General features: G+C 34.6%; 1 protein-coding gene across 1 annotated transcript; it reads right to left on the bottom strand.

Moving 5' to 3' along the window:
* Positions 1–128936: 128936 nt before the first annotated feature.
* On the bottom strand, positions 128937–248402 carry SWP (RNA polymerase II transcription mediator). The gene is made up of 8 exons (XM_089807772.1): positions 247880–248402; positions 202635–203717; positions 193961–194073; positions 178264–178438; positions 165012–166089; positions 163859–164868; positions 130323–131389; positions 128937–130016 (listed from the first exon to the last, which is right to left on the bottom strand). The coding sequence occupies exons 1-8, from the start codon at positions 248087–248089 to the stop codon at positions 129140–129142; spliced, it is 5613 nt and encodes a 1870-aa protein (XP_089663898.1). The 5' UTR covers positions 248090–248402; the 3' UTR covers positions 128937–129139.
* Between the last annotated feature and the right edge of the window lie 39956 nt (positions 248403–288358).

Below are 288358 nucleotides of genomic sequence, written 5' to 3'. Positions count from 1 at the left end.
ATATTGTAACCTGCTACTCTTTCACTCCACTTTCTAGTGTCGGTCTTCTTCTTTTTATTTCAAACGAGTTTTTTTCCTTCCATCCTCACAAGGACTATTCATGGCTTTCCATGATACTTTTTAACTCCTTTCCACATCCACATCCAAATCCCCTTCTACCTCCAATATAGTATGGTCACAAATCTGGAGCCTTGCACAGCTTTCACCATAGAAATCTGGGGAAGAATTATTCCTTAACAAGGATATCAAATCAGTGCATTTTTTCCTCTCTTCATCTCTTCTTTTATCTCCAGTACGGATTTTCTATTGGCCATCCATATTACTTCCAGGTTTTCACCCTCCATGACTACTAGTGATTTTGAATATTTGGGGAAGTAAGACGTATTCTTCCCTGTGCTCTTACGTTTACACAGATTGCAAAACTTATTATATCTTGGAGAAGAACAGCTATGTCAATGCCCAATAAAGTTTGCTGAGAAAGATGCAAAACATCTCAAGGTAATGAAGCACATAAAGCAATTTATGAAGTCCCATTTGGTTGCACACGACACTCGTTATCGATTCTCCAAGGGAAGTGTTTCCACTTGTTCCTCCATAGCCGCTACTATTGAAGCTATCGATCGATAAGGTCGAGCAAATGAGTCTTCCAGAATTCCTCGATCTGGAAAAACTTTGCCTGAGCTTTTGGGTAGAACAACACTGCTATGATGCATCTCCAATATATGATAATGGATCCCATTACAATCACCACACAACGAAGCATGAACCACATGTCCAGAAAGTATCAGCAAATCTGACTACTGTAAAGCGGCAGATTTCATGTATCAACATTCCATTGCAAATGGTGATGACAAGAGCTATAGATGAGGTCAGAATCGATCTGGCCATCATATATTGAGGGCAACAATTAATGATCTAATGGCTTGCTCTTCGACCTTTTCCCATTCAACTTGGGTACTGAAGTTTTGATGCAGAGACATGAAAACGATCTTCAAATCTGTATCTCTTCCATAATTTCTTTCTTTAAACAACAAGTTAGAGGCTCACGATCCATTACTATTCTGAAGCAAATAGTGTTCAGCATAATATAACATCAACTTTGTATTACGTTCCACAAAAATCGACCAATAGTCACATCACCTTCATTTATTCTTTATACCTTTCGGGTATTCTTTATAATGAGTGTCAACATGATCTCCATAGCCTTACATTCTGAATAATCATTTCAATACTCAAAGAAAAATAGAATAACGCATATGAAAACGGTTCTTGAAACTGTTACAAGTTACTCATTCAATAATTGCAATCGAGCACTGAATCGATCCTTGGCGAAAACAAATGACCTCCATTCATAATTGGAACAGTCAGAATATAATAACACTAAACTCGTGGCGGTTATAATAAACTTTATTGTTCGAAATCGGGACTGTTGAAGACACCCAATGCAATAACCAGTGTGTATCTCTTTAGTGACTGCCGATGCTTCCAAAACCTGATTTCTCAACCATTAAATTCCTCATCAAAGAACCGAAACAAGAACATATAAAATTCCATTATTAATGGATGCTCAAAAACTGCTTTTCATCCAGGCATTCAGTTAGATCTTTGAAACCGAATAACAGGAGATAGGAAGAGATTAACACTGTGAAATATGAAATGCAATAGACCCAATGAATTAAAATACATTTCATTATCAATGATGATATCGATGGCTCTCTGGTTAGAAACCATAGAGCCCAATTTCCTTTCACAATCTCTCTCTTAACTCACTCACCGTCGACTCCCCCTTTCGATTACATAATCTTGTCTATAAATAGACAATTTTTGAATAGTTACAAAACCAACTTTAACCCTTCCTATTCCTATTCGGCCTTTTCATTACAAATTTTATAAACCTCTTAGTTGAATACATTATAATGACAATTTAATAATTCTATCATTCTTTGACATGGCTTCATGAACTTTTGAAACTAAATAAATATTGTCTTAAAAATATGAAAATTGATGGTGGACATGGTGCCCCTGCACCAAGTTTTGAACCAAAATCATGGTGGGTATTTTATGGGACCAAGTTTTACTAATAGTGACACTAGCCAAAGCAGCAAAGACCAAAAGGAGGAGCACAACTACTAATGACACTAGCATTGCTAGGTTGAAGGAGAAAAGGAGTGCGAATTCTAGCTTAGCAATACGGAATGTTTCATATGAAATGTGAAAGAGAGATAGAGAGGAGCTTATGAAGAGAGCAGCCATATCTCTCCACAAATTCACTGATAGAGGACATGCAATTCCGGGCTGTGAAGTTTGCTGAAAGTGCAAACTGAAAATGAACAAAACAAGCAAAAGAATAAAGAAATGCGAACACACGATTTATCGTGGTTCACTACAAATTGTGGCTATGTCCACACTGCAGGGAAGATCTCTATTAATGTAAATATTTGAACTTTACATCACAGCTGTTGCTTCAGCTCTTCAAATACAAATTAACAATGAACAACCTCCAAAACATATTTATAAAGTCTCAAAGAAAGTGAAGAGACAAACAATTTGGAGGGAACAATAATAAAATGAGCATAATAAAAAAAGTGACTATTGGGCTTCACATATGCACCCAACAAACCCCCACTTGAAGTCCAACAGCGGTAATGTATGAGTCTCCCTTGAATTCCCCTACTATTATTTTTTTACAATGCCAAGAGAAGTTCAACAGAACTCGAACTTCTCTCGTGGAACAACCTTGGTTAATGCATCAGCTAGATTTTCCTTGGTATTAATCTTCAAGACTTGAAGTTTGCCCTCTTCAAGTTTACTTCTAATGAAATGATAGCGAACCTCAATATGCCTGCTATGAAACACTGCATTTTTAGCTAAGTCAATAGCACTTTTGCTATCACAATGCAACGCTGAACCTTGTTGAGGACAGTCAAAGTCACCAAACAGACGTTGCAACCAAATCAACTCTTTTGCTCCTTCAGTGAGAGCAATGTATTCAGCCTTAGTAGTGAAAAGTGAGACCACTTGTTGTAACTTTGATGCCTAACTGATCGCTGCTCCAGCAAATGTAAAGACATAACCAGTAGTAGATCTTCTATTGTCTAAATTTTCAGCCATATCTAAATCCATATAACCTTTGAGTGAAGTGTCTTTGCCACCAAAACACAATACAAAATCAAAAGTGCCCTTAAGATATCTCAAGATCCACTTTACCGCATCCCAATGTTGTTTACCCGGATTGCTCATGAACTTGCTAACAACCCCCACTGCTTGGGCAATATCTGGACGAGTGCACACCATTGCATACATAAGACTACCGACTGCTGAAGAATAAGGGATGTTTTTCATGTAGTCTTATTCTTCTTGTGTTTTGGGACACATGGCTAAAAACAATCTAAAATGATTAGCGAGAGGGGTGTTGACCGGTTTGGCATCCGCCATGCCAAATCTTTCTAGAACCTTAAGAACATAGTGTTCTTGAGAAAGCTTTATTTCCTTCTTGTGCCTATCAAAGATAATGTCCATGCCAAGTATCTATTTTGCTGCCCCTAAATATTTCATGGCAAACCTTTCTGACATTTTTGCTTTCAATTCTGAAATCAGCTTCATAGATGAACCGGTGACAAACATGTCATCAACATAGAGAAGTAAAAGAATAAAAGAACCATCAGGTAACTTCTTGTAATAGACACATGGATCAGATTCACACTGAATGAAATTATATTCAGTCATGAATCGATCAAACTTGAGGTACCATTGCCTCGGAGCTTGCTTGAGACCATACAAGCTCTTCCTCAATCTGCAATATAAGTCTTCTTTACCACGTTTAATCAATCCTTCGGGCTGTAAATTTTTTCATTCAGATCACCATGGAGAAATGCAGTCTTGACATCCAGCTGCTCAAGTTCAAGATCATGAGCAGCAACTAAGCCAAGAATAGCCCGGATTGTAGTCATCTTGACCATGGGAGAAAAAATCTCATTGAAGTCTATGCCCTTTTGCTGATCAAAACCTTTAACAACCAATCTAGCTTTATACCGCTTCTGATTTTTGCCTTCATCTTTCAATCGATAAATCTATCGATTTTTAAGTGCTTTCCGATTTGGTGGAAAAGGAACCAAATCCCAAGTTTTGTTTTGTAACAAAGAATCCATCTCTTCTTGCATCGCTGCCTCCCATTTGTGAGAATCCGATGCTTTGCGAGCTTCTTTGAAGCTTGTTGGTTCAACTTGGTCTGAAAGCAAGAGTTCTAGCTCTACTTCTTCGGACTACAAGAGTTCATAATCAGAGAATCGGACAGGAAGCCTTCTCTATCTTGTTGATTTTCTCAGTGCCTGAATATTATCATTATGATCAGAATGTCTCTTTTGTTTATCCTGAGAGTTTGGTGTGTGCAGTTCAAAATCACTGCCCTTTGAAGAGGTTTGATTACAGTGATTGATTTTTGTTTGCACAATCCCCATATTTGAATCACTATTGTGTGAGTGACTTTGCTCATTTGTAGATTGAGCCCTTTCTACATGGTGACCTGTCTGATACTCAAGATAGGACTGTGCTAACTGCCCTGTCTTGTTAAGCTTAATGCCATGTGGATGAACGGCAGACTGAATACACCTTTCTGCTGTTGAGGTTACCGTCCCGAGTTCATGGATGAGCTGCTGACCTGTGGGTGGACGTGGACCATGCTGATGGAGGTGACTAGGCTCGGCGTGAGAGATTTGATGTGAGTGAGAACGCACTTCATCTATGTGCGAAGGAGACTGATGAACCTGCAGTTGAAAGTATTCAGGCTGTCGAGGTGGATTGTCCCTGTCATTGATGTCCTCCCTGTGAATTTAATTATGCCGAGTGTGAAGCCCAACACGGGTAACAAACAACCCATCAACACAAACATGGACACTCTTCCGCACACTACTGACACCCAATTGCTGTACAAAATTAAGGAAAAATAATAAGGATCATTAATATCCTGGCTTGGTGGAATTTCATCGTTCTCCACATACTGTTGAAGTACACTCTTTACCTGGCTCTCCTGATTTGTAGTAAAAACATCACCAGGAAAATTGAAAGATTTGTTGACAAGTGAGAGAAATTGGGTTGTTGACAAGTGAGAGAAATTGGAGAACAAGTGAGGCCACAACCAGAGAACCTGCTGGAATCCAATGCCTTTTTTTCTTGAATGCACTCCACGCAGCATCTCCAATGAAAATTATTGGAAGGAAACCAAATGAAAACCTGGCTATATTAAAGATGATAACAACAAAACAATTAGATTTCTGACTCGGGGAACAATAATTCTCAAAGCCCAAGAAATTTTTAGCTGAAATAGTCATCATTCAGGCAAAGTATTTGCAAAACAGGATGGGCGCATGAAATTCCTTTCTCCTCACAATTTCGTTTATAGGATTCAAAGAATCGCCATACTCTTTTAATTCCTGATGATTATTAACTTGAAGTCATCTCTAATTGATGGTCACACAACTAAGGCCCTATCGACAACTTTACTCATCTTGGAAATGACATTACAGGGTACAGATTCCTCATGTTTACCATTATTACAGTCCAATCAACAACTGTAGCTATTCCATGAAATGATTTTTGGTGGTCTGTACACAAGTAATTATATTGTTTTTTCAGATTCGCTTGAGGCCGTTTCGATCATCTTCTTATAATCTTCCACACGATGAGAGAAATAATGCACCACCCTCATAAAGAAGAAAGCAGTCATCTGTAAGGTCCATTTGGTTTCAGGTATACAAATGGAGAATAGGGATGCAAAATTGGGAATAGGAATGGCTATTCCAATAATAACTATTTTTTAGAATGAGTATAAGCTCATTTTAGAGGTAAAATGAGAATATGTATTCCTATTTCTTATTCTATTTGATGAACCAAATAGAAAATGGAAAATGTATTCTAAAATTTCTATTCCTATTCCAACAACCAATAATAACAGAAAATTTATATTCCTATTCCAAAACTAATAATAGAAAAGCAAAATAGATTGATTTGATCAATGAAAAAGAAAAGAAAATGAATGATTTGTTATTATGTTTGGGAACTTGTATGGAAATGGATGGAAGTGAGAATTAAATATTTAACTTTTCATATACTATTTCAATATAGTAATAAGATAAAACTTTTGGGCCCATTTATGGGCTTGGTAGGGTTAATCCTATTCCAAAAATGGAAAAAGTATATTGGACACCACCAAAGTAAGGATGGGTTAAAATAAACTTTGATGGGGCTACCAGAGGAAACCTGGGGGTTTTGGGGTGTAGTTGTGTATCAAGAGATTATAAGGGCAACACTCTTGCCTTTGTGGCCAAACGTTTGAATAATGACACAAATAATGTGGCAGAATGTTATGTGGCAAAAGAGGCTCTTGTTATAGGAGCTAAATTGGGCATTCAAAGAGTCCATTTGGAAGGGAACTCGGAGATAATCATTAACAAAATTAAGAAAGGGAAACCAAAAGCTTGACAACTTGATAAATATATTCAGCATATCAAAAGACTGTTAATGGAATTTGAAGACTTCAAGGTTTCCCATTCCTATTGAGAAGCAAATAGAGTGGCGGATATGTTGGCTAACATGGGCAGAAATGCAGTTATGGGAACTCAAAATGAAATATTTGAGGACCTTAGACTCCTTGTTTTAGATTAAAGAGATCTAAAATATTATGATTTGGCCAAATTTAAAAATAATAATCTTTATATCCTTGCCGATCACTTGGGGAAGGCATCATGATTCCAACCCTCGATGACATTTATCATTTTATGGTATGCAGCGATCCCAATCTTTGACACATGTTAGATTGTGAAATCATTTCTCGGCACCTTGATGTATGCTTGTTTCCAGAGTCTTCAAAGAAAGTTAAATTTAAGAGGACGACAAGGAAAATCACAAAAAATTTCATCAAAGATGATAGAAATGGAGGCAAATATTGCATTGGGCTCAAAGAACTAGATGCAAACTTACGATGAAAAGATCACTGTTCAGTGCCTAAAGAACATATTCGTGTTTGATGATCCAAATTTCTTGGAGGGCATTTAGCATATGTTTGGGCTGGAGTATCTGGATGAATATTGGAAGTGGCAATCGAACTTGGACATGGTGTCTCTATTTTTAGCGCTAGCACTAATGGTGGATGAAACAAAGGAGGAAGTTCGTTGGGTAGTTGCAACTTGTGTTGATACATAATGGCTGCTAGGGTTGGAAGAAATAGTGGAACGAGCTATTTTGGGAGTGGGCATAGAGATGGGAGAGGAGCCTTGGAGATTGATTGGTGTTGGGGAATCATCCGTTCAACCCCTGGTAGTATGGTCCTCTACAAATCCAAAAGGAGTGCATGTTCGAAAGGCAGAGCAAGGTTGGAGAAAGGTCATGGACTTTCTACATGGGAGGATTTGGGTGTCAGCTATGAGCAAGCGAGATTTCATGAAGGGTACATTGCACAAGAGCATGCTAGCTCCAGGGCAGCCCCTGTGTTATTAGCTTGTGAAGAAGAACCATTACGAGGGGGGAGAATCCTCGGCAAGGGTATCTGGGTGGATGCTTCATTGCTTAAAGAGGCGAGAAAAAGTAATAGCAAGCATAGTCTGGTTCTCTAGGGAACACCAAGGCTGAGTTCTATGTCAAACAATTGCTCTACACCAATATTCACATGCAAGGAGGTGGCTTACTAGTTCAAGCATTAGCTACAGGAAGATGGTGGAGGTCATCAATGATAGCATGTGTGTGACTTTCTATTTTTTCTTTGGTGATTTTATTTGGTTTGGGTAGATTGCGCTTTTGGCAGGGTGTTAATGCTCTATATTTTTGTAATGTAAAATGTATGGCCTAGGAGATGGGTAGATATATGGTAGTCAGGTATCTAGCCATACTTCAAATATTCTAATTTCTCTCTTTAACATCAATATAATATCCATAATGTTACTTATAAAAAAAAATAAGATAAAACTTTTTCTTAATATATATGATTTTGTATTAATTGATTTATATTATTGAATTAAATAATGTGTATTATTTTTTATAGATTAATTTATATTAGTTAAAATATTTTTTGAAAAACATAATTTAAATTACTATTACTATTATTATTATTCTTGGAATGAGGCTAATATCAAATGTTCAAATTACTAATGTTTTTCCACATGTGCTATGGGGATATCCAATAAAAAATGTTTGACTTTCTTTTGTTAAACTATGACTTTTCTCAACATTGTTGAAAGTGGCTTCAATTCCTACTTAACTAGCAAGCTCCCATGTGACTGCCATGAATAAGAATTCACTATCACATTTTTAGAGTTGGCCTAATTCATACATGAGATCCTTGTATACTTGCATGCGAGAGGCAACCTTGTCAATATTAATCCAAAATATGGTTTGAAAAATATAAAATGATTAAAACACAAAAAGACTTCCTCTATAATACCAATTTCCATATTATTAAACACTTTTTTACATCTAAAACAACTAGGAGTTATGTATACAAGAATACTAATAATTTAAATGGTTTTACTTTTTGGGATGATAATCTACCCAAGAAATGACAAATACTTAAACATCATCTACCTTAGAGTTCTAGTAAATCTTGTTCTAAGGCCAACACAAAAGAAACAACCATTTGGATCCCCAAAAAATTCAAATTGCATTATGATTGTGCTTCCAAAGGAAATAGAGGCCCTTTTGGGATATAAGTTGTCATTTGAACTTTGAAGATAAAATTTTGATTGCAATTAAAAAGGTTGAAGAAGAAATAAATAATAAGGCAAAATTTGAAGCCCTAAATCTTGGTTTAGAAATGGTAATTAAATTGATCATGATATTGCTATCTAGATTCAAATGTATAGTTTTTTTAGTCAAACTTATTGTGTTAGAAATAGGGAATAACGAGGAGGAGGGGGAGTGAATTAGTATTCTCACTTTTTTCCCAAATATGGATTTTGGTAATAAACCATAAACATGCACAAACTAGTAAACTAAATAGCAATAAATAACATCTCACAAAAAAACACATAACACCACCTTTTGTTAACTAGGGAAACCCCGGTGGGGATAGTATCAACAAAATGATCCACTAATCAAAAGTACTCTACAAAAGGTTTTGACCGATTAGGTCTATTTCATACATATAGTGTAGCTTTCCTTGTTAGAGGACTTGACCTTATTAGAGACCTTAACCATGTTAGGAGTTGTATTACACATGATTTGACAACTCTTCCAACAATAGACAACTATCACAAGTATTGTAAAGATTTACCAAAAGATGACTATGTTGATATCTCCAATATCTGAATAGACCTTATGTGCTCCTTGCATATGATCATGCCTAGATATACCTTTTCTCTACTTTGACTATAAAAATATTCATGTATCATTATAAAAAAGATCTTGCACAACATAATCATACTATAGAATAATCATAAATATCTATGCTTATCAAAAGATTCTTCCTATATACCATTTTCTTGATTCTATGTCTAGTCAGCTTGAATGTCAATGTATCACATTAGCAAAACATGTTATGGCAATCTTCCAAGTAAATGTTAACATGTAGGATATTGTCTCTATATTCCTAGGTCCTTGAATTGAAAACTCAATTCAATTCCTGAGTCAAAATATTACATCTTTCCTATGTACTTTGCCTCTGCAATAAAAATTTGCTACCTGATTATTCAATCATAACTCATGCCAACTATTATAGTGAAATAAGTGAACTTAATTATATCATATATACTCCATACTCTTCCATATTCCAAAATTATGGCCTTGTATTTTCTTCCAATGGAGCTCACAAACAAAAACTATCTAACTATTACCTATTATCCTCTATCATACTTAGTCAATTTCTTCTCTTTGGTATACCAACACTCTATCTCTATTACATATGAGAGACCTTAAACATTTATAGTGTTGTCACTAATGATGAAATCCAACTACTTACCTTAGCCAACTTGCCATCAATCTCCCCCTTTGGCATTGATGACAATGCTTAGTGAAAATAGGTTTAGTGTTAAAAACTTAAAACTTAAAATTTGTGGCCATACAAAGTTATATCTTCCTCATACATAGATTAATCATCTTGTTGATCCTTATCTATATCCCTAATCCCAATTTTTACATAAATACTCTCTACTTACATTTTTCACTATCTATTACTCCCCCTTTGACATCAATGGAAAAAATTGCAAATTTGTTTCCACAATCCATAGTATTAATTTTTTTTAATTTAGGATTCAGATTGTGCATATTCTTTTGAGCCAATGTTTTGGGTCATGCTTTCTGAACCATCATTATAGAAAGAGAGTAGTAAGGATCTCCTTATTTCTCTCTTGCCCTAATTTTGGTTCACAGAGAGTGACCCAAAACATTGGCTCAAAATGATATACACAATCTAAATCCAAAAGAAAAAAATTAATAAATGGAAAAGGTGAGTTGTTTATGTACAAATCAAAATTGTAGTGCCAAAAATTTCTTAGTCCACATACCTCATGAGTTCTAAAAGGTTCCTCCTTAGAGTCTCATATTCTACATCCCATGACTTCTTTATTGACCTTGCTACATGAATAACAACACAAATAGCATATGTTGCTATCTTTGCTCCATTAAGATCCATAGGAGAAAAAAGCTGATATGATTATCTTGAGGCTTCAAAAGTCTCAAGATCCTTCTATAGTATATCCAATTTGGGTGTCAAGAGACTTCTCAATAGGGTGAATCTCCCAAAAACTATGTTCATTTCATTCTCCAATAACATCAAATGTTTTTCTTACTATTTTGTCCACCTCGATCACACTTATGTCTTTCTATTCAAATTCAATACCTAGTTTCTCTAGCTTTTCTTAGTTCTCTCTTATGCATTTTATGACATCTTCCAAAAACTAATGTGACCTTCTACAAGAAATTTACGTCTTATTACCTTTTGCAATGCACTCTTTGATGTCTTGTATGTGTTCATCTATAACTTGTAAATAATTTTCTATGTTCACATGTGAACTTTCTAAAATTGTGCAACTTCAAATTCCCTTTCCAATCTAGCTCTTGTTGACTTTGATAATGTAGAAAAATGATATTCAAACTTATCAATTACCTTAAATTAATATTTTTTGCAATTTTTTTCCCTGGTAATGTTGTTGGAGTACATAGGGAAAGTATTTTGTAACCTATCCAATACTTTCTCAAGAATCCTTATATGATTTTATAATTTCTTTTCTGACTTCTCATTTTCTTTTGCATATGCAAGTAATGAAATTTGCATAAACTCATCCTCATCCATGACTTATTTTTCTAATTTAGAGATTTTCTCACCAAAAATGCTACTTGCCAATAATGTTGATAAAGATGTGCTTGGTATAGCTATTTCCTTCTTCTCAATTTTCCTTTGTTCTGTCACAGTGGTTTGAGTATCCACTTTTTTTGAGTCATATGCTATGGGAAATGAAGATGAATCTTCATTTTCCATAGCTGAAAATTTAGTGTTATCTACTTCCATATCTTTGTGTCCTTGATCTTCTTCATTATTTTGATCCTTTTCTTGGTTCCATTCCTTGTCATTGTTATTGATTTTCCCTGCCATGTCCATTATTTGTATCATGATATCACCAATATCTACTATGTTATCCAAAGTATCCTCTTTCTTATCCTTTTCAACATCTTTTGTTGTGGCATCTAAGGTGATTTCTACTCCACTGATGAAGAAATCTGATTGTTTCATAGTCCTATAATTGAATGATAGTATCCTCATCAATTGCTTTTCTTAGGATTGTTTAGACTGGGATCATTCAACACTTTAATTGATACCTTCTTTATCTTTACTTTCACTTTGTCATACATACCAATGATTGGGTAAAAGTACAATCATTTGTCACACTTTTTATAAAGGAAAAGGTTAATAACAATAAAATGGATAAAACTTCAACAACCAAAAAGTGATAATTCTATTAGGAATTTGAAGATGATGTAAACTAATAAAATGTGTAAAACAACATGAAGTTTATGATTATAATTTTTTTGAAAAATAATTGAATAAGAACTGACAAGTTTTTTTTAAAAACTGAAGATGATTTTTTTATTGCTAAAAAACATGGATTTTACCTCCTACCAAAAAACTATATGTAATTTTTTGTTGGTGTGAATTAAAAATATGTGTTAGAAGACATGTATAGCTAGTACATGAAAAATGAAAGATTCATTTTCAATGTATATTTTATGAGTTATAGCTTTTCAAAGTCCAAATAATCTAAAATTGATAGTTTTTATGTCCCACCATTATTTCCCTATCAAATCTATACCAAAAAAAAAAAAAAATCTTGAAGAGCACTCTCGTCTACTATAGTATATAAATTTAATATTTTTTTGGAAAAAATGCTATTTTTATTTTATTTTTCAACTTGTCTCTTTTGAAAACTTAATATACCTAATTTCATTATTCAATAAATTAAAAAATATTTTTCTAATCCAAATTCTATAAAAATTAAATGCTTAGATTCATTGTTCCAAGATCTATGAAATGGTATTTTTCATTTTTCATCTTTGTCAATTATTAATAGAGAACTTGGGCCTTAAAGTGAAAAATTGTATTAAATTGTATATTTTGGTGATGTGGCTACTGCATGGTATGCCACTTTAGGACACTTGATCGAGTTCCACTTGACTGCATACCACTCAATTGAGTCCATGTATGGTTCATCCCCTCACAACGGGTTACGTGGGTGCTAGCACCTCATATAAAGGAGGCATCAAATTTGTCATTTTCCAATCAAATTAATCAAGTAATCGACTCCTAGTTATTATTTGGCTACTAAATTGGTGCTTTTGGATGAAGTAGTGGAAAAGCAATATTTTTATTGTAGAGTGTTAAAGTAATTTATTTGAATACTTCAAGTGTAACGGATAGTCAAAGAAATAGAGGAAGGAAATATAATCAAAAGGGGGATGAAAAAATAAAAGGGCATACAAAGTGTAAGCAATAAGTTATTGACAATGAAGGAGTGCCTATTAATGTTGAAGAAAATGCAAGTCAAGTTTGGATAGATGTTGGTACCAATAATCAAAATATTTTTTCTGGCATGGAAGATTTGATGGAATTGAATGGATATTCTCTTTTTAATAAACTTTCATTCGAAAACATGGTATGTGAAAACACAATCAAATTGCATCTTAGAAAAATGTGGGAGGAATATTTTGAGAATAAATCTTTGATAGGAAAAGCAAAAATATTTGTAAGATTATTCAAAAAAAGAGAAATGGCACTGGTTCTAGAGTTGTTTGGTGTCAAAACTAAGAAAACCTCAAGAGGTCAAGTAAAAGAAAAAAATAAATGAAAATTTTCTTGATTCATCGAAATTTTTTAGTTAAGGAGGCAGAGAGACAACCCTAAACCTGGGGTTACAAATCAAGAAGAAGGCAAAGTACATGGCCATTGAAACCAAGCAGCTTGCCACAACAACCTATACTAGCAAAGTAATATCCACTCCCACAAAATTATCAAAAACACAAATCAAAACCTACCAGAGCTATGTATACACATCATCAGAGAAATATTAAAATTGATCAAAGGTAGCATCAAACTAAACCAACTAAACAACATGCATACATAGAGATCAATCCAAAAAATAGGAAATGATATAAACTTTCTACATAAAATATAGTTGGAATAGTTTAAAAGCTTATTATTGTTTAGGGAGAAAAGAGAGACCTATAATAGGGTTGTAAATCTCCACTTTTTTGGGTCACTAATCCATTCAAATATTTATAAAAGGGAAAGAGGATAATTTCCAAATGTGATTCCACTTATGATCTAAATTAGATTAGTTGGAACCCAAAGGAAGAAAGGTTCCAACACTAAATTCATATTATAAAGAAGAATGCAATACAAGGAAATGTATTATTTGGATCTTAATAGGATAATGTAGATGTGAAATTGAACCAATTTCTAAAAGAATGTAAATCTAGATGCTATGTCTATACAATTAACCCAATTAAGATATAGATCTAGGGTAAAGATAGGAAATGAAATAAAATATGAAAGACTAGTCTTGAAATATGTAGAGGAAGATGTACTTCAACTCCAAGATTCATTGATCTTAAACTTTTTCTAAATATCCATCTATAGATCTTCAGATAAAATAATGAAAGGAACAAAACTTAGAAATCTCCCAACAAAAGGGCATTGAAGGTCTAGGTCAACTTGGAAGGGCATCCTACAACCAGGTTGATGTAGTTTGGTGACTTGCACGCAACTTGAAGAGTAGGTTCTAGATTTGTAAGCTTTGACTACTATCTTGAAAATCAACACAAAAAAGAAGGGTTTTGTGGATGAATATTGATGAGGGATTTCCTTGGTCAAGCCAAAGGTTAAGGAATTAATCATAAATTGAAATATAATTGATAAAGAAAATTCTTGCATGTAGAAGATGCAATTAACTTTAATATGTGATCAAGTATGTAAGAGTAATAGCCTTGACTTGAAGAAACCATAAGGAAATCAAAGAATCTAAAATTTCATGTATAGGAATGATAGAATAACTTGAATAGTTTGAAATGATGGATCTTCTCCTTAGATCCAAACTCCACTACCACCTTAAAGGAATAGGCTTGATGCTAGAAGGAGATGCTTAGACTTGAATGCTTGAAGATGCTTGAAGAAGAAGAATTCCTTGATTACTTTCTTTCTTGAAAAATAACTTGAGAACATTGGATATGAAAATGAAACCCCCAAGCCTCCTTTTATACTAGTTTTTGAGTGAGAAAACAATTGAGGCCAAAAGGGGAGTTAATTAAACTAATTATTAAACTCGAGGAATTTTGAGCCCTGAACCCCACAACCACCAAGGACTAGGTCAACTTAGGTCAACCTATTCCTAGACTAGGTCAACTTGGGTTGACCTAACCTAGACCAATTCAACCTTATTCAACTTGGTCCCACAGGATACGACATGAAGGCTTTGGAAAGGCTAAGAAAGATGTGCAAGTGAAATTGAAAGATAATGAGTTGATTAGGAGATATGGCCAAAAATGTTTCAAAATGACACCTAGAAGACCATGCTGAAAAGTGAGAGATAGAAAAGAAGCATGAAATGCAAGAGAAGAAGAGAAAAAGAGACTAAAACAATTCTAAGGAGGACTGAAAGGTCTAACAAAGAAGTTTCTCCATTTTAAGATGGTACATTTAATCCCCCCCTTTAGTGGGATAATAAGGCAAGTCATACTCTTGGTAAAGGAAGGGGAGAAATATAATGTCACATAAAGATTAATGACATAAGCGCCCAAAACTAGGATCCTAACTCAATTCCTATGCAGAAGAGCATGAAAATAAAGAAAAAAAAACAAAAGTAGAAACAAATTTAAAACAAAACCAAAAAAAAACTAAAACCCAAATCAAATAGTGAAAGAGAACTTAGCTAAAGAAATGCCTCATTCATATTCAAAAGGATGTTAAAAAACATAATATATCATATAGAAAAAGAAAGAGAACCATAAAGGATTGCATCCCTCATGATTCTATCCCACCAACATGAAAGCATAAAGAGAGATAGAAACTGATTATCTAGCCCAGTAAGGATTGTGTCCCTAACCATGAATGACAAAGAGGAAGGATTGAATGGTCTAACAAGTTTGTGTACCTAATATTCAATCCTTAAAAAGAAAAAGAAAAATTAGGATCACATGGTTTAGTAGGTTTGTTTGTTTTTTATAGTCAATCATGGGTTCCCATCGGTAGCTTATGCATGCATATATGTATGTATCCACCCATAGATCAAATTCCTAGTATCACTACAAAGTGAATATGTGTGTTTTTAACCCTTGGAGAGATTTAGAAAAAATGGTACATTTCTTTGGAATATTGAAGTATCATTGATACTCATAAAGGATTTAGTAAATGTACATGCATTATCCATATATATTAGTGCTTGTGTTTACAAAAGAGAGACATGCAATCACAATGCATAGATTTGAGGATGAACTATAAATCATACCTAGTGGACAAGGCTAAAGTAATCCAAGCCATACTCTTAATCTATATTTTCATTTCATGGAAACTATGTACAAAGAGGGCATATATATGCCCCCGTCCTTATGATGACTATGTAGACATAAACATCATAAGGACGAGAATCAAGGATAATTACTTCTATCAAGAAGGAAATATCCTTTATCAACAATATATACCATGAACTTAGCAAATAGAACCAACTCTTATAATCTAAGAATGAAGATAAATTATGAATTGATATATCACAAATGAGAAGAGACCCTTGAAAGGAAGAGATCTTGTGTACAAGACATCTACTTTCAAGAGGAGTGTCATGAACAAAGATACAACTTCAAGATTTAAAAAAAAGGAAGAAGAACAAGAATTAACCTATTTAGCCTCTCATGTATAGGTGTAATAAGGATTCTCAGAAGAGGGACGATAAAATTTAGACCTTGTAGTAATGGAAAATGTTTATAATGAACATTTTTTTAATTTATAAAGAAGAGGTGATGATCAAGGACATGCACCTCTTGTATAAGATATATTCATGATCAAGACAAAATTCCTTATAGGAAAATAATGTCTCATAATAAACAAATGCCAATGTGATAAGGAAAGTCAATCATTAGAGAGAGAGAGAGAGAGAGAGAGAGAGAGAGAGAGAGAGAGAGAGAGAGAGAGAGAGAGAGAGAGAGAGAGAGAGAGAGAGATTTACATAAAACATTTCCCTCCAAGTGTGAGACAAGCAAGAAACTCTATGATGAGATTATATAATATCATCTAGCAAGATATAAAGATGAATCATAAGCAACAATTGATAGTTATGCACAAAATGCAAACACCCTATATCCACAAGAAGTATTTTATAATGAAGAAACACCATAGATAATTAAAGAAAGAAACATCATAGGATACCTAACTATAAATAACATTGAAAAAAAGTCCTCAACACCGCACTATTTTTTCCTTTTTAATTTATTTTTAGTGTTTTTTAGGAAAATGGGTGGTTGTTGCAACCTTGTTAAGATATCATAAGGTTTCCCAGTAGGGTGTGTGCACTAAGATGGTGTACAATTTAGTGGAAACCATGCAAAAAAAATCCAAAATGTTATAATAACCAATTGGGTTATGAATAACCTAATCAGGTTATTTAAAATTTAAAAAAGTGGCAAAGCTTCATTACCAAGCCTGGCCAAAATACATAAAATAGAAAACTCGATCAAGTTTTAAAACTTGATCGAGCTTCAAGGATGAAAATCCTCTTCAAAATCAAATCAAGTTATGCAAAACCTTCAAAACTTGGTCAGGTTTTGAAGTAATAAAAATAGGCTTTAGTTTGGAAGCCATAAAATTTGCATCCGGAGTCTAATTGACTCCATTCAAAATGAGTTGTAAATTTGTTGAAGAGATATAATTAATGATGTAGATAAATAAATCCTATGTCATTTTTTTAATTTCCATAAATTTGAATTAAGCATATTTTGAAATAGGTAGTCATTGTTTTCCAAATGCATAGTCAATTGCTAACATATTTTTAATTTTCTCTCTCTCAAAAAAAAATGCACACACTCACTTAATAACTAAATAATCCCTAATATATCTCACTTAATAACTCCTAACCTCTCACATTATTTAACTAACTCCTAACCTCATTCTCTCTAACTTGTTACTCTTAAGTGTTCTCTCTTTGAGTAATTCCTAAGCCCCCCCTCTCTCTCCATCTTATTTACCACCCTCTCTCACTCTCCCTCCTATCCCATTCCCTCCACACTTCTCACTCTCTTTGTCCATGTCCAATCACGTATCTCATTATCTCTCTCTCTCTCTCTCTCTCTCTCTCTCTCTCTCTCTCTCTCTCTCTCTCTCATCCTCTCCCGCCCTCTCTCTCCCAAACACCTTTCTAACCCCTTATCCATCTTTCTCTGACCCCTAATCCCTAACCCCCCCACTCTCTCTCCCTAACCTCTAATCCTTGAAGTGGGGACTTCATATAGAGATGGGGGTTAGGGATTAGGGGTCATAGAGAGATTGGAAAGAGGTTGGAAAGATTTTTGAGAGAGAGAAAGAGTATAGGGTATAGAAAGAGGTAGAGGGGATAGGATACGAGAGAGTGAGCGAGAGATGCATAGAGTGAGAGAGAGATGAAGTGATGGAGAGAGAGAAGGACATAGGTGAGAGATATTAGGGGATAGTATGGAGAGTGAGAAATATGGAGAGAATAGGATAGGATGGAGAGAGAAGGGGGCTTAGGGATTACTCAGAGAGAGACAATGCTTAAGGATAACAAGTTAGACAAAGAGACAGAGAGAGAGGTTAGGAGTTAGTAAGAGAGATATATTAGGAGTTATTTAGTTAGTGATTCAATGTGTGTATGTTTATTTGAGAGATAGAGAATGAAAAATATGCTAGCATTCATGTTTACCTATTGATTATGCATTTGGAAAATAATGACTATCTATTTTAGATTATGCTTAATTAAAATTGATGGAAAATAAAATTTTGAAGACATAGGATTAATTTATCTACCTCATGTTGTAGAGATCTTCAATATCTTTCCAACATATTTTGAATGGAGTCAATCGAACTCCAGATGTGAAAGTTATGGCTTCCGAAGTAAAGCCTACATTTAGTTCTTTGAAACCCAATCGAGTTTTCAATAACCCGATCGGGTTTTGCATAACTCGATCGGGTTTTGAATGCACTTTTTTATTTCATAATCCAATTGGGTTATTTGAGTACTAGAAACCCAATCGGGTTATGGCTTCGTGATAGCATAGGGAAATGACCCAAAGGCTTGGGAGACTATTTTCCCTCCTTTTTTTTTCCTTTAGACATGTTTTAATCTTCTAAGATGAATTCATGTCTTTTCCTTCATCAAATTTGGCAATGGTGAAAGGGGTATCTCTAAAATTACCACTATAATCTTACATGTCTTCTTAGCTTTCTAACCATATAAATTTAGAGTACTACAATTTATATATTTTTCACATCTTGTCATTTTGAGTGGATGACCCTTAAACATCTTGTCCAAGTTCAAGTTTACCTAATTTCAGAAATAAGGTGTCCACTTATACCCCCCTTTCTGTACACCATCTTGGTGCACTCTCCCAGCAAATATATCAAGTTTTGGTGTTAAATTCTAACTTCACAAAATCAATCTTAAAATTCTCAAATATGGCATTAGGTAGGAAATAGAATTGCATTTCAATCATAATCAAAGACCAATTTTTTCATGAAAATATACTAGATGGTGCACAATGAGGTATGAAAAAAATTAATTTGGTTGAGTTTAAAGTATGTCAATTAAGGGAAATAGTGTTAAATCATGTAAATGCTCTAGAATAATGATGAAAACTTACCTTCCTTTTAGTGTTCTAATCAAAATATTCCTATAATGAGTGTCTTTAAAAGAAATATGTTATCCTTTATTTTAAATAATATTCTATTCATGTGGCCCCTTTATGGCTCACGATTTGTGGGAGAATTTTATCATTTTAAAAAATTGGAGGGGACTTCACACATGAAATATCATGCCCATTCTATGATAGATTTGTTTGGCACTCCTACACTTAGGCCCCATTTGCTTCAGTGCCAACTTTGGGGTATGCGCATGTTTTTTTGGGTGAATGGTTTGGAAGTCCACATGGGACCTATCAAGATGACCCTCTGATTAGGCAATTTTTTGGTTTTTAATGGTTTTTTTGGATTTTGTTTGGAATTTTGGGTAGTATTTTTGGTGGCCAAGTGCATACCTTATAGGCCCCATGCCTCATTCCCTATGTAGCCATTGTTTGTGGAGATTGACACCTTCACAGTCTCTAATATAGGACTCTATACATAACTTTTTTGGACATCCATCAATGCTTGTGATTTAACCATTGATTGGGCCCACATTGACTCCAACCCTATCATGATGATGACCTTTTTGGTTGGTGCCCTCTTTTTTTATTATGCCCATGCAGCTTTGATGGCATTTTTTTGGTATTTTCAAGCAATTTTTCTAGCTTTCTTCCCAATTTCACATGCCCTCTTAGGTGGGTTCTTCTATAATTAGGGTTTCCTACTTTACTCAATGTATTCAGGGCTTATGTAGTTACTTTTCCATACTTATGATTTTATGGCCACTAGAATTTATTTATCAACACCACCCTCTCATTTTTCTCTAGCACAAGAGGTACATTTTCTAGCAAATTGATTTGTACTAGATATTTGTTTTCTACAAAGGGTCATTTTTTAAGGTATTTTTTTCCTTGACAACCATTTGAATGTTTAATGTATGCCCACCATCACTGACATCAACACCATGTCAGCACTACATCATTAGCCTACAAACCCTACTAGCTTTGTTGGGACCCACCTTCACATTTTTGTTCATATCTCAAACTTGTGATCTATGTTTTTCGTAAATAGGATATCACTAGAAAGCTAGTTCTAAGGGATTTATGCAAGTTGCCTGTAGGTAAATGATCTTGACAGAATAAATGGGTTTAAAGGTTGAAAGAAGAGGATGGAAGTAAGAGAAGATTTAAAGCCAGGTTAGTTGTAAAAGGATTTACATAGAAAAAGGGCATTGATTTTGATGAGATATTCTCTCTTGTTGTAAAAATGAATTCTATTCATACTATTTTAAGTATTGTGGCTACTAAAGATTTGCATTTGGACTAGCTTGATGTTAAAATGGCCTTCCTTCATGGTGATTTGGATGAAGAGATATATATATGGCACAAGCATAGGGATTCAAGGTCAAAGGTAAGGAGAACTTAGTCTACAGATTGAAGAAAATTTTATATGGCTTGAAGCAAGCACCTCGACAATGGTATCTAAAATTTGATAGTTTTATGCATGAGCATGGATATAGTAGGTGTCATTCAAATCATTGTGTTTATTTTAATAGGTTGGATGATGCTGACTACATTATTTTATGTTTGTATGTTGATGATATGCTTGTAGCTAGGTCTAACATGGATCACATCAAGGGGTTGAAATGCAGTTAGCACATGTATTTTCTATGAAGGATTTGAGGGTCGAAAAATAAATCCTTGGTATGAAAATTTGTAGGGATAGGAAGAACAAGAAATTGAATTTAAATCAAGTTGATTATATTGTGAAGGTGTTGCAATGATTCTCTATGGAGAATGCTAAAGTTGTTAGCACACCTTTACCTAGTCATTTGAAGTTGACTAAGGAGATGTGTCCAAAGACACAAGAAGAGGAGGATAAGATGTCCAAGGTACCTTATGCTTTAATTTTAGGAATCTTGATGTATGTTATGGTATGTACAAGGCTAGTTATTGCACATGCAGTGGGAGTTGTTAGCAAGTATATAAGTCATCTAGGAATTAAGCATTGGAATGCAGTCAAATGGATTCTCAGATATTTGAGAGGAACATCAAGTAGGTGTTTACATTTTGGGGGATCTACTACTAATTTATAGGGCTATTTTGACTCAAATTTGGTAGGGGATATTGATACTAGGTGGAGTTCTAAAAGTTATGTATTTATTGTTGGTCGAGCAATAGTGAGCTGAGTTTCTCGATTTTAGAAGGTTAATGCTTTATCCACTACAAAAGCAGAGTATGTTGCTACTATAGAGGCAATCAAGGAGATGATATGGCTTCAATTCTTCTTGGAAGAATTGGGACACCCTTAGAGGGATAATTATTTGTTTACAAATAGTTAGAGTATCATTCATCTTATGAAGAATTCTACTTTGTATTCAAAGACAAAACACATATAGTTGTGATACCATTTCATTTAGTTAGTTAAAGCTGAACAAGATACATACAGATGACAATCTAGTGGATATGTTTACAAAGGTAGTGACAAGAGAGAATTTGAACCCCTCTTTAGTCTTGGTTGGTCTTCTAGACTAAATAGAATAAACACAATAGAGTCTAGGGTGGTTTGATCTAGTGGGAGCCCCATGGAGTAGCGACATAGCTACAGGATCAGTCTCCAAGTAGGAGATTATTGTCTAGTGTGGAGCTTGATCAGTCTCCAAGTGGGATATTGTTAGTTTGTGGTGGCTGATTAGGGAAATAATGTAGAAAAAGGTTGAGACCTATTTTATCAAGATTTTGGGCTGACATATAATAATTAATTATAAACCTAAAGTGGCAAAAATACTTGTATAAAAGTGCTTTAGGTTAGGTATCTTTCATTATGTGTGATGTGAAATTGCTTCTTATAGAGGTGTTGAGTTGTAAGGGATTACAAACTGTAATCAGGTTGTAACCATTGGATTGTAATAATATTGGACTTGCTATTTGGTGGATGTAGCCTAGGGTTTGGGTGAACCACATTAAATCTTGGTGTCTTGTGTTCTCTTCTATGAAATCTATTATTTTTTGATATTTTTTATATTTACATGTAATTTTTATTTTTGTTTGAGGTTAATCCTAACACAAACTCAATAAAAATACAATAAAAAACCATCTAGTCTACCATGAAAGCCAACTAAAACAAAGAAATCAACACAATGTAAAAACTTCATCTTTAGTTGTAGCTCCCATATCCTTCTTTCTTCTTCATATGATGTAGCTCTAATTACCTATAATTCACACAATTGAAATAAAAAGCATATGATTGGATAATGCTACTGAGAATACTAGAAGAGTGATTTGAAACCTAAGGGATTCTAAAGATTAAAGATCAAGGACTTAAGGACCAAAAAAGGGAGCAAGAAAGCCCAATTAATAGCCAATGTACAAGAGGAGAGGATTGAATAAGAGGGTGGACACTTGTCAATTCAAATTTGCAACTTTCCATGATATTCCTTATGATATCCATGACGCATATGACACAAGATTCCAAATATAAGATTTCATGATGCACGAAAGTCAACATGCCTATAAGTGGAAGAGAATCTATGACATTCATATGACACCTCAAAGCTACTTGTAGGATTCTATGATGCATGGAAGTTAACATGGCTAAAAGTGGAGGAGGATCTATGATGCATCATGTGACACCTCAAAGCCACTTATAGCCAATAATCTATGACAATGGAGGCTTAATATAGATATGCATAAGGAATAAAAATATATGAATTATGACATATCTTAGCCAAGTGTGAGGATAGAATCTATGACGTAAGATGTCCACATGGAAAGATTATGTGAAATATTTGAATTAAAAATTCATATATCCACACAAATGGAAATTAGTAAAATGGAAATTAGAGTTGGAAGAAAAGAACTTAGGAAATTGTGAATTCTCATAGTTTGGAAAGATGAATCAATTAATTAATAAATATCAATTAGTTGAGAAAGTTAGGAAGAATGATTAGTAATGCAAGATGAAAATTATCAAAATGACATAATATTATATTATGGGTTTTCTAACCCTATAAAAAATTAGTAAATGATTGGCCAATTTGATTAGATAAAATGTGACAATATCCTTTGATAAAATGTTAGAATTATGCATATCTACTAGGATGGCGATGGGTAGATCAAAGCCATGATCAAATTGAATTATTGATTTGGATTCATAACATTCCAATGACACATGATATGAATTAAAAATATGTATCATTTAATAGACATTGTAAATGCTACAGGATCAAAATTGATTGATAAGGTTGATCATAATAACATCGATGAACATTGTCAATGTTATTAAAATAACCATAGGTTCCTTACCTTTTAATGTCATATGAGAAGGAACAACAAGAGGTTGAGATATAGAAGGAGGATCCACACTAGGAGAAGGTCCATTGGTAAATGAAGGAACCACACTAGAATGAACAATAGATGCAAGAGGTGGTTGACCATTAGAAATAAAATAATCAGAAGAGATATGCATAGAAGGTGTAGGTGGAAAACCCTGAGAAATATACTAAGATATACTTAAATTTGACAATCTTTGACATTTATGATCTTGATAAATGTGAAAAATATAAACTAAATGAGTGGGAACAGTAGGAATAGAAGACCAAAAGAAATTTAGAGTGGCACAATAGCAAGGTCTAGAAGGATTATAAAGACTATGATTGATCATCTTAATCTCACCATCATAAGGAAATTTAATGCATTGATGAAGAGGGGAAGTAATAACTTGCATGGTAGTCAACCAAGGTAAACTAAGCTTTACTTGGAACTGATTAAAAGTAGGAATGACAACAAAGGTACTACTCACCACTTTACCACAAAGCTCAATAGGAAAAGAAATAGAACCTTATGGAGGTACAAGAAACTATTACAAGCCTGAATCCAAGTATTATTTGAGTCATAGAATTAATGATGTTTATGCTTAGAAAATAAATTTTTTGAACTAATAATGTTAACCATAAAGGTAGGATCAACCAGATATCTAGATAAGAAGGATATTTAGCAATCTGAGTAGTAATATAGAGAAGACCATCTAGAGCATTCAACTTATCAATATTAGTGAATGAGATAGTAAGGGCTCTAGAATTCTAATGATTCAATTTATATTTAGGTTGATCATTAGATGTAGAGGGAATATCTTCCTTAGGTGGAGGTGGAGGTTGAACTACATGTTTTATAGTATTTACAGTATTATCATTCTCTCATCATAAAGTATAATGAGAAACATTCACTTTAGGAGGAGAAGAAAAAGAATACTAAACAATAGTATTAGTAGCATGTTGAGGTAAAGGATTAATGAAGATTTGAGAAAAATTATTAGGAGGCGCCACAAATTTATTCCCATTATCTTGAACATCAAAATCAATCAAATATTGAATCTTATGTTTCAAAGAATAATAGGCCTCAATATCATGTCCACAATGGCGATGAAATTGACAAAAAGCTTGGGGATTAAAATGTGGACTTGATGTAGTAGAAGGAAGAATTAGTTTAATAAGAGGAAGTGTAATCATATTAGTACTAACCAACCTAGTCATAATATAATGTAAAGACTCAAAAAGAGGAGTAAACTTACAACTCATCCAAAAGACAGAGGAAGAAGTAGTGACACCTCAAGATGCAACAACTACTTGATCATCTATTGTATTCATTTATTTGTTAATATTGATGTAGTTATTAGTTTTATGAAATTTATTAGGATTATCTTATCAATAGTTACAAGGGCCATCGGAGTGGTTCTCTCAAACTGACTCACTTGTAATTGATAATGCTAAAGCACTACACAAAGTTGTGAAAAGGAAGTAAACTTAGTAAGCAAAATCTTATCTCTATTTTCTTTTTATATGCTCACAATAAAAATATGTTGAATATCAAGATCAGGCACATGATAAGAAATCTAAGCATGTAAAGGCTTAAACCTACCAATAAAATCAAACAATTTCTCCTTAGAACCTTGTTTATAATGCATCAAATCGGTCAAAGAAATATAAGGACCAATATTATGTTGAAACTATTGTATGAAGGAATTAGCAAGATATTGAAATAAATTAATAGAATAAGGTTCCAAAGAGCAATACCATTTCAAATATTTGTCAAAAAAAGTGTGAAAAAACAACTTAGCCAAAATCCTATGGTCATGAGTATAGTCACTAGATAAAACTTGGAAAGTCTTCATTTGTGTCATAGGATAACCTTTACCATTATTAGTATCAAGGCAAGGCATATCAACTTGTTGAGGACCACTAGTACAGATAATGTCAAAAGACAAAGGATTACCCATATCATATATAGGAACATTAAACTTAGATTGATTGAAAGAAGCACGTTGTTGTTGTAAAGAAGAGACAATATGAGAAATACTAAGGATAGTGAAATCATTAGAAGAAATAGGTGGCAAAATTATATTCAAAATACTAGGAAGGGTGCATGAATTAGTTGGGATAGAAGAAACTATAGGTGGAACATTGGGAACCACAATGGGAAGACTAGGATAAGTGAAAGGAACACTATTATATGAAGGTTGTGAAGTCAACAAAGAAGTAAGTGAAACACTCATAGGAAAAAAAAAAATAGGAAGATGACTAAGAGGATTAGACATGCGAAAAAAAGTTGTCATAATATGAGGAACATAAGTAGAAATGCTAGAAATAGGTACAAAAATAAGAAAAAGAGGCTCAATAGTACAAATAGGTAGATCCATCCCCACTTTAGAGGCAACTTGAGTCAAAGGCTTAACATGAGTATGGAAAAGGTGACTAAGAGAATGCATAATATTAAAACCATGTTCATATTTATGGATCACTTTCTCAAGAGCATCAGAAGCAATAATAATTTCAATATTGTGATTTTCTTGTAAAAATTAATCATGCATTTTATCAATCTCACTAGCAAGTATCTCAACTTGTTCACTAGGAACCCTTAAAGCCTTGTCCTCATCATGAGATAAGTGGGAAGATTTATTATCTATAGAAGTATTAGGATCATGAGAAACCATAGGGTCACTAAGGTTTTGAAGAAGAGGAGAAGAAGAATCTAGATCAAGGAGAGTCATGAGTCTATAACTTCTCCTAATGGAAATACTATAAGTAGGACTAAAAGTAGTAAATCTCATACACTAAACAAGGTAATAAGACACAAAGAGATCTAAACTTATGACACAAAATAAAATCCAGTGTAATAGAAAGCAAGATATAAAGCATGTGATAATAAAATACCAAGATCTAATAGGAAGTCTAACACCAAAATAGAAGTGGAAATGTTGATAGTCGGTTTCATCGATAAATGTGCAAGTGAAATTATGAGTAAATGATAAAAACCTAAGCTCATCACATAACCACCACATACATATAAATGTAGCAAGAGAGAAATTAAGGAAATGAATCCTTTCATCCCCAATTCTAGAAGTACGTCTAGAAAGATTAGTGCTAAACACATAAGCAAGGAGCACTAATACAAATTAGGTCTAGGGAGAATAGGGGAAAGGTAACCAAATCTTGAAAACTCTATATGTATGAAAGATGCTAGAGATAGATATAAGTAATAATAGAATAATAGAATAACTGAGAAGGGGTGAATTAGTTATCCTTAGGTCTAGATGTACCAATTAGCTTTTATTAACTTCAAACAACTTATTCAAACTCATAAAACTAGTCAGTCCATATAGAAACTCGTCAACAACTTAACTCATTCATTCATCACTTAACTCTTTGTTTAGCATATGTTAACTAATAGATAATAAAATATAGTAAATAACATGCATCACACATATATGACACTAGGATTTAATGTGGAAACCCAATTTGGGAAAAACCACCAAGTAACATGCTACCACTTTTCACTCTTCTAAATTGATCTTGGTTAATAGCCAAACTTGTTAAAGGTTACAAAACACACTATTAGGTGTAACCCTATTAAAGGATTTAATCACCATGCCAGGAGTGGCTTGGTTAGAGGAATTTGGATCATTCCATTAGAATGTCACATTGTTTAAAGGATTTACTAAATGACTATTAGTTCAACCTTGATTAAAGGATTTTGTGTGTCATAGTGGTTAGAAAGTAACAACTAGGTTTGATCTATTTTCATACAACACACTTTGTAAATTCAAATCTCCCTTCAGATCATTTGTTTGTTCATTGACTAGACTTCATTAACATCTTCTCTAATTTTCTTGGTAACCCTTCAAGAAATCACACTTTACCAATCTTCTCACTTTTCCTCTACTACTATGTTCTTCACAAATTCTACAAAAACTACCAATTAACAATGAACCAACCTTAGAAAATATCTCTTGTGCCTCCTTAAATAGTCATCTTTGATTTTTTTCTTCTTAAAAATCACTGTGGATCTTAGGGTTTGATTAGATTCAATGAATCTATCCATCATTTTTTCCTTCTACTCCATTCTTAAACTTCTCAATGAATCCTTGCCTTTGATTTCATAACAAACTCAATTCGTGGATTAAATATGCTAGCTCATCAATCCTTATCATCCACATGTTTTGACTAATCTGAAAATTATGTCTTACTCAACTTTCACTAGCTTTCTGGATCTTCACTACACTCAGTCAGTACTATATTTTCCTCTTCTTTTTTCTTGCTCATAACTATTACTCAATTGATATTGTTTACTCGGCTATCTCTTAATTTCCTTAATCTTCTACTTCATTAGCCTAGTAAAATTGTCACTCCATTAAGCTTAGTGTTCTACTCAACGTCGTGTCTTCTCTTCTAAACATCAACTCAAATATCTTCTTTACTTCATATAATGATTAAACAACACATTATCTTGTCAAAGACTAATTGGTCAAGTTCCCATTTTAATTCCAACATTCTTGCTCCTCTTTACTCAACAACTTCACTAGTTCATCTAGTTATCTCTCTTTTCAAATCCTCTTCATCAATTAGCTAATATTACACTCTCCATTGTTGGAAAATGTCTCTCTATTAGGTTTGACATCAATGATGATATAATTATTGTTCCAATTATATTTTCCAACAAGTAAATGTGTTGGAAGGACAAAGAAATGTAAAAGACACACCATTAAAGTCTATTTTATGCCTATTGTTTTGATTGGTATGAATAGAGATCATTGGATCCAGGCCTAAAATTGCATACCAGAAAAAACCTAGAAATATTTTAGTGATATGTTAGTAGAAAAACAAATCTTTAGGGGAAAAATAATGGGTCATCACGGGTACATTGTGTGATTGATTGATTATGTGTGACATTGATTATGATTCCATACTCTCAAAGAAAGTAAAAAAGGGTACTTAGATATGTAACCTGTTTGTCAATTTGATATCTACAACCTACAATTAAAAAGACTTTTTATCATTGATGGGGGGTTTCCCTTGGTCAAACCCTAGTTTAGGAAGTAACCTTGAATTAAAATAATTGAAATAATGTGAATGTAAAGAAAATGTATAAATTCACCTAATAATAGTTGGATCTCTTGAATCAAATAAAATGTTCTTACTTTACCAATTGATTTGGATTGAGGAAATGAAGATGAATGGATGTAGAAGATGAAACAAAGGATCTTGGATGCATTGAAGAAGATATTGAAGAAAAACTCCTTCAATTATTTGGGTTCTTGATTCCCCTATCTTGAATGGAGGAATGCTTGAGTGAATGCTCAAAGACTTGAAGGCTTGAAAAATTGAACACTTGAGAGCTTGGGCACTAGATTGTTTGGTTGATATGATATTAGTTTAGAAATGGAGAAAATGACAAGGCTTATATAGAGATCAAAATTGACTAACTCTCCCAGGCTAACCCATATAGAAATTAACACCATAAACATGTCCAAAAATGAAACCCAAAGGGAAGACCCAAAATAGGTTCCAATCAAGTGTCCACTATTCCCCTAATTGTCTAATCAGGTGTACATTCTACCCCTAACAACCAGATACCAAAACCTCTTGGATCCTTTTAGGTTCCCAAAATAGATCCCAGATCTCTAGAATCAAGTGCAGGGTTTGAGATATAGTCATTATAGAGGAAGGAGTAGATTTCAAGTGGATTAATGAAGAGAATAAGGACCTAGGAGAGGTAGATCCTACCTCAAGCATAATGGTATGAAAATAGGATATTTAAAGAGGGTATTTTAGGTTTTAAATAATCATGTAATATTTTTTTTGGATTAAGGTAAAAACAAGTTTTGAGGGGACTCAAAAATCCTACAAAAAGAAACAAAAGATCTATGAAATAATATCCACCAAATTTTACAAGGACCTAAAACCTAAATATAGCATACAAACTTAAACTAGATGGAAAGATAAAACCACAGTAAAAGACAACCAACACAAAGATATAGAACCAAAAATCAAGACTAGTGACTAATAACATCAGCAAAAAACCAAGTTTTACAAGGACCTAAAACCTAAATATTAGCATACAAACATAAACCAAGTAGAAAGAAAAAACCACAATAAAAGATAGCCAACATAGAGATACAAAACTAGAAACCCAGACTAGTGACCAACAACTAGCAAAAAAAAAAAGGAAAAAATCCTATCACTAAAGCTCCTCTATAGCCTTAGTCAAATCTTTGGTAGTATCAGTAACCCCTCAAAGGAGATCCTTAGCATTGGAAATAGGGGTAGCTCCAATGGCCTTTTAGTGCTCTACCTTTTCCTTCTGCTAGGACCACTATTTATTTGGATGTGCATAGGAGAAATAATTTCCTCATTACTCCTCCCTCCCAAGGTAATTGTCACTGCACATAAGTTGGTAGTGATCATGTCCATCTGTTGTCCGCTATCCTTGACCAGTTACCTTTGGCCACCTTCATAGGCTATCAGTTTCTTAAGATTATTCTTTAATTTTCCTTCAAGCTCAATTCTTTTATTATTTTACATATCTAGATTCTTCTATAACTCTTTAATACTTTTCTTTAAGGTAACGATTTCATTATAAAGCTATGTATCAGCCTGCAAAGTCACATTCACCTTCATTTTAGCTTTATCAAAAAACAAAAGCCTTCCATTGATATTCTTCACCCCAGTCTCCTTATCTTCATTCTTCAACTCATGGAGACTAGTGTTAGTATAGGCCTCTTCCGCCATAGACTCTATATCCCAAGCTAAATACTTTTCATCCTTATGAATCATCTAGGTAGTTTTAGCAATATTTGGCTCATGGGTAGTAAGCATCATATTATCATCCTTCTTGGTTTCCATCTGGCACCCCTCTTCTTGAAAAACTTCATTGGTAGGTGTATTATCTGTCACCTCATTTTTTTTTTTCCTTTGAGGAGATTAGAGAACCATCTAGGCTCTAAATTCTAGGGTTTAGAGAGCCCACATCACTCCTTGTATTGCTACCCTTAGCCATAGTATCATCCTAACTACTCGAGTACCCATCATTATTTGAGATAAAATATCCACTCTCTATTTCTCCCTCCTCTTCTTCCTCATTTTCTTCTTCTATGGTGACCTTTTCTTCTTCCAAGCTATCTACTCCTCTTCTAACATAGACTCTATATCACTAGCTAAATACTTTTCATCCTTATCAATCATCTGGGTAGTTTTAGCAATATTTGGCTCATGGGTAGTAAGCATTATATTATCATCCTTCTTCATTTCCATCTAGCACCCCTCTTCCTGAAAAACTTTATTGGTAGGTGTATTATCTATCACCTCATTTTCTTTATCCTTTGAGGAGATCAGAGAACCATCCAGGCTCTAAATTCTAGGGTTTAGAGAGCCCACATTACTCCCTGTACTACTAGCCTTAGCCATTGTATCATCCTGACTGCCCAAGTACCCATCATTATTTGAGATAAAATCTTGACTCCCCTTCTTCCTCATTTTCTTCTTATGTGGTTCCCTTTTCTTCTTTCGTGCTATCTACTCTAACCTCAAGTCTATTCTTATTGTTTCCTTCACCTTTAACCTTCCTATTTATCTTTTTCTTTGCACTTTCCTTCTCACTGGCCTAGTCACTATCATGTAATATTGTAATGCATTGAGCTAAGCTAAACTAAGTGAAAAGGTTAATGAAGAAAACAATATTTTTTGAGGGACTATAGTGTTCACTAAGTAGTTGGAAGTTTAGTACTACCCAAACTGTTGGAGTTGATGAAATCCAACTCTAAAGACGCCCAAGATCACTTGCATGTGAGAACTTGTCAAAGAGAAGCCAAGGAGAGGAAGAGCATGGAGCAAGGGAAAAACCCTAAACAGACATGAGAGACAATATGTGCAAACACTAGAAGAAAATGTATTTATAATATGCACAATGCCTCATGATATGTTATGAAAATACAATGAGGGAGAGCTCGCTTATAAAGAGCTCATGGAAGCTTGTAGAACAAGCTGGAAGGTGGTAGAAGATAAGGATGACAACTCATCACATATCCACAAAAGGTGGAACATGCTAGAAGGGAACAGATTCCCATGTTGTCAACAACTAACCACTACATGCATTAAATACTAAATATTAAATAAATGCATTTACCTAAGTAAGCTTAAGTAATAGAATAAATATTAAATAATTAATTAATTATTTACTCTAACACCCCCCCTTAAGTGCAACTTAGGGAAATGTCTTAAGCTCACAAAACTAAGATGAAATGCAGGATGGGTCTCGGCAATGAGGCCATGTTAGGTACCCATTAACAATGCAAAAAAAGATGCAACCTCTATAAACGGGGAAAGAGAGAAAACCACATGGGAAAAACCCTCCCCCAAAAAGAGGTAGCCTAGTGAAGAACTGAAGAAGCCTCCAACTAGGGAAATGTCTCCTAAAATAGGAACAAGGAGTGATCATGAAGAGCATCACTGAAGCATGAAGAAGTTGCAAATTTGTCAAACTGCTGATCTAAAGAACCTCCATGGAAGAAGAAGGCACGAACCGAGCATGTCTATATGGTAGATGATCCATCTCATCGAAATGCATAGGTAGCCAGCCATTGCAATCGCCTTATACATAGGATCAACCACTGAATACATAGTTCACACTATCAAACCATCGAACCATGGATGCATTAGAACAACAACAAAACCCCCCTTAATGCACACGGGGTGTGATGATAGGCAATTGAGAAGGTGGGCCAAAGTCTCTTGAAGATGAACCAAGAACGATGAGAGAGGGAAAGAGGTATAGACACCTATCAAGACATGGTCAAACTGACTCTACATGGGCTAATGTCATGGAAGGGACACTCACTTGATAAAGGGAGAATTCCTAAAGCAACAAACAACTATCCCCCCCATGGTGCTTTATGAAAATAGTGCATGTACAACTGACTCAAAACAATGTTCATGACCCTCGAAATGCAAAAGTGGTATTTTATCTCAGTGCGATACAAAAAAGTGCTTCAAAATGATAGCTACAATGATCAAAACTGAAAACAAGCTAATACAAAACATAGTATAGCCTAAAACAAAAGAAACCATGCCAAGAAAATGATCCTTAGGCCTAAAACACTCAAGATATCCACCATATAGCAAAAATGCCAAAACTATGATAGAAAGAGCATGGGCCAAAAACTCAAGAAAAAGACTACATTTTTGAAAAGTACACAGAACCAGCTTTCCAAAAATATAAAGTTTTCAAAAAATAGGCATGGGACGCAAAAGATATGCTTGCCAGAGTCAAAAATAGAACTTTGGACTTCAACTAAAAAAAAGGGTAACAAAAATGCATCAAAACTTAAAAATACCTACACCAATGTCTCCGTCTCGGAACCAACTTTCTGGCACTTCTTTCAGATCGGAAAAATACCTCTGTATGTTCAAGTTATGACCAAAAAACCACAAGGTAGGTTAAAAAGGACCTAGAAGGAGAGTGCAAGGTTGTTTGATGCAGTGATGTCATCAATCCACTAGCTTAAATTTGACAGCCAAACTATTGATGTGGTAGGGGTGACATGGCGAGTCCACGTGGCAAGGTGCCACGTGGCACCCAGGCCATGTGTCACCCCTGTAGGCTGCCAAGTGGTGGTGATTGTGTGCTGAGTCTGCAAAAAATGGACGAATAAAAATCTACCATGCAGGAGGGTGGTGCTAACATAGTCAGAGCGGGGTGGCTGAAACACTGGAGTAGTAGGGGAAACAGGCATCGCCACTGAGAGGAGGAGGCACTGGGGTTGCAGACTTCGACAGGCGGGCAACGCCGCGTCTGAGGCGGGGAGGCGCCACTGGCGGCGGTCTGGCTGGGCTGCTCATCGGCAGCTCAGCCGGCTATGGTGGCTAGCTAGTGCTGCACAGGTGGCCATCCAGCAGCGCACTGGCAGAGCGCCTAAAATTTATTTTTTTTTAAATTTTGTCGCCAAATATCATCCGTACAATCCGTACGGAAGGCCCTGATGTAAAAAAAATTTGCCTCCCGGAGCTCTATCTCTAAAAATGACAAATTTTATATGAATCCTAACTGCAAATGGCCTTTCGGATCCAATGGTGATGTCCGTTTGGGCTGAATGTGCTCCAAAAAAATTTTGATCCCCTGATTTGAAGAAAAAATGCACAAACAAACTAAGGTTTGTGACTTCAAATCACGGCTTCAAAAATTTTCAACCAAGCAGCAACAAGAAGGCTCTGATACCATGTTGGAGTTGATGAAAGCCAACTCCGAAGATGCCCAAGATCACTTGCATGCGAGAACCTATCAAAGAGAAGCCAAGGAGAGGAAGAGCATGGAGCAAGGAAAAAACCCTAAACGGACATGAGAGACAATATGTGCAAACACAAGAAAAAAATGTATTTACAATATGCACAATGCCTCATGATATGTTATGAAAATACAATGAGGGAGAGCCTGCTTATAAAGAGCTCATGGAAGCTTGTAGAACAAGCTGGAAGGTGGTAGAAGATAAGGATGACAACTCAGCACATATCTACAAAAGGTGGACCATGCTAGAAGGGAACAGACTCCCATGTTGTCAACAACTAACCACTACGTGCATTAAATACTAAATATTAAATAAATGCATTTACCTAAGTAAGCTTAAGTAATAGAATAATTAATTAATAATTAATTAATTATTTACTCTAACACAAACAAGTCTAGTATTGACTAAGTACTATATTACCCAAGTGAAACATTATGTTCATCGAGTAACAACTAGAAGAACAAGATTGTAAATATGGAATATGAGACCAAATTTTCATGGAAATAAAGAATGTTTGAGATGTTCAAAGGAGTGAGTCAGTTTATTACAAGATAAATGGCTAAAAAAATTTAATAAGAGGATCTAATGATGGAAATTGAAGAAGGATAAGGATGTGCACAAAGTTCTATGAAAGTTCCATTAGAAATAAAGTCCACCAAGATAGCTAAGAGGGGGGTGTGAATCGGTTATCAAATCAATATTAAATTTATAAACCTTATTAAACTTCAAACATGTGATCAATATAAGAAGCAACCATAAGAAGACACACATACACAATAGCACTAGATATGTTAACTAGTGAAATCCTTGATCAAAGGGAAAACCTCGGTGGGGATGGTACCCACAAAATAATGTACTGATATATTAGTTCCTTGTAAGAGGATGGACTATGTTAGGAGCCAATGAAATAAATTCAATACATATTAGTCCCTATAAGGATACTTTGAATCCCGATGAGGAGATTCCACCCTATTAGGAGTTGTGAAAGGTAGAAAGTACTCATTGTCCAAACAACTTCAGGGGCAAGACCACCAAACTCATTATCTAAATGGTCTCTATATTATTCTTTTCAGAATAATAGAAATGCAACTAATCTTAACAACTCAACTCTTTCTCTATCCTTTACTATGCCTCTTCCACACCAAACACTTCTCAGATCTCAATACCAAATCTATAAACCCTTATCAGATCTCAATACCAAATATGCAAATCCTTATCAAAATAATTCCTTTAATCTCTTGCTCATATTTACCAATCTTCTTTTATTGTCTCTATTACTTGATACTTGCACACATTACACTCTTCTGAAAGAAAAATTACTTTACTTTATACAAAGTCTTTAAAATAGTTCATTGAGTCAACCTTGAGGCTATCCCAATTACAATTACAATAGGACCTCATTAAGATAACACACCACATTAAATTTTTCATAATTACGTAATATTGTCATCCCACATTAATTATAACTTCTTATATGTGCAACCTTATATTTCATGCACTTGCTGATGTAATCATCAGGATATCTTCTTTCTCTATCTGACTTCACTCATCTATATGTTATCTTTCTTAGGAGATAAATCTAATCATCAAAAACCACTTCTTAGGAACTTTGTTTGCAAATGCTCTTCTGTAAATCTCAAATAACTAGTAATAATCTTTGACTTTGAACATGCACACTTAACCATTGAATTGGGACACATTCTATAACATGTCCTCAACCACATTTGACCTCATATTAGATCCTTGATCTGTACAGTCTCAATCTTGGTGTACTATTCTACCAATCTTCATAGTATGTTGACATTAATGACAAACATAGTTATGAATGCAACACACACTCATGATATCAATCTCTCCAATTCTCTACCAATGCTAGGATACTTCCCCATAGGAGTATCATCAATATTCATGCTAATGAGTTATATTTTCTAAGTGGCTAGTTACATTATAATTGTTAAAATCTAAGATTTATGATAATGATTAAGCAACAATAAATGGAAGATTTTGGAAGCACAAAAATAACTATTTAAGGAGATGTTCAAGACAATTTTTTAGTGTTGACCATGTTTCTAGTTGAGATTTATTGTTATTGTTAAGGTGGTGATTATGCAAAGTTGTTGAAGTTGAAAGAAGATAGTTGAGGTAGGTGAACTAAGTAGAGTTGAAAGGAGAAAGAGTTGACCAAGAAAAAAAAATACTTGAACAAGAAAGGTAGTACTATACTTAATAGATTAATTTATATTGTTACTTTCTAATCATTGTAACAGAAAATCTCGTAAACCTAGTGGACCTAGCAAGTCTATGAAATATTATATAGATTAGTGTTGTTTGTAAGTCCTTTAGAGTAGGACACTCTTTAGATAGGATCAAGGAGTGATAAGGTATATATTATGTTTTCATTAAAATTCTCTAACAAGGTCATATTAACAATGTTCATGTAACCTATAACAAGGTTGGCACTTATCCAAGCTCGCTTAAAAAGAGTGAAAATTTTGGGTTGCTAGTCCTAGGTGGTTTTTCCCTTTATAGGATTTCCACATTAAAATATTGGTGTCACATGTGTGAATGTTGTTATGTTGCAAGTTGATTTACGTGTTAATTTCATTTTAATGCAACTTGGCCACAATTAAGTTAATGGTTGGAAACTACTAAGTTATATTACTATCAATTGATTATAATGAAATAGTGAATGAATAGTTTGGAGTAAAGTGATTGAAAGAGTTGATTGATTCTTTGAACTAGTACAGCAAGTGATTGTTTATAATTTCTTGGTACTAAAATCGTTTGAAGGTATTGTAGAATAAGTGAACATAAATGATTCACCCCTCTAGTTATTTAACAATTTGTAAGAGCTCTTGGTTCTTGGAGAAATAAGTTTAAAGGAACTTGAGCTAAAGATAAAATATGTATAAGAGAGAGGTACCAAGACTAAACAAAGAGAACTTATAGTGCCTCTTGTGCTTGCAGTTTGTACCTTGCCTATTTTAATTCAAGAGATACTTGATACTCTTATTGTTATTTATACTTTGAGATGACCTGAGGGTCAGATGTTATACTTTGAGTTAGTACCATGGATACTTTACTACTATAATTTTTGGTTTATCATATTGCAAGTTGATGCCATTTTGACATGACAATAGATCTATGAGGATATATGATTTGCTAGTATTTGGACATATTTTTTGATTATGTTATGAGATGGATTTTATGATATGGTGATTTATGTCATTCTTTTCTATTTATGCTTTATGTGAATGTGAGTGATGTAAATGGATTAATAAGGTATTTAATGCATTATTGCTTCGCCTATGATATTATATGTAATTGTACTTGATCATGTGTTTTAGTGTGCAAGAATTATATCCTTGGTAGTGGCCTATGGAGTTAGTGATTTGGCTATTCATATTTTACCAATGTTGTCCCTATATGGTCAACGTATCCTTATTTTAATTGTTTAAATTTAAAAAAATTGGTGATTATTAAATTCAAAATCTTCTGCATTATGTGATTAGACCAATGAGTGTGTTTGTGTATTTAGAGGTTCACTTTGTCGTGATAGTGTTATGTGATTTTGGGTTTTTGGGATTTAAAAATTTTTAGATTTAATTTCTAGCAAGTTTTCCTTAGATGAATTTCTATTACAAGAAATAACCTATTTTTATTTGGGTAAATTCAGAGTCTAGCTAATCTAACTAGCTAATTAACCTAATTGACTATTCACTCAAAAAGTGAATAAGTTTGGAAAGAGGAATTTAATTCCACACTTTTTCTATTTTGGATTTTAGAAATTTGGAGAGCTTTTATAAAATCCTCTTCTAAAGGATTTGATTTTTTTTTGTTCTGGGAGCTATGAGCATGAGAATTTTACGATATTAGTCTTGTTGGATCCAACTTGGGGAGACCTTGCTTTGCCATCACTTTCGACAAATTTAGTGGGTTATTTATTTTATCAGGCTATTTTCAATTTTTGCCCCTTTTTCTATCATGTAGGGCTTTCCAGTTTTCTTGTTTCTACTTCATTTTAGCTTCTATTTTTTGTAGCTATTTGTTTGGAGGCTAAGAACTAGTGTTCCCCTCCATTTTTGTTTGCTAGTTCTGCCTAGTTGGTTGGGTATGAATATTTTCCCTATTTTTTGGATGGGGGTTTGGGGTTTCGAGCCATTATGCTAGCCATTTTTTCATACGGTATCTAAACCAAATATTATTGGATTTTTGGGGTTTTTGTACCTAAGGACCAAATGGGTTTTAATTTTGAAGTTTTTCTAGTTTTGGGTTTTTTACCTCATTTTATGTGCCACCCTATTTTCTCAAGTTTTCTTGGCATGATGTTGGTCGTGGACTTGGGTGATCTATTTGGATGTCATTTAGACCACTGTTGCACTTTTATGTTGCATTGGGATGTGTGTCACATCTGTTCTCTCAAGTTTGTTTTTGGTTGAGTGACTTTTTGCTTTATGTTCTCATCTAGTCCTTGTGTTATGATCTTCATGATGGTGGTGCACCACACATGAGTACGTGCATGTACATTTGTTAGGTGACTTGTGAGGCCCAATCTTCTATGGTACCTTTGAAAGTTATGATCATCAAGATTGGGTTGGGAATTTGCATGCCTATGGGCACTCATCGTTGGATGAGCATGGGTAGGGTAGGGTAGCATATGGAGGGGGCTTCTATCTCATAGCCTGGTGATCATGGTGCCATAGGTTTGTAGAGGGAGCTTTAATTAAGTGATAACTAAAGAAAAAATACTAGTTGGTAATGAAAATTAAGATAATAAAAAGGTTCAAGATGTGCTCCTTCTATTGGGAAGTTCAAGCCACCAATACTAGCTTGGGCTTGTCAATGCCAAGTGACTCTCAATGATGTCAGCCCCTACTTAGTAGCCCATTGAGTTTCTAACCAAGACCTATAGTTTATGCATTGTCTATGTCTTGGTTTTAGTCATCATACTATCTAGAGTGTGTATTAGCCATGGATGTTTTGCTTTGTGTGTGTTTATGGTTGGATCATTATCTCCATCAACATGGTGGGTGTGGACCTATGGGTTCCACATGGTTGGGAGGCATAGCTACTTATACCACTTCTAGGGACCAGTATACAAAGATGCTCTTGTCCTAGTGTGACCATTGCTAGATGATTTCACTTGGTGCTTCAGGTTCTAGAGTATGCTTTCTTGTGATTTATGCTTTCATTTGGATGCTTGTATATCATGTTTAGATGATGTTAGTTACTATCACATTTCCTTATTATGATGATTAGCATATGATAGATGATTTTATCCATATTTGTAGGATTATCTTATGCTTTACTTCTAGCATGTTAGATTTCCTTATGCTTATGTTGTAGCATGTTCCAGTATTGATGTCCTTATGTGATAGTATCGATGATCTGATCAGTAGCTTGGGATGTTATGTACAAGGGATGGCTAGGGCCCATAATGGTCTTATGATGATATTATAGTTGGGAGGAACCATGTACTTAGTTTGGTTTTGTTGCTCATTGCGATATTAATATTGTTTATTGCGATGTTGCTTTAGTACTCTATGATGTTGCCTTCTATTCTTTCCCCTCGTTGTTTGATTAGATGGTTAGATGCAATTTCTAGCTTTCCATCTTTTAGTTATTGTTTGAGTGTTCTTGCCTCAAAATGTGGATCTGGTACTCCCTAGCATGGAGAAATTTCATTCTAAGTCCTTTTGCATTTTTGATTATTACATGTTATCTTGGGATCTCACACAAAATTGCACTTTCTTGCATGAGAATGCAAGATCTCACATGGTTCTTTGGGTTTCTTCGTATGGCCTTTGGCATATTCTCATGAAAAACCTAGCACTGGTTGGCTATTTGGCCATGTACCTTCTCATGTGGTGTTTTTTTAGATCCTTGCATAGAAGGCATGTTCTCACATGGCGTATTGCACATCCTCACGCGAGAAATTGCCTGATGTAGGTCCTCACACAAAAAATAGGTGTCTACTCTAGTTTTTGGGGATCAATTTTCAATGATTCTAGTAGCCATTGAGTTGACTTAATTTTCCTTTCTTGGGAAGTTCTTAGATTATTGGTGTAGTTGTCATTTTGGATTTCTATTTCCTATTGTGAGTGTGTTAATTCAAGTAGTGGTGTTTAGAGATTCATTGGTTGTCAGGATGGTGGTTAAGTCTCTCATTGCGATCTAGGTGATCCATGTATGATGTTTTCATGTGTTTATACTTGTTCAAAAAAATTTATCTTGGATTGTATTTCATCCTTATTCCAAGGATCTTCGAGTGAGGCATTACAAAACTTCTCATCATGGAAAGATAGAATGAAGCTACATTTGTCTAGAATTGGAGATAATGTCACACATTAGTTTTAACATGAATAGTCTACCTCTATTTGTCCTCTAAATATGGAGAAAATGAATGAGAAGAGGAATCACAATAGCTTGATGATTGAGATTTCTTCTACACTCAATGATGTTGAGTTTGATGATATCAAGGATTTCCCTACTACCAAATAGATGTGTGATAAATTAACACTTGTACACAGAGGAGATGATAATGTAAGAAGAGTTAAAGTTGAAAGTGTTAGGGAAAATTATGATGACACAAAGATGAAATAAGGTGAGAATGTTGCAAAATATGTAAAATAAATTAAGGAATTTGTGAGCACAACCAAAGCCACTAGAAAAGCTATCAGGGATTATGATATTGTAAGTAAAGTTCACATAAATCTTATTCCTATTTATGCTATCAAAGTTTCTATTATGATTATTATTTAGTATGGTTACAATTGGAAATGATTTTGAATCTTCACTAACCATTGGAAGTTCTAAGAAATAAAATAAAAGGAAGAAAGTGAATTTGAATCAGAGGATGATCTAGATGAACATTAAGCATTTCTTGTAAGAAGGTTGTCAAGAGATAAAGGTAAATACAAAGGAAAACTATTGCTTATTTGTTTCAAGTGTAATGAAGTTGGTCACTTTGCTGCTAAATTTCCTACCATGAGTAAGAGTGATAGAAGTGACAAGAAAGATTTCAAGCACAAAAAGAACAAGCATTCCAAAGACAAAAGGAATAAATTATGCTACATTGTTGAATAAGAGCACACTAAGTCCATTACTAATGAAGAAAAGGAAGTATTTGAGATGGTATATATTATAATCAAGGAAGATCCCAATGGAGAAAGGTATTATTGCGGTTTCACAATACACATCCCATTTTGTGACTCAAAATGGGCCCCCCCTATTTTCAAATTCCCCATTGAGGCTTCTAGTCTAGAGCCCTAGTCATTTTTGACCCTCCCCTAGGTCTAGGTCAAACCATGGTCTATAATTGGGAAGGGTCGAGTAGTTGGAGAAAAGAGAAAAGATAAAAAATGGACTTAATTGTGCTTTAACTATGCACATGCACACCTACACACATACACATTTTACCTTGCTTTAGGGATGTGCACATGCACATATATGCATGTGCACACCCTTGAAGGTGGGAAACCTTCAAAGGTGTGCACTTACAAAGGTGCACACTAGTCCATCCTTAGGGCCTTTATAAGATCCTGCCCCCCTTACCTTTCCTCATTCTCTTTCACCTCTAGTTGAAATCCACATCTCTGCCCATCGTTGCTCCCCACTACTCTACTACTCTAGTTCTCCTTGCACAAACACACAAGGTAAATACCTCCAATGAGGTGCGCACATGAGCACAACTAAGAGGTACACAAGTGTGCACCTCCATAAACCCAAACAACTAAAAAACATAAAAACCTAAAAAAGGACAAAACAAAGACTAAGACACTTTAAAGAGGTGTGCACATGTGCACCTCTAAGAGGTGTGTATGTGTGAACCTGTGTAGCCAAAAAACTAGAAAGGAAACTATACTAAGTTCCCCCATCAGCACAAAGCCACCAATGCGATAAAGGCACAATTGGCCATTAGGGGGAAATATCCACTATTTTGTCTAGTCTAACTAGTTTTGACCCATTTTTTCATTAGTCTAAGTCCCATAGAGTCCACTTTGGGGTCTTTCAACATAAATGTGGTTAATTTTTGCTTCTTTTGTGGAGACAAAATGGCATCATCATCATCTTCCATGGCTAAGAAAATCGCACCAAAACCCATTGCATTCAAATACAATGGAGCACCTAAGAAATCAAGATACCAAGATGGGCACACAAAAATCCAAGATACTAAAATAGGTCACATTTTTTGGAACACTTTCTTAACCATATATAACAAACCAAAGGAGAGGTTAGCAATGATATCTGCACTGATCTAAAGTGAATTGGTTAATGCAACATCATATCCTATATCAGTTCAATCTTGTAAACTAATAATGCCATTGGAAAAACATTATATGACAAAGGAGAGGGTCGTAAAGAGTGTTAAAGGAGAGATAGTCCTAGACCTCCAACCTTGAAACATTGAGAGAGCATTCCACCACCCAAGGTAGACCAATACTTCTAGATATCATATGATGGAGTGGTAAGGTGGTAGAGAGAATGAGAATGAGGGAAAATAACTAGTGCAAACATCATTCTTGATTGGCAGAACACCTCTAGGCCAAAGAGTAGGCAAGGTGGATATGACTTGAGGATATATGAAAGATGACATCGGATACTTGATTTTCCTCCTTAGAAAATTAATGGGCCTTCCTACAGTAGGTGACTTACAAACATGGATGGTTCACTTTATTGAAACCATAAGGACAACAAAGATGCCCATTGATTGGGCCACCATCCTAAGTGATAACTTGGATAAACAACTAGTTGCAGTCAAGACAAACTGTCATTTTTACATGACATCATACATGGTGTACCTCCTAAGGAATGGAGCCACCGACTATCCAAGGTTATATAGAAAGGGAAGTATGTAGGATACAAATGCTTGGTCCTATATAGTTTACCCACAACTAGTGAAAAAGAAGCTCCCACTATAAAGTGTGGAATATAGGGTGGTCAATGATAGGTTCATTTTTTCTATCATTAGGTTTATAGAAGTAGATTATGTGAAAAGAATGTTAGTAGAGGTAGCAACATGAATCACTAATATAGGAGCCTACTATATTCAATTCAAGACATTCACATATCTCTAAGTAGTTGGTACTCTTTTGTGCCCCAAAAAATTCCCAAGATAACATTCAGTCAGACTTATACTCTTGGAGATAGCTAGCCAACTCACTTTTTCTTATGACAGAGTGAGGAAACAACACAAGAAGACCTAGGTCTAGCCGATCACCATCAAGGCATTTGAGGTAAAGAAAAAGAAGGATATTCCCACCTTTGATTTAGAATGGGATCAGTATCCATTGGAAGAATACAACTCTCCTTTCCCATACTTCAACAACATTGGGATGCTCCAACATCTTGTAGGAGGGGTGTTTTTCCATGTAGAAGCCCTGGAAGATCATTAGATGAACAAAATAGATGACTATGATGTCTACATAAGGGACTATTGTAGGATGAGTCTATATCTAGCAGAGAATGTTCTTAAAATGAAGATTCCTCTAAAGGTTGTAGAAAAGGATGCCACATAATTCATGAGTCCTTTGTATAATAGGGAAAAAATCTACTATAGGCCAATCATGAATATAGAGATAGGGAAAGAGGAAAATGATGGCATAGATCATCAGGCCAAACATGTGGTTGAGATAATCAGGAAATGGATGTGGAAGCCATTTCGGATGGATCCAATTCCCAAGGCCGTACCTCTACAAGCCATGGTCAGAGCTCAAAAAGGAAAAGGTGCTAAGGTCACCAAAACAACCTACCCTACTCAATCCCTAGTAAAGCCAAAAATGGTACATAATCATGAGTGGGAGGTTAAATAATTTGAGGTAGATAAAGGCAAAAAGAAGAAGAGGGTAGCCCCTAGGGAAAGGAAACAAGCAACTGAGGCCCAAAAAACACTAGTTCAACAAGAGCTAGAGCTAGCACACCAGACTCAAGATGAGTAAGAGAAACCTCAAGAGCAACAAGAGGAGGAAAAATCAAAGGAATAAGGGGTCCCACCACCTAGAACTTCAGAGCAAGATGCCTCCCCCTCATCTCCAAAGAGAGTGATAATAGAAACAACTATGTCATGTGCTCAAAGGAGGAGATTGAAGAGGAAGGATACTCCTTCCCCAAATATTCTAGAGACCATCCCTAAGGTAGAGGATGAGGAAGAAGGGGAATAAATAGAGTATTTCACCTTGAGCCAGAGAACCCTCTTGGCCAAATCTATAGAGGAAGAGAGAAGAAGGAGCACTACTTAGACACCTCCATCTGCTCCAAGAGATCCTATCCAAGTAGAAAATTTAGAATATGAACAACAAAAGTGGATAGCATAGATGGAGGGTGAATGGAAAGTTGTCTTCAACCTCTTAAAGTTTTGTTTTATGCTAGTGGACACTATGATGGTGGTTGAGAAGATAAAAGATACTCCCATGAGTGAGCCATTAGGAGAGGATTGGAATAAATTACCTCCTTTTCCTCAAGGACCTCTCAGCATTCCATCACCACCACCATAGGATATGGCCACCATTATAGATAAAGGGTTGTTAGTATCTCCACTTCCTCCAATGATACAAGTAGAACCACAAAGTCAAGGAACCAAGGAGGGAGAATACTAACAACTGTATGCTAATGAAGTATCTAAAGTGGGGAAGATAAAAGAAACTCATCAAACTCCCCTAGATAAAGAGGCCAGATTCTTAGGCCAATAAAGAATAGAAGATCCTTCTAAAGATCCTCCTCAAAATGAGAATACTTTAGACATGATTAATAAGGGAAAGGAGCCTACTAAAGTACCAACTTCTTTAGCCAAGTGCATGTCACCTATAGGGACCACAACATCATGGCTGAAGAGGGAAGTCATGTTTTGATAGAAGAAGTAGTTGGAGCTGATAGAAGGGGAGGGGATCAAGGAATTAATTAAAGTGATAAAGAAGCTTGAGCCATATAAGAGTGATGCTAGAACACTTTAATTCATCATGAAGAATTGATATCAGGACCTTCTAGCTCATATTATTGTTCCTCCTCCTCATGCCGACACTGGAGAATTGATTCCTAAAGATTACCAAAGGAGGTCATGTTGGAAAATCACATGGTGGACATAGCCAAAGTGATAATCACTATGGGCATGAAGTGTTAGAAATGATTTAGAATAACTAAGAGGGGTGGTGAATCAGTTATTCAAGGTCCAAATGTCCTAATCAAACTTTTTACTAAATATAGTGAGCCCATTCAATCATTCATTCATCTAAGCTTTAACTATTATAACCAGAAAGTTACTATTAATCAGCATGCAAGTATAACACATAAGAAATCAACACTTAAGATAGTGATTTATGTAGAAACCCAATTTGGAAAAAACCATCAGTAACATGCTACTCAATTCTCACTCTTCTGAAGTGATGCCCTATTAAAGGCTTACAACACATTGTTAAATGTGACCTTGTTAAAGGATTTAACCACCCTATTAGAAGTGGGTCTGGTTAAAGGACTTTAGAACATTCACTTGGAATGCTACCCTGTTAAAGGATTTACAAATGGTTGTTAGGCCAACCTAAGTTCATAGGATTTTCATATCTAATACAATTTCTAGAGAGTATTAGAAAATCTTTGACCTGATTACAACATACAACTTAACTTGCAGATCTCAAATCACTTCTCAGCCCATACCATTACCTAGCCTTCAATCACTGTAACTCTCATAGCTTGCCCTCCTTTCAAGCTTAATCTCCTTGAGTCTTTATGCTTAATGTACTAGTGAAATCATCTCTTCATGACCACTTGTAGAAGTAGAGCATCTATGCTCTTCCTTCTTATAGATGTCTCCTCCTTGAAACCCTTCTAACTACTTCACAATTTTGCTCCTTAGAAGCATTTGCTTCTTGGTCTATGACTCCTTAAATAGAAGTCTTAGAGTTCTTTTCCCACTTGATTCTTCCATTCTTTAATTTCAATTCGTATGAATTAGGTAGGATTCATTGCATCTAACCCATATTTTGTTTCCTCTAGAAACTTCTTGAATAATCCTTTTGAATTTTCCCAAAAATGGTTTACATAGAATTCTATACCACCAGCTCATCATCCTTATCTTCCAACTCATTCACAAAATTCAAGATAACCACTTTGTCAGCTTAGATTTGGAAAATCTTTGTTATTTGAAATAATGCAGCAGCTCAACACTATTGAAATACTGGTGCTCAGCACATACTATGTTACTTGGCATCAACTATTTTTTTCCTAATGCTCGACACCTGAATATCACTCGGCACACACTATAATTTCCTATTACTTAGCTCCAACTAAGAATTTTCTTGGCTTCAACTAACTTGCTTGGCACCCACTAATGATCTTAGTTTAAGCTTTGCAATTAACTTTTTTCCTTCAATGTTTCTAAGTGTGACCAACCTCTGTATCCTTAAGTATGTTATCAATACACTATTTAACCATTGTCTTAACTAATCCTTGCACTTCATTACAACATCATAACTCAACCTTTCCCTTAGGTTCTCTTGTTACATCTTATTGATCAAATCCTCTTCATCAATCAACTAAGTGATAGTACTTGGATCTTATAAGAAAATGTCATTCCTACAAATAGCATTGACAAAATAATGATTGAAAACAATAGTTTTCCTTTTTTGCAACAATTCTCCCTCTTTGATCTTCAACAATGAGCTTTTCAATTAGATTTCCAACATGAAGGACATTTTTTGACACATGGGTCAGGATGAATTAGAATTGATAATATTGTGAAAGTAGAATGAGACACTCAAAGGCTACCTAAATGAAGTAATGGGAACTTTTGACTTGGAAAATCTAGTGGTCACTCTTGGAGCTGCATTGGGAAGGAAATAGATGGGCCCACATATGGACTCATTTTTGGAAGCATGTTAATAATGGCATGAAAATTTTGAGGAGAGGCAACTGAAAATAATACAAGGCAATTGGAACCTATTACACAACATCTAGTCAAATAATGACAAGTTGGTCTCCATTGTAAACCAAGATTTTGGGCTAATGGATGAAGTATGCACCTAAGCCCATGATTTATAAGCACTTAGGTCATTAAAGGGCCAAAGGTACTAGATACTAATGGAAGTATATGCTACGGAAGAGATAGATAAGCTCAATGACTAGATAAAGAAAATATCAGTAGGTAATAAAGTAGCAGAGGGATTACATGAGGAAATCCAACAGATAAAAGATAAATCTCAAGAGCAATTTTTGGAAGCAAAAAGGTACTACAACATCACTAGCCTTGAGATTTTTTAGGATGATTTGAAGACCAAGATTTTTTTAGTATAATCAGTATTCAAACAATTCAAAGGAACATTCAAAAAAGCTACTTCAGAAGATGATACAAGACAAGCATTTAAAATTGAAGAGGCATTGTTGGAACTGGACACCAAGCTTGAAGATTTTGTGGAAATAAGAATAGAAGTTAGTGACTATCGACAAATAGTAAAGAATAAGTATGATGCTTTAGATTTATTAGAAGCAAGTCAAGTAGTAGAGATGATAAATAAATTCAAGAATAAAAATTCAAACATCATTTTGGTATAGAGGAGAAGAAATCCCAGATGTTGGAAATTCAATTTTGCCACTTACAAGATTTTTTGATTTTTTAGAACCTAACAGTTTTGAAGAAGTAGTGCATTGATTATTAACTATCAGTTGCTAGTTTAGAGCATTCCATGTACCAAAAACACATTTTTACTATAGTTCAACTCCCAAAAATTTCTAAAGAAGGTTTGTAGATGAAAAGTATATAAATGCATAAAAAGCACAAAGACAGCCTTGATGTACTCACCAGAGGTCCTGTGGTTGCCCACCGTCAGAAGGTATGCACTCATTCACCACAGTGTTGTTCCCTAGGTATCCAGTCCATTTTCCTTGCTCTAAAGCTCGTTTCTCCCAAAAGTGAAGGTGAAAATGACTTTCAGAATCCTCTCCAAGCCTTTTTATAGTTCATTACTGCCGAGATGGATGTGCAAGAGGCCCTTTCTATCTTGGTCGCAATGCATTTTTGCACTCTGGAGCCCATAACTTTCATGTTTGAGCTTTGATTTCCGATCCATCAGTTGCTATGGTTTTGTTTTCTTGTTGTTGATGAAATTGACCCATCATATGCCTATGTTGGTAAATTTCTTAAGGGGTCATAAATATATACCACCATAATTGGGGCACGTTGTTATGTCTTTTTCATCAGTTATTCTTTCACACAATGCTCTAAATCAAATTGTATCAAAGAGAGGAAAATTATAGATGCTCAAAAATGGTTCACATCTATGGTTTCATCACATTTTCATACTAACTAATTCCATTTTCTCATTCCACTAAGTCTGATCTTTTGGCCAACTTGATCATATCTCCATAGTGTCTATCATCATTTGTACCCTCTTTTACATCAATTTCATATCATTTCAAAACCATTTCAAATCATCTCAAAGCCATTTCAAATCAACTCAGAATCAACACAAATCAACCCAAAATTACCCAAAATCAATCTTAATCAACCCAAAACATGTCAAACATCCCAAATCTATCATCATCTACCCAATCCCCAACATTGTTATGGCTTTCAGTGCCTTGGAAACCTATCAATTTATAAAATGTTATCAATCTAACCTTAGTACTATCATGGCTCTCAGTGTTAGGTCAAACTGTTACTCACATCACCTGATCTTTGACATTGTTGAGTCTCTTAGTGTCAGATCATAGCATTATCAACTATTTAATAACATTGACAGTGTTTGTCAATGTTATTATGATCAACCTTATCAATCAATCTCAATCCTGTAGCATTTATAATGTCAGTTAAATGTTACATATCTTTAATTAATGTCTATGTGTCCTTAGCATGTTATCAATTTCAATCAATCAATCAATTTGACCATGGCTTTGGTCTATCTGTCATCATCCTAGTCAATCTCCATTATCATCATATTTCATCAAAGGATATTGCCGCACTTATCAAATCAAACTGACCAATCATCTACTAATTTTCTCTATAGGATTAAACAACCCATAATTTAATCCTATGTCATTTCACTAATTATTCTCCATAACTAACATCATCAATTAATTAATTTTATTAATTAATTGATCCATTATTTGTGAACCATGGAAATTCTTAATTTCCTAAGTCATATTTTCCACCATTAATTATATTTTCACTCATTTCTATTTGTGTGAAATAATGGATTTTTAATTCAAATATTCCACAAAAATATCGAAATCATCATGCAACATGGGCGTGACACCTAGTGGATTCTCCATTGACCCTTGGCTAAGATATGTCATACTCCATATATTCTTATTCTCTTACACACATCTATATTTGGCTTCCATTGTCATAGATTCTTGGATTTAAGTGGGTTTGAGGTGTCATATGATGCATCATAGATCATCTTCCATCTTTAGCCAAGTTTGACTTCCAATCATCATATAATCCTACATTTGGCATCTTGTGTCATATGTGTCATGGATTCTCCAAGGAATCTCTTGCCAAATCACATATCCAAGGTGAAAAATCCAATGCTCTCATCTTTCATGTTGATTATAAAATGAGCATTCTTCCTCTCATTTTTGGCCCCTAGCTTCTTAGATTTTCGCTCTTTCTCTAGCACTAAAATCACATCTTCTATTATTCTCATAGCATCATCATTACCATAAGTTTTTGCTTCCTAATTATGTGCATTATAGGCAATTTAGAGCCACATCACATGGAGAAGAAAGAAGGATATGGGAGCTACAAATGAAAGAGGGTGTTTCTAACTTTGTGTTGCTTCCTTTTTGTTAATTTGTCTTTCATGGTAGACTAGAGGGTGTTGATGTACGTTTATTGAGTTTTTGATTTGCTCATAGTATGTTAGACATTAGTGCATTTTCTGGTCCTACATGGCCAAGCTTACATTTTTAGAGCTTCTAGAGACTTCCACATTATCTTACAACTTCCTTATTCTTATCTTCTTATTCTTTCATTCTTTTTGTGCCATGTAAAGGCTCATGTACCCATTGATGGATATAAACAAGGTTGGAGACCTACTTAGCACCATTTATAGAGTCAATTTGTAAATAATTAGATTTGTTTTATTAGTTTTTAGCATAAGTTTGCATTTAAAGAGATCTTACTCCTAAAAAAAATGGAGGAGATGATTTCATATAAGTACATGGATGTAATATGTACTCCAACCTATTTTTTGATACAATAATATATGCTATTTGTACTTTCATTCTGAGTGTAGTTATTCTTGCTAGAGTGTGTTATTTTTGTGAATGCATGTTCATGAATAATAATAGAGCCAATGGTTTTATTGTGTTGTTATGATTGTGAAATCTTTTAGTTTTGGTGTTTTCCTTGTGTTAATGAATTTTGTTGTTGTGATGAGTTGGAGAAAGGATCATCTTTGTTCTTGCATAGTGTCTTGTCTCACGAGAGTGCACTTTCTATGGCTTCATAATCTAATGAAATGTGAAACATCATTCGATTATTATTGATTTTGCCTCGATGATTGCATCAGTGGAGTTGAGGAAGTGTTTCTCCTAATCTCATTGGTTTCTAACCCAATTCTTTTGATAATTTAATTGACAGACATGTTGTTACTTTGGCTTATGTCCATTAGGAATTTCCCTTTTAGTTGTTTTCTTTAAATATATCATTACTCTATCTTTTTATTTACTTTTCAAACACTTGGTTAAAATAGGAATTCATATAGTTGCATAAATAAATTACATTCATCATAAAATACAAAATACCAAAAAAAATATGTCTTTTTTTGTTACATTACAACAATAGGTTGTGTAAGATTGGTTTGAACTAGCAAAGGCCTCCTCATGAGCATACATAGTTATTTTCAATTGGGTTACCCAGTCAGTTGAAAAGCCCACCCAAAACCTTGAAGTTAGTCCTTGATCAGGTTTTTAAGAGAGGGGTTTGAAAGGGCCCTATCATTTAGCATCATGCAAAATGACAACTCAACAGAAGTAGCACTAGAAGGAGGGCCCAAAAAAACATTTAGATTAAGAAAAACATGTTGATGTTTGAAAATTATGCAATTTTTAGACATTCAAAAAAATTTCCATCCATCATTATCAGAAAGGTGTGTAGGTGTTCTTTTTGAAGAGGTACACTTTTCCAAAATTAACACAAATTGGAAGATCTTGATCCACCATCACCATTTTAGTGAGATTTAAGGTCTTCACCTGGTGGACATGAGCTTCTATAACTCAGTCATTTTTACAAGCCTCACAGTGATAAGAAAATTCTTCCACTTCTATTCCAAATCTTGTCATCTTCAGTTCCACCTCCAAACCAACCTTCACCTATTGTTCCACCTAATCCTCCACTAATGGCCTTCTTTGCAAATATGATATATTCACTAATCAACTTGCAATGTGCACTCAATGACCTTCCCAAGAATCCTAAGAAATTCTACCCAAGGTTCATCTATGGAGAGACACGAACAACTAATATCAAGGTCTTCAAAGAAATATGTGATCAAAAATAGATTCAATATGATAATTTGATTCTTTTTTTATTCCCATAAACATTGGGAGAAGTTGCCTTCAACTTGTACATGAATTTTCCACCAGGATGTGTCTAGAACAAGGTGACATTTGAAAATTTGTTCCTATATCAATTCAAAACATTCATCAACTCTACTATGATACATCATCAATTTATATCAATAAAGATGTACTTAACAGAAACCATTTCACATTTTAATCACTACTTTCACATGGCATACTACAAGTTGGAAACACCCTACACTATACCAGTTGAAGTTACAATCCAAATTTATCTTAATGCTATGGACCACCTCACCGATATCATCCTAAGAAGATTTCTTACTACAGATATTGATACATTCGACAAAAATTTTGAAGAAGCAATTACCTTTACTAGGCAAGCCAATCCTAATGGAGGAGGATTGATGGTTTTAAATCAAGCTAGTACAATAGTACTAGCATATCTTGCTAGAGTGCAAGTGATGCCTAGTCAATTCATTCCACTAACCCCAGTTCTACTACAACAGGCACCAGTTATGCTAGCTCCAACCATAACTTACCCATGATATGAACCTGAAGACCATGTCTTAGATTACCAATGAGCTAACCTATTTGAGGTTTTTGCAAGGGCAGAACAACCATTTTCAAAGGAAAAATATAGGCCTTTACAACAACAACAACTATGGTCAGAATTATAGCAAGAATTTTGATAGAAATAATAATGTGGGGAATAATTTCAATCCTCTAGATCACAATAAAAATTTCCAAAGATAGAATCGACAATGTAATACCCATCCAAATAATGAAACTATCCCTGTAGACAACAAAAATAATTCTCAATTTGTGAACATCAATCAATTTGATGCCAATCAAAACATACCTAATGATGGTGGCTCATATTTCAATGGAAATCAAGAAGTGAACCAAAATTCACCAGGCACTAGCAATGAGCCCCCTATGCAGTTCAATACTATGGTATTAGAGTCTTATGATTCTCCATAGAATTTGAGAAAGGTAGGCTAATGAAGAACTTACTTTTCTATTCAATCAAGAAACAAATCCTGAACCAGAAGAGATGTTTTCTTTTTGGAATGACAATCGAAATACTTACAACTTGCAAAATTGAAGGGAACCCATGACTGATGGGATTCCTCTTGTGTTGTAACTAATGCCTCCAAATCCAAGAGATAATAATAATCTAGTGTCTAATAGAGCACCCTATGTTGGACAACATAATGAAACCAAGGAAATATACATACGATACTAAAAAATCCTACTTGGTCAACTGAAAAGTATAGTGTAGTGGAAGATTTAAAAAGGACAAAGGCCAATATATCCTTTTTTAATATGCTACAAAGTTTACCTAATCAAATGGAAGCATTGTTGAAGACTCTTGATCATACCAAGGCAATGCCTGTTATAGGCCATCAGAAGACAATATCACAGCAAGTTAACACTTCTAATGTGATGCCCACCATGTATAAGGACAAGGCCAAAGTGCCTCAGTTCTTGCTCAGACTTAGAAGTTTTGGAAGAAACATTCATAATTGTCAGATAGATTCAAGAGCTTCTTGTAATGTCATGCACCTTTTGATAACTCAAAGGTTGGGAATCACCCCTCGACCTACAAATCAGGTAGTAATTCAACTTGATATAATGAAACTAAAAGTTATTGGGGTATTGAAAAATGTTTGAATTCAATTTAATATGGACCCCAAAATTCAAGACATCATAGACACATGTGGTGGAAATTATAGATGTATGCTCTTAAATGATGTACTTGTGCAAATCAAAGCTTAGATGATGTAAATGATTGACTATATTATCACATATATATCAATGAAAAGCATATTCATGAAACATTAGAATGAAAACTTAAATGATAGAAAATACAAAGATAATGAAATTGAAGAACAAACTATAAAATTAATTCTTTCAAGATCATCTCATGTCTCCCTAACTATGATGGCTAAATTTCTCTCAAATCAAGCATTTTAGTGACATCCTAGAATGGGATATTGTGGGATGAATATGAAACTAAATGCAATATGTAATTATGATGATGAAAATACAAAATGATATGCAATTTAATGATGAAAACTAAATATGCCAACTATGGAATAAATAACATGAAACTATGCAATGAACTTGAAATGCCTATAATAACAATGCATGAAATTGGATTTTTCTCACAATGCTCTAGAATTTCTCTATAATAACAATGCATGAAGACCTAATCCTTTGCTTTAGAAATGCCTTGTATTTATAGATTTTTCAAAGAGCTTGGCTAAGGTTTGGTTTTTACCAAGCTTAAATGTTAAATAATAAAATAATAATATCCATGAACTCATTTTGAATAAAATATCCATTATGGAGAGTCTACTCAATTATTAAATTATTATTTGAATAAAATAATAATATCCATGAGACCCACTTAGAATAAAATATTCATAATGGAGAATTCACTCAATTATTAAATTATTATCTGAATAAAATAATAATATCCATGAGACCCACTTTGAATAAAGTATTCATAATGGAGAATCCCACTTCAAATATTAAATTATTATTTTGAATAAAATAACAATATCCATGAGATCCACTTTGAATAAAATATTAATAATGGAGAATCCCACTTCAAATATTAAATTATTATCTTGGGTCCATTTTGAATAAAATATGATTTTCATGATCCCACTTTGATTAAAATATGATTTTGGAGATATTTGAATATAAAATTAATTTTTGAGGATAAATGCCCATTTTAATTTGTTTAAAATTGAATTTCATGTGTAAATTTCAAATGGGTTCAAATAGTTGATTAATTTGAATTTTTAATTTAAATAAAATTTGATTGATTTATCCTCAATTCTCCAAAATACATATGATTCTAACCTTAAAACCCTTGCTAATTTAGTGAAAGGCCTGATTAAAAGATGTGCCCAATTTTAGGTGTCTATAAATGCCCCTCTTTGAACTCATATGCATAGCATATTGGTTCAAAGAATGCTCTTGAATCATTTGGTTTTGATCCAAGTTGAAAAGCCTAATGTTTGATGATATATCTATATATATATATATATATATATATATATATATTGAATGCCCCAGTTTGATTGGTTGGAGTAAAATGGATTGAATGGTTGAAGAACTTGGAAGAGAAACTTAGATGATGATGGTTGATATTGATATGTTGCCCCCTCAGAAATGAAATTGGAAAAGTCCAATTGTATTTCTAAAAAATGATGATGAAAAGACTGTAGAACATTATAAGAGTGGGTTCATTGAAGAACTAGATCACACAAAAACTTGAAATAACATAATAGTGTAATCACCAAGTGATATGAAAGATCAATCAAATAGGTCAAATAGATGAAATTTTCCTTTCCCAAGATTCAGAGTTGGGAAAATGAACATGTCCTATCTCAAGATATAGAGTTGGACAAATAACTGGTTCAAGATAGAACCAATAGTTGGATAGCTAAATGTTGTTGACTTAGAGTGATGTAGGATAATTACTTGCAATGAAAAACTGATGGAATTGTTTGGAAATTTGAGTAAACAAGCCCATGGAGGAAAACTCAAGTACTCTAGTGCAGATATTGCACATACTAGAGATTAAATATGATGTGGTTGATTTGGATGAATCTAGTTCAGACAATGGTTTCATTAATGAAACTAGAGAGAAGGCAATGCTTTATCAAATATGAAGAGATTAGATGGATGCAATGGTTCAGAGATTGGTGTGGTAGAAATAGGAGAGAATTCCAATGAATTAAATGGCAGCAATCATATGAGGCATGTGATCAAAAGATGAAGGCATGGGTGCCTTTAATGAGCAAGAATTTACAGATCAAACATAGATTGTTTTGGTGCCTTGAGTGATAAGATCCAATGATGACAATGGATAGATTTTTCTAATTGAGCATGGATGCACCATTAGGTTTGACAATGAATCGAGGATAAGGGACTTTAATTGGCCACATTGGTAGATTGATGATATTGTTGTTAAGAAAGATAGTTGCTTTGATATCAAGTGTCCTTGGGGTCATGAATAGAGGGTGAACCTCAAACTTTATACCAAACCTTTGAAAAGAACTTTTGGATGAGGCAAACCTAGAACTAAAGGAATGAAATGCAAACCTAGGCAACATGAAATGCGATGCAAATCTAAGTTATGAAATGCAACTAATTGTCACTTTTTGTGGAGAGATGCCTTTTAATTATCATCATTGAGCACTAAAAACATGATATAGTAGAATTACCACTGGTTCAACCATGGCAATATGAATACTTTATCATTCCAAGCAAACAAAAAGAAAACTATGTACAGGAAAGAAAAATATTTACATTATGTACAATATTGACAATAAATTACAAAATTGCTATAGTTTTTAACAAACACCACAAACAGAAAACAAAGAAAAGACCCATGATTTCCTCCTAGCATCTCTAGTCTTGGACATAATTGAGTCATTAGAAATCATGGCATAAGAGAAAATAAGCATTTTTTAATCCTTTGTAGTCATGGTTGTGTGTGAAGCAAGTGTAATATACAATTATTTGTACAATAAATGGGAATGTGGTCCCCACTTGGAAGAATAAAAGCTATGATAAAAATAGTGTAAGTATTTATGTTTGTTGATGCACATTGGATTTGATTTAGTGTATGATAGCTCACAAAAGGTGTTGCATTCAGAGTGTTTGTTAAAGTGTATTTGGTGTTAGCATGTGTGGATGATAGGTAGGAGCTCAGATGGGAAATGCCTTTTGGAAGAATCAATATTGTCATGTAGCAATCAAAAGGCATTGTATTCTTAAGTGGCAAGATAAGGTTGGTTGTTGTGTGATTTTGATATGTCATGAGATGTGCTAATATCAAATAGAGTGGCATTATTGCACATTTTTTTTGAAAAATATGGTGGATAACTCACTTGCTCCCAATAAGTTAGTAGCGTGTAGCAGAAGGTATTGAGAGTTTGTTGCCATAAATAGGTGAGTGATACCCATTGATCTCATAGTGTATTTGAGTGATTAACAAACATAAGAGAAGATTGATCAAATAATTTTCTATTTGAAAATAGAAATGGTGGACTCACCAGAGCATGTACAACAAAAATCTGAGTTCATAGAGGTGGGAACTAGAGGATGGATAGAGGATAATAGTGAAAGCCTAGTGGATGGAAAGTAGCTGAGGAGGTAGAGGTAAAGAGTGAAATGTAGTTGCCAAGAAGTGAGTGGAGCATCCTCCCATTGAATTGTGCATCAATGCGAGTAGGAAATGGAAGTGGCAAGCCAAGATGATCCAACCTAGGAGAAAATAGAAGAAAAAGAGGAGGATCCTACCATGTTATAGATGTTATATGAAAGTGCAATGCAAATCGCAAGGCAAGATGAGATAGCAGAGGAGACTAGATCTTGAGGTGGGTAGACACAACTAGAAGATAGCAATGTGCATGTCTTCTTTACATATAGCCAACCAAAAGATCAAACACCTATGGAAGAGACTACCCCAGTTATAGAGAAAGGACTTGTGGTGAAGCCAGTAGCATCACCATATTGGTGTGGAAAGAACATACTTGGGGGAATGATTGACTTATCTACAGAGAAGGTGAGTGGTTCTATCATGTCTTCATTTCATCCTTTTAGAGAAGCACAGCCTAGTATTGTCTTGCAACCAGTTTATGATGCAGAGATGGCAATAGAAGTGGAGCTAAAGAAAGTATTGGAGGTTGAGACAAAGCAGGCTTATAATGTAGATAAAGATGCAGAGTTCTTTCAAGGTTTGATTGAGAAAGCTTGAGAAGATGGAGCACAAGAGGAAGTGAAGCAAGTCGTTGTTAATGGAATGAGCATAGGCAGAGACTGCAAAGGCATCTCTAGTGGCAAAGCGAGCATTAGTGGAACAAATTTGCAACAAGAGGGTGTTGTTACAAGCTCAGGTGGAAGCATTCAGAGAAACTATGGTGATGACTAATGCCATAGCATACCAATCACAAGATCAATTAAATGCTACCAATGCAAGGATCACCCACTTCATGAATCAAATACATGAAGTAAAGCATGAGAGGGAGTCCTAGAAAATGACTGCAAATACATAAATGGCAAAATGAGACATTTCTCAATAGGAAATGACACTACCAAGGGCATCAAAATTACAGGAAGAAATGAATGAAGTCAGGGAGAAGTCAAAGAAGTTGGCATGAGAGGCAACATATTACATGGGATTGTGCCATAAGGTAGTCCCCCCAGAGCATAAGAGAGGAATATCCTTCTCAAATAGGATGTTTATGACACAGATGAATACTTTGTGGAGACATGGCCATATCCTGATTTTGAGGGATATAATCTAGAAAGGTGCAAGACTGATACTAGGAGCTTCATCATCTAGGGCTACACAAATAGGAATGCCCCCAACTAGAAATCCAAATATCCCACCTCCACAAGGAGGACATTAATGAGCATTGTACTGATGTTGTGACTTTTTGTATCTTGTGGTAGGAAGTATTTGTCCAAGTTGACTATGGTGATTCATAGCATATGTTGATGTTTTTGTGATTTTTGGAAAATGTTTAAATTATTTTGGTAATTTTTGAAAAATATTTAAATTTTTTGTAATTTTTTATGAATATTCAAATGTTTGTGGAATTTTTGAAAAATATGTGAATATTTTTGGAATTTTTGAAAAATATGTGAATGTTTTTGGAATTTTTTGATAGATATTTGAATGTTTTTATGATTTTTGAAAAAAAAAATGTTGCAAAGGTTTTAATCTCCATAAAAGTGGGAACAATATGATCTGTAGAGGAAGGAAAACCTTTACTTATATGCGGATGACTGAATGTTAAATTTGGCAATTATGTTCAAAAAATTTCATTGCCCTATCCATTTTTGCATAATGTAGGTGGTTTTCCTCTGACCTAGAAAGATGTAAAGGAACTGAAGTAGAACAACCAACCATGTCATTTCCCTTAGCTGTTGTAGTTAGATGATTGTTCTATTGACCATGAGAGTTGAGATTTGTTGCAACATTATTGTTGAAAGTGTTAGGGACAATAGATGAACTTGGAACTAGAGTTAATGTAGGGTCTTTATGTTGATTTATTTTAGTGGATGTGCCTTCTCTATTATGAGGAAAAAGAGAATTATAGTGTTGAGCATAATTTTGATCCCTTGATATGGTTATCTCTTGCCCCATATATGGAAATTTTAAGCATTGATGATGGGTATATGGAATAGCTTGCATTTCATGTATCCAAGGTCTACCTAGCAAGATGTTGTAGGTCAACTTAAGATCTAGCACTTGGTAGATGGTCTCTTTAATTCAACTCTTATTGGTAGAATAACCAACCCTTTGGAAGATCTTTCTTGTTCATCATATGCTTTGATGGTTATTTTCTTTAATGGGTCCATTGTATCCTCTAAATAACCCAACTGCTTAATAAGGTTTAAACTATAGATGTTTAAACCCTCACCCCCATTAACCATTGCTCTTTTTACCCTATATCTATGGATGAAGACCTTTATGTGCAAAGGAGAATTTTAAGGTTCAGCATAGGACTTGTCATCTTATGCCAAAAAGGAGACACAATGGGGTGCTACATTAGTACTTACCATGTTTTGAAATCTAGTAACATCTAGATTGTTGGGTACTAGGGACTTGGTTAGGATATCTTTATGTGCAAGGGATATCTGTAACAATTCAAAAATAGAGATATGTGCAAGAGTTTTGAGCAATTAGTTAACCAAATTATATTTTGTAGTACTCAAACTTGTCATTTCTTGGTTTGGATTAGGTGTTACTCTTGGAAACACCACTTTAGAGGCTTGGCCTTGAGTAGTAACATTCACATGCTAGTTTTTACACTCTTATTTGGTGGTAATGACATTTTCCACATCATCAAAACTTGATATCATGTTGATGGTTTCGTCATATAATTGAATGTAATTAACTTTCTCATCAAGATTTTTGTTGTGGTTGTCCTTTGAATCTTTGATTAACTTCTCAATAGCATCTCTAAGAGAGTAACAATTTTGAGTAACATGCCCCTAGTTTTGATGGTAGGCATAATATTTTGTCTCTTTCCACCACTTTGGTTTGACTATGGGTTCATATGGTTTAGACTTAGGTAATGTGATGAGGTTATTAGCCAAGAGCATTTAAGGCAACCTCATAAGGGACACCTAATGGGGTACATACTTTAGGTGATTTATTGGTATAACCTTGTGGTGAGGGAACTTGATTGTATGAAACTTGGTTGTTTGAGACATTTAGTGGAACTTGATTGTATGACACTTGATTGTTTGAGAAATTTTGGTCATTATGTCAATAAAATGGGGGGTTTTTATCATGTCAAATAGTGTTACTAGCATCGACATTATCATTTTTGGAAGCTGATGAACTTGACATGTTGTGGGAAGATTGTTGAAAAAGGTTGTTGGCATCAACAACTCCATCATTAACCAGATGTTTATTACTATTTTTCCATGTAGTTTTTGATTTTCCCTTAGAGTTATTGGTGGATTAATTAGAACTTGAAGGACTATTAGAAAATCCTTTCCCATCTCTAGAATGTTTGAGGCTATCATTATCGATTAAGGTTGCTTCAACATTGCTAACATTTCTAAGTATTTTGTCAAGCTTTTGAGGACATTGTAATTGTAACCAATACCTCATAGGTTTGACAAGGCTATTCATGAAAATGGCAATTTTTTCATTCTTCGGAATGTTTTGATTGTATTTGGAAAACACCCATTGCCATCTTTGAAGAATGTTTTCAAAGTACTTGTTGGAAGCTTGTTTTGTATTATAAAGATCAATCATGGTAACTAGTCTCTCGATGTTGTAGGCATACTACGAGACAAATAAAAAGACCAATTGTTCAAAATTTTGGATGTTTGGGGGAAGTTTGGAAAACCATTCCATGGCTTGTCCTCCTCAGCTTCTTGGAAACAACCTCATTAGGTAAGTTGTCTCATGTAAAAATTCCATACTTGTCATGTAGAATTGTCATAGGTGATCTTGAAGATTAGATGTTCCATGGTATTTGTCATATTTTGGAATTTGCACATTTGGAGGAAATGGTACCAAAATGACTCATTTGTCAAATGGGAAGGGACATATCTTCTCCACACTAAAAGGCATTGATTGTGCTTTTTCTTGTCGAAGAACACTCATTTGTAGCTCCATGTCTCACATTTGTTGACTCATAATCTTAAGACGAGTGTCTTCATGATCCTTTTTAATATCACTTATGTCAAAATATAAAGGGAATTTGGCTCCTTGTTATGCAAGAAATAAAATGTATAGTTCTTTATTTCTTTCTATAATTTTGTTCATGAAATCAAGAAAATCAGGCTCCTATTGGAATTCATCAATTTTCATGTTATAATACTCATTACTTCCTAGCGAAAATTGGGAGCCATTTTTGTTGAGTATTTTTTTTCTTGATTTTCTTGTTGAATTTGATTTATTTCAGCTTCTTGATTGGTATATATCAAATTAGTGAAAATAGATGAAGGGTTGATCTCACTTTCAAAATCAATAGTGTTTGACACTTGCGAGGAACTTGCAATTGTAGCTTGTTTTGATAATCTCACACTTGTGCGTGTAGGAATTGTTCTTGCTCCTCCCATTCTCAAAGTAATGAGTTTGTTTCTGCTTGTTTTTGGAGTACTAACAGATTTCCTTGATGATATGAGAAATAATTATAACCTTACTAATGCCTCTTCATTCTACAAAGTGAGGGAAAACCTTGGGACCAAATAAGGATGAAAAGTCTAAGGAAGATGAAAAGTAACTCAAATGAGATAGATCGAACCAAGTTCTTTAAAGTTGGTGATGAAGGATGTAAACTATCCTATTGTTAACTATCAAGAAACTTGGTGATGTCGTGTTTGGTTGGACTTGAACTTAGTTGTCTGCAGACAACAAGATAGCGAAATAATGTCTTGCTTAGTTGTAATGAATTATGGTCTTTTTGGTTTGTTCAAATTATAGCATGTAGATTAGGAATGAAGGTAACCAAAACTGATTTCTAATTTTCAAGATTTGAAGTGCAAGTACTCACTTGTTTGCATTTTTTTTTCAATTGTGTCATAGGAATTTAGAAATGTTTTGTTTGATTATTCAAATGCAAACACACCCCTAAAAACCAAAAAATGGCTTCCTATGAATGGCTCTAAATAGGCTAGTGACTACAATGTTTTTGTGGTAGATCCCCAATAATGTTCAAATTTACCTCTTTTAAAAGAAAGCTTCCCACAAACACCAAGGAAGTTTTGCGCAATCTCTTATGAGACTACTTGAGGAAGGCTATATTTTTAGCACTATTATCTTGCATCCCATTATGAATGCAAGTCAAAGGCCTTCCCTCTCACTGGGCTTGTTAAGGTGAATTATTGAGAGGTATGCCTCACTATGGTTGTGTAATCTACCTATGAAAAGCATGGAAATAGAAATAAAAAGCAGGTTGAGGAGTTTGATCACCTTAAAAGAGTGAGAGCATATCCCTACTACTCCAACTTCTCAAACACAAGAAGCAAGATTTGTCCAATTATGAGCCTTTAAACTAGAGAAGACATGAGGTTCCTATTTAGTCTATGTGTTTGTTCTTTCCCGAATTTTTCTCTATGGATTTCTTTAGAATGTTTGGTGTTTTGATAAACTCAAAGAGTTGAGAGCATAGGCTTAATTCTAACAAAATTTTAAAGATCAACTTCTTTTAATTATCTAAGTGTAGAAGTTTGAATTGTCACAATTTAAAGAAGAACAACGGGTTTAGGCTTACCTTGTTCAAAGCTAGCAAAGGCTAGGTGCATTTTTAAGGGTCTTCAACTTGTTTTTTTTTATGAGTCTGTCTTTGACATGCATTTTGCTAGACCACTTGTTAGCAATCCAAATTTTGTATAGAAACTTCTTGGTAGCATCCCAAACCTACGATAAAATATTCAAATTAAAAATCCATGATTTGGGTCACAAATTTAATTTATTTATCAAAAATCATCAAAACAAATTTATTAAAAATAGAGGTTTGATGACAAAAGTCTAATTTTTTTTATAGTAGGCTCTTGCAAGCATCCCAAATCTGCAAAAAAAAATTGAGATTGAAATTTATTGATTTGGATGCTAAATTTTTTTTTGAAAAATCATAAGACAATTATTAAAAATTATATGTTAGTCTTAAAAATCTGAATTTTTTATTGTAGTTTTAAGCCATTTTCCAAAACCTTCAATAAAAATTTAAGAGAAAAATACATTGTTTTGCATTCCCAAATAATTTGTATATGAAAAATCATAAACAAATTATATAAAATAGAGGTTTTATCAGAAAAATTAAAAATTTTCAATGTGATTTCATCCTATTGTCCAAAACCTTCAATAAAAATTTTAGACCAAAATTCATTCATTTTTTCTATTTTTTTATGGAATTTTGATCAATTTTTATTTATTTATTTATTTATTTATTTATTTATTTATTTATTTATTTATTTATTTATTTATTTATTTATTTATTTATTTATTTATTTATTTATTTACTTATTTATTTATTTATTTATTTATTTTTAAAACTTTAAAATATGAGAAGGAAGAAGAAGATGAGAAATAGAAGAAGAATAAAATGGAGAAAAGGAAGAGGTCTCTCAAATGCTCCTTTGAATGTGAAGATTATTGGGTTTCTTCTCAAAGTTTCTTCAAACCTGCAAAAACAAGATAATGAAGCCTTTTAAGCCCCATGGTGGGCACCATTTTGTATGCTCTTAAATGATGTACCCGTGCAAACCAAATCTTAGACAATGCAAATGATTAATTAGATTAGCACATATATATCAATGAAAAGCATATTCATGAAACATTAGAATGAATACTTAAATGATAGCAAATCCAAAGATAATGAAATTGAAGAACAAAATATCAAATTAAATCTTTCAAGAGTGTCTCATGTCTCCCTAACTATGATGGCTAAATTTCTCTCAGATCAAGCATCTTAGTGACATCCTAGAATGGGATATTGTGGGATCAATATGAAACTAAATGCAATATATAATTATGATGATGAAAATACAAAATGATATGCAACTTAATGATGAAAACTAAATATGCCAACTATGGAATAAATAACATTAAACTATGCAATGAACTTGAAATTCCTATAATAACAATGCATGAAATTGGATTTTTCTCACAATGCTCTAGAATTTCTCTATAACAAGAATGCATGAAGACGTGATCCTTTGCTCTAGACATGCCTTGTATTTATAGATTTTTCAAAGAGCTTAGGGTAAAGTTTGGTTTTTACCAAGGGTAAAGGTTAAATAATAATATAATAATATCCATGAACCCATTTTTGAATAAAATATTCACTATGGAGAGTCCATTCAATTATTAAATTATTATTTGAATAAAACAATAATATCCATGAGACCCACTTTGAATAAAATATTCATAATGGAGAATCCACTCAATTATTTAATTATTATCTAAATAGAATAATAATATCCATGAGACCCACTTTGAATAAAGTATTCATAATGGAGAATTTCACTTCAAATATTAAATTATTATTTTTGAATAAAATAACAATATCCGTGAAATCCATTTTGAATAAAATATTAATAATTGAGAATCCCACTTCAAATATTAAATTATTATCTTGGGTCCATTTTGAATAAAATATGATTTTCATGATCCCACTTTGATCAAAATATAATTTTGGAGATATCTTAATATAAAATTGATTTTGAGGATAAATGCCCATTTTAATTTCTTTGAAATTGAATTTCATGTGTAAATTTTAAATGGGTTCAAATAGTTGAATAATTTGAATTTTTGATTTAAATCAAATTTGATTGATTTATCCTCAAGTCTCCAAAATACATATGATTTAAACCTTAAAACCCTTGCTAATTCAATGAAAGGTCTAATTAAAAGATGTGCCCAATTTTAGGTGTCTACAACAGAAACATATGATTTTTTAGTGAGTACAAAATGGACCCAATGTCTAAGAGGATGGTTCTTGATTGATTTTACTCAACTATGATTACCTTGGAAAGGGCTGAATAATCAGATCAAGACAGACATTGAGCCAAAGGTAAAAATTAAGATCATACAATACAATGCCCCAAATGAAGTAGCATTTCTTCAATAAAAGTTAGGTTCTTACAAGGTGATGGCTCTTGACATAGCTCCATTTAAAAGAATAAACAATCTAAATAGAGAATCCATGAACCCTACCCCAATAAAAGAGATTGTGATTTAGTTCATAGACAAAATGGTTGCAAATCTGCAATGCTTAGGAGAAGAAGTGGATCCAAATATTTTGCTCCTTCCAAGATTTTGTAGGTTACACAATGTAAGTAATCCAAAATTTGAGTTCTCACATTGTCAAGAAGTGATTCCTCATGTATTGACTCAAATAATGCACTTAAAATTTTGTCAAAATCCTAGTGAGATAGAAAAAGAAAATTCAAGTCCCATGTGCGTATCTAAAGTCATGGACAATGACAAAGAGGAAAAATAAGATCTAAATACATCATACAATGATACCTCTTCAAATGGTGGAGCTTTGTGTTATCTTGCACCAAGGATGATTAAAATCCTAAGGAGAAGACACTTTGTAAAAGTTCAAGGTTGGACCTTGGTAGTTGTTCATCTTAAACCATAAATTGATAAAATTGTTGAATTGATTAGGGAAATTCAAGATGGAAAACAAATAGGGATGATACCCATATCAAAATTAAATAATGGTAATTCACCTAGTCCACCAAATGAAAAATTGCAATGGATCCTGAACAAGAAATCCTTCAAACTTCAAGTGAAATAAAAACTTTGGACAAATAAATACAAGTCTACGAAACTGAAAGAGCAACTGATTTGGATGTTTAGTTTTGACAGCTCTAAATAAAAATTAGGATCTAGTGTAGGTATTGAATTAATTAATCCCAAAGGTAGGTCATTTTATGCTATATATCATTTATAATTTAGATGTACTAACAATGTTACATAATATGAATCCTTGATTCACATACTACTCTTCATATTAGTGAAGGACATACAAGCTCTCATAATTGAAGGATACTCTCAATTGGTGCTTAGATAGGTCAAATCAATCTACTCTTGCAATGATAGAAGACTACTTACTTATTGAAGAAGAGTTTGGTACTTGATGGAAAATTATGAGGCCCTAAACATAAAGTCCATTCCAAGAAGGAGAAACATGGTAGTCGATGCCCTTGCAATTTCAGCCAGTGCATTATAGTCCATTGAAAGTACAAAAAATAAAAGGTTTTTAGTTGAATTGGTGGATGCCCCATCTATTCCATACAATATTACTATCTTTCAGGTTTTTCAAGATGATCAACATATTCTTGAGTTCATTGTGTGTAATGGTCTATTCAAAGGACAAGAGATTGATGATACTCCCAGTGACAAACTTGAGGATAATGAAATGGAAGATGAAGATGGGATTATAAATTTGAAAACTAATACTATTTCCAAGGGGATGGTAGAGTTAGAGTGTATCTTTGACTAAGCTGAATCAACACATAGTAAGAGAATAGTTGAAGAAAAGGGGATTGAAGAATGTGATTCATATGATCTAGGTACAAAGGATGAACCTAAGTTGGTGAGAATTGGAAAGACATGTAATCCTCAAGAGTGAGAAAGTATGCTTTAGTTTCTTATAGAATACAAAGATGTCATTGCGTGGAGTTATGAAGAACTCAAGACATATGATCCTAACATCATTACTCATGATATCCTGTTGAAGCCTTATGCTAAGTCTTTTCATCAAAGACAAAGAGTAGTGAACCCCATTATCAAACCATTAATAATGAAAGAGGTCCAGAAGTTTCTTGATGCTAAGATTATATTTCCAATCTAGTATTCTACATGGGTTGTAAACTTGGTACCAATAAGGAAAAAGACTAGAGAGATTTTCCTTTGTGTATATTTTTGCAATTTAAACCAAGCATCTTATAAAGATAACTACCCTTTTCCCTCACTTGATGAAGTATTATAGATTTTGAATGGGTCTAAACTAATATCTTTTCTAGATGGATATTCAGGATACAACTAAGTGATGGTTGATGAGGAAGACAAGTTAAAGACTGCATTTATAACAAAATGGGGAACCTTTCCATACGGAAGAAAGCCCTTTAGATTAATCAACACAGGAGCCACATTTCAAAGAGTGATCGATGAAGTATTCAAGGGGTTGATTAATAAATGTATAGTTATCTATATGGATGACCTAACTATCTTTTCAAAAGATTGAAGTACTCGTATTTTTTATTTAAGACAAGTTTTCAACAAATGTCAAAGATATGACATATTTATTAATCCTAAGAAGTGTTCATTCAGGGTTACCAAAGGAAAGATTTTGGATCACATTATTTTTGATGTGGGGATATCCATTGATTCTAATAGGATAAAATCAATTCTAAAGTTGTCACCCCCTCATAGTCTCAAAGAACTTAAGTCTTTCTTTGGAAAGATTAATTTTGTTTGAAAGTTCATTATTGGGTTTTTTGAGATAGTTTAACCCCTCAATGACTTGCTGAAGAAAGGAGTGAAAACTAAATGGGTTCCCAAAATCAAGAAATCTTTTGAAGATATCAAAGTAGTTATCTCCACAGCTCTAGTAGTTGTAAGTCTAGATTATGAGTTGTCTTTCAAAATCTATTATTTTTCTTTAGAACATTCATATGTGGGGATTCTCACACAAAAGAAAGATAAATAAGATGAGAGACCTATCGCATTCATGAGTTGTGCTTTAAAGAATGCTGAATTGAACTATTCCAATCTTGACAAAAAAATCATTTTCCTTGACAAAGACAATCAAGAAATTTTGCCATTACATACTCAAAAGAAAGGTATATGCTATTGTATCAGATCCTCCAATCAAATCATTAATAATTTAGAATAAATTAGGTGATAGAAGAGGAAAATGGATGGCTATATTATAAGAGTTCAAATTGAAAATTCAACCAATGAAGCTAGTGAGAGGAAAAGGGCTAACCAAGATGATAGATGATAATGGGATCAAAATAGATGATGAACAAAAAATCAGTGTCTCAAGTGGACATTGATGAAGGAATAATCATGTATGTGTGGTATTAGGATATTGTGTATTACCTCTTGCATAATAAATACCCTCACTAGATGAATAATTCCCAATGCAGATGACTCGAGATGAAATGTGAATCCTATATGCTCCAAGATAGGTAACTTTATAAAAGGAACTATGAGGGAATTTATTTGAAATTTTTTGGGTTGTGAAGAAGAAAAAGAGGTATTGGAATAGTATCATGATAAATATGGAACTAGGCATGGATCAACAAAGGCTATGACCCATTAAGTAGGACATGTACACTCTTGTCACACTTGTCAAACAAGTGCCAATAGGGAGAGATACCCAACTATGCCACTACAACTAGTATTTGAGGTACGCCCTTTTTCTAAGTGGGGTTCAAACTCTATTGGACCAATAAACCCACCATAATCAATAGGACATATGTTCATCCTCATAGTTATAGATAATTGTGCATGCTAGACTGAAGCTAAAACTTTCCAGAACTATACAAAAAAAGTGGTTACTAATTTCTTGGAAGAGCACATTGTCACTAGATTTGGAATGCCATTCTTCTTGGTCTGTGATAATGGGTCATCTTTTGCATCGATTTTCCTTACTCAATGGGCATTGGAAAATAAAGTTATAATCAAGTTCTCATCTAATTACCATCCCCAAGGGAATGGTGTGGCATAATCCACTAATAAGAACTCAATTACAGTAATAAAATGCTTTCTCACGGAGAATCCAAAAGATTGGCATACTCAATTAAAGTACGCGTTATGGATGGACAAAGTCAAGATTAAGAATGCTTTGGGAACATTCCTATATCTACTCATCTACAGATAGAAACTAGTATTCATACTCAATCTCAAGATTCCAATGTTGAAATTCATGAGAGGATATTTTGAGGATGTTAACAGAGTTCAAATCAAATTGATGAATCTTTTGGAATTGGATGAGAAAAGTACACCAAATCTAGAGCACATGTCAAAATATCAAATTTTCATAAAACATTGGTTTGATAAGTGAGCCACAATCAAATCTTTTAGGATCTTAGACCTTTCTCTTTTGTGGGACAAGGTGAAAGAAAAACCAAGTAGTCACACTAAGTTTCAATGTTTGTGGATTGGCCCCTTTTAGATTGCAAAGATTTTGGGAGAAAATACTTTTAGGCTAAGTTCCTTACAAGGGAAATTGGCTCCATTGCTAGTCAATGGCCAATTCATGAAACATTATTTGAAGCTTAAAATGGAAAACATTTCAATAATAATGAAATTAAAAATAATAATATTTTTGCATATGTGTTTACTTTATGCAAGTGCATTTATTTTTTGCAAGTGTGTTTACTTTCAGTTGTGTGTTTTCATTTAAAATTATGTTATTATTTTCTTGTCAATCCAAGGTTAAGGTGCAATCAAGATCCTTTCTTGATGTATACAAATAGATCACTCCATTTGGTTTTGACTTTAGAGAAGAGGTATTTCTTTTTCAAAGCATTCAGATGATTTTATATCTTGTACCAACTAAAAAAATAGATGATGTTTGCAGTTGTAGAGGATTTTCAATCTTAAAATCAAAATTGTAGATTGATAGCTCTCAACACTTCACAAATTTAAGAATTGATTATCTTGGTGATTTTCAAATCTAGGTTGATAGTAGCAAGGGATAATTCAAAACTTGTTAGTTTAGACAAAGGGTCTCTTCAAAGAACTACTAAGATCATTGTTTGGTGTGAGAGTTTCCCAAAGTTCATTAAAAGAGGAACACAAGAGTTATCAAATTGAAGAATTGATGTGGAAGATAACACCAATGCCTTGGCCACACAATCTAAGAATGCTCAAGGTAGAAAAGAAAAGAAAAATAATCACAAGAGGTGTTACATCTATAGATTCTAGATGATTCTAAAAGGTTATATGATAAAGGGATATGCCCTCTAAAATGGCTATCCTATTCTATACAAAATGATTCAAGGAAGAATCAAATGGAAACACGCAAGCTTTGTCAAGAAAATAAAAAAGGATTACCAAAGACTCATAAGGAAAGAATTGATAACTCTCCAAGAGCCCTTTGAAAAAATTCTCTCATTTGGTCAGAAAGTGATTGATAAATAGTTTTTATGAGAGTTCCCAATGAATGGACCAGTTGAGCATAAGATTTTATCTAAGTTTCTAGATACTCATGATAGATTAAACCTTGGGACATCGAAGAAAATTTATACACTAAGCACACAATGAGCTTGAGGTTTTGAAATTATAAAGTTTTGACTTCCAAGGGACTTGAAAGTTTCTTAAAATATTTGAAATTTAGTTGTCACTTAACACATGTCAGAAGAATTTTTTCTGATGAAGAAATGCCTTTTTCATTTCTTCCTTTTTTGGGGGGCTATTTTTTGTGGTTTCACAATGCACGCCCCATTTTGTGACTCAAAATGGGGATGCCCTATTTTCAAATTCCCACCAAGGCTTCTAGTCCAAAACCTCAATCATTTTTAACCCTACCTTGGGTCTAGGTCAAAATTAGACTCTAAGAGGGGTTGTGTAGTTGGAGAAAAGATAAAAATATCAAAAAAATGGACTTAATTGAAATTTAAGTGCCCACATGTGCATGTACACATGTGAACTTCACCCCACTCTGAGGATACCTAAGTGCACATATGTGCATGTCCACACCCTCAAAGGTGCACAATAGTCCATCCTTGGGGCCTATATAAGACCTCGCCCCCTTACCTTTCCTCATTCACTTTCCCCTCTAGTTGAACACACCTCTACACATCCTTGGTCCTTGTTGCTTCACTATTCTAGTCCTCCCTATAGAAACACACAAGGTAAAGATCTCCAATGAGGTTCACACATGTGCGCCCCTAAGAGGTACACATGTGTGCACCTCCACAAACCCAAACAACTAAAAAACCTAAAAACCTAAAAAAGGACAAAAAAAGACTAAGGCACTTTGACGAGGTGTGCACATGCTCACCCTTAAGAGTTGTATATTTTTGCACCCCTAAGAGGTGTTCATGTGCACACCTCTACAATGAAAAAACTAGAAAGGCAACTACACTAAGTTCCCCACTCAATACAAAGTCATAGATGCACACCCTAAACACCTTGACAAGGTGTGTAGGTGCACTAATGTGCAACTCCACACTAAGCTATCTTGAAAGCTAAATAAGTGGACTCGCACACCTATAATGGTATGCTAGGTGTGTTAAAGGAACAATTGGCCATTAGCAAGTAAAAATCCATTATTTTGTCTACTCTAACTAGTTTTGACCCATTTTGTGGTCAGTTTGAGTCTTGTAGAGTTCACTTTTGGGTCATTCAACATAAAGGTGGCTAATTTTTGCTTCATTTGTGCAGATAAAAATGTATCATCATCATCTTCCATGGATGATAAAATTGCAACAAAACCTATTGCATTCAAATACCAAGGAGCACCTAAGAAATCAAGATTCCAAGATGGACATGCAAAAATCTGAGATACTGAACTAGGTCATATTGATTGGAATTCTTTCTTGACCATCTACAACATACCGAAGGAGAGGGAAGTGATGATATTTTCACTGATCCAAAGTGGATTGGTTAACATAGTATCACATCCTACATTAGTCCAATCTTCTAAACTAATAATGGCATTGGCAAAACATTATGTGATGGAGGAGAAGGTCATAAATAGTGTCACAGGAGAGATAGTCCTAGACCTCTAACCTTGAAACATTAAGAAAGTATTCCACCTCCCAAGGGTAGACCAATACATCCAGATATCATACAATGGAGCATAAAGGTGGTGCATAGAGAATGACAAGGAGGCAAAAGAACTAGTACACACATCATTCTTGATGGATAGAACATCTCTAGGTTGAAGAGTATGCAAGGTGGATATGACCCAAGGATATATGAAAGATGACATCGGATACTCGATTATCCTCTGTAGCAAAGTAATGGGCCTTCCTACAACAGGTCACTTACAAACATGGATGGTTCACTTTATTGAAATCATAAGGACTACAAAGATGCCCATTGATTGGACCACTATCCTATGTGATAACTTGGATGAACAGCTAGACACATTCAAGACAAACCCTCATTTTTACATGACATCATATATGGTGTACCTCCTAGTGGAAAAAACTACTAACTATCTAGGGCTATACAGAAAGGGAAGCATGTTGGATGGAAATGCTTGGCCTTATGTGGTTTACCCACTAGTGAAAAAGAAGCTCCCGCTATAAAGTGTGGAATACAGGGTTGTCAATGATGGGTTGGTTTTTTCCACAATTTGGCTTATAAAAGAAGATTATACAAAAAGAATGTCAGTAGAGGTAGCAACATGAATCACTAAAATAGGAGCCTACTACATTCAATTCAAGACATTCATGTATCTCTAGGTAGCTAGTAGTCTTCTACACCCTAAAAATCTCCCAAGATACCCTTTAGATAGGTTGATACTCTTGCAGATATCCTACCCACTCACTTCTACTTATGACAGAGTGAGGAAATAACACAAGAAGACCTAGGTTGAGCTAATCACCATCAGGGCATTCGAGGTAAAGCAAAAGCAAGACATTTCTACCTTTGATTCAAAATGTGATCAATATCCTTTGGAAGCATGCAACTCTCCTTGTCCATACTTTGACAACATTTGGATGGTCCAACATCTTGCAAGAAATGCATATGTCCATGTAGAATCCCTAGAAGATCATTAGATGAATGCAATAGATGACTATGATGTCAAGATAAGGGACTATTGTAGCATGATTCTATATCTAGTAGAGAATGTGCTTAAAATGAAGATTCCTCTAAAGGTTGTAGAAAAGGATGCCCCAAAAGTCATGGATCCTTATATAACAAAGACATATCTATTACATGCCAATCATGAATGTAGATATAGGACAAGAGGAAAATGATGACATAGATCATTGGGTTAGACACGTGGTCAAGCTAACAAGGGAATAGATCTAGTTCCCTAAGCCATACCTCTACAAGCCATGGACAAACCTTATAAAGGAAAAGGTGCTAAGTTCACCATACCTACCTACCGTGTGCAATCCCCAGTAAAGCTAGAAATGGTACATCAACATAAGCAAGAGGTTGAATACTTCAAGGTAGATAAGGGAAAAAAGAGGAAGAGGAAAGCCCCTAGGGCAAGGAAACAAGAAAGTGAGGCCCAAAAACCACCAACTTAGTAAGAACCAGAACCATTGGACCAACCTCAAGATGACCAAGAGGAACCTCCAGAGTAGTAAGAGGAGGAACAACCAAAGGAACAAGGGATCCCACCACCTAGAACCTCAAATGAAGAAGCCTCCTCTACAGCTCCAAAGAGAGCGAGAACATAAAAAATTGTTGTGGGTGCTTGGAGGAGGAGATTGAAGAAGAATAATCCTTCCCCATATGTTCCAGAGATCATCCCTAGAGAAAAGGATGAGGAAGAAGGGAAAAAAATAGAGTTCATCCCGTTGAGCTAGAGAACTCACTTAGTCAAAGCTACAAAGGAAGAGAGAAGAAGGAGCTCTACTCAGGCACCTCCATCTACTCCAAGAGAGCCTATCCAAGTAGAAACTTAAGAAGATGAACAATAGAAGTGTATAGAAAAGATGGAGGGTGAAGGGATAGATGTCGTCGACCTCTTAGATTTTGATTTTATGCCAGTGGCCATTGAGATGGTGGATGAGAAGATAAGAAATATTTCGTGAGTGAGCCATTAGGAGAGGGTTGGAATCAATTGCCTCCTTAATCTAAAGGACCACTAGGAATTCCATCACCACCACTACAAGATACAACCATCATTCTAGATAAAGGGTTAGTAGCTCCACCTCCTTTGATGATACAAGAAGAACCACAAATTTAAGGAACCAATGCGAGAGAATACCAACTATTACATGTCAATGAAGTATCTAAAGAGGGGTAGATAGAAGAGAATTAGCAAGCTCCCGTAGATACAGAGTCTAGATCCTTAGTCAAACAAAGAAAAAAAGCTCCTTCTGAAGATCCTCCTTGACATGAGAACACTCTAGAGAGGAATAATAAAGGAAAGGAGCTTGCTATAGGACCAACTTCTTCAACCAAGTACATGTCACCTATGGAGACCACACCATCATGGATGAAGAGGAAAGTCATGTTTTGATAGAAGAATAAGTTGGAGCTAACAAAAGAGGAAGGACTGAAGAAATTAATTAAAGCAATAAAGAATTTCGAGCCACCTAAGGGTGATGCTAAAATGCTTTGCTTCATCATGAAGAATTGATATCAGGACCTTCTAGCTCATATCGCCATTCCTTCTCCTCATGCTGACACTGAAGAATTGACTCCTAAAGATTACCAAATAGACAAGGTCATGTTGGGAAAGCCCATGATGGACACAACCAAAGTGATGATTATTATGGGCATGAAGGAGATATTTTGGCACATGGATCAAGATGAATCAAAATTGATAACACTGTGAAAGTAGAACAAGCTACTTAGAGGCTACCTAAATGAAGTAGTAGGACCTATTGACTTGGAAAATCTAGATGTCACTTTTGGAGCTACATTGGGAAGGAAACAAATAGATCCACATATGGACTCATTTTTTGAAGCATGTGAGTAATGGAATGAAAAATTTGAGGAGAGGGGAGTGAAAATAGTACATGGAAATTTGAATGTACTACACAGCATCCAGTCAAAAGCTAACAAGGTGGTTTCCATTGTAACCAAGATTTTGGGCTGATGGATGAAGTACATACCTAGGTGCATGATTTACAAGCACTTGGGTCAATAATGGGACAAAGGTACCAAATGCCAATGAAATTATACATTGTAGATGAGCTAGTTAAGCTTGATGACTGGATAGAGAAAATATTGGCAGGTAATAAAGTAATGGATAGAATACACAAGGAAATCTAGTAGATAAAAGATAAAGCTCAAGAGAAATTTTTTTAAGTGAAAAAGGTACTACAATTCCAGTATCCTTGAGATTTTTGAGGATGATTCAAAGACCAATATTTTTGTGGTGCAATCAGTAGTCCAACAATTCAAACAAACATTCAAAGAAGCTTTCTTAGAAGATGATGTAAGACATGTTGGAAGCATGAATGCTGATGATATTCATATGGGGAAGTATTGTAGAAACATTATTAGATCATTATCATGATGATATGTTACATTGATGATTGTGTTTGTCATCAATCTCAACATAGCATTTTTTTGTGGTATCTGATAGAGGAACAATGGTAAAGATTAAGTTAGTACAGACAGATCATTGAGTATTTTCACTAGCAAGGTTTATGGGAGATACTACTAAGTGTCTAGTATATGAACTAACTTTGAGTGCAACAACATCAAGTCTGGAAGAAGTTATGCAAGTTTTGGTGAAGACTTTTTAAAGATAGAGTTTACAGAAGCATGTTCTAGTAAACTTGTTTTATCCCTTAACAAATTTGTTAGTTTGAGAAGCAAGGTTTAAAGCATGTAGAAGATATTTTGAAGATGACGTGTCTAAGCTCTCTCATCATAATATTACATGTATAGAATGTTATTCAATTTATAAGGTGACAGATTGATGTTATCGCTAAGTAAAATGTGTTCTTGATGAGGTCCTATAATAATTAATTGAGAAGGTGTAATATCCAACTCAAGGGAACTATTTTATGGACTTGATATAAAGGAAGGACATTTTCCTTTGTTATGCAAGATGTATGAACTAAACAAGAAGAGAAAAAAAGAGAAGAAAATATATGAACCCTGAGTAATTGTGAAGATAAGAAGAGTAGAGTAAAGTTGAAGAAAACTTCCTTGCTGAGGTTTTATTTTGAGATCCAATGTTTGATATTTGGATCTAAGGTTTGTGACCTAGTCTACAAGGTCTGGCAATGATTAGTCTGGTTGAATAGTTATTTTGTAAGGAATAGTTGAGAGATTAGTTGGACAGTGAAGTTCAATGGTCTTGCCCCAGAAGCTATTTGGATAGTGGGCCCTTCTAGCTTCTACAACTCCTAATAGGTTTGGCACAACTCCTAACAGGGTTGGAATCTCCTAACAAGGACTCAAAGTCTCCTAAAAAGGACTCTTATATACTAAATGTGTTTATAGACTCCTAACAAGGTCTATCCTCTAACAAGGAATATATATATCAGTATATATTTGTGGGCATCATTCCCACCAGGGTTTTTCCTCTGATCAAGGGTTTCCCTAGTTAACAAATCTAGTGTAATTGTGTGTATACATCTTGTTATGGTTGTTGTTTACTTTAGTTACATGGTTAAGATTAATTAAGGTTGATAAATTTTTCAGTTGGATAATTGATTCACGCCCCCCACACCCACCCCCCTCATTTATCTTGGTGGACTATTATTTCTAATAAGACATGCATTCAAAACTTAAGAGGCATTGTTGGAACTGGACACCAAGCTTGAATATTTTGTGGAAATAAGAATAGAATTTAATAACTACTAGCAGATAATAAAGAATAAGTATGATACTTTAGATTTACCAAAAAAAAGTCAAGTAGAAGAGATGATAGAGAAATTCAAGAATAAACATTTGACATCATTTTGGTACAGAGAGGAAGAAAACCCAAATGCTCAAAATTCAATTTTGACACTTAGAAGATTTTTATGTTTTTTGGAACCTTTCACCAAGGTGCATAGGTGCACTTTTCATAAAGGTGCACTGACAGTTTTGAAGAAGTAGTGCACCAACTATTAACTGCTAGTTTAAATCATTCCATGCACCAAAAACACATTTTTATGACAGTTCAACTCCCATAAATGTCTAAAGAAGGCCAAGGTTCCATTTGTAGAGATTTCTAGAGACTTCTAGATCATCTCACAGCTTCCTTCTTCTTATCTTCTTATTCTTTCATTCTTTTTGTGTCATGTAAAGGCTCATGCACCCATTAATGGATATAAAAAAAGGTGGATACCTACTTAGCACCATTTAGAGAATCATTTTTTCTATAATTAGATTTTTTTATTTTTTTTTAGCATAAGTTTGCATTTGAAGAGCTCTCACTCCTAATACAAATTTGAAGATGATTTTTTATAAATACATGGATGTAATATTTACTCCACATTGTTATTTTGATGCAATAATATATGGTATTGGTGCTCTTATTTTGAGTGTAGTTATTCTTGCCAGACTGTGTTATTTTTGTGAATGTATGTTCATGAATAATAATGGAGCCAATGGCATTGTTGTGTTGTTATGATTATGGAATCTTTTAGTTTCGGTGACTACCTTTTTTTAATGAATTCCATTGTTGTGATGAATTGGAGAAAGGATTATCTTTGTTCTTGCATAGCATCTTGTCTTGTGTGAATGCACTTTCCATGGCCTCACAATTTGATGAAATGTGAAATGTCTTTCAATTACTATTAAGTAACCATCGACAATTGCATCAATGAACTTGATGAAGCGTTATTCCTAATTTCATTGGTTTCCTACCTGATCCTTTTGATAATTTAATTCACAAATATGTTGTTACTTTGGCTTATTTTCATTTGGAATTTCCCTTTCAGTTATTTTCTTTAAATCTCTCCTTACTCTATCTTTGCATTCACTTTTAAAACACTTGGTTAAAATATGAATTCATATAGTTTCATCGATAAATTGCATTCATCATAAAATATAAAATATAAAAATATATGTCTTTTATCGTTACATTACAACAACAAGTTGTGTAATATTGGTTTGAACCAGCAAAGGCCTCCTTGTGAACATACACACTTATCTTCAATTGAGTTACCTAGTCGGTTGAAAAATCCACTTGGGACCTTGGAGTTGGTCCTCAATAAAATTTTGACGGGAGGGGTTTGAAAGGACCCCTATCATTTAGCATTGTGCAAAACGACAGCTCAATAGGTATGTAATTGAAATTTCCCTTATTTCACTTGTTAGCAAGAATGATTCATGGATTATAGATAGTGGATGCTCACATCACATGATTGGTGATCTTTAAGTAAGTTTGATAAATTTGAAGAAATTGATGATGGTGGAACTGTTAAGTTAGGTAACGATGTTCCATTTTTGGTGAAAGGAAAAGGATCAATAATGTTTAATGATAAGATTGGATGTGATGATACATAGTAGGTACAAGGACAAAAGTATAATCTTTTGAGTGTTTCTTAGTTGAATAGTTTAGGTCACATGTTGGAGTTTAAAAATATAAAAGTTAAGATCTTTGATAATGAAGGTAATATGATTGGTATTGGAATGCAAATAAGTGGTAACTTATTTTATCTTGATCCTACTATTGAAACATGCTTATTTTCTAAAGTTGAGGATGTATGGTTATGACATAAAAGGTTGTGTCATGTAAACTTTGAGAACATGGTGAAAGTTAGTAGAAAGAAAAGAGAAAGAAAGAGGCTTACCAAATGTGCAAAAACTAGAGAATGCTATGTGTAAAGAATGTCAACTTGGTAAGATGACAAAATCTAGTTTTTCAAGCAAAACAAACACTTCAAATGATATCCTAGAATTGGTACATATTGATCTATGTGGTCTAATAGGTGTTGATAGTTACTATGGTGAGAAATATTTCATATTGTTTGTGGATGAATATTCTAGAATGATGATTGCTATGTCCATGAAGGTGAAATCACATGCTTTTGATTTGATATGTTCAAATGTTATAAACCTAGAGTTGAGAAAGAAAGTAAAAAATATTTGAAATGTTTAAGATCTAATAGAGGTGGTGAGTTTATGTCTATTGAATTGACTAACTTCTATGTTGAGAATGGTATTAAAATTTAGTTATTTGCACTGATGAAATCACAAAAAAATAGAATTTTTGAAAAGAGAAACAAATCAAATGCGGATTGTGCAAGGATGTTGATGATTGAAAAGGAGGTTTCTCTAATATTCAAGAGAGAAGAAATTAGCATTGTTATTTATACTATCAACCAAGTTCAATTTTAAAAAGGAACAAACAACACAACCTATGAGCTTTGGTATGGCCATACAATGATGGCAAGTTATTTAAAAATATTTTGAAGTAGGTTTTATATTCACAAGGATGCAAGGAAGGGTAAATTTGACTTTAAAGGAGATGAAGGTATATCCCTTGGTTATTCATCTAAGAGAAAATATTGTAAATGTTTGAAATAGCTACTAGAAAGATGATTGAAAGTGAAAATGTAAGGTTTGATGAGTTTGCAAAAAAGAACAATGTGGAGAGAAAAAAAAGAATCTAAATATTACAAGTTTATATATGTCTATGAAGAGGCACTTGATACACTACCAGAGTTACAATAGAGATCCACTGAGCATTATACAATAGCACTCGAGTTATAGAATACTTTACTCAAGCATCAAATAGTATAAGCCGAGCATGAAGTTCAACCCCTATTGAGTGGAGAAATCATTGTAAATCAAAGAACTAAGCCTGTATTGGCTAAATATGCGAGAAATAATCATTCCCTAGAATAGATTATTAGAGATAGAAGTGCTAGAGTACAAAAAAGAAGTAAGTTAAGAGATAGTATTGTTTAATTGTTCATTTTGAACCAAGAACAATTAAGGTTGCATTGGATAATGGGAATTGGATAAATACTATGAATAAAGAGATTGATAAAATTGAGAAGAATGGTACCTAAACATTAGCACCAAGACTTGGAGAAAAGAATGTGATAGGCACCAAATGGATTTTCAAAAACAAGTTGAATGAGAATGGAGAAGTGGTAAGAAATAAGGAAAATTTTGGTTTGCAAAGGTTATGCACAAGATGAAGGAATAGATTATGAAGAGAGTTTTGCTCCTGTGGAAAGATTAGAAGGTGTAAGAACATTGTTGGCTTATGCTACATACAAGAAATTTATATTTTATTAAATGGATGAAAAATCTACACATCTAAATGGAATACTTTAAGAGGAAGTATATATCAAAAAACTTGAAGGATTCATTGAACCTTATCAGAAGAACATGGTTCAAATGTAAACTGAACAAGGCACTATATGGACTCAAACAAGTGCTAAGAGCATGGTATGAAAGGTTACATTAATATTTGATTAAGATTGGGTTTTCTAGAATAAATGAGAACAATAATCATTATTTCAAAGTGAATCTGAAGGTATGGTATTGATTGCTGAAATATTTTTTGATGACATAATTTTTGGAATGTGTTGTGTAAGACATTTGTCGATTAAGTGAGTAAATATTTGAGATGTTCATATTTGGTGAAATCAAAATTTTCATTAGCTTAAAATTTCATCAAACAAGGGAAAGGTATATATGTGACTTAGTCTAAGTATGTAAAAGAAATCTTGAAGACTTTTGGGATAGATGAGTCTAAGCTAGTCAGTATGCCTATGGTGACTAGAGTGAAATTATCAAAAAAATATGTTATTAAAGAGGTAAATGAGACACGATATAGATCTATGATTGGTAAGATACAATATTTTGTACAAAGTAGACTAGATATTGTACATGTTGTTGGTATAGTTGCAAGGTTTTCATCTAATCCAAAGGAGACATATATGATTGTTGTGAAAAGGATATTCAAATATCTAAAAGGAACTAAAGATTATGGCATATGGTGCAAACAAGATTATGACTTCAATCTTAAAGTATGCATAGATGATGATTGAGCTAGTAATGTTGATGATAGAAAAAACACAAGTGGTGGAACTTTCTTTTTAGGAGAAAGATTGATAACATAGATAAGAAAGAAATAGAGTTGTGTTTCACAATCTATTACTAAGACTGAATATGTTGTTGTTGTTGTTGTAATCAATTGTTCTAATATTGTATGGATTAAGAAACAATTGAAAGGTATGCAAGAAGAGATAACCAAACATGTTACTATTTTTTTTGATAACACTAGTGGAATAAATATTTCAAAAAATATGGTGTTGTATGGAAAGATAAAGCACATATCAATCAAGTATCATTATTTGAGGGAGTAAGTACAAGAGAAACATGTCAGGCTTGAATATGTGAAATCAAAAGGACAAATTGTAGACACATTTACTAAGCCATTTCCTAAGGATTGTTTTGAGTATCTAAGAGGTAAATCGGGGGTCTTTCCCCTATTAAAAATTCACTAAGTAAAGATGCATGATACATCAATTCATGGATGAAAAAAAATATCTTTGTAGAGTTGATGCAAGAGTTCACGCTTTAGGAACATTTTTGAAGTTGTGAAGATAGATGTGATGAAACTGATGTAAAATTGTACATGCAAGGTACAAGGATAACTACAAGGTTTTATAAGTTTCATATTGAAATTTATAGTGATATTTTGCATTGATGTCAAAGGGGGAGAGAATCAATATAATAATGAGTAAGGGAGATGTATGTCAAAGGAGGAAAATATTATCAAATGGTGAAGTATACCCAAAAGGGAGAGAATGTGTAAAGGATAATATTAGAGTTGTTGATGAAGATGAAGAAACTAGAGAATGCTATACAAAGGGAGAGTAGACATTAAAGTGAAGCTAAACTAAAGTAGATCATGTCCTAAGGGGGAGAAATATTGATGAATATTATTTCTACTAAAGATACAAATCGAGTTACAAAGATCCTAATGGAAAAAGATCTTGTATTGTTGACAATGATTACATTTTATTATCTCATGTAATGTTTTGTAATGTAAAATCATGTGTTATGTGTTTCCATCAATGCCAAAGGGGAATATTATTAGTCCCAACTGATAATGTAATTGGTAATGCTATGAATGTATGTAACAGAGTCAAATCAATTGTTATGTTGACATTGATGTCAAGTCTTAGTTGGCTAGACATTATGCTAATTCAGTAGAGTGCCATATCATTTGATTGATGAAGATAATTTGAAGAAATTATGTTGAAGATAAAGTTGATAAAAATACTATTCAATGGGAACTTGAATGAATTGCATAGTGATAATGTATGCTGGTTTAATTATTTTACAATCATGTAATATTGTAATGCATTGAGCTAAGGTAAACCAAGTGATAAGTTTAAGGGAGGAAGATAGTATTCGTTGAGTGACTATAGTGTTCACTGAGAAGTTGGAAGTTCAATATTGCCCAAGAAAGTCTCGTATTAAATGAATACTATATTACCTAAGTGAAATGTTATGTTCACCAAGTAATAGTTGGAAGAACAAGATTGTAAAGATGGAATTTGAGGTTGACTTTTGATGGAAATATAGAATGTTCAAAGTGTTCAAAGGCACAAGTCAAATTTTGTTACAAGATCAATGGTTGAGAAAATTCAATAAGGATCTAATGATGGAAATTGAAGAAGGATAAGGGCGTACACAAAGTTCTAAGAAAAATATATTTTCTAAGTGGCTAGATATATTATATTTGGTAAAATATGAGATCAATGATTATGATTAAGTAGTAATTAATGGAAGAATTAGGAAGCATAGAAATAACTATTTAAGGAGATGTTCAAGACAATTTTTTTGTTGCTAGTTGAGGTTGATCATTATTGTTAAGGTGGTGATTATAAAAAGTTGTTGAAGTTGAAAGAATATATTTGAGTTAGGTGAACCAAGTAGAGTTGAAAGAAGGAGAAAAATTTGAAGGAGTGAATCATCCATTCATGACAACAAAGGAATGAGATCAGAGGATAGAGATTCAAAAGAAACCAAGGAGAGAGGATATATGAACAAGAAAGGTAGTGTTATACCTAGTAGATCATTTTATATTGTTACTTTATAACCATTGCAGAAAAAATATCATAAAGTAAGTGGACCTAAAAATTTTGTAAAATCCTATATGGTAACATTGATTAGTGATGTTTGTAAGTCATTTAGAGTGGGCAACTATTTAGAAAAGATCAAGGAGTGATAAGGCCTAGATGATCTTTTGGTTAAAATCCTCTAACAAGGTGATATTAGAAATGTATATGTAGCCCATAACAAGGTTGGCTCTTAGACGATATCACTTCAGAAGATTGAAAAATTTGGTTTGGCAGTCCCTGGTAGTTTTTCCTTTTAAAGGGTTGTCATGTTAAAATCTTGGCATCAAATGTGTGAATGTTGTTATGTTACAAGTTGATTTACATGTTATTTTTATTTTACTACAACTTGGTAAGAAGTTCTTTAATGATTAGTAACTGCTAAGTTATTTTAGTGTTAGTCAGTTAAAATGAAACAATGAATGAATAATTTGGAGTAAAGTGATTAAAAGAGTTAATTGATTAGTTGAATGAGTACACCAAGTGATTGTTTATGATTATTTGGTACTAAAATTGTTTAAAGGAACTATATGATAACTAAACATAACCAATTCACCACCACCCCCCCCCCCCCCCCCCCCCCCACCCCCCCTCATTTATGTAACATTTCACTTAGGAAGAAGGACAAAAATGGAAGAAGGGATGAAAGACACAAATATATTGATGATCTTGCATTAATTAGGTGTTAAAACTTCATTAAATTGGAGTGCATCCAGTTTAAGATGGTACAACCATCAATGCTAATGGGGGGGTATTGTTAACCCAACTAATATTTATGCTAATATTTAACAAGCTTAAATAACTAAGCCATGTAAGATATGTAGGAGAACTAGATCAGTTATTATATTGTCATTAATGACAAGCCTATTGACTTACTATTTTATGGAACTCATCAAACATTTGGATTATTTAATATTGAGTATAGAAATGGATGGTAAAGATGGAATATGAAATGAAGAAGTGATTTAAAGATGTGAGCTTAAATGGGAAATTGACAAGGTAATTTTGATTTGATTATTTTACATGATTTTTTGAAGAAGAAAAAATAGTGTACATGAATGTTACATTGGTTGGTAATAAAAAGATTGAAGTTGTGAAGTGAAAAGGCAAAGAATCATTATGTACTACCAAACAGAAATGGTGGTTAGTAAGAAAATGTACTATTCAGTAGAAGTGTATTGAACATATATGTTTGAGAACCATGTTTGTGATGAAGTCACTTAGCACATATGTATTTTGAGAAAATATTGTAACCAAGGAGAAAGTGTTTATCAAGAAGATGAGGTTGTTTAGTGAAGAAGGGACACAAGTTGACAAGATGAACAATTTTGGTAAAATCAATTATGGGATGACATCAAGTGAGAATCTAGAATCTTGATTGATCTAGAAGATTCTAAGGAAGGAATGAAACTTATTAGAAAAAATAATGAATAAATTTGGTTAGGTAAGATCAAATAGAGAATACTTAAGGAAAAGTTTGTGATCAAAGAAAATGTTAAGTTCTAAGGTGAATTATAGCTGGCATGATGCATAAAACATTTTTCAAGTGATAGATTCAATGTGTGTAAGATGGTATGTGAATGAATATATGAGAGAAATTAAAGGAAATCATAATCAATGTGTTTAAGAGGAAAAAATCATCTATATAAAGGATGAACAAGAATGAGGATGTTGCTAATAGCTAAACAAGTATAGAAGAGTGCACCGAGTAGAACAAAGCTAAGGAAAAGTAAAAATCAAGAGAAGGAAAATGAAGAGATAAAGCGTGTATGTTGATCAATTGGAAAGGAAGAGTTTAAGAATATAACTGAGTAGGAAGGATATTTGAATAGGAAAAGGTAGTTTCTATTTCTATAGATAATTTCATTGTTACTTTCTAACCATTGTAGCAGAAAATCTCTTAACCGAGTGAATTTAATGGTCCTATTTGTAAATCCTTTATAAGGTGACATTCTAAGGAATGTACTAAGTCCTCTTATTAGACCAATCATTGAAGAGTGACATATCTAATTGATCTTAGCTTAAAATCCCCTAGCAGGTTCACATTTTGCATATGTGTTTTGTAACCTTTAACGGGGTTGGCTCTTAACCGAGCTCACTTCAGAAGAGTGAATTTCTTTGTGGGTTATAATCCCTATAGTGGTTTTTACCCAAATTGGGTTTCCATGTTAAAATATAGTGTTGATGTTTTTCTAAGTGTTCATATGTTATTTACTATTTTCATATGCCTAATATTATAAATTATTGATTGGTTGATTGAATGCTAATATTGATTAGTAAGGATTATTTTCTGATAAGTTAAAGAGGTGAAAATTATTTTTAAAGGAACATGAGATAACAAATTCACCTCCCCTCTTAGTTATCCAACATGCACAGCTCAAGATTTGAGTTTGCAAAGTGTCAAATGGCTCTTTGTTAGTGCATTTCAAGATTTTAGTAAATAACATTAGGTTAACATTAATTCACAATCGTAAAAAAAAATGCTTACCTACCACTTAAATCACATTTAATTCCAATGACCCATGGAACAACATTCATAATATCTTCATGCTTCTATCTTATCATAGGTATTCCATGCTTTGTCATTCTGCTTGTTACTTTACTAATGCATTATTTATTGATTTTGATTAATAGACTGGTTTGTGATCATCATTTTCCTTTACACACAACCACTTTAAGCTTGAGATGGCTTAATTTTATTGTGAAGTCTCATCTTAAACTAGTGAGCTCACAACTTTAATAGGTTTGGCCTCTGTGTTATTATCCAACTTCTTAGTCTAGATTTTGTTAAAGTCCTTTATGACTTCATCTTTTTTTACCATCTTATTTTTCCCTTATTTTTTGAGTTTTGAATCTTGGATCCTCTCCTTGATTTTAATTCTCTATAAATATGAATAATCTTGCCTCAATAGTAATAGGTCATGCCTATTCCCCTCTAGGGTGCTAAATGATTTTTTTGACCAGTTCTCAATTTGTAGTATTTTGCAATATTTCCTCTATTCTCATAGGTTGAGCATACTAGTGTGATGAACCTATTCTTCTAGCCACAAGTTAGTGTTCTTTGGAACATCTGGATTGACCTTTTCTTATATCCAGAGACATTGGCCTTGTGTCCATACTTTTTACAAAAGTAGCAGTAACCATTAATTTTTTTCTCATTTAGATGAGATTTGCACTCTCGAGGAGGTGACCATACTAGTGGCATGTTTTTTAATACCCATAGAAGGTATTCAATGTTACAAGTGTAACCTTTCTATTCCAACATACATTTGAAGTGTGACTTGATTTACAACAATGACAAGTAGGTTTTTTAGGTTTCTTACATTTAAACAATGTTTTCCCTTGTCATTTTTTATTCTACTCCTTGCTTCCAAATGGCTCACCTCTTTCAATATTTTAGTTACATTCATGACCAAGATTGGTTGTGCTCTTGGTTTTTCTCCAAGCATTGAGTTTCTTATCTATCTTTTTAGAGATTTCATTAAACTTTCTCAGCTTCTCATTTCTTTCATTAGTACTCCTTACTTCCTCGATCAGTTTGTGGATTTGTTCATCCTTTTTTCTAGCAACATCTTCAACTATTTAGTTCATTTTCATCTTTCTCTACTTCTTATGCAGTATTACCTTTCTCCTTTGGTGCCTCATTCATCTTTTTTGATGTATCTTCTAGTTCTTTCTTCAGGTGTGAGACTGATTTTCTTATCTTCTCATTATCAGTCATGAGGTCCATGACTATTTCTTTAGATCCATAATTTCCATTGTTCTCTTTCATTTGTTCAATGATTTCATGGATTTCACTAAGTTTCTTCATTAATTTATTTATACCTGACAGTGATTCTCTTAGTTTTTTCTTTAGATCCTCAATAGTGTCAAGAGCTTTCTTAAGTTGTTTCTTTTATTTCATGGTTGCTATATGATCTTCCCTTAAGCTATTGGGCTTTTAGTTGTTAGGATATGATCATTGATACCAATCGTTGGTCCCAACTAGTATTGAGAGGTAGGTAAATCAGTATGATTATTTAAACCAATTTTAGTACAACTATTCTTGGAAGACTAAGCAATAACCACTTAAGTACTAGAATGATAACAAATACAATAAGATAAAAGCATATAAATTCACATACAAAGGCATTCATCAAGTGACACACATATTTTTATGTGGAAACACTCGATGAGAAGATAAAAACTATATTGGGGATAATATGAAAATTAGCCTTCTACTGTAGATAAAAGTTTGCTTGGTTAAGAGATACAACTTCTTCCTTCTGAGAACACATCTAATTAAGAATCTTTACAATTTGTTAGGATTGCATAAGTGTATAAAAGCTACCTTGTTTTAGGATTTTAACATTCCTTTTGAGAGGCACCTTGTAAGAGGATTTATAATGTGCTTGCTATTGAAGTATGCTTGATTAAGAGCTTGGAAAATGATTACAATTATTAGAAAGCAATCAAATATTGATCTAAGCTATGTGCAGGCACATCTTGCATTGTAGATTTCTAATAACATAAAGATATTTTCATCTTCTCTTGTGATGTAGGTGTTCTTTGTGATAGTTTTTGTATCACCACATTCCTTCTCTTCTTAGACATGTATGCAGTGCATCCATCTACATTAGCTTATAGTGGGTTACACTTTTTTGGATGAAGAAGATCCTCCAAAAAAGCACTGGCCAAATTTTTGGCTCTTATTATTTCAATAGAAACTACTATAAAAGTTTTGATAGAAACTATTGATACCAGGTAGTTTTGATCAAAACTACAAATAAAGTGTCAATCAAAACTTTCTTTGTAGTTTCATTCAAAACTTTAAAGCTTGAATGGGGTTTTTTAACTCCACTTAGGCTTTACTAGTTTCGATCGAAACTTACTTTTGTAGTTTCGATTGAACTCATAAAGCTCAAGTGGAGTTAAAACCCCCATCTCTAACCCCATAGGTCATTTTCATTTGTGGGGTCAAAATTTTTGATCGAGAGTGGGAAGAGGACAGGCATTTGCCTCATCAAATGTCAAATCAGGTATGAATTTGTTTACCCTCTCTAATGTTTTTCATTAAATTTTATATGTTGTTTTGAATTTTTTATTGTATATATATGTATGTATGCATATATGTATATATTTCATATGAATATATGTATGTATGCATATATGTATATATTTCATATGAATATATGCATATAAATACATATATATACATATCATGTGTGTATACACATATATGTATATATACATATCACATGTGTGTATACACATATGTATATACACACATGACATGTATATACATATAAATATATACATATCATGTGTATATATGCATATATATATATATGCATATATATATATATATATATATATATATATATATATATATATACATATGTGTGTGTGTGCGCATGTGTGTATATGTATATATACATATGTGTGTATGTGTGTGTGTATATGCATGTATATTGTGGATATACATACTTTTTAATTTTTAATGTTTATGTGTTCATTTTAATGTATGCACATGTGTTACATGTATATAATATTTTTAATATACACATATTTTATGTAAATGCATGTGTTTGTAATATATTAATTTTAAATGTATATATATGTTTAAATTATTATGTATGTGTGTGTGTGTGTCTATATATATATATATATATATATATATATATATACATACACACACACACATACATCCATACATACATACAAGTACATATGTACAATGTATATGTAATGTAACTTTAAAAATATTTTTTTAATACTTGATTTAAATTACACATTGGAAAATTTGAAATTGAATGTACACAATTTGTTTTAATAATTCACCTAAATTACACTTGACTTAAACTAAAGACCTTGAATGATAACTCTAAATTAAAAAAGTGAACACAAAGTTATATAAAGTTTCCTATAAATATAAATAACTTGCACATAACTTAAAACCCCTTAAAAACATTGTATCAAATTATAAAAAATAACATGAATCTAGGTCCCTAGGACCCCTTTAAATATATGCATATATAAACTAGAGACCATGACAAGTTTGTAATTTAGAAATTCACTTGATTTATAGATTTTGATTTTCTCCCCTTAAGCCATCATTTTAAGATCGCTTTCTATATTTCGTATAGAAATTTCAATACATTAGATTATAGATTCTCCACTCTAGTCTTTAAATGAACATCCTAAACTAGGACCCAAGTCTAAGACATTTTATATTAGGACCCCTTAATTTATTATGATTTATAGCTCAATACATGTTCAATTTTAGATTTTCTCTTTTTAAGTCATCCAAAATTAAGACCCCTTCAAATATCCTATTGTGACCCCTTCAAATATATCCCATTAGATTATCTCTTTTTAAGCTGTCATATTAAGATCTATTTTTGTATAACCTAGTTATGTGTCCTAGTCCACCCATGTGATCTAGACTAGACTTAATAAAAAATTATGAAGTTGTTGCATGCAAATGATATATTGACTTAAAAATAATCCTCTTAAGATAGATCCTAGATTTCATATGTTTGATTTTATATTCTCCCCAAGTAAGTCATCATTTTAGATTATCCCTTTAAGACATCATATTAGTACCCCTTTATGCACATGCATGTACACATGATATCAGTACATGTTTAATTCATGTTTGGGACTTATACCGTGTACATATGTATATGACTTATATGCATGTATATGTTCAAATTTGAAGTTTAGGAAGTTTTATACACATATGTATGCACACATGTGTATATATATTCATTTCATGTTTAGGACATATGTGAATGCTCATTTCATGTTCAAAAATAAATTTCATACATGTGTATGTTCCTTTATGTTTTAGGACTTATATATTAAAAGTAGTTTCAATACATGTGTATGCTAATTTCATGTTTAAAAATAATTTTGATACATGTGTGTATTATATGTTCATTTCATGTTTACCTAACATATATATATATATATATATATATATATATATATGTGTGTGTGTAAACTCATTTCACATGTACATATGACTTATATGCATGTGTGTACATGTATAATTTCATGTTTACAATTTCTACTTTCTTAAATACCATTGTAATAAATTTCAAGTTTATACATGTTTGATAATTTCATTTATGTCCTAGAATTTGGACAAGTACTTTAGATATTTAGATATAACATGTAATTTATGCCCTAATATGAACAAGTATTAAGTAATTAGTTACATGTATATCCTAATTAGCTACGCAATTCCTAAAGAGTAAATATATAGTTCATCCTTTTAATCTACATGTCTTAATTTCATCCCTTTCAACCCAATGTTCTAATTTGTTCCACTTAAAACACACATTCTAAAATTAGTTACATATATGCTAATTTGAATAATTTCAAGATACAAAACACAAATTAAACTTGAGTAGTTAAACATGAAAGAGAAAATATATAGTTCATCTCCTCAAGATGCATGTTCTAGAATAAAAGAATAAAAGTTATATGCTCAAGACACATGTCCTAATTAGTTATAAATACTCCAAATTGCAAATTAGTTACAAATCACAATTTGAACTTGACAAGATAAATGAAACAAAAAGTTTGATATAATTAGTTACAAGTCCTAAGTTCATCCCCTTGAGACAAGTGTTTGAAATTCTTCCCCTCAAGACACATGTCATAATTAGTTAAATATAAGTTCCTAATTTCAATAATTAGTTACAAATAACAATTTGAACTTCACAAGTTAAATGAAAGAGTAAAAGTTTGATTGCAATGTACACCATCCACTTAAGAAAAGTCTTGATTTCATCCTCTTAAGACAAATCCTAATTAATTCAACTAAATTTCAAATTATTCAACCAAATTTGAAATTTTGATGAAGGGTGCTCTCCTTAATTCCATAAACCATAATAGAAATAAAGAAACAACAACAATTGTGAGAACAAAATATGGACTTCTTATTTCTACTGCAAATGTATAATTACAGAATTCATAAGTACAATATGCTAACCCTCATGGGTGCCTTCATTATAGTAATATGCAAGACTAAGCTACGAACTACCACCCAAAGCTACCCTAGATAATGTTTGGGCCTTTCTTAAATAGGCAATTTTATGCTGCCCAGGAAGGTTATAGATGCTCAAACTTAATACCAAGGGCTGACAAACCCTAACAATACATATAGAATTGGCTAAATACATCTTTGACAAATTATTTTAGATAGTTCAAGTAGCCCAACTTCGGAAGGCCATAACTCTTGAACTATTGCTCTGATTGGCTATTACAACCACTTTTTAGAAATGCCAACTCTTGATCTACAACCTCGAAACCGCATAAGTGCCCTTTCTTTGAGTTTTCATACCTCATCCAGGTACTCTAAGGCCTCCAATAGTGAGCCTGAAGATTTTTATGCAAATTTATTCACCAAAAATCAGCAATAACTTCTCTAATACTTAAGCTAAAGTAATGAGATTTTTATGGTAGGCTTACAACTCTAAAATGAACCTTAATGTAGAAAATGAGAACATTCTGAGCTTGTATGAGAAATTTAATAAAAATAGCAAGTTCCCATAAATAGTAACCACCCAATCTACTAGTCCTTATTAAAATAGAAAATAGTTTTGGGTAATGCAAGATTGCTCTTACACCTAGGATGCTCCTGCATCAAACACCCAGGGTAATTTGAGAAGTGATTCCATCATGTCTCAGGTGTTCAAAGGAAAACCAAGATGATTAACCTCCTCCCTTGCTAGCCATGATGAATCCTCTACTAGTTTCCCTTTCCATTTGACTAGGTATTCCTCATAAGTTTTTTACCTTAAGCTTTTTCCAACATGACTGTCCAATATCTCCTCAATCTCCTTTGTAGCTGAACTAGTTGCTGGAATACTCCATTGTGCTTCTACAACTTCATCCCCATCACCTCCTTCATAATACTCTATCAAATTTAAAATATTAAATATTGGTGAAATATTTAATTTAGTAGGCAACTCCACTTCATAAGCATTTCTAGAATCATACCTTTCACTATCTTGTAGGGTCCAAACTTCTTCATGTTCAACTTATTATATGTACCCACTGGAAAATGCTCCTGTCTCAAATGAACCATGACTTCATCTCTAATGTAGAATTCCTTATACCTCATTTTCACATTTTCCTTAGCCTTATACTATGTATTCATCTTTATGATGTGCTTCCTGACCTCCTCATGGATGTTCTTCAAATGTTCAACTAATTCTTCTACTTCAACACTACTTATCTCTCCTTTACCCAACTACCCCAATTCATAAGCATTTTTGGGAGTACTCCCATATACAATCTAGAATGGTGATTTACCAGTATTCATGTTGATAGAATTATTATATGAAAATTCTACCTATGGTAATATCATATCCCATCCTTTTGGTTTATCTCCAACCAAGCATCTCAGCAAGTTTCCCAAACTACAATTCACAACTTATGTATGTCCATAAGTCTATGGATGATGTGATGAACTGAACTTCAAATCTATCTTCAACTTCTTTCATAATGTACACCAGAGAAACTATACTCTTTGGCAAACCATGTAGTCTCACCACTTCTTTGAAAAATAATTCTTCTTGCATGGAATAAAACATGTCATCTTTGAAAACCTGTCAACCACCACAAAAATAGAATCATGTCTTCACTAAGTCCTCGATAATCCAAGAATAAAATCCATGTTGACATCCTCCCATGGCTTCTCTAGGATAGGTAATGGTCGATACAACCCTATATTTTTCTTTGCTCCTTTCACCATCTGACATACTCTGAAACTTTGTACAAACTTCTTCACATCTTGTTATAAATGTGGCCAATAATAATTCTTAGCAACTAAAGTTATGGTTTTATCTCTACCAAAATGTCTAGCGAACCCTCCACTATGCTTCTCCTCAATGAGATTCTATCTCATTGAACTCTTGGGAATGCACAACTAATTTCTTTTAAACAACATACTATCCTAGATCATGAAATCCAACCACTTTGTCATGTCAAGTGTAACAGGTTCTGTACAAGCCTTCCACACTTCACCAAAATCAGGATCATTTGGATACAAAGTACTAAGTTCCTTGAGCCCAACAACCTCTATCTATATTTCTGTCAACAAAAGTTGTCTTCTACTAAGATCATCTACAACTCTATTAGACTTCCCACTCCTATGTTTCAAAAAAAATGTATAACTCTACAAAAACTCAACCCACTTCAAATGCCTTTGGTTCAATTTTCCTTGACTATTCAAGTATTGCAAATCTTGATTATCAGTATACAAAACGAAATCCTTAGGAAGAAGATAGTGTCTCCACTTCTTCAATGCTTGAACTATAGCATAAAATTCTTGATTATAAATAGAATATTTTCTTTTTGCATCATTCAACTTCTCATTAAAATAAGCAACAGGTCTACCTTCTTGGCTCATAATAGCTCCTATTGTAGTACCACTACCATCATAGTCTACTTGAAACACCTTGTTAAAATTAGGAAGTGTTAAAATAGGCTGCTCAATAACTTTCTATTTCAACAAATTAAAACTTTTATCTGCTCCTATAGTCCACTTAAATTCTTTCATATCCCCTCTTATTTTTTCAATCAAGGGTCCATAAAAACTGGTAAAACCTCTTATAAACTCTTTGTAAAAACTAGCTAGTCCATGAAAAGATCTTACCTCTATTACACTCCTTGGAGTAGGCCATTCAAGGATAGCCTTCATTTTCTATGGGTCTATTTTTAGACCTTCTATTGAGACTACAATTCCTAGGTACACCAACTCCTTCTTTAAAAAACTACACTTCTTTAGGTTTATCAGCAACTTTTCTTCCCTCAACTTATCAAACACCTTGCGAATATGGATCAAGTGCTCCTCCAATGTCTTACTAAAGATCAAAATATCATCTCGGTAAACAATGACAAACTTACCTAGAAACTCTTTTAGTACCTCATTCATGAGCCTCATGAAAGTGCTTCGTACATTGGTTAGCCCGAAACGCATGACTAACCACTCATACAATATTTCTTTTATTTTGAAAGTAGTCTTTCACTCATCACCTTCTCTAATACAAATCTAATGGTATCCACTCTTCAAATCTATCTTTGTGAAATGCTTAGCTCCACTCAAATAATCCATAATATCATCCATCCTTGGCAGTGGAAATTTATACTTGACTATGAATTTTTTGATAGCATGGGAATCTGTGCACATCCTCAATTCTTCATTCTTCCTTGGTGCTAATATGACTGGTATAGCACATGGACTCAGACTCTCTCGAATCAACCCGTTCTATAACAACTCATGAACTTGCCTATTCAACTCTCACTTTCTTTTGGTATCAATTTGTGTGTTGCCTTGTTTGGAAAAATGGCTCTTGGAACCAAATCCATCTAGTGAGTGATCTTCTTCATTGGGGCTAATCTGTCAGATACATTATTTGATCAATATCAGAAAGCTCTCTCAACATATCTGCAACTTTTGCAAGTACCTCCTCTACTTATTCTTTACTATCTTTAGGAATTATAGCAAAACACATATGCTCAATGCTTCATATCTTTGAGAAACTCTTTTCCATCAACAAAACATATTCTATTAACACTACATAACTTTTCTTATTTCTCTTTCAATGGCTTCAACTTATATTTCACTCCATCCTTGGTCAAAGTGTTGGTATTTTCTTGCCCATCATGTACAACATGCCTATCAAACTATCACGGCCTATCCAACAACATATGACATATTTCCATAAGTATGATGTCACATAGTACCTCATCTTGGCAACTTCTACTCTTGAATTTCACTGAGCACTTCTCATTGACCATGACCTTGTGATCATCTTGCACCAAGCAATATGGTATGGACACAGGTGTTTCTATCTCTTTAGCTTCAACTTGGTGGCCATCATCTTTTACACTAGATTGTCAATACTTCCACATCAATGATCACATCACAACACTTATCTTCACATCCACACCCTGTGTGAAATAAGCTCCTTCTTTGATTAGGTTCATTCTCACCACTGAGTAGGACTCTTCTATTAACTAGGACTTCTCCTCTTTTAAGATCTTCAAAATGTGATGATCTGGGATCTTCATCAACATGCGCAACTCTGGCCTAGCTTTCTATTCTTTGATCTATCCTTCCTTGGCACTAGTTACATTCAAATGTTTTATGCCCTTCTTCTCCGCAATAAAAATAATTCCCGTGGAAGCCTCCTCTTCCAGATTTTTGTCTTTTGCCTCTTCCTCTCTGATCTCTATTGTTCTAATCATGGGAACGATTGGAATTGTTTCCCCTTTGGTTCTGAACTCTACTTCCAACCTCATCCTTGTTCTTTTGGTCATCAGTATGGCCACGATAAGATTGTCTGCCAAATCTTCCACCATGATCTCTTCCACTATTTTTGTCGTCAAACTTCTTGTTCAATTTCTCCTCAACTCTTAGGAAAAACTGGTATGCCTCCTTAATATTTTTCATTTGAACCAAACTTAACTCATCCTAAATACTTTTCCTTAATCCATTAAGATAATGGGCCACTTTCTTCTTATCAACTTTTGCATGGCCAGTTCTAATGAGAACTTGGTAGAACTCTTCATCATACTCTTGAACAAATTTTCTCGCTTACTTCAACCCTTGCATTTTCTTCAATAGATCAAGCTCATAATCCATGGGAATGAATTGTCACTTCAATTAAGCTATCATCCATTTCCATCTGGTGATTTTTTCCTTACCTTTCTATTTCACTCCAATTGAACCTCCTGCCACTAGATCTTTGCATGTCCCTTCAATTTTTTCTTCACAAACTTGACCTTATTAGGATCATCAATATCTTCATACTCAATGTACTCCTCTAGTTCATTGATCCAATTGATCAGATCATCTAAGTTAATATTTTCCAAAAAATGTGGGAACTTCAAACTTGGGTCTTTTTCCAATTTTGGAGATGGCCCTAAAAAGCCTCTCTTCCTCTAGGTTTAGAACTACCTCTATTTTGACATTTTCTTCTACTTCGTCCTCATCCTCATTTGTATCTCTTATGGAAAGATTTAATCCTCTACGCATTTTTTCTTGCAATGCTTACATTTGTCTTTGGAGGGCTCTAAAATCCTCAGGTGTAACATCTACAACTCTTCCAACATACTCTCTTCGTGGAGGCATTTTTTGGCTTCCACTAAAGCTCTAGTGCAAACTACCTCACAATTAGTGATCTATCTACATGCTCAACCCAAACCACAGTCCTACTGTGAATTGCCTCATAGTTAGCAATATGTCCACACAGTCAAGAACTCTAGCTCTGATACCACTTGATGAAGGGTGCTCCCCTTAATACCATAAACCATAACAGAAACAAAGAAACAACAACAATAGTGAGAACAAAATATGGACTTCTTATTTGTACCACAAATGCACAATTACAAAATTCATAAGTACAATATGCTAATCCACATGGCACCTTCATTACAATAATCTGTAAGACTAAGCTGCAAACTACCACCCAGAGATGTTCTAGACAATGCTCAAGTCTTTTTTAAATAGGCAATTTTATGCCACCCAGGAAGGTTCTTCATGCTCAAACTTAATACCTAGGGCTAACAAACCCTAACAATACATATAGAATCGGCTAAATACATATTTTACAAACTATTTTAGATATTTGAGGTAGCCCAACTTTGGAAGGCCATAACTCTCAAATTGTTGCTTTGATTGGCTATTACAATCACTTTTTGGAAATGCCAGTTGTTGATCTACAGGCTCAAAATCATGCAACCACCTTTTCATCAAGTTTTCAAACCTCGTCTAGGCACTCTAAGGCCTCCAATGGTGAGCTTGAAGATTATTCTACAAATTTTTCCACCAAAAATCCACAATAACTTCTTCGATACTTAAGCTAGAGCAATGAGATTTTTATGGTAGGCTTATAACTCTAAAATGAACCTTCATGTAGAAAATGAGAACATTCCAAGCCCGTACAAGAAACTTACTAAAAATAGAAAGTTTCCATAAATAGTAACCACCCTGTCTACTCATCCTTATTAAAATAGAAAATATTTTTGTGTGACGCAAGATTTCTTACACCTAGGATGCTCTTGCATCAAGTTGTTCAACCAAATTTCAAATTGTTCAAGTTGCTTCAAATTAAAAGTTGTTTCTATCTTATATCAAGTGGGTTATCTCTCTATTGGATAGCATTTAATATATTCCTATCATCATCAATATTCCAAGTTCTTTGACAAGAAGAAGAGTTAGACCAATGGTAATAACATGGTTGCTATACTGATATACCTTGTTGTTAGGTTGATAATCAATGAAATGAATCTCATTTTTAAGTACTCTTCTTTTCTTCAAATATGTTCCTTGTGTTACAATAGAACTTGCATACACATTTTAGAAATATCATAGAGATTAAAATTACTTACTAAATATATGTACACATATCCATATACACATTAATCAAATAAATCAATAAATTTGAATTCATGAAAAAACATAGAGGTATACATGATTCAACTATATTAACTTGTGGGAAACATAATTCCATCACTTATTTTAGTTTTTGTTAGCTTCTCTCTTTCCATGGTGCAACACAATAAATAATAGCTAACAACTACATTTTCAGATTCATCCATGATTGCAAAACATTACCTACACAAAGCATATGTATAAATTCCATGTACATGAGTATATATTAAATAAATTAACCAAAATTATGAAACAAATACATGTATATACATGTTAATGTCAGATTGGTTTTGACATATGAGTGACAATATACTCAAGTCATTTACTTAGTTCATGTTGAACAAGTAATACATGTCGAGCATAAGTTGTCAGATAGTATATACTGAGTAACTAGTAAGTGTCAAATTATTGAAGTGCTGAGAAGATAGTATGTTTCAAGCTATTTAGATGTCAAGTGATTAGTGGATGCTAAGAATCAAGGACTCCAAGTGTTGAGTTATACAATTTTGACATAATTGTTTGTAATGGCACAAACTTGTATGAAAACCATTTTTGGGCTGACTTAAGGATTGTTTTATGATCTTACATGATAAGGATGAATCTTAATTATGAATCCTTATGTATTACATGCATCCAATCATAAAAAGGGAAGGATTAAGTGTAAATATGGGTGAATCACAATTGTTGATTCATACCTAACCCTAAATCACCTAGGTCTTCTTAAGGAGGACAAACCCTAAACTTTTTAACAAATTCTTAAGGAGAATTGAAGGAAGTTTGCATGTACAAACAGATCATTCATGGTGACTAAGGATTTATAATTTGAGTTAGATTACATAATTAGTTAAAGGAGAATAGAGGAAAGGAATCAAAATATAGTAGAGACACTTCTAATTAGTAAGGATCAAGTACACATTAGAAAAGAGGTGACCTGACATCAAGCAACAGAGTGCTAACTGAAGGATCATTACTAAGACATTCTAATATGTGAATCAGTTAAATCTCTCAATAAAGTAGTCTTAACATGCTATTGTAAATATTTTAATGGGGTGCTTACTTCATTGTAAGTTAAAGTCCTTTTACCAAGCACACTTTTAACAGGGTGTTGAAATCCTTTAACAGGGTAAGATCTAACAATCTTGTAAGCCTTTAACAGGGCAAACCTTTCATAGGGTAGATCATGTTTCATGATCAAAACATTGTAACCTTTGTTGGATAAACTTTATTGCTATATTAGTGAAGATTTATGGGTGTCATCCCCACCCAAGTTTTACCTTCTCCTTGGAGGGTTTTCAGGTAACCAAATATCTTGTGTCATGCATGTGTTGAATGTTTTACTTTCATGCTATGGATGTATATGCTTAATTTGGTATTTCAATTTATATGTATAAATTGTGAAATGGATGTGTGGTGAATTTTTTTAAGGTTGAAAGTTTTAGGTGTTGATTCACACACACCCCCCCCCCCCCCCCCCCCAAAGAAATTACTTCCCTATTGTATTTCCAACAATTGGTATCAAATTTGATTTCTCTGGAAAGTAAATCTTTGTAATTCTAAGGAAAGATCTTGGAAATGGAAGTCTACAAGTTGGGAAAGACTACTGGGAACTAGAAGACTAAAATACAACTTGTCCTACATCAACTAAATGAAGCAAGAAATGAGTTAAAGCTATCATTGAAAAGAAGGAAGGAAATAACTATTGAAGAGAATGACACACACTACCAAGAGATTGAATGTACTAAATTATTTGTAGATGGAAACACCAATGAATTTGATGCAGTAGTTGCAAATTTGATAAAAAAGAATGGAACCCTGATTGAAGACGTTAGAAATATCAAGAGAGAACAAGAAGTTCAATAAATATTGCTATGTGAACTGACCCAGCAGAAAAAGAAAGTTGAAGAAGACAATGTCATGATTGAAGATGACAAAAGGATTTTGACCAACAGACTAGAAGAGAAAACATTAGAGGTAAATAGGATTATTGACATGCAATTGCAAACATTGAGTCAAATGATGATTGCAAATCATGAACTAAATGCAAAGGATATCGAGATGTTAACACTGAAGCTGTAAAGATCACTAAAGATCACAATAATAATGATCACTTTATATGTCACTAAAGATGTCAAAAATAATGATAATTTAATATGGTTGGAAAATGGACTAGTAAAGATCACAAAAAAGATTGTACATAAAGTAATAGGGTATCCAACCCTTGACCAACCTAAAACCAAGATGAGTGAATCTATGGATGTTATTGAGAAGAATATAGGGGCAATGTGGAACAAACAAGGAATGATAATTGACATAATCTTAGATCCCCTAATTTCTTTTGCAATGAGGATAATAGCACATAAATTCTATCAATCCAACAAACTCAATAGTCTACCATGTATTGTTGTTGACATGGGCTATAAGATAGTTAAGAAGGATCATACCTATGACCTTTTTAAGTTGTAGATGCAACATTTATCAACAAAATTGGGAGAAATAAGGAAGATCAAGAGTGCACAATATAAATTTGGTTCAATTCTTGTATATATATATTCTTATATGTACAGAATACATTCCCTACTTTTGGTAAAGTTGCATGGAAAAAAAAGTATATTGCAATGCAGATAGATGAGTTTATTGAGAAATTTGGAAATAATTTTGAGTCTATCATGACAAGCTACTTTGAGGATTTCAAGCAATCAATGAAGAAAATACTGAGGATACTAGTTTCACTAGTTAAGAAACATTTTCAATCATGTTTTCTTTCTAGTTGACACTGGTTTTACATATGTTCAAGTTGATATTCCAAGGGTAAGGTGGCTAAGGCCACTAGGCTATGAGATCAATGTGGATGAAGCCTCTACAACAATCACAACATTACTTGTAGAAGATGCAGATGCTAAAGCTGCTACCTTTGGGAACTATGATGTGGAAAAATCTAAGATAGCAATGGATTTGAGCACTACCTCAGTCATAAGAAATAAAAACAAGATTGTCAAGAAGCTCAAGGAGAAATTTGGTGAAGGAGCACAGGAAAATGAAGAAGAAGAAGATGATGATGATGATGATGATGATGATGATGATGATGATGAAGATATACCTACTCAAGCAACACTAGCCTTAACTCAAGGTCAAGGAGAAGACCAAGTAGAATAGGTAGAAATAGAAGAAGGTGTCAAGGGAGAAGAACCCAGTGAAGCACCTGAGATAAAGAAGAAGAAAGCTAAAGCCCCAATAGTTAGCAAACCAAGGAAGGTTGTAAAACCTAATCCTATTGTTCAAGCAACTCAAACCAGTGCTAGAGCTAATGCCAAAAAGGCTCAAGAGGCAGATAAGCCAAAAGAGAAGAGAGCTAGATCAGCTAGCAAAGAAGAGGAGCCTGAGAAAAGACCAAAGAGAAAGTACATAGTGCCATTTGAATCTGATGAAGAGAGGACTAAATCTAATGACAACAACAAATTCAAAGTGGTAAGTCATCATCCTTCCTCAGATTTAGACAATATATGTGAGAACATAAGGATTAATGTTGATTTTTCTGGTCTCACACATATTAAGTTTGACAAACTTGGAAAAATTAAGATGAACAAAGTAGAGCAGTCAATATATTCCATGATGGAAACATTCAAACAAACTCCAATTGAGATTGCCAACTCTCTACCAAATGAGGTATCCAATAGAGTTGAGAAAAAGTGGCAATATAGTCTCAATATAGAAAGACAAATTAGAGAGACTACTCTTGCCCAAGCGATGTTAGAATTAGATAGGAAAACAATGGCTAAGGCAATAAAGAAGCACACTAGGAAATTTGCACCTAAATGCAGGGCATTTAGCATATTGCAAAATAATATTAAGGATGTTGTACAAAAGACCACTTTGATTTGGAAATCACTATATGGTTTGACAACACCCAAGGCAATAGTGCAAACACCTATTGAGGTAGGAGAGGACAAATATGAACAAAAACAAGTAACTAAGGTTACCATAGATGACACTGAAACACATGAAGAGACACAAGCACTAGCTGAGGATGAGTAGTAGACAGAACATAGTGTACTAGATACACTATTGTCGAGTGTCAGTCCTCCACATGAGTTGAAAATAGACAATGATATTGTAAAGATAAAGGATGTTTCTGATACTTTGACTTAGAAAATCAATCCCCTTGTAGAAGAAGACTTAAAGAAGATACTAGCAAAATCCACTACCCAAACCAAACTATGTGAAAATCTTGTACTGGTAAGTGTTGATGAGATTGAGAAGGCAGACAAGACATCTGTATGGGAGAAAGTTCAAACACAAGAGACATCTATAACCCCCCCTCAATTTCCCTTGATACCTACTAGATTACCTTTTGTGGAATAACAAAGGAAGGAGATAGCTACTCCTACTATTAGTACATTGGTACAAAGTATTCTAGTCTTAGGACATGAAAAGGTCAAATAAAATGATAAGGGTGAGACACATGAAGAGAAGAAAGATGAAACAAAAAGAATGGAGGAACACAATCAAAAACAAGATAGGATGCTACTCCTGCACCTACAACACAAGATCAAGGTGTATTTTTGAATGAAGAGAATGTAAAGGATAAGAATGAAGAGCTAGGTATGACTACAAAACAAGAGGAGCAATTAGCAATACAAAAATTGGTGACTTTTCCAGAATCTACTACTCCTCCAAGTCAAGTTCTTCATAGGCTGAGTATAGAAGCTATACACCTACAATCATCTAAGCCAAATCCAAGCACATCCAAGATAACTAAAGTTACATCATTTGGTGATGTGAACTTGGACAAAGTGATTTAGTTACCAAAGTTTGATCTTGAAACCATCACTATTGAACAAATAGGCATACTACAAAATGCTCTTACAAGGAAAAAGGAACAAGAACTGCTTAGAAGGGAGCATAGGTAGAAGCAAGCTTTGTTAGATATCAAGGAAATTTATCTTGATGCATTTGACCTGCCAGCACCTAAGGAAACCAAGCCTATCATAGAGCAGCTAACTAGCTTAGTTGAGAAGGTCAGTGACACAAACCTAGATTCAAATGAGAAATTACTTGCATGGTCTAAAAAAATGTTTCAAAATAAGGTCAATAAAAAGATATCAAGTACTATTGCATTATCAAAGGTTGAGTTAGCAACCAAAATTGCTAGTGTGAAGAAGGTACTAGAGAACATTTTATCTCTCTACACCAAATTGTGCAATCCAACACTCTTCACACAAGAATTCAGGAGCCACATACTAAGTTTGGAGAGTCATATACAGTCATCTAGTATTACTCTGCCAAAGTCTCCAACCCAAAGTGAGACACATTTCAGGAATCTCTTGAACTCCCAGAGTTAGTTAGTAGTGCTACATACAGATGAAGCAAACATTAAGGCTAAATTGATCAACATCTAGTCTATCATGACTCCACATATGGAGAAATTACACAAGGAACTAGCCTTTTCTGAAACACTCATGAAGAAAGTTCTACATCTTTCTACTCATGAAGGCTTGGTTCACCTTGTTGCTAAGCTGGCCATCCAAATCAAATCATTGGAGATAGCTTGTGATAATTGGGATGCTACTTTGAAAAGTATGCTTGAGGTCCACAAAACATTTTTGCATAAACATACTATCAGTGTATAACCCTTTGACATTTATGTCAAAAAGGGGGAGAGATGAGTATGGGGGAGGTATTGGAGGAGATAATATTTTTGGGGGAGCTACTATTTTTTTTAAAGAAAATATCAGCTATGACAGAAACAGAGTACACAGATCAACTAATGCAAATCTACTCCACAGGAGGAATGATTTTGGTTTAGATACAAAACAACACAATCAACTTAGGGGGAGTTATTGAATTTTGAGGTAGAGCATAAGTTTTTTTTTTTGCAAAATTTTGAAGTTTTGAAATTTTGTATGTAAATGGATATTATCTGAGTTATGCTTGAAAGGATAGAGTTATTCATGCATGACCAAGTATTTTTTCCACTCATGTCAAAGAGGGAGAATTTTAATCTAAGATTGGTTTTGACATATGAGTGACAATATACTTAAGTCATTTACTTAGTTCATGCTAAAAAAGTAATACATGTCGAGCATAAGTTGTCAGATAGTATATGTCAAGTAACTAGTAAGTGTTGAGTCACTCAAGTGTTGAGTAGATAGTATGTGCCAAGCTATTCAGATTCAAAGTGATCAGTGGATGTTGAGTCATTTAGAGGCCGAGTTACAATATTGAAGTTGTAGTTGATGTTGAACATCGGGGACTTCAAGTGTCAAGTTATATAGTTTTGACATAGTTGTTTGTAATGGCACAAACTTGTATGTGAACCATTTTTGGGCCAACTTAAGGATTGTTTTATGATCTTAGATGATAAGAATGAATCTTAAACAACAATATGGGTGAATCACAATCATTGATTCATACCTAACACTAAGTCACCTAGGTCTTCTTAAGGAGGAAAATTCCTAAACTTTTTAACGAATGCTTAAGGAGACTCAAAGGAAGTTTGCATGCACAAACAGAGCATTCATGGTGACTAAGGAGTCATAATTTGAGTTATATTGCAGAATAAATTTGAGGAGAATAGAGGAAAGGAAACAGAAGACAAAAGAGACACATCTGATCAAGAAGTGACCTAACATCAAGCAACATAGTGCTAACCGAAGGATCATTGCTAAGACATTCTAACAAGTGAGTTAGTTAAATCTCTTAATAGAGTAGTCTTGACAGGTTATTGTAGATCCTTTAACAAGGTGCTTACTTCATTGTAAGTTAAAGTCCTTTTACCAAGAACGCTTTTAACAAGGAGTTGAAATCCTTTAACAGGGTAAGATTTAACAATCTTTTAATCCTTTAATAGGGTAGACCTTTCATAGGGTAGATCATGTTTCATTATCAAAACATTGTAACCTTCATTGGATACACTTTATTACTATAGTAGTGAAGATTTTTGGGTGTCATCCCCACCCTAGTTTTAAATTCTCCTTGGAGGGTTTCTAGGTAACCAACTATCTTGTGTCATATATGTGTTGAATATTTTACTTTCATGCTATGGATGTATATGTTTAATTTAGTATTTCAATTTATTTACATAAATTGTGAGATGGATGTATGGTGAATGTTTTTAAGGTTAAAAGTTTTAAGTGTTGATTCACCCTCCCCCCCTCTCAAAGTCTGCTTCCCTATTGTATTTCCAACAATACATACATACCAACTCTGATCAATCCTAAAATATGTTTATAATCACTAGAAATTAATGACAGTTGTACGAGTATTTTTCAATTTTTATGCATCTTTTATGAATTTTTTTGCTATCAAACTTAGGAGTCTTTTTTTTTACACTCTGGGAGACATATCTTGACAATTTGATCTTAGATGTGGAAATTATTTATATCCTTGGAAAGGTCTTTTAGAGCTCTTTTTAGTGATTTTGTTTATTTTTCCAGACGCTTCTCCAAGAAGATTTTATTTAGTTTTTTGCATTTCTGCATTCTAGTGGATATCTTGGTTATTTCAAGTTTGGGGATTGATTTTGTTTCTTTAGATGATTCATCATGGGTTGTATTATCTCTTTTATCATCCTTATGTCTCTTCTAGTCCTTGTAGACATCTATTGTATGTATTTTTGCAAATGCACTAAGATAAAGTGTCATATTCCTCTATATTTTTGTCTTAATTATTTTGTCTTGTTATGCCTTCTAATTTGAGCACTATCATATGAGGACACTGCAAATTATTGTATTCTTGGGATTAGTCATATCTTGTGTGTTATTGTACATGCACTACTCTAATTAAAGTATCATGGGAGTTAATGTTTTGCCTTTTTTTTCCATCTTCCTTTGTCATTGTGTATCCCTTCCTTGACATTAGCCTCATCATGTGTCTGAGATTGATCACCTAAATATAGATAAATTTATTCTTTTGTGCATCTTTGTAATGGTTCTTTGATATGCATTTCTTTTGGCTCACTTTTCTATTTTTCTATTACCTCGCTCTTGTTTTCATTAGGGGTGATTATCTTTTTGGTTCTTATGCTTCCTTGGTTTGATGGAGTGAGCTATGTATTTAGTCCTTCTACCTATGTACTAGGAAGATGTAGTGGCTGAGTATCTATGCATTTCAATGAGATGAATCATTTACCATATAGACACTCTTCTTTTCATTCCTACTTTAGATGCAACCTTCTATGTTCAGTTGATCAACTCTTCAGGCTTTTTTGTTTTATGTCATCTATATCTTCGAGTTTAGTTGATTTCTTTATTTGTCTCCTGATTTGAGTAGTCTCATCTGAGATCACTCATGCAAGTTATAGTCTTCTCTATCTGGTCATGTTATATTTTAGTGGAGTTTCCTCATTTCAAAAATTACTTTTCAATACAGCTTTACAGCTTCTACATGCTTCATTGGTGTTCTTCATGATCATCCTTTTGTTCTTATATTCTAGGACATTCTCTAGTTTTGAGCCGTCTTTAGTCCTTCACTAGCATTTCAACATTATTTCCATCACTTCTTGGAGTAGGGTTTTTTCCATGTGGTTTTCTCTATTTCTCCTTTTTATAGAGATTTTCTTATTCTTGGGTACCTTACTAGGCCTTGTTGTTGGGACCCAAATCTACTTTCAATAGTAGTTTCTAGGTTTTTAACTACTCCCTAAGTTTATTTTTAGGTAGGGGGTGTTGTTACAGTAATAAGGTGTTTCTTATTAACTTTATTTTACTTAAGCTAAACTTTAGATTGTAATAATTAATTATTTTATTAATTACTATCATGCAACCTAGGTTTTATCTTTTAGGGTTTTTATCTCCTTTATAAGAATAGATCTCTCTATGTAATTCACACATTCATTCACTTTTTTTTAATAGCAATTTATATGTTTGGTCATTAAGAATGTCTCCTCTATGGATCTATCAATTCCAACCTCCATAGCTTTTGTTCCTCTCTTTCTTTGACAGTTTTTTGCATGCAGGTGATTCTTAGGAGCTTTGGGTTGATCTTTCATCAACTTCAACACATAAATTTATGGCATACCCATTTCACAATAAAGTGTGATTGCTAGTATTTAATAGTTTTGAGTTTCTCAAGTGACCATCACTTTTTTTTATGGGTAACGAGTCAAAGATAAGATTAATTATAAATATTTATTGTGATTATATACATTAAATTTTAATAGACTCAAACTCAAGGCCTCCCAAATAAAAGGCTCACAACTTACCATTATGTTATATAAGGTTGCTACCTGGCCATCGTTATTTTTTATTAAATGTATATCAACTAAAAAGAAAAGGGAATACACTTATACCATGATAAGTCCTACCTCTAGTGATTAGAGATTAATTGTTTCCCTTAAAAACTAGGCTTTTAGAAGCTTAGTTGCATTCACTATGTTTTTCATTGGTTGGTTGCTAACATATATCTTGTGGTTTGTGCAACTATTAAAAAAAATTAGAAGTTAACTATGATTGAAAATATTCACAGCTGTGCACATTATAGTTTTGGTAGCAGAATCTTTGTTACAACAGTCGGCTTCCTCTATAGGTGTTCTTCTAACCCATTTTGTGGGTGTTTTGGTATCCACGATGAGTATAGAATGATCAAAGGGATCTAGATTGGGGTTTGTTGTCAATGTGATACCAGTTAATTTGGCTTTAGTTGTGGGTGTGGCTTTCCCTGTGGTTGTGGGCTCAAAAAAGGTCTCTTATGATGCATCTAAGGTTCTAAGAGCTTCTATGACTATTTGTAGCAATAATGAAACACTTTTTTCCCAAATCTTAAGTATTGGAGGAGGTCTGGAGGATGCAACCAGGGGGTCTGAATCTAATCCTTTTCTAGTTAGTCTCTCTATTATGTTGGATCTTGATGAAGAAACAATATTGGATATTGAACTAGGGATGGAGGCCCTCATTCAAGACATTATAATCTGTCGATTCAAGGGATTCTTGCCAACACTCCCAAGGCTTCATGATTGGATTATGAAGAATTGGGAACCTCATGTTTTTGATTCAATGCAAATCGAACCTTTGGCTAATAGATCTTTTATAGCAAGATTTGATAATCCAAAGGATAGAAGGATCATTCACTAGTATGTTTGGGGGTCATTTTTTACCTAAATTTTTTATGGTAGGCCAATATGGCTTGTCAAATTCTTCTTTTTTAAAAAATATGACCTTGATAACATCAAAATTTTGACAATAGTTAAGTTTATTTTTGAAATGTTGACGACCATTAAGTTTATAATCAAAATTTTGATGTTGTCAAGGATATAAACAAAAAAAAGAAAAGTGAAACTTCATTTATTCATGTGGAAAAGTGCGAATAGGAGGCTCCAAAGGCGTGATGAATATCTTTTCAATGCCATTCAAGTAAGGTTTCATGCATTAACTTTCATTCTCATCCTCTTCTATTTGGAACTTGCTTTCAAGGTAAGGGTTCATGGATTAACTTTCATTCTTGTCCTCTTCTATTTGGAACTTGCTTTCAAGGTAAGGGTTCATGGATTAACTTTCATTTCTACCAGATACATTACCATAATTGTTGTTTTGGCACTGTCTTTCAATCTGACAAGAGGAAAGGGCAATTGCCTAGCTAAAAATGGTTTGATGGCAAATTCTTCTTCTCTATTGTCTTTTTCACAACAATTGTACCAATATGCATTGCAAAAATTAGGTTCCTCTAGTTTTGACCCAAAGCTCTATGTCTATTTGTCTCTCTGATATACTTTTCTATCACTACATAGGTTTTCTTAGCCTTGCCTTGGCCCATACCAGAAAAGACCCTCTCTAATTTTCTTGACAAGTATTTTGGATAGGTAGGAGATGATGTGGGTGTTCATTCTCTGCTGAATTTTTTTACAGAACTGAATAGATTTTTAATTGGCATTAAAAACCTTAGGAATGTACTAAGCAAGAGACTTAATAAAAGTGTGGGCGAAGAGCCTGATGTCCATACCCTTTTGTCATTACTAGAGGCTCACACTTTAGAGAAGTTTATTACTGGGATAGTTACTAGATAATAAGGTATTTCTGAGATGTCTATGCTTCTATCTTGTATAGTGTATAAGATTTAATATTATATCTATAAATTGATAATCATTCATAACCACAATTTTTTTTAAATAGTTGCTTGACAACCCCCATGATTCACTATTTTCTTCCATTTAGTTATTGTAGTAGAAAGCTTAGAACCTTTCCATCCTCAAAATTTTAAACAATAAAATTGAATATATTGCTAAAGCCCAAACCATTGGAAGTATAGTAGCAATCTTAGAGCATTTTTAAGGCCATGAAGCTCTTTAGCTACTTGTCTAGGGCTTTCTAACATGCCATAACTCTATCTTACTAACCAAATATGGTCTACTAGACTAGTAGGTGGCTAGTAAATCGACAATTACCGAATATGGTCTACTAGACTAGTAGGTGGCTAGGAAATTTGCAATTAGAAATGGCACATTACATTATGGAATTATGAAAAATTGGAGTTATTTTAGAAGACAAAGGTTTCTCTAAACAAGTTTAATGTATGTTGTGTCAAAATACCCACCAACTTAAATATGAATGGAAGATCTTCTATCTAAGTTGTTAGTCCTTATATGGATTTGGTTACATGTGTAGGGATAAGGTATGGTGGTTCACTAATGGCTTTCTCCTATGTTCCATAAGACTTGGTCATGGTTGTACAAATATTTATAAAGATTCTAGCAATGTAAACAAAATTAATCGTAGTATGCATTGAATAAACAAATTCAACCACAAAAATAGTACCAAAGGATGACAGTCTAATGCTATGAGCCAAAAAGATAAAATGGTTTATAAAGTTATATCTTCTAGTAAATATAGGATAATAGACAGTAGGATAATAAAGGAAAATTAGTCACACTAATGCTTCATCTCTATCTACAAATATAGCTAATCATCGTAGCCTTACCAACAAATAAAGAAATTGTGGCTAGTTATGATAAGTATCACTCCCTTCCTCAAAAGATACAAGACATGCTTTCATTAAAAAAAAAATTGGGTATCAAATCAAATGTAAAAAGTAAAAAAAATCTAAATATAGTAATGAATCATTGGGAGAAGTGAAAAATTAATTGTGCAAGAACAAGGAAATGAAAAGGGTCACTAGTTTGCAAATTGTGAACTACAACTCATCAAAATCAATCATCATGTGGTATCCCTAAAGAAGAAGAAAAAACCTTGGATCAAGAGGATGCACATAGTACACCATTGAGACTTCACGTTGATCACAAAATAGATCAAATTAAAATCATGGCCTAGCCCATTACAGATGTTGAAAACATGTAACCAAGGTATGACATTTATTCTGATTTTTGTAAAAATAGTTTTGATCATGAGGTAGCATCCATTTCACATGAACTCAATAACATGGTTGAGTCTTCCTATGTTTGTACTCAAGTTGATAGTGGTGCACATGAGATATATATTGTGGACTCAAGGCATAAAGGTCATGATTTTGTTCATCACATTGTTGAAGATGTTAAAGGGACACAAGATATGTGTATGGGTGGTCACAAAAGGCTGAGAAGGCCAAAATGTTTATTTCCCAAGCAAGACAACACTTACAAGATATCTAAGAAAGCCAATTTTACATGTTTTCATTTATGATTGTTATATAAGGAATATATCATTGTAACTAATAGGTTTTGCAATTCATCCTTTCATAAGAATTTTGACTATAGGAAACTATATGTCTTTGCAATTTGGCATCTTAAAACATCTTAGGTGGCTTCATCTCTTGCACTATCTCTACTTACTTGCCCTCAAACTAGGTACTCCAAGTATGTGGGTGTTCTAAAAATAAAAAGTAAAACATTCATCTCCATCCTATACCCCTTCTACAAAAAAAAAACAAACTAAAAAAAATTAGGGTTTTCCACCGCGGAGATTAGGAAGGAGACTCCATTTCAATTAAAACCTGAAGTACAAATTAGGGTAACTAGCAGACATAAATAAAATCAAAAGTACTTCAAGCTTAACCTACATGCCTCGAACTAATTAGCACCTTTTCTAGGAAGAAAAAACACAACTTTTCATAATATAAGCATGTAACCTATTATAAAATTACAAGGAGATCTTAAAATTGTACTTGTTGTCTGCACATATTTTCCACCCAAAATTATTGTATTATTGATTCAAATTCATACATATCAACTCCAACTCTTTCCTAGATTCAAGAACATTCATTTATAGGCTATATCTCTTGACCTTACATATTCATTCCTACTTGTTTGATCAAAACAAAACTCTAACTACTGACCTTCCAAATTTGCAAAAAAGGTTGCTCAACAACAATATTTGTTGCATGAAAACTTTTTGTCAATTTTTGTAAATTTTCCATATTTCTAATAGATTGCCTTCCAATGCCTTCCAAGGTGATAAAATTGCATATGAAAATGTATGTATGTATGTATGTATGTGTATACTTCATTTGAGCTTGCACCTTCAGAAATACTTTATTTTCATTATTTGTGCTCGTTGAATCAAAGTTATATAACTTTATCACTTGTAACTATAATTTTTGAATAGTACAAACCTAATAGTTTCTTATAATTATATTGTTATCTTTGTAAGTTTATAAAATTAAATTTTAAAAATTAATTGAATTTATGTACATCTTTGTCAAGTTTGATATTTTTCTTTTTCCTGAATCACAGTCCAAGAATAATTTTTCAAAACACATACTAACCAATTGGATATTGCACCAAAAAATTGTAAGAATGATTGTGCCAAAAGAGATAAAATAAATTATTGTGCACGATAATCATCTTTTTATGATAATCATCTTTTTACGTTCTTTTTGGCACAGTTGTTCTTACATTTTATGATTTTTGGTGAGAACAAAATTCCAAACTAATCATGTAGGTGATCCAAAACTAAATCATAATTCATTGAGGCATGTTTAAATACCTTATTTCACATGTTATTGAATTTTTCTTGAATGTTAAGGGTAGTAACTCCTTACACTCAACTCTTCACTGAAGTTATTCTAACTACCACAATGACATTGCCTCTAAACTATGCAAAGGATGTTAAAGTGGTTCTCAACCTTGAAACACTCTTATAACTTAAGAAATGGAAAAGCAAATGCAAATGAAATACATGAAAAAATGCACAGCTTGTAGTCTTTATATATACAAAGACATCTTTTTTAAGTTGCTTATTACATATTAGCACAACAAAAAAATTGTTCTAGCAGCATACATATTCTAGAATCCAAATAATAAAACAATAAAACTCACTAAACCCATGCTAAGTGATAAGCCATAACCTATTTCAATTGGTGTAGTTGCTGATTAGTTGGGTTGATTACAAATTCATGTAGAACCATCATTAGATTAGGTATAATAAAATGAACAATTAGTTGTTCCCAACTAGCATTAACTTGGCTGGTCTATTTAGACCCATTGATTATTGTCATAATCTTTTAAACATAACTATATAATGAGTGAGTTAAGATGTATATAGTTAACCTTACATTAACTATAAACTACAACATAGAGGTTGCACTAGGGTATTACAGGGTTGTAATTATAGAAAACCATCTGATTTGCTCGAGTGGGTGTATGATGGAGAAGAGTTGTATTAGATGAGTAAATCTCACCAGTGGTTATAGGAATACAGCTACATCAAAAAAATTAGAAACCAGAACTAAATATTCATTAGAGTGAGTAGTTCAAGGGTCTTGATCTCGTGTATACGGGTATGTAGGTAGTATGATAAGCGGAGTATGCCTCTAGTGTGCAAACACCTTGGACATAGTTAGGTAGCCTTGAACATAGTTAGGTAGCACTTAACCATGTATGTATGTATGTATGTATGTATGTATGTAACTATTCTCTACTTAATAGTGTCATCCACATGGGGAGGCATGGGGCAATTGAGCTTGCACCTTCGGCAATACTTCATTTCCATTATTTATGCTCTTTGAATCAAAGGTATATAACTTTATCACTTGTAACTATAATTTTCAAATAGTACAAACCACAATATTTTCTTATAATTATGTGGTTCTCTTTGTAAGTTTTCAAAACACATACTAACCAGTTGGAGATTGAGCCAAAAAATTGTAAGAATGATTGTGCCAAAAGAGCTAAAAAAATGATTGTGCACGATAATCATCATTTTACGCTCTTTTTAGGATAATTGTTCTAACATCTTATAATTTTTGGTGTGAACAAAATTCCAAACTAATTAGGTAGGTGATCCAAAATTAAATCACAATTGGTTGACACATGTTTAAATACCTTATTTCACATGTTATTGAATATTATGTGTTTATGTGCTACTATGAATGAATGTTCTAGGTTATTGTACCAATCCTTAAGCCCAAAATAAATAAATCATGATTTGAAATGAAAACCTGGGTGCTTACCTTAATGAATTAGTACACAAAGTGGAAGACCTTGTGTGATGAAAGATTATATGATTTTCTACATATTTCACCACATAGCAGTGCATTGCAGGTTCACGTACATTCTTAAGTAGACATTTTTGAGCACTAGGTGTGTGAAGGCTCCATGCAAAAATATGTAGAACCAAAAAAGGTCATGATGTACATTTTCAATGACATGTTTTCCAAGAGCATACACAAGTTTCTCAAGGTGACTTCACATTATTAAATGGAATCACTATAAACAAAATTAAAAGTTGTGTAACATTTCAAGCAAGCTGGAAGAATCCTTGAACTTTGATTTGTATAGAATGCCTATCTTCAATCTTTGATTTGTAAATTTAGGTCATCATATTAAATAGACAATGCCTAAATACATGCCATAGGACATCAAAGATACTTCTTAATCCAATTTTTTAATTGTCATATTTCTTCCCAACAAATAGTGAAAAAAAATGTTTCTCTATTTTTACTAGATAGAAAAAGAATCAATTGCAACTTAATCTAGCAAATTTTCTATCAATGCAACCAGTATTTTGTAATACCGATTCTCTAAAATTTTCACAAGATGAAAGTAAGTTACAAGCAGGTCAATCTAAACATTTTAACCCTGCCACATTTAAAAGTTAATACATAATGAATAGTACAGATGATACACATGATAAGAATAAGTTTAGCAAATCAAGACCAACAATGCTATCAAAATAATAAATTTAAATTATTAAAGACATTCATTTTTAGCCTCATGGCTCAAAATGAACTTTCTAAGTAATAGTTATGAAATAAGTGTTAACAAAACAAACACCAATACTATTGTATACATGCCAGTCCCAGAAGCATCTCTTGCAATTACAATCGATGTCAAATATTTTCAGACTTGGTAGCAGCTTCTCCAAACCAATGCCTTCTAAAAGAAAGTACTACATGTACCAATAAAAGTAAAATTGGAACCTCAATTAAAGGTCCAATAATTGCAAGTAGGGCTTCCTCAAAATCTACCAAAACTTGCAACAACAATAGCTATTGCTAGTTCAAAGTTGTTACTTGACACAGTGAAAGATTGTGTAACAGAGTAGCGATATGGAATTTTTTGAAAAATGCATATAAGTTTCGAACAACCCAGTCCATGTAAATGTCACTGGTCAAAACCCACAAGTGACATAAAGGATAAGAACAATTGTGGACTGCAGAGATCCAAGCAATGACCATGTTCCTCAACTGGGACTACAAAAATCTTCGGACTAGAAAGTAGAAAACATATGCAAAATGTTGAGGAATGAGACAGATTGAAAATGTTCCTATTTATTCTGTAACATTATGACAGTCCAAGGATCTTTAAGATTGGGGTTGAAAATATATACATTGGCAAGAAGAATTAATCCACACTCTCTGTATATACAATCCTAACATGTGATATTTCTTGGCCACACAGGGTCTCTAGGGCACTTATCATGCCTAAAATCTTCATTCCTTTATAATAATATCCAAAACTAAGATTTACTATTAAGAATTGGAACAATATTTGACAAAATAAATGGCCTAAAAGAAGCTATCTATTTTATTTATTCTTGGGAAATAAGACACCAATTGACTTACATGAACTGTTTATTGGACTATATAAACATACAAAAGAAAGGAAGAAGTAATGAATAATTAAGTCAAAATTGTTATGTCAAGAATTAAATGATTGCAACTATTGATTCATTGAATGACCAATACACATGGTATGTCATGAGTAAAGTAAAATGGAACAGGATAAAATTGTACATTCAGATTCATATACTTACAAAGAGTCCTAAATTGAATCCCAAAATGACAATAGTGGGTATGCCAATGGCAGCCAATTCTAATTCTCCTAAGTGTCCTGCAAAAGCCTAAGTCACAACACTTCTTCCATTAAGAGCTAGGCAATTGAATATGGAAGGCCATGCAATAGCCATCATAATTTCATTGATTCATCTACAATCCTCTTTCCTAACTCACTTGAACATATAAATGATCCACTTTCATTACTCCCCTGCAAATTACATGAAATTTCATTGCCCCTTGCAAATTACAAGAAACTTTTACATCCCCACTTTGTTCATCACAAATAAGGGAATCTTCTAAAGAGTCTTCCATATCTCCCATCTTTACAACCAAATCTTAACATACCAGAGTTAGACACACCATAAATCTAAAAAAGATAGCCCCAACGTGCTAAATTTATAACACAGTCATACATCAATAGGGGTGTTGACTATGTCAAGTGTAAAATGGTGATCCTCACAAGTGCCATAGAACGAACATGTGTCATTAATGGTCTTCTAAATAATAGTATACTGTTAGCAAATACATAATACAAATGAATAATGGCCATAATATTCTCTAGTCAATATTTTCAATGAGTAAAAAAAGAAATCGACTAGTGTTTGTTGAATTTCAATGATATATAATGAATCTCCTTCACATTTTTCATGGTTGTACAAACTTCTTTATTCTTGTGGACTTTGTTGAGGACATCAGAAACTTGTGTACTCTACTCTTTAAGAGGTTATTCATGAAAGCACAATCTTCTGTACTCTTATGACCAAGATACTTTTATGCGGACAAACACAGTTCAAGGTCTAATGGCAGGACTTCATCTTCATTATAATTGACAGTTTTTGCAATCTTGTAACAAGAATCCATAAAATCATCAAGTTAGCTTCTCTCACTTCTTGCATGTAAAAATCTAAGTTATTTTAGTGTGTTGATCTCAATCGAATCAATCATTTCAAGCTTTCTCTGATCATTCTTGTTAGCCTATTATTAGCCTGATATAGAATGAGACTATTTCATTTTAATTTTATTGAAAACTCTAATTGTCATCAAAATTTTAATGCAGTTTTCCATTGATGGTATGACAAACTTGTTGAATCATCTCTGCCTGGCGTCAATAGTTCGATAGGGTTTGTCGTCAATGGTATAACATACTCGTCAAATCATCTCTAGTTGGCTTCGATAGTTTGACGTTTCAAATTAGTTGTCTAACACTGGCATGTGACATAGATGGGGATGATTTTTGACAGATCTTCCCATCGATACATCGATGGTCATGGAGTGTGTCGAGCTTTTGATGCAATTCTAGCGACGTTGACTTTCGACATTTAACTGTCAAAATTTTGACCACCACCTTATCAAAAAATAGGTCCAAATTTACTAGTGATTCTTTGTGATCATTTTTAGAATTTGGATAACCTATTTAATTTAATGATTAAGCCATGGAATCAAGGTTTAAATCCTTCTTCCAAATATTTCTATAAGATTCCTATATGGGTTTGTCTTCCTAATCTTACCCTAAATCTTTGGACAGAATTTGTTCCTGAGGAAGTCAGTGAAGCTTTACGAGATTTTTTAATGGTATATTTTTCTTCTTCTTATATATTTTATTTCCTTTTCTCATATTCTTGTAGATATTGATGCATCCAAAGGTTTTTCAATGGAGATTAAATGGTCTTCACCAAAGTTCGCTTGGATTCAGAATCTAGATTATGAAGGTCTTCCTTATAGATGTAGAAAATATTTTAAGACAAGTCACCTAGCAGCAAAGTGTGACAATCTCATAGTTAAATCTAAGAGACCCTCTTCATGGTGGAAGGGAGAATCATCAAAGAACTATATGATTACAAAAAATGCAACTCAAAGAGGTGAATCCTTGATGCAAAGTGCACAACTAAGAAGTTTCAATTTGGCTTCCTACTCTTACAATCAACCAACTGGCTATCAACTCTTCAACCTTCTTATAAGGTTTTAGCACACTCCAATCCTCCAAGGAATCAAAGAAACACACTCTCCAACTTCACCAAGAATCCAAGGACAAAGAACCAATCTTTCCCACTTTATGGGTTTTGACCCAATCCCCCTCATCTAGGTCAATACTAGGAAAACACCATAGAAGTTTTTCCTAAGGATTCTAAGGTGTTAAATGAAAATTGGGAGCTTATTTAACGTAGAATATACCATTGATTTAAGTCAAACACTTTCACAAAGCCTCAAATTCTAATTTGGCCTAGTAGCCCTATGAGCCCCCTTTAGCCCTCCTGAAATGGCTTTTTGGATCTAACTTCACAAAGTTCCAAACAAGACCCAAAACCAATTATTTTTTGAATACCCTTTTCAAATTTTCTTCAAACCCCAAAGCACTAAGTTCTAGTCCCACTCCAGCATTCATTTTCCTTTACTAGGCAACACAAACCAAAGTGATCAAGTTACGCTTGGTTTACAAAGCAACCAGCAGAAAATAGGGTAATGGAAATGAAATCAATACTCAAGAATTCTTTTTAATACTAAAATAACTTATTTTCAAATTCTCAGCCCTTCACCAAGTCCCAAGCTCCTACCATTCACCAAACATCATGCTAGAAAAGGTTAAATCCCTCAAGGCACTTGACCTAGGGCTTGGCTGGAAAAATCACAAAACACATCCTCCAATTATGGAACCCTGGAATATTCAATAGGAACCTACTAAATAAAATTTCCCAAGTGACCATAAAATTCTAACCAAGGAGATTGCAGTTAGAGGCCCATCTTTATTGAGTGCACCAAAGTGTTGTCCTAAAAACCTTACTTCACTAAAAATGCAATAACTTGAACAAGAAAGCACTTAGAAAGATGAAACCAAAATAAAATGAAAGATGATTCAAAGATCTACCTCAAACATCCATCAGATATGGTTAGAAAATCCATAGAGTATAGGCAACATCCAAAAAGAGAGAAAAAGACTCGAAAACTGAATTTTATTCTTTGTAACTTCTTCCAATCCGTACATTAATGCTCTCCAGTCCTCACAAATGAGGTATTTATCTCTCCCATGTTTTTATCCATGGTTACAACCAATATTTGAATAGTTATAAGCTATTTTCCACTAAGTTGCAAGTTTGAGCAAGTTTTACAACTTTTCAACAATGCAACTTTGCACAAAAAGTGCATTTTTTTCATTTTTCACTTGATTCCAATTTTAGGATCTAGAAAGGGTTCCAACATACCTAAAACCAACTAAAACCACCTTATCCTAGGTTTTCTTAACCAAAAACATTAAAAAACCCAAATTTTCCTTATGAGCAACTTTTGCTTATAAATTGAATAAAGTGGCATAGACACACAAAATGGTATCTTGCATTGACAACCATCAACTTTTCATCCAAGGTTTTTTTATTCTAGCCTAAGTGAAAAAAAATATGAAAACCAAAATATAAACCAAGTGCCTTGGTGTTTTGCACCATACTACCCAGCTAAAAAGAAACTCAAGTCTCTTGAGTTGGAATGTCTTCTAGTTTGCTCCCAAACTTGATGATGTCTCTCTCTGAGAGCCAACTTGCATCCTCTAATGGTTTCCCACTTGACCAAGTATTCATAATATCCTTTCCTCCTTGCCTTTTGTGTTTTCCTTTTTCCCAAAATGGCTTCAATGGTAGGTTTAGGCACTTGTGATAGTTCTTGTAGTACATCTAATTCTTCTTGTTGTTGCACTGCCTCAACTTCCTCAATATCCTTTGGACCCTTGAATGCATAGATATCTGCCACATTAAATATAGGAGAGATCCCTAAATCAGTAGGCAAGTCAATGTGATAGGCATTGTTGCCACATTTCTTCAGAATTTTGAATGGTCCTCTCTTCTTCATCATTAACTTAGTATAATTCTCCCTTGGCATTCTCTCCTTCTATAGGTGAATTATTACTAGATTCCCTACCTGAAAATGTAAGCCTCTTCTCTTCTTATCAGCATGTGCCTTGTACTTTCTTGCTGAAAGGTCCAACCTATCCTTAACTTGTTGATGGATGTCCTTCATAACCTCTGCAAAGTCTTTAGCCTATGCACTCCTCTTGCGACTATCTCCCAAATCTCTCAACTCCAAGACTCCTCTTGGATGACCCCCATATACAATCTGAAATGGAGTTAAACATGTACTTTTTTTCACTCAATCATTATATGAGAATTCAACCTGTGGAAGAACAACATCCCAAGCAACTCCATGTTCTTTGGTTAGATATCTCAGTATGTTACCCAATGACCTATTGATAACTTCAGTTTTTCCATCAGATTGGGGATGGTATGCTAAAGAAAATGATAGTTGTGTGCCCAGCCTCTTCCATAATGTTCTCCAATAATGTCCAAGAAATTTAGAATACCTATGAAATACAATGTTCAATGGTAATCCATGGAGTCTAACAACTTCCTTAAAGAAGATACTAGCTATGTGAGAAGCATCATGAGTTTATTTACAAGATAGAAAATGAGCCATCTTAGAGAACCTATCAACAACAATAAATATGCTATCGAATCCACTTTTAGTCTTAGGAAACCCCATGAAAAAGTCCATGTTGATGAAGTCCCATGGCTTAGTAGGTGTAGGTAAAGGAGTATACGGTCCAACATTTGATGTTCTCCCTTTTTCCTTTTGACATGTCTTGTAGCAGTCTACAAACTTCCTACTATTTGCTTGCATCTTTGGCCAATAGAAGAACCTTCTAACCTACTCTAGTCTCTTATCAATGCCAAAATGCCCTACAAGACTCCCACAATGTTTTTCTTTGACAATGTTCTCCCTAACTGATCCTTTAGGTACACAAAGTTGATTAGCTTTAAATAATAATCCATCTTGCAACATAAACTCAAAAAAATCAATATGATACCTTTCATTTATGGTTTGGCAAACCTCATATGCCTCCTTGAAGTCTTCATATGTTGCATACATGTTCTTCGCGGCTTCAATACCAACACTACTCAATTGGATTTCTTTTACTATCAAATTCCTCCTGGTAAGGGCATTTGCAACCTTGTTTGTTGTTCCCTTCTTGTGTTTTATGGAGAAAGTGTAAGCGTAGATGAATTCCATCCACTTCATGTGCCTATGGTTCAACTTTTCCTACCTATTCAAGAAAATTAGAGCTTGATTGTCAGTAAAAACAATAAATTCTTTGGGCAAGAGATAATGCCTCCACTTTCTCAAGGACTAGACCAAAGCTTACATTTCTAAATCATAATTTGAATACTTTTGTTTAGCTTCATTTAGCTTTTTAGTAAAGAAGGCTATAAGCCTCCCTTCTTGGCTTAACACTCCTCCTATTGCCTTGTTACTAGCATCACATTCCACTATGAACACCTTATTGAAATTAGGTAATGCTAAGATTGGTTTCTCTGTAACTCTCCTCTTAAGATACTCAAATGACTTATCTATCTCATTATTCCATACAAATTTACATTTCATTCCCCTTTTTATAGTATCAATCATAGGGGCACAAACACCACTAAAGTTCTTCACAAATTTTCTAGAAAAACTTACAAGACCATGAAAACTTTTTACCTCAGTGGTTGTTTGAGATGTAGGCAAATTCATAATTGCTTCTACCTTGGATGGATCCATCTTCAATTGGTTTTTGGAAATGATGAACCCAAGGAACACCAACTCTTCTTCCAAGAATGAATGCTTCTCCAAGTTTATCTTCAATTTCTCTTTATGCAACTTTTCAAGGACTAACTCCAAATGCTTTAGGTGCTTCTGCCTACTCCTACTGAAAACAAGAATGTCATCTAGATAAACAACACAAAACTTGTTAATGAAAGGTTTTATAACTTCATTCATGAGTCTCATGAATGTGCTAGGTGCATTAGATAGACCAAATGGCATCATGAGCCATTCAAATAGTCCCTTGTTTGTCTTGAAAGATATTTTCCAATCATCACCTTCCCTTATCCTAATTTGATGGTAACCACTCTTTAAGTCCATCTTTGAATAGTGACTTGCACCTACTAAACAATCCAAAAGATCTTCAATTCTTGGCATGGGAAACCTATATCTTATGGTTATCTTGTTAATGGCCCTGGAATCCGAACATAGCCTCCATGTACCTTCCTTTTTAGCAGCTAGTACAATAGTTACAACACAAGGAATAACACTCTTTCTCATAAAGCCCATGGCCAACAATTCTTCAATTTGCCTTGCTAATTTTGCATTTTCTTTAGGGGTAAGCTTGTAGGCATTTTATTTGGTAATGTAGCATCTGGTATCAAGTCTATGCAATGGCTTATCTCCCTCTGTGGTGGCAAAATTTCTAGTTCCCTGCCTACAATAACACTCTTATATTGTTCCAACAACTCCCTAACCTCTCTATTTCCTACTTGATGTTCCATACTCTTGCCTTCGGGAATGACTTTAACTTCTTTCTTAGGTCTAACTATGATGTCAAAGCATGGTGTTTTCTCTTGATTAATGGTCTACAAAAACTATTTACCTCCTACCATCATGAAACTAGTCACCCTATGGCTTCCATCATCCAGGAGTGGCCTCATAGTGTAGGTTTCTCCATCCTTGGTTATGCTATAAATATTTTGTTTCCCATCATGCCTAGCATATACATCATACTACGAAGGCCTCCCTAAAATTAAATGGCAAGCATCCATTTCAGTCACATCAGATAGAATTTTATCTTTATATTCCCCAATCTGAAACTCTACCCATACTTGTTCACTAATCAAGGCATGTTGCTCCTTGTTCAACCGGGACACTATAGGGGTAAGGGTGAGCTAATGTTTGTGATCCTAACTTGTCTACCATCTCCTTAGAAACCAAATTATCAGTTGAACCAAAATCAACAATAACTCTACAAACTTTACCTCTCACCTTGCATGTGGTTCTAAACAATGACCTTCTTTGTGGTCGCTCCTTATCAATGGGTACCTTCAAGAGAGTTCTTTTCAGCATAAGGCACTCTCCTATCTCTAGATCTATTGTCTTGGCATGAGAACTTGTACTATGTACATCCTCATCTTGTAACAAATTGATTCTTCTTTCACTTGGGTTTCTCATTGATCCTTGCTTCTCTAGACACCTAAAATATTGGTGGCCCACTTGATTGCAATTGTAACAACTTCCTGTGAAAACACTTGTTCCCCTTCCACCAAATATGCCTCTTTGATTAGGTCTCCTTCCTCTAAAGGAACCTCTAATGTTGTTATCATTCTCAACACCTTGACTACTGCTAGTTTTCCCTTGGTTTTCTTGGTTAGTTTCCTCTTCCTTGAAATCTACCTCTTTCTCTGAAAGAGTTCCCTCTTCCTCTACTATTTTGTTCACCTTTTTTTTTGTTTCTCCTCAATCCTAATGGAAAGTTGATAACATTTATGGACTGATTCTACTATCACCAAGTTTAGTTCATCTTGTTTATTATATCTAAGCCCACTAATATACCTTGCAAAATTTTGCTTTTCATTTTCATACAACTTAGCTCTAAGAGTCAAAGTATGAAATTCTTGAGTGTAAGCACTTACATCCATGTCCTTTTTCTTGAGGTTATGCAACCTTTTGTGGAGCATCAATTCATAGTCCTCTAGAACAAATTGCTACATCATATCTGTCATCATCCTCGTCCATGAGGAAATGGGTTGCTTTTGTTCCTCTACCTTTTCATTTTGGAGAAACTTCCACCAACTTAGGGCTAGTCCTTTCAACTTGGCTTTTTCCACTCTCACCACCTAATTCTTAGGTATCTCCTCTGCTTCAAAATGGTTTTCAAGAGCCTCCAACCATTCCATTCATGCCTCAAGTTCTAGCTTTCCATCAAATATAGGTAAATCCCCTTTGTCTTTCCTTCCTACCCTCTTTAGGGCTGCTACCATGATCCTCTAATCTTCAGGCATGTTAGGAAAGTTATCTCCTCCTTCTTCTTCTTCTTCTTCTTCAGACTCCTCATGGTCTTCTCTTCGTACTTGCCCCTTCAACTTATCAAGTTCTCTCTTCATTGCCCTGTTTTCCTCTCTAACTGCCCTGCTCTTAGCCATTTATTCTTTCACTATCTTTTCCAACTCAATGTTGGTTGTCCTCAAAGGGATATCCTCTCCCTCTACCATATTTTCTTTCCCAAAAGATACTTAGTGGCTCTAAAACCACATGATGCAAAGTGCACAACTAAGAAGCTTCAATTTGGCTTCCCACTCTTACAACCAACCAATTGGCTATCAACTCTTCAACCTTATTACAAGGTTTCAGCACACTCAAATCCTCCAATTAATCAAAGAAACACACTCTCTGACTTCACTTAGAATCCAAGGACAAAGAACCAATCTTGCCCACTTTATGGGACCAATCCCCCTCAACTAGGTCAATACTAGGAAAACACCATAGAAGTTTGTCCTAAGGATTCTAAGGTGTTAAATGAACGTTGGGAGCTTAGTTAATACAAAATACACCATCGGTTTGACTTAGAAACTTGCACAAAGCCTCAAATCCCAATTTGGCTTAGTAGCCCTATGAGCCCCCTTTAGCCCTCCTGAAATGGCTTTTTGGATCTAACTTCGCAAAGTTCCAAACAAGACCCAAAACCAATTACATTTTGAATACCCTTTTCAAATTTTCTTCAAACCCCAAAGCACCAAGTCCTAGTCTCATTCTAGCATTCCCTTTCCTTTACTAGGCAACACAAGCCTAAGTGATTAGGTTAGGCTTGGTTTACAAAGAAACCAATAGGAAATGGGGTCAAAGAAATGAACTCAATAATCAAGAATGGTTCACAACACTAAAATAGCTTATTTCCAAACACTCAGCCCTTCACCAAGTCCTAAACTCCTGCCATTCACCAAACAACATGCTAAAAAAGGTCAAATCCCTCAAGGCATTTAACATAGGGCTTGGTTGGAAAAATCACAAAACACATCCTCTAGTTTTGGAACCCTAGAATCTTCAATAGGACCCTATCAACTATCATTTCCCAAGTGGCCATAAAATTATAACCAAGGAGATTGCAGTTAGAGGCCCATCTTTGTTGAATGCACCAAAGTGTTGTCCTAAAAACCTTACTTCACTAAAAATGCAATAACTTGAACAAGAAAGCACTTAGAAAGATGAAACCAAAAGAAAATGAAAGATGATTCAAAGATCTACCTCAAACATCCATCAAATATGATCTGACAATCCGTACAATATAGGAAACATCCAAAAAATAGAGAAAAAGACTCCAAAACTGAATTTTATTCTTTGTAACTTCTTCCAATCTATACATTAATGCCCTCTAGACCTCACAAATAAGGTATTTATCTCTCTAATTTCTATATCCATGGTTACAACCAATATTTTGATAGTTATAACCCATTTTCCACCAAGTTGAAAGTTTGAACAACTTCTACAACTTTTCAACGATGCAACTTTGCACAAAAAGTGCAGATTTTTTCATTTTTCACTTAATTCCACTTTTAGGACTTGGAAAAGGTTCCAACATACTTAAAACCAACTGAAACCATCTAATCTAAAGCTTTATTAACCAAAAACATTAAAAACCCCAAATTTACCTTATGAGCAACTTTTGCTTATAAATTGCATAAAGTACCATAGACACACAAAATGGTATCTTGCATTGACAACCATGGACTTTTCTTCTAATGTTTATTCTAGCTTAAGTAGGTGAAAACAAACATGAAAACCAAAATATAAATCAAGTGCCTTGGTGCTCTGCACCAATCCTATAGTAGGGAAATTGGGATCCAATCGAAGTGAGATTCCTATTGTTGATCCTAGTTTGGAAAAAGCGGGTATGGCTATTACTAATGGTTCAAATCTTCAGGATGGATCTGTTGTAGTTGACTAGCAAAGTATTGATATTGTTGGTCTTGTCCACCATGATGTAGATGAGACAATTGTTACAAGAATTGGTTAGAAAAAAAAAGAAAGTATGTTGTTCACAATAGTTTGGTGGCTAGTGGTTCTAGCATTGTTTTATTCATGGGATCTCAACCTTGTGTTGGGTCTCTGGAGCCACATTATTGGTAGATTAAAGTAGAAATGGTTGAGGAGGGTTGGACCTTGGTCATTGGAAATTATTCAAGGAAGTCTCCTCCACAATTTAATAAGACCCTTCGACCCCATAAGAAATAATGCGAAGGAAAAACTTTTTAGTTAGTTTTTCCTTTATTTTTGTTGTTTCCGGGATTTTCATACCCCTATCAAACAATTTGGACTTAATGATTATCTCTTTCAACTCTGTTTGTAATATTAGTCTTGGATAGAGTTACCCTTGACAATCTTTGGTTGGCCCATTTTTAGCTCCTATACATCTAATGATAATCAGTGATAGTTGTTGTCTTGTGTACAATGTTTCGAGATCCCTTCAAAACATGTTTTTACCTTAATGAAAAACTATTTAAAAAGTCAAATTTGTTGCGAAGGGTATATGTGTTGCTTTGCTAACTAAAATATTTTAAGATTATTTGTTTTTGAATATAAATTTATTAATAAATTCTTTTAAAGATGGTTATTCTCCCAAATAAAATACACTCAAGCGCAAAAGATTATACACTCATGATCGTTCATTTAATTATATTTATTATTATATTTAACGATCATTATGTTACATTTATTATTTTATTTAGTTGAAACATGTAATGTGTTATTTATATAAGTAATCCAATATAATGTGAAACATTGGATTAAACAATTCGTTGTCACGTGAATAATTCAAACTATTTAGAAAGCATACAAAGTAATAGAATTTAAACTCATCTATTTTTAGATTTAAACTCTTCTTAATTTACAATACGTCAATTTAAATTTAATTTCATTAGTAATACGTCAAATTTAATTTAATTTCATCAGTAAGTTTCCTATAGATAAAGGATGACTAATAATAAAAATATCTCTTGAATATAAAATCAATCGACATTTACAAGTTTAGGCAACAATGACTTTAGTCAAGGTAAAGAGTTAATAAAAAATACATAGTACAGAGTCAAATTATACACAAAATATGATCATTACATAAGACCTCAAAATGCAATAAATATAACTATATTTCACTACATCTTTGCAAACCAATTATTTGGACCCTTAATCCATTTGTAGACTTTATATAATTGAGTTACATTTCTTTGTTGAGGAGAAGCTATATCAGGTGGGAGATCTTCAATAGGTTCAACTAGAATACCTTTCCCTCCCTCAAGAGTTGTCTTCTTCAACATCTCATGCAATTGATTTTTCTTGTTATGTAGTGTTTTCTCAAAGCGGATATTTGTATTTTGCTCTTTGACTATGGTGAAACCATGTGCTAATTCTTTCCTAGACACATGAACTGCTCCATAAATGAGCAATTCCAAGAACAACTCCTTGTCCAAGTTCATGATGGTTGTAACATGTAATGAAACAACATGGTAAATGAGCCTCCACATAGAGTAAGGAACAAGTCACTACCTTTAAAGATGCTATCATTCCTCAATTTCCAAATGACTCATAACATGACTATAGATAACATAGACCAAAAAATATTGAATCTTTTCTTAACCTTGAGAAAAAGAACCAAATAGAATATTCAAGAAAGTAAAGTTTTTATGCAAATGGAACCCAAACATAGCCTATATTTCTCTAAAAAAGAGGCAATCAAAGAAAAGATGTAAGATAGATTCATGATCTCTACACATAAGACAAATGTTGACCTCACCGTGAGGTTGTTTAGTTGACAACGTAGGAAGAGGCACCAGAGGAAGCAAGTGTTTTTGGGTTCTGAGGTTCTATGCCATAAGGCCAACTAATGTTTGGTCCAATCTAAGTATTTATAGAAATGTTCCACTGGGAGTTTGTGTCCAAAAGTATCATGACTAGTTGTAAGGAGGTTTTAAATGTTTTTGGCTTTTGTAAAAGGAAAAAGGGTACCATCATTCCACTTGAGAGGGGGCAAGGTTGTTCTCATTGAAGGAGTGGAATCTAAGGACGATCAAAGAGTAACATGCTTCCCTCAGTAAAGCACAACTTCGCTAATGAGTTTTGAAGGGGATCAAATTTCTGAAACAAATCTTGCGAACCAATGAGGTTATCATGTGTAATGATATCAACAAACCTTTTAATGCCTTTATTAGCTCATTTTTCTAGTTGAGCATCCTTAAAGGGGGGCTAAGGGTTTATTACCATGGTATAGATTCCACCAAATAGACCTCTCCACAAAGTTCATTGTACTCATCAATAACCCCTTTGTTAGCAACCAAACTTCTCGAATCCCTAACATTTCCACTAGAAATCAGACTCCTCATGTCTCTAGCACTTTGACATGGCTCTAAACACATTGGGACCTTTCACTTTAATAGAAAAGTTCCCATATTAAAGATCATTAATTTAAACATCTTTCCATAAAGGAGCATGAGTTGTATAAGCCCTCAAAATAGTGTTCCTAATGAAAACTTTCCAAGGTTCATTTCATCTTGTGAGAAGTTTTAGCTATCCATTTAACTGCTAGAACTAAGCCCTATGTTCTTAGGTCCTCTAATCCTAGGCCTCCAAAGCCTTTATTCATAATGCACCACCCTCTCACCCCATGTTTCTTCATCATTCATACGTCATCTGACCAAAGGAAGTCTATAATTCTCTTTTGGGCATAATTGATATGAGCAAATATTATACAACCAAGATGAGGAATAGTATACTATATAAGAAGTGAGAATATTTTGGCATACTTGCAATCTCCCTCCTATGGACAGATAATTGGCATTCCATTTATTCAATTTTTTATCCATCTCCAAATATCTTATAAGTTTAGGCTCACTTAAATTGGTGTCCCAAGCTACTTAACTTGATAGTTAGACCCATCTCAACTTTGTTCAAATTTAGATCACTAAGGGGGGTGTTCTTGTCATCCCAATCAAATAGATTCTAAGAGAAACTTTACTACCTGATGCAAAATAGACTAGCTCTAGTTTATCCATAAGATGTCACGAATTGGCTTCTTCAAGCGCAAAGAGAATTGAGGGAGTGGCATTCCATGGGTTTTTGGGGAAATGTAGTTATCTCTTAGTATGTAAATGAGGGCATCAGTTCTTGTGATAAACAAGGTTAAGGGACATCTTTGTCTGATTGATCTAGTAAGTTCAAATGGATCAAACCTCACCCCATTCACTTCAACCCATGCTCTAGCTCCACATAGGGTAGTTTGAACCATCATGCAAAAGTGACTAGGGAATCCTAAACACTCAAGCATCATCCTTACGAAGTTCCACTCCACCCTATCATACACCTCAAAATCTAACATCCTAATTTGTTGGTCAGAACACTTTGCACAATCCATTGCCTCTCAACAAGTTACCAAGTTCTCAAGTATGTAGTTGCCTTTCACATACTTTCTTAGGGATGTATTGATAATACAAGGAAGATTGTTAGTAAGTGTAGAGTGCAATAAGCTTAGCAAGGATCCTATATGACATGTTCATAAGGATAACAGGCCTCTAGTTCCTAATAAGCATTGTCCCCCTTTTCAAGCATAAGCTTGATAAGACCTACATTAATCTTTGAACCCATATAAGTCTTGCAAATAACCTCATTATAGACCTGAAGCAACTTACTACCAACCTAGCCCATATTGACCTTGTCAAATTAAATAGGTATACCATCAAGGCCTAGTACCTTGTCATTGCTCAAGCACGATATAGCATTATTGATCTCCTCAAGGGAGAAAATCTTGTCAAGGTATACTAACTTCTCGAAGGAGAGCTTTTTGGTAATAATAGGTTTGATTTTAGCCCTAGCCTCCTCTGTATTACCACTTATTTCTTCAAAAGAGAAATGCTTGCCATAGTAGGCAACAAAAGCTTGGAGGATGTATTTTTGACTTACTTGCATTGACAATGTTTTTCATTAATTGATTGTTAATATGTTTGTTGTTTACACAAAAAACCTATTAGACAAATCAAGTTGACATTTGTTGTCAACGACATACATGTTGTTTTGCTAACTAAAAGCTTTATCATTTTTAAAATAATTTATTTCTGGACTTAGTTTTAACTTTTAAAAGATGTCTATACTCCTGCCAAAAAAATACACTTAAGAACAAAAAAGTATACACCCATGATTGTTCATAGAATTGTATGTATTGTTTTACTTAGTTGAAACATATGATGTGTTACCTGTATAAGTAATCCAATATTATGTGAAACAATTGGATTAATCCTTTCGTAAGCCAATGATTCAAACTATTTAGGAAGCACACAAATTAATAAAATTTAAACTAAATGATTTCTTGATTAAAAAAATTCTTGATTTATAATATAGCAATTTAAATGTAATTTCATCAATAATTTTCCTGTAGATAAAGAATGACTAATAATAATTCAATAATAAATAATTGTAAAATACAAATGTATAATAATAATAAAATAAATTAAATAGAGGGCGCCTTGGACAAAACTTAAGACTTATCTTTCCTACTTAATAGAAAAATAATATTATTATTTAATAAAAGCTATTGAAATTAAGTTCAAAATTAATAAATTGAATTTATTACTGAGTATTTAAACTCCAAACGACCCATAGGCATTACATCCCACTACTGCTATAGACTGTGCCCCGTGATAATTAAGGTGAAGTTAGTGTAGGTTCTTACTTCACAAACAGCGATTTGGTGCATAAGAACGCCCATATTTGAAGTCTGTACCACTTAAATGTAAGTATTAAACCCCATCACTGATGTTGGTTGTACCTTGTATCATAATAGAGGTAAGGTGTAGTATTTTACCCTAAGGTATTTAATGTGTGCATAGACATTTATTATTTAAATTGTACATAATAGTTACATAGTTAGGTGTGATGTTGCTGCACAAGGGTATTTAATGTCTGAACCACTTGCTCATAGTCATTACACCTAACAACTGTTGCCTGTTGAGCCTTCCACCATAACAAAGGTTAACCCGAAGTAACTTCTACGGTCACAAACAGCTGTTAGTGCATCAGACCCCCTACGCATGTGGTAGCACTTCATCACTTAAATCGTGTATCCTTGGGTTTCAAACTCAAAGCAAGGTAGGGAAGAAAAAAAAAACCTTCCTAATCAACTTCAACTGACGGTAACTGAAATCAGGATACAAAACCTTCTAAAACCATCATTTGTACAGCTATGAGCAATCTTACATGTTCTGGACAACTCTAAGTAAAAAGAATACAGGAAAAGTATCCAATGCTCTCCGAAACAAAAGGCCCTGCTATCACTCAGAAGAATCTATCTGGAGAAAACCAAATTTACTTATACATTAGAAGGCAATGAAAGGCTCATTCCAGAGTAAAACCCTTGAGCCAAATTAACCCATTTTTGAGATTTCCTCTTCGATGTCCTTAACTCAATACAACTAGCCACAGCTATGTTAGAAATACAATTTGAAGATAAAGAAGCTATCAGCAGAGTTATAATACAGTACAATAATAGAATATCAACCTGGGAAAGCCCCTGCCACAGAAGCATTACCAGTACCACCCTGACGAAGCTGAGATAAAGATGCATACAAGGAGCGCTGTATTGCCTCTGCCACTACTCGAAGTCTTCCCTGATTAACATCTACTGAACTACCACCTGGACCACTTCCACTTCCATTCCCAACAATCTCAACTGCTTTAGCCACTTTCTGTTTGCAGCGATCCCAATCCTCCATACGTGGCCATAATGCACGCCCACCATGACTACCTTCCATGCCTAGAAGGACCATGTGGGGAGTTTCACCAAAAGCGTATTTCAATCTTACAGAGACACAGTGAGGCAACCATGCAGCACCACCAGCAGCATTTACCTGAGGAATATTAGCAGGATCAAGGACAACAGTAAGTCCAAACTCTACTGCATTGTGTGGACGATCATAATGAATGTTGCTCTTAGCAACAGCACTAATTGCTCCATCCAAAGGAACCTGGCCTACATTGTCTACAGACACTGATGTATCAGTATTCGACCCCACATGGCATTCTAAGCACAACTCGACACGGGTTCTCTGTAAGGGGGCTATATCACCACCCTGCCCTTGTGATGTTCCCTTCTTCCAAGCAATGAGTTTTAAAAATTCCCGCAGAACCCATATTGGCAATGTTAGCAAAGTAATAAAAGATGCAACTCTAGAAGCATCATATGGCTCTGAAGCAACTCGGCCACTAAAATAGTCACATATTTCATGAATTTCAGCAGAGCTAAGTTCATCTTGGCCATTTGTTTGGTTTTGCTGCTGCTGTTGCTGTTGCTGTTGCTGGTGAAAACGCTTCACACTTAGAACTTGTAAAAGAAGCTGGACGCGATGAACACTTACAGCAAAGACATAACCTCTGTAGAAAATCCACACACAAAAAAATCTTGTTTGAGATCTTTCAATGGAATTCTTATTTGAATTTTGAATGGAAACCCAGTAATATTAAATTTAGTGATTCTGCTGTTCTAGCTTATCTAAACATAATGAAGTTACCAATGCATGATACAATTTTATGCAACAACATACTTTGAGAGTTCTTTCATATAAAAATCTTACAATTAAATTTATTTCTGCCAAATATTTCTCAAAAATTAATATCAGTAGTTCCACTAATCCTTTGCGTAAAGAAATTAAGCGAATAAACATAACAGAAAATACTTACCCAACAAAGAATCGCAATGCAGGTTGCTCATGGTCCAAGTTAAGAAGTGATCCTTCATCCTTTTTCAAAATTGAACGCAGAATCGATTTCAAAAGATCTGGTAATTGCGAAAATAACCATAGAACCCCAAGATATTTCAGAATACCGCGCAAGACTTTCTTAAGTGCAGGCAGAGGAACCCATCCTCCTCCATAGCCACCATCATCCCCAAGTCCAATGAATGCAGTGTTCAGCTCTCCTCTGACATGGACAGGCACAGCAGTTGCTGAAGGCATTGGACGTCCAGCATTGAGTACTGCAAGATTTTGTACTCCCAATACATTGTTCACTCTATTTAAAATAGCTCCTGGATTTCCAGATGTTGAACGAGACACTCCAGGAGAGTTAATGCCCATTTTGTTTCCACCAGCAGCAGGAGACTGTGCATTGCTTGCACTAGAATTATTTGCGTTTCCAACACCCAAAGGTTGTGGAGTCAGAGAATTATCCGGTGTATTCAATCCCAAGGCAACATGCTCCATGATAAAGGGCCGAAACTGTGGACAAGGCATTGAGCCTCCAGCAGCAGGGCCACCCTTTGGTGGTGTAGCAGGCTGCAACCACACTTGATCACCAGCAAAGCAGCGCATATCAACAGCAAAATTCTTCCGATAGATTATGCGAATCCAATAGGGACTTCGCAATACAACTGAAACATCAGTGGGCAACAGGGAACTTGGCACTATTCCTGGTCCTCCTCTACCAGCACCTGATACAATGGGTCCATTTTGTGTATTATAATTACCAGTAGCTGCTCCATCATTAGTACCCCCACCAGATATTACCCCTGTACTTTGATTAACAATTGAAGATGTGGCATTTTGAGCCAAACTTTGTGACATCATTAACCCATTTACTTTAGCAGCCGTGGAAAATCCAGATGGTACTAAATTAATGGCAGTTGCAGCTGTCCCAACCATTCGTGCAGGACGTATAGCACCCGCGAGAGCATGTAAAGGTCCAGCAGTTAGCTGAATGCAATCAAGCAATGATGCAACTTCACCTCCATTGATGAAATCCTCCAAAAACTGCAAAAATAATATAGTAGAAATATGAACGTTAAAACAGAAAACCACAAGGAAATGTTTTCAGGACATATTCCACTGCTTATAGTATCTTACAACTAGTTCCAATGTGCTACAGAAGGTTTTGTGCAACCAACTAGAGTGAACCCTCAAAGCAGTGCATAAAGGTTTCAATGTGGTGAAATGTTCAACACAACTTTACGATTTCTGAAATTGACTACATTTCTGAGACTTGTTGCATTAGCATTGAAGTGTTGAAAAATAAATGATTTAAGAAAGCTCTACATTTCTCAGACTAAAAATGCTTGACCACAGTGCAAGATAGGCTTCACGCCTGGGACTCGGTTTGCTCAAAAATCTAATTATTGGGTTCACTGTATCATTATCAAGCCGGAGCACAGAACCCATGTTAAGTTCATATCAAACTCATGCTTGCATGTTAAAGATAAGACATATGTTGCCCAAATGAGAAGATAACGAAAACTTCAGAATAATTAGTAATTTGGAATCATGAGTTCTTGATGAGGATGGCTGGGTGATACTGCTCAAAAGTTTTGGTAGTTTTCTCTTTGCCATATAATATATTGATTACATACAATGAAAATTGGTATGACATGAGTTTATAAGAATTTTCTCTGCTCTTTCTTTCATTTTATTGTCAATATTTTTCTCTTTGCCTCTCAGTTATATCACTGCAGAGGAATTGGTCCATGACAATGAGTGCTTGATAAATCATTATCACCATGTTAGATAAAAGGTAATAAAAGCCTATAAATGGATTAAAATTGTAAATTCCATTCGTCTGAAATAAAGAACATTTTTTATGACATATATAATGGCAGAGTTTGAAGCAGAAAAGAATACAAGTTATTGAACGTGTTTGTACAGCATTTTTTGCTAGAAGACAAACTGTATAGATCTAAGAGAGACAAGTTAAAGGTGGTGTGTATACAATGTCGACAAAGAGGTACAGCGTGTTTGAAAAGATAATACATACATCATTCAAACATCTGTAAATATTTTGTTGAAACTGTGATTCTTCCTTGATCCACCTAATTCTTATGCTGTAGTGAAAATCTTAATTTTGTTTATGGTTGTTTCTGTTAATTATTTTTGTACTCTGGGATTTTGTATAATCTGTACAGTGTATTGAACAAAAAAAATATCCCATTCACTGTACAGCACCTATTCTGGGGGTTAATTTGCTAAAATATTTTTTGAGAGCACTCTGTTGGAGGATTGCTACATTTTTTTCTAATCTCTATCAAATGCGCATGGACACCTTTCTTCCCTAAAGGTTTTCTGCAAGCAACTTATCATTACGGATCTGATCTAATGTTCAAAAAAATTGTGTATGAGCTTCACTTCACTGGCCCCCCAAAAATGTGTACTTTTTATTTTCAATCTTTTAGCATTCTCTTCATATGAAATGGTCTTCAGATTTGCATCAGATAATATTTTTTTTTTAAATACTGTAACAGTATTTTTGTTGAAAACTAAGATTGAAAGTCAGCCTTTAAAGTTCTAAACCCATTGAAAACACTGAGCATAACAATATCCAAAATTGTCCAAATAATTTAAGGCACACACTTGTAATTCAGCCAGTTTTCTTGAATTTGCTAAAAACTTCAAAAAGAAAGTAAAAAGATCCCTTGTTCAATTCACCTCAAACTCCCAAAAAACTCACTTTTCAAGAATTTATCAAGATATTTGAGCCCTCTAGTCTCTAATGTTCACATGGATTTTCTGAAAACTGGACTTTCCTTTTTTCCAACATAGCTTTACAAGATAGGGTACAAGCTGTCAAGTTAGTATTTCTAATTCTTGAAATTTGTGAACAAGTCTAATTTTTCATTGGCAAAGAACAAAATATACCCAAATTCTTTGGGAAAATTAAAGATACCATGTCCAGTGGCCAGAATTGGCTTACACCAATTGATATTTATCAAGCAAACTGTTTGCAATACTCAATAAGATAAACATAGGAGCTCTGATGCTTCTATAAGCTTGCTATTAGCTGTTTTGGAAGTCTTCGTAGATGGAATATCAATAACACATTGCATGGGAAAGTAATAAGGTTGCATGATCGGTGGCAACTTCCCACCCTTCGCGATGTTTTGGTTTATAATGATACCCAAGCAGTTTCAATGTTATATGACATAAAATTCCTCTATTTGTGGATTGCATTGCTCTTACTGGTGCATTTTTTTTGGTTTCCAAAACATTTTCCTCATGTGATCACGGACTTCATAATATCCAGACGGCATCCTATTTCTGCACATTTAAGCTGAAACTCTGACAAGAAGCAAACTTGCTCACTAAGTGTTGGCAACAGTTTTAGCTTTTCTATGCACAATTTCACAGACAATAATACACTCCAGTGACAAAAAGAAAGATTGATTACAGGATCAAATTGACATCAAGGAAAATCCAAGTATATTACAACCTCTTCCAAACTTTTTGTAATCTACTATCACTCATAATCAACCTCAGAATCTAACTGTTGTTTAGAAGTCTATTGCTAAGAATCCCACTTTCAAGAAAACAGTTGTCAAGCCTTTTATCAAAGTCAAACCTCTTGTCAAATTTGAATGCACTGAAGCAATATGCGGTTTCAATTCCCAAGTTTGTTATTCATCAAGAGCAATATACTCTTACTGTGAAACGCTGGGAAATACTGGCTGAAAACAGGACATGTGGTCTAGGGTACACAAGTCTAAAGTTAAACCAATTTCAATTATTGCAAGTGTGTTTCCACAATCCATGGTAGTAATTTTTAATTCTGGATTTAGATTATGTGTATAATTCAAGCCAATGTTTCAGGTCACATTCTGTGAACCATCATCAAGGCAACAGAGCAGCAAGGAGATGAAAAGTATGCAGGTTGCACAGGAGTAGACTTATGAAGAAGTAGAGAGAGAAGAAAACAACAGAAAACAAGAAGAGAGCAAACAAGAATAAAAGAAACCTTAAAAGGGATAAATGAAGAACAATAAAAATGATTGAGTGAAAAAGTAAGCATAAAAAGAAAATAATGCATGCACATATATATTAATAAATAGATCAGAAAGAAAAAGTAATAATATATATTATAATATAAATATATGTAAATATAATATTATATTATATATATATATATATATATATATATATTAATAAGAAAATATATATGCAAAAATAAACAAAAAAATCTAAAACTAAATAAACATAAAAAATAAATATAACTATAATATAAGGAATATAATACTAAAAGAGAATAGAACTATGTATATCTCTAAATATATATATTACTAAATGAATTAATTATTATATATATTACTAGAAGAAAGAATAAGACAAAAAGATACTAAATGACAATATATATAGAAAGATACACACATATACATAAATATATATGAAAGGTGTATATCTCTCTATATATATTTATATATATAGAAAGAGGAAAAGCGAGAGAAATATACAAAAACTGCTAAAAAAACATATCTAAAAAATAAATCTAGAAATAAACAAATGCATATAGAAAAATACACATATTTACAGATATAATACAGAAGTGTAAAAATAAAAAATATAGAAAAGGCGAAAAATATGAATAGACAAAAACAATATGAGCAAAAATATAAATATAAAATATAGATATCAATATGTGTGTGTGTGTGTGTGTGTGTGTGTGTGTGTAAATCCAAGCAAACAAGTAAAAAATAAGAGACTAAAGAGCAAAAAGAAGAAAACAAATGAAAAAACCAAAGAAACAAGAATGAGGAAAAAGAGGTTAAGAACAAATAAATAAAGAAAAAGAGGATTACAAAAGAGAAAGACAAAAGAGACCAAATGCTAGAAATTGATAATACTGAGAGGGACCAGGGGGTAAATCAGTATTCTATAAACTTTTACCCACAAAAGAGGAACACGGAAGAGAAAGACAAAAGAGGCCAAATGTTAGAAATAGATAATACTGAGAGGTGGGGGGTGGAGGGTTGGGGGTGGCGGTGGGGGTGAATCAGTATTCTATAAACTTTTGCCCACAGCTGGATATTGTTAATTTACTTTACAACATGCATAAGAAAGTAAACCAATAATGTTGAACGGTAAATAAATCCATACACAAAGAGAACTCATAAAACCATATTTGTTAACTAAAGAAACCTTGGCCAAGGAAAAACCACAGTGGGGATGGTAGGGATGGTACCCACAAAATGATCCACTAAACAAAAGAATCTTGTTAAGGATATTGACCCTGTTAGGAGTCTATGAATTACATATAGTGTCTCAGTCCTTATTTGAGGACTAGGCCATGTTAGAAGCCTCAACCCTGTTAGGAGTTGGTAGTACAATTACAATTGTATGCAAGAAGAGCCCACTACCCTAACATGCAATTATAGAATTCGCTGGCTTAAATAAAATAAGATAGATACAATAACCCCTTTTTGTTGACTCCTATACTTCGCATATCTCTGATCTTACATCAAAATTCACATCACAAATTTCTAATATAAGTTTGCATGTCACATACTGAGTTTGCATATACACCATAGACTTTGCATTCTTATCCTTTACTTCACAAGTAATGATTTCTTACTTATACCCTTTTGTTTTACAAAACTCTGTTCAGTTGGGTTGACGTTTCTATACGTTTGGCTATATACAAAATTAGCCAATGCTAACTTAGGGTAAACATCTAGAATGTCGTCCTTAAATAATTAAGTAAATATTTTGTGACCAAAAAAATTCCTTAACCTATTATTAACCCTTTCCTATTATACTCTATCCTATCTTGTTCACTATCCTTATTGGTGTTTGACTTGCAACTTCACCTGTATTGTCCGTACTGATCTGCACACTCAGGTACGTCATCAAGACACTTGGTTCTACTTGTCCTTAACTGCATGCATGCCAACTGTCATTGTAGACTTTGCAATATCAAAATCATCTCTGCACTAATATTAAAACTGTCTAACACTTAGACAATATTCTATCTTTGATCATGGAATCTTGAACTGTACAATCTATCATCTCTTCAAAAATATATGTTCACATAAATGACAACTAGACAATATTCTATCTTTGATCATGGAATCTTCAACTGTACAATCTATCATCGCTTCAAAAATATATGTTGACATAAATGACAACCCTTTACACAACCTACTTAGCTATATTGCCAACAATCTCCCCCTTCAGCATTGATGGCAACATACGAGAAAATTGGCTAAGTCCCAAAATGATACTACACAAATTTTCTCAAAATTGGCCTTTAAAAAATTTCAAAATTTGTGGATCATTACATATAACCATCTTTTCCTTAAATCTCCTAATCCTATTACTCCCCCTTTCTTCATATATTTATGCAATCATTTTGTTACTCACCCTTTCATTATACTTTATACAAATAATTCTCTCAAAATTTTCTTATATACTTCTCCCCCTTTGACATCAATCACAAAGGTGTCAAATCTTATTTACATGTCAAAATTTGAGTTCATTACCTCCTTCTTAGGCTAATAGGCGAGAAATATAGTCTCCAAAGCTAACTATCATACTCTTCATGTTCTTTACCTATGAATCTTTTACTCATTCGGAGATGTTGAGGAGAGCGCATAATCCATAAAACGCAATCTAAACTGCATTCAAATCTGAGAAAATAAAGTTGTCAAAAGATGTCTTGGCTGACAGACATTCTTGCAACTGACACACAATGGTGCTCAACTTCACAGATAGGTGTTCTCTCAGAAGCGAGAACCTCTTATGATCCTTGTCTTTCTATCTTCCAACAAACTTATCATAAGTCTTACTAACATGTGCTTCAATTGCTTCAATCTTTACGCCAAGTTGACTTTACCTGATCTGCTAGTGCTTTCACTTGTGTGTGCTACTTCTTAAACTCATCATCAATGTCTTTTGTAAAAATGAAAGACATTGCACACTTTGCATACAAGGTTTTACCTTCAACCTCACACTTTCTCAATGTCTTGATACAAATATCAAGAGTTAATAAATCATTTCTGATGTTCTGACAGATAGTGTCAAACATCTACGCATCATGCTTTGCTTGAGCTTGTGTTGTTGCTACTTCTGACAAACTTGTGAATTCGGCATCAAATGCTTGAATCACAGCTTTGGCTCTATCTTCGAGGTTTGGATGAAGGGATTTATCAGTCAAGGTTTCTTGTAACTTCTCAGTTACCTCTATGAGAGTTTTCTGAAAACTCTTTCCTTGTTTGTTCTTGCTAATGATCTTCCTAAGTGATGATATCAATTCTAATTGATCATCATCATCTGAGCCTGTGAGTGCTTGATGCACTTGCTTCTCCCTTCTTTCTTTGTTCCTCTTCTCTTACCTTCTTCTCATCTTCTATCTTCTTTTCTTCTTCCTCTTTTCTCTTCTTCTCTTCTTTCTCTTTTCTTCCTCTTCTCTCTTCTTATTTTCTTCTTCTTTCTTTCTCTTCTCTCTTCATCTTCTCTCCTCCTCTTCTCTTCCTCTTATTTCTGCTTCTTTTCTGCCTCTTTCTTCCTCTTCTTTTCTTCCTCTTCTCTTCTCTTTTTCTCTTCCTCTTCCTTATGCTTCTTCTCTTTTTCTTTTCTCTTCTTATCTTCTTCAACCTTCTTCTTTTCTTCTTCTTCACTCTCTCTTTTCTCCTCCTCTTCATCAAAGACATTGCCAACAATGCAGGGGCCAAGATCCTTAAAAGGATCCCCTATAGTATTTACTGTCACCTATGTGGCACCAACTTGCATGGTGTCAGCTCCAATTATGATTTGTGGCACTACTATTGCTGATTTCAAATCTTGCATCATCTGCACGATTGTTGTCTCTATTTCCACGTTCACTTCCTGATAGTTGCCTCCCATAATTAATATGGCTCTCTTCTTATTCCTGAGATAAGGTTCCAAACCTTTCAATAAGCTCACCATGTGTTCATCACTGTCAATCTAACCCAGTTTGCTAAGAAGATTATGTCTGATGATCACGTCTTCCTCTGCAACTCTCTTTCTTCTATTTATCAATCTCTCATAGAGATCCTTAGGAATATCATCCTTTACATCTTCAAACTTCTTATTAGACAAATAATATGTCTAATCACAACATTTTCTAACAACAATCTATCTATACTAGTGTACAAATGGTAAATACTTAAACTGGACAAAACTTCCTTCAGTAATTATTGCGCAATTTACCTTGTGAATTTTAGGCTTCTAAACCTTCCTTCCTAATTGCACACTTTCTGGTTCCTACTTAGAGGTCTCCCGATGTTCCTATATCTTCCTATATCTTTCTGTAATGATCTCCACATTAATTGCACAACTACCCAATCTGTAAAAACTGCTCTCTACTAACCAGTAAATGTGTTTCCATTCATACAGATTTGTACGATCTCCTAATGGGTTGCGCTCTTAACTAGAGCTTCCTTGCGATCTACGTTGTTAAATATTATTAGTATCCTTAATATTATATATTATTTATTATTATATAATAGTATATAATATATTATATATTATATATATATGATATTTATCTTAAAGATGATTTACCATCAACAAGGTATCTCATAATAAAATCAATCTAATAGAAGCTATAACCTTAACATGCTTAACCTTTTGTTAACTACGCAATTTCTAACTTGACCTCTAGCTTTTGTTCCATCTTTATGATTCTCTGTCTTCGATAGAAAAGTGTTTAATTCAAGTGAGATGAATCACACACTATGGCTGACTTCAATCTCTCATCAGGTGCATCAAAATATTGTTCCTCTAAAACTGTATGTGAGCTTTCTGGATCATTTGCTTTCACAAACACTTCCTTAAATTCTTCAACATGCTCTTTAAGTGCCTCTTTCTACCTATTATTGCTATTGTTATCATTTCTTCTGTCATTTATGTTATTGTTCCTTCTGTAGTTTGGATTCAAGTTAAAATTCCTTCTATCCATTCTGCAAAATCTTGATGTGTCCAAAGTTATTGCACAATTGACATACTAGTGTATTCTTTCTTTGATTAGGTCCATTCTGATTAACCAGTGCTTTGCAATTCCTCGTGATGTGTCCAAAGTTACTACACTTATAGCAACAATGTTCCTTCTTGTTCCATTATTTCTTTCTCCATCATTGGATCTGCTTGAGGATCTCCTTCTTTCATTACATGTTGGGTTAGTATCCCTAAACATCCTGTTATTGCCATTATTACTATCAAACTTAGGTTTCTTACAATCAACTGCTTTATGTCCAAAACCATGACAATTATAACAATAGAAATTAGTAATAGGTTTGAAAGACTTACCTGTGCAATCTCTCTTCATATGACCAACTTCATTGCATATTCATGTCTAACTTCCTTAGGTGGTTCAACTTGCCCTGTTTGTTTTGGTTCAACATATTTCTCAAGTTGATTTACTTGATCAACTTCTTTAGATACTTTTGTAGACTTGCTTGGTTCAATCCTATTCTGATCATTCTCCTTAGGTTTAGGGGTTTCAACAACTGGATCTAGTTCCTTCCTAACTTTAGTTTTCTTTGCTGATTTTTCTCCAACAAGATATTCAAGACTTGTCTTATCATAAGATCCTTGAAAGAATAATTTTTCATCAATTTTCTCGCCTACTAGAATATAACTTTTCCAATTGTTGCTTAGCCTGGGTCAACTCTCCTTTCACAATGATATTGTACTTTTCTAATTTTGCATGCTCTATTTTGATAGAATCTAATTCAGATGTTACTTGAGTCAGATGGAATCTTAGATCTGTAATCTCAAATTTTAGATCTGAATCAAACTTGTCATCGTCTTTCTTCAGACTCAACTTCAGTTCAACAATCTTGAATTCATGTTTCAAAATCTCATTTTCTTTCTTAAGAGTTGCTACCTCATCACTATCACTAGTCTACTTTTTAGGATCTTTTCTAGATTTGAGATAATCAATATTATCTTTCAGTTTACCAATGTAATCTATAGCATCTTCATACCTTTCTTTCAGGTTGTCTCTTTCTTTTGTAAGAAGATCAATTTCCTCAAGGGCTTCTTCAAGATTCCTCTTTAACTATTCCATATCCATAGGGATCTTACTCAAGTTGTTAAGCCTCTTCTGAGTAACTGTACTCTGATACCAATTGTTAAAAGTAGATAATACTGAGAAGTGGGGGAGTATCAGTATTCTACAAACTTTTGCCCACAACTGGATATTGTTAATTACTTTACAACATGCATAAGAAAGTAAACCAATAATGTTGAAAAGTAAATAAATCCATACACAAAGAGAACTCATAACACCATATTTGTTAACTAGGGAAACCATGGCCAAGGGAAAACCTCAATGGGGATGGTACCCACAAAATGATCCACTAAACAAAAGAATCATGTTAAGGATATTGACCCTGCTAGGAGTCTATCAATTACATATAGTCTCTCGGTCCTTGTTAGAGGACTAGGCCCTATTAAAAGCCTCAACCCTGTTAGAAGTTGGTAGTACAATTACAACTGTATGCAAGAAGAGCCCACTGCCCTAACATGCAATTATACAATTCAGTGGCTTAAACAAAATAAGATAAATACAATAACCTCTTTTCGTTGACTGTTGTACTTCGCATATCTCTGATCTTACATCAGAGTTTACATCACCGATTTCTCACATAAGTTCGCATATCATATATTGAGTTCGCATATACACCATAGACTTTGCATTTTTCTCCTTTACTTCGCAAGTAATGATTTCTTACTTATACCCTTTTCTTTTACAAAACTTTATCCAGTCGGCTTGATGCTTCTACATGTTTGGCTATATACAAAATTAGCTAAAGCTAACTTAAGGTAAACATCTAGGATGTCGTCCCTAAATAATTAAGTAATTATTTTGTGACCAAAATAATTCCTTAACCTGTTATTAACCCTTTCCTATTATACTCTATGCTGTCTTGTTCATTGTCCTTACTGGTGTTTGACCTGTAACTTCGTCGATGTTGTTTGTACTAATCTACACACTTATGTACGTCTTCAGGACACTCAGTTCTACCTATCCTTAACTGCATACATGCCAATTGTCACGACAGACTTCACAATATCAAAATCATCTCTGTACTGATATTAAAATTGTCTAACACTTGGACAATTTACGTCTCTAATCATGGAATCTTCAATTGTACAATTTGTCATCTCTTCAGAGATATATGTTTCCATAAATGACAACCCTTTACACAACTTGCTTAGCCATATTGCCAACAAAGGGAGAGGAACCTAACCAAGGGAGAGAAACTAAGAAAGGGCAAAACATACAAAAACACTGAATGAAGAGAAAGGAACCACCAAAAAGAGGGGGACTAAAAACCTAAGGGGCACAGAAGATAGAATGGGGCCACATCCCACTAAAGAGAAAGGCAACAAGATAGGAAGAGAAGAGACATCACAAGCGAGGGCAACAGTGGAGATTGATGGAAGACAACAAAGAATTCTACGAGGAGCTTAAAGTCCACCCTTCATCTCAATTAAGATTGGCGAGTTAGTTAAAGATCTTAATGGCCTCTTTAAGCTTCCTATTAAAGAAATTCTCTTCTTTACAAAGTATGAGGCTGCTATCTAGACAAATGTGATGCTTGGTGAAGGAGTGCTCCACCAAGGCAGACTTGAGCACACGCTCATGCTTGATGTCTGCATCATGCTCTTTGATCCTAGTGATGAAAGAGCGACACCAATCTAAGGAGATACTCTACACATCACTTTATAGACCCCAAAATACAAAAGGTCATATCTAGAGTCTTTGAGAGGAGGGATACGATTCTTGAGGGTAGAGAAGGGTTCGAAGGAACATCGAAGACCTTTCTTAAGGACAATTTTGGAGATTTTGTGAGAAAGGCATCCAATGAAAGGAATGGACATAAAAAGTAAGTAAGTGGGTTTTATAGTCCACGACACTATGCCATAGTCGGGGGTAATGAAGATTGGGTGGGGGATGCCATAGTCGGGGGTAATGAAGATTGGGTGGGGGTAGGGGTGGAAACAGACAAGAAAAAGGTTTTGGCTTGAGTGGAAGGCTCTAGAGATCTACATGTTGGAATACCCATTAAGTTTAAAGACTTGACAAAGATAAGACAGTTCTTGCTTTAAGTTATCTTCGTCACAAATGCGATAAGCTCTAAGAGCAAGGGTTTTTGGACTCCAACCTTTGGGTGTGGGTGGTGGTGAGATGAAGCATGAAGATAAAGATCAGCATAGGTAGCCTTGCAAAAAACACAATGACCCAAGGAGCTATCAAGTTTTTTGAGGAGTTGAAAATCGAAGAAGAAAAATTGGCTGCCTGCTTCAAGCTCTTTGGTGAAAGAGATGCAAGGGTTGACTCCATTGAGGTGAGAGTAGAACTCGTCTAATTTGTCACAACCATGCAGCCAACAAACATTGGTATCATCCACATAGCACTTCCACCATTTTGGTTTAAGCGGAAATGAGCATAAAGCAATATCTTCAAAATGTTCCATGAAGAGATAGGCAATAATAAGGGAGAGAGGGTAGCCCACGCCTATCCCATCAACCTCTTCATAGATCACTCCCTGAAAAGAAAAAATGGATCGCAAGTCAAAGTACTCTATACCAACCAATTTTCCGTCAGGTAATCTCCTTTAAAATAGTCAATAAAGGTCTTTATTTACTACCTCACATTGTTAGTAATTGAACCACCTACATCCAAAATGCCTATTTTGTTCACAAAGTGGTCATAGTGATCATAACTCACATTTGCTATCCCAACAACCTTCACTATACAGTTAGTGATTGATATCTTGCATAATGAAAATGTTTGATTTTTTGAGGATCATTGCAAATGTACTAAGCACTACCATGTATGTCGTATGTGTGTTCCAAATGGCAGTGACCTCTTATTTGTAATGAGAAAAGGATAAGAAAAGGCGTGGCCTATTCATTAATTTGATAATTAATATTATAACAAATATTTATATATATCATTATTATATTAATTTCTCTCACATAATTAACTTATATCTCATATATAATTATATATAGCTATAGTTTTATCCAACTAAAGCTACAAAACATCAACACTCCCTCTTAGCTAGGGAGGATAAACACAAGACAGATATCACACCACTGACAATCTTTACGAATGACACATTAAGGAGATCTTTGATTAGAAGACTCCTACTATTTTGATATCACATTTGATATTATGAGTATTGGCCTTCAGAATATCAACATATGATATTCACCAAATACTCTGAGTAATGGTCTCTAGAATATCAAAATGGTTTGTAGAACATCAACATATGATATTCACCATTTTGATATCACAATTGAGTATTGGTCTTCAAAATATCAACATATGATATTCACCAGATACTCTTTGAGTAATGGCCTACAGAATGAGATGCAAGATATTCATCAAGTACTATGAGTAATGGCCTCAAGAACATCAAGTCGTATGATATTCACTAAGTACTGTGTAATGGCCTCTAGAACATCACTTTGCATAACATTCACCATATACTCAAAAAATGTTTATAAGGTATGTGCACATGCATTCTCATAATGCTTACCATATAAACATCCACCATGCAAGGTAAAATCTATCATGATCTACATAGACATCGTAAGATATCCATCATAATAGAAAATAAAGTTATTGTAAGATTGTCATCTTTTAATAACTTCTGCAATTACAAGTGACATCACTTGAAAGTTGTCACTTCCTCATGATGTACAGCAGGGGTAGGCCCATTAGAAATTACACAGTCACGAGGTATGTTTATGAATCACAGTCCTCTTGATTGCTACAATTTATTGATCATTCAAGAATCTATCTCAACATGGTTTACTCCCTCTACATTAATATGATTGTGATCACCAAAGGTTGTTAGAATCATATTCTCTATCATGCTCCCTCTCTTTCGAGGTTGCCTTTAATAAAATGTCAGTGTCCCTCTCAATTGCCTTTTTTCCTTCAATAACATTCTCAGAGAAAATCAAGGAAAATAACTCATATATAGAAACACAAATAATGAGTAGACAAGTGTAATACTCAATAATAATAATTACTTATCACATGTAGACAAAAAATGATGAATCCACGTAGGATATGAGATTGGTTTTAGTATAAGAGAGTTCCTCCTCGTCAAGACTCTACTTCACATTCTCTGATTTTCTCACTTCTTTTTTATTCACTTATATTTTTAATATATGTATTCTAACTTTTCATATTATGTTGATGACTTTTCAAAAATCATGCCTCATTACCATTAACTACTTATTTATCACCATATTTGAATTACTCATATTTTCTAATCACTATAAGTTTATCACCTAACAATTTCATTAGTTAATAAATCTAAACTTAACTAATTCTCAATCTCCTTTAACAGATTTTAACCATATAGAGTAGTCACGATAAGGGGTTGTACCTCACGTGCTTGTGTGGACGGAACACACCCTTAGCAATTTGGGCAATCAAATATGTTTTTGGACCATCTATTTTTTGTTCCTTATATGTTCTCATTAACTAGTCACCCTTTCCATAGTTTCGGGTTTGTTGTCTATATTTCTCAATCATTTATAGTATTTGTAATTTGCAGGTCCTTCCACATCATATCTTCCTTTCTAGTCTCCTGCTCTCTTCATTTGTTTGGTCCTCAATCTTATTTGTCATGAGGTGTACGTTGTTCAATTACCTCTTCAATGCACAACCCTTACTCTATATTGTGCTCCACGTCACATTGCCTTTTAAACATTCAAAGCTAGACATGATATCCACTTAATATGATATCTCTCAAGAATGGATTGTTGCATCTTCGAGGTTTTCTCGAAAGCTTTATAAAGATCCATACCTTTCACCATTTCGGTCCATTAAAAACTCAACTTATTTTGTTGCTTCATCGATATAGTTCCCATATGTTCATTGCTCTTAGTAACAAAAGCCATTATAACAAGCGGTCCATAGCCATTAGAATCTTCATCTTGAAAGTGGAAGAGGGGCTTAAGAGCAGAAAGATCGTGCACCATTTACAGTATAAGAGGCTTATGGGTTCCCATTTTGACCTCTCATACATTAAACTTGGGCCCTACAAGTGCTTTCAACAGGGAGCTCTTTCCATCTGACTGACCAACAACCACCACAATCTCAGAAATTTGGAAGCTTTTCTCTAAAGGCCATGACACTCAGTTGCAGCCGATTGTAATCGCATACAAGCCATCCATGTATTGAGACTGTTTTCTGCTCACCCAAACTCTGCTTTGCCTTCGCCCTTGGAGTGATTTGACTTCTTACACTCATCCTAATTCAATTTGACTCTAGATCACATCTTGCTTTACTCATTTGTGAATCCCACGTCTTCAGCAATAGGGGGTCACTCCTCCATGTATGATTTTGCTTCTGGAGATAGATTCATTCTTCCAACTAAATAATCCAAGTTAAATTTTTCACATTTGCAGCCTGTTGTGATACCATGTTGGATTTTTTGAGGATCGCTACAAATGTACTAAGCACTGCCACGTATGTGGTATGTGTTCCGAATGGCAGCGACCTCTTATTTATAATGAGAAAAGGATAAGAAGGGGCATGTATGTTCATTAATTTGATAATTAATATAATAAAAAGAAAATATATATATATATAATTATTATATTAATTTCTCTGACATAGTAAACTTATATCTCATATATAATTATATATAGCCATAGTTTTATCCGACTGAAGCTACCAAACATCAACAGAAGAGGATTCAACAAGAAATACACCCGATCGGCATATTTCATATTCACTCTGCTATCTATATTAAATACACAGCAGCGATAATCGGGAAATTAAATCTACTCAGCCAGATACAATCACATAGTCAAACAATATCTACAATATATCATTACACGGAAGAAAGAGGAGCATGCACCCTGCAATCATCAACGGAGGAAAAGGAATTTTTGTGATAACCGAGTCTAAAGATTCAGTGCAAGTTAAAGATCATTAGGTGTCTAGCAATGATCATCTCATTGAGATGAATAAGCCATTACCATTTTTGCATAGTTGGGAATAGAAATAAACATTTGAGCATTTAAATTTACTGGCTACCCATATCTACATCACTAGTTATAAAGGGAAGAGAGATATCACTGAGAATTGGTATCATTACAAAATACAAATAAGACACCAGTATGCAATAACCCTCAGCTGGCTATATCCTTAACAATCATCAATTTTCCTTTGTTAATCAATAGTCTAAAATTTCGTTAAACATTTGGCAGTCTTTACTGTTATTATTGCAAATTTGATAATATGAATTTTGAAATTACACTAGAGAATGCAATTAGGCACTTACAATTTCAGATCAATTTAATACTAAGACGTTTGTATGAATGCCAAAATTAATTCATAATTCTGCCCTATGAACTATTCAATTTTATAATTATGAAAGACCAAGGATTTGCTCCAGTTTTAATTCATTACCAAGAATGTTTCAAACAAACAGTAGCAGCAATAATATATTAAAATGCCAAGAATGTGCAAATATAGATTGGCTTTGACTTTTAATTTGCAGTCCAATGTGAATCTACAACACCCCCAATAATATATATCGCAGGCCATATAAATTGAACACAGCTCTTGAAAATTGTAACACAGCCCCTCAGAAATGTCACACAAACCCTCCTTAGGTGAACATGACCCTGCAATTGATAAATTGCTGCCTTATAGTGAAATGGGCAGCTCTCTAACACTCAGATTGAACTCCCAACGAGGATGTAGAAGCATAAAATTAATAATTCAGCCTTCAATTCGTTCTCTAGAATCCAGTCCTCAGCACTTGTTCAATCAACTTCTCAATAACAATAGATCCAGTAGAGAAGCAATTACAATTTTCTTTTCCTCAGCAGCAAATTGCAAAATAAACTCAAAATCTAACTCTTCTACTTCAGCAAGGGCACAAAACCACTGACTCAGAATTGTCACAAAGACAAGTAAAGAGATGAACAAATAATCAGATGCTTTTCTCATCAAATGTCCTCATATTTATAATCTTCAAATGGCACCACTTTCCCAAAAGAACTCCATTTACACAATATTAAAATATAATAAAGTGTCATTAATATAATTTATTAATTGTTTTTTGCTTCAAAAATGACCTTTTCCACCATAACTTAATATTTTGACATGCAAGGCCGTTGTTTCTTGTTCCCACGACCTAAAACTTTTTGTCTTGGTTTCACTGAGCTATGATACTGAGGTGACTAACCATCAACACTAACAAAAATAGCAACCTCAATGTATTTAGATGAATAATTATTATTATTCACCTGTCTTGCGGAAACAACTGAAGAGGCATCAGAATCGAAATCTCACAACACCGAAGTGATCCTAATGATGAAAGACAATGAATGAATCTAACGAGGTGACTTACTATAAACAGATGCTCCCTTCAAGATTCTTGGAGCCCAAAATAAAAACTGGGAGCATCACTCAACTCTTCTAACTCAACTGAGCTCATCGAAACCAACAAATTGACTTACTATAAGAGTAACTCCCTCAAATGGAGCCAAACACACCATAGGCTGCTGGGGTCTATAACCATACAACTAAGACCCTCAAATCTCACTGTCAGCTCACGAGGGTCGCGATGGTGAACTGACCTGACCAACTGTAGGAACCTACTAAAAATGGGGACATTATACAGTATGTGATCAAAGCTCCATTTCGTATTTATGATGATTTATTTGATTATATATCTAGCAAAGCTGTTCATATTCTTCATAGAGGTTTTATGAACAAAGGAATCTATTTTTAAGTTCTGTGAGCAGACATTCTGGAGAACGTCATTTAGCCAAGTTAATAGGTTAGATTGGAAACTAGTCTAGTGATTTGCAACCAAGATATGAATATACATTTTTTTGGACAAAGTGTACAGATCAGAGTACATGCAAGGAAACTATTTATTTTTTGGCGTTCATATGCAATCTGAAATTAGTTTGAAACTGCAACGACTGTTACTGTGAAATTTTCTGCAATATACATCTGGTCTATGCTATTGACAGGAAGGAGTCCCTTAGTATAAATCCTAAGAAAACATACAAGGGGACATTAGACAGAGCCTTTATTTAAAAAGCCACTTGAAGTGCCTTGAAAGCCATTTATTGTGGCCTATATCAACCAAGTGGCAGGTTATAATACGAAAAAACGAACAACCACTGGTTAAGGAAAATGAGCATTTACAAGATAATGCTATCTACAAGGGAAGAAATCCTCCTCAGAACCACTTTCATACATTCTCTCTCATTCATGACACCTAAACAGCAGCTTACTAGCAGGACCTTGATTAATTGCCAGTAATTTTGGGTGACTTTCTCAACATGTCAGGAAATCATCCCAGAAACCATTTAAAGGGAGCATTTCTTCCCCCTCGGGACTGAAGAGCCTGCTTCATTTGCTGCATAGAAAATTAGAGCGACCTTTTTAAGGAAAAAGCAACTGCTAAAAACCCTTTAAAAACCTAGGGGATGAGTGCATTGTCATAGCAAATTCAGCACATCACATTTTGTTTTAAAACATCTTCTATTTTTAGTTTGCTTTAAATTATTTTAATAGACGACTCCCCAGGTAACCTAAAATTTTGGGGAGACTTTTGCTGTCCCCAAAATTTTATCCCCACTTTCCTGGTCAAACAGTTTTTTTCAACAAACAACACCAGTGGCCATACAAAGACTTCAAATCCATGAGTTATTGGTGAGTTTGGATATGTCACAATTGCAGATTCTGAGAGTTACAATGAAAGATGACTAATTTTATCCTAAAATGCAGAACACCGGTGCTAAATCACTCAATACTTGTCACACTCAATACTTGTAGAAAGCACAGTTCATGTTCAAGGAATGCTCTTCGAAAGTAATTTTCTATGCAATAAACTCAATGTTGAGAAGCAAAGCAAGAGTTCTAGCTGTGAAGAAACGTTCTTGAAAACTATAAAACCCAGTAATGAGGAACTTGCATCTCACTTTGGGTGAAAATAGAATATTTGACTCTTTAGCGTAAGTTGCAGATCACATATATGGCATATATAGATAAAGATATAGAGCCAAAAGGACTTCAAGGCCACTGAAAAATTAGTCCCTAGGGTGAAATTGATCTGACAACTTTTTATTAGTTTCAACATCCCATTTACCTCTCTTCTCTGATGGGTCAGATGTTATTACCTGTGATTGACAGTTCTCCAGAGTCCCTCTATAAACTCTACATGATATGATGTCTACTGGTTATCATGATGATGAGATAGTATACTATGCAATGCCTAACAATAATATGTGCACCGGTGCAATATTTACTCATGAAAAGATATTGGAATATATATAACATCATGAAAGGATTGCAATCCCCATTCCATCTAAAACTTTAGCGATTTCTTGAAAATTAGAATAGATTCTCAGACCAGGTTTGCTAATATGCTTTGAAGCAGTTATATATCTCTTTTACGTCCTTCCCCTAGATTTTGAACTTAAAACAAAGGTAGGCACAGGAAAAGCACCTATAGTAATAGCTTCCATGGCACCACCTGCTCGCAGATGCGCTCTTCTCGGTATGGTTATACTATGACTCTTTTAATATCATATATAAGCTCTCGCTCTGCCTACAGGGCTTCCTATAATTGAACAGGGAACAAACACAGCATATCTGGATCTCGCTCTCGCCCATTAGAATAGTAGGGCTATGCAATAAGCTTTGGATCTTTACCTGATGAATGAGTCTCCAACTGGGACTGCTTGCGTAAATCCATATCATCAAATGCCAAAAGAACTGGTTCAATCCAGTCTACTGGCACTATATCCTTATATGCTTCTGGGGGAACTGGCCCCTACTATTCTAAGGGAGCCGGATCCCCAATGAATGGAACCAAATCCTCTGCTGACTTTGGAAGGTATGCTTGCACGAGTTCATGATGTATGCATTTAGCTCTATATTAATTTGACCTATTAATAGGTCAACAGAATGAAGTCACTGCCTCCTCCTTAATACAGGACTCAAAATGTCTCTGAAGCTTCCAGTACACACCATCTGAGGTATGCAGTCCATAGTGTAACAATAACCCCCATTTGAATTTGAGGGATCTCCTTATTGTTGCTCAAGCTTCCAGTGCATTCATAATTTTTTAGACAATTTAATAAAAAAAAATAGTTAATTGCTACCAAAGAGGGGCTAGAGCCCTTGCAAAAAAAGATCGATCAATGATCAAAGAGGTAACAGACTCATAAGGTAAATAAGGACCCAAATGGTTACAAGGGGTACATACATAACCAAAGCGCCAACGAAAACACCAAACCGTCACTGCATGGGGCCACAAAGAAGGAAACCAACCCACACACCCTCACTGCAGAAGAGAGGGACCGCAGATACAACATGACCTAGGCAATCAAGAAGATGCCTCCATCTCAACAATACGTGAGAGGCCAGCCACCTAGTAACATCCGTACTGACAACAAGGTCCTCTAACTGACTAACGGCAACATTATACATTCAGCCGGTAACACAATTGGCTCTGCAATAAATATGGTGAAGCGATAAATATAGTGACTTGCTTCAATCATCACATAGCTCAGTCTAGAAATTTAACAAAGCATTAAAAAGAGATCAAGCTTGCCAAGAGAATAAATTAGAGATATATGGTTGGCTACACTGGGCAACCAAGCAAAAAAAAATATTGTGAACTCAAAGAAAGACTAAAAACACTATTTGATGGTTATGAGTCATGACAACCATAACATTTTAGATTATAGAAGGGGCATTGCTCTTAATTTGTCACTTTAATTGAAAATTTAAATAATTGGTTTTTTTTCAACTGTATATAATTTATAAATTTTCCATTCTCTATATTCTTACGGGGATATTATGTCTATGGGATATTTTTGCTTGGGTTATTATGACCCTAAGTTATTTTGTCCTTGGGATATTATGGTTGGGTTATTTTGTCCAGGATTATTTTTGTTGGGTTATTATGTCCTGTAGCCTCTTGAATGATGTAGCCAGCCCCATCTCTACAAGGATTGCCTTTTGCAGCATCGTCAAGTTCATCTTCTAATCAAGACTGAATGGCTGACCCCAACAAGCCTTGGATCTTTCATTGCTGCACTTGGCAGAGAGCCATTGTCCCAGTTGGTAAATCTTGACTTGCAAGAAACAAAAGTTATATTATTAGCAGTTTCAATCATGGCCTTTTGAATGACTTGAGTGAGCTGCTCACTATCCATAGATTTGCATTCAAAGATCCGTCGATCTCTTTCCTTCCAATATGCCAAATGACCATAGATGATGCTAAGACTCAGATTGAGGACCACAAGTTGCCTCTCCTGACAAACCAGCTAGCAATGAATCCCCAGATTTTTTTACCACGTAGGACTGAGCCAATAAAGTTCTGATTGAAGCCAATCCCAACAAGCAAATGCCACAGGATAGGATAGGAAGAGGTGATCAAGAGATTCCACGGCGGCACGACATAGGTAGCACATGGAGGGGCCCATGAAACCAATCCTATACAATTTGTCTGTCATCAAGCATCTATGGTGAAAGACCAACCACAAAACACACTTGCATTGACAAGACACACTTACTCCAACAAGGGATGCTTGGCACATTCCAGATCATATACCCAAGACGCGGCGAGTACTCCCCACTCTTGGCACCGCACCCAAAAATAGTGTCATGTCTAAGGAGACATGGGTGAGGTGCAAGTTCCAATTGCAAAGCAGTAATAACTTCAGCAGGTGGAAAGTGGCATGACACGTCTTTCCATTCCCAAATGGAACCCAACTCCTTAACTCTACATACCACATAGTTCTTAACCCAAAGACCATGGAGATCAACAATCTAAGGACCCAAGTCCTCAATTTGTAAGGTCTCTGCCAGGCATTTAAACATGCATCAAGAGTCACGTCAAAAGTCTAGCTGCGCTCGCCATTGCTTATGTTCCAAGACAAATGCTTGCATATGATATGTTTGCAGCTATTCATGAAGCGCCAAATAGTCAAGCCGCCAAATTGCTTGGGGCATGTGAGAATGAGAGAGGAATCTACACAACCAAGGTATTTCGCTTGTAAGACCCTACACCACTGCTTATGAGGATTACAAAACATCTTCTAGATTAGCTTAGCACCAAGGGCCAAGTTCTGTTGTCTAAGCTTCCTGATGCCAACACTAGCATGCTTATTCATGCATACAGTGTCCCATTTAATCAGAGGAATCTTCCTTACATCTTTTGAACCTTCCCACGGGAATTTCTTCAAGGCACCATCAATCTCCTTCTCGGCCTTAGATATGAGCTTCGAACAAGGTATATAGTAAATATGAATGGCTAAAAGCACAACCTTGGACATTGTGATACGCCCAGGTAGTGTAAGCCATTTGTTATGCCAGGACATGGCCTTCGACTTCAGTCGTCCAATGACCTTGACCAATGCTTTGTGGTGTTAATACCACTGAACACTTGGACGTCCAAAAATTTAGTTGGCAGGGCATCGATAATGAATTGGAGGATAGCAACAATCCACTTCTAAAGACTACTACAAGTGCCTTGTTCATCACTTGAACAAATTGCCTTTCATAGTTAGATAGAGTGTTATGGATGCAAATGGCTTCTTTGATACTAGATTTGCTATAGAGTGAAGAGTCATCCACGAAATTGAGAGTGTAACAGGATCGACACCATGACACAGGCTGGTGCCCTTCCACTTAGAATTATGCACTTGGTTCTTAATTGCATAACCCAAGGCCTCAGCGATAATGACAAAAAGAGAGGGTGATATGGGACCCCTTGCCGGATTCCATTGGTAGCCAAAAAAAAACATAGAGGCCACTATTGATGGAAATAGACAACCATACTAAGTAAATGCAAAAATAGATAAGATCACTAATTGCAAAACCAAATTCTTTGCATAACCCTGTCACAAAAGGACAGAGACACCTTATTGTAACCCTTAGAAACATCGAATCTTATGATCATGCCAAGACGTTGATCAGACTTGAGCAAGTGGACTATCTCACTAGTAAGAATGATACTATCTAAAATATCGTTGTTGGGCACAAAACCGTTCTGCTTTGTCGAAATGATCCTGCCCAAGATCTTTTTCAGCCAATTAGCAAGTGCCTTAGAGATCAATTTGAATAGGGTATTACAAAGAGAGATTGGCATGAAGTCATTGAAGCATTTGTGCTCCTGATTTTTGGGAATCAGAGCAATGATAGTGTTGTTAATAACTTTCACAAAATATTTAGACTTTCTAAAGTCACACAAGAAACCATAAGTCATGACCCAGTAAAATGCCAGCAATTCTGGAAAAAACGTGTAGGGAATCCATCTGGACCAAGGACTTTATCTGAATGGATCTAGAATAAAGTTGACTTCACTTCCTCACAAAAATCTTTTCACACAACATTCTGTTATCATCTTCAAACACAATCTAAGGAATAGGGATCAAGATGCCATCATGAGGGAGAGAAGGCAAATGGTTGTTGAGATGGAGTTGTAAGTGATTAATGGCAGCCTAACCAATATTGTCATGGCCAGGTATCAAATGTAATGTTCCCTTTTGGAACATTAGAAATATTGAAATCTTATTTCATGCAATATTAAAATTGACTCTGAGACTTAGGCTCAAAATATTAAAAGGGTCAATTTAATGTTTTATTAAGAACAAAGGGGCAAAGAGGAACAAGACGAAATGCCTTAGGGAATAAGACGAAACCAGAGAGGAGTCGAAGAGTCTTGGTTTGTGTATTAAAAGGAGAAAGAGACTCATTGTTGGGATGCTTAATATTATTATTCAGTTCAGTTTTCTCTCTTGTGAGAGTCTTAGAAAGCTTCATGCTTTCAACTAGTTGGAGGACGTAGCCCCTCGTGCTAGCCGGCAATGGACGCAAACCCATTGTCCCGGGAAACATCACTTTAGGTGTTTCATTCGCGCTTACAAGCAATAACATTGTTTAAGGAATTATAAGAGTTTGTTGGTTTAATCATACCGGTTTGTAATCCATGGTTGCATGTTCAATATTTTGAATGTTATTGTGAAATAACGGGTTATATACTTGTGGAGAACTTTCTAGTTTTATTATAGTATTGTATTCCTTGGGCCTAAATCTGAATTGAATGTTATACCCAAGAAGAAGTAAGTCAAATTTCTTTTGGGGTTTCTGCTGAATTTCCTTGTTCTAAAGTACATTTGCCATATTTTAGTTCTGATCATATTGTTCAAGGGGAAAGTTAGTAAATATCCGGTAAGGGATATTACAATGGTATCAAAGCTGGTTTTTCCTGCCATCCTGTGGGCTTATTCTAAAATATTTGCAGAGGATTTTTATTGGAACCTTTACTAAAGACATAGTCCAGTCCCGGTTTGGAAATTTCTATTGCTTGCATTACAGATGTTAAAGGTTTGAGAGTCTGCACTTGAACAAAGTTTTCTAGATTAATTTAATGAAAGAGTTTCCATGGTCCAATAGTGAAGCTTAACGGAATATCTCAAAAACATATACAAGAGCTGGGCTGACACATTGATTAACAGGTGTTTGAAGACATTCGAGCCCATACAGGTCAGTACTGGACAAACTTGTGTTTGGGATAGCAGGGATAGAAGTCAGTTTATCCTACAGTGCAACTACCAGTTCTTCTTTATGTTTGTTCTCTCATCCACAATGTTGTGTGCTGATATCTTTGTCATCTGCTTGTTCAACATTATTGAATACAACTATAAACAAACTCTTACGTATATTCTCAGTAAGGAATGAAGAATTGCTTCAGTTGCGCTCATGGTCTATACTTTTGCTGGATTTCATGTTTACCTGATTTGTACAAACCAGAGCACATAGGAGAACTTCCATTCTAGGTATCCCTACAATTGAGGAGTTTTCTCTAACGTCGCAGAAGGTTTTTGCTGAAATATCCATCCTTCAAGAAACAATTTTCATGAAAAGGTGCAATGCGATTCTAATCAGGGTGATCTGGATTCCAATGGTTGCGGAAATACTGTGAGTCCGAGCATAAGTGGAGAATACTATAGGCAAATACTTGATCAGCAAAGATTTTACCAGGTGTAAAAAATTTGTGACGAACTGTATTTCAGTTATCAGTGGCTTGCATTTCTGTAAATTCTTCCTGCCATGTGTAAGTGTGGTGTGTGAAGGTGAGGCATTGGGCACATAAATACAAATACGATAGTGAATATGAAGTATTAAATGGTTTAGGCATACTCCATGATAAATAGAGGCAAAACATTATGAAACAATCCTCTATCAGATTTCAATTGACGCCAATGGTCTTAGGTGACAAAACGAAGATATGAAGCTTGGAATATGGTTATGGTTGCGTAGAACAAAGCACACTTTGTAACGTCCGAATTGGTTTGCATTGAATGAAGAAACGTTGTGAACGGACGTGTAGGTAAACCGGCAACAGATGTGATTTGAACCTGAGTATGGGTAGTAATTCCAGAGTTGCATAATGAAAATCGAGTGTTACTTTTAATGTTATCAACAGCTGTTGTGAGGAATGAGTTGGCAGGAAGATGGACGTTATCTTCAAATGTCAGTGGGCTTAGTCTCATCTTATATACACGATGTCAAGCTTCAGTCTACTCATAAATTTTAACACTCAACAGGTAACAATGTCAAAAGAAGTTACCAGTTGATAGTGGCGGAATAGCTCCATACCTGTCAGACAGGGCAGAGATATTATAGGAGTACGTTGCAAGGACAAAGTGGCTGCCAAACATCTAAGGCAGAGTAGTGACTCACACGTTTGCATAGTGTGGAGGTGGCCGACTTCTCTATTCACAAGTCACGACAGTTTAAGGGCTGCAAGTGGTACGTTCCAAGATGCTGATCTTCCTTTAAATAGGCAAGGATTACGATTCATTTCACATGATAAGGAAAAATTACCATAAGCTGAGAATGTGGCATGTATCTCCAAGGGTGGAGATGCAAATGTTCTGGAAAATGATGAACTGAAAGCTAAGTCATCACAACTAACATAATCTCCTCGCGTGCCATTTCCTAGCTCAAGGATTCAAGTTGTGAATGTTCGAGAATTATCCAAATTTGAAAATTCAAGAAAAGCAACAGACAAACTAAATATACTCAGAAACAGTTTAATACCTGAATTTCCATGTAACGAGACAAATACAGAACAAGCTCATATAATGGCTATTGGTGCAATGCAAGAGAAACAACAGATTGAGGAGGTCATCCAACAATCAAAAGTACAGATGAGTTCTGTTGAAGCGCCATCAAATTTGCAAAGCGAATCCAAGAAAGAGCAGAAAGGTGATAGGGAAGAGGAAACATTATAGGAAGCGGGGATGCATCCGTTATTTCTAATATGCACAAAACTTAGCTGCAAGAATTTGCCTTATAAAGAGCGGTTTTAATTTACCTTGTTATTCCTTAATCCGAGAGGGCCCTCCTCACGCATTGTGTTTCAAAACAACAGTTCAATTCAATGGTGAAACATATGTGGGTCCAGGATTTTTCAATACATTGCGTCAAGCTAAACATGTAGCTGCAGCAGCGGCCCTCAAATCATTGTCAGAGGTTCTTCTTTGGATGAGTTATCTACATACAAGAATTTGTTGCAAGAAAAGGCACAAAAAGAAGGGAAGCCTTTATCGGTGTACAACACAACTAAATCTGTCCCACCACATATGCCAATTTTCACGTTCTCTAAAGTGTGATGGGATGAAATTTGAAGGAAATCATGCCAATACTAAGAAACAAGCAGAAAAGAGTGCAGCTGCCGTTGCAGGGTCTGCTCTTGAAAACTGTAAAAGATTACTTTTTTCAACTCAACAACTGCATGATAATAAAGTGAAGGGATTGACTTATGAGTCAGTTATAAGAACTGAAATCCTCAACATGCACAAAGATTATCAAATACTCCCTAATCAAATTTAGAATGTTTTAACATTCAATAATTATTGGATTTTTATCTCGACCAGCAAAATAAGACTGAGATGGCAAAAGAGAGTACTTGAATTTGATTCAGGATCTTCTTGCAAGGGGCCAGGACAAAAATGTGTATGAGGAATTTCCAACAAATCACGAGCTTTGAATAGAGGTTCTTGAAGAAAATGAGCAGCCAACTACTATTGATGTACAGCTTTCCAGCAATCACATGGAAAGTGTTATCCAGGATACAAGTTTCTATGTTGGTGAAATGGAGGTTAGTGTTGACAAACAGGCGGATGAGGGCGGTTGCACTCGAGACTATTGCAGGTTGGAATCTTTGTATGATGAATCTTTTAATTTTGATACCCATGGCATAAAATTAGAAGAACATATCGAGATGACCCTACAAAATAATGAACCGCTTCGAAATGACAATCATGAAATGCACACCTTAAGGAATCAGTTGAAGGTTAATGAAGATAGAATTGTGACTTCTCTAGTACGTTATGACAACACTCATAAGTTGGTGGAAGATCTATACAAAAAGGTTCAAAAGGGAGTGGAAGGAGATTGGCTTGTTGCTGATTTGCAGGTGATCATAACAGCTCTTGAGTCTATGAAATCAAATTATTTGCATTTGCTTTCTTACAGGGATAACATTCTTAAGGTTGCTGAAATTCATGTTGGTCAGCTGGATAAAGAAAGGAATGAGATTATGGAACTCAAAAAGGAGCTTAAAGATACTAATGAGGCATTAGATGATGCTCGGTTTTCTCTTCAAGAGGCAGAAAATCAGATTAAGATCATGAATCACTCTCAAGAGCAAGAGGATAAAGAGAGGCAGGAGTTTTTTCTAGAGGTTATTGATGAATCTGAGAGCATTCACCAAATGTATGATTTGGATAGCTGCCCCAAACGGTTAAGTAGCAAAGTTTCAGAACCCCTTCAACTTGTTAACAACCCTTTGTTTGAAGTTTCTGCTGATTGGACTTCCGACAATCCTCTTTTTGTGTTACATGATGGATCTTCTCTTGTTTGCTATGAAGAGGAAGAGTTTGATTTTAGACTTTGGGATCCTGGCTCAGATCCTAGCAGCGAATCTGGATCTCAGCATGGGACTGATGAATCAACTTTTGTTGCTTATCATTTGATCAGCCCCAACATATTTTCCAATTTCACCCCATTTAGGAGTTGGGTGAATTTTCTTCATCAACCTCTGAACAGTTCTTGGTGGAATATTTATGTGAGGATTCCGGTTAGATTCTCAGCATCCTTCATATTCATAGCACCTATGCACTTGGCGATCCTCCAAGTTTTTGTCGCCAGCATGAATTTTGATGTCTATGGGATGGTGATTTCAGTGTTTGAGCAGCTCATTTCTTACATCATCCATTTAGGTCAAGTCTTCACATTCTACTGGATTATACATAGACCCTGGATATATTTCTATCTCATCATAGCAGTGAGGCAGGGAAATAGAGTTTGGGATCCAGGGGTTGGCAGAATGTATCTATGGTTGGACGAGGATTTTATTGTGGTCATGGTGTTGATCAGTGTTGAGCAGTTTACAGGTCTAGGTATTGAGTTTTTTCGGAGAGTTATATGGGATCCAAGGATCCGATTGAGGGATAGATTGCAAAGGGACATCTGGCTTCGCAGTATGCCAAAAATTGTTTTTAGTTTGGATTACAGAGCTGCCTGCAGACTCGTATGGGATCTTGGTACGAATTGCTTGAGGACAAGCAATTTTAAGGAGGGGAGATTTGTAATGTTCCCTTTTGGAACATTAGAAATATTGAAGTCTTATTTCATGCAATATTAAAATTGACTCTGAGACTTAGGCTCAAAATATTTAAAGGGTCGATTTGATGTATTATTAAGGACAAAGGGGCAAAGAGGAACAAGACGAAATGCCTTAGGGAATAAGACGAAACCAAAGAGGAGCCAAAGAGTCTTGGTTTGTGTATTAAAATGAGAAAGAGGCTCATTGTTGGGATGCTTAATATTATTATTCAGTTCAGTTTTCTCTCTTGTGAGAGTCTCAGAAAGCTTCATGCTTTCAGCTAGTTGGAGGACGTAGCCCCCCATGCTAGCCGGCAATGGACACAAACCCATTGTCTCGGAAAACATCACTTCAAGTGTTTCATTCGTGCTTATAGGCAATAACATTGTTTAAGGAATTATAAGAGTTTTCTGGTTTAATCATACCAGTTTGTAATCCATGGTTGCATGTTCGATATTTTGAATGTTATTGTGAAATAACGGGTTATATACCTGTGGAGAACTTTCTGGTTTTATTATAGTATTGCATTCCTTGGGCCTAAATCTGAATTGAATGTTATACTCGAGAAGAAGTTAGTCGAATTTCTTTTGGGGTTTCTGCTGGATTTCCTTGTTCTGAAGTACATCTGCCATATTTTAGTTCTGATCATATTGTTCAAGGGGAAAGTTAGTAAATATCCGGTAAGGGATATTACATCAAACCACTACCATCAACCAGCATACTCTCAATCCTATTAGCAGCACGTCTAGCTTGCAGGGAGGAGTGGAATAACTTAGTGTTGGCATCACCCTCCCTGAACCACAACTCTCTAGCCTTGTCCCTCTAAAAATATTCTTCCATTATAAGAACATCCTCCTTTTTAGTTTAACTAATTTTCTTGACAAACTATAAACAATCAAATTATAATAAGCATTGATTCTTAACAATGAAAGCATAACTACTTTCTGTTACACAGACGTAAGATATGGAAACCTTTTGAATGTTATGTGAAACTGCTGGCACCTAGGCAGGTGCTTCGGGATCCTAGGACGAGTTTAGGGACTTATCCTGCAACTATCATATCGATATCATGTAGCAGACTATGACATCCTTCCATCCTGCCATTGAGAAACTGAAATAGGATTGGACTTATTCAGGTCCATGCTCATGCCATCAGAATTCAGAATAATTTCACTTCAAACAACTCATAAGATGTCCATGCTGCTCTAGAAAAGGTAAGGATGAACTGCTCAAAGAACCCAGGACAAGAATTTTGATGACTGCTCAAAACGCGGGTTATGTTTTCAACTCAATGTAGTGGAATCGCTAAATTAGATTACTTTATTGCAGTTTTTATAAAATCTTATTGCTTTTGGATTTGGTGGTTGCAGGATGCAATGCAAAACTAATTGAACAGCACTACAGTCCTCAACTTTGTTACCGTCTTGAGACTTTTTATCAGTAATTTTGACTGTGATGATGGATGTGTTCTTTACTGAGACTGCTAATAATTTTGATTTAAACTACTCTTTGTTTTGGTATCATGTGTTGTCCAGAATTGCTTCATCTAACAGCACTTTGATGCCCTAATCAGATCTGCTATAATTTTCCAAAACAGCTTTCCAATATGTTTAACTTGAAATTGTTGTTGATTAGGGTCTAAGATATATTTTTTAACACACAGGAAAAGGAATTTGAAGGCTTCACAATGTTCAACTAAGCTGGTGTGCATTGACCACTTAAGTAATTGTGTTCGTGCAACAGTCAAAAGGTAGGTACGACCTACAAAATCATCTTATCAAAGCATTAACATTCGAACTGGTTTGAAGTTCAGGTCCAGTTTGAACTCTTGTTTAGGCAGGTTGCTATTTTTTAACTGTGGGTTCGATTGGGTTCGAAACAAGTTTGAATCCGCCTGTTTGCTGGGCCCTATGGCGAAAATCAGGGTTTTTTGCTGAGCAACTTCATAAGCAATAGAAAATCCGGCCATGAAGAGGAAATTTCAGATGATAATCTTTAGTCTGATTTTTTGTATGGCTGGAAGTTAAAATCAGTTACAGGAATTATGAAGTTTGGAAAAAGTTTTGTCCCCTCTATTCAATGAAAGTAATTCCTAGTTGTAACGTTTACAAATTTTAAATGTATGCAATTATGTTACAAGTTCCATATTTGTTGTTGCATGCATTTGGATGGTAACATTTAGGATTAAGCATTGTTTTAGATAATTGCAGTATAGCTTATCTCCCGGGATAGGATATTTGACCTATTCTGGGCATTCCTTGACAGTCCTGGGGATGGATATGAACTAATTTAAAAAATCATTTAAAAGAAAATGCAAACACAATTTGTAGATTCTGGTTGTTAGGGTTTAATTGTCAAAGTCAATGGGGTTAGATACACAAGCTAATTTCTGGGATATCGGTTGGCAAGTTTGAGTTTCTAAGAGTCCAATAGCTGGCCAAGGTCACATTGTTTTCTTTCTCTTTTCTGAAAAATTTTCTGCTGTCAAAACTTGAAACACCATTTAAGTTGGTATTGCTTGTTGGCTGCTGAAGCATGGGTTCTGGAGCATTCCACTTGGCATGTTTTTGTTGTTCAAAACAAAGTAACAAGAATCGGAATCGGATCGGAATCGGCAAGGCTGAATCAAATCGTGAATCGGCCATGAATCGGAAAATTAAAAAAACCCTTGAAATTTAGTGAGTAACTTATTTCATAAACCCTTTATCGCTGATTCGATTCACCGATTCACAAAAAATCGTTTGGCTTGAATCGAATCGCCGAATCGCGTGAATCGCATGAATCGTCGTGATTCTTGGAACTATGGTTCAAAATATGTTTATGCACTATGCTACATTCTAATTTTTACTCATGCTTCAGAAATATATATATATATATATATATATATATATATATATATATATATATATATATATATATATATATATATATATATATATAAATTTTACATGTTTTAGTACTAATGAACCCAAACCCCTTTCCAAAATTTTGATGAACTTGCCAATCGGTTCTTGAACTTTGAACTTGGAACCGAACCCGAACAGGTAACTTAGATTATTAACTAAGCCTTACATGTGGGATATGAGACGGATTTTTCCCTCAGCATAACATAAAAAACTACAAACATGGCAATGACAATATGCTCAAACTGTCTGGATATTTATGGTTGAAATTTCATAAAATATTCTGTGCAGATTTAAGAACACAATAGCCTAATTTTCCTTTGTATTCCTTGTAAGACCGGACAATCATCTGAAGGCCTCTGCAGGCTAATAGATTTTTAAGAACTCTTCATTGCAGTTTAAAAGGAAATCCCAAATCATGGCATTTCAATGGGAACTTCCCTGTTACACAACTTTTGAAGAGCGTAATTGTATGGCCTATATAAGCATCATGGCACATAGCAGACTAAATTAATTATTAAATGCATAAGAAGGCAAATCTTCTATTATTTTTAATGATGCTATCATTGCATCTGTGCAGAGTATAAGCAGCATCATATCTAATCATTTACAAAATCAATTTGTCAATCTGCTCGAAATATTTATCAACTAAGCTTTCCTATAAGGGCTTAAAGACGCATTTTTATATTCAGTGTATCTAAACATGATTATAGCAATTTATTCAAGCTAATGCTGTTTTCTTGAACTGTCTGGATGTTCATGCTTTAATCTTCATCAAACATTGTATGGAGATTTAAAAATATATTGGGTCAATCGTTCCTGTATTTCTATTTATGACCTGGCAATCATCTGAAAAGCCTCCGCAAGTTCGACAGTTTAGAAATTCTGTCACATGACCTTAACAGTGACGGGCATATCCCCATTGCATATACAACCCACGTGGATTATAGCAAATTAGATTAAATTCATAAGAATGCAAGAAGGCAATTCTTCAATTATTATGCTCGCAATTTCTATGACATAACTCCAGAGAATAATAGCCAAATTGAAGTGAGCATTTGATTGCTGTTCCATAATGAACTGTCGAAAATTGATTCAAATCATAATTCCACTACCATTCTGTTGAGATTCAGCTACAACACCCCTCCACACTTTACATTTGAAAAGCTAAGGCTTTACGACTGAGGTACTAGTTGTACACAGGTGCATTCACTGTCAAACTCTAGGCAGAAGTATGAATCTGTTTGGTCAATAATTTTATTTACACACGAATCATTATCTTTGATCAAAACTGTCTATTGTTCTTTCTATTGTAAGCACAACTAGCAGCTGAATGTATGCAGAATTTTGCTACTCAACTCCAGGAACAATAATCCATGCGGGCTGATTTCTTGAGGCGAACCCCAGATCACTGAATCTTAATGCCAAATCTTGTTATCCGCCACTGCACTTATAGTTTATTCTCTGGACAGAGGATATTAACTATGGGTAAAACATTGCATCCCTACAAAAGTGGAACTTATATCCAACAAATCAACACATGCTTTATGTTGAATATTGCTGAAACAATGCAGCAAACCTTTTCTCTAAATAAATTTTATACTTCAATTATTTGCAAAAGGTAAGGCACACTCTAAATGTGCTTGAACAGTGGAATGTTATTATAATGTTACTCAAAATAACATTAGGGACTGGAACAATGTGGACTTCAATTCTCAAACAAGTACACTCCAGAACATCTAATGTGAGTAGTTCAATCTAAGCTTCAGAGTATATTTCATATATATCAAGAAAATATGCATATAGAAACCAAATAAATGAAGAAGCAACACAGCTTCCACCAATCAAAGTGGTCAGATATGAGATTTTAAGATCCAAGAAAAAGGTGAAAGAAATACAACCTTGGTGTGAGGCCACAATTGATCAGGTGAAACATGCATTGTGCATCCTTCTTTGCCTGATTCCCATTCAACAACAAAACGTGCAATTATCCCTGGCATTGGCCCAGCATAGCTGAACCATAGACTCATAAGACCTACTGCTTCTATCTTGAATGGTCTTCTCGTATTATCCATTTCACCATGGGCCTTTTTCACTAGATTATGTGTTTTCATGTTTGAAGGTTCTTTTCCAGTGTCTATTCTTTCCTCTGGTTTTACTTCCTGTAGTTTTCTCATGCCCATGGCAAAAGAACGCGCATTGGAAAGCCTTTGTAGATCTGCAACCAATTTTTTTATACTGTTTTCCTCCACAGCCCTATAACTCAAGACCACACCCTCAGGACCATACCGTATATGTGAATCAACGTCTGAAGTATTCGCAATTCGCACACCAGAACCCCACGGAGTTCCAGTTTTACCCTTCTGAAGTTCCCACAAGTCTCTGAAATGTTCATCATTTACCTTGACATCCCAGTAGGTGCTTCCAGGTCTACCAAGACACAAACAAATATGTTGCCATGCATCCTCTTTTGAATAGGGCAGCCGAAACCATAAGTCTGCAGAGGGTTTTCGCAAGCCCACATCTTCGACATATGGGATATTTAGGACTTCCATTTGGCCTGTAAGTCGAGCATGCTTAATACATAAAGAACAATGCCTAATCACTTGAAGAAGAACAGATACGTATATACTCGAAGGTGCTTTCCCATGATTAGCTTCTCTGAGAATACTCCCACACGCACGGCCAACAAATCTCCCCAAAGTGCTGGAAGTATTTAGCTGAACAGAAGCATGCTGCGTATTACCTGATTCAGAGGTCTTTCTTTTCTTCTGATTTTCTTCATGAGCTGATATTCCTTGCAAGGATGGAATTGACTGCACAATATCTGAAAGGCAACGCTTTCGACTGCTTATTTTTGGAGTTATGTCAGACGTGTTGCCATTAGAAGTTAAAGAGTCTAATGTTTGACCTGTACGATGAGTATCTCATGCATTAGCCAGATGATATTCAGTTAAAAGTAGAAGGCATACAACAGATACAGTTGACATGCCCAATCCAGCATGCTACCATTTTCCATTGCAAAAGTATAGTGAATTAGAAATAGCAACTTACATGCTGGGGGGACCGTGTGCAAGCCAGTTGCAAAGCTTTTGAATACAGTTGATGTTTGACCACCAGTTGAAGTCTTAACAAGAGAAGACCTTGACTGTTGAATGGAATTCCTGTGCACTGGAGATATTCTCGCTGTATATGACGAACTGGTTTGCCAATTAATAGAATGTGATGGGAGCCCCTCCTTTGGAGAATCCATTACTTTTCTTAGATAACTATCCTCCATTGATGGATAACCTGAAGTGTCTCCCAGATGCAATGGAGACTTTGAAGAAGTGAGATCATGGTCAGAATAATTCTTTGTAGTAGATGACAGTTTATTAAAAGATTGGATCCTTGCAGGGCTGAGTGTGGATGTATTCACTCCATAATTGTGTCCACCAGCTAGGGGGCTTGAGCCAGTCTGCCGTACATTCTTATGATTTGGTTCAGACATCAACCTAGTGTTAAAAGGTGAGCTTCCAGCAGAAGTTTTTCCAGTATTATTAATTAAAGAAAACTGAGAGTTCCTATCCCATATGGTTGATGGACCATACTTTCCTCCTTGCTGAATACCCTGCACAGCACTTAGATGATTCAATGGTGAAGATTCAACAAGATAACTCTGTTTTGGTGAATATCGAGATAATGGCATTCCCTTGTCAAACTCAAATACATCATCTGCTAGAGATGAAAATCCTGACTGCAAGCACCCTTGGCCCTGAAGCTCAGAATCTGTATATGCATCAGGATTAGACACAGATTCTGATATTAAATCTGAAATTTTGGTTATCTCTCTCTCCAGAGGCGACCGTCCATTGTCTAGAAGGCTCAAGTTCACCTCATGATCCACCATTTGCATTCTTCCAATATCTATCTTGTTGAAACGAAGCATGTGGATGTAACTAGAAAGAAGACCAGATCTACTTGTTGAATCTTGCTTGGACTCAAGAAGGGTAAAAAGAGGCTTGAAATCCATATCCAATTGTATTAGAAGGTAATAAGAATTTCCACAGTTTGGAAAACCCATGAGCAGTAAGTCTGAGCCTTTAATTATTGATTTAGGAAGCTTAACTGTAGCCACACCTTTTTCATACACCTGCAATAGGCAATATCCATAAACCAAAGCCATTAAAAAGCATGTCAAAAGATTTTAGCAAGATTCTATTTCAAAAAAGCATCTATGTATTTTTCAAACAGAAAAAATGGCAAAAACTGAATAAGAAATAAGTTCATAAATGTTCTAGCTTGCTAAAAAACATTGGCAGGCATACAGAAAATAAAAAATACAATTTCTTAGATAAACTTTTAGAAGCGCATTTAATGGACTAAATGGAACATTAGGTTTCAATAAAAGGATTTTTCACAAGTATTCGACAAGTCTCAGAAACCCAATGCACATCTCTGTACCCAATTTGGATCTCGCTGCCCTAGAGAGCCCATATCCACTCCTCAAGATGAACATACATGTATACCATGTTCCTTGAAATCAACCCTGAAGAACATTCTATCTTTAAATGGAAGTGTAACATAAGGGTTACTGGTCAATGTATGATCTTTCCAATGAATGAGAACCATGTACTTTTCTATTATCTAGATACCAGAGACAGAAGTAAATGACCTTGCTCCCCACAGAGATGGCTTGCTTCAAAGTTACTCTAGACTTCATGTCAATTATTCACTTACTACTGATGGTAACTTAATCTGAATCATATATTGAGCTCAGTGGTGAATTTCAACTGGACATTTACCTTTATGATGGCAATCTAACAACCAAACTGTGCTTGGTTCTGCTGCTAAAAGGAGGATGTGCCATGCTTAGCTTACATATCAGCCTACAATCCTAAGAGGGAATGCACTACCAGGTTTACAATTTTCATGGTAATTCTTCAGCTTAACATCTTGAGTACACAATCCTCTTCAAGCACTTCCAGAATTACATTGTGAGACTGCACCATCCCTGGGTTAATAAAATTTTGCATTGCCCTTGCATCTCTGCCTAGTGCAAGTTCCTTTGAACTGAAGATCCACTGATGGTTGAATCACACAGTACACTCACTCTTCACAAGATTAGTTAATGTCAATGCTGAGTGGTGGTCATTCTGTTAGAGTCAAACACTGAATAGGTTTTCTGATAGCATCCTAAGCTTGTAAGGCCAAAAGAATGTCAGTTCAGATTTGTTGAGGAATGTTTGGATTGTTCTCTGTCAAATTGCACCTCCCTGGCTCCACCAACTCCTGAGCACATGTTTATTTCAGCTTCCAACTCCCACCCCACAAGACAGTGGAAGTAGCATACAATATATGAAGTAGAGCCCTCATCTTTTGAAGGGGATAAAAGGACAGCAGTTTGAGAATCAGGGATTTGAATAGAATTTTTGAGCTTTATTGTAGCTGTAGAGTCTCTGCAGGTATCTCTTAGTGCTGGGTAACATAACACTGGGTTTCAGAAATTGGCGGCCATTTTGTATTCTTTTTCTATGTTTTTGGAATTTTATTTGGCTTCATTTTTTTGTTCATTTTCTTCCTTTTACATCTAGTGTATGCTCTGTTCACATTCATTGGATAGTTGATCAGTAGACACATTGTTGCAGCGACCTACTATTAGAAATTAGTGTTGTAGTTGTAGAGGGGATCTCAAGAAAGTTTCACTTACAAATATTGTGTGCAGTCTTGTTGCATTGCAAAGCAACCAGAGGAGATGGCTCACAAAGTCAGATGAAGAGATGCAAGGAACCAGACATTGCCTCACATTGCAGACCTCGTTGATGAACTAGAAGCCTTTCATGCTCAGATCAACACTATCAAGACTACAAGAAGAAGAGGTCACATGGCAATGGAGGGTATCAATAATGATGAGGCTCTGATACAAGCAGATGCCACAAATACAAATAATGTTAATGAGGGCATCACAGAGGGGGAATTCACTATTGCCTAGCTAAGTTTGGCAACAAACCGAGGATTGATCTCCTATTCTACATAGGAAGCTTAAACCCAAAAAGAGTCAATGGACTAGATCACTTAAATAAAATAAGACTTAAGAGTTCAAAGACATCGAGGACTGGAAGAGTCAAGTATGCAGCAAAAAATTTGGATAAAAGCTGGTCATGTGGAAGATGACACTAAGGTGCTGTCAAGGTATGTAAATGGATTGTGCATCTCCTTTTAGCAGGACATGTGCTTTTTAATCATTGGGTCCATCAAAAAGACCTACCAGTTCACACTAAGATGGAGTTGTCTCATAAACAACAAAGACCATGCAGTTGTGGTTAGGACAAGAAGAGAAAACAGTGCATAGGAAGACATACCTCGTCACACAAAGAAAGCGTGGAAACTAATGACATGTGTCAAGTGTGAAATGCAAGCAGACCTTGGACAAAGCTGTAGAGAAGGCAAAGCCATGTAGGCTTCAATGGAACTTGCTTTAGATGTAAGCGAGTGAGTCACCACAAGTTTTAGGTCCAGACATTGCCAAAAGCAAGGTTGTGTAAAGAAGTGTGTGCATTTGGCAAGTAGTGGAGCAAAAAGCTCTAGCCGAAAGCCCAGAGAGAATCTAATGATGCAACATTCTGCTGAAAACTGCATGTGAAGATGATAAGTTGTAATTGAATACCAGTTCATTCCAAACACGTACAAGTTGAGAAAGGAAGTAATGTATGTAGATCATTAGCAGACGTAACATCAAGAACTTAGCACCCATGAAGGTAGTGCAAAGATCAGTGTCAAAGACTGACATGCTTGGTTGCAAAGAAAGTACTCACGATGGCAAAGCAGTATCAAGTTGCAGTTTGCATCAGAGGATATGCAGATAAGGTATGGTGGAATATGATCCTAATCCTAATAGGCGCCTATCACATGTAGCTAAAAAGGTTGTGGCAATATAACTAATGCACTATTTGAATGGCTGCAAAAGCATCTTCACCATCAAGAAGGATGAGAATAAAGTCAAACTATTTCCCGTGAAATTATAGTCCATGCAAAAGCAATTTGTCAAAGAGGTGGAAGACTTGAAGGAGTAACATGGGACCAACAATTCAACACAGGCGATACAGAGTTGCACAAACCTGATAGACCAAAGTCGTTGACTACTCAAGGAATTCACTCATGTGATTGGCAAAGGAATGCCAAACAAATATCGTCGATATACCAAATCCTTCATTATAAGGATCTTACTCTAGATTCTAGTTTGCCAAACAAGGCACCACATAAGGCAAATACTAGCATGAATTTCAAGGGGAACAAAGAAGTTAATGATCTATTAGAATGGGGTTTTATAAGGGAAAATTTAAGTCCTTGGGCAATAATTATATGAGTCAAAGTAAGATATATACTAGAGAACATGAAATAATTCTTGCACAATCAATAAGTTGCCATTAACTACAACACCCCACTCTCCCAAATGGATGACCTGATGAATTGCTTGAGTATGGTGTGCTACTTATCCAAGGCAAACCTCAAAAGAAAACACCACCAAATCTAGGTCAAGGGTCAGAATGAAGCTTTATAAAAGAAAACTAAAGTCATTGGACAACACTTATATTGGTCAAACAAAAGATGAAGAGTGGGGAAACATAAACTAATTCCTACATAGTCAATAAGATTGCCATTGACCATAGCTCCCATTGCCACACATGGATTACCTAATGAATTGCTCGAGTATGGCAAGCTACTTATTTAAGACAAACCTTAATAGAAAATACCACTAAATGCAAATGGAAAGGAATTACATAGAAGTTACAAAACAAATGAAGGCTCAGAATGGATGGTAATACAATTAAGGCAAACAAACACTTCAAGCATGTTTATGCAATTGAAGAGCAAGGATTCGAAGTCATTTCTTGATGAACTTCTAATTACCTTGATGATCTTTCAATATGGGGACAAGCATCTTGTACACCTATAGAAGTGTAGGTGTAGCTAAGGAGAGAAGACGTGCATAACCCTAAACAAATGTGGCTTCAAGAAGGAAGATGTAATGTCCCATGCGGGCACCTTAATTTATCTTATTATTCTCGATTAGGCTTTTGCAGACTAGTTCAACATATTCTCCTGTATAGATTTTCCAGTGTTTAGTATCTCTTTATATACTTTGTTATGAGAAAAGATTTGCCTCTCATTTACTAAAGTTTATTGTGTTATTATTTGTATTTAATATTATTAATAAATTATTAGTTATTAATATTATTATTTATTAATATTATAATATATAATGCTTATATACACTTCAATTTATATATTTTGATTATTACATTAATCATTATATAAAAAATATATTTTATTATTTTATATAATAATATTTAATTAACATTTGATTGATTTTCATACTCTTAACATTATTTTTTTTTTTATTATAGTGTAATATATTGTGTAATATTATAATATGATTATAATATTATAGTTATATCATTATTTACATTATATTATTCTTTTTTAATTATTTATTCATTTCCATTTTTATTATATAAATCTTATTATGCCAAGGATATCACAAAAGAAATGGTATCTTGAGATTCATAATATCTAAAGGTGGATTATAAATGGATCCTAAAAAGGTCCATGCAATTTTGGGATCACTCAATTCAAGTGCAATGAAACCTAGAATTTTCCCTAGGTTGTCAAGCTTCTACCTACAATTCAACAAGAACTTTAGACACATTTGTACACCTTTGATGCATTGAATACAATAGGATACATTTGATTAGTACCAAATTATCATGCTATTGAAGAAGAACGTGACAAAGGAGTCTACACACTTCAAAACTCTGGAAAGGTGTTCCAAGTAAATTGTGATGCTAATAGCACAAACACCGTCAATGTATCAAGTCAAGAGGGTACACCAATCACATATTTCAATACGAAGTTGCATGAGGCTAGGCAACAACATTTTGTCTACAACCAATTAGTCTACGCCATAGTGCAATCTTTGTATAAGTGAAGGCATTACTTGTTGCCGAAGGAGTCAATGAAACCACCAGGGGTCAAAGCTCTACTAGGGGCACATAGATGGAATATCTACACGGTTACTCTTCTATTTTGAAACAACACTTAGTAAAGAGGAAGACAACTTAAACACAAGGCATTAATTATTGTAGCTATATAGTGAACATGCATAGAGCCTTGAGATGGAGGTAGGAGCCTATATAAGTACTTTGCACATGAGGGATATTGTTGGTGTGAGTTTTGTGACCACTCTAATATGCAAAATAAGATACTAAGTATCATATACTCTCTTGAACAAGGAAACATTATATGCTAAACAATAAGGCAACCCCAAGGTTTAAACTATGAACTAACAACTTTATATTGAATATAACGATGTGATTTGTTAATAATCACAATGGGACTTGTCCTATTCATTCATGAATATCAACTTTCTAAATGGGAATGATTTGGTAGCTCGAGCTCTTCAACTACTTCTAATAAAACAATGTGCAAAAAGTATTAAGTTAGAAATCTAAGATAACTCTAACAGTGTTAGACACATTTCACAAACTTGTAAAAATAGTAATGTTGTAAATATGCACATCCACAAACTTAGGACAACTGTCAAATAGCCACTACTACATGGATTGATTATCTACCTTTCATTTTTTCACTATTAGTGTTCATACAATTACCATGTTCTTATGCAAATAGAGTTTTACAAAAAATGTTATATGTACTTTGATAGAGTAATGCATTTAACATCTCAACATTGATCTAATATGGCAAAAGAGGGATTCAAAAAACTCAAGGTATCCATCACAAAATCAATACATAGGAAATTCCATAGGGAATGACATCTAAAAGCTAAAATAATGCCTAGCACATTATTAAGACCATATTTTAATGGAACTATGCTAGTATCTAAAAAAATCTAAATTTGATATTAGGGTGGCTAGATGTTGGAAGTATTAGGCTACAAGGGTTCTTTTGGACATTAGGGTTTTATATATTCTAAGTTAGTCTCTAAAATGAGGTCTATCATTTTCTAACTCAGAATATGCTAAATAAGATTCCCTAATTTCAAATATAAGAAAATTAAATCCGATTAGCAAACTTTGATGCAAAACTAGAGTACAAATTTTCCAAAACTTAAAGTAGGATATTTGAAGTTACAATTTCTAAATGAGAGCTTCCTGAATGAGAATATTAACCTAATGTTTTACAAAACCTTACAAATCTAGGATTTTTATATTAAGAAAAGAGATAAACTAATGTTTATTAAACTATGATTTTTAAATTTCTAAACAAAACTCTCAAAATCTAATTAGAAAATATCTAAGAAGACAGATTCATCACCTGCTGCCCGAATTCGGGTCTAGATTGACACCTAGGTTCGCTGTGGGTCCGGACAAGGTCCTTATTTTGGACTGTGGGTTCGCCCAGATCCTTGTTGGAGCGAACCCGGGAGGACCCAAGGCAATAGGGTCCAAAACGTGAAATAAAACAACTTTAACAAGTTTTTTTTTTAGTTGTTTTTTATTTAACTCTAAAAGGAACCTAATAAAGCATTTCACTCATCTAATCTCTCATGTTGAGGAGGAGATGATGATGTAGCAGCATCTAGGACTAAAGGAAGCAGTTTGGGATCCAATGATGAGGATCTAAATATAGTTGCAGCTGGGGATGCAGCCATTAATCTCTCATTTTTTTATGATCCATTTGACCCTTAAAGGGCATTTGATAATATGATCATTGATAAACTACTAAACACTTGTCATCTACCATTATGTTTCAAACTTTATTATTTGATGAACTAGTCAATGTTTTGCAATTTAGTAATTCAACGTATGATTTTCTTTACAATCATGAAGATAGATTAATGAGTGAGTATTTAATGTTTATCGTTGGCATTTGGCATTGTTTATACTATGAAATGACTTTGTTTTACAACCATGCATGTTTCTCTTGTATGCGCGCGCGCGCGCACGCACACACACACTCAGAAACCCACTCACGGATCCAAATGGGAAAAGAATTTGCCCAAACCCGTGAACCCGAACCTCGAACCCAAATCCGTCCCCGAACCCGAATCAGCAACTTAAGAAAATATTAATACCCAATTCAAACATTAGGGCTTCCTAGTTTCTTCATTACAGTTTTCTAATTTCTATATTGAGGTTTGCTAACTAATGGTTGCTTATATCTCATAATTAGAACACTACATAGCCTGAATTTTTAATTGTGAAAAAATATCGAAAACAAGGCTTAACAAATTATGTAAGATTTGCTAAATTTTTAACAAAGGTCTTACATGCAGTTAGGTATTAGGATTTTTTGATTTCCAACCTACAATTTTCTAAGAAAATCCTACAAGTATGTTTCTGTATAAATGCATATGTCATAGTTAAAGTAAGGGTTGGAAATGATATTCATTATCTTGAAACAAAGAAAAATTTTCAACCTGTTAAGCATATGCTAAAATGTAAAGTAAATACAATGAACAATAAACAATTCATGCACACACATAACTCCCAACATTTTTGGTATCACAGAAACCCTTGGTTAGAGAGAAAAACTATGGTGGAGATGGCACACACAACTCTTCACTACAATAGAAGAGTTATCCATGATTAAGAGCTACAAATGTCACCTTCTAAGTCACTCACCCTATTAGGAGTGACTGATACATTGTTAGATGTATCTGAAAGCCCTATCAATGATTACCCTAGTAAGGGATTTTATCCCACTACTACACTATACACCATGTTAAGGGATTTACAATTAAGTCTTGCTAAGAACTATCTTGCTTCGAAACTGTTAGAAATCAAACAAGAAAAGTGATATGTAAACTACCCTTCACATAAGCTGATCAGACGTTTATGCATTGTATCTATCCATACAATCGTTATTTAGCTTCTCTACAATCAACTATGCTATCGCACTTTGATTCAACATCAATTTCTCATAACAGCATCTAACTCTCATCATTTGTTCTTCATGATACTTACCTCCTTTTAATCTATCATTACCTCCAAGTAGAAAACCTAATTAGGGTTTGTAATCTTTCTAATACTTCCTTTGGGATTCATCTCAATCTCAAACATTCTGGAATCTTTGACCACGTTGGTTGGATCTAACTCTCTTTGTCACTCCCTAGGTAGAACATAACTTTATTTTTATTTGCCAAAACCGTTCTTGAATTTACCAAAAGATCGGCACACAAATCCCTATAAATCATTTTAGTAGGCTCTTTGATCTATGTAGATCGTTTCTTCTTTTTACCAAGTTCATTAAATCCAACTCCACCATGATCGGTTATATCAATTTCTCAAAATTGTTTACATGTTCGTTGTCTAACTGGTTAGTTACTTCACTTGTTTACCTATTTGCCTATTCACTGATTCTTCATGTTCACCGCTCAATTTTTTGTTCACCGATATCTTCCAATTCGTTGATAGCAAGATACTTTGCCTTTACCCCTCTATCTTGTTTATATAGTTCACCTATTCACTTTTACCACTCAACCCTTCACCTCTTGCTTTGTCCTATTTGCCAATAAGTCTTTGCCTGTTTCCTTTACGTATCTAACCCTTAACCTGATACTTCTTATTGGTTTCCTATGACTGTTTTACCAGTTGGGCTAATATCCAAAAACTAACTTACCTCTGCAATGGTTTGCCAGCAATGACAACCATTCCTTCCAAAATCATCATCAATCACCTCATTATGATTTTCCAACCAACAAGTGCGTCTTTGACTGCCAAAGACATAGTTGACATGTCTTTTGTACCAAAGACGTCTTGAAATTTAAGGAATTAACAACATATGTGATGTTTTTTTTATTGTGAATTAGATAATTCTCTTAGTTTCAATTTTGTTTGAACTTTGAATGTTCATAGTGTTTTCTTGCTAATCCAATACAATATTTCCAATTTGAACAAATCTTTAACTTGACGAGATCTATAGGTCTACAAGTTTTTCTTTGTTGAAGTCATAATTTTGTGTATTGTGATATTGGAAGGAAATACTTTGTTTGCATTCATAAAACTCTGATCAATGTGTGATTTTGAAGCTTTGCAGAGTTAGCAATGGCAGGGTTACTACAATTTTGTTTTCAGAAACTTAATAAAAGAAATGTCTTTTGGTTGTTTCCCTTGAGATTTCATTGTTTCTATTCTAATATAGTTTTGTCTTTTTTGATTTCACGTCAATGATGATTTGGCATCATCATTATTGGGCCTACATGAAAGTCTATGTGAAAGAGATAAGGATTCTATGACTATATAACTGGAAATAGTATTTACTTTTTAGCATTGATCTCTATATATCTCTTTATGATAGGTTGATTTTATTTATCTATCTTGGTTGCAGAATGCAACAAGAAGCAATGAAATGAGGTGAGATTATGAACATGGGGATGTTTCTTTGACGATACAATTTTAAAGATCATATACAAGAAATGACATTCAGAGGGAAATGTTCTAAAATCAGAGGGAGGTTACATCAACTATCCTATTGTGGTGATCAAAGTTGTCTCTATAAAGAGGGAATCTCTATAGAATCTCATTCATTGTTATACATGTTAATGCATTTTTTCAAGGAAAGTCTGAGGTGAAAGCCCTTGTTCCACCTCTGCAATGAGGCATGGTGGAAATCTGTTCTTAAGGAGAAGTCTGAAGTGAAAGCCCTCATTCAACCTCTACGATGATGCATGGTGGAAATGCATTCTTCTCAGGGAGAAATCTAAAGTAAAAGCCCTCGTCCACCCTTTGCGGTGCAACATGGTGGAAATGCATTTTTCTCACATAGAAGTATGAGGTGAAAGCCCTTATTCCACCCTTTTCGAGTAGGTATGTTGGATCCACCCTATGTGATAAGTCATGTGGAAATGCATTCTTCTCAAGGAGAACTGTGAGGTGAGAGTCATCATTCAACCCTCTACGAGTAGACATGGTGGAAGGCATGTGTGTGACTTGACTTTAAATTTATGCTACTATGATGAATTGTGTTATGCTGAGATAACATGTTTTCATGAGAATCTATGTGATGGGAATTTTTCATTGACATCTTTTGGCCAAAGCTATGTATGTCTCCATACTGAAGATCTCTCCCTTGCTAAGAGGAGTGTTGAAGATTGTAGCTGCAATAGAAATCTTCATCTTTAATTTTGCTATATATTGAAATTGAGATTATACCTATGTATTACTATTGGGTTTACAACTGGAGAAGATATTCATGATGAGATTTGAGATAATATTATCTGATGAGACATGTGTCATGTAAAGAGGCATACGTTTGGAAATATAAAGACTTGTTTTTGGAAATTGAAGGAACCTTTTGTTGTGACATGAAGAGTCTCTCAATCTATATATACATGAATTTGCTTTGTGTGTAGATACAATCGTATCAATTGAAAGCATTGTACTTAAACATTTATTATTATAGAAGAGATTTTTTCTAGCATGGTTGGGTTTTTCCCTTCTAGCTGAAAGGTTTTCCAAGGATAAATTCTTGTGTCTTTTTGTGCCTATTTTTTATTCTATTTTCTTTATTGTTGTTTATCTCTATTTATGGGCATTACTTTAACAATCATACATTTCATGATTCAAAATTAAGCCAAGCCGACCACAAGATCTAATTTCCCACCAAAAAACTAAATGGGGATCTAGCTCAAATTTGGGCCCAATCCTCAAGGCACAAAATAGCTTTCACATTTTGTTCCTAGGAACATTAAGCCCTAGGCATTATGTACCAAGAAAAAGCACCAAAATATAAATGGGAAGTTGGGAAGATAGGGTATACCGTAAATGTCAAATCAAGGGGAGATAGGTAGCTTAGATCAAGCATAATTGGCATGAAATTTTGAAATCACCAAAATGGGACCTAACTAAGCATCCAATTATGGGTGCTAGCTTTTTAGGATAGTACAATAGGCAACTTTGGTATGTATTTAAGTGTGCATATATAGATGTCATATACACATATAGATAGATACACACACGCACATATAAAGAGAGAGAAAAAGAGTATAGACTAGTGCCATCAATAGGTCTAATCCTTGGATGTAAAGCTTCCAAGCTTTTGGAACTTAGCACACATACAAAAGGGTATTGAGCATAAAGGCTCACCAGGATTTACAATTCTGAATAGAATGATGATGTTTGATCTTCCTAATATTATCATGGGAGTTAAACCCTCCTTTCATATCATTGTGTATAATATAAAGAAAACCCTTTATTAGCTCCCTTGATTGACTACTTTGATCCTTTGTTAGTATTTCTCCAACTGCATCCATAAGTCAGCAAGTGAGAATCTATTTCTAAGCAGTTTTTCCGCATTCATTTTGTTTTATTTTTCTAGCACCTCCATTGGGAAGACTTTGCCAATGTCACCATTGCTTCACATAAGTCAAACTCCTAAATGGTTAGTATGGCTTTACTTTTGTATGTTGATTGCGTGTAGTTAACCCCTATTATTTTGTCAAATCTTCATTCAATCAAAACCCAACTTAAAATTTTTCTTTCTCTATGATGTGAAATCCTACAGAAGACCTACTCATCAGCATCAACACCAACATACATCCAGCAGATCCTTGAGATGGTATGGAGCATGCCCTCGCCCAGGACCATAACCTTCGGTGCTAGGCTACTTCTCGTCTGTGAGGAGTACCTAGTCTTCCTTAATCTGTTTTTCAAGTTCCTTTTCTTTCTTGTTTGTTCTTTCTGCGGACACCGTTTGGTACTCCCGCTGCTGGCTGCTGCCTTGTTGTATGTCTTCTAGACCCTTAGACCCTTGTGGTCTCTTGTTGGACATTAATAAATTTATCTTATCTTATCGTAGATTCTGTTCTAAGCTGATTGGTACTAGCCAGCAATCTTTCTAGATAAAGAGTGAGATATGTCTGAAGAACAAAGAGAGATGATGATGTCCCTTATAGATATAGCCTAGACTGCTGAAATAAAGGAAAACTAACCATATAGAGGGCAGAAAAGATCTTGAAAGACATAATGGCCATATTAATACAGAAGAATAAGAAGATAGTGCCAACTCAATCGAAACAACGCAACTACAAAAGCCTAGCCACAACATAAATGAGCAAACTTATTGAACATCAACTGGAAGAAAAATTAAGAGCAGTGAAAACATATAAACAAGCATGACATAATAAGCCAGAAAACTATTAAGCGAAGATCAATACAAGGATTGAACACACTACAGTTGCTGACCCAACAACCAAATATTAGAGTTCTTGACAAAAGGGTTAAATTAAAAAAGATCGTGCAACATAACAGTCTTTACAAGAAAACTTCACCACTACATTTGTCTATATCGCATGCTTTGAACATACCTTTAGTCCCAAGAATCTTCCAACAGATGCAAAAAGATACAAAATACTCTTGTTACGGAGGCTGATAAAGACTTCTGCAGGCATTAAACTCCCCTGATTCAATGCATCTTCACATTCTGTAACTGCAGTTGACAACATAAGATTCCTAGAAGAACGAAGCAGAAAGTGCCCATTCCTGCAGATAAAAACATGCATATTGAGAAGTTGTATCGAAACCAATATGGAATTTGCATGTCTATATTAACGAAATCGAGAAATTCCAAACTGCCTCTGAGACCATCATAAACTTGACAACAAGCAACAAATCACTCATTATCCTGCAGCAGCAATGTAATCCAGATCTACAGTGATGTTTTGTTATGTCCATATCTTTAATGGTCATAAAACATTTGCGATCAATCAATCAATATCACAAACAAAACTGGCATATAAAGTTGCTTGCATTCAGTCTATTTTTGTAACTTAATCAGTTTAATAATAACTATAACAAATCTCCAATTCAAACATGGTTCAAGCTTACTGTGTTAGTAAGAATAGAGACTTTAAAAAACTTCTCTTAATCACATACCCAACAACAATTTCAATCGGTTCATTAGACATTTACTCTACAAAAAAATGTTGAAAAATATCTTCAACCCACTATTACAACTCTCTTGGGCATGTTAATGGAATATCGGAAACATGGATGGGAACAAGAAGTAGAATCAAAGAAGTGCAAAGAGAATTCTTCTACCTATTGACATTTTCTGGTAATCACAAATTAGGGTGATATCCTTGGGACCTGAAAACTTTGAGTGGACATCCCATTATTCAAGACTGGACAACCTGCTCTATGTGGTGCTTAAGAAAAATAACAGTAAAATTTAAAGGAACATAGCACATCACACCCCCAAACACTAAAAGGACAAGGAACAACTTTGTGAATTCAGCACATCATATTTCCTTTTTAAAATGTCAGCCACTTAGTCTGCATGACCAAATCAGACTGAAAAATGCCCAGAAATGAGTGTTAACATCTTCAAGTACAGGTCAGGAATCAGGCATCCCATGGAATCACACAGGATTCTGTAGATCTGTCCAAGAATTGCCAAGGTACGCATCTGTGATGCCCTGGGCAATTTCACAAGGTACCCATACATCTTCACATTTTTGATCCTCAAGTTTGACTTTTTAACAGTGGTACACCAGTACGGGGGTACTTCGGGACGGTGGGACACTGGGGCAAGTTTCCGGGACGCGGGGAAAATGGGCCTCATTTTTGGGATGGCAGGGGAACAGCTAGGGAACGGCGGCAAGGGGAGGACGGGCCAGAGAGGGGTGTTGAATAGTATACATATAGAACTTGAAATGCTAGTTATGAAATGATGTTTTAGTAGTTCACTAGAACACACCAAATTAAAATACTTGAACATACAACATGAATTAGAACCATTCACATTCAACATAGTAACATATTAGATACCCAATCTAACATTCAATAATCAAAATTTGAATAGAAATTCAAGTACACATCCCAGCGGCAGCATGGTTGCAAAATGGCGGAGGTGGGGGTGCTTGGGTACTCAAGTACCCAGTGCGGTGACGTCTTGGGGACGGATACTTCAAGGTTTGGGAGAGGGATGCGAGTCTCCAGGTTACAATGCTTTTTAACATACCCAGTCTACCCTTTCTACATCAACAATTGTCAATTTCAATTTGAAGACCAACTTTAGAAGGGGATATCTCAAACATCCAAGCTATTTTCTCAAAAGCAACTTTAATTTAGAGTAGAATTTCCCACTCTTCACAATGGTGCTATTAGTTTCCTAATTTCTTGCCTAATTTTCCTAGACATTGTAGATTCCCACGGGTGTTGTTGTATCAGTTATTATATTGGGAACTTCGAAGGATCCATTCTCATTCCTACAAAAAACATTTCTTTATACAATTTCATTTGAAAGTGCATAAATTTTTTTTGTAGTTAGAAATGGTGTGATCAGATTGATCTCAAGTTTGATTGTGTAGCCAAATTTGGCATTTGTAACTACTAGCATCAAATCCACTTCATTGTTTTTGGCAAGTGGCATCTACAATCGTAATAATTATAAAGAGTCAACCTCATACATTGCTCAGGGACGCTTCATTAAGTAATTTGAGGGAATAATCTCTTTAGTTTGGTTGTAATCATATCTCACAGTGCTTGGAGGGATAAATGTTATGTACATATAATAGATGAATGCTTGTTGAAAGAACTTGATGATTTGAAACATCTTTATGAGCTTCATTAGTTGCAACAACTTTGCATTGTTAATGGCATCAGTTTGCCCAATTCTTCTGACCTGGCAACAAAAAATTCATCTGGTGTTCTTACTTCATTATCTTGACAAGACACAATATCATTTGGGGATGATCAGTGTAGTCAAATAGCATGCACTAGCATCTCATCTCCTTCATCAACTAATGCATTTGATGATTCTAATGTTGCTAAAATAATGACTTTTTGTGAGTAAGTGCAGCATAGCATTCACTTTCTTCCAAATTTGTTTATCAAAGATTAATACTTGACAGAGATTTCTATCATGTATCCTGTTTATCGAGATATCTCCAACCTTTTCATGTCAGGCCTGTTACAAGATTCAAGAAGAGTTGGCAGATTAACGGATTTCCGGATGATTCATTAACAGAGGAACAAATGTGTTCCTTATAAAGAATTACAAGGACGTTGTTTCTAAAAGAAACAACGTAGACTGAAGACGAACTTAGAAACAAAACTAGAGACAGGATAGGAAACATTCCTATCTAGACTGAAAGACGGACTACAGACAAGTAGTTGACTATTATAGAAAGTATAAGATATTATCTTAATACCCTCCCTTAATTGTCAACGTACGGATGTCGGAACATTCTGTGATAATTGAGACCCTCCCTGGATCTACAGAATGTTGAAACCAAGAAGCTTTTCCAGAAGAGTGCTATGACTCAAAATAGGTTGCATTTACAAAACTTCGTTTTTGTGGAAAAAACGGTAAAACCCAGAATCTCACACAACCTTGCGTATTACAGACAACTTGAAATGATTTTTGAGGAGAAAATCAACAAACCCAGAATCTCACGCAACCTTGCGTATTACAGACAACTTGAAATGATTTTTGACGAGAAAATCAACAAACCCAGAATCTCACGCAACCTTGCATATTACAGACAACTTGAAATGATTTTTGAGGAGAAAATCAACAAACCCATAATCTCACGCAACCTTGCGTATTACAGACAACTTGAAATGATTTTTGAGGAGAAAATCAACAAACCCAGAATCTCACGCAACCTTGCGTATTACAGACAACTTGAAATGATTTTTGAGGAGAAAATCAACAAACCCACAAAAAACAGAAACAGATTCAGAAGGCGAAAAATGCAGCTTCGCCTTGATTAGGACCCGGAGAAGTCGGATGCTGCCTAACACCCAGAACAAGTTGATCGGTGTTTCGATATTCGAAGATTGCGATGATGCGCTACTTCCAGATTCCATAATTGCGACCATTGAATTTGGAATTATGTTCGAGCAAAATATTTGTCAAAGATGCCATGGCACGTTTTTCAATGAAAAATTATGAAAATCTGTGGAGGCACATTTTTCGAGGCAAATATACGAAAGACCCAGAAGAATCAGAGAATGACCCAGAAGAGAGCTCGAAAAACCCAGAAGGAATCTTCTGTCGTTTTCTGGATCCGCTGGCTCGAAAATTGAGGCACCCAAAAAAAACGGACGACAACCCAGTTGAGCTCTCGAAAAACCCACCAAGAATTTGCAAACAAAATATTTTTTCGACCCCAAAAATTAGGGTTTCGAAAAAAAAGACCCTGGCTGAAAAAGGCTTGAAAAAACTTCAGATTTCTTGATAAAAATGGCAGATTTTTTTCAGGGATCGATGTGCATGGACGAATGGGGCTAGAGTGTGCTGAACAAACACAGGCAGACCCGAGTTCGGGAATTTCTCTAGGCCGAAAACCCTAAGCGGGTTTTAGAGAAATTTAAACAAATAATTTCACGAAGAAATTATAAATTTTTTCGAAAAAATTTAAGTAATAGCTCTGATACCATGTTACAAGATTCAAGAAGAGTTGGCAGATTAACGGATTTCCGGATGATTAATTGATTAACAGAGGAACAAATGTGTTCCTTATAAAGAATTACAAGGACGTTGTTTCTAAAAGAAACAACGTAGACTGAAGACGGAATTAGAAACAAAACTAGACACAGGATAGGAAACATTCCTATCTGGACTGAAGAAAAAAGAGACAGGATAGGAAACATTCCTATCTAGACTGAAAGACGGACTACAGACAAGTAGTTGACTATTATAGAAAGTATAAGATATTATCTTAATAAGGCCCACCCAATAACTCCATTTTGAGAAAAATCTTAAGAGGAAATTTGCAAAAGTATTCTCATAGATTCAATTTATGATAATCAACCTTATGAAAGGAAGGCATAAGTGAATCAAATAATCAACCCCAAAAGCACGAAGAAGAAGGTGGAAAGGGCAAAGATCAAGACTAAAGATGGAATATTAATAACTTTAGTTCTCACAAGGGAATTGATAGTAAGCTCAAATTGATTATATATCAAGACCGAACTATAAAACTGTTAAAGAGAGAATAAACAATCATTAATACAATTTGGTTAGGCACTGGAAATACTGTAGGCAGGAGTTCCCAACCATAGAGAAGAATACAATTGACCTAAGACCAACAAACTTTTTTAAAGGTCTAGAAGTCAAACAGCAATCAAGGGGATAAAGGATTATAATAGACACTACATGAAATAGTTAACACTAAGAATATAATATCTGTGCATCGGTGAATGCAAAAGACATGACTTGACCAATACCATGTTTGATATTAAAAGAGAGTAAACACAAGTGTCACTGAGAAGATAGCTTTAAGTTAACAACATACCAGGGCCCTTGTCAGAGACCATCACTGCAAAGGAAAAACCCAGTAGTCAATTCACATTTGATAAAATTATCTTAATATAAGACATCACCATTTTCCCTTATTCTCTTCAACCACCGTTAAGTTTTAAGCCGCCTAAATGATATCATGATCGATGAAAGAAATAGTGGTTAAGTATCTTAAATGAAACAATTAATCATAATCATCTCTCTTCAGAATTCTAACTAATGTGATTTAGTAAAAGCATTTGATAATTGTTAATAAACAAACTGACCGATGACAAAGGCTTGCAATCTATAATGGGACATATCCATTAACGTCCAAACGCTGCAATTCTTTACACTTACAAATATATTTAAGGAAGGTGGAATCCATCTTCTCAGTATAATTGGCAGAGAGATGGAGATACTAAGTGTTAGAATATTTCATTATTTTTAATTTGCTATTTTTAGCTAGCTTTTTAGTTTCTTTTGTTAATGGTCATTTAATTGTCTTATTTAATATTTTATTTTAGTCTTCTATTTATAGAAGACTTAAACTTCAGTTTGAAACTTGTAAATAGCTATATGTACCCATTGAATCTATTAATTCAAATAAGCAATTTTGAGCTTCATTAAGTTTTGGTATGCATTTTAGTGAAATGTCATCATAAACATATTTACATACATATGCAGCCCCAAGATTTAATATATGCATTCTCTAATAAGCCGTAATATACAAATTATATGTGAAATGTTATGTATGTTTCCTATCTTTCATAATTAGCCCTAGTACAAGAATGAGGTCATACGAGATGAGATTGCTTCGTAAGTATGCCACCCAATGTTGTGTGACTAAGGAGTCTCATGGGGCCAAAGAGGGAGAAGGAGACTTCCTTTGGGCTTAGGAAGGAGGAACTTTTTGGGCACCCTTCTGTAAACCTCACTACTGCCATCGTGGTGAACCAATGCATGGGGATGTTTGAAGGTAAGATAGAAGTGACAAGGGTGAGGAGAATGGTGATAGGACGCCACACTAGTTATGCAACCTCATTTGTATGGCAAGGGCCATATGAGGCCAAGAGAGATGGTATATCCACTCTTGGGCCTAAAGTAGGGGTTTCTTGGCCACCTCAACAAATTACTATATCTTACTACTTCTACAGTTGAGACATTTGAATCTGCGATTTAAGCAAGTTGCTAATTTTATATATATTTACTTCACTTAAAAATATCTAATTATGAATTATGATTATAATGTTCCCCAACTTCTTGTGAGATCTTACTCAAAGCAAAAAGGTACTCTAAAACCTTACTTTTTTTTCTATAAAAACTATAATCTAGGGTTAGTTTGGATATTCGTAATTTGGAGTGATGCAAAGAGCACTGCAAAAAGTGTGATGTATGCACACAAGCCTCGATTCCTCTTTAATGATCATTTTCCAACACACATGGAGTAATTTGTTTTGAAAGGTCCTTCTTCAATCTTGACACATGGGAAATATTATGGATTATATTGTTCTTAGGTAATTCTAGTTCGTAGGCTACCTCTCCAATTTTTCTTAGAACTTTGTAGGGCTCGTAGAATCATGGATTATGTGCTCCACTAGCTTTAAAAGATCCTTATTTATAGGGTTGTAACCTAAAGAAAACCCAATCCCCAACTTCAAACGCTCAATCAGTCTGATTTCAATCAACATAAATAGAGATTATCTTTAAGTACGCTCATGATGTCTATATTTTGTTGTACAAAATCTTTAGCTCCCGGTACCTTGTTTTCTAGAAGAATCAAGCTTCCGAAAGAAGTGGCTTCATAGCTGTATGATGCCTTCAACAGGCTCATTCCAATAGAAAAATGATGTGTGGACTTGTAATAGTACTCACCAAGGTGTAGCCATTTCACCCATGCACTTTGTTGTCCTGTAACATAATCCCTTAAATGTCCTTCTATCCATTTAGTTTCAATTTCTATCTATCCATCGATTTGAGAATGATAACTTGTACTTCACCAGAGCATGTTGAGTAACCTCTAAAGCATGTTATGTAGATGTGAGGTAAGTGTCAATTTGGTTCCTACCAAACAGAGAGCTCTTGCCAAAACATGCTCAAAAATCTGCTATCTTTGTCACTAACAACGTTTTTAGGTAATCCATGTAGCTTAAATACGTCATTGAAGAAAACTTTTGCAGCTTGAGGTGCTCTATATGTGGAAGATCTAGCCATGAAGTGTGTATATTAGTCAATCGATCCACTAACACATATATACAATCTTTCCCTTGTACTTTGGGGAGGCCCACTATAAAATCCATGCAAATACTCTCCCATTTTTTATCTGGAATTAGCAATAGTTGAAGTAGGCCTACAGGATGTGCTTGTTATGCTTTATTTCTTTGGCATGTCATACATTCTTGAGCATGCTTGAGCATATCCTTTGGCATGTCACACTTTTCCCTTACTTGTTTCCATGTTTTCTAATACCCTTGACATCCTAATAGGGGGATATCATGAAATTCTTTAATGATTGTTGGTTTCATTTTTTAACCTGGAGTAAGATATATTATGTCCTTATATAATATAACTCCTTCTACGACTATGTAATATTTTGATTGTACATTTCCTTCCATGATATCATTTGCATGATGGAAAGCTTCCAATCTACTGTGATGTCGGTTATGGTACACAAGTAGGGTATTCTAGATAATGCATCGACTACAACATCGATTTTATCCTTAACATATTCTATATCAAAGTTGTAAGTTTGTAATTTGGTTACCCATTTCTATAGATGGTCATTAAGATCATTTTGCCTTAAGAAGAACTAAAGACTATTGTAATCTATTTTAACAAAGAATTTTCCACAAACCAAATAGTGCCTAAATTTTTCCAATGTATACATGATTGCCATCATCTCCGTGTCATGAATAGAATAAGATCTTTCGATGGGATGGAGCTTCTTGCTTTCAAAGCGATTGGATGTTTATTTTGCATGAGGACCACACCAACGCCTTCTCTTGATGCATCATAGTGTAGCTTGAATGGTAGAGAGAAATCGGGAATGGTACGTACGAGACATGAACTCATAGTCTTCTAAAGGTTTTCAAAAGCTCATTAGGTTTGTTCATTCCATCCAGAAACTACCTTCTTGGTCAAAAATGTAAGGAGTAGTGCTAATTTTGAGAATCTTTCCACAAACCTCCTGTAGCAACTGCAGAGTCCTACAAAGCCCCTTAATTGGGTCAACATTCTAGGTTTTAGGCCATTACTTAATAGCCTTGATATTTTCCTCATCAACACTTACTCCTTGTCTTGTGACCTTGTGGCCTATGTATAGGAATTCTTTCAAACCAAATTCACAATTTGAAGCTTTGGCGTAAAGTGACTCTTGCTCAAGAATTTCCAATACCTGTTCAATGTGTTTAAGACGATCTTCCCAAGTTTCACTATGTATGAGGATATCATCAAAGAATATCAATAAAAACTTGAGTTGCTTCCCAAAAGTACGATTTCTAGTGGGGTTGTATTCGGAATAAGGTAACTATTATGTTTAGTACTTGTTTAAGCTAGTCGGGTTGGGTAGTTAGGAAGTGAGGGAATGTGTCGGTTGGCTTCCAACCAACCCACCCTTCTATAAGTACTTGGATGATTGTCTACTCATGTTGGTTTTTGGTATTAATAAAGAAATCATTTCCTTGCCTACTAGTACTGTGGTATGAATGGTATGTGTTAGGTTTTACTTCATATGTATCAATTGAACTATTTTATGTGATTAGCATATCTCTATGAAACTCGAGTGATATTTTCACTCTACATTTTTGGCGTTGTTGCCTAAGCTCGAACGTGGATGTTGGTAGGACGGAGTAATGGAAAGGGCATTTGTACCGCTTATCAAGTAACAAATAATGACAGGAAGAGGAGGAAATACCCAAGGAGGATCAGTTGATACGTGATCTAGTGACAGCGTGGGAAGTTGCGATCGATTAGTGCGTACGAAGGGAACCTCGTGAGAGAACGGTTCTTGAAGGTACGGTACACGACAAACTTCCAATGCCACCAACGATGTACAATCTCCTAGTAGAGTTTCCTTGCCTGTTAGCAAGCAATTTGTTATGAATAAAAGAGAAAGACAGGAAAAATTGATTCATGTCCCTAATTCCAAACATATATCCCAGGCAAGTACAAGGAGAAGAAACCGAGGAAGAAGTCGCCTTGAGGATACTACGTCTCCAGCAGCAACAAGAGAGACATCGCAACTTGAAGGGAGGACAAGGGGATTCCACAAGAATCCAAGAAGGGTTGATCGAGCATATAATCAAAGGTATAGCAAATTTAGTCATCTCGAAGACACCAGCAAGCAAGTTGGGATACAAAAATCCAAAGACGCCTGCGGAGAATGATCTCCGATAGGAGCAAAGTCAAGAAAAAGAAGATACTTTCATTAGTTCCTCCTCGAGAGCGAACATCTAGTCGGGAGGAAGTGTTCCATCGAGTGTTCCCTCCGGAGGAAGTGTTGGAAGAAGTGTTCCCACGGGAGGGAAAAAACCTCACATAATGGTTATAGACAAACAAAAATTACCGAGGTTCACAAGGGATGGCTCAGAGGATCCCGTTCGGCATTGTAAAACGTGCATAACAATATGGCAAGCGAATGGAGAAAATGACCCAGCAAAATGGTTAAAAGCCTTTTCCCACCACAATAAGAGGTATTGCCATTGATTCGTATACGGATGTGGAGGCGGTAAATAAAAACACATGGAGTAATATCCGCATAGCCTTCGAAGAAGAATTCAAACTCTTGAGAGATGACAAAGAAATAGTAACAGAGATTTATAACACGACGAGGGAAGAGTGAATCTATCAAAGCCTATAGCAGAAGAATGAAAGAGTTGATAGGGAAACTAGATAACAAGCCGGCAGATAGACTGAAGAAACAATGGTTCATTGAAGGACTAACACCGTCCCTTAGAAAAAAATGAAGATAGTTCCACCATCAACCTTTGGGGATGCGTGTACTCGCGCCATGGACATAGAAAGTGAGAGTAAAACCTCCAAGGTGAGAAGGCATAGAAACTCCAGTGAAAGTTTGGAAGAGAGCAAAGAAGAATCCAAAACCATTCAAGCCTTAAGAAAAGATCTGAGATGATTGATGAAGTGGCAGGCAGTAAAGAAGAAAAGAAAGGAGAGCTCTAGTGTATTGGCTGTGAAAAGGAATGCAATGCAAAAGGATCTTGCCCAACGAGAGCATTTTGCAAGATTTGTCAAGTAATGGGGCACGCAATTAAAGATTGTCCTTACAATTTAAAAACACGGAGCGCTCCAGTATTCTTGACCCAAGGGGAACAATCTACACTACCCTCCACTCCTCAAAAGAATACAAATATGGCAACCTCACCAAGAGGATACAGAAACAACAGGAGAGGAAGTAACAATAATAGCAATGACAATAGCAATAACAACACACACCAGCATCCACTTCAGTGTGATTTCAAAGGGAGACCAATGATCCAGTGTAGGAGATGCAATGAATGGGGACATTTTGCACAAGATTGCCAAAGCGGAGGAGGACAAAATGGAGGGATGCTCTGTAAATGGTGTGGGCCAGGCAATCATGAAGATGCAAATTGCTCGAGACAGGAGGGAGTAAATATGCTAGACATTGAAGATGTAGAAGACGAAATTCGTGCAGTCACCAGGATGCAAGCTAGAAAATTAACCTACCCAGAGGCTAGTACAGAGACAGAAAGATTTCAGGAAGCAAAGAAAGACATTCAAAATAGCATGGGGGAGGGAGGAAAGATGACGTCGAAAAAACTTACTTCCAGTATGGGTGTAATGAATATTGTGAGGCAAGTACTGGAAACTGCTATCCCAATAAAATTAGGTGATCTATTAGAAACATTACCACAATTGGAAGTAGCACTAACACAGGGGGCAAACCCGAAAGGGACAACTTCAAAGAAAGAGAACGAAGGAGAAGGGAACGAAGGAGAAGTACGCACAAAAGACAATACCCTATTCACCATAGGAATGGGGAGAACACCAATGGTAGTAAAGATGGACATATTAGGGTGTAAGCTTTCAAATACCATTGTTGATGGAGGTTCCAGCGTAAATGTTTTATTAGAACAAACATGGAAGGAAATAGGAAAACCTACACTTTGGCCACCGACATTTCAACTAGTAGGAACCGACCAACATGGAATCAAGAATATAGGAACACTCATGGAACAAAAAGTCATAGTTGGTATGCAACAATTTTTTCTTGATTTTGTGGTTATCACACTAGAGAAGTAAGGATACGATGCTCTATTAGGAAGGGGATGGTTGGTTGCAGAAAAAGCTACCCATAACTGGAAGAGAAACACTCTATCTATTGAGTCAGAAGGAAGAAAGTACATCATAGACCTCAAGAACCAGTCAGTCAGTCAGGACTTGGCCTCAGACTCAGAAGGAGAAGACTATGGAGGGATCGAACCAGATGAGGAAGGAGTGCTCAGACTAAGGGAATGCTCAGACGACGACACAAGTTCCCTTAATGGATTATTCCACTGGCAAATGAGAGACTGCGAAGTTTTCTATGCAAAATGTAATATGTTGCAAATACAAGAGAATGGGGCAATAAAGTTATCTACTTTAGATAATAAACCTATCAAAGACCTAGTAAATGGGTCTATGTTAGAAGCATATGAGAAAAGAAATAAATTAGCAAGCAGCCATTTTATAAGTACAAACAAGGAACAAGTACGAGAAGCAAAAAGTGAAAGTGACGAAGGAGAAAAAATCAAACCAAGTCCTCATAAAGAGACGGAGTTACAAAACATCATCATACTTGACAGAGAAGTAAAGAAAGAAGCAGCTGAGAGAGTAGCTATACGGACATCCATACAACAAAAGCATAGGGTGGACAAACAAGGAGAATTCCAGACAATAACCGTATGAAAGAACAAGGTATGGAAGAAGGTGTCCGTATAGCAGAGGTCCGTATTATAGGCATCCGTACAGCAACAGGCATCAGGTGGTAGCTACGTACAGTAGACACAAGCCTCTCTGCAAGTACGTGAGGAATCCATACAGGAGGCAGAAAAGGCCGTATGACAAGCATTCATATGGCAATAGGCATCCACAGTTGTACTACAAGCACATACATCCATACAAGTACGAGAGAAATCCGTATGGGAGGCAAGCACAAACATCCGTACATGTACGAGAGGAATCCATATGGGAGGACAGAAGGTAGAGGAGTCCGTAGAAGCATTCGTACGAGGAGAGTCCATATGTGAAGAGTCCGTACGTGAGGATTCTATACAGAATTCCATATGAGTGAGACATGCATACCTGTCCAAGATTCAGTACAGTCTGTATGACAGGTAGCAGTACGGCAGGCAGCAGTACAGAAGGCAATAGTACGGCAAGCAACAGTACAGAAGGCAAACAACAGGGAGTAAGTACAGCATCTATACGAGAGGTAGAGAAGGAAGGACGTACGACATCTATACGAGGGACACAAAAGGAAGTACATATGGCTTCCGTACCAGAGGCAAGGGAAGAAATGCCTAAGCCATCATCCGTACAAAAGGAAGAAGCATTCATACGAGAGGAGGCATCCGTACAAGACGAGGAAACAACATTCGTACAAAATGAGGCAGAAAGGACATCCCTATGGAAGGAGGCGGTAAAAAGGACATTTGTACAAGGAAGGTCATCCATACGAGGCAAGGCGGGAAGTGTTTGTACGGTAGGAAGAGTTTGTACGACAAGAAGTGTTTGTCTAGTAGAAGGCGCCCGTACGGCAGGCACCACAATAAAATATGTTATTGCATTATATATCAGCAATACAATAACTAGTATTCAAAAATAAAGTATCATCACAAATTAACAATGATACGACTAATACACAACTTCTATAAGACAACCTTCTAACAAAAATAATTAATCAAGAGCTGCTATATTTCAGCCTATTGCACATTTGGGTATAATGTGAAACTCTGGCCTGCCCGGATACAAGGATGTCCAAAACTTCTTTATTTTTTGATAAAAACTTCAGGACTACCAATATACTGAATTATCTTAAATAATCCCTAATTAATATTTCAGAGAGTGACAGCTCTAATAAAAACTTTCTAAGGAATCTATAAATAAGCTTCACATGCTGGCAGGATTTTTTGCTCTGATACCATTGAAATATCCCAAATGGATATTAACCCAATTTTATCTCAAGATAATTCTCATAACATAAACATATGAAGATGCATTAAAAATCAACAAAATAAACCGGTAGATTCTCATATAAATACCATAAAATATGTTATTGCATTATATATCAGCAATACAATAACTAGTATTCAAAAACAAAGTATCATCACAAATTAACAATGATACGACTAATACACAACTTCTATAAGACAACCTTCTAACAAAAATAATTCTACCCCATTTTAAAATTGCTCAAAGATCTTTCCTTATTGGTCTTTCTTCTAATTTGATAGGTTTGTTTCACCTAGCTTGTTGCTTATAGTGCTTTCTCAACTCTCTTTTAGTCTATTGTGTTTTTATTGATGTTTAAATTGTCTATTTTGTTTTGCCAATTTGATTGTGTTACTTGTTTCTACAACTCTTTTGTAATGTGTTTTTCCAATAAAAAAGATAATATTTAATTTTTTATTAAAAATCACGAATAACTAAACAACTGGTTAAAATTAAAAAGCATATTATCCAATACAAATATCTTTAAAAAAATAGGACCAATATCCCTTAATTCACAATTACCATAAAACAAACACAAACTTCTCAAGGAAATATAACTTTATTCCATTTCAAATCTTTTAAAAAGGAAGAGAATTAAATTCTCTTTTGAAATGACCATCCCCTCCCTCCAAAAGCTCCCTATTCCCAACTTACAAAGGCAAAAGACATAGATTCTAGCATGACATGTCATAAAGACAATCAAAATCAACCAAACAATCATAGCAACCCTTGAAAAAAAAAATTAAAATAAATAAAGAATTAAAAACATCCCCAGAAAATGGTTGAATTATTTCATGTCTAGTTTGGCCCTCTTTTACGGCACAGTGGTGGATGAATGGGATGCCATTGATAATTGCTTGGCATGGAGGTCCTACACAATTTGGCCTCTTCTTTTCCCCACTTTCCCCTTTAAAGTGCACGTACTGATCCCATCTCAAAGCCTAGAGGTAGAATAGAATAGGGGGTTACATTTGTGGTGCAAAAGTAAGGTAAGTAGGGGCACTAGCATGTGGCAACTCTCGGGTTCAATTCTCGAGAAAGAGTCTTGTTTCTTAACGAACGTGGGACCGACTCCTACAAAAAGGATGTTGCCAATCTTAAACACAGTTTTACAGTCAGATTTGGAATACTAAGAAATAACCTGTAAGCAAATGTGAAACACCTAATGTGACATCTCCACGGACAATGGGTTTGTGTCCACTATCTACCGGCATGAGGGTTTACGTCCTAAAGTTGGATGAAAGCTGAAGCTTTCCAAATAACTCTCGCAAGAGAGAAACTGAAATCTGAATCATAAACCAAGCATTCAGAAATGAGTTTTTCCTCCGCCTTTTAAAGACCCAACCTGTGACTCTTCAGCTTTTGTATTCATGTCCTTGTCCCTCATGCCACTCATCTCCTATTCACTCTCCTTTAATTAAAATTGACTTAATAATTCTGTATTAAGTCCTCAAAGCTCATATATTGGATTGGCCTATCAGTTTTTTAGGTCCCAAAAAAAGGGGACATTACAGGATGTGTCCTCCCTTTGTAACCGATGGCATTCTTCATGTGCAAGCTGATGGTTTCCTTGGGAATTCTTTGTTATTTCTTACATGGCACGACATGTCAGTCAAGTTCAATAATTACTGGTTGTTTGTATTAACCACAGCAATTATTAATCGTTTCCTTACTTTCCATTACACTCGTATTTCCATCAAGTGTTTGAGCTTGCCATTGAACTTTATTAATATCGAGTGCTATAATATATAATATCAGTTATCAATGTTTTGTCGTGTAAAGTCAATAACATCAGTTATAATATTTTGTCCTATCAAGTAATTATTCATTGAACCATTAATATGTATCCATTGCTTCAATTATCGATCATCAATATGATTAATATGCTTTTTAATTATTTATTCATTCATTAATAATTATTTTTTTATTTATCAAGTTCTTGATACAAAGGATATTCCATTATGTTGTCCATTAAACCATCAGTGGAGCCAGTGTTCCCTCATACTAAACATGCAAACAAAAAAGATACAAACCTGGTGAACCCCTAGAATAATTGACTACTAAGGTCAAGGAGCCAATAGTTGGGCACCCTATGTTGATAGGTCCATTGTACTTATTCAAACACACTGGCTAACTAAATTTTACCATTAGAAGAATAATTTGTGATGAAGCTAAATCTTTCATTCGGGAATTTAAATAATGTGGAAGGCCATTTTAAAGAAAAAGTTTATATTAAGGAGATAGGGTTGGTCCATAACTTGCACACCAAGACATCAATTTTGTGTACCGATGTGTCGTGATTTTCTACTTTCTTGTGACTTGTTATGTGACTATTTTTATTCACATACTAATTTTGAAGTCACATCTAGCATGTCTATCCAAAAAAAAATGGCCCATTTGTTTTTTACTAACATCACTATACTGGACCTTGGTCAACTATTGGCTCACTCCCCTAAAAATGATACACCATTTCTGATCCACATCCTATCACCATCAACAATGCATAAAAGATTATTTTGAATAAAGAAACATATTAAACAAACCTGATGTTTATTCCAAGTGCCACATAAGAGACACCATATGCTCGAACACATAATAATTCCTCACCAAGTTGCCCCGTATCAGTCGAGGGGTTCTTTTGCATAAACTCCAATATCTGACAGCCAGAATCAAACATTAGCATGCAAGAGTTGATAGAACAATGCTCATTATCACAGTTTGTGGAGACTATACAAACAAATTAGATTATCTATTATATTTCAGATACGCAATGAAAAAAATCAAGCCAGAGGTTAAAGAGACTGAACAATGAACAAGCAAACTCGTTTGAAAATAATATCAAGTCAGAGAAAGATGTTCTTCCACAAGGCAGAAGAAACGATACTCAACCTGCCACCCAGAGTCCTTATTTTAGAATCATTTTTTCGGATTAAAATACAGCACAAGTTCAACAAAAAATGTACATTCACACCTCTAAATCAATTGCACCATGATGACCAATAATACAACAAGGGCAATCCTCTTTAATGCACATGTCATCTTTGGTACCCTGAGAACGAGATAAGCAACTTCAATACTTGTAGCCTAAAGTCTTTGAGAGCAATGACATATTCAGTCACCTATATGCTAATCATTTATATTTCTACAGTCAGTTGTAAAATATGATGTGTGTAGAGATATCAACATATAGTTCCTACCTTGTCAAGACCCTGCTGTGAAAATAAGCACAGGGCATACTTAAGTCATACAAAAGAGGCTAATGGTTACTAGTTCAGGCAGAGGTGGTCACATCAATCACAATCTGCACACTGACTGAGAATGACTCTTTCAAGACAAGGTCACTGCTTGAGCTAAAAAGGTGGTCCTTCCTTTTAGACGCACTTGCATGACTGAATGCAAACATTATCTCCTCCCATTTAAGGCATGATTTATATCTATGAATGGAACATAGATCTGCTCTGCAAAATTATTTGCTTTATTGTTATTCACAAATAGATTCCAGCTCAGCCATTCAAAACTTAATTTATCTTATTTGCTCTTGGGGATGCGACTTACCTCACATATGTCAAGAATACATCGAAAAGTTTCAGTGGTAATCCAACAGATAACTCAAAAAAATCTAGACACAATTCCTTATTTATAACGCTTTGAGATAATTTTCAGTTCATATTTTTTTTTTCTGGTTCAAGCATTTTCACTCATTAATAAAAAGTAGTTTTCGGTCCATATGTGCTTCAAAAGTATACAAATTGCAATCATGTATCATATGGGAATATGTATGAACATTATCCATGCTCTTAGGTTTTCACATTATTATGAGTAGACATTTCTCGTACATGAAAACCATAGCCTTCTACACCTTTCCTAATAGTCACAATGTTTATATCAGACCCACTTGAGAAATGGCTGATTAATGGGATTGCTAGTTCTCAAATTCAGATAATAGTTACCATAAGACTCATATTCCGACCCTTCAAAATAATGGTATGCCCCTCCTAATCCAGGTATTTGCAATCCTCAAAGGCAATTATCAAATAAAATACAGTCAATCTTTGTTTATGTTGATTTATTTTTATTTTTACATTTTAGTACTTTCCATTCTTTAAACATGCATACTGATTCTATGATTATGTTCTACAGTTTTAAGTGTGATGTATAAAATAGTTTAAAATATTTTTATATATTTTGATGATGCTTATCAAATATCAATATGTTGCCTTTGCTAAGTTTGCTTTCAATGAAATCTATTACAATACTTGAAAATGTTATTTCTTTATTTTTAGGCATTTGGATATTTTTCATTATTTAAGTTGCTTTCATAATATATGATTAGATTTTGTAATTTTTAATACACACACACACACATCCTTTTCCTGCAAATGTTATTTTTAAGGACACAACGTTATCTAACTGAATGTCAGATGCCTTATGGCATACTATCACGCAACAAACTATGGCCAGGATGCAAGCAAAGAGGTGTAGTTATCAAGCTAAAACAAAGAGCCATTGGGCATTTATCATAACTTAACTAAAGTCCCTAATACAAAGACCCTAAACCCATGCAACAAAAATGAGAAATATTATTGTTAAGTTTGGGACTTTCATTCTATTTCCAAACTCATGAAAAAGGATATCTGAAACTTGGTGGACCACTGTGAGAAAGAAGAAGCTGCAGAAAAACTAATATCAAAATTTCAAAGACATCAGTACACGCACAAGATTCACATTACCTTGGAAACTATCTCCCAAGGGAGACAAGGTTTTGGTCCAATATTGTATTGCATAAAATATCTAAAATTAGGTTAAAATCCACATATCCATCTCTAACACTTAATCATGAATCTCTAAACTCCTTAAAGAGAAAGGGCCATGACAAGGCCATGTGAGGGGAGGTTTCTAAAACTAGGTCAGGTATTGTTTTTAATCAAGCTTAAACTTAAAGACTGAGTTACAGATGCTGATTCTGATGCTGATGCAGGTACACAGTGCTGATGCGCGGATGCGCAGTTTTTTTTGTTGGAGATTTTGGATGCCTTTAGGTGTTTCCATGTATAAATATTTTTTTTAAATATATTTATACATGTACGCTATATAAAAGAAAAGAGAAGAATGAGCAATGAATGGCCTCTTTTAGGCCGTTTTGCGGAAAAATGAGGAAAAATATAATTTAAAAAATCAATTAAACACATGTTTTTTAAAGTCACTTAAGTGACTGGACGTTCAAAAAGTCCAGATGCTCTCCAGATGCACCTGGGTGCTGTCTGGATTGTCTCTGGATGCTCTTGAATGCATCTCACACGAATCCACAGGGGCTGAAACAGCTTCCTGCCAGCATCAGTGTAGCACCCAAACACATCTGAGCATCCAAAAGCATCTGCACCCACATCCAAGGAATTCTTGAGCACATCGATACCTTAGCTTAAAGATATATAAATCCAATGGACAAAAAACCATAAGAGATGGGAGATTAAAGTTGCTTAAGTCAACAATAACTCCCATGCTGGGAACTTGGCTTGAGTTCTCGTCTAATTCTAATCAAAATCCAGCTTACATTTTCATGATATTCAATATCCATCCCTCAAAAAAATTGAATAACTTTGCAACTCAAAGTACCCCATGTACAAGGAACATTTCCAGCACTATGAGCAGCCAAAGAATTTTTTCTTGTATCTATATGTATCCGGATGGCAGTCAGAATTTTGCATAATCAGCTTGGATTAACAATGAATAAAGAAACTTTCTCAAATTTGTCATTCTCATTTTTCTCTGTCTTCTTTACCAAATACTTGATATTAAAAATATGATATTATTTGTGAAAGAAAAACAATTTTCAAGTTATTAGCAAAGAAACAGGCACGCCATATAATAGTACAGTATGCCATGTAGGAAGTGGCAGTAGGTTAAGAAATTTGGAACGATTTGATATGATGAGACTTGTTGTGATCATTATAATCAAAGGTGTGAGAGTTATTTCAGTTTATAAATAGTGCTGCCATTTGTGTGTTCAGCAGTAGATATGATGGCTGCTGAGGTGAAGGCTTTTACTTTCTAATTGCTATTTACTTCAGCTATGCCTCTTTTGTCTCTCTCCTCACAATACAAGGCCTTTTCTATGATGGCTTCCTCAGTGAGTTGTGCTTGTTGGAAATGGGGTAGAGCAAAAGAATCCAGGCTGAAACCAGTGGGGAATCAATCAAGAAGACTTAGGGTTGAAGGTGAAATGATGTTGGAGAACTCCATAGAATACATAGAACATGAAACAACTAACCTAGATGTCAGGGAGTGGACCATCTGAACTTGGGATACCAAGCAAATGGACATAGCCCCATTTGTAGGTGCATGCATTGCTGCACTTATGGCCATGGTCACAACAAATTTCAAGACTTTATTGCTGATTCTAACCCCCAATAAGTTGGCAACTTATCATCGATAAATTGGCAATAAGCACTTAAAATATCACCCGCAATTGGGCATTGACAGAAAAACAAAAGCCAAATTATGCATTGTGTGAGTTGTATGTTGTTGACTGGACCAATAAAACTTGTTTGAGGCCATCCACACAAAGAAGAGGAACAACTTAGCACAGAAATATCTCAATTACCTTGTCTTTGTGCAGTATAACCTTTGGTTGTGCACAAGGAAGGTAGAGAAACCACCAGCTAGTCCACTTGATATAGATGACATAGATCCTTACCGTAATTGCACATCACAGGAGCAACCTCCATTGTTTACAGAGGATGAGATCTAAGATTTGGAGAGGCAAGCTATGCAGAACAGCGTATTTGCAATGGGATTAGATGACATTCAGGAGGATAGCGATGAGGAGATTGAGGATGATGAGGGATCATTGTCAGTGCCAGCACCATCTACATCTACGATAGAGGTTGAGCCACGGCCAGTTGTGCAGAGGGAGGAGGCACGGGCACAACGGACTTCTTGATCAAGACCCCATAGCCTCTAGTAGTTTTTACTAGAGTTGTTCGGAAGGGGAAGAGGAAGATGTAGACTATTTTGATGTTGTATTTGTGATCACTTATAGTTTTACAAAGACAGTTTTCTATTTTTAGTTTGCTTCAGACTTAAGACTATCAGGTTATGGCTACCAACCATCAACATTCCACATGAGGATGTTGTTTTGTACTCTATTTGCATTTGAATATATCTAAACTCAGCTTGTTTGTTTTAGTTACACATTTACTAACTCATTAGATGCATCTCGTCATTGAGTTTTGTGAAAAATTGCATTTCTAGTTAAATTAAAGCAATTTTGGAAGTGTCATAAGTTATCGATTAATCTCTAATTTTTGGCCCTTGGCGATAAGTTGCCAATAATGATATTTTCAACTATGGGTGCATGTAATGCCAAAACAAATTTGATGTTGGATTGTTGCCAATCCTTGGGGCACCGAAACATCCTTAAGAGATTGTGCCAATGTGCTCTACCTAACAAGTGCATACCCTTAGCATGACACTCTAATATTAGAAATATGTTGGAGGTTTCAATTCACTGTAATCTTAAACACTTTCACAAAATGATGATTAAACAACACAACATTTCAAAGGATTTGGAAGCAACTGTGAATGCAAAGAGGATTCAATTGTGGTTGTTGGCATTTTATTTGAAAATTGTAAACGTTGTCAGGACGAGGAAGAGGAGGATCTGGTTAAAATTCCTATTCCCCCTATGGGAATTAAATGTAAAAATTGTCTTTGTGCACAAAGGGTGGTGAAAGGGCCTGGATAATTTCCCTATCTCCCTGTGAATTTCTTGGTTTTTTTTGCTCTTTACCTGGTGCTGGATCAGGACTTTCCAGCACATTCGTGTTGAAGATTATTTTTTGAATAGGGAAAGTGAGGGACTAATGTAATTTGCCCCTACTCTCAGTAGTAACAAGTTCAAAAGATACTTGATCCTGTCTGGTTCACTAAAGATTGTTTTGGAATGTTCTTTGATTATTGTGGTGGGTGTGTATATGAAAATCAGGCATGGTAATACAGATTTTGTTTAGCATTCTGGCTCTCTGTGGATTGAGCCTTCAGCTCCAACCACATGAGGAGCAGTTTCAGTCCTCATTTTGGGCCAGGAGTTTCTCTGTTTTCAAAAAAATGATAATTTTATTCACTTTGATAGAGCTAATGAGCTCATTACTACCAGCATCCAAGCCTCAGAGTTCAATTTTTTTGGCTTTGGTGCTTTACCTGGGTGTATGAACAAAAGAAAGAAGTGCAGCACAGATCCCAACTCGTAGTGAGAGACAACATTTCAGTTCTCCATTATGTATTGTGCAACACTATCTTTGTGTGGTTAACTAGGCAAGATCCATTTAACTGTAATTGGGATCAGTGTGATATGATAATTTAGCTTTGAAACAATAATGAAAGAATAGCCTAGCCCCTTAAATTCTCAATACTTGACATCCTAATATCCCCATCCTGTCAACCAAGAAGCTCAATTTTGTGACGTCTTTAGGAGAGGCAAAATTGAAATTAGAATTACAATGGAAGTCAACACTTATAATCAGTCCTAGAAAAGATTCTCATTAAAGCAAATCGATCATCAAGTATGGGGTGACCAGTGTTAAAAAGACCAATATTAATGACTGCAACTACGAGCAGTACTATTGGTTAAAGGGAGATTGTCAAATGGTGAATGAAAACAGGCTGCGATGAAGGTCAATCTGTCACTCGAAAAAAAACATTAAAGAATAAAGTATCAATCAATGTTACGAAATCATAATGACACATAACTGAATTACGCGGAGTTCCTAAATGGAGAGATATTCCAAAGTGAATGATATCCATCATCTTGAGCACTAGTACGAAGTTGACTACCATATGAAGAGTAAACGTTGATTCACAAAGATCAAAGTAGCGTCTATTAAGGAAGACAACAATTATGAAGGGGAAAAATACTATAGTGAACATCCATAGTAAATTCTCATACCCATAACTTATCAAGATTCTGCCACCAAATTATAATGAAAACTTCCCCACATGATTCTAAAGAATATAGCAGTAATACTATACAGAAACTAAGTCAATTATCTCTCAGTCCGTTGTTTGGAAAAAATAAAACAATGAATGATAACCTAAAACTCCATAGAAGGAAAGGCCTTATGATTAGCATGGACCTGAAGGATATTTTAAGTGTTATGATCTCCTTAATCTACATCGGGGGATTACTAAGGCAATAAAGTCTGAGTCCAAGTATCATTAACATCAAATGATGGCATGGAAGAATAGACGAGGGTCAAAAGGATATCTAATACGATAACCAAGCATTGTATATTTGTATATAAGATTTGACAAAAATCTTACAGAAGAAACAATGTAAGGACAAATAACAAGGAACACAATGGATTGAACCCATCAAGAGGTCTTCTATTGAGATATCCACTAAAACATAATGTTATCAGTTTACAATCAAATTCATCATCGATAATAATTATCCAAAGAAGACAAGGGATTATCTAATATGATATGAAAGGGCCCCAATTATGTATGGAGGCAGCTGCTAGTAGAATCTAATCAATAATAGTCCAAAGGATGCTGATAAAGCAAACTGTTCTAAGAGACAGCATTTAGTAAGGACCAGTCCATGGGATAATGTAAGTGATTAAAATGAGAATAAGGATGCAGCAGTTAATACAGAAGTGGCACGATTAATTATAAAAGAACATGGCACATGATTTTAACACGACTTACCATTTCAAACGAATGATATATTAAGACATTCCCAACCACTCAATTGATCACCATTACACATTCTATCTCTTTCATTTAATCCTTATGGAATCTGCTCAATAAGGGCAATTGCCCCTAGAATACCAGTTGCAGGTTGCATTTTACAGATCAAGGAAGGCACCTTGATTGCATGTATTGAAGGCTAATCAGTGACAGCATCAGAAATTGAAGTTGCAAGTACCTAAGGACAGATCTGATAGAGTAACACATCAGTCATTGCGCTATTACATTTTGCATATTCAATTTGTTATATCAGATAGAGGCTTACAGCAAACCATTGTAGCAATCAATATTAATTGATTGCACAGACATATCCTTTATATTAGACATAGCATCATCCTATAATCACCAGAAGATAACAAGTGATAAGCAATCATATCCATAGCATATTCCATATTTGTATAGCAGACATTGCTATTAAATATATATCATCTTGCATATAATTATAACTTTATATCAGAAATAGCAGTTGATGACTTGTAGAAGTTCCATTACTTGGTTTAAGGGTGAGCATTTGACAGAATAAAAGGGAAAAGTTAAGGTAATTGTTGCAACTTTCCAAGTTAGACAAAAAGGGGACATTACAACATCAAGATGAGTGCCTAAATGATTTGACAAGAGTGACTTAGCTATCTTCCGACAGAGAAAATACACTCAATTGGGAAAAGTTGTACTAAAGTATATAGGGTTGTACTAAAGTATATAGGGTATAACTCTCAGAAAGAAAAATAACTTAGCTGAAATTGACTTAAGAATTGCAGTTATCCTGATGAGTGTACGGTTTCTTCTCTACAATGATGTTTAGATGTCAAAACTAGTTTAAGTGCAGATAATTTGTAACAGTTTGCTCCTTATCAATATATGGTAGCAGCCAGCAGGTATGCGTCTGAACTCCAATTAGTTCTATATTTAGAATGTAATAAAATCAAACTCCATTTTCATACTAGAACAGTGCCTGCACAAGAATCTAACAATGTAGTTCCATTTTTTGAAAATCCCCACCATGCTGGAATCCTTTGCAATTGTAATTCATTTTTTTTTGAAGCTCAGAAAGACCTATTGAAGAGTTGCAAAGTACGGTCCGGTTTAGTATGTCCTGAATGAAGCACCTAATTTGCAGCTTTCAAAAACCTCTTTGAAGCTTCTCCTCTGCTTGCATGCAGAATCTTCAGCATGTCATTCGGTTAAGAAATAATAGCATAGTTGTTGTTAATAAATCATAGAACTAGACAGAAGAATCAAGAACAACTAGTCAATAAAAATTAAATGAGACTGAAATATATCACACAACTACGCATTGCAGATTAGGAAGTTCAAATCATATAATTTACAGCAAATTAACGAATCAGTGCAGGGAAAGACATGAAAAGTCAATGACTTGAATTTGTGTTTGGAAATTTAATTAAAGTACTGAGAAAATAGTTGAATAACAAAGAGCCATAACTGAGACCACAGAGAAGACACAAGACAAACCTTACTCAAAGGTGCATGAGAATTATCACCAGCGTGCTTCAGTATAATATCATCCTCAACCTGGCAAAGCCGATTGTTGGTCTTGAGCACTCTCTGAACCTCTGAAAGACGTGTATGTATGTTGCAGGAAATAGCTCTGAGTAATAAACATTCCACATCTATACAACTTTGGTTGAGCACAAACTCTGCCTCATCCCCAGTTAACGGATCTATAACATACGTACTGTGAGAGCAGTTAATACGTTGATCCTTCCCTGGCTCAATTTTTAGAAAAGGTATAGAGCCTGAATCTGCCCCTCCTGCACCTTTAACAAGATCCAACCAGTAAATGATTTTCAGACCTGGAGTTTTTAGCCCATTTGCATCAATGTCTCCGTCTGGAGGAGGAACCTGTGTATTACCACTGTTGCCTTCCTGACCTAAATTGTTCTCAGAAACAAGCTCGAAGCGTATTGCATCTTTCCACCTACCTTGCCTTAGAGTATTCACCTGTCTCAACACGGTATCCATAACTAATGCAATACAGAACTCATGCAGGATCGAATACATAGTTGCAAAAGGGTTTTCTGCCGCAGCCATTCTGCGTTCCAAATCATCACCAATATTAAACCGCTGTATTTCAGCAATCTTTAGAGGTCCACTCCTCTCTCCTACAAGCAATTCTAAATGCAGTATCCGCCATAGAGATAAATTTCCACGATACCCAAGTGTAAGCTGAACTTTAAATTCTCCATTAACACAAAGTACCACTCTACCATCAGACACCATGACACTTGAAATTTCATCTGGAAGAGATGCTTCAAGCAATCGTGAACGTAACAATGTGTCCAGCTTTGGCAAGGCTAACTCCCGCTCTTCTCCAACAAGGGCTGTTTGGATACCGATATCTTCAACACATTTAGGTAAGCGACAATAGGTTCCTGTAAGAAGAATTTCAAGAGCAGATGGAACATCATAAACAGGTTGGCGTGCTTGTTGTAGTCCCTCATGTGTAAAGAATAGAGTATCAGCAGCCTGAGTAAAACACATATCATGACTTGACAAACTTCCTTCAAGTTGTTGGCAGTACTGGACCAAAGGAATCTGCAGACTCCAATATCAATAACATATATAAAAATGTATTCTGCTGCTTCCCTTTCTCATAAAAAACAAATTTAACTCTTACTTTACATATCCTGCTTGTCAATGAGTTAGACTTAATAATGAAAATATCGAGTTCCCCACACTTGAACACAATTCTAAACACCAATCAGTCAATTTGATAATACTTTAAAAAAATTATTTTTACAAAATTACAAAATATAGATTTCATTTTATCATTAAACTTCTACATTTTCCAACTTTGATTTCAGAAAAAACCCTCCCACGTGTTCTTTTAGCGAGCAAGCTATAATGTTATATGATAGCTTTTTATTGAGGCAAAATAAGCAGCTAGATACATGCTAACAATGTCAAAGTGTTCAGAAAAATACACGGTGTGTAGATGCAATTTCATATGATAATAATGGTCAGAAGAAAAAATAAGCAAGCTATCTATCAGATACCACTCTGTACAGTTGATAAGTTTATGCTTAAGAAGTTTTAGTGAAACAAAGCAGTGCATGTCTTCACATCACTCATATGCATCAGCACAGTATCAACTGCAGCATTGTTTTAAACTGCTAATTAAAATTCAAAGGCATTACCAGGGCAAATAAATATTATGGGGAATTGCACGCCAAGTCCAAACTGTCTATAATCTCTATTGCCAGCATAGTTTTCTCTACTGGAGGGCATATTTCTCTATATGTGAGTGCTTCTCATCATCTCTAACTTTCAAGTTTGACTTATAAAAAGAAAGCTTTCAGAGAGTCTCAATCCATCCTTAATCTACACAGAATAGCATACAACGGATATGAGAAGTGAACAGAGAACAGCCAAAAGGACATACTTTCACATATGATATTTTTATGACCACAATATGCAGATCATAATAAGACAGACGAGATGCACTGATCTGAAGAAGAATTTCAGCAAACTTGCAAAAATGACCTACTGAAACAAGGATTTTCCAAAACTACCAAACAAATTAAAATAACTCAGTAGCAGAATAAAGATGGTACAATCTGAAAAGAAAGAGAATGTGCATTAAGGGTAGAAGTGATGATCAAGCCATACACTTTTCCTTCAACATGGCATGGACGGTTCTGTCTTTTTCTTAACTTCAAGCTCATCCAAGATATTATTGGTGGCAAAACTATCATTTTTCTCAGAGGCATATGAAAACTGTCATATGCTACGCCTTTATATTCACATTAAATATAGTTGTCAGTTGAAAGAACCGAACTGAACCAGGCCTCCAAGATCTCTGGGTACATAGCTTATGATGTTCATGAAAACATTGTACCAGTAACCTAGGTTGATTGTTCAATAAAGTATGCTTAGATTCTTATAGATCACAACCAATAGAACATTATCTGTCAGCAAATTTATTTATTTTAATTAACAAGTATGCATCAACTTGCACTAAGTTCATTATGGATTGCAGCTGGAGCCTCCCTGATACATTCTGTTCCAAAAAATCAATAAGATCTCAGCTTTGCTAAATTTATCCTCCTGTTCCAATTTGAACTTGTACAGTCAACATAAATAGGATAGTCAAAACATATCATATCCTTTGCGACAGTAAAAATGCAAAAACAATTCAAGTCACAATTTGTAATCTGTAAAATCTCAGGTCAAAAACCCTAGTAAAGGAAATCCCCTATTTGAAATGTAGGCTTTTTCTCTTTTATTGCCCTCCACACTTTCTTTTCTTACTCTCACAACCACCAGCTGCGTTTGTGCTCTTCTTGTAATGTTAGGCAGTTGGTGCAATTTCAAATATTTTTCTAAATATTTTTCAAGAATTCGCAAATGTCATTTTGCATGTACATTTGTTTTCTACATGCATTCAAACAAATCTATGCTAGCTAAGGTTCTGCTTTTCTGGATTTTTTGTATTGTAACTTTTCAAAGCCAGCTGCTCCATTTCTTATACTTATTCAATGCTATTGTTAGCAAAAATATTTTTTCCTTTTTTATCCATTGCAAAAAGACTTTTAGTTTGTATCAAGTGGCATCAGGAAATGCAAGCCAAAGCATTGGAAAAAAGGATGCTAGTTGCCATTGTGTTGTGAAACCAACCCCAGGATTGATCATTTGCAACTCTGCTTCAATGCCAATCCAACGAGCCCGAAGAGGCCAACTCACCTCACACCAAATCCTAGTTCTGCACCTTCCCTTATTTAGAGATACACCAAGATAGAAGTAGCCCAAGGATAACCACAATCATCATTATCATACACAACTGTCCCTCAATCCATTTATTGAGTACATTGGCACCATCTTGGATCAAAGGTTTCAAACATGGCCACGTCATCCATCGTCCAGAAAACCCATGTGTCTCCAACAGACTTTTCAGTCATCCCAAACTCCAACAAGGGTAGGACCGTTGACATTGTTCATTGTCTTCTGCAAGAATAACTTATAGTCTATCCTATCTTTCACAACAACAATCAACAATCTCAGTCCCTCCACACATTACTCCTAATTTAGGTAATCTGTTTGTCCCCCTATTTGCTTCACGATTAACATATTGAATGGAAGAATTCTTTCTTTCCCAAACCTGATGCCATATACTTCCCTAAGCAACCTCCAATTCGGTGGAGGCCGCTTTCTAATAGCATCATGCGAATCATTGAGTCCCCTTCAACCTCTACACATCTAAAATCCCTTTTCTGACATTCAGCTAATCCCTGATCTAATGATGCCATTTCTACATTAGTGTTTGTAGCAATCCCCTAAGTGCCTAAGATGGTCCAAATCATATCACCTATTTCATCTATCCAAATGCAACCACAGACTACTGATCAAAGGTTCCCCTTGCAGTTGTGTTAAAATTCAGTTTTAATCTACCCCTCAAAGGGGCCAATCATTTGGTGCAAGCCAATGCATATATCCAACATGGTACCAGAGCGAGATTTGATAATAGCGTTTAAGGAAGTCATCTATCTCTGCAAGAGCTTTTATGCTTTCCTGTTTTACTCATTGTTTGTGTGATGTCTTCCCTCATGTTGGTATAACTATATGTATATTCAATATGTTGGCTTGCGAATTCAGCTGGTTGTGAGTTGTTCTCAAGTCTGTTAGAGAGTTCTGTTTATCAGCTTGTTTGAGTCATACTTGTTCTCGCTTATTTTATTATTCAATGCCAATTTGCTGGTCATTCCTTTACGGTGATTCAGTTCTTTATTTTCCATTATGGTGAGAGACAATGTATTTCACATAGTTTTATCAGGGGAATGAAGAGTTTTTTTTATTTCTTTCTTTTGACATATTTTTGTCTCTTCCTCCATGACTGTTATGCAAAGGCAGGTGTTCTGGGTATTGTATGTTAGCAGATACTCTGTGTATTGTAATTTCTCAGCTCTCAATTGGAGATTATTATGGGTCTCTCTTAAAAGTCTGTAACGGCATTAAACTTGTTTAAGCATGCTCTCTGCATATGAGCTGTTCCATATTGAATTTGTAATACTATTTGTTTTGAGTATCATTTCTTGTTTGAGAACTTATGTTCTCAAGAACCTTGGTTATTGAGTTATAAGATCCTTGCTGACAGTGATGATTTGTGGTTGATTTTAATCTTATCTTGTATTTTTTGCAACTGACGTTTTTTTTAAATGATCGGGCATCTCTTCTGTCCATACAATCATTATTGAAGCATTGTAGTTTGCACAAAATTGGAGAAATGGAAAAGAAAAATGATGTCGATCATGGCTATCAAAATGGGCCGTATGATCTGTCCTCACTAGAGATTTCTCCTACAACAGAATTAGCGTTTCAGCCAACGACTCCCCGCTACACGAGTGCTGCACTATGATCATGCACGTGATGGAGTGGCCCCATGTCCTCATTATCTCCACGAGCCATTTGTAAGTCTCATTCAACCATAGCATCATTCAACTTGTTTAAGCCTGTCGTGGATGCTTATAAGCGGTCATGAATTACCTCAATGTGGTCCTCTCATCATTTCCACCTGCCATTATGATTCTATGCCATCATTTTCATGCCAGGCAGTGGGAGTCGTCGTTTGTGCCTCATAGAATGGATTCATATCTATTTTTGGAGTCTAACAAGCAAAAGATAGGAAATCAATGAAGACAATTTTCCACTTGACAAAGATTTGTTCAGCGCTCATCTCGATTTCCAGAGAAGATCTTTGCCCAAATCATATTAATCCTTCTAACATCCGTCATTTCTCAAAATTGAACTCGACAATTTGTGGACATGTTTCTATAAAGGAAATACTGATGAAATTCCTGCTAGGTTACTCCACCTATGCAACAATGGATTCCGAGAAATCACCTCTATCGATCAGAGAAAGGAAGAGGAGTTGGAATATTTTACCAAAACTCATGTACTACCCAGGGCTGCGATGGGTTGTGGAATGGAAATTCTGGATATTATTGCCAAGAGTGAACCTGTATCATTGCCATTTCCTCTCCTGAACAGTTTTAAACCCTAAGGCATTTTTTGTTCTCTCAATCCCTGCTACGGAATTCCATCATTATAATTCAGCCTTCAAAATTTTCAAAATGGCTTCAGGGCATTTTATCTAGGAGTATATTTTTTTGTTAGCTCACAGAAAACTGCTCTTCTTCACTGTCGAGGATAATCCAAAGCATGGTTGTTTATCGAAGAGATGGACTCATATCCTAGGCACATGACTCTAAAGGATGTCAGGAACAGTAACGTATTCATCTTTTCTATTATTTTCCTGTTTGTTTATCAATATCAAATGCTTTAATCTTCTTGAAGTAATTTCAGAGGCTCCTAGTTATGTGGTATACAACACATTATGGGCGATATGTTTATCAGTGTTCAAAAGGCAGAAGTTGTATTTATGAAAGCATTTCAATTGTGGATGGATTGGATTAATTTTGCCTCCTATTTTACAATAATAGTTTGTCATGAATATGCAGGAAAGGATTATAGTAGGACATTGGTTGAATATTATCTTCTTCCAACAATTTATTTGACATCAGCTCTTTTGAGCTTTTATGGAATCTATCTGAAAGAGGATGCAACAAGATAAGGATTGTTAGCAAATATTATCCCAATAAACAACAAAAGCCCATTAACAGGGTAATTTTCAAATATATATTATTATGTTATTATATAAATCAAATATATCGATTAAGTATATTTTATTAATATAAATTAAATATTATTCATAGAGACATATCTCTTCATCTTTGTTAGTATTAAGACGGGAGATCACACCGTTCAAAGGGGAATCTAAAGTTATTTATCTTCAAAATTTTCAAATCAAATACATTGGATTAACATTAGAAGCACGCCACCTATGACTATAGTCTTTGTGAATAATTAATTGGGAGAGATATCAAAAGATGATAATAGTGTAACTGGTTGCTGGAAGTAATGGAAAGAGATACTTACATCATGATCATAATTTGAGAAGAAATATATTACGGCACTTAATGATTAGAGTATTATTCCAAATATTGAAGCCTCAAATAATTTGGCATAGACTATAGTTGAGGTTGTAGTATATATATTCATATTTGCCAAGAGGAGTTGTTGTAGGTGCGACTATCACTTTTGATATAGTGACAGAAACTTTAGTTTGCAAGAACAAATACTGTCATGTGTTGATTACATTGAACTGTCCCACAAACTGCAGACTTTGTGGTGAAAGGCACCATTGAAACTGCTTATTGGAGATGATAATTATCGTCAGTAAAATTGTGAAGGTACTGCTGATGTGAATTTTGTTCGACTACAACATGTAGAATCAAATACTTAATGTTTCGAGTAGAAATGACAAACACTTGATTCTCTTTTAATATAAGCTCACCTCTCGTGCTAAACTTGCAAAGTAAGATCATGAAATGACTTCAAGATTCCTTCTTAATAGTGGACTTCACTTAGTTTTAAGATGCGATATGTTGGTCATCAAAAAGGGACTTACGCTATTCATTCAATGGATATCAACTCTTGCACTCTTAAAGATTTAGCTTTGCAATGTGCAATGAAAATAGAGCTTCTGATTTCTAAACATTTCCACTTCAACCCAAACTTAAACTAGCTAACTTCTACTCCTAATTGTGAATGCAAGGAATCGTGGATAGTCCAAACTAAGTCACAAGGTTCAAATTCGAATTCGAGTTCGTTGATCATAAAATTCGGATGAAATTTGGCAAGGATAAAAATTTGAAAAAAAAATCGATATTAACTTGAACTTATATATATTTATCTATTTTTAAATATAATTAATATTTCCACAAAATTGTCAAAATAGTTTAACATTGCTAAATAATTAAACTAAATAGCTTAATATTATTTTAAAATAAAATAATCTTATTATAAATAACAATATTATATTAAATATCATAAAATTCAGATGAAGCTCGGAAAGGGTAAAAATTCGCTGAAATTCGAACTTTATGGATGAAATTCAGCGAATCTTGTGACTTAGGCTTGGACTATACTAGATGTAGTCTCAACAGTGCCTCCATCCACCTAGTGCAACCTTCTAAGGAACACTCGAATGGTTTTCAAATCAATATCTCCTCTCTAATCCCATCAAATGGATGCAAACTAAAGATTGAGTATTAATTGAAGTTAAGTGCATTCAATCATCAGCTTACCACACAAGGCACCCTTACCATCAGCAAGAAGTTGGTGGCCTGGAATTGTTCGAGTCAAACAATTAAACTTCCACAACAACTTCCATTTAACTAAACTACTTAGACATGAAAATACATCTACACCAAGTGAAAGATTGAGAAAACCATACAACACTCCAAAGCAATAACAATAACAAGTAATTCACCATGAAAACCAATAATGAACTATCCATACTTTGAAAGCATCATACCAACAATTTGATCAAGTCCCACCCTTAGCTATCCTATTCTATTCTAGCTATCTAATCTCACCTCCTAAACTAATAAATTACAAATGAGAAGATGTAGTGCCTCTCGTGTTTGTGGTCTAAACCTTGTTATATTTTGATTCGAGAGATACTTGATACTCTTGTTATGTTTCATTTGAGATGACTTGAAAGTCGGATGTTATACATTGATTTCAATATCATAGATGCTATACTGTTATGCTGTTCAATTTATCATATTTGCATGTTGATGTCATTTTGAGATGGCAGTAGGTCTATGATGATATCTAGTTATCTGGTATTTGGACATATTTATGATTTTGTTATGTGATGGATTTTATGCTATGGATATTTACTTCATTCTTGCTTCATTATGTTTTATGCGAACGTGAGTGATGTAAATGGACTATATCAATATAATTGAGTAAATGGTTAAATTAGGTATTTAATGCATTTATTGCTTCGGCTATGATATTATATGCAATTGCACTTGATCATGTGTTTCAATGTGCAAGATTTATATCCCTGGCAGTGGCACATGGAGTTAGTGATTCAACTGTTCATATTTTACAAATGTTGTCCCTATATGGTTGACGTATCTTTTAAACGTTAAATTAAACCCTCCAATGATTTGTTAAATCCTAAGTTGCCGGTTTGCGGTTCGGTTCCGGGTTCGGGTTCGAGAACCGGTTCGCTGGTTCGACAAAATTTTGAAAAGGGGTTTGGGTTCGTTTGGGTTCGTTAGTACAAAAACATGTAAAAAAAAATTATTTTTTTTAAATATATATATATATATATCTTTACGAAGCATGAGTTAGAATTAGAATGTAGCATAGTAGCATAAACACATTTGAACAACAAAAAACTTTAAAACAGCATAAACAATATAGTAGCAAACCACAACGATCATTGGAACCCCTAGCGACTAGATCTCTTCCCTTTCATTTAAAAAATTCATAACTGTTTCTGATTAGTTTATGCAGATCAACAGTAAGTTTTAATAAAAATTTCTTCTTTTCATAAATTTATTTACCAAACTCTTATTATGATTAACATAATCGATTGAACGTGGTTAAAAACTAATTAGATCTAGCTTGCAGAAGGTAAATCCCTTTGACCAGCTGAATATTCTTCAATCTCTTTGGGCACAATCTCCCAAGCATTGATCAACAACAGTAAACTGGAAAAAGACCATTCATGGAGGCCTTTGGATAACACAGTTTGACGTCCCAAATTCAATATTCTTTAATACAATTTTTAATATACCTAGAGGAGAAATAATCAGCCAAACAGTGATAGACAATGTAGTAAGTAGCTGCCCCACCTGACCATATTCATGTGACCGTAACTTTCTTCTGCAGGGCAACATTTCCCAATAAAACGTTGTTTATTGTTTAGTGTTTGAAAAATTCATATTGCTACTCAAATAGGCCCTGAAATTCCTCGAAATTGGTCATGGTGGTCGCCACATGTTGAGCATCTTCTCTTGTGGGTGTCTCAAATTTAGTAGCATTTTGATTCAAATAGAAAGTGTTTTACAGCTAGGGATTACTCAACACTAAAAAACTATGGCATTGTAATGCCTACCAACCTAGACCCAAGATGTATCAACATAAATTAAATTAAAACATGCTGTAATGTGGAAAATTTATATGTGGTTCTCTTGGGTTCGAACCCTGGTCCGAAATTTTATATGTGGTTCTCTTGGGTTCGAACCCTGGTTCGAACTAGATCGAACCAGGCCTCCAAAAACGAACCCAGGTCGAACCGGACCAGAACCACGAACCGGTTCGAACCGGTACATGGTCCGGAGGGGGAGGGAGGTACCCGTGCAACTTAGGTTAAATCCAAACTCATTTGCATTATGTGATTAGACCAGTGAGCGTATCTATGCATTTAGAATTTCGCATTGTCGTGAAGTTGTTAAGGCCTTCTGTGATTTTGGTTTCAGGGTTTTTGGGCTTTATTTAATTGGTTTTTAATTTCTGGCAGCTTTGCCATAGATGAATTCTAATTACTTGGAATAGCCTATTTTCGTTTGGGTCGATTCAGAGTCTAGCTAGTCTAACTGGCTATTTACCCTAATTGATTATTTACTCAAAAAGTGAGTAAGTATTGAAAGAGAAATTTAATTCTTCACTTCTCACTTTTGCAATTTGGAAAATTGAGAGCTTTTTCTGAAATCCTTTTCTGAAGGATCATGTTTCTGTTCATTGTGAGAGCTATAGGCGTGTGATCTTTGCAATGAAGGACTCGTTGGATCCATCTTGGGGAGACCTTGATTTGCCCTCATTTTCGGTTGTATCTACAGATTATTTATTTTACCTGGCTGTTTTCTGTTTTAGCCCTTTTGGCTGTCAGGTAGGGCTTTCCCGTTTTCATGTTTCAGCTCCGTTTCTGGTTTTGTTTCTAGTAGTTGTTTGTTTGGAGGCTGAGAACTAGTGTACCCCTCTATTTCTGTTTGTTGGTTCTACTTGTTTGGTTGTGTATGAATGTTTTCCCAATTTTTGGGCTGAGGGTTTGGGGTTTCGCACTATTATGCTGGTCATTTTTGCATACAGTGTCTGAACCCAAATTTTATTGGATTTTTGAGGCTTTTGTGCCCTAACACAAAATGGGTTTTTATTTCAAAGTTTTCTAGTTTTGGGGTTTTTACCTCATTTTGCGTGCCACCCTATTTTCTCGAGTTTCTTTGGCATGATATTGATCGTGGACCTAGATCATCTGTTTGGATGTTAGTCAGACCATTGATGCTCTTTTATGTTGCATTGGGATGCGTGTCACATTCGTCCTCCCGAATTTGTTTTCAGTTGAGTGTATTTTTGCATTGTGTTCTCATCTAGTCCTTGTGTTGTGATCTTTGAGATGGTGGTGCGCCACACATGAGCAAATGCGCATGCATTTGTCAGGTGACTTGCGAGGCCCGAACTTCCATGCTATTTCTAGGAGTTGTGATCATTTGGGGTTGGGTTGGGAATATGCATGCCTACGGGTACTCATCGTTGGATGAGCATGGGTAGGGTAGGGTAGCATATGGAGGGGGCTTCTATCTCGCAACCTGGTGACCATTGCCCAGTGGGTTGGCAAAGGAAGTTTTAAGTGATAACTAAATAAAACATTGGGTGCTAATAAAATTTAAGAGAATAAAACGCTTAGTCTAAGAGCCTTTCACTGGGGAGTTGAGCCACACGATCTGAGCTTGGGCTTTCCGACGACTCTCCGTGATGTCAACCCCTACATAGTAACCCATTGAGTGTCTGACCAGGACCTATAGTATTTGTATTGTCTCATGATCTTGGTTTTAGTCATCATTACTGTCTGGCGTGAGTGTTAGACATAGATGTTTGCTTTATGTGTGTTTTTGGTTGGATCATTATCTCCATCAGCATGACGGAAGTGGACCTAAGGGTTTCACATGGTTGGGAGGCATAGCTACCTATACCACTGTTGGGGACCGATGTACAAAGATGGTCTATTGTCCTAGTGCGACCGTTGTTGGTATTTTCACTTGGTACTTCGGGTTCCAGAGCATGCTTTCTTGTGATTTATGCTTTCATTGGAATGCTCGTATATCATGTTTAGATGATGTTAGTTTATTGATGCATTCCCTTATTATGATGTTTAGCATATGATTAGATGATGTTATCTGCTTGGAGTATCTGTTGTTTTTGGTTTAGCATATTAGATTTCATGTTCTTATGATGTTATTGCGCTTTAGTAGTGACGTTCTTATAAGACAACTCCGACTATTTAGTTGGCAGTTTGGGATGTTACGTGTAGGGGATGGCTAGGACCTTCGAGGTTTCATGATACTATTACGAATGAGAGGAACCACATACTTAGCTTGTTATTTCACTACATTACGATGTTGCTTTCAGTTCTTTCCCTTCACTACTAGGTTTTAGATGGTTAGATGCAAATTCCATCTTGTAGTTATTGTTCGAGTGTCTATGCCTTGATTGTGGATCCGGTACTCCCCGGTGTGGAGCTTCTAACTTCTTGTTTTATCCCTTGTTTGTCCTTGGAGCGTTTCTTACTTTTCCTGGGCAACCATGTGTCAACCTTGGGTGATACTTTAAAGTATCATACACCCAAAGAAGAAGAATCATGCGATATTGGAAAGTATCGCATGCCCATTGAAGAAAGATCGTATGATACTTATGAAGTGTCGCACGTGTTTAGGAGAAGTGTCACCTTGATTTTGAAAGTATCGCACGCCTTCGTTAGAAAGGTCGTACAATACTGGAAAGTATTGCACAATATTGAATTAACGTGTCGCCTAGGTCTTAGGAAAACCTGTCCGGGTGAACGGCGGGCACTTTTCATTTTGTTCAGAAGTTTTCAGGAGGTATTTTGGCTACCCTCTATGGTGTTCTTGAATCCCTTGGTATTGCATTTTGATTTCAGAATGTTTCGGATTCGAAATCATTTGCGTCATTAGGCGGTGAATCGTTTTGGTCAGTAGTGGTGTTTGAAAATCTATTGGTGTTTGGATGTTTGTTTAGTCTTTCATTGCGATCTTTGTGATCCTCGTATGTCGTATGTCGTGTGCATCCATACTTGTTTTTTTTTTTTTAAACCTTGGCTTATATTTATCCTTGTTCCAAGGATCTTCGGGCAGAGCATTACAGAAGACCTTAAGCTTTTATAGTAGTTCCACTACAACAAAGGGGCAAGATCGTTTCAAGATCAAGGGTCGAGATTCCTTTCCACAAACCCCAATTAGGGTTGCCAAATTTACAACCAATTACATGAAGGCACCAATTCATGGGCCAACAAGAAAATTACAATGATTTTCCCAACCAATGATACAATGGGACACTTGGCACGGTTTGATTAACTATGCTTAAAATTGAAATTTTCTAATTGGAAAGGAGACAGAAAATTGTCACATCATCATCGTTATCATGTGCTTAGGGTCTTGGCTTGAGAAGATGTTTGTTAAAATTGCATAAGTATCTCTCAATGTTTGGGATTTCTCAATCCTTTGAAATTTCCTCATGGAATTGACTTGAATCACTTGCATCTTTGTCAACCTGTAAACTTGATCTCTCTTGATTCTCCTTGAATATGTCCTCATGTAGCTAGATCTTTTGTGCTTTCTTGAATTTCTTCTTGATTTAAAATCTCCATTAGCAAGTTGATAGTTTGAACATGAATCTTTCCTTCTCAATTGAGTCCTCAGGCTCGAACCATCTACTTGGTCCTCTTAAAGTCTCAAGCTCAACCTTGACATCATCTCAGTCATTCGCTTCTAGCTTTTCCTTCTTGAATTCACATGCAAGAAAACATTAAGCTTGTGGAAAAAATCTGAAAAGAAAAATACATTAATAATAAACAAAATTCATCCCACTTAGTGTTAAAATTCATTTCTCCCACAACTCTCCAATTTGCCCATTTGATTTGTCTTCCATTTTACATGAGGAAAATAAGGCTAAAGGGGAAGGTGGGAATTCCAAGTCAGGAGGATTAACGTGGTCGAAATCCTTAGCTCGGAGGATTTACACCAAATATGATTTGCCTTTTTCACAATTATTTCAAACATTTCTCTCGTTAACACTAGAACTCTCCCTAAGTGGCATCCCCTATCCTCAACCTTCGTTTAGAATCAAAAAAATGGAGTGGTAGAATTCTTGAGGTTGGAGGATTCTCTTGGTGGAAATTTTTAGCTCAAAGGATTTCCACCGATGGGAATCTTTTGCTTTAAGGATTTCCACCAAATTTATTGAGCGCTTCACTTCCTTCCATCCTTCTGAAACTTCATTGTTTTACATCAATTTTACTGTAGCTCACTTTCCTTTACCTCTAACACTTATTTGAAATTCATTTTGATACAAAGTGAAAAGGAGGAAATTTTGGCTTGAGAGGACTAATGTGATGGAAATCCTTAGCACTAATGTAAAGACCCTGTCTAAACTCCAATTGATATGCTGATGGCAAAAATGTTTTTCTTTTTGGGGTTTTTGGTTGCTTTTTTGTTTTTGGTGTTTTGTTAAGTTTTTTTTTTTTTTTTTTTTTTTTTTAATAGTATATGTAAATAAAACAAAGAAAATGAAATACATAGAAAATAATCCTCTTAGAAGCCAATTTTTATTTATACAGATCACACATGAAATATGTAACATAAATTGGTATGTTGCAAATGAAACCTGCATATATACACAACCTTTTACAGTTTATGACTGCATGTGATTGCTTTGGATAAATTTCTCCAACCTCACGTGAGACTGGGCGGCTCCCTGTCTACTTCATTCACCTTCACAATGGGTGTTAGATACCCCAACCGGTGCTAAACTTGATCACAGCTCCTAAATAATGCTACTGCTGCCTCCTATAATATTTGTGGCCTCCAAAACTCCAATTGCTGCCTTGATATTCACCATGCAGGACATTAAATTCAATGTCGTCCCTCCTAATTCTGATCATAGGTAATAAATATGGACATAGACCTCCAAGTTTGTGATCACAGGTGTAAGAATAAAGCCAAACACAGCCTCCAATGATTGTGATACCCTTGCAAACGCACAATTAGATCTTTGGCCAGATTGTAGGTAATAATTGATTCCCAGCTACAGCGAATTCCTTCCGATCAATTGTTTCTCCCTTCACCAATAAACTCTCCTCAGGTACAATTTGAAACAGTAGAGGAAAAGTGAGCAAATTATTATACCTCAGCAATAATTTGCATATCAATCTTCAGGACAATTTTCATAACTCCCAAAATCCTCAGCCAAATTCACAAAATCAATATAATATTAAGGATCCCACTCTCGTAAAGAGAATCATATTTATAATAGTACTTGCGCAAATTGGCTTCATCATTACACCTTTCACTAAAGAGGTTTCAGCTTCACAACATCACTCTATAACATAGAATGCCATGTAATCACCTTGTAGTACACACTAATGACGATATGGTGTTATATTAACATGAATACAAAATATTATCTTATATATTTTAATTGGAAAAAGTTAGTGCAACATTTGGAAATCTGCAACTTATTTATTACTAAGTTAGTGCAAGATTTGGTGATCTACACCTTACTAATTACTCCACAAGGAAAGAGTTGTTCACATGAGTGGGTGTTCTTGAGATGGAAAAGACGAAATAATGACAGTGGTGGCACCCACATTAACAATTGCAAACCTTTTAATAAATCTTTTCATCGTGTTTGTTAACTGTGGCTTTAGGTTTCTTTGCAAGCCGAATTGCTACTATTGTTGAGTGTGAACGAATGGCTGGGGCCAAAGTTAGATTGAGCCTAGTAAGCACGATGAATTTTAAAATGGCACCACGTTGTAGCTCATCTGCTATGAAGGAAGGTTCTCTTAGTTTAATAAAAGTATGAATGGATATGGTGAGGGTTTGTCTCTTCAGTTTGCTATATCGTGGGAGAACAGGACGGTTACTATGGGAGGAGTCTCATTTAAAGTGAATGAAGAAGCGATTGCTAAAGCAATTTTGCTTCCTACTGCAGGCGAAAAATTGGAAAAAAGTTTCATTCCTGACACCAATAGCCTAAATCAATTCTTCAAAGAGAATGAAAGCCCAATGAAATTGCACAGTGGCTATTAAAGAGCTCAACTGCTGGAACCCTAGAACTAGGTATGCCTATAAGCATGAAGTACTTTACCCTAGAGGGAAGTTTTAGGGTTTAATACTTCGATTACATGCCATTGCTAAACCATTTTCACAATCATAATCTTATAGCTTTCCCCTTTTTCATTTAAATTCCTAGGAAAGTTTTGTTATCGAAGCTGTGGATAATGCCAAAAACCAAGGGAAATGGTCATTCCTCTTCGTCAAGGACTGATTTTTAGGCAATATCATTTCTACCTCACTTTGTGTCCACCAAAACAAATTATGGTGCACAAAACCCCTGATTCCACTACCCCTTCTACCAACATCATTGATACACCTGGACCTAGAAGGAAAAATGCCATAGTATCTTGAAGCTAAAATGGTTTCCCAACATGGAACTCATGAAACCCCTAACTCCCATAGAGATCGCAAACAAAAAGCCTTGACTCCTAGTAAGAAAAAAAAGAAAGAAATTGGCCCATGCTACAAAAAAGGCTAAATTTGCCATTTACGAAGTGGTCTATGAGGAAGAGGTCGGTAAAAAAACCAGAAAGAATGAGAGCAACCCCAAGACATCAAATAGACTAACTACTTGGTCTATGAGGAAAGGCAAAATGAAAAATTAAATTGACAACACTGAGGATGAAGAGGATAGGGTAATGAGGAGACTGAAAAGGAACAAAAAAGTGAGGAAGAGGGAAAAATTGGTGAGAAGAACGAAAAACAAGAAAACTCTAACATTGTAAACAACCAACCATAGGTGGGGAGCTCTCCTCGCAAAGGTGACAACATCTACTCTTGTTCAAGTAACAAAAGGGAAGTGGTTCCCTACCTAGTGCCATGGTAGGGTTCAATATCCATTATGGGGATTGGTCCTTTCTCAATTATGGGGATTGGTCCTTTCCCCATTATAGATATCCCAAGTAACATCTTCTAGTAGTTCCTCCAAGCTTATGCCCTGCTATTTTAAGGAGTTGGATGTCATAGTGAAGAGTATTTCATATGAGCTGTTCACTCAACTCTACTCATATTTCTAATGGTATCAACATGGGACCTATTAACCTCACTAATGACATAATGTTGGAAGAAGCAAGCAAAATTGAGAGAACAGAGACCTATAAAACCATGCCAAAAGGGACGTGTTCCAAATGTAACACTATCGTGGAGGAGTTGATACAAACTAAAGTCAAGGTTGCTGAGTTGCAACAGAAATTTGGATGTCTCTCCAAGGTTTAACTTGAGAGTCATGCATAGCTCAGCCACCTCTTTGTGCCTCTCGCAAAAGAAGATTCTTGGAGCAGATGAAAGTGATGAAGGCAACTACAAGGAATTGTTCGAGTTCCTTATTGAACATTGGTCAAATGTCTTACAACAAGCTGGTTGTAAGTTTAAGAAAGGTTGCTAGAGATGGAGTTCCTTGTGCTCTTTATGTTTTTGTTGCTTACGGCCATAGTAAGCCTTCTGATAAGACTCTTACCATAGTTGTTGTTTATGATTTTGATACTCTTAGTGGTGTCAATAGCACTAATAGCCCTAAGTGGCCTCTCTTTAAGATTTTTATTAGGTTACATGAATCGCTGTGTTGTCTTACTGAGAATCACTACAAATGTAATAGCACTGTCATAAAGTTCGGTATGCGTGTTCCAATGACAGCGATTTCACTCTTATTTGTATTATGCATGAGACATAGAGAGACATGGGACATATCTATCCATTATTATCTAAGTAATATAACAAAATGATTATCTAAATGTATAATATCTCACATAATAATATATATTTAATCAATATATATATTCGACTGAAGCTACCAAACATCAACACTCCCTCTTAGTTGGGGAGAATACACACATGATCATATATTACCTCAATGTAATACAAGAATATAGATATTCAACATTTTGATATCATGAGTGTTGTCTCTAGAATATCAACACATGATATTCACCAAGTACTGTGAGTAATGGCCTCCTAAACATCAAGTCACACGACATTCACCATGCACTCTATGTAATGGCCTCCTAAACATCAATTTGCATAACATTCACCATGTATTCAAAATGTCCATAGAGTATGTGCACATGCATTCTCATAATGCTTACCATATGAACAACCATAGTCTATTTAAGGAACTTAATCCACCATGAAAGTTCTCATCTATAGTGATTTTCTTAGACAACATAAGATGTACATCACAATAGAAGGCCACGGTCTATTTAAGGAACTTAATCCACCATGCAAGTTTACAATCTATTATGATCTGTTTCAAACATCATAAAATGTCTATCACTATAGAAGGTTAAGTTATTCAAAGATCGTCACCTTTCAATAACTTCTACATATACAAGTGATAATCATTTGGAAGTCGTCACTTCCTCATGATCCACATAGGGGGTAGGCCCATTAAAGCCATATAGTCACACACAAGGACTTTCAAACTCCCTCTTAACATCAATCATCTAAGCTCCTCATCCAAAGTTACCTTTGATAAAGTGTCATACTCCCTCTGAATCTAACATCAATCTTTCTTCACTTGCAAGAGCATCCTCGAAGAAGATCAAAGCAAATAGCTCTTATAGTACAAAAATATTTTCAACATTTTATTTCCTTGAAAATCTAAAGTGATCAATTTCACTCATATTTATAACAAATTTTATAAAAATATATTTTACTTTATAATCACCATATATACTTAGAGATTATATTAATCTCTTATTCAATAGCTATATCAGTTTCTCATAAGATGATATGCTAATCTTCTTTCTATAAAAGATTATAACAATATCTTTCTAATTGATAACCATGAATGAATTCTAAATTTTATATATATAATAGTAAATGTCTTACCAATAAACATACCTCTATACTTTTGTTTGACTGGTTCAGCGCTCGAGGCCTCTTTCATCTATATGAGTTTTGAACAATTTAATATATATTGTCGATCTATGTAATATTGGGGTCTTGAAAGTATTCTTTGCAAGCTCATGTCCTTGAAAGTAAGAATTTATCTTTTTCCTGGCATGGTTTGCCACAAATCATCAACATTGTCCAACCAAGTGTACTCTTCTATTTATTGAGTTTTAAGAAGGTATGCATAAATATATGTCTTTCTTTCTTTTGTGTTTAATCTTCCAACTTAATGTAATGGTGAATGCCACCCGTTTATTCATATAGCCTTCACGCTTGCTATGAGCTCTCGTCTAGAATTCCTTCTAATGCTCTGCACACTTAATGCCTTTGTCTTATAATTATTTTCAGTAATGATATCTTTCTTATTTATGTCTTCTTTGGATCATTTGCAGTTGGCTCTGATACCATGTTGTTCTCTAAGGATCGTTGCAAATGTAATAGCACTGCCAACAATCATCAATTTTTTAACTTTCTCAAACTTATGGATAATGAACTAGTTGCAGAGAAGAATGAATTTAAGGCTGAAGTAACATATGAGTCAAATGAAGTTTCAAATTCAAATGGAGATGAAAATTTTGAACATTTTGAAGGAGAATCAGCCCATGATGATACTTATATGCCTACAGATGACAGTAAATGTGAATGTGAGGAAGATGATTCTTTGAGTGTGGAAGAAATTTCAGCCTTATTAGATTTTGAGTATCAGAAACATATTGAAAGAAATGGTCCAAATTTTTTCTCAAATCACCATGGTGAGCAGATTGATCGATCAGTGCACTCTCAAGATGTATTGGATGAAGGAGATAGTAATTCATAGGAATCATATAGTGAAGATGAAGTAGAATTGCATACAATGTATGAACATGAGGAAGTTTCAGGAGATAGTGAAGATTTTAGCCTTGTTGATGAAACATCAGATGATCCGGATAAAAGCTCTCACAAAGGCATGGCTGAATTCTTTATATTCTTGAACCCATTGTTCGAAGAAGAAGTGATAGAAGTTACATCTGAATTCACTATATTTTCCAATCCATTGTTTGAAGAGGATTTTCTTTGCAATCAAGTCCATCAGCATCATGATGAAGATAGCAGGTCTGATTTTGAAATTGATGAGACTCATGATATGCATTCAAAAGGTGAGGTATCTGTTAGTTTGTCCTATGAGCAAGAGTTGTGTAATGAGATGCAATCAGCCAAGCAAAATGAGGATGCATTAAAGGGTAGTTCTGAAAAAATTTCAAGTGTTCTATCTAATCAAACTCTTGACGAGAGAGAGGTAACATGTCCCAAATATGTATTGTCTTCGAAATGTTCTTGTGGAGATAAACAATGTCTTGAATATGTAGATTGGACAGATTGTGTACATGAAGACATTCAAGCAAAAGAGCTTCGTCTAGTCACTTATAAAGTTAATCAAATGCATGTGGATCTTTTGTTTAGCAAGGGCTACAGTGCACCTATTGACTTCCTGAATGTTGAACAAGAGTCAGACTGTGTTGATAAAACAATAAGTATTGTCCATACAAATGATGACATCATATTCAGGAGATTCAAGTTGTTACATGATCAGAACAGAGTCTTTGATAGAGGAAAGAACCAAAGTTCATTTTTTGGGGGGCCTGGGGCCACCCAATTTCACCCGTGCATCATGTTAAGCATGATTGCTCAGTCTGCTCTTCCAGAGATAGCTGGAATCTCATTATGCCCATAGTGGGCATATGTCCCCAACAAGAGCCACTGATGGGAGTCTAAAAATTGGTCTCCAATTTTCGACATTTTTCCATCCTTTACCCCATTTATGTTATGTCTATTGATCACTTACATTTGTATATGTTTAGGCTTCTGAAAACATCACAAACATATGATTTTGTGCAAACAAGAACACGTTGATAACAGGTTCAATGTGTTGATTCAAATCACACCTTCTTACAACAGTAACTTGGAGTGTCCACAAAGAAATCAAAAGATGTGCATAAGCATGGTTAACAGCAAGACAGTCCCACAACTCTTTTAGAAAGTGGTAAATTGGGAAAAACAAATCTCAGCTACCAATGGATATTCAGAAAAAGACAACTGATAACTTCAATAATTCAGAGTCAAGTCTGAATAGAGAGTGGTATAGTTTTGAGAAGTTGGGGAATTTTTTGCAAACTTGCTGTGTTAAACATTAATAGACAATGAATATGAAAGGAGATAAAATTAGGGGCAATTATTGTTCAATAGCTATACTACAGTGAGAACAACTGTGTCAAGATACCATCCAAGCAACATGAATCCTGAAGCAAATCCAGTCAACAACAAAACTCAGAACTGCAAGCCAATGTTATTAAGCGGCTGTTTAGTATATCTCAGAATTCATTACTTTCATTGAAACTCGTGTGAAGATTTAAAAGAGCTCTCCACTAAATAGAGGTATCTGCCATTGATGGAAGTGAATCTGTTTGATTGTGAAGGGCTCAAAGGACACTGGCTGCCAATTTTGAGAAGTGAAACACGTATATTTTGATGGTTTCCCTGTGCAAAAACAATTCAAGGGGTTGGAAATTGTAGACATGTATTATCACCAAATTCACAAATCCCAAACGCATAAACCCATGCTATTTGATTCTACGCAGCAATAACTACAACCAAATCCCATAGATAGCAACATTGATGGCAAGATTTGATGCGGCGATATATTTGGTAAAGAATTCACAAAATTCAAAAGCACGGCATCCAAAACAGAGCCCTTCATATAGCGCTTCAAATACCCAGATGCCTCTTGCGATGTTATTCCAAAGAGCACTAAAGCGTTCAGTCAAATTGAAATAGCGTGAGTCATTGAATCAGTATTTGAAATGTGGAGCGCATAATGATATTGTCTCATAGTTTAGCGATTAGAGTTGGAGCTGCAGACGATTTAGAATGTTTGAGGATATATCATGATTGTCGAGAACTTGAAGCCAAAATAGACAAAAATATGTCACAATAGAGTCTACTATTTCTACGTTGAAGAAAACAACACAATTTTTAGTATGAATGGAACCACACGAACAACAGGGGAACTTATGACTTCAATGCACACACATAGATGAGGAGTTATGGTCTGAGCTTAAGCCCCCGTCTTGTCACAAACAATGCAATGGAAGCAGAGATAGGTTCAGAAATCAACGCTTGCTTTTTCCCACCACTCTCCTTGTGTCAAATATTGTGCATGGAAATAGGCCAGAGGATCTTCGAGTACCATTTGATTAGTTTAGAATGGTAAAAGATGTTTGTCGTCCCAAAAAACATTTATACTAGAATACACGAGGAATTCCACATGCAAAGTGACAGTTTCCAATTTTATGCTTGGAATGCGTCCATGGAGATTCGACCTATTAATCCAGTATTGCATCAAGGAGCTGGTGAATTTTGCATCAGGCGACTCTATCATTTATTCCACTCAAATGCTTGAATTCATCGTTGTCGAGTGTAATAACATAAGAAACTTCGAATGGTAAAATGATTATTAATTTTTGTTATGTCATTTGGCTAACAAAGCCGATTGGTTACTATTATCAAAAGGTGCAATTTAATTAGAGATGTGATGTTTCATATTGAAATGTCACAATTGTTTGTAAAGATATAAAAGGGGAAAATTCAAAAATGGAAAAGACAACACATTTTGAAAAACCATCATTCTCAAGAAGAAATATTTATATTATTTTGTATGGAAGGATAAGGGCTATATATGGCTTTTCAAATGTAAATTCCATTATTTTATTTTTATGATAAAATAAAATGTTCTTTGTTTATTATTAAAGGCGTGGAGATTTAAACAACAGATGAATCGTCCTTTGTAATTATTATTTTGCATCTATATACAATTGAAATGTCAGATAAATGAACATGGTCATTTAGCATTTTAAATTTGATCATCACAAATATTGTGAATATTAAATTGTTTATGTATCTGTGTCCATTTTGTCTCCCTACCGGAGGAGTTAAAGTTCAATCTAGACTAATTTAGGATTGCATATATATTTGATCTATCACATCTTGATTATTTAATTGTTGGCAATAAAGTGTGTAAAACATTATAAAGTTGTACGTGAGAATTCAATGAAGTTGACTCTATTGCCCGGATGAGCAAAGGCACTAATCTTTTTATTATTGGGGTAAAAAAATCTATAACTTCCTTTCTACAAGCATCAAATCCATTATCAACAAACCTTATACAAAACATTCAAACACTCAACATCCAGTTTTCATTTTAATTGAGTTCCAGGACCTTGCTAGTCAGAGAACTCCAGAAGTTTAAATTTGCTATAGAAAAGCCTTGAACCAGACAGTCAGTGTTTGAGGTGAAGGCTTACCCCCCTGGGTGTAGCACAGCCTGAAGTGCAGGGGAATCGAGAAGTATTCCCGTTCGATGGCCAAAACTGATTGAGAAGTCCTATCGGAGAAGTGGCAGGTTCTTGGATTTCCAATCTACGGTTTTGGGAACCAACACTATCTATCCTCTTTATTTGTGCCCTCTGGGTTGTTGTATAAAGGGACAGCATCCTAGTTATGATGCTTTTACTATCAAAAACAATACTACAGTTGATTTAATACATCGTGATAAATTTAGCATACATTATAACATACAAATGTTTAAAAAATTGAGTTGAACATTATTACTATAAAAATTACAGATATATAGTATTTAAATATCTAATTTTTAAATATTTTTAAATGTTCAACTAAAAAACAAAATACAAAGATAGATTGTTCAAGGACCATCCCAATTCGCTCTATCCTCCTAGTAGAATCCAATATAGAACTCCATGTGACAAGAATAACTAGCAAGGTAGGGTCAATGTTTCATTGTGATCAAGTAGATGGGTTGTACATGATTTTCTTATCCGAAAATTTGTCTTTACTTGCCTTTTAGGTGTTTGAAGCTTGAGTGGCAATTTGGGACCCAAAAGCATGTGTTTTGGCCATGAAAAAGCCTTGCATTACTCTATCACATGCATTTTCATCAAAACTCCTTGGGTGACAATTTCTATGAGAAAAGCATGTGTTTTGGAGTTTTAAAAAGCCACTTATTTTGGGTGTTATCCACAAAAACGGATTTTTGGAGCAAAGAAACACAAGATTCATCACCAAAACTCAAACATTTCTTCCTCCAATAGGGTCATTTTTGTTTTAAATCCCTCAAGGATCATTCTTGGCCCATCATTTGGATACATTTTATTCATATTACAGCCTATTTAGGGAAAGTTTTTGCACAAAACACCTTATGTTTGATCATTTTTCTCCATCAAATCTTCAAAATGTTGCCTCAAGGTAAGCTTTAAGGCAATGCATTTCACTTTCAGCTTGTTGACAACTCCTTTCAAGTTGCATTTGATGCCTTGGATGTCATCTTTAATATTCATTGCATATTGCTTGGTCAAAATGGTCACTATTATTGTGTATTTTTAATCTCCAACTTCCTATACTTGGCAAGCTACGAATTTTGACTCAAGAGATATATTGCATATCTAAATTCTGATTGCTTTCTAAATGCCAAACTTTAATAAATATGCTTGCAAAAAACACACCAAACATCTAACAATGAAGATGCAATTGTTTTTTAATAACACTTATTACAAATAGGAAAATATGCATCTACATCAATAAGACATTAGGGCAACAAATTCTAATATAAAATTGATATAAATCAAGATTACAATAGATTTTACAAACCCTACCAATGCCCTAAATATCTACTTTCAAACAATGCAAAATGTAGTAGATAAAAACATTAAATTGCTCCAAAAACATGAATTTTCCTGTAGCGAATTCCAACTTGTTCCTTACTCCACAAAGTTGGCCCTAGGCCACAAATTTGACACAATGAGAAGACTGATTTGTCTTCTCCAACAGTCGCAACCCTTCGGAAGATATTTCACCACCTCAATTATGCAAATCAATAGGAGTGTTCATTCCCAACGATCAGTATAACAACTACAGAAAACCTTGGCTCCACAAGCTATCCGAAAGAGTAGATGGCAACACATTCGATACTTAACAATAAAGCCTCTTGCCTCTATTTATTCTTTTCCTTCACCCTTCTAGAAGGAAATAAAATATTATTTAATTGCACTCTCTAGAAGCTTCCCCCTTTCCAATACAATAATTAGTTGTGCTTCTAGAAAATTAAATTAATTAAATATAAAGTCACCTTTTAATTTTAATTTATTTAATGACTTTATAAGAAATTAATTTAATCAATTTCTCCTTATTTCTCCACTTAGCCTTCGGAGAATGTAAAGGCTAAGAACTCTACTGAGATGCTAAAAAGATGGGGACATTACAAATAAATGGAGCCTATAATGAGATGAGAGAATGATTGCATGCATAAAATGCTTTCAAGATAAAAATGTAAAGAAACAAATGTGTTTTTCAAGAGGCAACCACCATTATGCTATAGAGTGATCAAGGATGCAAGTTCATGTTCCAGAGATGTTTCCACCATAGTTTAAAAACTTGGTATCCGCAATATCTCGACTGGTCCAAGATTTTAGAAAAACTCGGATTCGGCAATAAATCGGCACTTTTATCGAACATTTGAAAATATATAAGGATTTGAGATATCCACATTAATTAAAGTTTTGAGTTAAATAATAATTCATTGCAACTAGATCTTAGTAGATTAACATAATAATAGAATTATATACCAAAAAACAAGTACAATATCTGAATATAAATAAGTTCAATACATATAAAAGTCAAACTCCATGAAACTACAATAAGAACCTAGCAAAGAAAACTTTATAATTAGAACACAGATTGATATAATAACTTATAACAATTTAGTGCAGTGATAAACCTATAAAAATTAACGAATTGAATCTAATAAATCTATATGTATTATTCATATATTCATGTGTAAACTATATAAATTTATAAATAATAATAATATATTTTATTATAGAATAAACATTATTTACAATTTTTTTATAGTTACCATGTTACCGAAATATTTACTCGTAACTTAATAATAATAACTATAAAAAACATATAAATTTGAAATTATATTTATAAGTATTGGCTATGGATAATCATAAAATTAATCATTATAAATATTGATTGTAGTTATAAATTGATCAATGATAACTACTCAAAATTATAAAATAGATAAAATTTACAATTATAAATTTAACTAGTATTATACAATTTGCATTTTAATTGGAATATAAACAGTGATAAGTAAAAATAATATAAACATACAAATACCTATAATATGTAATGTAAAAACTACATTGGATTTAGCACTATTGGTCTTAACAAGAAAATGGAGAGCCGACGCACTCCACGAGTTCAAATTGTTCATGTCGAGTCCCAATAGACAGAAAATATTACACCATCGCCTAAGCCTTTGTCACAGAAAAATGGTCGCATTTTAAAACAATAAACTTTAAACCTAAAAACAATCAAGTTCTCGAACATTTTTGGCCAATATTTTTGGCTTTTAGCGCAATATTTGCCGAAAATATCGCTACAGTTTTTGGAAAAATTTGGTGCCAAAATCTTGTGCGATATAATCGTTGGCATTTTTCTTCTACGAAATACCGCGAGATTGGCGATATTTCACCGATTTTTTTAACTATGGTTTCCACCAAACCTGAGCACATCAACCATTGAGCCTCCTATAGCAACATGAGGACCAAAAAGGTTGATGTAATAGAAGTCCTATCTTGTTAAGCAATTATAATATGCTCATCATGTATTTGTAATTTGTAATTGACATGTTACATGTAATGAAAAAACAAGATGAAATTGCAAGTGATGATATCACGTGCAAAGTTGTAACATTTAATCAGGTTGCAAGTGCATTAGGCATTAAACGTGCAACTTTGAATAAGTCAAAGTTAGTTAAGAGTTTGTTTGTGAATAAATCAAGGCGGTTAAGGGTTTCCCTTTTTCTCTCCAACTTTCTCTCTCTTCTTTTCCAATATAAAGATGGGAGCTCATTGTAAATAATCATCTTTTGGCAAGGTAAGAAAATTCTGCCAATTTGTATTGTGCACTCTAAGATTTTGAGCTTAGATGTAAATCAAATTGCTTTCAATATAAGAGGCAAACTGTTTTGAGACTTTGTGTCAATTCAAATTGTTATGTGACAAGATTTTCTTAAGCTGATTGTGAGTTTTAATCAAAGTAACAAGACTCGGACCTAGCTCTAACTCGGCAAGGGCAATTCGACTCGTGACCCGTCTCAAAATCAGCAGTGACTCAGCGAGCCCAGGTATTTAATAGAAATATAAGATATTTGAATACTTGGCGGGTCAGGGTCACGAGTCATTTTGACCCGGTAGGGGTGGCCCGACTCGCCAACCTGGGTGACTTGGGTGACTCGCGATGAGTCACGTTACTATACTTTTAATGCTTTGATTCAAGAGGGATTTTTGAACTCACTTGTGCAAACTTTAAGTTGCCTGTTGAATCCAGAGTCAATTTGAACTTCTAAAGACTCTGTGTTGCAGAAAGACAAATTGTGATAGATAGTAGTGGCTGCAATTACTTGGAGTTGAAGACTTTGGGCTTCAATAAGAGACTTGGTGCTTTACTGGCTATTCTGCTTGAATCCTCACAAGGGGAGCCCATGAGACTTTGGGTTCTTGTTTTTGTTTCACAAAATATAAAAAGTTAACTGCAGCCCATAGTGTTACTCTTACGCAATTCCAAGGCCACCGGTATTATCATGGCAATAAGGCACTTTTTGTTAAGTTGGAAAGTTGTAGTTGTATGCAAATCATTCTTGAGAAAAGAGGAAATGATTAAGAGAACAGCCCTATTTATAATTTCAATTAAGTCCCTATTGAAGCCACCTACAGTAAAAAGGAAGCCTCCCCTATTGCTAAGAGGAGAGACTTATCTCACTACACAATTGTCTAAAGTCACAATTTTGTAAGCTGTGGATTCAGTGACTTGCAGAAATTTTAGCCAACAGGGGCAAAGATGAAACCTTGATTTCAGTCTTTCGTGTACTTATTTGCCTTGTACTAGGAGATGGGACACAAACCTTAACTTCCCCTTGACCAAATGATGGGAAGGAGCGAGGGGTAAAGGATACCATATTGGAATTGAACCTCATTCTCAAAATCTCTAAATCATTCATTGTGCAATACCAAACAACCATGATTGCTATACCCCCTTTCATTGGTTTCACCCATAACATTGCTTTTTGCCAATGATAAGATGCCATTAAACAATTAATAGCGAGTTGATGAGAGAGGAACCTCCAAATTTGGATTAAATTCAGCATCAGCACACCTAAATATAAAAAATCTAAATATTGTAATTGGTAAACCCTTTATCCATAAAAAGATTAGAACGATCAAGGACGATTTTTATAAAAAATTTAAGTTCATTGGATTTTGAATTTCATGGATAAAATTCAGCAAACCCATGATTTTGGAATCTAGGATACAAGGATATCTCAGAAACATTCCTATGCAATTCCAAAAAAAAAAAAATCTTACAACGTGGCAGAAAAAGGTCTATATGCAATTATAATTTTTCACTTTGCCTCTCTATTGTATAACAGACTTCCCAGTTCATTTATATACAGCCATGATTTGTGCCTCGTTAAATGGCTTTATATAGATCCCAAGCAACCTCTACTATAGTAATAGAGTACTGCAGGGATTTAATGTCAATAATAATGCATTTTCAAAGTACAGTAATACCATCGATGTAAGATATCAAAAACCTTAAACAATACTTAAAAGTTAAAACTGATTCATTGGGATAGAAAGGCATGGTTACCAACTTATTAAAATGCCCAACCAAAAAATTGCCCTGAATTACGGAATGTATTGTAAAATTTTCCGCATTTTGTCAATTCATAGTTGTTGGCTTTCATTCTTTCCTTGTATATGCCCATTAACAATTAATATTAAAATTATAAAAATGTTGTTTTGTCAATTTGTATGTCAACTTCTGAATACTCAATTCAGATCTATGTAGCATAATGCATTTATATTACGAATATAGCGAATGCCTTCTGAAATGAATAGTTGAAATTTCCTAATTTTGTAACCTTTCCTATTTTCTAACTGCCATCTCTACCTTGTCTCCACATTTCCTAAGATCCCCATGACAGAAAAGATTAGAGCACAGGTTAAAAATCTTCTCTTGCATTGGACAAGGCATTGGAGGTTGCATTGAAGGCATTTTATTGTAATTATTTACTCCTAGTATTGCTTCAGGAACAGACAAAATCAAATATATTTCGGTTCTTGATAATATTGGCGATAGGTCTCCCTGCAGTGAGCAGAAGGGGGTATTGGAAGTTAGATGAGGCATTTACAATCTGCATTTCAATGTATTTGCTAAGAAAAATATTCGGCTGAAATACCTTTGTCCTTTAGTGAAGGCTCATAGATTTTGAATAGTTCACAACCAGCTTACTGTTAACTCTGTAACTTTGAAATCATACTGGTCTGATGGAACAGATCGTACATATCTGATTATGCATAAATAATGCCTTTGTAATGAAGGCCTATAAATATAATTGTTTAGTCTTCAATTATGATCGCCATCTCCCTTGGAGTAATGTTGTTTAAGTTTAATCTTGAACAAATTAGTTAGTCACTAACTAAATCTATTCCTTAATAGGCGCCGATTTGGAGAGAACAATTCTGGCCGACCTAGAGAGGGACATGTTCCTTATAGAGACATGCCCCTTGGGTGCCTTATTTATGTAGGTTATGTTTGTGGATAAAGGACACACAACAAATCATAGTCTGCTCCTTTAGCATACATTGCCTCATACGAATAGGAGCAGAATTTATATATTATTGCAGAACTATTATCTCAGCGAGGAGTAATATTCCATCTACAAACTGATCAAGACCATCTCCAGCACTTGAAAGGTTTGATATCAGTTTGATTAAGAAGCAGAATTTGTAGAAACTTTACATGGTATCAAAGCTCTAATAGTCAAACCTAGGCTTTGCAAATTAAACGGTCAGACTTTAAATATCTAGCAACATCCTTCTATCTTCAATGGCAAGCACAATCAGACCCGAGGACAGATTTGATGGGAAAGAACACTTTGTTTCTTGGAAATTCAGAATTATGATAATTCTTGAAGACAATGATGTGAAACATTTTGTTGATAAAGCATCCAAGCAACCTGATGTTGAACCTAATAAAACTATCTAGAATAAAGGAAATAGGAAAGCCATGCAGATCATATTAGATGGAGTGAAAAAATGAAATAGTACCTATGCTAATGAAACATCAAACAGCATTTCATATGATGAATGCTCTATTAAATGCATGAGGTTAACAATGTGACTAGAACCCTTGCACTAAAAAGGCAACTAAATCATATATAGATAAAGAAGGGAGAATCTATGAACTCTTACTTCCTAAGGGTGGCTAGTGTTAATTCTATAACATTGATCTCATTCTGATCTGATTTTACAGATCGTACTGATCATGTAATGCATGTATATCCTCATTCAGATTCGGCTCTTTAATATGTCTTAGATTGTTAACCTTATTGGCAACCTTCCTAGGAGCATTTATTAATGTTTCTTTGCATGATTGTTGTTAGTATATTTACTAACAAATTATGTTAACTAGGAGACGTTGATCTTGGAGTATAATGACTAAGTTATATATAAGGGCCAACCTAAGAAGAGACATGTCATTTCTAAGGACATGCCTCTTGGGTGCATTATAAATATAAGGTAGAAATACAAAATAAACTCTACTTCTCTACATTTCTATCTTATACGAATTATTGCAAAGTAAGAATATTTGTAGAATTGATATTATACCATTGAAGACACTTCGTATAAGTCTAATAAAGAAGATTATCTTCAGCAAGCGACTAAGAAGTTATTATTTCAATTTGATTTATAACAGAATTTGAAAAAAAATTACATGGTATTAGAGCTTTGGTAGTCGAACCTAGGCTCTGCAAATTGACAATAGACTTTATATATCTAGCAACATCCTTATATCTTCAATGGCAAGAACAATCAAACCCGAAGAAAGGTTTGATGGGAAAGAACACTTCGTTGCTTGGAAATTCAAAATTATGATGATTCTCGAAGAAAATGATGTGAAATAGTTTGTTGATTCAGCATCCAAGCAACCCGATGTTGAACCTAATAAAACCATCTAGAGTAAAGGAAACAGGAAAGTCATGCAGATCATATTAGATGGAGTGAAAAAAGAAATAGTACCTATGTTAATGAAACATCAAACAGCATTTCATATGATAAATGCATTATTAAATGCATGAGGTTAACAATGTGACTAGAACCCTTGCACTAAAAAGGCAATTAAATCATATACAAATAAAGAAGGGAGAATCTATGAACTCTTACTTTCTAAAGGTGGCTAGTCTAAGAGACGAACTTGCAAGTATAAGGACCATAATTGAAGACAAGGAACTAACACTAATGGCTATAAATGGGTTACCAGATTCATGGGAAACATCCTCACAAGGAGTAAGTGCTAGAGACAATCTTCTAGACATTAATAGACTTAAAGGAGATTGAATGCCAGAAGAATCTAGGAAACTTTAAAAAGGAGAAAGATTGAAAATTGAAGATGAACTTCATGTTCTCAATAGAAATTCCTATAAAGGTAAGAACAAGCACTTCAAAAAGAAGAAGGGTAATCAAAGAAATGACAAACCTAAGAAAGATCTATCAAAAATAGAGTGCTTTAAATGTGAAAAATGTGGACACTATAGATCTAATTGCCCTGCGAATACAAAGTAGCAACTAAATTGTACAAACATTAGTAGGAAAGAAGAGAACTATGATCATAAGAATCGTGTATTGGATTCTACATTGTCAAATGAAGTATCAAGCAAAGCATGGGTAATTGATAGAGGATCATCTCGACACATTACAGGATACAAAGAAGCACTAGACTCTATATCTGAAAAATTTGACGGCGAAATTACCATCGGTGATAATTACGCTCATTGAGTCAAAGGAATTGAAAATTGGACCTTGAAACTGAAGTCGGGTAGTTCTCTACATCTCAAAAGAGTACTCTATGTACCAGGAATAAAAAGGAATCTAATCTATGTTACAGCACTTGAAGATGATGGACATAATGTTGCATTCATGGACGGTAAAGTAATGACCTGGTTTAAAAACAATTCATTTAAGAAATCAAAGTTGATTGGTCAAAGAAAGGGATACTTGTATGAATTAAATAGAAAACCTTGTCAACCTATTCAAGCCTTAATTCATGAAGCTACTGATATAAACGAAATATGGCATAGAAGGTTAGGAAATCTAAATTTCAAAACCTTATCAACTATGGAGATGATGGTAACTGGTTTACCTAAGTTGAATAAAGATCATTCAAGCATATGCAAATGATGCACTTTGGGTAAGAACACCAAAAGTCCATTTCATCATAGCACTAAAAAAACTAACAATGTTTTGGAATTAATCCACTCAAATTTATATGGACCTATGTCTGTTCCTTCTCTTGGAGGATTCTGGTACTATATACTTTTTATAGATGACTTCTCTAGGAAAACTCAGATTTACTTCTTAAAATGTAAAGAATCAGAAGAAATCCTTAAGAGATTTAAAGAATTCATAACCTTAACTGAAAACTTATTAGGACACAAAATTAAAACTCTCAGTACTGATAATGGAGGGGAATATACTTCAGATTTGTATAAAGAGTTTTGAAAAGAAGGAATTAAGAGGGAGTATATCATTCCTTATAACCCACAACAAAATGGGGTAGCAAGAAGGAAGAATAGAACAATTATAGAAGAAGTCAGAACTATGATATTTGATGAAAATTTAGAATATTATCTTTGCGTAGAAGCCTCTTGTACTGCTGTCTATATTCAAAACAGAAGTCCTCTGTCCTACATTAGAGATAAAACTCCTATAGAAGTCTTTACTTGAGTTAAACTTAATATAAGTCATTTTAGGATTTTTTGGTGCCCATTATATATACATGTTCCAAAAGAAAAGAGAACTAAGTTAGAACCATCCAGGAGTAAAGGTATTTTTGTCAGGTGTAGTGAAACATCTAAACCATATAGGATTTTCATACCTAGTGAGAAAAAACTTAGTAGGGATGTAATATTTGAAGAAGATTAAGCATTCAAAAGAGCCGTAAGTTCTAAAGATCCCTCTCTGTTACCTAGTTCTGAAGAAAATACTGAATATGAGTTTCAGAGGGAGAAATTGAAGATGAAATTCAAAATCTTAATCTTGAGGAAACTCAAAATCCAAAGAAAAGACCACTTTGGGCCATTAAGACAGTAGAGGAAGCACAAGACTTTGTTGCACCATCTGGAACCTTCAAAGAAAGCAAAAGTCCCAAAAGATTTTCTAGTTATGCAACAAACATGAATGATTTATCTACATCAAAACCAACCAATGTTTCGGATGCTATTAAACATATAGCTTGGAAGGATGCTATGACAGAAGAATACCAATCCATTATTAAGAAATATGTTTGGTAAATTGTTCCAAGACCTAAAGGAAAATCCATTGTTTCTTCTAAGTGGATATTTAAAATCAAGCATGCTGCTGACAGTAGCATTGAAAAATATAAAGTCAAATTCGTAGCTAAGGGATTCTCTCAGAAAGAGGGAATTGATTATGAAGAAACCTTTGCTCCTGTTGCCAAACACAAATCTGTAAGAGCAATCTTGGCTATTGTAGGATCGAAGGGATGGAAAGTAACATCAGATGGATGTAAAAACAACATTTATGAATGGAAAAATTATAGAAGAGGTATATTTGGAGCAACCTGAAGAATTTGAAACTCATAACCCTAAAGTTTTTGTTTGCAGACTCAAGAAAGCTCTCTATGGGTTTAAACAAGCTCCAAGGGCCTGGTATGAAAGAATTGATAAGTATCGCATCAGTTTAGTCTCTCTTATAAAAAGGATAAAGATGATATGATAATATTGATACTATATGTTGATAATTTACTAATAACAGATGATCATCATCTTATAGATCCATGCAAGAAAGATCTAATCAGAGAATTTGAAATGAAAGATTTAGGACTCCATTACTTCCTAAGACTGGAAGTATGGCAGAATCCTGACAACATCATACTTAATCAAGGAAAGTATACATTAGAAATTTTGAAGAGATTTGGAATGTGGAACTCCAGGCCTATGTCTTCTCCAATAGAGACTAATCTACATAAACTTAAGGAAGCAGCGGCAGAATCACCTTCCATAGATTCTACACTTTACAGACAAATGATTAGGTCTCTTATGTATTTCGTAAATACAAGACCTAATATTTGCAATGTTGTTAATGCATTAAGTCAATTTATGTGTGAGCCAAAAGAGATTCACCTAGTTGCAGTCAAACACATCATGAAATACTTACAATGCACTCTTAATCTTGGGCTCAAGTATGAGAAAGTAGATTTTGACTTACATGGGTATACAGATTCAGATTGAGCTAGAAGTGTTACTGAAAGGAAAAGCACTTCAAGATGTTGTTTCAGTTTAGGTTCAACAATGATATCTTGGACATGCAGAAAGCAGGCATCAATAGCACAAAGTTCAACAGAAGCTGAATACATTGCCGTAGCAATGGCCTCTCGAGAAGCAGTTTGGCTTAGAAAGTTACTTGTGGGATTATTTAGTCAACCCATGAATCCTACTATTATTCATTGTAATAATCAGAGTTCCATCAAACTTTCTATGAATCCAGTTTTCCATGACAGGTCCAAGCATATTTATATTCCTTACCATTATGTAAGAGATATGATAGATAGGAATATTGTAAAATTAGAATACATCTGCATTGCAAATCAGACAGCAGATATTCTTACCAAACCTCTCTCTCTCAAGTAAAGATGGATCACTTCAAGAAAAGACTTGGTATGGTTGAATTGTAATACATTTGTATTATTTAATTATTAATAATTTTGAATTTAAATTATTATTGTCAGGCTATTGACTATTATGGGCTTCACCATTTGTATTCATTATTTAAGAGGTGACAATCTCTGAGATAATGAACACTTTTATAAAAGACATTATGAGAGATCACGATCTCTTTGATAATGTGTTGAACAGTAGAGAACTACTGTCAAATCTAGATCAGTTCAAGATCATGTTGTGATGTAGACATTTCTATGTCTATGAGTCACAACTTGGATAAAGGAAGAATTTAATCATTTTCCGGATTTTATCCTGTGTTCTGATAGAGCTGAACTCAGGATCATGTTGTGATATAGGACTGCCACTACCTATGAGTCACAACTCGGATAAAAGAAGAATTCAATCATTCTCCAAATTTTATCCTATATATTGCATTCCATGCAATACTGTTATCACAAGTGTGAGTGATAAGTCATATCACAGGTATAGTAATATGGCATAGTATCATGTGTTCAATGATACCACATGCTCAAAAGATTCAAATAGATATAGAGTATCAATTCACGCTTATTCATCTTAATTGATGATGTTAGATATGTTATCTCTCAGTATGAATATCAAGTTAAGAGGGAATGTTAATTCAATAACTTCGATCTCATACTGACTTGATTTTACCGATCGTACTGATCATGCAATGCATGTATATCCTCATACGGATTCACCTCTTTAATATGTCTTAGATTGTTAACCTTATCGGCGACCTTCCTAGGAGCATTTACTAATGTTTCTTTGCATGATTGTTGTTAGTATATTTACTAACAAATTATGTTAACTACGAGACGCCGATCTTGGAGTATAATAACTAAGTTATATATAAGGGCCGACCTAGGAACGGGTGCATTATTAATATAAGGTTAGAATGAAGTTAATGAACACACAATACAAAATAAAGTCCGCTTCTCTACATTTCTACCTTATTATTGCAGAGTAAGAACATTTCCAGAATTGAGATTACACCATTGAAGACACTTCATATAAGTCTGATATAGAAGATTATCTTCAGGAAGCAATTAAGAAAGTATTATTTCAGTTTGATTTATAACAGAATTTGCAGAAAATTTACAGCTTGTCTAAGAGACAAACTTGCAGGTATAGGGACCATAATTGAAGACAAGGAACTAACACTTATGGCCATAGATGGGTTACCAAATTCAGGGGAAACATTCTTACAAGGAGTAAGTGCTAGAGACAATCTTCCAAGCTTTAATTGACTTAAAGGAGATTGCCTGCAAGAAAAATCTAGGAAACTCAAGAAAGGAGGAAGACTGAAAATTGAAGATGAAGAACTTCATGTTCTCAATACAAATTCCTATAAAGGTAAGAAGAAGCACTTCAAGAAAAAGAAGGGTAATCAAAGAAACGACAAAACTAAGAAAGATTTATCCAAAATAAAATGCTTCAAATTTGAAAAATTTGGACACTGTAGATCCAAATGCCCCGAGAATACAAAGCAGCAAGTAAACTGTACAAACGTTACTAGGAAACAAGAAAACTATAATCCTGAGGATCGCGTATTGTATTCTGCACTATCAAATGAAGTATCAAGCAAAGCATGGGTAATTGATAGTGGATCATCTGAACACATTACCAGATACAAAGAAGTACTAGATTCTATATCAAAAGAAGTTGATGGTGAAGTTACCATCAGTGATAATTCCTCTCATTCAGTCAAAGGAATTGGGAATTGCACCTTGAAACTAAAGTCAAATATTTCTCTACATCTCAAAAGAGTACTCTACGTACCAGGAATAAAGAGGAATTTAATTTCTGTTATAGCACTTCAAGATGATGGACATAATGTTGCATTCATGGACGGTAAAGTAATGACCTAGTCTAAGAACTCTTCATTCAAGAAATCAAAGTTGATTGGTCAAAGAAAGGGATTCTTGTATGAATTAAATACAGCACCTAGTCAACCTATTCAAGCCTTAATCCATGAAGTTGCTGATATAAACGAAATATGGCACCGAAGGTTAAGACTTCTAAATTTCAAAACCTTATCGACTATGGAGAAAATGGTAGCTTATTTACCTAAGTTGAATAAAGTCATTCAAGCATATGCAAAGGATGCGCTTTGGGTAAGAACACCAAAAGTCCATTTCATGATAGCACTAGAAAAACTAATAATGTTTTGGAATTAATCCACTCAGATTTATGTGGACCTATGTCCGTTCCTTCTCTTAGAGGATTCTAGTACTATATACTTTTTATAGATGACTTCTCTAGGAAAACTTGGATTTACTTCTTAAAATGTTATGAATCGGAAGAAATCCTTAAGAAATTTAAAGAATTCGAAACTTTAACTGAAAACTAATCATGACACAAAATTAAAACTCTTATGACTGATAATAGAGGGGAATATACTTCAGATTTGTTTAAAGAGTTTTGTAAAGAAGCCGGAATTAAGAGGGAGTATACTATTCCTTATAACCCACAACAAAACGAGATAGTAGAAAAGAAGAATAGAACAATTATAGAAGCAGCAAGAGCTATGATATTTGATCAATATTTAGAATATTATCTTTGGGCAGAAGCCTCTTGTACTGTTGTCTATATTCAAAACAGAAGTCCTCACTCCTACCTTAGAGATAAAACTCCTTAAGAAGTTTTTACTAAGGTTAAACCTAATATAAGTCATCTTAGGAATTTTGGGTGCCCAATATATATACATGTTCCAAAAGAAAAGAGAACTAAGTTAGAACCCTCTGGGAGGAAAAGTATTTTTGTTGAGTAAAGTGAAGCATCTAAAGCATATAGGATTTTCATACCTGGTTAGAAAAACATTGAACTTAGTAGGGATGTAATATTTGAAGAAGATTTAGCATTCAAAAGAGCCTTAAGTTCTGAAGATCCCTCTCCCTTACCTAGTTCTAAAAAATATATTGACTATGAGTTTCAACGGGAGAAATTGAAGATGAAATTCAAAATCTTAATCTTAAGGAAACTCAAAATCCAAAGAAAAGACCACTTTGGTACATTAAGACAGTAGAGGAAGCACAAGACTTCGTTGCACCATCTGGAACCTTCAGAGAAAGAAAAAGACCCAAAAGATTTTCTAGTTATGCAACAAACATGAGTGATTTATTTAAATCAAAACCAACCAATGTTTCAGATGCTATTAAACATACAGCTTAGAAGGATGCTATGACGGAAGAATACCAATCCATTATTAAGAATGATGTTTGGGAAATTGTTCCAAGACCTAATGGAAAATCTCTTGTTTCTTCTAAGTGGATATTTAAAATCAAGCATGTTGCTAACAGTAGCATTGAAAAATATAAAGCCAAATTCGTAACCAAGGGATTCTCTCAGAAAGTGGGAATTGATTATGAAAAAACCTTTGCTCCTGTTGCCAAATAAACCTCTATAAGGGTAGTCCTAGCTATTGCAGCGTCAAAGGGATGGAAAGTGCATTAAATGGATGTAAAAACAGCATTTTGAATGGAAAGCTTACAAAAGAGGTATATTTGGAGCAACCTGAAGGATTTGAAACGCATAACCCTCTGTGGGCTCAAGAAAGCTCTCTATGGGCTTAAACAAGCTCCACAGGCATGGTATGAAAGAATTGATAAGTATCTCACCAGTTTAGGATTCTCAAAGAATGAAGCTGATCCAGATCTCTATTATAAAAAGGATAAAGATGATATGATAATTTTGATACTATATGTTGATGATTTACTAATAACAGGTGATGATCATCTTATAGATCAATGCAAGAAAGATCTAATCAGAGAATTTGAAATGAAAGATTTAGGACTCCATTACTTCCTAGGGCTGAACATATGGCAGAACTCTGAAAGCATCATACTTAATCAAGGAAAGTATACACTATACATCTTGAAGAGATTTGGAATGTGGAACTGCAGACCTATGTCTTCTCCTATGGAGACTAATCTACACAAACTTAAGGAAGCAGCAACAAAATCACCCTCCATAGATTCTACTCTCTACAGACGGATGATTGGGTCCCTTATGTACTTAGTAAGTACAAGACTTGATATTTTTAATAACCCCAATAGGTTATAACTTCTTCAAACACCAAAAATCTTTATACTTCAGCTGTTTGACATTTCGTCAAACACTTTGCAAGCAAGCTCTGATACCACTGTAATAATCCTGCTTAATTCCGACCTTAAAATGTTGATTGAAGGCTCGAAGAACAGTTGGTATGCAAGCTAACTGGCTGATAAGAAATGATATATTAATGCTCAAAGACAACTATTAATGACCAGAAATTGTATCTCCTTGATTGAGAATGAGTATCCAATACAATATTCATACTAAGTTAGCCAAGACTCTTGGCATTTACAAAGATATCAAAATATGTTGATTGCTGGTAAAGTAATATGCACCTACAGCTGCCAATGAAAACTAATGCAATACTAAATATCTAACTTCAATACTCCCCCTACAGCAGTACGCTAATCACATGCACGATTAAATACAACTAAAGCCATGGATTGCTGATACCATTGTGAGGAATGTAAAAATGAATGATGTATCTATTAATGAATGATAGGTCTGATACAATGACAATTACAACAGCACTCTATAGTGAAAGGCAACTATGAAAATACACATCAGACCTGGCATATGAAGTCGCCTTAGAGAATAGATGTATTGCAATAACACTTGAACAGAAAATAACCTCCTCAAGTGCCCAAGTTGTGCCTCTCTAGCTGCCACCCCTGATTGTAGATGGCTGTAATAATTTTCTTTGCTTTTTCGAATTTGCTTTTTCGGATTGCTTTTTTTTTTGGATTGCTTTTCCGAACCTGCTTTTTCGGCCTACTTTTTTCGGTTCTGCTTTTTCGGCCTGCTTTTTTCGAACTGCTTTTTCGGCCTGCTTTTTCCGAACTGCTTTTTCAGCCTGCTTTTTCGAACTGCTTTTTCGGCCTACTTTTTCCGAACTGCTTTTTCGAACTGAAATATTTTTTCTCAATGTAGCACAAATAGAAGACTGAAGTATCTTCCTCCCAGCTGCAATAATTCAAATGATATTTCACACCCTCAAAATTGTGTACCAATTGAGAGTTTTCGTTCTCAATGGCCTCAAATATTTTTTCTCAATGTAGCACAAATAGAAAAGACTGAAGTATCTTCCTCCCAGCTGCAATAATTCAAGTGATATTTCACACCCTCAAAATTGCGTACCAATTGAGAGTTTTCGTTCTCAATGGCCAGTTGTGACTATTACAGAAAACCTAGGCTCCACAATGCACATCAACAACAACAAATCTGGATGATTAGAATGAAGCCCGGGGTGCCTATTTATTCTTTTTCTCCACTTTCTCCAGAAACTTCTAGAACATCATTTTATTTTATCTATTAGTGACTTTATAAAATATTTTATAATTCAAGTCACTTTATTAAATTAATTAAATATAAAGTTACCTTTTCATATTTATTTATTTGATAACTTTATAAATAATTAACTTAATACCACTTATTTATTTAATTAAAATAATTAATTAGTCATCCTCATAAAATATTCATTATTTTGGACAACCTAATTAATTAAATTAATTAAACCAAATTGCCTCCAAAATGGGGACATGACATATTTGCTATGTTGTTAATGCTTTAAGTCAATTTATGTGTGAGCCAAAGGAGATTCGCCTAGTTGCAGTCAAACACATCATGAGATACTTACAAGGCACTCTTAATCTTGGGCTCAAGTATGAGAAAGTTGACTTGGACTTACATGGGTACATAGACTTAGACTAGGTTGGAAGTGTTACTGATAAGAAAAGTACTTCAGGATGTTGTTTCAGTTTAGGCTCAGCGATGATATCTTGGATATGCAAAAAGCAGGTATCAATAGCACAGAGTTCCACAGAAGCTAAATACATTGCAACAAGAATGGCCTCTCAGGAGCAGTTTGGCTTAGAAAATTACTTGTGGGATTATTTGGTCAACCCATGAATCCTACTATTATTCATTGTGATAATCAGAGCTCCATCAAGCTTTTTGTGAATCAAGTTGTTCATGACAAGTCCAAGCATATTGAAATTTCTTACCATTAAGTAAGAGATATGGTAGTGAAGAATACTGCAAAATTAGAATACATTTGCACTGCAGATCAAACAGCAGATATTCTTACCAAACCTCTCTCTTGAGTGAAAATAGGTCATTTCAAAAAACGACTTGGTATGGTTGAATTATAATACATTTGTATTATTTAAATTATTAATAAAATAATTTTTGCTAGGCTATTAACTATTATGGGCTTCACCATTTGTATTCATTCTCTAAGAAATAACGATCTTTGAGATAATGAACACTTGTATAAAAGACATTATGAGAGATCACGATCTTTTAAATAATGTGTTAAACAGTAGAGAACTACTATCAGATCTAGATGAGTTCAAGATCATGTTGTGATGTAGACATTTCTATGTCTATAAGTCACAACTTGGATAAAAGAAGAATTTAATCATTCTCAAGATTTTATCCTGTGTTCTAGTAGATCTTAACTCAAGATCATGTTGGGATATAGGACTACCAATACCTATGAGTCACAACTTGTATAAATGAAGAATTTAATCATTCTCCAAATTTTATCCTGTACGTTGCATTCCATGCAATAGTGTTATCACTAGTATAAGTGATAAGTCATATCACAGGTATAGTAATATGACAGTATGACTATTGTTACAAGATTCAAGAAGAGTTGGCAGATTAACGGATTTCCGGATAATTGATTGATCAACAGAGGAACAAATTTGTTCCTTATAAAGAATTACAAGGATGTTGTTTCTAGAAGAAACAACGTAGATTGAAGACGAAATTAGAAACAAAACTACAGACAGGATAGGAAACATTCCTATCTAGACTAAAAGACGGACTATAGACAAATAGTTGACTATTATAGAAAGTATAAAATATTATCTTAATACCCTCCCTTAATGGTCAACGTACGGATGTTGGAACATTCTGTGATAACTGAGACCCTCCTTGGATCTACAGAATGCTGAAACCAAGAAGCTTTGCCAGAAGAGTGCTGACTCAAAATAAGTGGCAATTACAAAACTTCGTTTTTGTGAAAAAAACGGTAAAACCCAGAATCTCACGCAACTTTGCATATTACAGACAACTTGAAATGATTTTTGAGGAGAAAATCAACAAACCCAAAAAAACAGAAACAAATTCAGAAGGCAAAAAATGCAGCTTCGCCTTGATCAGGAAGCTTGACAACTTGTGTTGTTGGCTGGGAAGCATTTTGCCTTGCTTGGGCAGCCAAACGTTTCCGGCACTCGAATTTCATATGACCGAACTTGTGACAGTAATTACACTGTACATTTTGCTTCATACAGCCATCCAAGGATTGAGCAGAAGGTTGATGCTGGGAAGGCTGAGAAGACTGATGGTTGCCAATGTTCTGTTGAAAGGATTTTGTAGCAAAGGCTTGCTCAGTGGAGGTGGAACTAGAGCTGCTACCAAACTGTTGTTTCCACCGATCTTGCTGAAGCAGCAGGGTGCAGAGATCAGTGAACTTTAGATCAACACTAGTAGATGTGATGTTGAGAGTCTCGATAAAATGCTCATAGGATTTTGGTAAACTCTGAAGAGTGATTACCACAATATCCTCTTCCTCCATCTTGCGACCGATGGCAAGTAACTGATCACGGATTTCCTGAATCCGATTCAGGTGTGCCTGGAGCGAGGTGCGCTCATCCATGACAATAGAAAACAGAGTGTTTTTCAAAAAGAAGGCTCTGCTCTTGTCGGAAGTCTCATGAAGACCTTTTAGATGTGTCCAGATTTCGGCAACTGTCTTGCCGGATGGAATCTGAGAAAGTTGGTCATCAGCTACGGATATTGAGAAGCATTACTGCCTCTCGATTGTTCAGATCCCATGTATCTTGATCAAGACCCGGAGAACTCAGACGCTGTGTAACACCCAGAACAAGTTGAGCGGTGTTGCGATATTCGAAGATTGCGATGATGCGCTGCTTCCAGGTTCCATAATTGCGACCATTGAATTTGGAATTATGTTCGAGCAGAATATTTGTCAGAGATGCCATGGCACGTTTTTCAATGAAAAACTGTGAAAATCTGTGAAGGCGCGTTCTTCGAGGCAAAAATACGAAAGACCCAGAAGAATCAGAGAATGACCCAGAAGAGAGCTCGAAAAACCCAGAAGGAATCTACTGTCGTTTTTTTGGATCCGCTGGCTTGAAAATTGAAGCACAAAAATCGAGGCCCCCAGCAAAAACGGACGACAACCCAGTTGAGCTCTCGAAAAACCCACCAAGAATTTACAAACAAAATATTTTTTCGACCCCAAAAATTAGGGTTTTGAAAAAAAAGGCCCTGGCTGAAAAAAGCTTGAAAAAACTTCAGATTTCTTGATAAAAATGGTCGTTTTTGTTACAGAGTTCTATTAGAGGCAGAGGCCGCACTGAAGATTGGAGTTTTAACTCCACAAATGGTCGAGATTACAGGTTGTTGGTCATAAAAAAAAAAATTTGCACAAAAAACGCCAAAAAAAAAAACTCCAAAAATCGCGAGTTTACAGATGGATATGGCGCGATTTGCAAATGCAGGCAAACAAAAAAAGAAATACACAACTTCCCGTCTTGATTTGTAGAGAAAAAAGGATATCAAGCGCGGGCAGAAATACTAGTTACAAGCTGAAAACCAGATGCGAGCGGAAATGAAGACCAAGCGCAGGCACGAACAGAATGCCAAGTGTGGGCAAGAATGAAGACAAGTCACGATAATAACAAGATCGTGATTAGAACCCTAGACGCAAGCATGAGCAGATAAAAACAACTTTCGTTTTGCATGGATGCGATTTTCAAATTCATAAACCCTAGCTGAAACTTAGATGGGCACAGATAAATTTTTCGAAAAATTCCTTATCATGGCTCTAATACCATGTTACAAGATTCAAGAAGAGTTGGCAGATTAACGGATTTCCGGATAATTGATTGATCAACAGAGGAACAAATGTGTTCCTTATAAAGAATTACAAGGACGTTGTTTCTTTTTAGAAACAACGTAGACTGAAGACGAAATTAGAAACAAAACTAGAGACAGGATAGGAAACATTCCTATCTGGACTGAAGACAAAAGAGACAGGATAGGAAACATTCCTATCTAGACTGAAAGACGGACTATAGACAAGTAGTTGACTATTATAGAAAGTATAAGATATTATCTTAATAATTATCAAGTTAAGAGGGAGTGTTAATTCTGTAACTTTGAAATCATACTAGTCTGATGGAACAGATCATACAGATCTGATTATGCATAAATAATGCCTTTGTAATGAAGGCCTATAAATATAATTGTTTAGTCTTCAATTATGATCAGCGTCTCCAGTGGAGTAATGTTGTTTAAGTTTAATCTTGAACAAATTAGTTAGTCACTAATTAAATCTATTCCTTAATAGGCGCCGATTTGGAGAGAACAATTCTAACCGACCTAGAGAGGGACATGTCCCTTCTAGAGACATGCCCCTTGGTTGCCTTATTTATGTAGGTTATGTTTGTGGATATAGGACACACAACAAATCATAGTCTGCTCCTTTAGCATACATTGCCTCATACGAATAGTAGCAGAATTTATATATTATTGCAGAACTATTATCTCAGCAGGAAGGACTAATATTCCATCTGCAAATCGATCAAGACCATTTCCAGCACTTCAAAGGCTTGATATCAGTTTGATTAAGAAGCAGAATTTGCAGAAACTTTACACTTACTTGTTATTGGTTCATATCAAGTCTGAAAAATAAAATCTCGTTAGACTTTTGAAAGCTTTAGTGATACTTTGCGCCATGTGTATTTAAGTCATCCAGCATGACCAGGTTCAACTAGTCATTTCTTAATGAAATTTCTCTCTCACATTTTCAAAAAAATCATGAAGGAAGGAAACCCACATAGCACACAAGCACCCCTAAGCAACTTCCAATGACTTCCAAATATGTTATGTATGACAGAGTCTTTTCGGATTTGGAAAAATTTAGCAAAGCTGAAAAGCCCTTTTTCTTCGCAATTCTAGGAACCCAGTAAATGCAACTGATATGCCAATTCCCTGTTACGAATTGATTTGATTAGTTGATGATACTTCACCCGGACATCATCATGGAGCCAAGTTGAAGGCTGCAAACAAGCCCCTGATGGTCCTGGAAGACTGAATTGGTTATGGTCTTTTAAGTTTTGAGTGCATTGACAGGTTGAAGTTTAATTTTACAACCACCATTTTGAACTTTGGTATTGAATGTATGAAAGAATATGCTTCCTTGTAAGATGTGCTTGATATTACATTCCACGTGTTTTCAAATACAAAAAGGAGTAAGAAGATGCTAAAACAGGAGGAAATTTAAATTCAAAAAGTTAAAAGAACGCAGAATCCTGTATGTGCCCGTAGAGACTGAATTTAAGTGATTGAATGAGAGTTTGCAATGTAATTCGATTTGATTGCTTTAGTCAAAAAAAAAAATTGATATCACTAAATTTGTTTTGGTATGTGAATAAAAAAAACGAAAAAGAAAAAATTCAAGTAAAGCTCCAAAGCAAAGCTTCTTATGTTTAGGGCTTAATTTTGCATGAAGTCTGCTGTTATGTTGCGTTCACTCAAATGTCATTCAAAGGGCTTGAAATATATTGGAAAAATTATTCGTAGAGAGTTCTGAATAAAACTGCGTAATAATTTACACATCAATTCTTCGATCAATTTTGCATCTTCACAATCTCAGTGAATGATTTTAAAAAGATCATGCATCGACATTTTCATCACTTTTGTATCTTTATCATCCCATTATCTTCACAAATTCATCCCCATATACTGTGAAATATAATTTTCGGCACAACTAGGTTTAGGTTAGCTTAACGTCAAAGTCCATTCTAGGGCAAAGTATATTGAGGCGAATGTTGTGGTAGGGTTACCTGCGTGCACCACTTGGTAAGTACGTGAAGTCGAAGCAATCGTTGCCTCGTTTTGTTAATATATTTAAGGAGGCTGATTTTTTTGTTGGCATCAGATTGAGATTGAGAGGCCAACTTTTGGATGAGTTCCTCGAGCGCTTTGAATGAATCCTCGGATGCTCTCTTCACTAATTCAGACAACTGCACTGTCTGCTGCCCCAATTCTGCCATTTTCCGCCGTTTCTATACTACAAGCAGGAGTAGGAGGAGGAAGATAGCGGGCAGACTTCAAACCATGTCATTAGACGCTTAAATTTCTGGTTCCCATTTACAAACCCGTATGGCGGCGTGCTGAGCACTCAAACACCCGAAAGTACTGATAGATGTAGAGACGATGCAGCTTTTAATTTTAATTTTTCCCAGCGCAGCGGCTCACCTCGCTAAAATTCGGCGAACCCAAAGTTTTTCTTCAAAAACCCAACTTCGAATTGACGATTCGGATTTTTAAAACTTCTCCGCTCTCTTTTGATCTTTGACCTGGGACAGGAGAAATGTTTCCCAGAAGAAGTCCAAATACCTTTTCTAACCTGAAACGCTTTTTTTTTTTTTTTTTTTTCTCTTAATAAGGTAAAAAATGTTTTATGGAATGTACTGTAATTGGTTCTTAGGATGGATCAATTTGTGTGGGTTTGTTTACTCCTACACTTCACGAGTTGTTGAAGTAGGGATATAAATGTAAATGTAAATCTTATATTTAATAAATTAAATATTATAATATTATTAAACATTAAATATTATAACAAATTTAATATAAACAAAATCATAAAGTAGTTAAGCTCTTGTGAAGATATTTTTGTTGTTAAGAATTTGCCTACAATATAATTCACAAAATTTTAGATTCGTTGAAATTTTTTTAATTGATGATATTTAAAAATTAATTATACATGTTTCTTAGTAATAAAAAGATGAATTATATGATATTAATAATTTTGATGAATATTTTTTTCTTAATAATTTTAATAATAATATTTAATAATATAATAATGTCTTATATATTAATAAACAAAAAATTAGATTAATAATAATATCAGATATGTAGGATAGTTATCAACTTATTGTAGACTAAGTCAAATGTAGCATTAATGCCTCTTTTGATACAAGTGTAAACTCTTTTTAAATACTAATAAAAATTATCACTTATTAAAAAAATTAATAAACTAATTTATGATTACTTAATTTAAATAATAATAAAAGGATTATTATTAATGTATAAATAGATTTATTTATTTTTAAATTTGTTAAAAGCTAATTTGCTCTAAACTTCCTTAAAAATCTTAAATTTAAAAGGCTTTAAAATATTTACAATATTTTATAAATTCCTAAGTGTGGAAGTCTAAACATCAACTCAAAAGATTATCTATAGAAAATGAAATAAATTAATAGACTTCCCTTTAAAAAAGGTTCATGTACCATTACAAATCTATCTATTATAAATTATAATTTTTATAAAATACCTCTTACATAAAATAAAATAAAAAGCATACAATTTATAACTTAGGCTAATATTGTATTTGCCCTGGGTTATTGTATTTGGCTAGGCTAATATTGTATTTGTTGTAGGCAATATATTATTATATATATTATTATATCTTTTGGTATTCCGTTAGTTTATAGATTATATTATTTAAACATATTTTATCATATGATTATTTAAAGATAATTATATTTGTACTTTATTTTGTAAACATGTCACATCCATTAATGGTTGAAAAAATAAATATGAAGTTACAAAAAATATTTTTAAAAATGCACTTTAGATTTTTCAATTAAGAGACAAGCTATATTTTTTTTTAAAATTAAACAATTTATTAATTATTGACTATCTTACTTTCTATAATAATTTTCTAACTATGCATTCAACTAAACTAGCAATTGAGTGTTTATGTACGTGCAATGATTAGCCGATAGGAATAATGTGTCTTATACTATGAAGAAGATATTTCCAAAAAAATATGATATTAAATTTGCCATAAGTAGCCTAAAGATAATCCTAAATAACACATGTAATATCTAATATCAATTTGAATTAAATTTGGACATTTTGTTGATACAAGAAATACAAGATACATGTTCTTATTAATTTTTCTAATTTTTAATTATGTTTTTGAATTTTTTTATTCAAATAACATTCAAATCACTTGCCATTGTTTTAGCACCTAGTTTGATTTCCTCAAACATAATTGACTGAATTATTCATATCAAAAGTTAGAAGCACAAATGTAACACATGACACACAACATTATCTTGCTTTAGAATAACAACTTTAGAAACATACCAAACTCATTATTTATTCACACAATATCTAGTAACGTATTGTTGGTAAACAGATTTGTCACAGTAGAATTGGCCCAACGGAGTGTGTGGCAAACCGTTCACAACAATTGGATAGGCCCTTGATATGCGGCCTTCCTCTGCGTTTAGAGGGGCAGCTCCCTCGTATGATATAATTTTGAAGCTTTTCAAATAGATATAAAATTAAAATTGAAAGGGGAGAAAGCTCATGATGACGAATGCACCACATGACTTCAATGCTTTCCCAAACTACTAAATTAAAACCATTAATAACAACAATCAAGATCTACGCTTGAAAACTATTACTAGCACCATGTTGATCCACAGATTCATAAACATCTACACCATACCGTGAGAATGCCCACTACAAAGAGAATCAACATTCTAAACAATTTAGATTTAGAATTAGAGAACTCAAATTGCACGTTCCTTTACTTTCTTGCACCAAGAATTTAAGAGGGATTTCTAATTATAAAGACAAATCTGTACATACTTTCCAAATATCATCTTCTAATCGAAATTGATGCATAGTGTTCCCTTCTTCTAAAGCCAAAAAAGTCCCTTTACAAAGCCCAAAAGAGCCCTTATATAGACACAGAGGTTAATAACTACCCTTTTGTGGTTAGTAACTACCTCCCAAATATGTGATTTGGGTGAGGTTAATTAACCTCAATAAAATTAACCTGGCATGACCTAAAACTTGGATCTTAAACCTTTGAGAGGCAGATTGACTAATCAATCATTGCTGATCTCCTTTTAATATTTGAATGATTCATTCAAGTTACAATATTTTATTAATGAACTCATATCCTCTTTCTCATGAAGAGATCAAGAGCATGTGGTGTGTACGACTGCGTTGAATATGGACTTTATATTTATGATCTTCCCAATTGTGCTTATCTCTAGAAAATGTGCCTTTCTTCCATGATGACATCTATTGAAAGGCTAACCCTTATACAGACACAAGTACCAAAATTCTCATCTCTCTTGTAATTATCAAATATTGTGAGAGAGTATCACATGACATTCCATTGAAACAATTGGGTGCCCAGTCTATAATTTGATTCATGCGTCTACAAATATTTGATAAAAGTTGACAAACTTTATGATTCATGCAATTACTGCAATTCCTGCTCATCCTTATTCAAACTTAACTTCTTGAACCTTTACCATATCTGTGACTATGCTTGCATCATGCGTGGAAAATGACTGTGAATACAGTAACACTGATGCATTGCTATAACACACATCCGCACAATAACCATTTTTAATAATCTGCCCATGGACTCCCTTCCTTGTTCCAAGCTCCCACTTTCGTACAGGCAGGGGAGAATGAAATTCCAGCAATAAGGAAAATTTTCTACTTCTCCACGTATTTCTCCAATAGCCAATGTTGTTTCCACACTTTCTCTGCCATTTCTTCAATTGGTGCATTCTTTGTCTCAGGAAGGAGAAAGAATACAAATATAGTCATGATTAAAATCCAACCAGCAAAGAAAAAGAAAATCCCAAATTTTAAATGGCAAAGAGTGAACAAGAATGCCTGTGCAATGGCAAAAGTGAAGACAAAGTTGGCACACACAGTGAGACTCTGCCCGACTGATCTAGTTTCCAGCGGAAATATTTCACTGGGAATTAGCCATCCACGAGGCTCCCATGACCATGAAAATGCTGAAATAAATGTGCACACCATAACCACTATCACAATAGCTGTGCTACGGGAAAGATGTTCACTCTGTTTGAAGCCTACTCTCAACAGAACTCCAATTATCACCTAGGTAATAAACATCTGCACCCCAGCCTCAATAAGAAGCATTTTGCGCCCCACTCTATCAACGGAGAATATTGAAATTATAGTACCAACAAGATTTACTACACCAGTAATGATAGCAGAGTAGAGCGAAGCATCACTCTTGAATCCCAATGATTGAAAGTGCAGAGGTGCATAAGACATAATAGCGTTAATACCAGTGAATCGTTGAAAGATTTGAAGGCAGATTGTTATGACAACTTGAGGCATGTTTCTACGCTTCCATAGGTCTCTGAATGGATGCTTAACTTGTTGTACCATTTGACTGGCCTCCACCAACTCATTTAACTCTGGATCTACATTGTGTGTTCCTCTAATCTTTCTCAGTACATCTCTGCCCTCTTGCAGGTATGCTCTCAATTCCGAAAGCCTACAATTTAATGGCTCCTCTACAAGCCTGATATCATCTTGATATATAAACTTCGTTGCTCTACTTTCAACTTCCTCCAATGCTGCTGCCGACTATAACAATGGTTTGCATCAAAATAAGCTTCATTCTTAACGTTCTGAAAGGTTAATTTTTTTGAACATATCTTAACCTTTTTTTGTGTTTGGCAGGTTAATGGTTAAGATCTTGAGCTCATCTTAACCTCTTTTAAGAAGTTAATTTTGGAGGCTTACATTAACCTTTTGAGAGGTTAATGAAAACGTGTTTTTGAATGCTATCATTAACCTTTTGAGAGGTTAAGAAAAACACGTTTTTAGACGTTATCATTAACCTTTTGAGAGGTTAAGAAAAACATGTTTTTCGAGGCTATCATTAACCTGCAATAACTTGAGGCTCAGAAGTCAAATTTTAAAAATTTCAAGTGTTGTGCGAAGCTAGGAACGAGCCAATGACATGAAGATTTAGAAACTCACAAGAATTCAAAAATAAAATGGCCAATTTAAAGCTTAAAACCAGGCAAGTTTCAAAAATTAATCATGGCTTACAAAATTGAAGCAAATTTATAACCGGGCAACACGTATTGAAAACACAAAGTCAATCAATTGATATTAATGACAATCTAAGAATTAATTCATCTCTCGTCAAATTTGTACCAATCTTCATCGATGTAATCATTTAGCATCACTACACCATTTAAGCATAACATAAAGTAGCTACTATGAATGTTATTTAATTAAATTTAAATTATAAATATTGCCATGCTTTTGAACGAATTAGATAGTGTTCAAATTTCATAAGTTAGACCCAAAAAAATCTTAGAAAATATTAAAAATATCACATTTCTTATAAAAACATTTATATGGAGTTGTTGGAAATCTATCAATATGATACCATATAATTTAAAACATATTATTAAATAATTTAATGATATAATGAAATAAAAGAGTAACTAATAAGTAATAATATAAAATAACCACTATGAATGTTAATATAATTTTAAAATATTTCTAAATTCAAATGATAAGTAGATAAGTAGATGTTTAAAGAAAAATAGAAATCTAGTTAATATTAATTATATTTAAGAACAAAATTCAATTTTATAAATTTTTTTAATCAATCATTTATATCACATTCTATAATTTATTACAAAAATCATAAATTAAGAAAAATCAAATTTGATTTAAAATATTTTAAAAATTAAAATACAAATAAAATCAAAACTTTTCAAGAATCACAAATTTTATAAATGTATTTTTACATAATTACAAGAATGATATATTTCAAATTTAAATCTCTACAATAGGACATTTTTATCGTGCAAACTCTAAAAATCACATTCCTTGTTAGAAACTTGCTTCTAGAATTAAAACTGAAAATGATAAAACTTTAAAATTTAATTTTTTAAATATTAAAAAGTAAAATATAATTTAATTATTAAATTGAAAAAAAAAAAATAAATAAATTTAAATATATATATATATATATATATATATATATATATATATATATATATATATATATATATATATATATATATATATATATATATATATATATATATATATATATATATATATATATATATTTTAATATAAAAAAATTAATTATTATTATTATTATTTTCATACTTAAAAAAGTATAATACAAAATAAAACTAATATTTTTTAGCTAACTCTTTGTAGACAAAGAATTTATTTAATTTTTAAAATTAAAAAATATGCATCTTATCTTTCTAAAGTTCTTTTTTTTAAAATATAATATACACCTATTGTTTAAGTGAGCAATTAGAAGTTTAGGCTATGCTTTTAATTTATTAATATACTTCTAGCAAAGGTTTGAAAATAAAAGACAATAGAAAGCAATTTATAAAAAGAAAAAATATAATCTTTGATGATGTTCACCATAGCAAAATATAAATAACAAACAAAGGATAATGATAGAAATTAGCACATTGTTGTATTATTGTGGATAAGTAGAAGCAAATAACAAAATAGTCCAATTCTTAAAAATGAATCAACCACAACAAAACAAAAATATAATGAGAGATTTAAGAAAATTAAAAAACAACTCTTCAATATATTATTTATAAATATATAATTCCATGAGAGATCTAAACTAACCTTAATGTACTCATCAATTTCAATTTAGAGTGATTAAAATGGTGGAGAGAAACAATGCACATTTTAAGGAGAAAACAAAACTAGATAAAATGATTATAACTCTTTTGTACATGCAATCTCAAATCCTTTTTTGTAATAGTTAATTCAAATTATTTGCAAATTTACAGATATATTTACACAAAAACAATTTGAAAATAGATCTCTTTGTTCTCAAACAAAATTTTACAATTAAAATAAATGAATCTCTTAAAAAATCAATGGATCTCTCTATTCATCTACAAATAAAAATAAACATTTTCACTATGAATAGCTTTAAAGATTATCTTGAAAGGAAAATAGATTTGAAAAATGAAGCTTGCAAGACAAGAGGGTGAAATGATTATGAGAAGAAATCATAAAAAAAAATGTTTTCAAAGGTAATTGTACAATTTATATGCAAGTTAAAAGAAATATCACATGCAAACCAAAACACCATAAATTTAGGAATGCAAAATAGTAATAACCACAATAAACTAACTTATAATAGTACTTTCTAATTTTATTTTTAATTTTTTTCACAATCAAAATGTTTTTTAGACTGGGCTGACAATTTTCCATTTTTCGGTAGGGTTAACAATTTTTCAGCTGAAAATTATAAAATATGGATGTATAAGTCTATCAGTTTAATATAATTTATTAAAAATATATAACAAAATAACAACTTATATTACATAAAGTCAAAACAAATACAACTACGATGCACCAATAGAAAATAGAAAATATCCATTAATAATGTAAAAAAAGAAATTTGAAAATTCTAGATGATTATGTGATAATTGATAATATGCATAATACCAGAAATAAATGTTTTTAATATAAAAGTAGCCAAAACTAGGGGGTTGGCCCAAAACAACACTAGTATAACTACCAGCAAGAAACCAAGAAAAAACCAACAGAAAACCAAACAACCCTTAACGCTTTACATTAAAAACAATAGTAAAGTAAAGGTCCTACAGTTCATGTTCTTAAAACTAACAAAATTTAACATATTAACAAAAGTCATGTAGGAGGTCAGTGCATCGTACCACCCACAGCCCAAATCCAAGTTCCACCAAAAAGCCAAAACCATCTAAATTAGATGGAAAGAAACTACCAACAGATAACCAAAAAACACCAAGAACTAGAAAGACCACTAATTGGCATCTTTCTTCTTACCTTTCCCAACTAGCAGAACCTTAGCCCGGTCCTTCGTGAGGAAATTGTATAGTAGTTTCAAATCATCTTTACCTAGGCCATCCTCCTCCTTCTCATCAACTAGTAGCTAGAGGGTCGTTGTCATCGCATGTGTCACCTTTGGAGGAAATTTGGAGAAGAGGGTGAACCTTTCCTCTACTACATGGCACGGGTCCTTCAACTCTTGGATGTGTTTGGGAGTAACAGTCGTCTCCTCTATAGTACTAATCTTTAGTTCCTTGCTAGAATTCCTAGGGGACTTCCTCTTATCCTGCACATCCAGATTGTTAGTGGGAGCCCTTAAGATTTCCAGACCATTAGGCCTAATAGGGGAATAAATATTGTTAGGGGAGGGTTTGTTAGCCTTAGTGTCTATTTGGTTAGCAACAAATAACAGGGTGAAAGTGGCAGAAATAATATGGGTGGGGTTTTGGAAAGGGTCCTTGGTAGGGTTTTCCACCTCAAAATCCCATGTACCATCCATAATTTCATCCCATTTCTCCTCCTCTTTAATATCAGTATCCTCCTTCAACTTCTCCTTATCATCCCTCGAGGTTTTAACACTCTCCTCTGAACCTTCCTCCTCCTCCTCCTAAGATCACCTAGCCATTTGTTCAAATCTACCCTTGGTCTTAGCAAGCCTACCCAATCTTCTTATGTTCCCACAACACTCATCATCTGAGTCCCCAATCTCAACTTCCACCCTCTTTTTAATTTTAGCTTGTTTATTGGCAGCTGGCTCCAAAACTAGGGTTTTATTTTTCCTACTCTTGATCGGGGTTTGGCTTGGAGATGGTTGTGGAGTAGGGCCATAGCTACCACCTGCAAACTCAAGACAAAGGGGGGCACCAGTGGGGAGGAAATTATCAATGTCTATTACTTTGGGATGGAAAAGGGCCAAGTGGAACTGAACTAAATGGAACATGAGCCCTTGGTACAAAATGGTAAAATTAGCTACTTTCTTCTTTTTCTCCCTGACATCCATACCCATCTCTTCAAGGGCATGCATAAGAAAAAAGGGGATGTACACTAACTCCCTATTATGAAAGTGATTAAGCAAAGGGAAATGGTAAAAATAATACACACCATATCTACCTTCCAGGGTGTGTTACTTCATTATGACCAAGCACATGTCATCCCAGGGCTTTGGTAACTTATCCCTCTAAAAACCCACAGGATACTTGTTCGGGGTTTCATCACCTCTGAAGAAACTAGATAAACTAGCTTCATCTGTCACCTTCATGATCTTCTACACTTCCTGCCAGTTATGTCAAGGCCCATCGTCATGGCTATGGTCTCCTAGTTCATGTAAAAGGTGATACCATTGATAGTGACCCTTCTATCCTTCTAGTTGTTGATGAATTATTGAGAACAATTCTTATTGTAGCTAGCTATGGCCTGCATGTATGAGACAAACCCCCCTTCCTTCAACATTATCTAGGTTGCCTTCCTTTTGGAGAAATCTGTTAGAAAGGTTAATCTTCCCTTGGATGTATTTAATTGGGATATTCCAAGGATCCCTAAATGTAGTTTGTCCTATTGTACACATGTGGAGGACATGTCATTATTTGTCCTTTTTCCACATGTGAGGACAACTCAATTTTATAATTCCTTTATTAAGGAATTTAGTTTATCCTCCTTAAGAGGATCTTGACACTTTGCACACACCTATTATGAATGTGGCATTCATAGAAATGGGAGTTACACATGCAACTCCTTTCTCATCTCTTTAAAAGAGATGCTCCTCTTTCTTTCTTCTACACACACATCACTTTGATGTTATTGTATTGAGCTATTTTGCTCCAACACTCTCTCTCTCTCTTCTCTAGGCATTTGCCTTCATTCATAATACTCACAAGGGGTTTTCTTTGCTTTCCCCTTATAAATCCTTGTCTCCATTGTTGAACTTTCTTGGTGTATGTTCTTGGATTTTTCTTATCTCATGGTAACATTGTTTCACACTTAACTTACTTGGATTGTTTACGTTCCTTGCTCTATCTTTTCATTTCTTACAAAATCCTCCATCTTTGTGGGCTCTAGCTTGTTAAGGTCCCCACCCATGAGAACTTGCTCCTCAACAATATCACTTTCCATGAGCTCGGTAATTTTCATTTGCAAGAAAGACACCACCCAAGAAATCGCAGAAGTAGGGCTAAAAATGGTGTTTCAAGCAGTTAAAATGGCTTATGCCTTACTCTTCACAGAGATAAAATATCTAGACAATTTAGGCCTTCTTAAAACATCATTATAGAGAGTGTAAATGATATGATCATACCTTAATGATCTGATAGTCGTAATAATGATGACATTTTCCATAATCATCCCATACTACAAAAAAATGATGGCTCTTTTTTTAAAGCCTGGGTTATTAATTTCCCTCCTTTTTTTGTGCCTTTGTGTGATGTAATCCACATTATTGATCCTTGCTAAATGTGTTTTCATATTTAAGTTGATCATAACCATCATTTTATTAGGAAAGTCGCCAAAAAAGAAAGTTCTATAGATTTGGATAATCATCAAACTTAGTTTAGAGAGGTCCTTTCCCTACTTATGAGGGAATTTATGTCATTTGATAGTGTTTCAGTACTCATCCATCTTTTTAGGCTATCTATTTCAAATCCCAAACCTGGCATAGCATCTGCCACCACATTGCCTTCCTTGAAAGTGTATTATAACTCATATTGATAAAGGTTCATTAGGAATTGCCAAATGTCCCTCATTATGCCATGTAACACCCAACCTGGTTGAACACACCCTTGGAAAGAGTCAATGATGAGTTTGGAGTCACCTTCTATGGTTAGTTTCCTAACCTTCATCTCCATAGAAAATTTAAGGCCCCAAAGCAAGGCAGTGGCCTCCACAACATTATTTGATATTTGTTCAAGATTCCCTAAGTAGGCTAACAACACTTCTCCCCTAGCATTTTGCAGCACACCTCCAGTAGCTGCAAAACCTTTTTCGTTGCCCCATCAAAATTGAGCTTGATAGTAGACATTATTGGAGGGATCCACCGAGTACTTTTTCTTCTAAATTTTTGAGTTGTCAAAGTGCTGGAAGTTGGGGAGAATGTTCCAATTTCTAGCAATCTCCCCATCCTTCATGCTCGGGGGTTCCTATTGGGCTTTATACTTGGCCACCATAACATTCTCCATAATCATCTCCCTCAATATCTCTCCCACTACCTCCTCCCCCCTTTCTTCATCCCTGAAAGCCCTTTTATTCCTCTCCTTCCAAACATCCCAACAGATGTGTGGGAGGAGGATATTCCAAAGGATTTTGAGATGGGGGTGGTAGAATGGATAGTTCTAGTTGTCCACGAATTGTTCCATTCCTCTACTCATGACCCATTCCAACGAGAATTTGCTCCAAATGTAGGACCATACCCTTAACATATAGGGGCATTCAAGAAAAAGGTGCACTATTCTTTCCTCTTTCTCCCTACAGAGGTAGCATCTATTCATAATCGGTATGCCTCTTCTCCTTAGATTGTCAATTGTTAAGATCCTGTCATGCATGACCATCCACCAGAAGAAATTGACTTTTGACAGCAAGTGACTATTCCATATCTTTGTCCCATTAATGGGAGGTCAAATCCTTTTCAAATATAAGGTGATAGGCAAAATTAACCGATAACTTACCAATAGTCTTCCTATCCCAAACCACACTATTAGGCTGAGCATGTGAGGGGAGTTTGTGGTAGCTTATCAGTTCCTCCAATTCTTTAACTAGGGGGTCCTCTCTGTTAGGACTATTAGCAGTGGATAGACATTTCCATTTCCTTTGGACATCAATATAGTCAAGCACTAAAATAATTGTAATAACATAACATAACACCTAAAAATACTTAATGGTATATATAAAAAGATATGCAAAAAAGAAAGTTTTGAGAAAAAATATTTTTAATGAAAAAATGTGTTTATCCATAAAAGAATTTTTTTTTAAATTGGTGTATTTTGGGGGAAATGGTGAACAAAAAAGTGAAAAGTAGACCTAGACAATCAGCAAAATATTTGCCCACCAAAGCAAACTTCAGACATCATCGTGCACTTGGAAGACCTAGCAAATTAGGGTTTTCAAAATTTGGTCGAGAATTTCAACTAGTCAGATGTAGAAAGTGGGCTCAAGATCCTCGGGTCGATCATGATCAAACTCTTTATGCCTCCGCTATCAATTTGTCAAATCCTTTCAACCCGTTAGACTGCGAGAAAGATCCAAAGGTAAACAACATTCATGGAGAAACCCCCCAGTTTCCTTATCAGATTTGTTCCACTCTTAGCCTAAAGAGGCAGATCTACTTTTATAATCAAACTAAATATGTTGGCCTCAATCTTAATCCCATGTTCATCTAGCAGACTGATTTTGCATTTAGACCTCCTTTGAATCCATTTATTCAAGTGAATAATTCACTATCTCCATATATCCCTCGTCATCAAAGGTTTGGTCCCTCCATTCAATATGAACCATTTCTTCCCTTGCTTGAAGGGTTGTCTCCATTAGGTAAAGGCAAGGATGTTTTGATCATCAACAACCAGTTTAGCAAGTATAGTTAGCAGGAATGTCAAGAGGTGGGTGTATTTGCCTTTTAGAATGGCCCTAAAGTTGGGATGCACAATAAGTAGGTATATCTCACTATACTTATAGACTAATGTTTATTCATTGCAACAATGAGGATGTAAAGCAAGAATTTCTTTCCAACTCTGTTTGTTATTACAAAGGTCATGCAATCAAATTCTTTGAGTGGGTACCCAATTGTGATGAAGATAGCCTAGATTTTTCTATTCCTTCTTAGTTTTCTTTGAACCCTGTCTCTCCAGAATTAAAACAAATAGATATCATTAAAAGGATAGGGCAAGCTTGAGGAGATTTGATAGGATTAGATGCTTCATTTGAGTGTTGCAATAACATTAAATTACTAATTAACTATAAAACTAATAACACAAATCTAAAACTTCTCAAAGTTATTACCAATAGATAAATGTATAGTTTTAATTTTTAGAGGTATGAAGGAAAAATTATAGAAGTTATCAGATTAAATGATGAGAAGAGACGTTCACATCAATTACAGCAAGCTACATCAGACTTAAACACTCTCTTTGCTTTGATTAGAAAAGGGTATCAAGAATTAATGCAGGCGGAATATTTGATTATGGAGGATCCCTTAATAAACAAACAAAGATAAATTTGATGGCAAGAGGTCAGAAGAGCTGAAGAAGTCAGGTAAAAATCATAAAAATCCAACATTCCAAATTAACAAACATCAGAAGGAAAGTGTCAAGAATCCTCCAGAATACAACAAAGGAAATCCTCTATTGAAAAACTCTACCAGGACAGATAAGGGCAAGAATAACTCAAACTCTTCAAAGGCATTGGAATAGAAAGCGAGCATTCATAATTTGGAGAAGTCTTTTAAGCCAGATAAGCAGCCTATTTCAAAAAGTATTATGGATAACAACAAAGATTCTAAAATGGAAGGAGAGAGAGAGAGAGAGAGAGAGAGAGAGAGAGAGAGAGAGAGAGAGAGAGAGAGAGAGAGAGAGAGAGAGAGAGAGAGAGAGAGAGAGAGAGAGAGAGAGAGAGAGAGAGAGAGAGAGAGAGAGAGAGAGAGAGAGATAAAAAGGTGGAGAAGCCTATGGAGGCAATCAATAATCAGGGGCATTTTAACAAAGTAAAAATTATGAAGGATGGTCAGAGATTCAGATTAGAAATCTTGAAGACATGAAGCAAGTAGCCTTATTCAAAGAAGTTCTAAACAATGCCAAATCTAGTTACACTGAAGACAATCCAAAAGCACAAAAGTAGTAGGATAAAGAACTTATAGTGGTGAATTCTGCTTCTATCAATAAGTCTCCAAAAATGTTTTCTAAATTTTGGTAAATGCCTAATTCTAAGATTAAGGATCCTAAAGATAGTCCTATATTTTCTAGTAGGGAAATGTCTAAATCTATCATAGTGGCTGATTTCTAGGATTTCTTAAACAAAGAGGTAGATAATAGTGAAATAATCGAGGTAGAAGGTTCAGAATTGAAAGATAAAGATTTCATTAAAAGGCTTTCAGAAGATCTGATCCAATTTTTTTATCCTAAAAATAATTAAAATAGCAACATTTCACAAAAATAAGAACTTTTGCAACAAGTACTACAATTGGGAGGTGATAATTACACCTTTGAAAACCTGAGAAGAGACCTTCTCTCCTTTGAAGATGAAAATAGACCAAATAAAAAGATGGACAACCTGGAACATATAAAGTCAAGTGAAACTGAGGATACAGTCAAGTCGGGTTAGAAATATATTACAGAACAAATCCTAGATGAGATGGTTCTTGAAAAAAAAATAGGGAGAGCAACAAATCAGAAATAGTGATAGGAGCACAGCAAAATATGGAACAACTGGGCAAAAGAATGAATCAAGAAGGGTTTAAAGTGCCTAACTTTGGTAAATCAAAATCCAAATGAGGAAGAAAATCTCACAAGGAACTCAAAGAAGTAGAAGGATTGGCACGTGAGCAACCCAAAATCAGCTAGATTTTTAACATTGGGAAGGGGAAGTTCCTTCTCAAGGTTCAATGAAGATCACTATGTGGAATGCTGGTCTAAACACCCCTAGTAAAAAAAGATTACATAAACAAAATATTAATTTATTTGATTCTAAAATTATTTTACTTCAAGAAACTAAATTAAATTATACATAAGGTATTAAATTAAGTAAGAAGTTGGTAATTGGAGTATAACTTTGCAAGAATCTCTTGGGGCATCTAGAGGGTTAGGGTTCATTTAGAATCACAAGAAAGTTACCTTAGATGTCTTAAATACAAATAATAATTGTATCGGTGGTATAGTTAAAAGTTTGAAATCTAACCTTAACTTTATTCTGATAAACATTTATGGTCCTACAAATAAAACACAGAAAAAACTAGCTTGGGATGAAATCAGCCAGTTTATGAAGTTCTATCAGAATGATTTAATTTTGTTAGGAGGAGATTTTAACACCATCTTAAACTTAGAAGAGAAAATAGGGGGTTCTCAATTGACCTCTCAATCTTCTAAAGATTTCAAGAAATGGTGTGACTACCATAATTTTCTTGATATTCCTTTAAAAAATGGAAATTTCACATGGAACAATAAATGTAAGGATTTAACATATATAGCAAAAAAATTAGACAGGTTTTTCATCAAAGGAAACTTAGATTAAAGCAACTTAAATATTCAAACCACCATTTTACCAATTGTAGGTTCAAATCATTTTCCAGTTAGAACTAAATTTTTTGAGCCTCATAAACCTGCCAGGAGTTCATTTAAATGCAATAAAATGTGGTTTTTAGATCCCAATTTTTTAGAAAACATTAAGGTTTGGTGGTCTCAAAGTAATTTTAAAGGACCAAAAATGTTTATTTTTGTATTTAAAATGAAAATTCTAAAAGAAAAAATCCTTAGGTGGAACAAAGAACATTTTAACAATATCTTGAAAGAAAAATTGGAGATAGAAAATAAATTAAAGGAGTTAAATTCACAAGTCATCAAAAAAGGAATGAATAATGAAAGTTACCTTTTAGAAAAGGAATTGTTAGCAAAACAAGAGGATATACTTTCTAAAGAGCAAACCTTCTAAAGACAAAAGTCTTGAGAAAGATGGCTAGAAGAGGGAGATCAGAACACTAAATTCTTCAACAACTATAATAGAGCTAACAACAAAATAACAAGCATCAGAAATCATTCAAGGTTTTCAACGGATAAACCAAAGGAGATCTCAAAAATCTTTGTAGATCATTTTTAGAGAATATTAAGTAACTAGGAAGGATCAAACCGAGAGGCTCAAACTAGTTTATTGGGAGTAATTCCCAAACTGGTTTCAATAGAGCATAATAAAGCATTAAATAAACCAATCACTCTAGAAGAAGTTAGAACGATTGTTTTTTAACATGAATCTGGGAAAATCACCAGGTCTAGATGGCTTTCGGGCTTTTTTTAATCAGAAATGTTGGGATATTATTGGTGCAGATCTTTGGAATGCCATTGAAGCCTCAAGGAAAGGATGTTCCCTTCTATCGAAAATTAATTACTCATTTCTCGCATTGATTCCTAAAAAATCAGGGCTAGAGACTCCAGGAGATTATAGGCCTATCACTCTTTGTAATACCATCTACAAAATATTCTCTAAGATTCTAGCCAATAGGCTTAAGTCAATCCTTCCAAAGATTATCTCCAAGGAATGAACAAATTTCATTCCAAGGAGATCAATTTTGGATGACATTCTTATTATTCAAGAAACTATCCACGCAGTGCAAAAAAATACATAAGCAGGAATGTTCATGAAGCTGGACATACAAAAAGCCTAAGATATGGTGGATTGATGATTCGTTTTTAAAATGCTTGAAGCATTTGGCTTTTCACATCAATGGATCAACCTAATTTACAAATGCATCTCTACCACCAAAATTTTAGTTCTTGTCAATGGATCCCTTGAAGGTTTTTTTGAGATCTCAAGGAGCATTAGACAAGGTGATCCCTTATCATGCTTTTTATACATTATTATGGCAGAAGCTTTTGGGAGATTGCTAACTAGAGCTTATAATGAAAAAAATATCAAAGGTATCACTGTTGCTAAGAATATCCCTAATATTACTCATCAGCAATATGTTGATGACATGATTCTTCCAGGTGAAAGTTCAAAAAAAGAAGCAAAGGTTCTAAAATCTATTATAAACGAATATGTGAAGGCATCTAGTCAGAAAGTGAATATTTCAAAATTGGAAATATTCTTCATTAATACAGATCCTAAGGTGGAGAAATAGATTTGCCATATCATGGGATACCAAAAAGGTTCTTTCCCGTGCAAGTACCTTGGTATTGAATTAGAGAAAGAGGCAAAGTCAAACAAGGTTTGGTATAATATAACAAAAAAATTAGAAGCCTAAATTGGCTGTTGGAAAGACAAGTGGCTCACTAAAGATGGTAAAAGCATGAAGATCATATCAATGTTATCAGCCATTCCTACATACCCTCTATCCTATCTTTCTCGTCCCAAGACTCATTTCCATAAGATATAAGCTAATCTTAGAAATTCCTTATGGAATGATTACGAGGAGTCCAAAAAAATAGCCCTTATAAAATGGGACAATATTTGTAGACCTAAGAAGTGCAGTGGTTTAGGTATAAAAAAATTACAATGACAAAATGAAACTCTAGGAGCTAAATTAATATGGCGCCTCTATACAGAAAGAAAGCACAAATGGGCCAAGATCATGTATAACAAATACTTGAAGGTTGAAGATCCAATTTTGATTTTTAGGATGAAATCCCTTCCTAAAGGGTTGGAAAGTTGGATTTCATGGTTAAATGTTGCAATCTGGTAGGCAAATACCTTATGTGGGATGTTGGTAAAGGGGACAAAGCCATTTTTTGGGAGAATTCCTACGATGGACATCCCCTGATAGACAATAATCAAATTCCAGGAGGTCTTAAAGAAAAATTAATCAAATTATGGGGAAGCAGAGTCTGAGATTACAAAATTAAGGTCTCTTTAGATGAATTTTCAAGATGGACTTGGAAACCGTCAATAGAGATGGATTTGGACCCAAAGGCTATAAAGGCTTATGAAGAAATAATTCAAAAAAGGAAAGCCAAGTAGCTTGAAAGGAGAGATAAGCTCATTTGGGTAGCATCAAATGACAGTAGATATAATGTCAAAAATGGGTACAAAGCACTAATCAAATCAAAGTGTTGCAAGGAAGTAGAAATTCCCTTAAAACTTTGTTGGGATCCTGCTTGACTGCCTAAGGTTGGATTCTTTCTATGGTTGGCTTCTCAAAATAGGATTATTACGGCAGATAGAATCCATAAGTTAGGATTCAAAGGCCCATCAAGGTGCGTTTTGTGTAAACATGACAGTGAAAATGTGGACCACCTTCTCTATAGATGCCCATTCTCTCAAGTTTGTTGAGATTGGTTGAGACGGAATCTAGGCTGGTATTCTCCTGTGCCTAGTTCCTTTTCTGACTTGCTTTCAGGATGGCCCACTAATCTATGTAAGGGTTTATACAGTAAACTTTGGAATATTTGTCCTTCCATTCTTGTATGGGAAATTTGGAAAGAGAGGAACAAAAGAATCTTTTGTGGTTTAGAGCAAAATTCAGAAGATTTAGTACATAAAATAGAAGCAAGCATAGTGGAAACAACTAACACTCATCTTAGAAAATCGAGAATAGTAGAAGGATCCTTCTCTTTTTGGGACAACCAAGTTAAGAGGGAATGGCCTAATTTGATCAATCCCCCTCATGTCTATCTAAAGAATAGCAAGGAGGCCAGAGAGCAATGTCGTTGGACTCCTCCCCTGAAGGAATGGTTTAAGCTTAATTTTGATGGGGTGGCTAGAGGAAATCCAGGGATTGGAGGAATCAAATATATTATTAATGATCACATAGGTCATTGAATAGCTAGAAAAGCCAAATCCATCAGCCCTACTTCTAACAATTTGACAAAGCTCAAAGTGCTTGAAGAAGGTCTGAAGCTTTATTATTTCTAAGGAATATCAAAACTCGTAGTTGAAGGTGATTCTTAGATTGTTTTAAATGCAATAAGAAGCAGATGTACTCTAAACTGGGTTCTTAATTCCAAATTAGAAGAAGTCATTAACGTTTTGGATGGATTCGAAGAATTAAGGATTTGTCATATTTTTAGAGAAGGCAATCAGAAGGCTAACCTTTTGGAAAACAAAGGACCAAATGGAGTAAACCTCCTATTATTTAGGAATGATCTCTAATTTCAATCATTCCAACAGTTTTGTTAGGAAATGCTTCATTATTGATCAATGGTATTAAGTTTTCCTCCTAACAAACTCAGATGGTTAGGCATTCTTAGTTAGGATGGACTATTAGAAGGCTTTTATTTTATATTATATTATTTTCTAATTTTGGTTTTTAGAGTAGTTTGGTGGTTAGGGTTGTGTCTTTAATTTTTCATTATACTTCGTGGCATCCTCATCATATTAGGGGCTCTCTTTCTTCATGCTTTTCAGTTGAAGTTACATCTCATCATGAAGTTGAGATGATACTTAGGCTTGTCTCCTCTGTCATAAGCTGAGTCTTATTTAGCAAGTTGGCTTAATGATTTCACTATGACATCAGGTACAGAAGAGTGTGCAGGACTTTCGAGAAACTTCAAGAGTCTTCTTTTCCTTTTTCCCTCCTTTTCTTAACTCTTGGCCTCTATCTTTGGTCCTACCTTCACACTGATGGATACAAACATTTTTTTTTTTCCATTTTGTTGAAGCTCGTACCATAGCCTTTTAGGGTAACATTAAACCCGAAAGGTTGAATCACATTCTAAGGAAAGTAGATGGCATGACCAGAATTGCAGTTAGCAGAGCAATTGGAGTAGGTTATTTTGATTATGAATATACCTAGAGGACAAATAGTGATATAATTGACATCTTCATTGGATGCATGGCCAAAATGGGGATCTCAAAATGGGCAATGGTAAGGCTCTATTTAAATCTATTTGATTCCGCCTAGTGTAAAGGCACCATAGAAGTCATTTCAAGTTTGGATGAAAAACCTATGTGTGCCTTTACCAGAAATGTACGTGAACCATCCTCCTGGTAGTTTGATAATTATTATATTTCCAGGAGGCCAACATTAGTCGTTAGGGATTATGTTGCTTTCAATCGAAATTGGCCCAAGATGGAATCTTGTTTTCACTTCTTGCTTGGATGGAGAAAGATTATGATAGGTGTTAAGAAATTATCTGGGTTTGTTTAATACATATATTCACCTGGGAGTTGGTTTTGAAAATCTTGACCAGGTCAATTTTTGCACTCCTAACATAGAGAAATCTAGTAGAGATAAATCCACTTTTAAATTTCAGCCACATTTTCAGTCAGAGACTCTGAATGACATCTTGGAAGTTATTATGGTATACTAGAAAAAGTAAATGTGGCAAGGTTTTTGGCTTGGTTTTATGCTTGGACTAACACTCAATTAACGGGATCATTTTGGATCATTGCTTATTTTGTAGGAAGGGGGAATCTTTAATATGTATATAGGTTATAGGCTTAAGTATTTCATATCTTTCTGTAATAGACATGCTTCTAATACCTCATAAAGTGGTTTTTGTTCAACATATATGGATGTATAGACTGACAACGACATAAATATCAATAGTTATGTATACTTGTGCTCTATTTGATCTATTTATTAACCAGCTCAAACTTTTATCTCCTTGATAGATTCAATCCCATTTGGTCCTTAGGATTTCATGTAATTAAGTAATGCATACATTATCTTATTATTATTAAGGCTATATGAGTTTTGGTCATTTTGATATCAAAATGTTTTAAATTATGGACTCTTGTTTCACTCTTGTTTCATTCTTTGTTTCCGTTAACTTATAAATAATGTTCGAGGGTTTGGTGGTCTTTGTTCTGCTTCTTTTTAACTCTCCTTTTCATGTATGATAGGTTGGGCAGTTGAGGCATTATCCAGACTCTAGCTAGTAATATGGTTTGTTGTATAGTCTACTTGTCTATATAATCCTTCCTTATGTAAATCTTAGAAAACAACTGTATTGGTTAAGAGGATCTAGACTATATTAGGTTCTATGGAGGTTGTTGAATACAACTTTGATTCAGTTTAGTTTTAGGGTATATTTCTAGCACTTCATACTCTACCTCCTATTTTTTTAGACATAAATTAGGAATATGCTATGATAAAAATCACTTATATTAGGCTTAATCAATCTATTTTGATTTGATTTATTTATGGGCTAGTGGAGATAAGGCCATGAAAGTAGGGCTTATCATTTCTTGGTCTATTATTAAAGGTTTGCAGTAAGATCTTGGTTAAATAGGATTTAATCAAGTCTTGTTAAGACTCAAATTCTAGGAGGATAATTAATAATTAACGGGGTTATATGGAGTATGACTAAGAATTTGTGTTAATACATTGTCTGATGCTTAAAATATGTTTAATTCCAAATTAAAAGAAGTCATTAATGTTTTGGATGGATTCAAAGAATTAAGGATTTGACATATTTTTAGAGAAGGCAATCAGAAGGTTGACCTTTTGGCAAACAAAGGAGTGGATGGAGTAAACCTCCTGTTATTTAGGAAGTATCTCTGATTTCAATCATTCCAATAGTTTTGTTAGGAAATGCTTCATTGTTGATCAGTAGTATTAAGTTTTCCTCCTAACAAGCTTAGATGGTTAGGCATTCTCAGTTAGGATAGACTATTAGAAGGCTTTTATTTTATATTATATCATTTTCTAATTTTGGTTTTGAGTAGTTTGGTGGTTAGGGTTGTGTCTTGAATTTTTCATTATACTTTGTGGCATCCTCATCATATTGAGGGCTCTCCTTCTTCATGTTTTTCGGTTGAAGTTACATATCATCATGAAGTTGAGATGATACTTAGGCTTGTCTCCTTTGTCATAAGCCGAGTCGTGTTTAGCAAGTTTGCCTAATGATTTTGCTGTGACATCAGGCACAAAAGTGTGCGCGAGACTTTTGGGTAACTTTGAGAGTCTTCTTTGCATTTTCCCCTCCTTTTCTTAACTCTTGGCCTTCTTCTTTGGTCCTACCTCTGCATTGATGGATACAAAAATTTATGTTTTCCATTCTATTGAAGCTCACACCATGGGCTTCGGGGTAACATTAAACCCAAAAGGTTGAATCACATTTTGAGGAAAGTAGATGGCATGACTAGAATTGTGGTTAGTAGAGCAATTGGAGTAGGTTATTTTGATTATGAATATACCTGGAGGACAAACAATGATATAATCAACATCTTCATTGGATGCATGGCCAAAATGGGGATCTCCAAATGGGCAATGGTAAGCTCTGTTTAAATCTATTTGATTCCATCTGGTGTAAAGGCATCATAGAAGTCATTTCAAGTTTGGATGAAAAGCTATGTGTGCCTTTATCAGAAATGTACATGAACCATCCTCTTGGTAGTTTGATAATTGCTAATATTCCTAGGAGGCTGACATTAGTCGTTAGGGATTCTATTGCTTTCAATTGGAATTCGCCCAAGATGGAATCTTGTTTTCACTTCTTGGTTGGATGGAGGAAGATGATAATAGGTGTTAAGAAATTATCTAGGTTTTTTCAATGCATATATTCACCTGGGAGTTGATTTTGAAAATCTTGACCTAGTTGATTTTTGCACTCCCAACATAGAGAAATCCAGTAGAGACAAATCCACCTTTGAATTTCTGCCACATTTTTGGTACGAGACTTTGAATGACATCTTTGAAGTTATTATAATATACTACAAAAATTAAATGTGATGAGGGTTTTGGCTTGGTTTTATGCTTGGACCGACACTCAGTTTGCAAGATCATTTTGAATCATCACCTATTTTGTAGGAAGGGGTGATCTTTAATATGTATATAGGTTATAGGCTTAAGTATTTCATATCTTTCTGTAATAGACATGCTTCAAACACCTCATAGAGGGGTTTTTGTTCAACATATATGGATGTATAGACTGACACCGGCATAAATATCAATAGTTATGTATACTTGTGCTCTGTTTGATCTGTTTATTAACTAGCTCAAACTTTTATCTCCCTAACGGAGTCAATCCCATTCGGTCCTCAAGATTTCATGTAATTAAGTAATGCATACATGATCTTATTATTATTAAGGCTATATGAGTTTTGGTCATTTTTATATTGAAATGTTTTAAATTATGGACTTTTGTTTCACTCTTTTTTATCTTGGCTCTTTATGTCTTGATCACAGTTTCAATATTTTATATAGGGAATCCATGTTTAGTGCGGATGTTAATGGCCCCCTGTTGGATTTTTTTTATCTGTTAACTTATAAATAATGTTCAAGGGTTTGGTGGTCTTTGTTCTGCTTCTTTTTAACTCTCCTTTTCATGTATGACAGGTTGGGCAGTTGAGGCATTATCCAGACTCTGGCTAGTAATATGGTTTGTCGTATAGTCTAGTTGTCTGTATAATCCTTCCTTATGTAAATCTTAGAAAACAATTGTATTGGTCAAGAGGATCTAGACTATATTAGGTTCTATGGAGGTTGTTGAATACAACTTTGATTCAGTTCAGTTTTAGGGTATATTTCTAGCACTTCATACTCTACTTCCTAGTTTTTTATACATAAATTAGGAATATGTTATGATAACAATCACTTATATTAGGCTTAATCAATATATTTTGATTTGATTTATTTATGGGTTGGTGGAGATAAGGCCATGAAAGTAGGGCTTATCATTCCTTGGTCTATTATTAAAGGTGGGCAGTAAGATCTTGGTTAAATAGGATTTAATCAAGTCCTATTAAGACTCAGATTCTAGGAGGATGATTAATGATTAACAGGGTTATATGGAGTATGACTAAGAATTGTGTTAATACATTGTCTGATGCTTAAAATATGGTTAATTCCAAATTAGAAGAAGTCATTAACGTTTTGGATGGATTTGAAGAATTAAGGATTTTTCATATTTTTAGAGAAGGCAATCAAAAGGCCGACCTTTTGGCAAATAAAGGAGCCGATGGAGTAAACCTCCTGTTATTTAGGAATGATCTCTGATTTCAATCATTCCAATAGTTTTGTTAGGAAATGCTTCATTATTGGTCAGTAGTATTAAGTTTTCCTCCTAACAAACTCAGATGGTTAGGCATTCTCATTTAAGACGGACTATTAGAAGGCTTTTATTTTATATTATATTATTTTCTAATTTCAGTTTTTAGAGTAGTTTGGTGGTTAGGGTTGTGTCTTGAATTTTTCATTATACTTCATGATATCCTCATCATATCGGGGGCTCTCTTTCTTCATGTTTTTCAGTTGAAATTACATCTCATCATGAAGTTGAGATGATACTTAGGCTTGTCTCCTCTTTCATAAGTCGAGTCTTGTTTAGCAAGTTGGCTTAATGATTTCACTGTGATGTCAGGCACATAAGTGTGCATGGGACTTTCAGGTATCTTCAAGAGTCTTCTTTTCTTTTTTCCCTCCTTTTCTTAACTCTTAGCCTCTGTCTTTGGTCTTACCTCTACACTAATGTATACAAACATTTGTGTTTTCCATTATGTTGAAGCTCGCACCATGGCCTTTCGGGGTAACATCAAACCCAAAAGGTTGAATCACATTCTGAGGGAAGTAGATGGCATGACTAGAATTGCAGTTAGCAGAGTAATTGGAGTAGGTTATTTTGATTATGAATGTACTTGGAGGAAAAACAACAATATAATCAACATCTTCATTGGATGCATGGCCAAAATGAGGATCTCAAAATGGGCAATGGTAAGCTCTGTTTAAATCTATTTGATTCCACCGGGTGTAAAGGCATCATAGAAGTCATTTTAGGTTTGGATGAAAACCTATGTGTTCCTTTACCATAAATGTAAACGAACCATGCTCCTGGTAGTTTGATAATTGCTAATATTCCCAGGAGGCCGACATTGGTCATTAGGGATTCTATTGCTCTCAATCGGAATTGGCTCAAGATGGAATCTTGTTTTCACTTCTTGCTTGGATGGAGGAAGATTATGATAGGTGTTAAGAAATTATCTAGGTTTTTTCAATGCATATATTCACCCAGGAGTTGATTTTGAAAATCTTGATCTGGTCGATTTTTGCACTCCCAACATAGAGAAATCCAATAGAGACAAATCCACTTTTGAATTTCCACCACATTTTCGGTCAGAGACCCTGAATGACATCTCATAAGTTATTATGGTATACTAGAAAAAGTAAATGTGGCAAGTTTTTTGGCTTGGTTTTTATGCTTGGACCAACACTCAGTTAGTAGGATCATTTTGTATCATCGCTTATTTTGTAGGAAGGGATGATCTTTAATATGTATATAGGTTATAGGCTTAAGTATTTCATATCTTTCTATAATAGACATGCTTTGGACACCTCATAGAGGGGTTTTTGTTCAACATACATGGATGTATAGACTGACAGTGACATAAATATCAATAGTTATGTATACTTGTGCTCTATTTGATTTGTTTATTAACTAGCTCAAACTTTTATCTCCCTGACAGATGCAATCCCATTCGGTCCTCAGGATTTCATGTAATTAAGTAATGCATACATAATCTTATTATTATTAAGGTTGTATGAGTTTTGGTCATTTTGATATTGAAATGTTTTAAATTATGGACTCCTGTTTTACTCTTTATTATCTTGGCTCTTTATGTCTCAATCACAGTTTCAATATTTTATATAGGGCATTCATATTTAGTGTGGATGTTAATGGCCCCCTGTTGGATTCTTTGTATCCGTTAACTTATAAATAATGTTTGAGGGTTTGGTGGTCTCTGTTCTGCTTCTTTTTAACTCTACTTTTCATGTATGATAGGCTGGGCAGTTGAGGCATTATCCAGACTCTAACTGGTAATATGGTTTATCGTATAGTCTAGTAATCTGTATAATCCTTCCTTATGTAAGTCTTAGAAAATAACTGTATTGGTTAAGAGGATCCAGACTATATTAGGTTCTATGGAGGTTGTTGAATACAACTTTGATTTAGTTCAGTCTTAGGGTATATTTCTAGCACTTCATACTCTACTTCCTAGTTTTTCAAACATAAATTAGGAATATGCTATGATAAAAATCACTTATATTAGGCTTAATCAATCTATTTTGATTTGATTTATTTACGGGATGATGGAGATAAGGCCATGAAAGTAGGGCTTATCATTCCTTGGTCTGTTATTAAAGGTAAGCAGTAAGATCTTGATTAAACAAGATTTAATCAAGTCCTATTAAAACTCAGATTATAGGATGATAATTAATGATTAACAGGGTTATATGGAGTATGACTAAGAATTTGTGTTAATACATTGTTTGATGCTTAAAATATGGTATTAGGATTTGACACTTAGCAATGCTTTCTATTATTTGCTATTTTTGATGTTCCTTTTGAAGATGGGTATTGGCGTTGGCAGTCTATTTGAAAGATAGTATGGTGTTGCTTCAGTGTTAGTTTCTGACAGGATCTTCATTAATCTTTAACAAGTTTTTGCTAATTAAAAAAATTTGATATTAATTATTTGAAATATGCATTTTAAAAATATAACACATACAAACTAATGTAAGGTTATAATCATTTCCAAGGTATCCATTATATTTATGTAGTTTTATCACTAACAATTCTGATGGTTAAGTTAAAGAAGGCTGGGTTGATTTTTTTGCGCAGGTACAAAGGGATGCAAAATGCAGAGGCTAAATAACGGCTATTTTATTAAAGTTATAATTGTATTCAAAGATTAATGTCAATTGTATTTATGTGATTTTTAATACCCTTTTGCAATAATAAATTTGTAAACTGGGGTATGCCCCTTTTATGCTATAATAATAAAGGATGTCAGTCTTGGGCAAGACTAGAGGTTTTCTTCTCTGTTCTTTCCTACTAGTGCCCACTTGAACGAAGATACGTTGATGTAAATTATTAATTTGTATTAATAAATATAATCAAGGCCTTGGTCGTTTACAGATCAATATGTGTGTGTGTGTGTGTATGTATATATATATTTATATCCCTCACTTTTATGTTTATAAATAGGAAATTATTAAAAAAATTGATATTATTAATTTAATTTTTAATTAAATTTCATTTAATTTTCAATTAAAATAAAATAATAATTTTAATTTATTTTAAACAGAACAAGAAATAGTATTTATTTTATATTTAACTGATTACCATCTCAAAAAATTAAGTAGGAAAAAAATCTATTATCAAAAATTTCAAAAATAATAAAACCAATTAATTTAGAAATTTATGATTCATACTCTTGTTTCTAAAAATCTTTATCAATTTTTAAGATATTATTTTAGCCTTTTGATTAAAGAGTGACATTTAAAAGATTTGCATAGAAAACTATCATCTTACTCTTATTTCTAAGGTCTTTATCATTTTTCAAGATAGTATTTTAGACTTTTGTTTAAAGATTGGCATTTAAAAGATTTGTGTAGAAAATCATGATCCTTACTCTTCTTTCTAAAAATCTTTAGTCTTAAAAGATTATTTTAGTCTTTTATTTAAAGAATGATAGTTAATAGATTTGAATGGAAAACTATCTCATAGAACATTACAACAAATTTATGATTTTATATCATATCAATCTAAAATAAAAATAATTTCATGTGTGCATAATGAAATATTTATTTGACAATTTATTAATTTATTTAACTCAATTTTGTGTAAATATTATTTATAATTTGTTGCATGTATAATGATTTCAAATATTTATTTTAAAGAAAAATCATTATATCATTTGTTTGAAATATTTATTTAACATTAAAGATACTTTATTATTTAGATAGTTCTCATGGTAATAATATGATCTCAATATTAGCAAAAGAACAATAATGTTTTTGAATTAAAAAGTAGCCAAAACAAGGGAGTTGGCCCTTAAAACAAACAAAATGGTCCACAACTAGTAGATTACCACCAACCAAAATTACCCCCTACCACTTTTAAACACAAAAAACATTGTTTGGAAGCATGAAGATAAAAGTATCAACAAGCATTAAACAACTACTACCTGTACTAAAACTACTAAAACTAAGAAAGCATAAAAACAGAGGCACAACTGCCTTAAACCCATCAAAGTTTGACAACTGACAAATTAAAAACATAGAGAGCCAGGAGGAACAAGCCCTAAGGCTTCTTGGCATCCTTCCCCTTAAGGAGGATTTTTTCCCAATCTTCAACAAGGAAGTCAAACAACATTCTCGAGTCCTCATTGGTCAAATCACCCTCGTGGTCCTTCAATAGATGTAACGTGGTAGCAACAACATGCATCACCTTAACAATGAATTTAGCTAAGAGACTCATTCCTTCTTCTAGGGAATTGATTCTCTCCCACAAATCATTGCCATCCATCTTCCAGATCTCCTCTATGACCTCCTGCTTGTCGCATTGGTAGCCACCCACCTACTCCTTAGTGACATCTTGCACTATCAGGGGGTTAGGTATAATATTATCATCAAAAGAAACCCTAACAAGAGAGGAAACCAAAATAGGGGAGGGCACTCTATCCATAGTATCAAGGAACTGGTCCTGAGTGAGGTCCATACATCCCATCACTATGGAGGTCAAAAAATGTGTCATCTCTTTCCCCCCTTTAATCACACCTCCTGAGCCAGACCTTGAGGAATTAAAAACCTCCACTTCCTCCTCCTTCATATTCTCCCCACCAAAATTCAAAGACTTTTGTGTAATCCTTTGTTTAGGTTGTCCCATCTCCTTCGAATCTAAATCCTCCTCATATGAGGCACCAAATCTCAGCTTCCTTTTTGCATTGGATTTCACAATCCTCCCTGACCTCCTCCTACCACTTCTCCCGTCATCCTTCAAGTCCTCTAGTTCCTTATCTTTGTCTTTTCTCAACTTCCTTTTTTTAGCTGGGGGGGAGAGCCTTGTCTCTACAGGGGACCCACTAGGTGAAGGTTGGGGGGTAGGGGCTCTAGGACTCGTGATCCTAAGAGGGATTTGTTAGGGGCAGGGGTTGGGGGGAGTAGGGATATCAATCTCAAAAATCCTAGGGGAGACCAAAGCAAGGTGGAATTGTTAAAGGCGGGAACATCAACCCTTGATGTAGAATGTTATAATTAACCCCCTTCCTCATTTTTTTTAAAACATCAGCAACCATATCAAACAAATCATGTCATAGAAAAAAATGGAATAGAAATGTAATCATGGTTGCAGAAATGGTTTAGAAGAGGGAAATGGTAATAATAGAAGACACCATACCTCCCTTCAAGCATTAAATACTTCATCAACACTAGACAGACTTCATTCCAGGGCTTTGGAAACTTCTCCCTCATAAAACCTCCTCTGTGGCGAATGTTTTCCTTGCCCTCTAGGAAGAAATGATTCAAACTCACTTCATCAACCACCCTAGCCACTTTTTTCCATTTCCTTCCCTTCATAGCAAGACCTATCGCTAGAGAGATAACTTCCTCCAAAAAATGAAATGAGATACCATTAAGCGTGACTTTTCTATCCTCCTAAGAATTAACAAACTGTAGGGAACAACTTTCATCATATCTATTCAATGCCTCCATGAACAGGATAAATCCTCCGTCCTTCAACATATACCAAACCAATGATTTCCTAGCATTGTCCTCTATCATAGAAGGCTCAATTTGCAGAAGATCACCCCCCATCTCTACAATTTTCCCTAGAAGTCTCTCCTTCTCCCAAAGCCAAAGGCAATTACTAAGAATGTAGTCATACTTAGGCACAAAAATAGTGGGCTTTAAGTATTCATAAAGGCCTTTATTGTTCTGAATAGTTGCATCCCATCTAGACATAGTTGTCACATGTCAACCGCCTTTATCCCAACTCTAGTCTTTTCCACCATTCCAATAAGCACAAACCACTTAAACTTTGAACTTTTGCTCATCAAAAAGTATGAGAACATGCACAATTTTTTTTTAAAAATACACTCATATCAAACTTTGATATTCTTTCCATTTTAGACCATGTGAATTTATTATCACAAGTACCTTTTCCACTATTCCTTGCCGTCTGTCCATAATGACTCTACCCCATCCGTTGACTCAGCAATGAGTCACTATAATTTAACAAAATCCTCTAGCTAGACTTAGTCATGCTTAATTTCTTTAGTCACTAAATCTCTTACCAAGTTTGGTAAGGCTTTAAATTCTCTCCACACTGTAGGTCCTTCACATTTAGACCTAATGTCGCCATGCCATCAGCCACCCCATTTCCCTTTTGAAAAATATGATGCAATTCAAATCTTTTCAAAATAAATAATAAGTGTTTGATGTCTTTAATAATTCTTTTAATTGCCCAACCTTCATTTATGATGCCTTTTACAGTTTCAATAATAATTTTTGAGTCACCTTCAATCTCCGTGTTTTCCCATCCAACACTGACCACCATTTTTAGACCCTAGAACAAAGCCATAGCTTCCACAATATTGTTGGAAACTTTCCCTAGATGTCCAGCATAGGCCAAAAGCCTCTTGCCCTCACTGTTTCTGACTATACCTCCACCAGTCAATCCCTCCTTTCTAGTAGCACCATCAAAGTTGAGCTTAACCCAATTCTCTCTCAGGGGTTTCCATCATGTCCTTTTCCTTGCCAGCAGATTGGAATTATCAATCTCCATGAGCCCCTCTTTCAGACTCCAGCTCTGATAATCCTAATTTCCATTTGATTAGGGGGGATCGTCGATTTCCTCCACTTGCAGTTCTTCATATTTATGACCAGAAGTTTGCAAATCATGTTCGCAAAAACCTCCTCACTTCTCTCTTCATTCCTAAATGCCCTATTATTTCTCTCCTTCTAGATACCCTAGTAGGCATGGGGGGATTACCTTCCACATTCGGGTAAGGAGGGGTGGGTAAAAGGGCCTTGCCAACTCTCAACAAATTGCTCAATTCCCTTATTAAACACCAATCCAAATCCAATTTTTGTAATAACCTCCCCCATACATTAGAAGAATAGTTACAATCTAGGAACGTGTGGGTAATATTCTCCATCACCCTCTTGCACAAATAACATATGTTGGATAATTGAAATCCCCTTTTCATGAGGTTATCAATAGCGAGGATTTTGCCATGAATGGTGGTCCACCAGAAAATGTTGATTTTTGGGATCAAATGGTTGAACCAGATATTCCCCTAGTAATTAGGCTTTAAAATTTTTTCAAACATTAATTTATAAGCAGACTTGACATAGAACTCCCTCGTCGAGGTAGCCTTCTAGATAAAAGTATCATTCTGGGCCACTCTCAGGATTCCATAACCTTCAAGAAGGCCATTTAGCTCCTTAATCAACTCCTCACCATTGAAGGCATTCTGTTGCAGTTCAACCTTTTTCCACTTCCTCCTCAGGCCAATAAAATTGACAATCTTATTCTCTGCCTGCTCCTGTAGGTGATCCCGAAGGAACCCATACTTCATTCTGGTCAAAGGTTTGTCAACAAGCCACATATCCTCCTAGAAATTAACCTAATTACTATCACCCACTAGCCACCTCACACCTTCTCTCAAAATACTTATGTTTCTTAGTATATTACCCCAAACCTTAGATCCCATTGGAAGATCATTTCTCCAGATGGAGTGAGAAAAATTCAAATTTCCCAGATGCTTGGCTTTCAAAATTTTACACCAATTGGCCTCCTCCTTCATTAGATTCCACTCCACCTTTGTGAGAAGCACATTATTCAAATTAGATATCCTTCTAACTCCTAAAGCTCCTATACTCTTAGGTTTACAAACTGTGTCCCAGCTAACCAGCTTAACCTATTCTTCTCACTTCCTCCTGACCAAAGGAAATTTCTTTGTATTTTCTCCAATTTATCTACCATGCTCCGAGTGATTTTTAGTATAGAGAGGAAATGCACAAGAATGACTTTAAGGGATGACATCAGGAGCTAAAGCTTACCCCCACTACTCAGGGTTTTACCTTTCCACTTGATCAACTTCTTTTCCATTTTTTCCAAAATGGTATTCCAAAAGTTATTGCTTGCATCTTTCACAGTCAAAGGAAGCCCCAAATACATATCAGGGAGCAAGGCAGTATTACACACTAGAATTTTTAAGATCCTCCATTGTATATCTGGAAGAGTATTAAAGAAGGACATCTTGCTTTTATCCAAATTAATTTTCTATCCTGCATTAATGGCATAAAATTCTAGGACAAATTTCCAAGCCTTAGCTTCCACCATAGAGGATTCCTAGCTTAGAAAAGTGTCATCCACAAACTGATGTATCACCTCAAGTGGAATCATGGAAGTGGACTTAACACCTTTGATATCCCCCCTTCCATCTTTCTTAGGAAAGCCCTACCCAACACTTCTGCGACCATAATAAATGGGTAAGGAGAGATAGGGTCCCCGTATCTTAGACCTCTCTCCCCACCAAAGTTCCCCCAAGGTGAACTATTCACCAATACTGAATAATTAACAGTCTCTATCATTGATTTAACCAACCTTATAACCTTATAACTAAAACCAATTTTAACCATAACATCATACAAGAAGGTCCAATTGATCCTATCATAAGCTTTTGAGATATCAAGTTTCAAAGCCATACATGGATTACCACTCTTCTCCATAGAGTGAAGCACCTCATGAATAGTTATGGCCGCATTAAGGATTTGATGCCCCGAAACAAACCCATTCTGGGTTTTCCCAATAAACTTGTGCAACAACAGTTTTAGCCTATTTACCATAATTTTAGAAAAAATCTTATAAGTAGTGTTACAAAGGCTAATTGGTGTAATGTCCCCCAACTTGAACATTACATTTTTTAATGCAATTTCCCTTCACAAATCAAATATTTCATTTTTTCCCTTTTGCACGTCTCTACAATATTTGTTTGCCTATTGATCCCTTTCATTTTTCTTTATATTTCTCCATATTTTTCCATGAATATCTCTCAATGTTAGAATTATATATATATATATATATATATATATATATATATATATAGGTTTTATTCTAAGAGTCATGTCTTTTCATTTATTATATAATTATATTATATTGATATTATAATTACATTAATGATTAGATTATAAAATATATTGTATTGGTAATATATCAATTATATTTCTTATATTAATATTAATACCATTATATATAATGCATAATATATTTAGTTTATGTATTATTAATCTAAATTTTATATTTTATTGCCTGATATAACATTTAATTCTTATATTAAGATATCATGCACTATTATAATATGATAATAAATTATACTATATGATTATTAATATTATATTGATTATTATTTAATGTTTAATATCATACTTATCAATATTATTAATAAGGTATTTAAACAAAGTGTATGTATTTATTTAAATATATATTTGTATTGTTCATGCTAATTAGGGCTCATGACAAGTCCATCCCTCTTAGATCTGCTTGTCCTCAAGCAACTAATGTGATTAATAGCTCAGAGTCATTATTTTCCTTGCATATGTATTAAACAATTACAAAGTTCACATGTTAGTAAACAATTAAAGAACATATGAATGAAGACACAAAGTAGACACATTAATGCATGAAGACACAATGCAAACACGATGTAGACACATGAATGCAGGAAGACACAAAGAAGACACTAAACAAACATATTAATGCATGAAGACACAATGTAGACACATAGTATACATGTTAGAATCTTGCTTACAATTTGAAATAAGAAAAGGTAAGGAAATGTTTTACCACTTTGATCATGAATGCCATGCTCCTTTCCCAAGTCTTGAAACCAAAAGTTCTTGAATATGCATACTTTTAACAACTTTTCTATAGCTAGTAATATAATTGGGTGTATAATTCCATAGTAGATGGTAGATTTACTGCTGCTTAAGTTTGGACATGCTCAACTTGGGACTCCCTCATATTTTAATCCATATTGGGATTCTTTTGCTCCAAGGAGACTGATTTACTCCTCCCCTTGTGCACACTCCCTACCCACTAGGAACATGTTTAATTTTTATGTGGATGGTAGATTTACTGCTTCTAGAAGTTGGACATGCTCAGCTTGGGACTCTCTTAGATCTTTGTACATATTGGGATTTTCTTGCCCCAACATCACTGATTTACTCCTCCCCCTGTGCACACTCCCTATCTATCATGAATTTAAACACAAATTTTGAATAATGTCCCCTTATGCGACACTTCTTTATAATTCCAAATTTATTTGTCATTGACTTTTCAAAATTTAATTTTATCCAAAAGAAATGATTTATCTTTCGATCATACCCAACGTTATCATCATTTTTGAATCAGAAAATATAAATATCATTAATCTAATCACAACTATATATTTATATATATTCTAGTTGTATATCATAAACAACTATATAAGATAACTCTTCATTTTAAATAATCAAAGTAGGATAGCATAATACTTTATAGTAAAATATGACCATACCTTGACTTACCTCCCCATATTCTAGGATGAAATCACTTTATGTTAAATCTTACATTCTTATCAAGTGGGTCCCATGGTGTTATTATAGTAATCAATGCGTACTCAAAGACTTGTTTACATGGTAAGGCTTTGTCTCTTTTGTTCAACCATTTAAATGCTATGCACTGACCTTATCACTTGGTGGTATCATCTATCCATCTATCTTCTCCATGTCAGCCTATAAGTATGTGATTGTATGCCTTTATTTCTTATTCCATATTTCTTTTTCTAGTGGGAGGTATTCACTCAATACTTATCAAGGTGGTAGTCAACATGTCCTTTTGGTATTCCATTTTCTCATTTATGAGTTTTTGTGTTTTTCTTATTTCCCCCCAATTAGTTTCTTTATCATTCCTTTGACTGATTTCCAATTGGTGTCCATGTCACTTATTGAGATTTTCTTTCTACATATCTCTAGTGGTTTCTCTTTATATTGTTTCTTTATTCCTCATATATCCCATGATGCCCTTGTTTATTTATCTTCTTTTCTCGATGTTGAATTTGAGTGCTTGGTCTCTTTTCTTCTGCTTACTTGGATGCAGATTTAGGAATCTATTTATTCCACTCCCAAAAGTAGCTAAAACTCCCCCCTCTTGTTCATATTTGGCTATTGTCTATGTAGATCTCCTTGCTGACTATAGTTTGGACAAGGTGCTGAATGGATTTTGTTTCATATATTTTTAAATATCATTGCTAGAGTTTGACAATAAGTCTCCCAATAATCCTTTTTTTGTATAGTTGCAAATGCAAACAGTATGGTGTATGACTCTTGAGGTTTCTATAAAATTTGACAGGGAGTAGTGAGAACATTTCGAAATTATGATTATTCCATCAATGATTATAGAATCAATTCATATTCTTAGAAGCATTTATGAATCTTGCACCAAACATCCCTATTCATTTATATACTACTTCATTAAAAATATTTAAAGTTTTTATAGATCCTTGATTGATATCCTCCCTTATCATTGTCTTTGTTGATTGATAATAAGAAAATCATGAGAACCTTCATTTGATGAATGTTTATATAATATTCATGTGGCTTTCATAATCTTGATACTTATAAATAGATAATATACTATGTTAATGATATGTTGGTAACCTGATGGTGTGAGAGATTACTATATTAGTTTAGTTTTATAATCATTATTATTTCATGTCTTATCTTTCCATGTTGATTGTTGATATCATTATGCAGAGCAGCTGCTTGGTCATTGTTTAACTGCAGACCATAATTATATGCAGTCCTTCAGCGATGTCAAACACTTGTGTTAAAATACCTCCATGTATTTATTATTTTGTATAAAATATTCAACTTCTGATTCTCAGTACCTTTGATTGGTCTCTGCTATGTTTCTTTATTATTATTATTCTTTCTTTTTTCTAGTTATAATTCTCATCTAAATCATATTTTTCTTTATTGTGGTAGTCTTATGCATTTCTTGGTCTTCTTCTATTCATTCCACGATGATGTGTGCTTTTTTTCCCCCTTCGCCAATATGTTGCTCTGTCATTGAAGATGGCATGTTGTCTACTTCATACCAATGATGATGTGGCTGATATTATAGTACCTTCTACAATATGCATTCAAATATTTTTGTTTTGCTATAATGGGTCAGATGAATTCACTTTTTCAATCTTACTTTATTTTCATTCCTTATTTGTGTGCTTCACATTTTGATTTTTTTTTTAATGTATATTTTTCTCTGGCTATTGAAGAATTGTGATTAGATTTGCTACTATGTGTAAGAGCTTAGGAGAATATTCATATTTTAAAGGCTTCAACTTATAGTAAAAGGGAAGCCCTGATATCTTCTCTTATAGCCATACAAAGTTGGAGCATTAGAGTATTTCTATTGGAAATTAGTATTGCTGCTAACATTGTCAAAGTTTAATCTGAGGCTTTTTCATTTCTCGCTAATGACACTTTCTAGAAAATGGAAAATTCAATTATTGTTTATTGATAATAATTATGTTGAATCCTGAAGAAGTGTCTCTTACAAAGATGCCATTTACAATCGTCCATAGTCAGTGCTCTTATTTCAGATGCATGTTTGTTCATTATTCTGTTTGGAGAGATGATAGTTTTCATTGTGCCATTTTGTCTTCCTTTCCTTCTTATTCTCTCCCATAGACCCTTTTGACAATATTATTTTGTAATCTTCTTTATTATTTTATTATTATCATTTTATGTTGTTCCCACAGGATGGCAAAAACATGCTCTGATACCGCTATAATGTTCCCTAACCGAGACATTAAATTTTTTAATGCAATTTCCCTTCACAGATCAAATATCTCATTTTTTCCTTTTGGAATTCTCTACAATATTTGTTTGCCCATTAATCCCTTTTATTTTCCTTTATATTTCTCCATATTTTTCCATGAATATCTCTCAATGTTAGAATTCTATATATATATATATATATATATATATATATAGTTTTTTATTCTAAGAGTCATATCTTTTCATTTATTATATAATTATATTATATTGATATTATAATTACATTAATGATTAGATTATAAAATATATTGTATTGATAATATATCAATTATTTTTCTTATATTAATATTAATACCATTGCATATAATGCATAATATATTTAGTTTATGTATTATTAATCTAAATTTTATATTTTATTGCCTAATATAACATTTAATTCTCATATTAATATATCATGCACTATTATTATATGATAATAAATTATACTATATGATTATTATTATTATTTTGGTTATTATTAAATGTTTAATATCATACTTATCAATAATAGTAATAAGGTATTTAAATAAAGTGTATGTATTTATTTAAATATATATTTGTATTGTTCATGCCAATTAGGGCTCATGACAGTTGGCTTGAAATCCGAGAGAGCCCCTGAGTCCTTGACCTTAGGGATTATGACAATAATCATTTTATTGAGTTTCTTGAGAAGCTTCCCAGTTTTGAAAAAGTCACGAGCACCTCAGAGCAGATCCATGTAATCATCTCCTAGAAGTGTTGGAAAAAAGCTGGGGGAAAACCATCAAGGCCTAGGGATTTATAGGCTTTCATAGAGAAAACAGCTTTGCGAACTTCCTCCTTAATGACCAACTATGTTAGTTCCTCATTCTCCTTCGTCGAGATCACTGTGGGTATGGAATTAATCACCCATCATCTGTCCTCCTCCTTAACATTTCTATGCTCCTCTTTATAAGAGTTCTTGAAGTAAGTAGTAGTCCAGCTACCAATCTCTTTAGTGTTTGTTAGCTTCACATTATTATCATCTTTGACAACATCAATAGTGTTTCTTTGTTTATGGATGGATGCCGACTTGTGAAAAGAAGTAGTATTCCTATCCCCCAGCTTGAGCCATAAAACCCTTGACCTTTTCTTCTAGAAGGTCTCCTCTCTAATCATCGTATCTTTCTAAACCTTCCTACAGTTTTCCTCTTGCAGAATCATATCTTCTAAGGCTAAGCCCTCCCCCATAATTTTCTAGAGCTCCTCTAACTTCCTTTCCTCCTCCTTCTTAGTCTTAATGATATCCCCTAAGTACTTTTTTTGCCAAGATCAAACATTCCTTCTAATATTCTCCAGTTTAGTACAGAGTTTGTAAATTGTAGTTCCTTCCATATTAATCCCCCACCACTCCACCATCTAAGCACCAAAGTCAAGATGAGATTGCCAGACTATTTCATATCTAAAAGGTCTTGGGTGCCCCTGAAACACCTCTTTCCAATTAAAAATGATGGGAGCATGATCCAAGACTGTCTTGGGTAATCTTGTGAGAGAGGAAGAAGTCAGACCCTCTCAACCAACTGGGACCAAAAGCCTATCAAGTTTGACTTGGATAAGGTCAACTCCCTTCCTATTGTTTCACTAAGTGAACTTCACACCATGCATCTCCATATCCATTAAATCATTTTTATTGATGAACTCAACTAAGTCCTTCATACTTTCATTAAAATCCACTGTTCCTTCAACCTTCTCTGAGGGGTAAAGTGGGGAGTTAAAATCTCCCATACAAAAGATATTTTTGTTATGAGAAAGGAAGATAGATAGTTCTTCCTAGAGATAGCTTCTTCGTTGTCTTGAGTTTGGGACATACACATTAATGATGTTCCAGATCGTATCATTTTTCCTATATTCAGTAATAAGATAGTTTTTAGAACAATGTATGAAGTTTTTAGAACAATGTATGAAACTTCATTTACCAACACTTGGGTTCCAGAAAGTGGCCACACCTCTTGACACACCCTCTACTTCACTGTAACAAAAATTAGTACCTAACCAAATATAAATAGCAATACATTCAAGATTAGACATGGTTATTTTAACTTCCTGGATCAAAAGGATATCAACTTTCATGTTAAACAACTGCTGCTCAAGGGAAAACTATTTTTGAGGACTATTCAACCCCCTCATATTCCAAGATAGAATAATCATTTTCTACCTTTTGTTATAGACTCCAGTGTTGGCTTCCTACCACTATCCACATCCCTTGCCATCTGCTTCATTCTTCTACTCTGTTTCCCAGATTTCCTCACATCCATCTTCAACTCTTTCTCCACCTCATATTTCTTTGATACTCTTGTCTATCTTCTCTGAGTTTACCATTTCCCCTCAACATCCTCAAGCATGGCCAATGATGTGCTAGTTTTTTCCACCCTCTTAGAACCTGGGGGAACATCTTCACTCCAACAAAGTACTCTAGCTACCTCCACACCTTCCGAGTCTTTCCCTTTTCCTTCTCAATTACCTTACTTTTGTCCTATAAACCCCCATATACCTCCTCAATCACCATATTTCTTGATGGGGTGCTAAGGAGGTCCTTTATGCATTTCAAAAAGGGGAAAGGTTGCTCTCCAATGAAATCCACTATCTCACCTTCCTCTAACCTCCTAGAAGACCCACCCGATTCACGGGACTTCTCAGAAGCCTTTGTCATTTTAATTTCCACCTCTCCTTGGTGGATAATAGCCTCCTCTTCTAGCCCCTTCCTAAGTGAAGAAACCATCTTCACCTTTTTCGCAAACTCTTCCTCTCCTTTATCCAAAGATACAACTTCTTCCTCTCCTAGTTGTGAAGAAACAAGTACAACTTCCTTCTCCCCTGCTAACATCACCTTCTTAGCAAACTTATTGTTCTTATTGTAATCAATAAACAAGTGTCCAAATGACGAGAATTTTTGGTAGAAAAGCCCTGCATTTTCATAGATAATGGGTTGCACCTTCTTACCCCACTTTGAGCCTAAAATAATGGACTCAGGTAAAGAAGCACCAGTCGCAACATTCACAGTAAATCTTGCAAACACCAGCCTAGACTTCTGGAGGGTAAAAATGTCTGCCACAACATAATGTCTAAAGGAGTTCCTAATAGACGTCAGGATCCTTTCATCCCAAAACTCTAGGGGGAGTCCTAGGAACCTAACCTAGACCAGAGCCATCCTATTCAACTCTTTCACCGAGTCCAACACAGGGTGCTATTTAGCCATCGTAAGATTGCGCTTCCCATAGAACCAAGACCCTGCCAACACCATTGTCATGTCTTCTATTGCCATAAATTTGAAGTAAAAAGGACCATTTGACATCACCAAAATAGTCACGCTCCCCTTGAACTTCCATCTCTAACCTACCCACTTCCTAACCATCTCAATCAATGGGCAGAAGGCCACAAACCTGCTAATCAGGAAAAGTTTCAGGTTGGTAGACACACACTATCAACTAGGCTATTTGGGGCAACAATTTCCACTCCCTCATCTCCACTGATCAGCTTGGGTGCTTCTAGTGAGACACGAGTCATCTTTTCTCCAAGGACCGCGTCCTTCCATCCTTGAGCCACTTTAGGACTCATTTTTTCCCTCTCGAAACTCCACAGAGGGCATTGCAGACTCCATTGGAACCCCACAAGTAGGATGATCAAAATCTACACCCCCTTGGATAGCCCTAGACAAGGTTAGAACAAGTTGTAGGTCAGAGCAAGAATCCTAGACCTGGCTCGGCCCTTGGGGGCCATTCCCACTCATCAAAATTCAAAGTCCAAAGGAGCAGGAAAACACAAAAAGTTGCAAAATGATTGTTAATTCTTTGACACAAATCTTCTATGTTTTAAAGAACAATATTTTTGACATGTAGAGTCTTCCAACCATGAAATCCATCAATTTAGTATCATTATACTTCTATTACAAAATCTAATAGAATACATTGTTGCATTCTTGAATTAAAATTTTGCATCTCTTTTACGCATGCTTATTAAAAAGACAAAAATAAGCTTATTGATATTTTTAGAATATTATTATTAAATAAAATGACTTCAATGAAAAAAAAACACGATCTCAAGTTTGGGCACATCGACCTTGAACTGGTAAGTGGCGATAAATGCTCTTGTTCAAGGTATAACAAAATACATCACATCTAAATCATGCAATAAAGCACATATCCTAGATTCAACTCCCCCTAGAACTGAAAAAATAAAATATTAAAATGTTTTAAATAGGATATCCAAATCTATCAATAAAAATAGCGTAAATCACAATCAGTGAAGCAAGAATAACTAGTATTTAAAAAATTGAATTGTAAAAATGTATAGGCAATATGGGAGTAACTAAATAAAAATTGAATTAAAATATTATGATCCAAGAAAATTAAAATGCATTTAATATAATGAATGAGTATGTCTTTTTGAAATTGTCTAAGAGCAATCTTAG

Source organism: Cupressus sempervirens, chromosome 10 (genome assembly GCF_028749045.1).
Source record: "Cupressus sempervirens isolate cs-2001-9-10 chromosome 10, ASM2874904v1, whole genome shotgun sequence".
NCBI lineage: Eukaryota > Viridiplantae > Streptophyta > Pinopsida > Cupressales > Cupressaceae > Cupressus > Cupressus sempervirens.
The sequence above is the reverse complement of the archived record's forward strand: the minus strand, read 5'-3'. Positions and strand labels throughout refer to the sequence as shown.

What these genes read in the sequence shown, in the direction of transcription:
- SWP (XM_089807772.1), bottom strand. Translation starts at nt 248,089, where the DNA reads ATGGCAGAATTGGGGCAGCAGACAGTGCAGTTGTCTGAATTAGTGAAG. An exon ending in CTCATGCACCTTTGAGTAAG is followed by an intron (nt 194,074 to 202,634) that starts GTTTGTCTTGTG and finishes TCTGGCTGTCAG; the next exon opens with ATATTGGAGTTTATGCAAAA. An exon ending in GCATTGCGATTCTTTGTTGG is followed by an intron (nt 130,017 to 130,322) that starts GTAAGTATTTTC and finishes GATTTTCTACAG; the next exon opens with AGGTTATGTCTTTGCTGTAA.